The 243,793-nt window shown below is 39.5% G+C and overlaps 4 long non-coding RNA genes across 6 annotated transcripts; 2 read left to right on the top strand and 2 right to left on the bottom strand.

The window, feature by feature from the left end:
• Positions 1–1,875: 1,875 nt before the first annotated feature.
• On the bottom strand, positions 1,876–5,790 carry LOC145510403 (uncharacterized). Its single transcript, XR_014056992.1, has 2 exons — positions 5,358–5,790; positions 1,876–2,643 (listed from the first exon to the last, which is right to left on the bottom strand). It is a non-coding gene; the product is annotated as an uncharacterized LOC145510403 (long non-coding RNA).
• Positions 5,791–27,543: 21,753 nt separating this feature from the next.
• Positions 27,544–91,351, top strand: LOC145509020 (uncharacterized). 3 transcript variants are annotated; one of them, XR_014055789.1, is made up of 11 exons: positions 27,673–27,791; positions 59,693–59,848; positions 63,519–63,686; positions 64,083–64,534; positions 67,112–67,213; positions 67,975–68,175; positions 72,242–72,373; positions 77,252–77,461; positions 77,800–78,004; positions 88,213–88,339; positions 91,102–91,351. It is a non-coding gene; the product is annotated as an uncharacterized LOC145509020 (long non-coding RNA). The 3 variants fall into 3 exon arrangements; XR_014055790.1 differs by lacking the exons at positions 72,242–72,373; positions 77,252–77,461; positions 77,800–78,004; positions 88,213–88,339; positions 91,102–91,351 and adding exons at positions 28,858–28,975; positions 61,693–61,797 and having other exon boundaries at positions 27,544–27,791; positions 67,975–70,075; XR_014055788.1 differs by lacking the exons at positions 72,242–72,373; positions 77,252–77,461; positions 77,800–78,004; positions 88,213–88,339; positions 91,102–91,351 and adding an exon at positions 28,858–28,975 and having other exon boundaries at positions 27,544–27,791; positions 67,975–70,074.
• A 21,218-nt stretch (positions 91,352–112,569) lies between these two features.
• On the top strand, positions 112,570–137,708 carry LOC145509019 (uncharacterized). The gene is made up of 5 exons (XR_014055787.1): positions 112,570–112,710; positions 115,875–116,006; positions 130,818–130,866; positions 133,189–133,335; positions 137,551–137,708. It is a non-coding gene; the product is annotated as an uncharacterized LOC145509019 (long non-coding RNA).
• Positions 137,709–156,297: 18,589 nt separating this feature from the next.
• LOC145509016 (uncharacterized) lies at positions 156,298–160,022 on the bottom strand. Its single transcript, XR_014055785.1, has 2 exons — positions 159,992–160,022; positions 156,298–156,582 (listed from the first exon to the last, which is right to left on the bottom strand). It is a non-coding gene; the product is annotated as an uncharacterized LOC145509016 (long non-coding RNA).
• Positions 160,023–243,793: the final 83,771 nt, after the last annotated feature.

Here is a 243,793-nt window from a genome sequence, read left to right as displayed (position 1 = left end):
AGTGATTGTGTAGGGAACCTCACAATCAGCTGAGGCTGCTCTATCTGACCCATTGAGAGACATAAAGACAGGTTTGGAAGACTGGTGCTTCCCTACGGATCATTCTTCTCCCTGATGGTGTCTCTGAGAGAGCTCCAACAGTCATTTCTAGTCCTAGAGACAGTCACGAGACAGGTTTCTTAGATAATCCATTTCAGAACCAATCATGAGTTAGCCCTATAGTGTATGCTGCTGCTGCTGCTGCTGCTAAGTCACCTCAGTCGTGTCTGACTCTGTGCGACCCCATAGACAGCAGCCCACAGGCTCCCCCATCCCTGGGATTCTCCAGGCAAGAACACTGGAGTGGGTTGCCATTTCCTTCTCCAGTGCATGAAAGGAAAAGTGAAAGTGAAGTCGCTCAGTCGTGTCCAACTCTTTGCAACCCGTAGACTACAGCCTACCAGGCTCCTCTATCCATGGGATTTTCCAGGAGAGTACTGGAGTGGGGTGTCATTGTGTTCTCCGTCTATAGTGTATAAAGAGCTATAAATAAACCCATGCATTAATAACGCTGTTTTGTGGATATATATACAGCATATTGAAAAATGTTTCTTTGGGAAGAAGGCCATTTTATTGTCTCATCGCTAACATACCAATAATATTCTTCATCCTATATATTACTTAATGAAGATAAGTCACTGAAACAGTAGTTAAGACAGGAACTCTGTCTTTGCAGAGATAATGTCTGGAGTGATGTTTAAAAATACAATGCTCTTTCAATCCCTGCTCCTTTCTGTTCCAAGGATGTCATTATCAATACTAATATAAATTTTTCATCTCTTGAGCCATTACAATATACAGGGAATAGATTTTTCAATTTTTCAAGTTCCACTGAGTATATTAGCAAAATTATCTGTCTGTCAGCAGGTGTGCGGTGACACGGGTAGCATTGCTGATTTTGATTTTTCGAAATCTTTCTACTTTTACAGCTCTCCGGTAGAGAAAAATCCAAGGAATTATTTGAAAACTCTCATCACCCATTTCCTTTTATCACTCTCTCTAATATCTTTTATTATCTTGAATCTTTAAAAGGATAAGTACTAAAGGCAATCTAAGAGAAAGGACATGTGTATTTCATTGGTAAGATTGGCAAAATTTTAAAAAATCATGCTTTAAGGAGCTTTATTTTATTAGGTATTTTTTAATATCCTTATAAGTTAGGGCAGAGAATTTATTAAGAAGGAGGTTCCTGACCCATGTAGATTTTACTATACCTTAGAGGCAGACTCTGAGTGGAGCCAGGTTCTAACACTCAGTTTATTGACTATTCTGGGCTCAAACATGAATGATCTGTGACAGCTTGAACTTTCAACTCTTTCGTAATTTTCATGAACTACAAATGATGTGCCTTCCTTTACAATAAATTTTAGATTTCAGTGTGGGGCAATATGTAAGAAGAAGCCAGGTCATGGTAGGAGAAGCAGATTAGAATACAGCAAGCATTTTTTATTGAAAAGGTGAAGTCCTTCAGACCTAGTAAAAATATGGTGGGACTGTAGAGTAATAGATTAGGGAAGCAGCTTTAGGTTCTGCTTCTTGACTCCTCTAATATAATAATGGGAAAAAGAAGGCATTTCTCCCATGTGACAAGGGACACAGCCTGCTGTCACATGGCTAAAAAGCAGTGAGTGGCCCTCAAGTCAACATCTTCTGACTTTTTGCCAGGGACTTTTCCCAATATGTTGAACTATCTCTGAACACAAAGATAAGACTAATTTTCCATGGAATCTGTTTCCCTTAAATATACATTATTCAGAGGTACAGACTAAAGAATAGGCTTTTTGTTCATCTATTTGAAATATCTGTTTTGAGTCAGTACTTGCACAGATCAAGTTCAGCAAACAGTCCTTTATTGTTGTGTGTTATAGTTGTATGTTTTTTACATCTGTCCACTGACCTTGATCTTGCAGCAAAATGGCAACGGCACATCACCTTTGCATCGTCACTCAGACGACCTTATCAGTGGACCTGAGGTTATTAACATCTTGCTGCTGTGAATAAGTTTCCACAAAATTGGTAGCCCAAAACAAACCAACATAAGGATATTATCATAAAGTTCTGGAAGTCAGAAGGCTGAAAGTAGCTCTCACATGGCTAAAAACAAGAAAGTTGTCAGTAGGGCTGGCTCTTTCTGGAAACTCTAGTAAGAATCCATTTGTTTCTATCTCCTAGAGGCTGCCTGCATTCCTTGGTTTATGGCCTCTTCACACGAGCATCACTCTGACCTCTTCTTCGGTCCTCACATCTTCTTTGACTCTGATACTCCTGACTTTCTCTTATAAGGACTTTTGTTATTACACTGGTCCTCTGTGGATAATCCAGATAATCTTCCCATCTCAAGATCCTTAATCACATCGGCAAAATCTCTTTCGCTATTTAAGGTAACAGGTTCTGGAGAATAAACAGTGGGCATCTTTGGGGGTGTGGGGGACTTATTCTAACCAAACATCTAAAATTGATATTCAGTAAAAAAAAAAAAAAAAAAGAGTATGATGGTGAGAGCCTTGCAAAATCTGAAGATTTCAGTTTGAGACAGATTTAGAACACTCCAGCTGGGTGACCTTAGGCAGCTTATTTAACCTGACTGTGCCTTAGTTTCTGCATCTGTAAATGAATAGATAGAAATAAGAGCCAGAATGTATGATGCACTTAGTATAATGCATTCACTCATTCACAATTCTTTTAAAAATATCACTGCACACCTCCTTCATGCCAGGAAGAGTGCTGGGTGCTGAGGACATGGTGATGAGTAAACACTGACAGGGGGGTGTCTCAAGAACTCACAGTCTGGGGCACAAGATAGTTCTTCCTCACATTTATAGTCATACAAAGCCTTGTAAAACTTCAGGTAGGACAGCATGTTACTGTAGACTGACTTGTATAACGAGAGCTTATGATGAAGAATTTGATCTACAAGGGAGCTTGGGGAAGACTCTCCTAAGGAAATGATTTCTGAGTTGAGATCTGGAGAATATGCAAGAGTTAGGGAGGCAGATTGGGGAGGGAAGTGCATTGCAGGCAGGGGGACCAGCAGTGCAAAGGGACAGGCGAGGAGAGTGTATGCAGAGGACCTGAATAAGGCTATCATGATGAGGGGGGAGAGAGTAAATATATGCCATGGACTCATCCAAACTCCCACTTCTTTAGGCAAGTTGCTTCAAGCAAATCACTTTACCTTGCCAAACCTCAGTTTCCTCCTTGGTAAAAATAGAAATAACAATTGTAGCTCTTAGGGAGCGTGCAGGTTAGAAGATAGGAAAGCACACGTAACTGTGCACACAGCACTAGAATCTTAGCAGTTTTCCTAATGATTAACTGACATTAATGTTATGATATAAATATTATTAGCTCTATTTTATAAATGAAGAAATCGAGGCAGAGAACAGTAAATAACTTGTCCAGGATCACACAGCTTCTAAGTGGCAGACCAGAGATTTGAGCCAAGGTCCAGCTGCCTCACCCCAGAGGGTGACTTCAGAGATAACACAGGTGTTTTGTAAAGTAAACCTGAATCCATAAATAAAAAGCTTGTGATTATTCATATTACCTTCCTAACTATTATTTTTCCTTCTATTATTACGTTTTAACAAGGGAAATGTAAACTGGCTGAAGCTGATCCATTTTATTTCTTTTCCTAATTTATTTTCTCTCTAAATAAATCCTAGGAAAAGCTAAAGAGAAGAGGAATAAGTAGGAGACGCGAAGAACATTTGTGTCTCATTGAGCCTGTGGCCTTGTTGCTTTGGCCTGATTGCCAGAGCTCATTTCTCAGGTTATAGTTAAGAACTGCTTTTTGTCTGTAATGCTCTTGTATTCTGGAAATCAAGTGGGCAATTAAATAATCTGGTAAATTAAGATAATCAGATAAACCATTTTAGTTTACCTAATTTGAAAGACTTAGAATTCAAAAATATATTTAACAACAAAACTATATATTCAATCTTTCATTAATAATTTCAAAGATACTTCAGAACCACGCTGTTTCTCAGGATTTCTATCACCATGTCAATGATCACTGTCCTGGTAAAGCGCAGGAGTGATGGCTTAATAGTCACGTTTAGTCAGTAGAATGCAGTATAATCATCCCTTACACGGAAATTATCTTGGACTGAAATGTGAATTACATTTTTAGATTAATTCTGCAAATTTAGAATGATGTGGTGATTGTTTTGAAATAGTCTCCATTTAATTTCATCATTAATGTGAAACAATAAAAAGGATTATGTCTTAAGTGGAAAGTGCATAATCTCCAAATGCTTTCCCAACCAAAACCAGCAGATATGGAATGAAAAGAGGGAGCTTCCAGTAGTCTGGTTATGGATTATTTTGTCATTTACACAAATGTCTGATGGTGGCAGAACATAAGTGCTTGGCAATTATGATGCCAAAGTACCCAGGACTCTACCCTCTCCGGTCCCTCATGACCGCTCAGAGTGCTACATTGTGACCTCATTTGTTTTCTGCCTCAGTTTCTTCATCTATAAAATAGAGTTAATAATATTTAGATCATAACATTTAATGTAAAAGTAAAAGTTATTAGGAAAATGGCTGAAATTCTTGAGCTGTTTGCACAGTGATTATGCGTACTTTCTTATCTTCTAGCCTGCATGGTGACAGGACTACTTTCATAAACACCTGCAAGAAATGTATTTGTTTTCTTGTTGTAGCTGTTTTAAGATTGTTTGGCATTTAAGAAAAGTCCAACATTAATTGATGCTTCATAATGTCTATAATCCTAGATCTCTAACCCCTTCTACAAATTCATGGCCTGAATTCAGCTAATGAAAAGGTAGGATATGAGTTATGATGATCACATTCATTGTATTGTAAATGTATGGATTTTGAATCTCTGGTCACTGAATAGCTGAAGAAGGTGCTGACAGCTTGGAGCCCAGCTCTCAAAGCTGGAGCCAACAGCATATCTTATGCATTGACTGAAATAATGCAGTGAAATTCCTTTCTCTCTTAACAAGCTTCCTCCAGTCATGAAATTCCCTTTGCTCTGCTGCAGTGGAGAACATGTTCAGATATTGAAAAACCATAAGCCATTAGCTACTTTATCACTCATATCAAAGACACTGAAAAGATAGCACATGTACAGTTGATGGATTATTCTCATCATGAAAGTCTGATGACCCCACTTGGGTTTTCAAACAAGGCATTTAATAACCACTGCCTTGTTAAAAGGTGGAAAATGATCTGGCTGGTGGCCTGAGAGGACGAGGTTTTATTGATTTTACTGAGGCCCTTGACTTGGGAGATCACAGGCTTCTTAAGGGCAAACTTAAAAGGAAGCATTAAGATGGATGAGTAATTACCTGTGTTATGGATGTCATTCTGTAAACATCAGGATTGGGGAGCTTCTCCTTTGGGTATTAATTGATGGAGAAAGGAAAGACCATAGGCAAAGTCTCATTTCAACTACTTGTAGTCCTTTTGCACATTTATGAATTAGCTTTGTTCTGTTAGAAGTATTGAGCATAGATGATCTGAAAAAGAGATAAACCTTTGGTTTTTTCATTTACATGCTGGTTGACAAGGAGGAACAGATAGGTTGTTACAACAGAACGATCTTTCAAATGTTACTGGAAAAAAAGAGGGAAAGAACTTCATAAATGCCCTTAGCGCTCGTGGTTCTGTGACCTCCTGGGCATGAGGCTCTCTGAAGCCTGGGGCTCCCCAGGGACCAGGATGAGCTTGAGATGACACCAGAGGAGACCACTGGGGCGGTGGGCCGGGTAAGGAAGTCCTGAGTGGGTATCAGTGAAGAGATCTGCAGGCTGCAAGGGGTCGTCACAATGGAGCACTCTCAGCGGTCATGAGGGAACAGACAGGGTGCAGCCCTGGGCGCTCAGCGTCCTGTGCACTGGAGAAGGCTGCCCCAGAGACGGTGCAGCGGGGTTCCCGAGCCCTTCTCCTTTGGCTGTCATCCTCTTTCAGGTGGTGTCACCAACTATGACTGAACAAGGCCATCCCCAGGGTCAAGGGGGGAGAGGAGGGGAGGGTGGAGAGGGAGTCGAGGGGGACGGTTGTGTTCACTGGAAACTCCCGGGCTACTGAACTTGGGTGATGCCCGAAGTCCCTTTAATGTTGAAACACTGAGCTGAGCCATCTTTTTGAAGTATGGGAAAGAATAAGTTTTATCTTATCTGTTGGATATAGTAGAAAGAATGTGAATTTTTGGAGTCAAACAGATGAGGTCTGGTTTCCAATTCTGGCTTTATGTCCTGTCTGGAAGATCTTCTTAATTTCTCTAACCTCACTTTTCTCTTATTTATCATTCATTTATTTATCAAAGATCTATTGAGCAAATACTGTATGCTAAGTCCTTGAAACAGACAGAAATGATAATTTAAATGTCTTTATTGTTCTCAAAGAGATTCTACTTAAATAGGGACTGTCGCGTAAGTAAATAAATAAATGCAATATTATTCTAGATGCTGCCATATACTGGATAGATTATGTACTGGACAGAGTGAGGGCATAAAAAAGAGTGACTGAATTTTCTGAACAGGGAATGGAGCTGGAAGCAATTCAGAGAGGAAGTAGTGCTTAATTGAGTCCTAAAAGATGATTACAGGGAATGTGGTAGTAGAGGTGGGCAGATACGAAGTCCTGGAGGGGGCTGGAATCATCGAGAGGAAACTCCTCATCAGGGATGTCTCTGTGGGGAGTTAAGGGGGTGTTTATAAACATTCTAGGTGGGGGAAGTGGTCAGGAGAGCAGGTATCTGCAAAACAGATTTTCCTCGTGAGAATGATCATATGAGCTTGTTGCCGAGATTCCTTGTAAGATTCTGAATTCTATTGTGAAGAATAAAGTGTGGTCTTATTTTTGACATTTCTTTGTCCGTTTTATTGATCTTGGCACCAGATTTTTTCCTTCTTGTGTGGATCCCAATTGGATGTTGTCCTGTAGTGGTCAAATGATACCCTGGGTCTCTTCTGCTAGGAGGTCTTACTTAACTGTTAGGTTGTACATCCTCCAAAATTGCAAAGGAGAGGTGATCTTCTGCAGTCATTTCTGTTGTAGGAGGTACTGAATCCTCATTCATATAAACAGGAAGTTTGATCTGCATGCTGGTGTGATTCTGCTGGCTTTCATTCTGTGGATTAAGGAACACAGTTTTGTGTATCATATAGCAGGATAAGCCAGCCACCAAAGAGCTCACTGTGATATGTGAATTATTTGCCAAATAGCATACAGGTTTCACTTCATTTACACTAGATGAAAGCATCACCACAGCACGTGTGAGCCTTAGAAGAGGAGAGGAAATCCCTTGCTTTATTTCCTACTTGGAAATACATTTTTAAAAGGTCAGATCCAAGAGTAAAATTATGGAAGTGAGGGGCTAAAAATATATATTGATTTCATCATGAAATGAACTAATCATTTTTGTACAAAGAAAAATGGATGGAATAGCACTTAGGAAAATAGTCTGCTAAGTGTTGTAATCACTACATTGCAATTATATTTCAGTGGTATGATATTATATCTCAGAGGAGTATTTGGGAGATTGTATTTCTATGTGAGGAAGTACTCAATAACTAGAATGCATTTTTCGTTATATGGATTTTTATATATTTGTATAAATTGGCTTTATTGCAGAGAAAAAATTAATATATTCCCTATAGATTGTCAGAAGCATTCTATAGGAGTGAAGTGAAGTTGCTCAGTCGTGTTCGACTCTTTGTGACCCCATGGACTGTAGCCTACCAGTCTCCTACGTCCATGGGATTTTCCAGGCGAGAGTACTGGAGTGGGTTGCCATTTCCTTCTCCAGGGGATCTTCCCGACCCAGGGATCAAACCCTGGTCTCCTGCATCGCAGGCAGATGCTTTACCATCTGAGCCACCAGGGAAAGGAGGGTATTGTTATAAACAATGAATGGGTATGAAGGATGTTTGAACTGTTTTTCTCTTCTTCTTGGTATATGTTATCAAGTATAACACTACCACAGTATAACCTATTTTGGAATAGTAAGCTGCCAGAAATTTCTTGATGTCACAGAGAAAAGAAGAGGGATATCAAAGACCAATTTAATGTCTCTTTCTGATTTTTATTCTTCTTCTTCTCACTCTTGGGCTTAGAGCTCCAATTTCAACATACCTGTGGCCTCTTACCTAATTGTTCATATCTGTGGGGTAGGATTGACTGGAATGCCTACTCCTATGGCTGTGATTCAGCCCAGGAAATTATTTTTCTGCAGTGGGTTATTTCATGTTTTGCCAAAGTGGAAATAGTATGCACAATTGAAAGACATATCTTATATTCCAAATGTGTTCCTGAGTACTAGTCCAATTGGGAGGACAGCTTTCTAATGAAGATGTTTTGGGGAACAATTTTCATGAACAATACTTAAATTTCAGCACATGCAAGGTTTTTATTAATCAAATTATCTATATCTTTTTTTTTCCTCAAAATATATCCATGAACTGTTGGGAACTTTTGAGTAGTGAAATACAAAGCTTCCTAAGATGAGTGAGGATTATAAAATGAAAGCACTCAAATAACTTGACTGGGAACAGTGTGAGCCTTGTGAAAGGCCCAGAGACTTTGCAGTAAGTAGGCCTGAACTCAAATCTTAGCACCACCATCTGTGTGACATGTTATATAACCTTGTTAGCTCTTTCGTCTTCATCAGTGAAATGGAATTATTAATGTCTAATCAAAGGATATTTATAAAGGTCCCTACCCATTGCCAGTCACATTGTGAGTTTTAACAAACAATGGTTATTATCAATAAATGTAAATTCATGAGAAGCTTTGAAAGAGTCTCATCTCTTCCATGGAAGTGAACTGCCCAGATTATTTGTTAACAACCTAATTGTTTTGTTGGATCAGTGGTAAAGAATCCACCTGCAGTGTAAGAGACTAGAGTCGTGGGTTTGATTTCGGGGTCGGGAAGGTCTCCTGGAGAAGGAAATGGCAACCCTCTCCAGTATTCTTGCCTGGGGAATTCCACGGACTGAGGAGCCAGGCAGGCAGTTGTCCACGTGGTTGCAAAAGAGTCAGACATGACTTAGTGACTAAACAGCAGCAAAATTTATTTTCAGAATAATCTTTTTTTTTTTTTTTAATCTTTTGAACTTTTTATTTTGCATTAGGGTAGAACCAATTAACATTGTTGTGATAGATTCAGGTAAACAGTGAAGGGACTCAGCCATACATATACGTGCATCCATTCTCCCCCAGATTTCCCTCCCTTCCAGGCTGACACATAACACTGAGCAGAGTTCCATGTGCTATACAACAGGTCCTTGTTATCCATTTAAAATACAGCAGTGTGCACATGCCCATCCCAAACTCCCTAACTATCCCCCCAATCTTAACGTGAGGATTTCTACAGGCCTTATTTTCACATAACTGCTTAGATGGCTGTGGTGGTTCACCCATCAGCCCAGCAGGACAGTTTTCCACGTGGTAAGTTGACTTGAGCCATATCACATTGACCTTTAACAACTTGAGCATCAATGATTAAGATATACCAGACCAAAAGAGAGAGAAGAAAATTCGCATAAAAATTTAATAATATAAAACTCAAAAATATCATTACATGATTTTAAAGTAGCTTCTATCTTTTCTTACAATATGTGCTCACTGTGGAAAATTTTGAAAATACCAATATCAAAGTAAGAAAGGTCCCTTCTTTCTGTTACTCAGATGTACTTTACAACGATTAATATCTCTCTGCCTAGCTCTTTCTCTAAACATGCGCATTATCTTTTCCAACAAAAATGGAATCATGTTGAACATATTGAAGTTTGCTTTTTTGATTTAGTGGTTTATTATTATTATATTTTCAAGTCTTTGAAGTACTCCCGCATGTTCTTATCACTATATAACAGCCCAGCACACTTTGATCAATTTTCTATTTTGTATATTTATGTGGTCCCCAGAACTCCTCATTGTTCTTCTTCTGATAGATGAGCCCCAAACTGAGAAGTCACAGGGAACGGAAGTAGACCAACTGGACTACATCAAGACAGAAACCTGCTCAATCTTTGCATATCTAGTTCTATGAGTCCATATAGTTCCTCATTTCTAAAGCAGTCTGATTGGAGGTATGTGTACTTATGTAGGCCAGTGAGCATCAGCTATATGTTAGTCAGAATTAGGCTTACTACAAAGCTTAAAATTCTGTTTTAAAGAATATTAAAGGCATAAATCCTGACCCTCTTTCTCCCAGTCCTACGAATTCTTTCTCTACAAGCAAGGGGTGTAGCACTTGACAAATATGCTAAAGTTTATTTTTTGCTGCATGAAAATAAGCTTATCACCAAAGTATAAGGCAGTCTATGGCTCTTTTCTGTTACTGTTCTGGGAGATGCAAGTTATCTTTTTTCTAAACAAGTTCTGTTCATTGCTGTTCCTCTTCCTCTTGCCTGTCTCTATTTGCATGAAGGGATTGAGCTAAATGAACCAGAGCTGGTTACCAAGGATCCTGTATTCACATCCTCCCATCTGCCATTCATTTTCTCTGGGGTGTTATGTAATCCATTAGCTCTCTCTGACACCCACTTTCTTCCCTAGCCCTCTCTAACTTGCCGCATACTTATGTGGACAACAGGAATAAGCAGATTTAAAAGTTATCTGAAAGAAATACACAAAATTTCTATCCATTTAGGTTTCATTTTTAGCCCTCGTTTCTACAGTTCTGTTTTCTCTTTCTCTGGCTTTGCTTTAATTTAACTTTTAAAAGACTTCAGCTTCAGATTTTTAAATATCAGTTGTTCTGCCTTAGAAGATGACACTTGAGTAAAATACTGAAGGAAATGAGGGATGTCTGAGTGATAAGCTTTACAGGCAGAAGAAATAGTGAATGGAAAGGCCCTGAGTCAGCACCAGTAACTGTAAACTGTTCAGGTGGACCTCTGTTGTCTCCCACACGGCATCTACCAGTCTTTGTCTCCTCTGCTTTGGCCCATTGTAGCCATGCCTGTCATCACTGCTGATACCTAGGCCACACACCAGGGACACGGACACACACCGGAGGATAATGGAAGTGCTGTCTTCACCAGTGCCCAGGAGCTGTGGTCATGATACTCTTCCTTGGAAAGAAATTGATGTCTGATTTGAAGAATACAGGAGGTGTGACTACCACTGCCATCATATGCTGACAGCTCAGATAACACAGCACCAATTCTGCGGAGCCATCTCACATGTTTTGGCTCTAAAAATTCTTTCTGTCTCATTTTCCCCAGACCCATTTAGCCCTTTGGAATTCTTGGGTTTTCCTTAAAGTCTCAACTTAAATGCCCCTTCTTGCAATTGCAAGCCTCTGTTCTATCACTGACCTGTCATTCCTGAGATCATGTCCCATCTCTGCTGAGTCAGTTCAGTCGCTCAGTTGTGTTTGACTCTTTGCGACCCCATGGACTGCAGCATGCTAGGCCTCCCTGTCCATCGCCAGCTCCAGGAGTTTACTCAAACTCCTGTTCATTGAGTAGGTGATGCCATCCAACCATCTCATCCTCTGTTGTCCCCTTCTCCTCCCACCTTCAATGTTTCCCAGCATCAGGGTCTTTTCCAATTAGTAAGTTCTTTACATCAGGTGGCCAAAGTATTCGAGTTTCAGCTTCAACATCAGTCCTTCCAATGAATATTCAGGACTGATCTCCTTTAGGATGGACTGGTTGGATCTCCTTGCAGTCCAAGGGACTCTGAAGAGTCTTTTTGAACACCACAGTTCAAATACATCAATTCTTCCACGCTATGCTTTCTTTATAGTCCAACTCGCACATCTGTACAAGACCACTGGAAAAACCATAGCTTTGACTAGACAGACCTTGGTCAGCAGTCATGTCTCTGCTTTCTAAAATGCTGTCTAGGCTGGTCATAGCTTTTCTTCCAAGGAGCAAGCATCTTTTAATTTCATGGCTGCAGTTACCATCTGCAGTGATTTGGGAGCCCAAGAAAATAAAGTCTCTCACTGTTTCCATTGTTTCCCCATCTATTTGCCTTGAAGTGATGGGACCAGATCTCTGCTCAGACACTTCACCAGCTGCCCCTCGAGGGAAAGTGGATTTGGTCACAATGGCTGATTGGGTCCTTCTTGCCCTTCCTTTCCCTTCCCTGCCCTTAAGCCCTTTCATTATGACCTGCTTTCCACTCTGCTTCACCTACTCATCTACTACTCCCTGAAAAAACCACACGCAGTCCTCACTCAAGGCCTTTGCATTTGCTGACCCTTCTGCCTACAAAGCTTTCCCCTCACTATTCCTCATTTCTGTCAGTATTTTACTCGTTTCACCTTGGAGATGAGAGAACTGGCCAACTTATCTAAAATGTCAACCTACATCCTCAGTTTCATATTCCTTTCCTTGATCTGTTTCTTTTATAACTAAGTACCTTATAAATATGGGTTTCCCAGGTGGCACTAGTGGTAAAGAACCCACCTGCCAATGCAGGAGACATAAGAAATGCAGGTTTGATCCCTGGGTCAAGAATATCCCCTAGAGGAGGGCATGGCAGCCCACTCCAGCATTCTTGCCTAAAGAATCCCATGGCCCGAGAATCCTGGCGGGCTACTGTCCATAGGGTTGCAAAGAGTTGGACACGACTGAAGCAACTTAGCACACAGCACAGCACCTTATAAATACATGACCTATTTTATTTAGATGCATTCTCCCCTCACAACTCCCCATGCCCACCAGATAATAAAATTCAGGTGAGCAGGGCTGTCTGTGTCCTCCAGCAATGTAACTGCAGTATTCTCAGTGCCAGGAACTCAGTGAATGCTGATCGATAAAACATCGCATCTAGGTATGCATTTGTGTATGCATTTATAATCTACTTATTTGTTAATTTTACTTTGTTTTATTGCAGCTTCCCTTTCTCAGGACACACGCAGGAGCCCAAAAAGCCTGAGGCAGAAGGTAGCCTGAATTGGGGTTGTTATTGAACTCAGAATTGCTCTCTTACACTTTCCAACTCCCAATGTCATTAAAGGAAGATCTGGATTCTATCACCTTGTCTTTATACTTCTTCAGACATTTTCAAGAACATCCATAACCCAAATTCTGGGGCATAAAGCTTCTGAGGATCTTAGTGTATTAAAATCCATAGAAATGAGAAGATCCTTATGTATCGTATGAATAAACTTCTATTTCTATTGTAACAAGATGTAGACAAAGGATAGTAATTGACTCTTACATTCTCACCAAACTCATAAAAAGAGTACATATTGGGATATATGTATGAAGGGGAGAAACCTCTTTTTTTTTTTTTACCTCAAACATTAATATATTTTTGTATAGTGAAAAATCAGCACACCAGGACTTTCCTTTAAAGAAAAAAAAATTACTATACAGGAAATACATTAAAATTTATAAAAATATTTTTTAAAGGCTTGAGCCATAGACTTTTCCATGGATATGGGCAGGTTGTATCTTTCAAAGAGAATTAGTTTTTAAAATTCCTGTGATGTTAGTGGGAAATTGCTCACTACTTTGTTCCTCAAATGGCATCCTTGGCTCTTGAGAAAGATTTCTGAAAGCCTTCATTTGATTCCTGACAGCTGTGCATTCTTCCGGGCTGCCAGATGAGACTCTATCTTGTCTAAATGTAAATACCTGGTTACCTGACTCCCTGTCATGGAGGGCAGTTTATTCTTTTTGTAGGAAGCCTTGATTTTACAGAAAGAAGAGACCAAAGGCCTTCATTAGCAGGCAGCCTTCAAACTGTTTCCAGACCCTGTGTTTACTCCTATAGAGCAGACTTTGTTTTCATGCCCAATAAGTTTGAGGAAGCAGTAAAATCGGTCCGGTAAATGGGTCACTGACACGGAGTGGGAGCCCACTCTGGCCTTGCAAAGTACCAGGCTGCTGCTGTGCCCGGAATCTGGGTGGGAGCACACAGCTTTTTCTGAGGCCCAAACAATCAGGCTGCAGGGTGCCCCTCGGCAGGAGGGGGCTGGCGGGAGGAGGAGGGGCTGTGACTTCTTGTGCAATCTTAAGGTCTGGAAGGAGAGAGCCTTAGAAACGCTGCTGATAAAACACACAAGCACACGTCACACACACACACTCATAGAGCCATTACAGGCTTCTTTTCTTTTCCTCTTTCGGTGGTGGGGGGAGCCCAGAGTGAAATGGCACAGTTTATGCTGTCATTTCTGCAGCTCTTCTAGTGAAGGATCTAGGTGTTTCTTCTAATATCTCCTCTGCAACTTTCAAATCATAGTCTTCCTGTGTTAGCTGAAAGCATTAAAACCAGAAATTACCATAATAGTGCTATTTACCCCTCATTTATGGAACTATGAGTGTTATTTTTCCACTGACTTTACAGAAGGCATTTCAACCCGCAGTATTTTTGGTCTGGTTGATGAAACTCAATTGTACTTAAAAAACACAGTTGGGCGTTGTATCCGAAGACTAAGCCAGCAGGCTTGTCATTTCACAAAAGGGACTCCAGAGGTTGCGGTGCCTGTAATCGGAGAGTATTTCATCTGGTGTTTGCGGCTGTGGACTAATGCCTTATTTCACAGCTAATCATCTCCATGTGCTTATGTAATTGGACCAGTGTTTGAAAGAAGACTGCACATTTCAACAGCGCTACAAACTAGATGTAAGAAATTCTATTTCAATTCATGTAAAAACAGACCTCAAAGTGGAGGGTGAGTGAGATATAAACCCTGAAAGTGTTGCTTAGGCTGAACCAAAAGGTTGAAAGAAAAAAGTGATGTGTGTGTACATACACTCCTGAGCACATATGTGATAACCCAAGGTTGTTAGCACAGTTTTACTTCATTGATGTTTTATTCTCAGGCATAGCACTTGGAGACTCTCTGAACTCATGAACAGCCCTGATTACGGTGTTTGTGACAATGCTACAGGGTTTTTGCATTATTTATCCCAGTCTGCTTTACTCATTCAGCTTTCTGGGAATATTTCAGATGGAATCACTAATTAGCACATATGTGGGAACTTCTCAAAGCTGTTTGGCCCCTTCCTCATTACTTTTTAATTTTTTTTTTTTTTTCTATTTGCCTAATGTATGTCAAAGATGAAATTTAGAATGATGGGTTGGGGGAATTTTCAGACTGAAATGCATACATTTCATAGGGAAAACTTTGTCAAGCCAGGGCTTTTTTATATGATCCAAACAAAAAAAGCAATACAGCTTCATCCTAAAGGAGAATGGTATTGGTTTGGTCCATAAGGTGTTCTATAGAGTATTTTATTAGTTAACCTTTAGGAGAGGTTTCTAATATTGCCTCATAAGTATTTTAATAGTCCTGTAAACTATGCTTTTATTTATCAGTGCATATACAGACTCTGTTAGACTACACTGGGGCCTCCTTCGATCACCTTTCCATGCTTTGAATCCTGTACACTGTGAGCACAATATTTTCCCAGTTAGACCACAATCGGTATATGTTAGAACTAATTTTTCTCATTTTGAAACTCTAAGAGCAATTAAGGTCTCTGAATCTTTGCATCTCCTTTTCTGGGTTTCTTCCTATCATTCTATATCAAAATATAAATTAGTTCCCATATCATATAGTAAATACATAGCACAAAATATGAATTCATAGGCAATGGCATCTTTAAGATGTCAAAACAATCTGGGTGCAGTCAGAAAAAAAAACCACTAAGAGAAAGAAACTCATGTGTGCATGCTAAGTTGCTTCAGTCGTGTCTGACTCTTGCTGATTCTATGAACTGTAGCCCACCAGGCTCCTCTGTCCATGGGACTCTCCAGGCAAGAATACTGGAGTGGGTTTCCCTGTCCTCTGCCGGGGATCTTCCTGACCCAGGGATCGAACCCGAGTCTTCTGCGGCTCCTGCATTGCAAGCAGATTCTTTACCTCTGAGCCACCTGGGAAGCCCAAGAAACCCACAGAGGTTTTTAAAAATGAATGATCAAAATAAAACAGATCTCTTAACCAAAAAATCCAGACTTGGTAAAACTATATTGAATCAGGTATATGTTATTTTTTGAGTCATATAAGTATACTAAAAATATATTTTGTTAGTAAAGCAACAGTGTGTGAGTGTGAATCACTGGATTGTGTCTTTATAGGAACTTGCCATACAGCCTTTACTTTCTGAAGAACTCAGTGTAACTATGTTGAAAACCACCAGTGTTCTCTGCAGAAGTTCAAAAACAGTCTTTTAGATGGTGCTTAACTTCAGATATAAAATGTATAGTCATGCAGTCAAGTAGCCAAGTTAAAAATGTCATCTAGAGGTTCTAATAAATGATATTAATTGAAAAGTTTTTTAAAACTTACTGCCCTAACTTCTTTTGCATTATATTTCAGGTGTCCTAAAATCTACTCTTTAAAGCTTAGTTAGGAAAAGAGACAAGGTTTGCGTATCTGGGAAATGGACAGCATATGGATTCATCTTACATGCCAGTTCCAATCTTTGAGAGTGGCAGTCTGCAGACTTAGCAGGAAAGTGTGCTGGGATCTAGAAGCAGTATCTGTAATTGTTACAGTAAGGAGTTTGTGGCAGCAACAATACACATGCCAAGCATGCCATCCCTCCTCTCAAAAGTTACACTCAGTTGTGCAAGCTTGCTATTTTAACAGCTGATTTACAGATGAGAAAGCTACGTAGCATTTTGTTCCAAACTTAAGCTAATTCAAGATGCTCTAAATCTGTTCTGTCAAATATAGCAGCCATCAGCTAAGGGTGGTATCGAGCGCTTGAAAGGTGTAGCTAGTACAAGTGTAGGTATATTGAAACTATAAAAATACATATTGAGTTTCAAGGACTTAGTATGAAAAAGGTAAATATCTTACTAATATTTTTATATTGCTACATAGTGAAATGATATTTTTAATATATTGAGTTAAATTATATCATTAAAATTAATTTCATCTATTTCTTTTTACTTTTTAAAAATGTGGCTATTAGAAAACTTAAAATTACATGGGTGACTTACCTTTCTGTCTCGTGTTATATTTCTGTTGGATCATGTTGCTCTGTATTAACAAGTCTTCTCATCTTTCACTACCTCTAATGTTTAAATAGTTTCAACTTTAAAGATAGATTATGGTTTCTTTTCTATAACTGTAGAAATTCTTCATGTTTTTAAAGATATTTAACATATTTTCCATAAAGCATTACTATATGCCTTTGGACCTTTGCTCTCCCTTGTTGGGAATGTCAGTCTACCCTTGCCCAGCCACCTGGTGGCAGACCATGTATTTTTCAAGACCTGTCTCTGGTATCACTGTGATATAAAGCCTAAAATTAAAGTTCAGCATTATGAAGGGCTTTGGTGTCTGGTGAAACTGAGAAGGCCTCCAATGGTCTCCTCCAAGATGCCCTCCATATTCTGCTGCTATAGATAAACTCCCCCAGACAAATAACCTTCCTTATCAAGTGGACAATGTAGTATATGCTTAACTCTGAGTAGTGGGTTTCAATCCCTTGCCAGTCACAGAGCTACTGAAACAAGCCAATCACAGCCTCTTGTGGGAACCTGGGGCATCTCACCCTCTTGGTACTACAAAGCTTGCCTCTCACAGTCACTGGTGGTTCACTTCACTCCAGATTCCAGGCATAATGTGACCCTGCACAGCCTATGATATCCTCTTCCTCTCCCAGGATGTGAGTACTTGTGACTAATAAACTGCTGTCTGTCTCTCCTGTCTAGTGGTCAGTGTTGCGTGCTTGGCCGTCTCCTTGACCTTAGGGTGGAATCTCTCTGTCATCAACAGAGTGAATAGAAGGTGATTAAAGCAATTGTGTTTGCTCATAAGCTATACTCCTCTCTCAAGGGAGAGCTGACCATCCTCTTTCCTTCATCACACTTAGTGCATATCTTTATCTTGGTGACCAGTCCCCTCATTTGCAATAATTTACTTCTACGTCTGTGTCCTTCTATTAGAAACTAAAAGGTGATGGTAGGAACAATTTCTCAGGCTTTTATATTTCTGGTTCTGATGACAGTGCCTGGTATACTCAGTAAATGTTTGATGAATAAATGGATTTTGAAAACCATTACATAGCTTGTGCTGGTATTAGGAATTTCTTACTTTTGAGCGCAAATAACTAAAATGAAATTTTATCAGTCTAATAATTGCCTGTAGAGGGGTAGGGGAGGTATCTGCTTTAGGCTACAATTTGATGAGGAAGGGAGGGAGTCATTTGAGGTAGAGAGACAAGAACTAGTGGCTTATACCTTCTCCACTTGGAAACTCTGAGTAGTAGAAAGCAAAGAATGAAATGACCTGGGGAATCAATTCAGAGAACTAGCATGTAAATCACAATTGTTTTTTTAACCACAATCTGCTTTTCAGGGAACCATAGTTTAAATAAACAGATATTCTTTTTCAATTTAAAAACAAGGAAAATGTTCAGTGTGATTATGGATAACTCAAACTTGTTTGAAAGGAGAGGAAGTCCATATCAGTGGAGGTAGGAGACCCAGAGTAGATGAGCATTTGGGTGGGAGAACAATGAGATAAATCTAATCTCGTAGCACTGGATTGAATCCAGTGGATTTGGCAAGACAGGGCCTATAATTGAGAAAGCTCTTACAAGGCTAAGTCTTGCTCTGAAGTTCCCATGATGCTTGCACTACAGGGACATTAAGACCTGCAGAGCCACGGGTGGAAAGAATCATGCTGAATCAGTCTGCATCCTTGCCGTTGGCCTGCTCCAAGGCTGGACATCTGGTCTCCCTCTGCTCCTCCATAGACTTTACCCAGAAGACAGGAGGAGCATGCAAGGCCAAGAGCACCGCAGGGCTGCTGTGTCTCAGTTCTCTCAAATGTTCCCAGTTGATGAAAAAGTGATGGCAAATTGTCCCCTTATAACCTGATTTTCTTCCATTACTTATCGAACAAACTGGACCTCTCCAATTAACAATAAAAAGTAATTGAAACTTTAAGATAAAGTATGAAGATTTACTTAACTGCATTGGAAATTGTTATTAAGATAGCTCCTTTTTTTTTAATGTCAGCATGTACTGATTAACTCCAACTACCTTGTTAAGAAAGCTATTTCCTTTTGTTTCTTATTTTTATCTACATATATATTTTGGTGTTGAATTGTCCTACCCTCCACATAATTAATATAATAGTAGACTGCAGGTTGTTTTTAATGGCCTCACATAGCAACAATCGCTTTTATCGTCTGTCTCTAAATGGTTTCAGAATCTGGCTGGTCTATGGCCATAAGTCTGGACTCACCATTTTATAATGGAACTGATTCTATAGTCGGGAGGATGTGGCAAAATAATAAGCACACCCTAGAAGCCAGGAGGGATTTAGTAGCTGGGCTCTTCTCTGGCCAAGTTTCAGTTCCAAAACAGTCTGTTTCACTGATATTCATGGCCTTGGGCCCTATGGATCTTCAGGGTTCAGAAGACAGAATTCACGGTTTATATCTCTCAGCTTCAGTTTATATCTCAGTCTGCAGACTGTCCCAGAGAAGGCAATGGCACCCCACTCCAGTACTCTTGCCTGGAATATCCCATGGAGGGAGGAGCCTGGTGGGCTACAGTCCATGGGGTCGCTAAGAGTCGGACACGACTGAGCGACTTCACTTTCACTTTTCCCTTTCAGGCACTGGAGAAGGAAATGCCAACCCACTCCAGTGTTCTTGCCTGGAGAATCCCGAGGACGGCGGAGCCCGGTGGGCTGCCATCTATGGGGTCGCACAGAGTCGGGCACGACTGAAGCGACTTAGCAGCAGCAGCAGCAGCAGACTGTCCTCCATTTAGAATTAAATTAACTTGAGAAGAGAGTGCAAGTACCTTGTTTGAAAATCTTTCTGACTTACCTAGTGATTTAATTTTCAACCCAGATATGATTTGTCTTCCCTGTTGGATTGTGTCTGCTTTTCATTTTCTGGGTGTTGTTCACAAGCTCCTGGGACATTGCAGGGGGCTGCTAGCAGAGCAACAGCAGACCTCGGAAGGCCAGGCCCCATGCATACTTTGTAACTTCAGAGTCACAGGACTGGCCTCCTCATCTGCTGTGATTGCTCTGGCTTCAAGAAGGAAGGCATGTTTTCTGTTCTGCAAAGCATCTTGCATTATTTTTTAAACATTTTGCCTTTGATACATACCCAAGCACACACATTTCCCCCTTAATTTTTAAACCCACGTACACTTCAAGGGAAATTGAATCCATATGTTTCTGATTCATTTACACACAACTCATCAAAATGTTGTTTTAAAAGAACTAAACTCAAATCCCACAGGGGCTAAGCAGGATTCAGACTTGGCTGAAGCCTCTCCTGTCCCTGGTCATGGCTGAATGTGGGCAAACCAAACTCGAGTGAAATCAGAACCCTCACACATCCCAGAACTTGCACGAACAACACCTCTCTTTGAGGTGCAGCTGGAACATGGTGACTTCTGAGCCTGCAGTCAGCTTTCATGTGCAGAGATGCCATGGCCTGTGTTTGCTTTAGTCCAGACTGTGTGAAGAAAATGAAAAGATAAAGTCGGTCTTTACATCGTTCTGGTCAAATCGGTAAGATCCAAAATCTTCTAGGGAGACTATTTGTGTACCTTTTCTGCCCGATTGTGGACTCATAAAATCATGGAGCTGGCAGGGACCCCTGCAAGTTCATTTTTCTGCCCTCAAACAGGCCTCACAAAATTCCTAAACAAACAGCAAAGCTATTTCAATTACTACCACAAATAACGTTATATAGCAAAGGCTAGTTCTGACTTCCTTCTAGGTAATTCTGACCAAAGCTCAACAACTCTCAATGTCAATAAATTCATCAAATTTAGGTATATATATAAAACTTTTGTATACTTGCCCTCAAAGAAACTCTTGGGGTTCCACTAGTTCTTAGATAATGAACTACAAAATTATCCCACTGTCCAATTTGGTTCACAATCACCATTGAAACCAGTGAGGAGACTGGCAGGGCAGCCAGCAGTGAGAGGCTCTGACTGTGGTTAAGGACTGTTCCTTTTGCCTGAATGGATCAGGAACCTTGGTTGAAAGAGCGGTCAACATCTAGACATTTCCACCATGAAAATTTCCAAAGCAATCAGAGCATAAGAAACAGTATTTGGGGTTCCATTCTCCCATACTGGCACCACTGAAAGGTGAGCCAGGTGACAGAGATGCACAGAGGTGAGCAGAAATTACTAAGCCTCCTCTAGGGCTCAGGACTCTGAAAGCAAGCCATTTGCTGTTTGACAGAGGGGCTCCCAAACACGGTGGACTCTGACTGATATTCTAAAAGAAAGGGTGAGCTTTCCAATAGATGTTTTGATTAATGTCAATTAATGTAACTACTCTGAAATGGTGAAGCCTCATTAGTATCAAGAAGTTCTGTTAGTTGGCATCAAAATGACATCAGGCATTCAGCTAAATTCCTGCCTTCCCAGGGGCAACCAGCCTGCTCAATCTGCCTGGGGCTTTTGGCTCTACAATCTCTCCCCACATTAAACAAGTGAATTCTGGCACTCTGGTGGGTTCGCAAACCCTGACAGATGTTTCTTTACAAAAACACGCAGGCCCAACATCCCTTGAAAACCTGAAACGCATGATACTCTCTCTCTTTTTGAAATTTCTCCATATTGTTTATTTACTTATTTTTGCTAAATGCTAAAAAACTATTATGTCAAGCTTGGCCCCAAAATAACACTATGGATGTATTGCGGGACTTAAAAAATTTGTTGATTGTTTTTTAACTTTTCTCTCAGTTACTTAAGTGTTGCAACAGTTTAGTGGTCATAGACTATTCCTCTGGGTGATTCTTTTCTGGTATCCTATTATGACCTAAATTTATTATGACTGGCTGGTTAATGTAGCTGAAAATAAAAGTACAGCAGGGCAAATAAAAGTATCACAAGGGCACACTCTGTATAGGCTCTAGAAGGCAGATTTTGAAATCAGCTGAATCTCATGGCAACTGTATTAGAAATGAAACAGGTTCATTCCTGAGTATCCAGAATCTGTCAAGTAGCTATCTTTCCCACAAGATCTTAGTGTGATCAGGATATAGCGAGGCATGTAATTTGTCTCCCAGCCTTGCATCTGAAGAGTTCTACTGCTAAAACATATCAGCAATTATGACACATGGTACTCTGCTATATGCACTGCCTTATTCTTAGCATGTTATTTACATTATCTGATTAGATGAAGACAAACAGGTGAAGTGAGCATCATATCACAGCCATTATACAGATGAGGACACTGAGGCTGAGAAGAGTAGGGGCCATTTATCCAAGACCATAGGGCTAGTAACTGAAAGATTCAGATCGAAGCTCATCTGATTGAATGCCTTCAGGGAAATGAACAATAAAAATGAAATGAAAGAAAATGGCCTCAATACTATTTACTATATTTTATTTGAAAACACTGTATAAGAAAAAAGGACTTGTGCAAAGGTTGGGTATTCTGTTTTGGGTGAATATCACATGGTGAATAGCCAGGATGTAGCTCGGCAACCACTTCCTCTGTGATGTCCTCCTTGGTGTCCAGAAGTGCACACTCTTTCTCCTCTACAGAGTAATGTCTTCTTTCCTTTTACAGTATCCTTGCTGGGCTGGGGGGCTTCCCTGATGACTCAGCGGGTAAAGAATCTGCCTGCAAGGCAGGAAACTCAGAAGATGTGGGTTCAGTCCCTGGGTCAGGAAGATCCCCTGGAGAAGGAAACGGCAACCCACTCCAGTATTCTTGCCTGGATAATCCTAAGGACAGAGGAGCCTGGCAGGCTATAGTCCATGGGGTCGTAAAGGGTCAGACATGACTGAGCAACTAACACTTTCACTTTCACTGCTGGGCTGTATCTTTGCTCCTAGGTCTTTCTCCGCTGCCAGACTGTCTTGCCCTCCAGGGAAGGGACTGGGGTCCTGCAGTGTTCTCAGTGCCTGGCAGAGTGCTCAGCACAACATGGATGGCTTCCCATGGGGATACAGTGAACTACACTGGACTGAAGAGCTGATCAACAGCCCACAAAGCATCAGGGAAGCAGACAAGCAAGAACATGGTCTCAAGGTTTTTGGTGTTAAATCAGCAAAAATTGAGAGTTAATTATACTGGAGACTTTCTTGAGATGGAAACCAGTGAGAGACATTTATGACTCAGTTCAGTTCAGTTCAGTTGCTCAGTCATGTACGACTCTTTGTGACCCCATGGACTGCAGCACACCGGGCCTCCCTGTCCATCACCAACTCCCAGAGCTTACTCAAACTCATGTCCATTGAGTCAGTGATGCCATCCAACTGTCACCCTCTGTCGTCCCCTTCTCCTCCTGCCTTTGATCTTTCCTAGCATCAGGGTCTTTTCCAATGAGTCTGTTCTTCGTCGCATCAGGTGGCCAAAGTATTGGAGTTTCACCTTCAACATCAGTCCTTCCAGTGAACACCCAGTACTGATCTCCTTTAGGATGGACTGGTTGGATCTCCTTGCAGTCCAAGGGACTCTTAAGGGACTTCTCTAACACCACAGCTCAAAAAGCATCAGTTCTTCGGGGCTCAGCTTTCTTTATGACTAGTTTAACTTAATTACACTTATGACTAGTTTAGCATAATTATTTTTCCATTGAAAAAAAAAGCTTTGTAAGTGATGTGGAGGTTTACTACTGGGAAAGGGAGGAGTTAGTAAAATCAAATATTCCTGAAACTTTCATTTAAAGGAAAAAAGTTGACAAGAACCCTCATTGTTGACTTAAATTATTTTTTAATATTCTATTACATGAATACAAAAAAGTATTTGTAGTTTTGTATTTCTTATACTTAGGCTCTAATAAAGCTATAAAATCAAACTGAATTCTCAAATGAAAGATACACCAAACTTAAAAAATCTGAGCAATCTAACTTAACATTAACTTAGGTGATTGATGATATTTTGCTGAAACAAAAAGAGTGTTCATAGCAAGAATTTGGCCCTGCTGGCCACGATGTAATTCATTCTGCTGGTGATACGGGGAGCTCGGTATCCACGGTCATGGCCATGGAGGCTGTGAAATATCAAGGAAGACACAGTTGTCTCCTAACCAGGATGTGCAGACTGGACCTTGGGCGGCCAAGACATGCCAGGGTTGGAGGCCAGGCAAAGCCTTCTTGGTCCACGGGCTCCTCACGATCAGGGCCCACACAGTGGGGAGTGCTCCCTTCTAATTCCTGACCGAGAGAACACGGTCCTGGAAGTCAGTGCTCTTCAAGTGGGTGTCTGTCCCTTAGGCTCCAGCTCCCCAGGGACCCCCTCACCAGCGCCTGCCTGAGATCCCAGGCTGTCTTCTTTTACTTCCCCAGGAGAAATTCAGAAAACCCTTAGTAAGTCTTCTGGACTTTCTTCTGCAGGGGTATCTGACAGCTGGTAATTGAGAGCGGCTGAAGTGTACAGTGTTTAGGACACTGTGCGGAAGAGTATAGTGCCTGGGGCACTGGCTTTGGAGACATGCTCTCTGCATTGTGTCTCAGGGTGTATACTGGTAGCTAGAGGGCACTGGGCAAATTCCAGAAGGGCTTTGGGCCTATCTTGTCTATAAAGCACCTCTCAGAGTCATTCTGAACATTAAATGAGTAAAGTGCCTAGAATAGGGCCAGGCACTGCTCATAGATGCTCAATAAAAAGCTATGTTATTGTATTTTCATAACTTGGGGTTTCCTCTTTTCATGAAAAAAAAAAAAACAGAGATGTAAATATTCTAATTTCTACAGCTAGGGGACCCTCTGTGCTGAGATTCTACGATGCTGGCTCCTTTCTATGGGACCAGTCATGGGATGTGGCATTGAATTTGGGGTAATTTTCAGCAGCTGGCCTAGAGTGGCAGGCCAAGGGAACCCCCATGAGTAGGGATCTGTAACAGCCTCAGGGAAGCCCTGTGTAATAAGGCGGATTTTTACCACATAGGCCACCAGCCTTTGAGTCCTGTTGCACACGTTGCTGGTGGAGAGGCTTAGGACGTGGCCACATGTAGTAAACTTTAGGGAATTTTGCCATTCCAGAAGTGGGGCACAGAGAGGCATTGGAGCAACTCAGACCATTTTCTTTTCCACTCACACCAGCCAAAGGGGTGTGTGGCCAGTAGGGCTCGTGTGTTTTGCCATATCAATCATGTCTTCCCAGAGTCCTGAACACTGTGAGGATGGGTAGCTTGTGATCTTTTGTTAGACTATAAATACCCAAAGGAAATGGCAGCCCACTCCAGTACTCTTGCCTGGAAAATCCCATGGATGGAGGAGCCTGGTAGACTACAGTCCATGGGATCGCAAAGAGTTGGACATGACTGAGCAACTTCACTTTCACTTTTCACTTTCAAATACCCAAAACAAAAATTTTGCCATTTTAACCATTTTTAAATATCCAGTTCAATGGCATTATGTACATAAACAATAACATGTAACCATCACCGCTGTCTAGTTCCAGCACATCTTTTATCCTCCCACACAGAAACCCCATAACTGTTCAACAGTCACCCCCCACTTCCTCTTTCCCTTAGCCTCTGATACCCACAAATATGCTGTCTGTGCCTCCATGGATTTCCCATTTCTGGTTACTTCCTATGAATGGAATCATACAATAGGTAGTCTTCCCTCTCTACTATCCTCCCCATAGCATAATGTTTCCAAGGTTCAACCAATTCGTAGTATGTATCAATACTTCTCTCCTTTTTATGGCTGAATAATGTTCCACTGTATGGATGTACTACATTTAGTTTATCCAGTCATCATGGTTGGGTCTGTGGGAAACCAGCCAATCTTTCTCCTAAGACAAAACCAGCCCATGGTTGCCAGGTGTGCCCACTATTTCTACACCTTCCAAAGTTTTAAAAATTTCAGGAAATTTACATGTTTTGGGATATTTCCTAATACTTGAATGCTGTCTATGATTTTAAATTTTTAGGAAAGCCACAGTATGGACCATGTTGTATACCAAAAAAAGAAACTTTAGGTAAGACCTGGCTCTTGGGCAACAATTTATGAGTTCTGGTCTATCTTTTAAATAAATAGCCTCTTCTAGTGATATATTTAGTGCCATTTGTTTTTCTTTTTACTATCAGATAGAGTTTTCAATCATCTCCCCATGTAAATGACTAAATTTTTGTTCAGTTGCTAAGTCTGGTCCAATTCTTTGTGGCGCCCATGGACTGTAGCACACCAGGCTTCCTTGTCCTTAACTATCTCCCTGAGTTTGCTCAAACTCATGCCCATGGATTTAGTGATGCCATCTAACCATATCATTCTCTGTGGCCCCCTTCTCCTCCTGCCTTCAATCTTCAGAGTCTTTTCCAGTGAGCCGTTTCTTCACATCAAAGTATTGGAGTTTCAGCTTCAACATCAGTCCTTCCAATGAATATTCAGGATTGATGTCCTTTAGATTGACTGATTTTATCTCCTTGCTGTGCAAGGGGCTCTCAAGAGTCTTCTCCAGCACCAGTTTGAAAACATCAATTCTTTGGTGCTTAACCTTCTTTATGGTCCAAGTCTCACATCTGTACATAACTACTGGAAAAACCATAGCTTTGACTGTACAGAATTTTGTCAGCAAAGTGATTTCTCTGCTTTTTAATATGCTGTCTAGGTTTGGCGTAGCTTTTCTTCCAAGGAGCAAGCATCTTTTAATTTCATGACTTAATATAGTACCTGTAATATAAAGCAGATGTAATTTTTGTAGTGAAAGTTCTGGCTAACCTTTGGGTTCTGTGGACAATCACAAAAATCATCAATGCTTATTAAGAACTTATCTATTTAGACAAAAGAGATCAAAACCCTGCTCTGGTGTGCTTTGTTCAAAATAGATGCTGTTGACTAGTCCCAGCACAGTCTTTGGTACAATCCAATTGACACCCTTCTACTTTCAGAACACAGTACATGACACAGGCAGACAAGCAAACATAATTAAACACTGGCCCAGATAGAATTTTCCTTAATTAGTTGTGAGTTTCTATAATAAAAATACCTGGAGATTTATCTGACTTCAAAGTCCCATTAAAGCTGTGCTGCTTTTGTTGCTTTGAAAATTTGGGAGTTTAGGACTCCTTGCCTCATGTTTCTTAATGATGATAATTATATGATATGCTTAAAAGTGCTTTTGATCCTGGCCTCTCAAAGCACTCGAGTGAAGCATCAATTCTCTCAACCCCACTCTGAGGCAGGCCTTCCTTGTTTACAGCAATGTGTGCTGACATGGATGTCACGGCTATTGCTGCTTCAGAGAGAATCTGCCAAGAGCATCAGTGAAAATGCACAGTTATACATCTAACCTCTCCAGATTTAATATTAATCTGTGGGAATAATTGTAACACATCGCATCTTTATAGTGTTTTATATAGCCTTTCATCTCATTTAACAAAAACAAAAAATCCATAGAAGAAGCAAATGATACAGTACCCCCTGCACCTGTAGACTGGGTAATGGAATTTTATTCTTTCTTTTCCTTTTCCCTTTTCTAGTGGTTTCTCAGAAACCAGTTCACTAGCCAGGTGACAGGTGTTTTGGTTAAATCTCAGGCTAAAAGGAGCAATTCTCTACCTTTCCTACACTTCCTCAACTGTTGATGAAATAATTCAGAGGACAATGGGTTTCTTTATGTATCTGTAACCGATTTTTCTCACTTTGTATCTTGCTAGAATGTTAGCATCTAGTGTTTCTTCATCCATGGGGCAGGCTACAGATAGAAATTGTGCACACTCAGTTACTTAGCTGTGTCTGACTCTTTGTGACCCTGTGGACTGTAGCCCATGGCTACCAGGTTCTTCTGTCCATGGAATTCTCCAGGCAAGAATACTGAAGGGGGTTGCCATTTCCTAAAACAGAGAATCTTCCTGACCCAAGAATCAAACCTGTGTCTCTTGGGTCTCCTGCACTGACAGGTAGGTTCTTTACCTTTGTGCCACCTGTGAAGCCCAGATAGAAATTAAAAGTTAGGAAATTCAACCTTGGTTCTGATACAAGCGTTCCAAAGGAGTAAACACTCTCGTGAACAAGTTAAAGTGAAGTGAGAGTCTCTTCTAGATGCCACTTCAATTTATATATCTCTTTACCTAAAATGATTGAATAAATTTTAGATTTGAACAGATGGCCCACGAGTCTGATTTTGAGAGGCCTCTCGAGATGCATATAGAAGAGAACTTGATATTTCGACTTTAAGAATAAACACAAAGAATACACTCCCTGGTTGACTATTAGATCCTAGGGTATCATGCCTTCACCCTGTTACTACCTCAGAAACAGTGAGGATTAGAATTCAGTGACCACTAGTGACTATTAAAGCCACATGTAACTGTGAACTTCTAGTGTGTTTGAAGAGATATTTGATGTCATCACAGCACTTATTTTATGGACCCAGATTCATGGCGAAGCTACAGAATCAAAGAAAACAAACAGCTAAATAAGCAGAATACAATGAAACAACCAAAAATCAAGGGTGGGAGGTAGGAGAAAAGCTCGAGAGGGAGGGGCGCATGTATAAATATGCTTAATCCACACTTATGTAAGGCTGAAATCAAACCAATATTGTAAAGAAATTATTCTTCAATTAAAAAAAGATAAATTAAGGAAAAGAAAAAAATTGCTAATATTAGACTGAGTAGCAATGTGGTTGTCTTAATTACACTGAACATCCATATAAAATATACATTTTTATCTTAAAGACCCTGGTGTACTATTTTTTCCATTTGGTGAATGGGTTTATAAAGTTTAGGAGAGAGAAGAACAGCTAATATGTATTATACTGTTTCCTATGTGCCAGAATTGTTCTGAGGTCTTCAGATGCAATTTTTGCATTAGCCTTACAAATGTAGGTGTTGTTTTTCTAGTTTAGAGAGGCAGAAACTGAGATTCAGAAAGGTTAACTAACTTGCCAGAAGACAATGTTAATAAAAGAGCCAGAACTATTACTCAAAGCTTTCTGAAGTCAAAGCTCATGTTCTTATCCAGCAGATTATTCCGCCTAGAGGATGCAATTTTAAACGGAAGACAGGGGACTTGGAACCAATAATGCTAGCATGAGACAAATCCATCTCATCACCTCATATATTGCTCCTTCTGTGAAGAGGTAAACACACACACAAACAGACACACACACACAGAAAGAGAACCAGAGAAAGAGACAGGCCATAGCAGTATATTATGTAAGTCTGGGAAGGCTTTATGTTTTAGCCAAGGGTTTTAAAGATATCACAGTGGGTGTTAAATGGGTACTCAAAATATAGCCAGTAGACAAGCATTAGACATAGTAATATGCGTATAAATTTTTAAAATTGCTTGGTCATTGTGGTCTTTAAAAAAGCAAAGCCCTGTGTTAGCAAAGATTACTTAAATTTTGGAGATAAGGCATATGCAAGTCCTCACGTTGTTATACTGGAGCATTGTTTAACAGGCTTCCTTAAAGGTAAAATCTTTGTTTTACCTCCTGTCTACTGCTGGTTAGGGCCCAAACTCTGTGAAGATATGTCAACTTGGAGAGTCTCTTCAAGAGACATGTAAATGATTCTGTCCACAGGGTAGATTAACCCCAAAGGTTATTTTATTGTCCTGATGGACATTAACCAGGTTTGTCTCTTACTTAGCAAACTTACTTAAATGTGACTTACTCAAATTTGCCTCTGAACCAGCTTTACCAGCCTGCTAGTTCCCTCATTAACAAGTCAAAAGAAATTTTGATATGTGCTAACTTTTTATTTACAAATAGCAGTCAATCTTTTTCACTTGTTACAAAATTAAACTTTGACACCCGAGAAGGCTGAATAAGTGAACCGGATAAATCTGAAATAGGAATTTGTTGTTGTTGTTCAGTTGCTCAGTCATGTCCGACTCTTTGCGACTCCACAGACTGCAGCGCGCCAGGCTTCCCTGTCCTTCACCATCTCCTGGAGCTTGGTCAAACTCACGTCCATTGAGTTTCTCGTCGTCTGTTGTCCCCTTCTCCTCTTGCCTTCAATCTTTCCCAGCATCAGGGTCCTTTCTAATGAGTCCGCCCTTCATATCAGGTGGCTAAAATATTGGAGCTTCAGCTTCAGCATCAGTCTTTCCAACGAATATTCAGGGTTGATTTCCTTTCAGACTGAAATAGGAATAAGACAGATCTAACACATAAGACTCCAGATAAATAAAAGGTAGGTAATCAGGTACATTAGAAACCACTTGAACCTTATAGTTTAGACTCCAGTATGAAGCAAACTTCCATGTCTGCTTGGGCAGGAACTAGCTGGAGAAGCTGGCAGGGTCTGGTATGTCCAGTGTGTCCCAACAGAAGAGGCAGACTGAACTTCTAGTTTCCTTTCCAGGCACTCTAAAGAGGAACAAATTATACTTCTACCATCCCTTACCCACGAAAGCAGAATCGATCAGAATGAGGCTGACGTTTTGCTTGTATTCCAATGAAGAGGAAGAAAATATCGAGTTGTTTCAGGAAGTTGAAGGTCACGTTACGCCAGCAGTTATCTGCAAGGATCTAGGTGCTATGTTTTAGATAAGTGTTTCTTAACTAAGATGTGTGGCCCATGGGTGAGCAGCAATTACCCTCCTAAATGACTATAGACTGATCCAAAAATATCAGACATTTTCAGAGTGTGGATGATATGTAAATCTTTAGATTTCTCTTTTATATATGGCTAAGACTACGTGACAGAAGCCTATAGTGTTTCAATATCAAAAACAAGATTAGATTTGCCAGAGTTCACTAAGGTCTCAAAGTTGAATACGTATTGCACATGTTCAGAAATATGTAAGCTCTGTGAGAGAAAGGACTTGGTTTTCTTCCCTGTTCTGTCCCCAGCATCAAGAAAAATGCTTGATGCACCTACAAGACACTTGATTAATATCTGGTTACATACTGAAATATTCGAACAAATGGCAGCTCCTTCTTCACAGGTGCATAGGCATCAAGTCAATTTAATTTCTCACAATTTGGGGGAAGGATACAATGTTATTATTACATCAAGAGTTTGTTGTGATTTTCAATTGATGCTAATCTTGCCTTAGAATTATAAATTGCTGTTAGCTTAGCTCATCATTACTAATTTTAGTAAGATGTCGGTTGTTTGGCTAACCCTACAATATGTAGCTCTGCACATTTGCATCAACATTATTTTGGTCTATAATTTTCCAATAACTACATTTGAAGGCATGCCTGCAGTGAGTTCCAGAGGAATCGTCTATACATCTAGAGACAAAGCAGACACACGCACACATTATTTGCCCAAAGATGCTGCCTTCACTCATCATGTGCTATCTATACATTTGCTCTATTAAATAAAATGTATTATCACAATAAATGTAACAAAGGTACCAGATTATTTTTAACTTTATGTCACTGTTTTATAATATAAAACTGCATGTAAGCTTAAAAATAACTTGTGAATTTTGTTTATCATCTTTTTTTCTTGACCGCTGGGTTCCTTATTTATTTACTTATTTTTAATTTTTATTGAAGTATAGTTGATTTATAATACTCGGCTAGTTTCAGGTGTACAGTAAAGTGATTCAGTTATACATATATACATATGATGTGTATGGGGCATCCCTAGGGGCTCAGATGGTAAAGAATATGCCTGCAATGCAGGAGACCTGGGTTTGATCCCTGGGTCGAGAAGATCCCCTGGAGAAGGGAATGGCAACCCACTCCAGTATTCTTGCCTGGAGGATTCCATGGACAGAGGAGCCTGGTGGGCTACAGTCCAAGTCCGTGGAGTCGCAAAGTGTTGAACATGACTGAGCAACTAACACTTCACTTTTCTTTACAGGTTATTACAAGATATTGAATATAGTTTCCTGTGCTATACAGGTCCTTGTTGGCTATCTGTTTTATATCTAGTAATCTGTATATTTTAATCTCAGACTCCTAATTTATCCTTCAGTGTCCTCCTTACCCTTTTATATTCATAAGTTTGCTTTCTATGTTCATGAGTCTGATTCTGTTTTGTAAATAAGTTCATTTGTATCTTTAATTTTAGATTCCACATATAAGCAACATTATATGATGTTTGTCTTTCTCTGTCTGATTTACTTCACTTAGTATGATAACTTATAGGTCCATCCATGTTCTGCAAATGGCATTATTTTATTCTTTTATTCACTGAAAGTTAGGAATGGAGGGCATGAGTCTTCGTCCCACCTAAGCAATTCATGTTCACCAAAGGAGTGAGAATCCCTCTTTCACAGCCCAATGCTTATGGGTTAGTCACTTGTCACAAGCACCAGCTAAAGAGCCACCAATCTTCAGAGAACACCTCCAAGTTCACCATCCTTCTATCTAACTCAATCCCTCTTTTACTCACTTCCTAGATCTGCTTTCACAAATCACCACAAACTGGGTGGCTTAAAACATTAGAAATTTATTTTCTGACGGTCCTGGAGGCTCAGTGTCTCATCTGAAGGTCTTGAAGCCTTCTTCCTAGAGGTTTAGAGGAAGAATCTATTCCAGGTTTCTCTCCTGGTGAGGCTGATGCTAATCTTTGACTTTCCTCAACTCAGACACATCACGCCTGTCTCTACTCCTGTATCCTATGGTGTTCTCCCCTGGATGTCTGAACCCCTCCAGTACCCTCTGCCCACACATCTAATGTGGAACTATGTTGCACAGAGTAGGCCCGGAACAAATGTCTGCTGGCATGATTTAGTGTCCCCTAAAGTCTCCAAATAATATTTTTTTTATTTGAAAGAATCAATACTGCAGTATGACTGCTCCCCAAATGACTATTAATCACAAAAATGCTAAGGCTTTACACATATATATTTACATATTTCACTGAAAATAGCGATTCTAATGGCTGCTGGACAAGACAAAGCATGTGTTATTGGTCCATTAACATACTTCTGTGTCGGTTGGTGCTTCACAAGGTCCCCAAAGGCATGCATGATGGCCCAGTCACAGGACACATCCTACTGTATCTTTTTGTGTAATTGCGTTCCAGACAAATCAGGTTAAACCATATATACTGCTTCTTAAATTGTGGCTTAAGAGCATTTTTATTTCTTATGTTCACTGATACTTTGAAGGATGTCTAAGTTCATCTAAATGAATCTGTCAAGAACCCAGAGAGTGGCTACAGGGGTGAAGTTGGACCTTAGCTGATTGCCTTCCGTATGTCAATCAATGTGCACAGAGCCTAGATGCTTTTTTAATGAAAGTTACTAAGATTCTTCACCAGACACTGTAGGGAAACAGTGAGAAGTTAGCCTCAAAATGAGATATTATCAAGTGCATACCATTGTCTTCACATTTGCCCTTACTACCGGAATTGTCTGCTTATAATGGTCTATAGACTAGTTTTGAAGGTGTTTAGGAAAAGAAATCACATCTTATTCAATTTTGTATCATTAGTAGAGTCTAGTGTGTGAGTCATTTAATAAGTGATTGTTGAAGTATTATGTATAATACCTGTTCAGTTCAGTTCAGTTCAGTCGCTCAGTCGTGTCCGACTCTCTGCGACCCCATGAATTGCAGCACGCCAGGCCTCTCTGTCCATCACCAACTCCCGGAGTCTACCCAAGCCCATGTCCATCTGCATTACTCTACATGAAAGAGAGCAAGGGATCATCCAAAGAGAGAAAATAGCTTTCCATATGTTATTTTGTCTGAACAAGACAAAATCACGAATAATGATTAAAAAGGGTTGAGAGTAAAGCCATAAAAAATATATACTAGATGAAACTGAAAATGTTAGTCCCTCGTCTTGTCTGACTTTTTGCGATCCCACAGACTGTAGGCCACCAGGCTCCTCCGTCCATGGGATTCTCCAGGCAAGAATATTAGAGTGGGTTGCCATTTCCTTCTCCAGGAGATCTTCCTGACTCAGGGATCAAACCCGGGTCTTCTGCATTGCAGGCAGATTCCTTACCATCTGAGCCACCAGGGAAGCCTTATATACTAGATAAATATGAGCTAAAAGAAACTTGGGTACAATATAATATTAAACATACAGACATAGTAGTAGAACAGTATTCAGTTCACACTGAATTTTTTAAGATAGAATCTTTGAACAACACAGGTAATAAGGCTTATGTGATGAGCAGGTATGGAGCCCTCTCACTAACAAATACAGAAATTCATATCCTTGTCAAGCATATATGGAACATTTCCAAATACCTACCATAGAGTTGTCCAAAAGGCAAATTTTTAAAAATACCAAAGAATCAGAACAATTCAAACCACATTTTTTACTACGATGAAATTATATTAGGAGTTAGAAATGGGAAATAAATACAGAGCCAGAAGAATATCATACATTTGGAAACCACACTTCTAAATAATGTGTGGATTAAAGAAGGAATCATAATGAAAATTAAAAAGTATTTAGAAGGAAAACAAAAAACCTTCCAAACATCAAGACTTGTGGGATGAAGCTAGATTAGTGCTTGAAGGCTATTTTTCATTTTATATGTCTACATAAGAAAAATAGAAAATAACAAGATAAGCTTTCAAGTTAAGAAATTAGAAGAAGGGCATCACAGTCAATCCAAAAAAAATAGAAAGATGGAAATGTAAATCAGCATAAATTAGAGCAATAAACATACCTTTAAAACAATGGAAAAGACTGACAGTAGCAAAAGCTTATTTTCTTTGAAAAGACTAATAACATTAAGAAAATTCTAAAAATCAATCAAGTAAAAAGGCAAGAAAGTAGAAATAATAATGTTAGAATTTTTAAAATGGAACACATAAGAATAACTACAATAGAGATGAAAAACACAAAAGAAAACTATCCGAGATTTATGCCCATAAATTTGAAATTCATTAAATTTGTTGTTGTTCTGTCACTAAATCATGCCTGACTCTTTGTGACCCCATGGACTGCAGCATGCCAGGCTCTTCTGTACTCCACTATCTCCTGGAGGTTGCTTAAATTCAGGTCCATTGAGTCGGTGATGCTACGTAACCATCTCATCCTCTGCTGCCCTCTTCTCCTTTTGCCCTCAATCTTTCCCAGCATCAGGGAATGAGTCAGCTCTTACCATCAGGTGGCCAAAGTATTGGAGCTTCAGCTTCAGCATGAGATCTGCCAATGAATATTCAGGACTGATTTCCTTTAGGATAGACTGGTTGGATCTCCTCGCTGTCCAAGGGACTCTCAAGAGTATTCTCCAACACCACAAAATCATCAGTTCTTCAGTGCTTGGCCTTCTTTATGGATCAACTCTCATATCATTACATGACTACTGTAAAAACTATAGCTTTGACTATACAGACTTTGATTGACAAAGTGATGTCTCTATTTTTTAATATGCTGTCTAGGTTTGCCATAGCTTTCCTTCCAAGGAGCAAATGTCCTTTAATTTCATGGGTGCAGTCACCGTCCTCAATGATTTTAGAGCCCAAGAAAAGAAAATTTGCCACTGTTTCCATTTTTTCTCTATCTATTTGTCATGAAGTGATGGGATCAGTGCATAGATTTTAGTTTTTTGAATGTTGAATTTTAAGCCAACTTTTTGATTCCTTTCTCACCTTCATCAAGAGGCTTTTCAGTTCCTCTTTGCCTTCTGCCATTAGGGTGGGATCATCTGAATATCTGAGGTTGTTGGTTTTTCTCCCAGTAATCTTGATTCCAGCTTGGGATTCATCCAGCCTGGCATTTTGCATCATGTACTCTGCCTATAAATTCAATAAACAGGGTGAAAATATACAGCTTTATCATACTCCTTTCCTAATTTTGAACTAGTCCTTTGTTCCATGTCTGGTTCCAACTGTTGCTTCTTGACCTGCACTCAGGTTTCTCAGGAGACAGGTAAGGTGGTCTGGTATTCCCACCTATTCAAGAATTTCCCACAGTTTGCTGTGATCTACACAGTCAAAGGTTTTAGCATAGTCAATGAGGCAGAAAGAGATGTTTTTCTGGAACTCCCTTGCTTTCTCCTTGACTCAGTGAGTTGGCAATTTGATCTCTGGTTCCTCTGCTTCTTCAAAATCCAGATTGTGCATCTGGAAGTTCTCGGTTCACATATAGGTGAAGCCTAGCTTGAAGGATTTTGAGCATTACCTTGCTAGCATGTGAAATGAGCTCAATTGTTTGGTAGTTTGAACATCCTTTGGCATTGCCCTTCTTTGGAATTAGAATGAAGACTGACCTTTTTCTATCCTGTGGCCACTGCTGAGTTTTCCAAATTTGCTGACATACTGCATGCAGCACCTTAATAGCATCATCTTTTAGGATTTTAAATAGCTCAGTTGGAATTCAGTCACATCCACTAGCTTTATTTTTCATAATGATTCTTAAGGCCCACTTGACTTCATACTCCAGGAAATCTGGCTCTAGGTGAGTGACTACGTCATCGTGGTTATCTGGGCCATTAAGACCTTTCTTGTACAGTTTTATGCATTCTTGTCACATCTTCTTAATCTCTTCGGCTTCTCTTAGATCCTTATTGTTTCTTTCCTTTATCATGCCCATCCTTGCATGAAATGTTCGCTTGATATTTCTGATTTTCTTGAAGAGATCTGATAATTTTGTGAAAAATAATTGCCAAAGAGGACCCAAGAACTATTGAAAAATTTGAATATACTAAGGAATTTATTTCAGTAATCAAAAGTCTACCATGAAAAGTTCAGATGACTTTGCAGATGAATTTTCTTAGAAGGGATAAATAACCTGTATCTTATACAATTTTTTTTTTGTACATAATAAAAGCTGGAAACTCTTTTTGTGATGTTTATATAAGCTTGATACTATATCCAGACAATACAAGGAAGGACATTTATAAACTAACACCGTCTACAATGATGAAGGTCTTCTTGTGTGATCAGTCATGGCTGAGTCTTTGAGGCCCCATGAACTGTAGCCTGCCAGGTTCCTCTGTCCATGGAATTTTCCAGGCAAAAATACTGGAGTGAGTTGCCATTCCCTACTAATATCTACATTAAAACTGAGCATTGACTATGTTATAAGCGCTTTTTGTGCATTATCTCATTAATACTAGGGACAATCTTGTGAAGCATGTAGTAGTTATACTCTTGACTCTAATTTCCAGCTGAGAAAACTGGAACATATGTTGGTTACATAAGTCGTCCAAGATAACAGCTGGTAGGTGTCAGAACTTGAATGTAAATGCAAAATCAAGACTTCCCTGGTGTTGCTAATGGGTAAGAATCTGCCTGCCAATGCAGAGGACAAGGGTTGATCTCTGGTCTGGGGGAATTCTACATGCCATGGAGCACTAAGCTCGTATAGCACAACTACTGAGCCTGTGTGCCTAAAGCCTGTGCTCCAAAGCAAGAGAAGCCGCTGTTAGGAGAAGCCTGCACACCACAATTAAGGGCAGACTCAGCTTGCTACAGCTAGAGAAAGCCCAGGCAAAGCAACGAAACCCAGTACAGTCAAAAATAAAATAAATAATTTAAAAAATAAATGAAAAATCATATTTTAAGTGAATCACACTGAGATCTTTATGCATATGTATATAATCTACAGTATTAACTGACTAAAGATGGAGAAAGAATTATGTTCAAGTCAAAAAATAAGATATGATGCCTATTATTTTCATTATGAATCAAGAATCATACTAGAATTTTTTTCCAATATGATAAAATAAGAAAAAGCAATAAAGTGTACATAAACTTGAAGTTAAAAAATAAAAATTTGTTATTCACACAGAAAAACTAAGAGGATCTACAAACTTGGGTTGAGAGGGATGTTGGAAAAACAGTTAGGAACAGGAAAGTCCAGAAGGTACTTGCAAACCAAGTAATGATGAGGCTTGAAACCAAGCATACTGAATCAGCTTGAGGACATCCCCAGAAAAAGGAAGCAAAGCCAAAGGGCTGGGAGCCAGACAGCTTCTGGAAACAATCAGGGACCAAAGCAGGGATGGAAGCAAAGTTAGAGGTTCTAAGCGCAACTAAGGATGCTTGGCTGGCTGGTTCACTGATTGATTGATTGATTGATCACTGGCTTTGATTTTACTGTGACTCTGCCTCTTCTGAAGACTCTGAGTAGGGCAGACAATATATATTTCTAATATATCTCATGGGCTTCCCTGGTGGCTCACATGGTAAACAATCTGCCTACCATGCAGGAGACCCAGGTTTGATCCCTGGAGAAGGGAATTGCAACCCACTCCAGTAGTTTTCCCTGGAGAATTCCATGGACAGAGGAGCCTGGTGGGCTATAGTCCATGAGGGTGCAAAAAGTCAGACACAACTGAGTGACTAACACTTTCAATAGCTCTCAAATATTAAAGTTTTTGAAAGAAAAAGAAAATCAAGTCAATAGCTATCATAATCCAGAAAAGAACTGCTGTGGTCCAAATGACAATAAATATGAAATGGCTAAAAGGCAGAGTTTTATACTTCTGGTCTTTGAAGGAGAGAAGTGAAATCAGTGGAATTAGTCAGGAAGCTTTGACAGAGATTTTTGGTCCATTTCAGATTCTTTTCTCTTATAGGTTATTACAAAACACTGAATATACTTTTCTGTGGTATAAGTCCTTGTTGATTATTATATATATATACACACATATACTAGTGTGTATATGTTAATCCTAAACTCCTAATGCCATTTGTGGCAGTAGGGATGGGCCATTGATATTTTGATAGGGATTGCATTGATTATGTAGATTGCCTTCTTGGGTTGTATGCTCATTTTAACAATATTGATTCTTCCAATCTAAGAACATGGTGTATCTTTTCATCTATTTGTGTCGTCTTCAGTATCTTCCATCAGTGTCTTACAGTTTTCTGAGTACAGGTCTTTAATTTTCTAAGGTAGGCTTATTCCTGGATATTTTACTATTTTTGACGCAGTGGTAAATGGGATTGTATCCTTAATTTCTCCTTCTAATAGTTCACTACTAGTGTAGAAAAGGGCTTCCCTGGTGGCTCAGATGGTAAAGAATCTGTCTTCAATGCATGAGACCTGGGTTCGATCCCTGGGTTGGGAAGATCGCTTGGAGGAGGGCATAGCAACCCACTCCAGTATTCTTTTCTGGAGAATCCCTGGAGAAGCGCTGGTGGGCTACAGTCCATGGGGTTGCAAAGAGTTTGACACGACTGAGTGACTAATCACAGTGTATAGAAATGCAACAGATTTATTGTATTAATTTTTGTATCCTGCAACTTTACTGAATTCATTGATAAGCTCCAGTAGTTTTCTGGTGGCATCTTCATGATTTCTGATGTATAGTATCATGTCATCTGCAAAAAGTGACAGTTTTAGTTCTTCCTTTCTAATGTGGATTTCTTCCATTTCTTTTTCTTATCTGATTGCTATGGTTATGACTTCTAATACTATGTTGAATAAAAGTGGCAAGAGTGGGCATTCTTATCTTATTCCCTATTTTAGGGGATTTTTTCAGATTTTTACTACTGAGTATAATATTTGCTGTGAGTTTGTCATATATGGCATTTATTATGTTGAGGTATGTTTCCTCTATGCCCACTTTTTAGAGAATTTTTATCATAAATCAACATTAAATTTTATCCAAGACTTTTTCTATATCTATTGGTACAGTTATATGATTTTTATTCTTCAGTTTGCTAATGTGGTGTATCACATGGATTGACTTGCAGATATTAAAAAATCTAGCCCAAGCAGTTATTTGTTTCTGCTGCTACATCTCACTTTTTTGACCCTCATTTCATTAAACCCAGCAGTCTCTTCTCTACCTGGTGTTACTTGGTGACTCAGCAGCTCACTCTTGACTCTAATCTGACAGTCTTTATTATTTAAAACATATTCTTGTCTTGATCCCTGAGACATCACACTCTTCTGATTCTCCCTCATCCTCCTTCAGGGCATGAAGTGGTGGACCCCTCCAGGGCTCAAGTCACGGGTCCCATCCGCTTCTCCATCTATATTCTCTCTGTACAGAATGTGTCTCCCTGAAGGCCATGGGTTTAAACATCACACAACACTAAGGAACTACAAATTTATGTTTCCACCCAGACCTGTCCTCAGGGCACCAGACTCATGTACCTGAATGCCTACTTAATATCTTTGATTTTGTCTCCTAAGTGTCCCAAACTAAACAAGTCTATAATGAAACTTTGGAGATTTAATCTTGATTCCTCCCCAATTTTTTAAAAGGGAGTTAGTAGCACCATTATAAACCATTCTCTCAGGTCAAAAATTCAAGAGTCATTGCTACTTCCTCCTTATTTCTCACTCTCCCTGTTGCACGGGATGAGAGAGCATGTTGTTTTCCCCTTTCCTTTTCACATCATGAATCAAAGCTAACAGGTGAATGGCTAGTAGACAGAAAACTTTAAAGAAAGCACTGGTGGCTTTTTGCAAGTCATCAGGCAGGTTCAGTGTCTTTCCTTGTCCAGTAACATTCACCATTGCCTCCTTACTGTTCTCTCATCTTGATCTCCTGCCCCCCACAGTAGTTTGTTTGGAAATTGTGAGCCCACAGACCCCCATGGCCTGTGGCAATAGCGGATGAACAGCAGGTATTTTGTTCTCAGGTCAAAAATCCAAGAGTTACAGCCATTAAAAAAAATACATTTGAATCGGTTCTACTGAGATGGATGAAACTGGAGCCCATTATACAGAGTGAAGTAAGCCAGAAAGAAAAACAACAATACAGTATACTAATGCATATATATGGAATTTGAAAGATGGTAACGATAACCCTATATGCGAGACAGAATAAGAGACACAGATGCATAGAACAATTTTATGGACTCTGAGGGAGAAGGTGAGGGTGGGACGTTCTGGGAGAATAGCATTGAAACATGTATATTATCATATGTGAAACAGAACACCATTCCATGTTTGATGCATGAGACAAGGGCTCAGGGCCAGGGCAATGGGATGACCCAGAGGGATGGGATGGGGAGGGAGGTGGGTGGGGGGTCCAGGAAGGGGAACACATGTAAACCCATGGCTGATTCATGTCAATGTATGGCAAAAACTATTACAATATTGTAAAGTAAAAAAAAAAAATCCAAGAGTTACTGTTACTTCCTCTTTCTTTAATGTACCAGCAGAACTTGTCAGCTGATGAGTAGACTGGTGGATCACAAGGACTGTCTGGGTATATACTGGGAAAAGGTAGTGTCAGAATTTACCAAAGCACAAGCCAATATTCATTAAATAAATGAAACTGGGAATCCTGGTGCTTCTTTCCAGTCAAAATCCAAACAAAAGTAAACCCACAGGCTTTAACAAAACCAAATACTCATGGACCTGATTAAGATCAGGGAGCTTCCTGTCTAAATTGCTTTACATTATACAAGGGACCTAAGGAAGAAAAGCTATGAAACTTGCAGAGTCACACACCAGGCAAGACTCGCCCCACCCCCCGCCCTCTACGCCACCGTGGGTCTGATCAGGTACCAACACCGAGACACCATGGTGTCTGATGACAGGCTTCCTCCAGACAACTTTCCATGGGAATAACATGCCTCTGAAATGCTATTCCTGAATCTACCACAGCCCTCTTGTTTATTTCATGTTAACTAAATCAGATTAATTTGATTACGGATTTCATTAACATAGATTCACAAGACATGAATGAAGTTGTTTGCCCTGGTCTTCATTTCTACAGAGATATGAAAGCACCATCTTTTTCATGAGGCATCCAAAATTCTTAGTCATAGTGAGTTGGTGAGGCATTTCTTTCACACTTATAAGAAAAAGAAAAAAATAGCTGTACTGAATTAATCTTTGTAAATGATGTCAGCTATGCCTCCATTTCCATGTAACGAGCTAACAGGCAGTATGGCATGATGGCAATGTGCTCATTATTTCAACATTGTTGGGAATATCTTTGAACAATTTGGAAACTTAATCCTGTTTACTATTTTGGCAACAATTTAAAAAGTAGTAATAATGCACATGCATTGGAGAAGGAAAAGGCAACCCACCCCAGTGTTCTTGCCTGGAGAATCCCAGGGATGGGGGAGCCTGGTGGGCTGCCGTCTATGGGGTCACACAGAGTCAGACACGACTGAAGCGACTTAGCAGCAGCAGCAGCAGCAATAATGCACAATTGCCAACTCATCAGAAGATTTTAGTAGTACAGGACTGATTTGACATTTGACAAAAGTTATGCCTATGCTTACTCCAAGCAAGAGTTTAATAGAATAATAAACTACTTAAAAAACTCTTGTTAGTTTGTGAATACAAACTGCAAGGAAGTCCCATTTTACAGAAAGAATGTAAGAAGAGAAACTGAGGCACAGAAAATTCAAGAACTTTTCTGAATTCTTATCATTTAGGGAAGGAATCAGATCTGGTACTTAGAAAGCCAGGCTTGTTTCTGAAGTGTGATAAACTGGAAAAAGCATGGGCTCTGAAGCCAGAATCCCTGCCTTCAAATCCCAGTTGTATGACCTTAAACAGATTACTTAATCTCTGCAGCAATTTACAGGAAAGCCTCAATTTCCTTTCCTGTAGAGTGAAGATAATAATAATAATACCTGTATCTAGGGTTGGTATGAGGATTAATACATGCAAGTCACTTAGAACAATATTTGATAGTGAGTGTTCCATAAATCTTAGCTCTCACTAATTTATTGATTTGTATGCCATAAATTTATCTTTCAAAAGAATTAGGGTGAGAAACTACAAGATAAAGGAGGAGAAAAAGAAAAAGAAGAGGAGTGGAGGAGCAGAGGAGGGAAGCAAGCTGTCACCTGTGATTGGGCTCCCCCGCCGCAGACCCCATGCCAGTAACTTACTAAGAATGTGCTCCAGGACACACTAAAAGGAAAGGGGAGAAGCTGAACAAGGGTGTGATTCCAGGCAAAGTCCCAGTCTTGGTTTGATCTTGCAGGGGAGATAGACAGTATAAAGTATACTTCTGATTCTGTCCCAGATCAAGCAAGGGCTTTCCTCCTCTTCTGTCAGTAACTGATTGACATGCTTCAGGGATATGTTACCACTAGGCACTTTAAAAAGCCCTCTGTGTGAGCAAAGCGCTCCAGTAACCAGTAGTTCCCTAAATTCTCCAGAGTCGGAGGTGCGCAGTTTTTCTCAAAGAGAAAGCCCAGAAATATTTTAAAGGCCCTGAAGGACAAGGGTGGAACATGACAGGGCCTACTACGCAGGGTTAGCCCCAGTTCTTCCAACAAGAGGCCAGGGATGGGCTTGTAGCTTGAATGTCAGTGAAGGTCAAACACAAAGAGAGAGAGAGGGGGCCCAGCTGAAAAGGTGGGTGCCAAGCGAACTTTGCCACTTTCCTGCAGCAGAGACACCTACACCCAAGCGTGTCTCCAGATACAACCCGCAAAGAGCAATTGGAGTGATTTAAATGATTGCTGTGTTGTGTCAGAACAAAGAGAATCTTTCAGAAGGAAACCAACCTATATGTTGCTTGATTTTCAATGGGAAGTTTCAGTTCATTTCATTCTCCTATTTTTTTTAATACACTCAGTGAGGGAGTGATGCTAATTTTTGTCTTGTGAATAACATGGATAACATTTCACCAGGCGGTCTGTCACAATCCTCACGCTCTTCGTAGTAACAGACTCATGCAGACTGCATGTTTTTGTATTTAGGAAGTGGCATCTATATTTACATATTACTATATATATATAAATACATATGTGTATAGATATAAATATACATGCATCTACATACTTCGTATTTGTGCACACATACACGGATATGTGGAGAGACACATCACAGCCTAGAGTGCAATTCAAGATGAACTTTTTGGATTTAGCTTCTGGTTATCAAGCTGCTTATCAGATTACAGATACATAACGTTCTGCACTCTTAACATTCCTTCCCTAACCTAGACATTCACCAGGCAAGTTCAGGGAGAAGTTAGTATTTTCCTTTATGCCTGAGTGTTTTTGATAAACTCTAAAATGTCAAGTCATAAAATAGCTAATACAGTCCATTTTGAGTTGAAATTATCTGCCGTCACCATTAAGATGTGATTAAGTTTAACTTTACTGAAATCATGTAAAAATGCTTATGTAAGTGGTTTTATCATCAGAGAATAAATATGTTGTGAACTACCACAAACATGATTATAAGCATAATAAGTTAGTGGAAGCAGAGAACTTAGGTTGGAATCCTTGCTCTGATACCTATCATAGATGTGACTTGGGGCAAGTCCACTGATTTTTGGAGATTCTCAAAGGGACGAAAGCAATTTAGGGGAGTTATTAGAATATAATGAGATGATATGAAAAAGAACTTTGTAACTGTCAAGTGCTACATGATTGTAAAGTTCTAAGATCACAGTGGCTATGTTATAATCAAAGGTCAAAATGATAATGGAGATAAAAGTCACCCAGCTCCTGATATTAACTTGCTTCTATTCTTTAGCAGGCAGCTCTGATATTGTTAGAAACATTCATTCTATCTGAACAGAGATGGTACTGCAGATCAATAAATTCAAAATGAAAAGAAATATCCTTAAAATTTTAGGTATTTGTAGCATTTGCTAGTGTTTTATGCTGTTTATGCAGTTTATACAGTGATTCCAAAGTACTGTAATATATTTCTCGGTAATGACAGTATCTAAGTCTATTTTTTTCTTAAACACTAAAAAACATTCCAGAAGAGTTATAGTTGCAGTACTGTTTAACTAATTTATCTTGATGTACATAGATACTCTTCTATTCCATATAGCAGGAATTTTGGGTAATAGTTTCCCTTATTTTGGTGCTATAAGGGTTTTATAAGTTAACTTAAAAAACAGTTGCACAAGTTTCAAACATCAAGAATGCAAGGCCTTGTAGTATTTTTCTCAACTTCTGTAAACCGTTACCCAAATATAAGCTTTTCCTGCTGACCTTCTCAGCCTGAATCCAGTGTGGCAGAGCCGGGTGCTCAGACAGGTTAGCCTCTAAGCTTCAGTTTCCCCATCTGAAATCATGAGACAATAACTGTGCTCCTCACGAGATTAGATGCTATATATAAAAGGGCTCTCTTGGCTCTTCACACACAACAGGCATTTAATAAGTGTTCTTCTCTTTCTCCTCACTCCTGCTTCTTGTCCTTCTCCACCTCATTCTTTTCTTTTTCCCCTTTACTCTGGTTGGTCTCAGCAACCGTGGATCCTCACCTATTTTCTCATTTATTTGAAGCCAGGTATTTAAATCTGACATGTCCGAAAATCAGAAGCTCTCTAGGAGAGTGTGGCTTATACCCTAGTTGCTGTCTAGTTGGAAGGTCAAGGGTAGCTTGCACTTATTCAGAGAAGATAACAATACTGAGTGGGTCAACAGGCCTCCTTCAAAGGGCAGTTAAAGTGGTATGGCAACAAGCACTTCTCTTCATAGGCTCAGAGTCCCTGAGAAGAGTGACCATGTCAATGTCAAATTATGAGGAAACTGCCTAGCAACATCAGGGATTGTTCCGTCTGTTTATCAGATGTCAGCTGTCACAAGTCGCTGGTCAAGCGTTGGTTGCCAGGTTTAGCCCTGAAACGAATCTTACTCAGATGGAAACAACAGAAGTTACTGAGGTGAATAAATGAGGATATTTATTACAAGGTGGGAAGCAAAAGAATTTAGAAGACTGTTCACTGCTTGCTAAAATGTCAGTCAAGAAGAAATTCTTTGGTTTGTGTATGTAATGTCTTTTATAATGAGTTTTATATAATTTAGACAACTAATTCTTAGCTCCTCAGGGCAAGGAAGAAAATATATTCTTACTGTGATTCGTTCCTTGATTTTTTGTGGGTCTGCCTTGGTTTCTTTGTCTTTGGTCCTGTATTTAATACAGTGATGATATCCATAGAATCATAACATCTAAATATTGAAGGGACTTGTGAGGTTACTTAGTCCACAGCAGTTCTAGAAAATGGTCATGCAGCTTATCTATGTTTTGTAACTATATTCTCCCTGATACTGGTCCATAATTTGCATCTCATTCAAGAATGGGTCTGAATACTTGGATTTTAGAAGAGAAAAAAAAACTTCAGAGATGATGTGTATCTGCGCATTTCAATCTTTCTCCTGTCAGGTTTCTCTTCCTCTTCCTCTTCTGCCCAATTCCCCTCTTGATCATGTTAATACTTTGCTTGAGTCATATTGTGTGATTCATGTGGTGGCATCAGCCATTAACCGAGTCAGAAATTTGCCAGTCTCCTGCAAGTCTTTTTGATTGATTTTCACATCCAACCAGGGTGTGGACAAAAGTTTAGAAAATATTGACAGAAGTTTTGAAAATAAAATTTGGGGAGTTAAAGTATGAAGAGGAACCCAAAAAAGAAGAGGAAGAGAGAAAGTTTAGAGAGAAAGTAGATCGATGAAGAACAAGCCATAGACAGCAAAGACAGCAAGGGTGGTCAGTGTGAAGTGTTGCGAGTATCCATTGTTTATGAGAACTGCCTGGGATCAATCCATTGGAAATCATGAGTGATCATTACCAAAACAGTTGTTGTGGAGGAATTCAGTCAGACATCAGATCCAAGGAGCTGAAGAGTAGGGAAATAGAGATGGAAAAAGTTTGACTCTTCTTACAGAAACTTAGCTGAAAAAGAAGACAAATTAGGTGATTCTACAGGGGCTTCCCCAGTGGCTCAGTGGTAAAAGAATCTGCCTGCAACGCAGGAGCTGCAGAAAATGAGAGTTCAGTCCCTGGGTCAGGAAGATCCCCTGGAGGAGGGCATGGCCACCACTTCACTGTTCTTGCCTGGAGAATCCTATGGACAGAGGAGCCTGGCAGGAGCCTGCCACCTGGGTGGCTCACTCATCCCTAATCACTGTCTTGGCTCCTAGAGCAACCTCACCCACCAGGTAGCAGACATCAGAAGCAAGAACTAAGTTTCTGCAGCCTGCAGAAAGAAGACCACAAACACAAGAAGTTAGACAAAATGAGATAACACAGAATATGTTGCAGATGAAGGAGCAAGAAAAAAAAGTACAAGAACAAATAAATGAAGAGGAGACCGACAATCTTCCTAAAAAAGAATTCATAGCAATGATACTAAAGATGATCCAAGATCTTGAAAAAAGACTGGAGGCATAGATCTAGAAGATAAGAAATGTTTAACAAAGACCTAGAAGAAGAACTAAAGAACAAACAGAGATGAACAAAACAATAAATGAAATGAAAAAATGCACTAGAAAGAATCAATAGCAGAATAATAGCAGAAGAATGGATAAGTAAGCTAGAAGATTGAATGGTGAAAAACATTGCTGTGAAACAGAATAAAAAAAAAGTGTGAAAAGAAATGAACATCTCAGAGACCTCTGGGACAACATTAAATGCACAAACATTCCAATTATAAGGGTACCAGAAAAGAAAGGGCCTGAGAAAACATTTGAAAAGATTGTAGTCAAAAATTTTCCTAACATGGATAAGGAAATAGTCACCCAAGTCTAGGAAGTGCAGAGAGTCCCATATAGGATAAATCCAAGGAGAAACATGCCTCAAACTAACAAAAAATTAAATATAAAAAAAATAATAAGAGCAACAAATAATACATAAAGGAATGTTCATAAGGTAATCCACTGATTTTTCAGCAGAAACTCTGCAGGCCAGAAGGAAATGGGAGGATATATTTAAAGTGATGAAAGGGGAGGAAAAAAACAATTAATACAACCAAGATTACCCAGCAAGGACTTCATTCAGATTCACTGGAGAAATCAAAAGCTTTACAGACAAGGAAAATCTAAGAGAATTCAGCAACACCAAACAGGTTTACAACAAATGTTAATGGAACTTCTCTAGGAAGAAAACACAACAGAAGAGAACAAAAGAGAAAGGGAAGAAAAAAGTCCTACAAATCAACCCAAAGCAATTAAAAAAAGGCAATAGGAGCATACATATCAATAATTACCTTAATGTAGACAGATTAAATGAGACAGTTGAAGGACATAGATCTGTATACATGCTGTCAACAAGAGATCCACTTCAGACCTAGGGATATATACAGACTCAAAGATGGGGGATTGAAAAAGATAATCCATGCAAATGGAAACCAAAAAAAAGCTGGAGTAGCAATACTCAGACAAATGTACTTTAAAATAAAGACTTGTTTACAAGAGACAAGAAGGACACTACATAATGACCTAAGGGTCAATCTAAGAAGATAAAAGAATTATAAAATATATATGCACCCAAGATAGGGGCATTTCAATATATAAGGCAAATGCTAACGGCCATAAAAGGGGAATTGACAGTAGCACAATAATAGTAGGGGGCCTTAATACCCCACTGCATTAATGGACAGATCATCTAGACAGAAAATTAATAAGGAAACACAAGCCTTACTGACACATTAGACCAGATAGACTTAATTGATCTTTATAGGACATTCCATCTGAAAGCAGCAGTATACACTTTCTTCCCAAGTGCACAGGCAACATTCTTCAGGATTCATCATATCTTGGGTCACAAATCAAGCCTTGGTAAATTTAAGAAAATTGAAATCATGTCAAGCATCTTTTCTGACCACAACATTATGAGATTAGAAATCAATTACAGAAAAAATACACTGTAAAAAGCACAAACACATGGGTTAAATAATTTGCTACTAAATAACCAATGGATCACTGTAGAAAGCAAAGAGGAAATTAAAAAACACCTAGAGAAAAATGACAACAAAAAACATGGCGATCCAAAAGATCCAAAACCTGTCAATTCAGTTCAGTTGCTCAGTCGTGCCCAACTCTTTGTGACTAAAACCTATGGAAAATCAGCAAAAGCAGTTCTAAGAGGGAAGTTTAAAGTGATATAATCCTACCTCAAGGAACAAGAAAAATCTCAAATAAACAACTTCAACTTACAGCTAAAGCAACTGGAGAAAGAAGAGCAAAAAATCTTAAATTTAGTAGAAGGAAAGAAATCATAAAGATCAGAGCAGAAATAAATGAAATAAAAATGAAAAGACAATAGCAAGGGTCAGTGAAATTCAAAGCTGGTTCTTTGAGAAAATAAAAAAAGATAGATAAGATAAACGAAATGATAAATCTTTAGCCAGACTCATCAAGAAAAAAAAAGAGAAGACTCAAATCAATAAAATTAAAAATGAGCAAGAGGAAGTTAAAACGGATCCCACAGAAATACAAAGGATCGTAACAGACTACTACAAGCAACTGTACACCAATAAAACGGACAACCTCTAAGAAATGGGAAAATTCTTAGAAAGGTACAACCTTTCAAGACTGAACCAGGAAGAAATGGAAAATATGAAGAGATCAGTTACAAGTACTGAAACTGAAACTATGATATAAAACCTTCCAACAAAGAAACAAAAAATGTTCAGGATCAGATGGCTTCACAGGCGGTTTCTATCAAACATTTAGGGAAGAGGCAACACCTAACCTTCTGAAAATTCACAGAGGGAGAAACACCCTCAAGCTCACGCTGCTGCTGCTGCTAAGTCGCATCAGTCGTATCCGACTCTGTGCGACCCCATAGAGGGCAGCCCACTGGGCTCCCCCGTCCCTGGGATTCTCCAGGCAAGAACACTGGAGTGGGTTGCCATTTCCTTCTCCGATGCGTGAAAGTGAAGTCGCTCAACGCTACCGTCACTCTAATACCAAAGCCAGACAAATGCGTCACAAAAGAGAAAACTATAGCCCAGTATCACTGATGAACATAAATGCAGAAACCCTTAACAAAATTCTAGCAAACTGAATTCAACAACACATTAAAGGATCACACACCACGATCAAATGTGGTTTATCTCAGGGATGCAAAGATTTTCCAGTATCTGCAAATCAATCAGTGTGATACATCACATTAAGAAACTGAAGAAAAAAAAACTTGATCATCTCAATAGATGCAGAAAAACATTCTGACAGAATTTCATGTTCTTTTATGATAAAAACTCTCCAGAAAGTGGGCAAAGATGGAACCTACATCAACATAATAAAGGTCATATATGACACTCCCACAGAAAACATCATTCTCAATGGTGAAAAAGTTAAAAGCATTTCCTTTAAGATCAGGAACAAGACAAGCGTGTTCACTCTGGCCACAATTATTAAACATAGTTTTGGAAGTCTTACCTATGACAATCAGAGGAAAAAAGAAATAAAAGAAATCCAAACTGGAAAAGAAGTAAAACTGTTACTGTTTTCAGGTGGCATGGTACTGTACATAAAAAAACCCTAAAGATGCTACCAGAAAAGGACTAGAGCTAATCAATGAATCTGATAAAGTTTCAGGATACAACATTAATACACAGAAATCTTTTCCATTCCTATACTCTAACAATAAAATATCAGAAAAAGAAATTAACGAAACAACCCCATTTCTCATTGCAGCAAAAATAATAAAACACCTAGGAATAAACCTACCTAAAGAGATACTCTGAAAACTGTAAGACCCTGATGATGAAAAAAACAAAAAATGACATAAACCGGGAGATATACCGGATTATGGATTATCTTCTTGGATTGGAAGAGTCATTATTGTGAAAATGACTATACTACCCAAAGCAATCTACAGATTCAATACAATTCCTATCAAACTACCAATGGCACTTTTCACAGAATTAGAACAAAAATTTTACAGCTTGTATGGAAACACAGAAGACCATGAATAGCCAATGCAATCTTAAGAAAGAAAAATGGAGCTGGAAAAATCAGGCTCCCTGACTTCAGGTTAAACTACAAAGCCACAGTTACCAACACAGTATGTATGGTACTAGCATAAAATGGAAATATAGATCAACGGAACACAATAGAATAAATCTATGCACTATCTTTTGTTGCTGTTTGGTTGTTCAGTTGCTAAGTCATATTTGACTCTTTGCTACACCATGGACTGCAGTATGCCAGACTTTCTTGTCCTTCACTATTTCCCGGAGTTTGTTCAAACTCATATCCATTGAGTCAGTGATGCTATCTAACCATCTCATCTTCTACTGTTCACTTCTCCTCTTGCCTTCAATCTTTCCCAGCATCAGGGTCTTTTCCAATGAGTCAGCTCTTCATATCAAGTGGCCAAAGTATTGGAGTTTCAGCTTCAGCATCAGTCCTTCCAGTGAATATTCCGGGCTGGTTTGATCTCCTTGCATTCCAAGGGACTCTCGGAGTCTCCTCTAGCACCACAATTCTATGACTAAGTAGGCAAGAATATACAGTGGAGAAAAGATGGTCCCTTCAATGAGTGATGATGGTAAAAGACAGTTACATAAAAATGAACAAAACCAGAACATTCCCTAACACCATACATAAAAATAAACTCAAAATGGATACAAATATAAATGTAAGGCTGGATACTACAAAATTCTTAGAGGAAAATAAAGGCAGAACACTTTGACATAAATTGCAGCAAGATCTCTTTTGATCCACATCTTAGAGTAATGGAGATAAAATACAATAAATATAAAATAAAATAAAATGAAAATAAACAAATGGGACCTAATTAAACTTAAACGCTTTTGTACAGCAAAGGAAACTATAAACATGATGAAAAGATAACCTTCAGAATGGGAGAAATTGTTTGCAACTGAGAAACTGAAGAAAGATTAATCTCCAAGAACAGCTCATGAAGTTCAATGTAAAAAAAAACAAACAGCCCAGTCAAAAATGGGCAGAAGATCTAAATAGACATTTCTCTAAAGTAGACATACAGATAGACAACAAACACATCAAAAGATGCTCAACATCACTAATTAACAGAGAAATGAAAATCAAAGCTCCAGTGGTGTATCACCTGACACTGGTCAGAATGGTCATCATCAAAATATCTACAAACAGTAGATACTGGAGATGATGTGGAAGAAGGGAGTGTAAGTTGATGTAGCCACTCTACCAATTGGTTTAGCTTCCCAAGTGGTGCTAGTGGTAAAGAACCTGCCCACCAATGCAGGAGACTCAAGAGACGTGGGTCTGATCCTTGGGTCTGGAAGATCCCCGAGAGAAGGAAATGGCAACCTGGTCTAGCATTCTTGCCTGGGAAATCCCCAGGTGGGCTACAGTCTTTGAAAAGGTTGCAAAGAGTTGGACATGACTAAGCACACGCACACAGCCACTACAGAGAACAGTATGGAGCCTTCTTTTTTAAAAAATAGAGCTACCATATGATCCAGCAATCCTGCTCCTGGGCATATATCCAGAGAAAACCATGATTTGAAAAGCTATATGCATCCTAATGTTCATTGCAGTACTATTTACAGTAGTCAGAACATGGAGGCCTCCTAAATGTTCGCCAGCAGAGAAATGTATAAAGAAGATGTGATCTCTATACAATGGAATATTACCCAGCTATAAAAAAAGAACAAAATAATGCCATTTGCAGCATTATGGATTGACCTAGAGATTGTCATATTGAGTGAAGTAAGTCAGAGAAAGACAAATATCATATGATGTCCCTTATACATGGAATCTAAAAAAGGGGTACAAATGAACTTATCTACAAAACAGAAATAGAGTCATAGATAGATGGATAAAACAAACTTATGGTTTCCAGAGGGATAAATTAAGTGATTGGGACTGACATATATGTCCTACTATACTTAAAATAGGTAACTAATGAGGACCTACTGTATATTCCAAGGATGCTGCTCAATACTCTGTAGTGGTCTATATGGGAAAAGAATCCAGAAAAGAGTGGATATATGTTTATGTATAACTGATTCACTTTACTGGATACCTAAAATTACCACAACATTGTAAATCGACAATAAAAATTAAAAAAATTAGATGAACTCATATCAGTTTATAGGCTGAAGAAAGTAAGAATACATAACAAACTAAGATATTAAAAAAATGAATATTTAAGGATGATCAAATAAATAAACTAGCCAACAAAGGTCCATCTAGTCAAAGCTATGGTTTTTCCAGTGGTCATGTATGGATGTGAGAGTTGGACCATAAAGAAAGTTGAGCACCGAAGAATTGATGCTTTCAAACTGTGGTGTTGGAGAAGACTCTTGAGAATCCCTTGGACTGCAAGGAGATCCAACCAGTCCATCCTAAAGGAGATCAGTCCTGGGTGTTCATTGGAAGGACTGATGTTGAAGCTGAAACTCCAATACTTTGGCCACCTAATGCTAAGAGCTGACACTGGAAAAGACCTTGATGCTGGGAAAGATTGAGGGCAGGAGGAGAAGGGGACGACAGAGGATGAGACGGTTGGATGTCATCACCGACTCAATGGACATGAGTTTGAGTGAACTCTAGGAGTTGGTGATGGACAGGGAAGCCTGGCGTGCTGCAGTCCATGGGGCCGCAAAGAGTCGGACACAACTGAGCGATTGAACTGACTGACTGACTGATGAAAATAAATGGTATGAAATGAGACTGAGGACATTGCTATAAGAATTGACTGGAATGAGGATCCTTATTAGTGAGAGCAGAGGGAAGGAATAAAGTATATATAGGGCTATATGCCAGCAAATTTGGAAAACTCAGCAATGGTCACAGGACTGGAAAAGGTCAGTTTTCATCCCCGTTCCAAAGAGGGACAATGCCAAAGAGAGTTCAAACTACCACACAATTGCACTCATTTCACATGCAAGCAAGATGCTCAAAATCCTTCAAGCTAGGCTTCTGCAGTATGTGAACCAAGAAATTCCAGATGTACAACCTGAATTCAGGAAAGGCAGAGCAACCAGACATCAAGTTGCCTACTGGATCATAGAAAAATCAAGGGAATTCCATAAAAGCGCCTATTTCTGTTTCATTGACTATGCTAAAGCCTTTGACTGCGCGGATCACAACAAACCGTGGAAAATTCTTAAAGAGATGTGAATACCAGACCACCTGATCTGTCTCTCCTGAGAAGCCTGTATGCAGGACAAGAGGCAACATTTAGAATCGGGCATGGAACAATGGAATGGTTCAAAATTAAGAAAGGAGTACGTCAAGGCCTTATATTGTCACCCTGCTTATTTAGATTATATGCAGAGTATATCATGTGAAATGCTTGGCTGGATGACTCACAAGGTGGAATCAAGATTGCCAGGAGAAATATCAACAACCTCAGATATGCAGATGATACCACTTAAATGGCAGAAAGCGAAGAGAAACTAAAGAGCCTGTTGATGAAGGTGAAAGAAGAGAGCGAAAAAGCTGGCTTAAGACTCAACATTCAAAAAACAAAGATCATGGCATTTGGTCCCATGACTTCATGGCAAATAGATGGGGAAAAAGTGGAATCAGTGACCGATTTTCTTTTCTGGGCCCCAAATCTCCGTGGACAGTGCGGCTATGAAATTAAGAGATTCTTGCTCCTTGGAAGAAAATCTGTGACAAACCTAGACTGAGTATTAAAAAGCAGAGATGTCACTTTGCTGACAAAGGTCCGTCTGGTCAAAGCTATGGTTTTTCCAGTAGTCATGTATGGATGTGAGAGTTGGACTGTGAAGAAAGCTGAGCACCAAAGAATTGATGCTTTTGAACTGTGGTGTTGGAGAGGACTCTTGAGAGTCCCTTGGGCTGCAAGGAGATCAAACCAGTCAATCCTAAAGGAAATCAACCCTGGCTATTCATTGGAAGGACTGATACCGAAGCATACTTCGGCATGCTTGCCAAAGCAAACATCATACTTTGGCCATATGATGCAAAGAGCCAACTCATTGAAAAAGACCCTGATGCTAGGAAAGATTGAAGCAGAAGTAGAAGAGAGTCACAGAGGATGAGATGTTTGGATGGCATCATCGATTCAATGGCCATGAGTTTGAGCAAACTCTGAGAGATGGTGAAGGACAGGGAAACCTGGTATGCTGCAGTTCATGGGATGCAAAGAGTGGGACACAACTTAGTGAGTGAACAAAAACAGGGGCTATAGATTATTTGGCTTTTAGCAGAAAAAAATCATATGCTTATATTTTTAGAAATTCTGGAAACGTTTATTAATTAACATCAGAAGAATTGAGTTCAAAAAGAAATGCTTTGACTTTCAAATGGAAAATTTTCAAAAGGAAAAGGCCTCTTGGAAGTAAAAGATGGAAATCTGACAGCATGGCCTGAGTGGTTTTCAAACAGTGGTTCCCAGGACCCTTGATACTCTTGAAAAAGTATCAAAGGCCCCCAAGAGTTTCTGTTTATGTAGGTTGTAATTATAGATGTTCACCATATTAAAAATTGAGATGGAAATTTAATATAAAATTTTATTTAAAAAATATAAAAAGCCAATCTAATCCTAATGACATCTTTTAGTTAAAAATAATTATATTTTCAAAAATACAATGTAATATATAAAAAACTGTTGTTTTGCATTTTTGCAAATGTCTTTCTGGTCTCTGTTAGTACAAGAGAGCTGGACTGCCATATCTAACTCTGCATTTCATGTGTCTCAATATCTATCCCATGTCATATAGCTTCTGGAAAACTCATTATACGCTGTGGAAAAAATGAAAGTGAAAAAGGCAAATAATTTTTTAATTTATATTACAAAAATAATTTTTCCTTTGCAAACCCCTTAAAAAGATCTTCGTGACACTGCAAGTGTCTGCAGACGGCATTTTGAGAATTGGTATTTTACGGTTAGGCCAGGGTAGACTAGAATTACTCTGCACTATAGAGAAGGAGGAATTTGAAGTTTCTGGAAGCAATATTTCTTCAGAGAAGTGAGGAAAGATAAAAAAAAACGTATCAAAGATTTGTGATGGTCAGGCTTTGAGAGTATATTATGGAAAAAGACCTAAAAAAGTGGCCTCAAGCTAGGTCTTTCAGAGGCTTATGGTCAGTGTGAAATTCTAGGTTATAAGGAACGGCAAGTGAGTTTTACGACAGCAGCATCTCACCTTCAATTTGAAGAATAACCCCTCTTATTCTAGGTTCTAAATCTACCTAGTCACCCAAACCATGAGTGCATGTTTGTTATACATCAAAGAACAGCGGGCTTCAGAGTGAGAATAATGTTTCTTTGCAGTAGAAAGATGGCGTCAGTGTGGGCAGGTCCAAGGGATGCATAAGCCATCAGCACCTTGGTAAAACACTTTGGTACTCATCATAGGTGTGCAATTAGGGTTCAAATATGTTTCTTTAAACATCAAAGCAAGATGTTACCAAGGCAGTGGTCATCTGGGTATGTGGTAATCAGAAGTAAGGTGCTGGAAATTTGAGTCAGTCCAGGCTGGATTACCTAAACTTTCTGGGTGCACCAACCAAGTCCTGAAAATGAGGGAGGTGGGAATTGGGAAAAGAGTTGAGAAGAGTTACAGATATTTTTTAACAGTTGCTGAGTGAAGAATTAGTCTGTGAGCTCCAAAAACATAAAACCAACAGTGTTTTATTATAGAGAGAGACAGAGGTTTAAGGAATTGGCTCAGGCAATTGTGGGGGCTGGCAAGTCTGAAATCTGCTGGGCAAGCTGTCAGGCTGAAAATGGATGGAAGAGTTGATGTGGCATTCTTAAACCTGAAGTCCGTGGAGGAAAAATTCCTTCTTTCTTGGGAGACCTCAGTCTTTTAATATTTTCAACGGATTGGATGATGCTCACCCATATTACCGAGGGTAATCTACTTCACTCAAAGCCTACTGATTAAAGTGTTAATTACATCTAAAAAATACCTTCACAGCAACACCTAGACTGGTGCTTGAACATAGACTAAACAGGCTGACACATGAAATTAATCATTTCAAGGGGGATATGGATAGGTTGGACCAAGGACCAAGGACAAATAAAGGAATGCTGTGTAGTAACAAGGGCCAGATGAGGCTGGAGACCACCCTTTTATTGCGTTACTGCTCCACATGATTGTTGCGATTTTCTCAAACAGTGCTTGTAGTCTGGATACAGGAGTAGAGAAGGCGAATTAGGGGAATGACCCAGAGGTGGGGTTAAGATCTGACATTATATAAGGCCTGTGAGGAAAACGAGTGACTATTGACAGAATATTCATGTAATCACCATAGGTCAGGGCTAGTCAGGGAAAGAAGCCTGTATGATTGACAGACAATAAAGATCTGGAGACTTCAGGGCTCTATGGCATAAGTGCAGGGGTGGTGGGAATAGACGTATGAGAGAGGGGACAGGTTGAAAAATACGGGAAATGGTTGACAAAGAATTAAGGGCTGGAGTTTGACAGCACATGTTAGAATGATTCAAAATGATGACCAATTCAAGATGTAGAGTGGTTTTGATGGCCACTGGAGTTGTGGATGATAAGGAACTGTGAGATTTGGATATGGAGTGGGTCTTCCACATATTTACTGGAGATACCTAGGATAGTGGCTACATTTGGGCTAAAGCTGTGAGTCATATGGTAATATTTATAATTAATGAGGGACATAAGAAAGTTGGGAGAGATACTGATTAGGGGTAGTCAGTTGTATGTGACCAGATGCCGAGTATTTCAAAGATGGAGTGTGCAAAGTGTTACAATTTAGAAATAGCCAGGCAAAGTAGGAATAATGCCGGATCTCCTCATGAGGCCTGTGGGTTATGAGTGTCAGGAGAATGAGATATTTCCATCAGGGAAGGTGTAAGGAAAACAGGATAATGATTTAGGTAAAGGCCAACATAGGATAAAAGTATCTTTTAAGAATTTTGAGGATATAATTTAGTTTTCATGAAATGGGAGTTTAAGAAGATGCCCTTAACATTTGTTAGAGCAGTGGAAGTTCTAGAATTTCCACACAAGAGAGGGTTATATGTAAAAAATTGGTTGAAAGTGGGGTCTTGAAGACTTATCTGGAAGTGGTGTTTGCAGAATAAGTACCTTGCTTCCTTAGATGGCTGAATACAGAATCCTCTGTAATCCATCCCTTGGCTTCTCTGCTCATTTGAATGGAGGTAGGAGATGGGGAGGCCAGAGGAGTTTGGGATGAGGGAGAGGATGACCTCTAGGGCTAATATTTCAGCCAGTGGTGATAGAGAATCGATTGAAATGAGCTGGTACCCAGGTTTCAAGAGTCTTCCATGACTGTTCAAAGAGAATCACAGCAGATAAATTCATGCTGTGGAGGGGACACCACTGAGGTCATGATGAGGTAGAATCAGGTTTAGGGCTGGCAATTCAAAGGCATGGACAACTGGTTCATTCCTGTTTATCTTCTAAACCTCAATTCAAAAGCCAATTTATAGAAACTTATTTTCCCAACCCTCCTGCTCAGATAGGAATGGTTGTTTTCTCCTTCACCCTGAGCATGCTTTTATCAGAGCTCTTGTGGCTGTTGGTGTTCAGTCACTCAGTCGTGTCCAACTCTTTGAGACCCCATGGACTGCAGCACACCAGGCTTCCCTGTCCTTCACCATCTCCGAGAGTCTGTTCAAACTCATGTCCATTGAGTCAGTAATGCCATCCAACCATTTCATCCTCTGTCACTCCCTTCTCCTCTTGCCTTCAATCTTTCCCAGCATCAGGGTCTTTTCCAATGATTTGGCTCATCACATCATCTGGCCAAAGTACTGGAGCTTCAGCTTTAGTATCAGTCCTTCCAATGAATAGCCAGGGTTGATTTCCTTTAGGATTGACTGGTTTGTTCTCCTTGGGGTCCAAGGGACTCTCAAGAATCTTCTCCAGCACCACAGCTCAAAACCATCAATTCTTTGGTGCTTAGTCTTCTTTATGGTCCAACTCTCCCATCCATACATGACTACTGGAAAAACCATAGCTTTGACTATATGGACCTTTGTTGGCAAAATAATGTCTTTGTTTTTTAATATGCTCTATCTATTTGTCATAGCTTTTCTTCCAAGGAGCAAGTGTCTTTTAATTTCACTAAAATAATGAAATTAAAAGTGACTGATGGCTGTAGTTACCATCCACAGTGATTTTGGAGCCCAATAAAATCAAGTCTGTCACCATTTCCATTGTTTCCCCATCTATTTGCCATGATGTAATGGGACCAGATGCCATGATCTTAGTTTTTACAACACTTTTTAGTTTATATATCTATCTCCTGTCCTCAACTCTAGGTTATTTTGAAAGCAAAGGGACAATTTATGTGACGTTTTGCCTATGATGCTGAATGTCTGATATTTATTATAAGCATGAAAGTTATTGCTGGCACACAGTACCTGGCAAAGCTGAGTTAGACTCAGTAATACATTTCTTCATTTGATAAAAATGTATTGAGAACCTACTATGTGCTAGTACCTGGAGAGTTGATCACGATGAAAATTGGTTTATACCCTCATGGAGCTTACACTGAGAAAGATTCTTACTTTCTTGATCTCAGTCAAGTATGAAAACCATGAAAATATACCAATGACAACGCCATGCAGAGTTTAACTTTCATTGCAGTCACCCTAGGATCCCAAGGGCCGGAGATTTTCTGATGTCAGTTCAATAGGTCTCTTTCAAGCAGCATTATTTATTGCTTCACCTCCAACCTCAAACTGTACATCTGCCCTGATTTTGCTTTTGTTTAGCCACTAAGTTGTGTCCGAATCTTTCATGACTCCAGGGTCTGTAGCCCCCCGGGCTCCTCTGTCCATGGGATTTCCCAGGCAGGAATACTGGAGCGGGTTGCCATTTCCTTCTCCAGGGGATCTTCCTGACTTGGGGATAGAACCTGTGTCTCCTGCCCTGGCAGGTGGATTCTTTAGCACTGAGCCACAAGAGAAGCCCGTCTGCCATGACATGCTTCAGCAGAAACACGACAAGGAGCACACGGCTCGTTCTTTATCAGAACAAGGCTAATTGTCATGGACAGCAGGTTTCGCTGGGTTTGAATTGTGGTTTTAAAACTAGAAGTGGCTCTCTTGGAGAAAGAGCAGACTGAGTCAGCCAACAGGCTTCTGGTGAGTTGGTCAGAGAGAAAGGAACCGCCAGCACTCAAGATAAGTATGGGAGAAAACAACCTGGTGCACGTCAGAGGATAAGTCAACAAAGCTATTTAAACAGCACTGCTGAGGTAGTTGGTTTGGTGGAAGAAAATGAGGCTCGTGTCTCACGGGACCTGAAAGAGCAGTTATCTGCCTCGCTGCATTGACGCTTTCTCCCTCCCCACTTTCCTTTCCCTTCTCTCCTTCCACTCAACATGTGAAGGTCTTACCTATTTCTTCTCCATTTCCAGAGAGAAATACCTCTAAGTTTGACAAACTCAACCGTCTACCAGTACCAGACCAGCATAGCCTGTCCAGTTCCCTTCACCGGGCTGAAAAGGGGTACAGAGGCAAGCGTGCCTTCTCAGTCCCTTCACATACAGTTCATTCCACGAGACTCTAAAGGGGTGAGCTTTACACGCTATTGTTTGTGCCTTTCATCACTGTTCTATTGTCAACCATGTGAGCTCAGCTGGTAACTGCTCACTTAAAAAAGTGATCCCTCCCCCCGACCCTCATTTTGTCCCGTAACAGCCTGACAAAAAAATAGCACCTGCCATCGCTCACAGAGAAAAAGACAAGAAAATGGAAAACTGAAGGGGCCAAGCTTGAGAATCCCACTAATGCCCGATGACTGATCTTGTTAGCGCACATAGTGCATTCTCAGATTTTTCCAGAATCTTAGATCTCTCTGCTGAACAACCACAAATGCGCATACTTGCACACACACACACACACACAAAGGCACTTTGCAGCAGGCTGTGTAGCTGCCCCCACTCTCTGCCTGGAGCTTGATTGTCAGTTTCATACACAAACCCAGACAATGCTCTCAATAGGCGTCTTTTGGGGAGACAATTGCCAAAAGCATGATAACGGGATTTGTCACCCTGATGTAGCTGCTGTTTCAGCAAGCATTTCAATAATGAAAGAAAGTTTTACTAATTGTAAATGGGAATGAATTTCAGCTGTCTCCTCTTAAAAAAATTCTTTTGGAAGAAAGCCAATTAAGATCATCTGTCTAAGGCATCTCTTCACCCCCACTGCAACAATATGTCAGTTATAATAGACGTCTAATAAACTCAGACTTCTCAGGACAGGGTGCTGAGCATGCCAAAAGAAGGGAGCGAAAAGGTTTGGAGGGAACTGCTGAAACTTCTCTCTGTGAAAGCTTAGTCCATCGGGTGGTAGAGCTGGGGGCCATTTACAATACATCAGTGCACCAAGACAGATTGGATTTCAGAATAATGATCTGCCCTACCGGCGGCCTTGTGCACCCACTGTCCTCTATGCAGGAAACTGGAGTAGCTTATTGTCAAAATCTGTGGCCTGGCTCCTGGATGCCTGAGGTCTTACATCAGAGGGGAAGCGTTTGGAGACTTCAGGAGAATGCACAAGTGCTTTCAGAAACTGGACCACAGGCAGTCATGTCGGCAAATTCCCTTTCCTGAGAAAATCTTTATGTAAATCATATTCCCCTGCAACTGTGAGACTTTATCTCTCACTATCTCAGCTGCTGCTCTAAGTTGCTCAGCTAGCTGACGTTACTTGTTGAAAGACAAGCCGATAGCTTGGTTAGTCCACTTAGGGCACTGTTTTCTGTCCTTTGGAGTTAGAGTCAAAGGTGCTGTTCACCCTGTGGTGTCGAACCCACCATCGAGACTAAATCACTTTCATTAAAGTCCCCAGTCCTGCCATGATGCTCACATTAACCTCACCATTGCCTTTGCAGCATCAACATCACCTCCACTATCACAGCTCATATTAACAGCATGAAATTTGTTAACATTTCTGCTGTTGTCTACAGTAACATCATTGCTACTTCACTATCTTTGCCATCAGAACAGTTAACATTTCTGTAACAAGCTACATAATAGCCCCCCAGAGATACCCAGGTTCTGACCCCTGGAATCTGTAAATATTACCTTATCTGGCAAAAGGTATGTTGAAGACGTGATTACTTTAAGAATCTAGAGGTGGGGAGATTATCCTGGACTATCCAGGGCTTCCAATGTACTCCTAAGGAATACAGAGTTTATATTTCCCAAAATGGCATTTTGATACTGTTCTCTTCCAGGGAAGGAGGAAGTCAAGATGAGCAGTTTAGACATCTGTGCAGAAGTGGTAGATAGCGTCTCTTCTCTTTTAACTCCCAGATTGTTCCATGAGGAGAGTATGGGATTGATCTCAAGTTGCTCTGTAAATAGGCAAACTGAAAATAGATGATGGGCTATTCATTTTCTTACCTCAACAGTTCAAATCTCAAACAGGAGGAAAAATATCTTCTTCAATTTCCCTTGACCGAAGGTTCCAGTCAACTGTGGCACATGCAGATGATTTTGAGAACATTTAGTTGTGGGTAAGTTACAAGTAGTAACTTACGTGTAACATGTAGAAAGGAGTAGGACAGGGCTGTCCGTTCTCACTCTGTTTATTTAACCTATATGCTGAGCACATCATGAGAAATGCTGGGCTCGATGAGACAAGCTGGAATCAAGATAGATGGGAGGAACATCATCAACCTCTGATATGTGGATGGTGCCATTCTGATGGCAGAAAGCAAAGAGAAACTAAAGAGCCTCTGGATGAGGCTGAAGGAGGAGAGTGAAAAAGCAGTCTTAAAACTAAATATTAAAAAAAAACAAAACTAAGGTCATGGCATCTAGCCCCATTACTTCTTGGCAAATAGAGGGGGAAAAGGTGGAAGTAATGACAGATCTCATCTTCTTGGCTGTAAAATCACTGCGGATGGTGACTGCAGCCATGAAATCAGAAGATGTTTGCTTCTTGGCAGGAAAACTGTGACAAACCTAGATAGTGTGTTGAAAAGCAGAGACATTACTCTGGCGACAAAGGTCCATATAATCTAGGCTCTGGTCTTCCCAGTGGTCACATATGGTTGTGAGAGCTGGACTGTAAAGAAGGCAGATCTCTGAAGAATTGATGTCTTCAAACTGTGGTGCTGGAGAAGACTTCTGAAAGTCCCTTGGAGAGCAAGGAGATCAAACCAGCCAATCCTAGGGGAAATCAACCCTGAATATTCGTTGGAAGGACTGATGCTGAAGCTGAAACTCCAATATTTTGGTCATCTGATGAGAACAGCTGACTCATTGGAAAAATCCCTGATGCTGGGAAAGATTGAAGGCAGAAGGAGAAAAGGGCATCAGAGGATGAGACGGCTGGATGGCATCACTGATGCAATGGACATGAACTTGGGCAAACTTTGGGAGATGGTGAAGGACAGGGAGGCCTGGCGTGCTGCAGTCCATGGGCTCGCAGAGAGCTGGACACAACTGGACAACTGAACAATAAGTTACATGTATTAAAAATCAGTAGATATAGGAATGACTTTTTCAGTCTTTTTTTAAATTTAAATAAAGCCATTGATGAAATCATCTGACGTTTCATACTCCTACAAGTAGAAAAAGTGGTTAGAATAGGAAGGAAATTATCAATTTTGTTTTTTTACCATTGGCAGGATTTGCTAATGGTCTGTTTGCACATGGCTGGGTCCTGGGGAGGGTGTCCTTGCTTTCTTGGAGCTACAATGAGCCTGAATAATTTAGATTAGGTGGCTACACTAATTGAATTTACCACATAATTAGCTCACAGTTTTCACTTCACTTTGCCATGCAAGACTGTTTTAAAAAAGGAAAATTCATTTGAATTTAACTGTTTTCTAAATACTTCAAAGCTTGGTCAACCAATTCGTATAGTCAGAAAAAGAATATATCTCCCTTGAGTTATATTTTTGAAGATATTTTTTCCTTTACAAAAGTAATGTAATTATATTACTAACACTTTGACAAAATACACAGAAGTTTATCCCTTGGACATCACCATTTGTAGCAATTTGCCATTTTTTTATTCATTTTTTTCCTATGCCTATAACTATCACATAATTAAAACTGGAATGTGGGCACCATTTAAAATACTTTAAATAAAATATTTTAAAATGTTTGCAATATTTTTCTTTGAAAGTTATATATAATCATCATAGTATATGAAATATTTACCTAATATGTAAATTAGAAAAATCAAAATTATTATTTTAAAATGTAACAAAATTTTTTTTTTCAGATAGTATTCTGAAAATCAACCTTACAAACTTGAAGGCACACCAAACTTGACTTATTTGTCTCTTGCTGTGGTACAATAAACTTCTTTATTACCTTTAAGACATGAATAACCATCACGGATGATTATCTGTAATAGAGTCTTGTCTGGGTGACCTGGAGCCCTTGAACTGTGAGTAAATCTAATAACCTGTCAGTAGTGGTCATGTCTAGTACACATCAGTACAATCTGAGAAATATCATTCTTAAAGCTAAACTTATGAGCATTTCTACCAGCTCTTAGATGATGATTAAGTTTTATGCTACTCAAACAAACAGCAAATGAAGCTTAGACTTCTGTAAAGTGGCTTTGACACTTTGTACATTGTAGTGAATTAACATTATTAATGATGAAAATATTATTTGTGTGCACATACATGAATACTTACTCTTGTCCTCTAAGATAACTCACTTAATATAAGTGATCAAAATTATTTCCATTTCTAGGCTTGCACATACAGCTTTAACATGTCTTCAGTATAAAGCAGACACAGAATTCACTGTTTAGGTTTTCTTCTTTCTGTTTCAGTTTCGCCAACAATAACGGTAATATCTACTGCTCCTTGGAAGGAAAGTTATGACCAACCTAGACAGCATGTTAAAAAGCAGAGACATTACTTTGCGAACAAAGTCCGTCTAGTCAAAGCTATGGTTTTTCCAGTAGTCATGTATGGATGTGAGAGTTAGACTATAAAGAAAGCTGAGCACCGAAGAATTGATGCTTTTGAACTGTGGTGTTGGAGAAGACTCTTGAGAGTCCCTTGGACAGCAAAGAGATCCAACCAGCCCATCCTAAAGGAAATCAGTCCTGAATATTCATTGGAAGGACTGATGTTGAAGCTGAAGCTCCAATCCTTTGGCCAGCTGATGCGAAGAACTGACTCATTTGAAAAGACCCTGATGCTGGGAAAGATTGAAGACAGGAGGAGAAGGGGACGACTGCGGATGAGATGGTTGGATGGCATCACCGACTCAATGGATGTGAGTTTGAGTAAGCTCTGGGAGTTGGTGATGGACAGGAGGCCTGGTGTGCTGCAGTCCATGGGGTCGCAGAGAATTGGACATGATTGAGTGACAGAACTGAACTGAACTACTTACATTACATTTTTATTTGAAAAGAATTATCTACAAAGCATTTGGAACTATAAGATTTCCTTAGGAAGCAAAATAAATGGAAAAAGTAAAATTTTATGAGTGTAAATTAGCAAACATAATACAGAGATTAAAATACAAAATTTTAAAAATACAGAGGGAAGTCCCTGGTTGTCCAGTGGTTAGGGCTCTGTGCTTCCACTGCAGAGGACAGAAGGGGCATGGGTTTGATCCCTGATTGGGGAACTAAGATCCTCCCTGCTGTGCAGGAAAACAAAAAAAACAACCCCCCCCCCCCACTACCACCACCACCACCAAAAATCCATCAAATACTCATCTCTGTAGCATTTCAGAGGCAGAGCAGAACAACAAACACAAAGAAGTTTGGAATCAGTTCTTTGGGTTTGCAAGCGTGCCTTTTAAGCCACGTCGTCTTATCCGACGCTGCGACTGTATGGACCTTAGCCTGCCAGGCTCCTCTGTCCATGGGATTCTCCAGGCGAGAATACTAGAGTGGTTGCCATGCCTTCCTCCAGGGAATCTTCCCAACCCAGGGATCAAACTCTTGTCTCTTACGTCTCCTGCATTGTCACGTGGGTTCTTTACCACTAGTGCCACCTGGGAAGCCCTATTTGGATTTACCTGGATTTAAATCCTTGTTCTTTTCTCACTTTGTGTTTATTTGGAGTAAGTCACTTAACCACTTTGAACTTGATTTTCATGTAACCATGTTATTGTTATAGACAGCTTTCTCAAAAGTGTATTGTTTGCAATAGGCATTGTTCTAGAGCTGTGCTGTCCAATATGACAGATACTAGCCCTGTGACTGTTTAAATTTCTTAAAATTAAATACAATAAAAACTTCTTCTCTCAGTTGCACTGGCCACATTTCAAGGACTCACTATGTAATCAGTGGCTACCATATTGGACGATAAAGACAGAGGAAACATTTCCAACACCACAAAACATTCTATTGGAAAACACTGGTCAGAGCGTAACTATTGTGTGGGGAAACAAGCTGTGTGTTAAAAGATTTTGGAAATAGTGATTAAATAAATTAATAAATTTAATAAATTAAATAAATAAATTAAAACATATATCTATACTGGTGTAACAACCAAAATGGTGGCATTCTGATAGAAACTGATAAAAATCCTTCCCCCTCCTTTTTTTCTTGCAAATATGACCCAAGTTTTGCTATACTTTGGGATTATTTGTCTAATTTACAAATTATTTGTAATGTGATTATATTATATATTTAAGAAAAAAGATGTCTTTGAAAAAGATCCTTTGATCTCAAGGTAAGTGCAGCTCCTGATCTAAGAATTATGTGACACCCAATTCTAAAATGCTAAGAGAAATCTCGTACATTTCTGGAAAAATTTTAATTTCTGATGAAAGAGATGTGCCTGATGACAGGACTTAATCTAAACGGTAGCAATTATTTTAAATTGCTCATTAATAGTGCATAGAAAATAGTACCGAATGCCCTAGGTGTCCAATGTGATGGTTCCACCCTGGCTATCCAAAACATAAATATCTTTCATTCTTGTGGGCTAGCAGGGAATTACCCAGCTGACTCCCTGGTGGCTCAGACAGTAAAGCGTCTGCCTACAATGAGGGAGACCCAGGTTCAATCCCTGGGTTGGGAAGATCTCCTGGAGAAGGAAATGGCAACCCACTCCAGTACTCTTGCCTGGAAAATCCCATGGACGGAGGAGCCTGGTAGGCTATGGCCCACGGGGTCTCAAACAGTCGGACACGACTGAGCTACATCACTTTCACCCAGCTTACAGTTTTCCACTGGCTGCTGTTTCTCCAACAGTTGTTTACTGCCTGTGCCTGGCTTCTTGGAGTGTTATCATGTCTAGGGGGAAGGTGGATATTTAGCTAAAGATTTGAATGGAACCTTGTGCAGATCTCTGGAACTCTTTCCTTGTGAAATCCCTTCCTCTTTGTTTCTCTGTCCCCTAAGTTTTAGCTGTCTTAGCTTCCGGAGACTCAGATGTCTGAGCCCTCATCTCAATGAAACTTCTGCCCTTGGTGAGATGTTTGGGTTTCTCCTTTTTACACACAATGGCTCAGAGAGTGCCTCCTCACAGGGATGTGTGTGTGTGTGTGTGTGTGTGTGTGTGTGTGTATACACGTGCTCTGTTGTGTCCAACTCTTTGCAATCCTATGGACTGCAGCCTGCCAGGCTCCTCTGTCCATGGGATTCTCCAGGCAAGAATACTGGAGTGGGTGGCCATGCCCTCCTCCAGGGGATCTTCCCAACCCAGGGACTGAACCCACATCTCTGTGTCTCCTGCACTGGTAGGCATTTTTTTTTTTTACCATAAACCCACCTAGGAAGCCCGGGAAGCCCATAGTCTCACCTTATTTGTTTCCTTTCTTTCAGGGATTACAGTCCTGCATTGCCTGTTATCTAATGTTTCTGAAAATTGTTGTTTCATGTATTTTATTTAGTTTTCTTATTTGTGCTGAAAAAACTGGCTTGGTACTGACTGGAAGCAGAATCATCCGTTGACCTTCCCAATGTACAACATGTCAGCCAAGGGAGTGTATTCTGTGAGTTTCCCACATTCTTGGTGCTTCTAAAAAGGGTTATGTTATTGCTTATAAAGGAATTGTTTATTACCAACCATATTAATTGCTTAATAATGAAGTGATGTTTTCAGCATCTTGTGTTCTAACTCAGTAATTTGTATGTCTTTTAGGTGATTTACTATTTTTTAGTGAATATGGAAAGCTGGTTTGGGGATTTGGGCCACAGTAAAATGGACTGTAATTGTTCCTATTTAAAATAATGAGAAATAGGCTCTTTCTTATCTATATCATGGACAAGCCCTAAATTTCAGAAATTTCTGAATTACTGATATTAACTCAGAGATGACTATATAAATATAAGGCACCAGCTGTTCTAGATACACTTTGTCCTTTTCACAACTATATCCTAAGGACCTAGAATTGCTCCTGGCATATAGTGAAGGACTGTGAAATATTTGCTGATTAAATGAACTTTAGGTATTCAAGATGGAACCTGATGACAATAAGAATTATTATTATAAACATTATAATAAACTTATTATATAAGTATCTTAATCATACCTTGGATTGTTAGTTTCTGTTTTAATTAAATGATTCACATTGAACCATTCTGTGTGTTAGGCTGAATTAATTAACTTCAGGGAGCCATGCTTCTTCTCATGAGGTATTAGGTACTGAGAATTGACAATATCCAGTCAATATGCACATTTAGCAAGATTTAACAAAGTATCAGTCAAATGAGGTGGGGCTATTGATTTTGCTATATGACTAAACATTTTTAGGGTATGTCTGGACTACAGTCAACTATATCAACATCTACCTTCTCAAAGTGTGGAAGTACACTAAACTAATGCCAGTTTAGAGATAAGAACTCATTCTCTCAAAACCCATGAACTTTCGGCCCTGTCCATCCCCTCCCAACATGTGGGTAACTGGCTGAAGATAACAGTACAAATGGAGACCCACACATCATACGTCTAAATGTAAGTTCCAAATCAGTTACTTAATGTTTTAGTAAAATGTGTCTTATCCTGTAACTTTGATAAATATATTTTCACAATGCCTGGAAAACCAGGCTTGAATTAAGAATTCTTAGACTCCTCAGTGTTCACGTTTCAAAGTAATGGGTCAATTTAGTCTCATCCTACAGCCTGCCCCCAACCCTTCTTCCCCCGACCTTGGCCCTCCTGCCCTGCAAGGATGTTTGCATACATACTTGTAAACACTCAGCCTACATATCCAAGCTTTGTCCACACCCATTGTTGCCTCTTGGCCACTCTTAGTCGTAGGGGCATTTACATCGATAATGAATTCAGACTTCAGAAGCACTGACCCAAGAACAAGGCCCACCCAGGCCATGGAAGAGTGACCAAGAAGTCATTCGGGCAGGTAATTCCTTGGCAGGGGAATTCCTTGGCAGGCATGATCTGGCAGGGGTGGGAATACAGCCTCCATGAGATACCTCCCCTGGATCCAGTAAACTCCCCTCCCATGGCACTGGGGAACCAGAGCAGGTTCTTCAAATTCCTAGACCCAGAGCAGGGTCCTTCTTAACTGGACCGACCCAGTGCACTGGGATTATAAATATACAGGAATGTAAAAGTTGGGATGTTAAGCTACTCACGTCATGGATTTTGATGGCGGACACTTCTAAACTATTTAACCAATATCCACATTCTTATTCTTTCTTATGAATAGAGCCCTGATTTTATTTAGGGCAGCAGTACTTCTAGCTTAGAAGCTGTACCTCCAAGATAAACTTGCAAGCAGGGACGACCACGTAATATTGTTCTAACAATGAAACAGAGCAAAGGTTTTCTGGGGATTTCTGTGAGAGATTTTCTTTCTTAATAAAGTCTCCTCTGCTCTTCTTGGGGCTCTCTTCTTATAATCTGGAAGACATGTGTGAACTTGGAGGTGGAATGGCATCTTTATAAATATAAGATGGACTCAGAGATGAAAGTCACATGGTAAATATGACAAAGCAGAAACGTAAAAGAATGCTGGAACATTGATGATGTCAAGGAATAGCATCCCCAGCCTTCTCATGTCAAAATAGATCTCCATTTGACTAAGACATTATAGGCATGCATCCAAAAGTAATTCCTAATAAATGCCATCAGCTAATTTACATAATCATTATTCCTCAAAAAAAGTACATGTTTGTATGTTGCTTGTTAACATATACCAATAATAGAATTGATCAAATCTATGTATTAAATTTATGAATTATCTTTTTGTCTGTCCACTAAGCTCCTTGAATATAGGGACTGGATTTTATTTATCATTTTCCCTAGCTTTTTCCACATAATATGAAACATAATCACATTAATAGCATAAAGATAGAGTGTTTCCCTCTTAGCTCAGTTGATAAAGAATCTGCCTGCAATATAGGAGACCCTGGGAAGATCTGCTGGAGAAGGGATAGGCTACCCACTCCAGTATTCTTGGGCTTCTCTTGTGGCTCAGCTGGTAAAGAATCAGCCTGCAATGCAGGAGATATGGGTGTGATCCCTGGGTCGGGAAGATCCCCTGGAGAAGGGAAAGGCTACCCACTCCAGTATTTTGGCCTGGAGAAGTCCATGGACTGTATAGTCCATGGGTTTGCAGAGTCAGACACAACTGAGCGACTTTCATAGAGATGTGCTAAACATTTAGATAAAAGTTTAATTTGTATATACTGCACTCTTTCTATTTTTCCATAAACGGTTTATAATCAAGGTAGATAGTAAAGCAATAGCATCTTGAAATAAAATGTAAATGGAGGGATGCTTTTTAATTTCTGAATTGTTTGTTCATATTGGTTCTCTGATATTTTTAAAAGAGAGAAGGAAAAGACAAGAGAAAAAAAGACAGGAAAAAAAAAGACAACACAAAAAAAGAGCCCTAAGATCTATTCTGAGAAATCTGAATGGTATTGGTGGAAAAACAATGGGTGAAGGACGTCCCTGGTGGTCGAGTGGTTAGGAATCCGCCTGCCAATGCAGGTGACACGGGTTTGATCCCTGGTCTGGGAAGATTCCATATGCCGTGGGGCAGTTAAACCTGTGAGCCACAGCTACTGAGCCTGAGTTCTAGTGTCTCTGAGCTCCGACTACTGAGCCTGCGTGATGCCAATCCTGAAACCCACATGCCTAGCGCACAAGTTCTACAGCAAGAGAAGCCACGGCAATGAGAAGCTTGTGCACCATAACTAGAGGGGAGCTCCTGCTCCTCACCACACAGCAACGGAGACCCAGCACAGTCAAAATACATACAGACATAAATAAATAATAAGTAAGTATGCCTATCAGAATCAATGATATAGTTTAAAAAAGACAATGGGTGAATATTTTCCTTTCTTGATGATTCACTAACAATTTTCAAGAAAACTTTAGGTGAAATTTGTAAATATTTAAATCATTTATTCTCAGAAATGAAAAAATATTTTTAATTATGATTTTGTTCACTATCTTAGCTACTGTCTATTTGGCGATAACAGAGGCACTCAATATTTAGGACTGTGGATCTGATGCATTGGCATAAAATGAGCCTCCTGAATACAATTTTCTACAGAAAAATATATAGAACTTTAGTGAAAGATCAGCATACACAATCACAGAATTTAGAATCTGATATGTAGGAGATTTATCAAAAGATACTTTTTTTTTTTACCTAATTTATCATGTCCTTCATCTTTTGAGAAGGGAAAGGCTCTATTCTTTGATTTTGCTTCAGTGTCTTAGTATGTGTACACATGCAGAAAATAAAAAGACAGATTCATATTTTTATTTAAGGTTTCCTCTGCCTACTCTAAGATCCAAATAACTGTTTGAAAAAAATAAAGATCATTTCCCCCTAGTTTTGGAAGTAAAAATATTAGATTAGCAAAGAAAGTGGGTTTGAAGTTGGGCAGACTTAACATTTGGACTTTTTTTAAGGAAAAGTACTTGAATATGAAATCATTGGTTCTTTGTAGATAGAATTTTTCATCTTACTTTTCTTTGAATGGAGCACAATTGGTTCACTAATTTTAGTTTCTTTCTGAAATGCACTGCCATAAATTCCAACATATTCAGCATTGCACGATGAAGATGATATTTGTGTGTAATAGTGTTCTGCTTCTATTGACAACCACAAGCTTCTTCTCACCCTTTCCTTTTCCAAATTAAAGGTATAAGAAATACTGTGAATATGATTTATTACTTACTTCCTCAGAGGATCTGAACAGAAACTATTATCTCCTTCAAATCTTTTGTGCTATGACTATTGAAAATTTTCAGGGAGACCTGAACTAGTGTTCTTATTGTTGACCTCAAAGCTATGGTACCACAATTTTTGTGCTGGGAAAAAAACCAAAAACAAATAAAAGAGCTAGAAAGGCAGGATACACATTTAAAGTTCCTAAAAAAAAGCTTGCACTATGTTCTGATTGACAAGAATTCAACATATTGAATCATCTGAGGCACAGCTAGCTTAAGACATAGAATAAATGATGCAGTTTTCATATTTATCATTACATTCCATAGACATGACATTAGAATGCTTGCAAAGAAGGAAAACTAGAATAAAAATAAGCTATTTTTCTATATGCCTAAACATATTAGCACTTATAGTAAATTGTATTAAAACTAAAAATGGGTTTAATCTGGAGGTGAACATTATTGATATTCATTGGTATGCTTATGTTAATTAACTGGGCATTAATTCTGCAAACCTAAGCTAGAAAAGAGAAAACTTAGCTCTGTTTCTTCCTATCAGGAATGATGGTTATATTTATTCATTTATTTGGCTGTGTCAGGTCTTAATTGAGGTGTGTGGGCTCTAGAGCATATGGGATCAGTAGTTAGGGCATGTGGGATCTTAGTTCCCCAACCCGGGATCAAACCTATGGCCCCTGCATTAGAATGCAGATTCTTAACCACTGGACCACCAGGGAAGTCCCACTGAGAAATCATTTTTAATGCCTCTTTATGAAGTGGTTCCTACAAATGCATGCAAAACTCTGATAATGTAAAATAATATTGGCATGTGCAATGTATAATGGGGTCTCAATTCTCCCTGGGGAAGCAAGACAGCCGAGTCCTGGCTTAGGATGCTTCAGAGTTGAACTGGAGAGGGTGCCGAACCAGAGTGGAGGCAGTGAAGATAAGAGGTGTGAAGACGTCAGATGAGGAGTCAGCAACTGACTTGCTGTTACAGGTAAGGGGGAGAGAAACTCTTGACACAAGCATCCTGTTGAACAGTCTTTCTGTTTACTGAGAGGCCACTATCTGAGAGAGTAGATGAGGAGATAACTTTGAGCTTTGTTGCATTTTAATTGCCCGGGGCATGCCTGAGAGGAGATTCCACTAGCAGTTGGATCCACAGGTCTGGAGCTCTGGAGCTAGAAGTCTTCAGCGTGCGGATGCTCTCTGAAGCCTTCTAGTAGGAAAGCTCTCCTGGAGTGAGTGCATAGAGAGAGAAGACTTGAAGACCAGAAGGGCCAATGGCTTTGTTAGACTGAAGCACAGCCTGGGCAAAAGAGAGGAAGGATTGGAATCACAAGGTCTCTGAATGTCAGGCTAAAGAAATTGGATTTTATTTCCTGGATTCTGTTGAACGATAGTTCAGTGTCTTTGTTACAACTTGGTTTCAGAGAATTCATTTGGAGTAAAAAAAATAGGTGAAAGCCAGATGGCCCAATCTGAAAGCAACTGTCAGTGAAATATACCAAAGATCCATGCGGAGATGATTCATATCATAAGACTCTGGAGAAGGTGTGGGGTCAGAGACATTTCAGTGGCAGATTCTACAGAACTGGGCATCTGATAGCATTTGGGGAAAAGACTTATGTGACCAAGAAGACATTAAGCACCATTTAGAAAACAGAATGCTGAGTTTGAAAAGCAGACGGTAGGCCATATATCAAGTAAAGTTCCAAATTTAAACAGGTTGCATTGGAGGGGAGGGGGAAGATCAGCCCACAGGCCTGGACAGTGACTCCAGCTCTGACCAGAGCCAGGGAGGCTGTCAAGGATGGACATGAAAAATTGGGGGTTATCTGAAGGAAGGTGATAGCTCACTCCATGAGAATATTTCCTGTTAGAGAAATTACCGTCCACGCTGAGACCCAGGAATAATAGAAGATGCATATAAAAGAGATTCCTAGAAGCTCTTCGTGTTTCTATTGTCATTGGATACACCTGGTCTATCCACGAAGTACCAAGAGGCCAAGTAGCTTTTTTTGGATTTATTGGTAATAATGTTAAACCAAACACCAATCCTGAACTTTTGTATACTGCCCTTAGCTCTTGAGTTTGAAACAATTATTGGAAATAGTATTTTCTTTAATTTTTTAGGTTAAAAAATTGAACAGGTTTGGCAGTTCAAACAAATTTCCTGATAACACTGGCTGAGAACAGACTCACTCGAAAAGCTAGAGCAGTCTCCCAAGAAGGCCAGTAAAAGGCTACCAGTTTCCCACCATGACTTCAGAAACACAAGCACAATGTCTAATGTGTTATTAACTATTCAAAAGGTACTCTGGTTCCTGCTGTTTCACAGAACAAGTATGGCAGCTTGCATTGTTTTGCAAAACACCTTTCAAAACTGACTTCCAGTTTTGCCTTACCTGCTGACATTTAAAAATAACTGAGCTGTTTACTTTGTTTTCATTTCTTGGAGCAAACAAAAGTAAAAAAGATAGTGTTAGCATTTGGGTCCTGGAGCCACAGTCTGAGATACATTTTTTTTCCCCCTCTCTTTCCTTCTTGCTGTATTTCTTTTTTTTTTTATAATGAAAGGTTGTTATTTTTGTTGATTGGCCAATTAGATGAGCTGGTGGCTGCTACCTACTTCTAAGATTTGATTCTATTATAAAGCCTCAGTGGCTAATGCTGCTTCAGTCTTGCCCTAAAAAGACATAAAAGGATACATTTGCAGTTAAGTCTCCTGGCAGATGAAGGAGCATAAACCATTGATCACAATGCGAAATGCTGAAAACTGAAAAGGAATCCAATTTATTTTAAATAAAACTACTCTGTTCTCCAGTGACAGATTCCAGAATCAGACAACAGAAAGGAACTGACAGCAGATGTTTTAGAGCCAAGACACAGAGAGACTGAGTAATAGTATAGAAAAGAAATTGCTTTGAACTTCACCCCTGCTTTAAATACTTCAAATCAATAGGGTCACAGAGCTCTTTAATAGAGTGATGAGGTCTCGCCCTAGCAGATCTGCACAGTGACAAGTTGATGTGCGTCCTAGCATCAGGGTCATAAAAATGGCAGGCTTCTCCCTGAAAGGGGGCTTTGTGTGAGCAGGGTCCATTGGACTGACTCCCCCGTATGGCCACTCCTGAGAGCCAGGCCCTAATAGTCTCCATCTAAATGGGACTGACCTCATGAATTACCTCAGGAAACTTAATCTATAAACTGGCTTCTTCTTATGCAGACTGATGAATTCTTGTTTATTCCTAAATGGCTGTCACAAGACCTATTCATCAAACTCTTAAGGGCGGGGGGTGGAGGGGGGGAAGGAGATTTGCAGAATCCAGCCTCAAGTGCGGCGCCGTTAAAGAATCATTAGGCTTCACGGCTGGTCTTGAGACCCACTCCAAATCCACAAAGCGGGTTTCTTTTTTATTTTTTAAACTATTCATCAGAAGTGCATTGAGATGAGATTCTGACCTGATTGAAAAAAAAAACGAGTGCTTTTTGTCACTATCAGTTTCATGGCTGTGTTCTTTCTCTTTCGAGAGTTTTTTTTTTTTTTTCAACAAAAGTAAAAGAAAATAAAGGCAGATGGCCAACTCTTTTCAATATCCGTTTGCTTTATTTGAGCAGTTTAATGTAGTGAAACAGAGTGAAATGTTGCTACTTGCTAAATGGTAAACAACACCATTACCCAGAATTCTGCTGTAGATTGGTACAAAACAGGGTGCTGGTGATTAATTAAACTGTTGTTGTAATTGTAATGCATGATACATAATAGATAGTGTGCCGTGTATTTTAAAAGCAGCAAATTAGCAAATAATAACTTTCCTACATAGCACATCTCCATTGCTTGCTGCTAATGCATAAATAATCAAAAATAAAAGGCTATTATGCAACTACCTAATAAAATGAATGTTTCTGATGTTCACCAATCTGTAAACATGTGCTAGTGAAGCTACATACCATGGCTGCTATAGGTCAGGTGCCCCTGGAGGCAAGAGGAAGAAATTTCTCCCCAGTAGACTTTCCATTGTCTCCTGAGTTACAATCGTCCCTATTCTCTTAATAGTCATACATGCGGTGGTCTACTTTACATGTATTACACTTTTGTAGACTACCAGCCTAGGTTACAGAAATGGCTATGCAAATACGTTTTATAGAGGAAATATAAAATGATAAAGAGTCATTTTCTGATGCCCTGTTCATGTCTTGCCTGTTTTTTCACCGTGACAATTTAAAAAAATAGATGGAATGTAAAGGGGATCATGTAGCCTCCTCAATTCTTTTTACCTGATGGTCTCTAACATTTGATAGGCAAACAAAAAGACTCACAAGGAGGTCATGGAGGAAGAGTGCATGCTGGTCACTCATTTGGGATGACTGGGGTGAAAATGCACAGATGGAAAGAAAGGGCTCAGGTGATTTCCATGAAAAGGAGACACTTTCATCACGATATCTTTTTTCCTTTCCCTTATCTTATTTACACTGAGTAATAAACTTTGGATATTTTTACTTAAATAGCTTTATTGAGGTATAATTTACAGATTATAAGATTTATCCATTTTAACAGCACAACTCAGTGATCTTTAATAAATTTACAGAGCTGTGTAACAATCATCACAGTTCACTTTTAAAGCATTTCTATCACTTTCAAAAGATTCCTTGTCCACTGTCACACCCTAGGATTTAGGCAACCACAAATCTTTTTTATATCTTTATAGATATAAAGATTTGTCTTTTCTGGAACTTTCACATAACTTAAATCATACAATAGCCTATTTTTATGTCTGGTGTCTTTTACTTTGCACAATATTTTTGATGTTTACCCATGTTGTAGCTTATATCAGTATTTCCATACCTCTTACGGCTGTATAGTATTCCATCAGATAGATACACTGCACTATGCTTATCTGTTTCCCAACTGGTGAGCCTTGGATGTGTTCTTATTTCTCTTGGGTAGATTGCTAGAAATGGAATTGGGGAGCCATATGGTAAATTGATTCAACCTGAACTTTTAAAATGCTCTCTCTCCATTTGCAAAATGACACTGAATTCCAGGACAAGAGCAGTTAGCAATTTGTACCCGGGTGGGACTGAGAGACACTTGGTCTGCTTGCACGTCCGCTGTTTCCATCCACGTGACCCTAGGCAAAGTCATACCGCTCCCTTTCCCTGAAGGACAGCTTCCCTTCGTTGAGTTCCCAAAGACAGCAGAGCACAGTCAACCCAGACTCGGTCAGCACTGCTCTTTGGTTGACGTGAGGAGCAGCTCACAGAGACAGATAAGATTCTGGCACACTGCCATCAGCATGCAGACCAGAGGCAGCACCCTGATGCCTGGAGTTGGGGGGGTGGGGGTTGAAGTAGGAGTTGATGAGTCTCGCCTCCTTGGTTGAGTTCTGTTCCACGAGAAGAGAGTGAGTGAACCACAGGAGGACTTTGCTCCCCTTACATGTTGTTACTTGAGTGGGCTTTTCCTTTCAATCTCATAAACATACTCCAGGAGATAAGGCGTCTGGGGCTCACATATCCCACTTCGCTCAGCCATTTACTACCCGTGATGGAGAAGGTCTCTGCCTATTCTGCTGCTAGGGACTCTTAGTGAATACACGGCCACCTCGGTGTTCTCTACTACCGGCCTTTGGCTTGGAGTCCTGATAAACCACGCTCTGTCTCACTTGTCCTCTCTGAAAATAAAAACAAATGATGACTTCTCTAAGCGTAGTCTAGTAAAACTCTGATCAATGCTATAAAGCAAAATGTAGTTGATTGCTGCCTGGCACTTAAGCAATGCATTTCGACACTCACCACTCTCCTTTAACAGTCCAGGTAGCGTTTAGTCAATAAGGACTCTAAGCGTGTGTGTGTTTGTGTTTTTTGCCAGACATAAGATTCTGCCTTCTGCCCCACGGGGGGATTCAGTGGAGCGCAAAGAATTTGCCAAGTGAAACAAGGACATCCTGGGAGCCGAAATCGGTGTAAATCCCACAGCGTGAGCTGCCCAAACTTCTGTGGGATTCAGAAGTTTCATGAAGCAGAGACAACTTCCTGGTGGGAGATGAGAACATTATGTACAAATAACTGCCTGCACAGGGTGTGTGCCTCGCACAGGTTTTGCTCGTTTCTTTCTTTTCTGAGACAGCATGATTTTTTAAATTGCATAAGGGCAGGCTTCTGTTTTTACTTACCTAAGATTGTGCATGCTGGGGAGCTGGGAAGTGGCAGAGAGGGTCCTGTGGGGAACACACGCGTATAGAATGGTGCGATCTGACAAGGGCAGGGGTAGTTGAGTCACAGCGATACCAGGTTTGCAGCACATTCCTTTTAGGTGTCTTCCTACTGGAGCCTCGGCAATATAGCCAAGGACTGGAATGTACTTGGGATGAAAGTTGTGCCAAAAAGCTTAATTAGTTTTATTCTTTTGGTTGCCAGGATCTGAGACTCACATATGCTACTCTAAGTAAAAGGAGACTTATTTTAAGGATAAGTGTGATGAAGAATTAGAAGTGAAGGACCACCCAGAGCCTAGGAGAAAAAGAAATGAAAAGTGAAAGTGAAGTCACTTCAGTTGTGTCTGACTCTTTGCTACCCCATGAACTGTAGCCTGCCACGCTCCTCTGTCCATGGGATTTTCCAGGTAAGAATACTGCAGTGGGTTGCCATTTCCTTCTCCAGGGGATCTTCCCCACCCAGGGAAAATAAGGACTCCTTATTTGCAGCCAGTCTCATCAGTGTCCCTGCATGCCCCGCCCAATCTCTACCCATTGCTGATTGGCCAGTTTCTCCATTTTCTGCAGGACTGGGTAGGAAAGAGTGTATCTGATTGGCCATGTGGAAACCATCACCCCTGTGGAAGAGAGTGCTTCGCTCCAGGTTACCTTGTAGACCATTTGCCAAACTATGGCTGATGCTTGCCCCACTTTTCACGCTGTATGTTCACTGGAATTTCTGCACAAAGGCTGGACAAGCACTACCTCCTTGAGTTTGGAAATAAAGCTATTCTTTAGAGAGAGGGAAGTTAAACAGGGTGAAAAATGGATTAATCAGCTCAGTATAGAAGTTAAATAAAAGAGGAATGGATCCTGTTCTTGCATCAAACAAGTAAACAAACATTTAAACATTTCATGGCAAATAGATGGGGAAACAATGGAAACAGTGACAGACTTGATTTTCTTGTTTGTCTGAACAACTGAACTGAACTGACGTGCCATGAGGTGATGGTATCAGATGCCATGCTCTTAGTTTTTTGTATGTTGAGTTTTAAGCCAGCTTTTTCACTCTTCTCTTTCACTTTCATCAAGAGGCCTTTTAGTTCTTCACTTTCTGACATAAAGTGGTGTCATCTGCATATCTGAGGTTACTGATATTTCTCCCTGCAATCTTAATTCCAGCTTGTGAGACATCCAGCCTGGCATTTCGCATGATGTACTCTGCATGTATAAGCAGGGTGACAATATACAGACTTGATGTACGCTTTTCCCAATTTTGAACCAGTCTGTTCCATGTCCAGTTCTAACTGTTGCTTCTTGACCTGCATACAGATTTCTCAGGAGGCAGGTAAGGTGGTCTGGTATTCCCATCCCTTTAAGAATTTTCCAGTTTGCTGTGATCTACAGAGTCAAAGGTTTTAGGGTAGTCAATGAAGCAGAAGTAGATGTTCTTTTGGAATTCTCTTGCCTTTTCTATGATCCAATGGATGTTGGCAATTTGATCTCTAGTTCTGTCTTTTCTAAATCCAGCTTGTGCATCTGGAAGGTCTCAGTTCACATACTGTTGAAGCCTAGCTTGAAGGATTTGAAGCATTACCTTGCTAGCATGTGAAATGAGCTCAATTGTGCAATAGTTTGAACATTCTTTGGGCTTCCCTGATAGCTCAGTTTGTAAAGGATGTGCCTGCAATGCAGGACACCCTGGTTCGTTTCCTGGGATGGGAAGATCCCCTGGAGAAGGGAAAGGCTACCCACTCCAGTTTTCTGGCCTGGAGAATTCCATGGACTCTATAGTCCACGGGGTTGCAAAGAGTCGGACACGAGTGAGCGACTTTCACTTTGAATAGTCTTTTGCATTGCCCTTTTTTGGGATTGCAATGAAAACTGAACTTTTCCAGTCCTGTGACCACTGATGAGTTTTCTGAATTTGCTAACGTGTTGAGTGCATCACTTTAACAGCATTACTTTTTAGGATTTTTAAATAGCTCAGCTGGAATTCTTTCACCTCCACTTTTCTTGTAGTAATGCTTCCTGAGGCCCACATAACTTTACACTCCAGGATGTCTGGCTCTAGATGAGGGAGCACACCACTGTGCTTATCCTCTCTGGGTCAAGACCTTACTTGAACAGTTCTTCTGTGTCTTGTTGCCACTTCTTCTTAAAGTGCTTCTGTTAGGTCCTTACTCTTTCTGTCCTTTATTGTGCCCATTTTTGCATGAAGTGTTCCATTGGTATCTCTAATTTTCTTGAAGAGACCTCTACTCTTTCCCATTCTACTTTTTTCCTCTATTTCTTTGCATTGTTCACTTAAGAATGGTTTCTTATCTCTCCTTGCCATTCTTTGGAACTCTGCATTCAGATGGGTATATCTTTCCCTTTCTCCTTTGCCTTTTGCTTCTCTTCGTTTCTCAGCTATATGTAAGGTCTCCTCAGACAACCATTTTGCCTTGTTGCCTTTCTTTCTCTTCGGCGTGGTGTTGGTCTCCTGTACAGTGTTACGAACCTCTGTCTATAGTTCTTCAGGCACTCTGTCTATCAGATCTAATCCCTTGAATCTGTTTGTCACTTCCACTGTATAATCATAAGGGATTTGATTTAGGTCATACATGAATGGTCTAGTGGTTTTCCCTACTTTCTTCATTTTAAGCTTGAATTTTTACAATAAGGAGTTCATGATCCAAGCCACAGTCAGCTCCCAGTCTTGTTTTTGCTGACTGTATAGAGTTTCAAAGAATATAATCAATCTGATTTCAGTACTGACCATCTAGTGATGTCCATGTGTAGAGTCATCTCTTGTGTTGTTGGAAGAGGGTATTTTCTATGATCAGTGCATTCTCTTGGCAAAACTCTGTTATCCTTTACCCTGCTTCATTCTGTACTCCAAGGCCAAACCTGTCTGTTACTCCAGTATCTCTTGACTTCTTACTTTTTCATCCTAGCTCCCTATGATGAAAAGGACCTCTTTTGTTGGTGTTTCTTGTGGAAGGTCTTGTAAGTTTTCATGGAACTGTTCAACTTCAGCTGCCTTGGCATTAATGGTTGGGGCATTGACTAGGATTACTGTAATGTTGAATGCTTTAGAAGCATATGATGCCTAAATCTTTAGTATAGAATGTATAGATCATTTGTTTATACTTACTAGGTATATCTTTTATTGATGAATTCACTTTATTGGTACAACTGTAGATGGGCTAGATTGACCCAGATGTCCTCAGTTCTTGGGTGGCTTCCATCTAAGCTGCATTGCTTCTAAGTCCACAAAGCCTGGAGGACTTACATGTTTATTTGTTTGAGTCACTTCATTTAACAGTGATTGCTGAAGTTTTTCATACCATTTGAGCAAGAACAAAATTCTAATGCCATTCCTTGTTAACTTAACATGAAACAATTTCTAAATGGCAAAATAACTCACACTCCACACTAAAATGACTTTTTAGTTTTTTGTTTCATTTTAAGCTCAAAAATGAAAGCTAAATTTAATTTTTCTGAGGTAGCTCAAAGCACTGGTATTTAGATTTGGGTAACTTGTAAAAGTCCCTCGGACTGCAAGGAGATCCAATCAGTCCATCCTAAAGGAGATCAGTCCTGGGTGTTCATTGGAAGGACTGATGTTGAAGTTGAAACTCCAATACTTTGGCCACCTCATGCGAAGAGTTGACTCATTGGAAAAGACCCTAATGCTGGGAAGGATTGGGGGCAGGAGGAGAAGGGGACGACAGAGGATGAGATGGTTGGATGGCATCACCAACTCGATGGACATGGGTTTGGGTAAACTCCGGAAGTTGGTGATGGACAGGGAGGCCTGGCGTACTGCGATTCATGGGGTCGCAAAGAGTCGGACACGACTGAGTGAATGAACTGAACTGAACTTGTAAAAAATAAACCAAAATAAATCTCAATATTTAAAAAAAAATTAAGAAATTCTATAAACAATGACTATGAAGCCTCAGCAGTGTGAACAGCTTCTCTGTACCCCCTGATGAGTTTCACAACCTGAGTGCCAGAAGGAACTTCTGACTCCTCACATCTCTGAGCTCTGAAGTCTGTTTGCTCTTCGCCTCACGGCAGCAGGGCTCATCTTGGTTTTGCTCTGTTTGAGAATCCTCTGCTCATGGGAGATGTGATGACCTGGCTTTCCTCTTTACCAAGTAAATATCTCACTAAAGATTTAGAGCTGTTCTTTCCATGCTGTTGGTTGACCTGTTTTAGGGTGATCTTCTTCCACAGGGGAAAGGCGTAATCTGATCACCTTTTCTCCTCCATTTGGTGCTGATCAAGGTGCCTCTGTCTGGGAGAACGGCAGAAAGAATTCGGTGCTTTCTTCACATGTGTACATAATCAGTGGACTAATAGTTATAAATTTGCACAGCAAGAAATAAAATTTGTTTTCCTACCTAGAAGACACTGTCTTATATGTGAGGGGCATGTTTCAAACATACCTTTTGCAAAACTCTCAGCATAATAGTGTGCTTTTCTAGTTATAATCAGAGTGTGAGATTCTCCCAAATTTATGCTTAGCATCTTACTAAAAACTAGTAACCTACATGCTTTTTTAATATTTTTTTCTTGCTTAATTTTTGGAATAGGTTGATCTCAAGTCCCATTTTTTCTCCCAGAACTTTGTGCTCCAAACAGGGCTAATTATATTAATTTATCTTATAGCATTTTGTTGGGTTGATATTAATGTTTCTTTGATTTATTTTTTAAGAATTTTGACATTATGGGGTATTAAAAAAATCTGTGAAACACAGTCTATTTGAATTACTTGATCTCCAAAACTCTGAAAGGTAGAATGAAAGTCAAAATGAGCAAGGAATAAAAATAGCTCACTTTCTTTAGATACCAGATCTTTCCTCTGAACTATTAGCTGATGATAATTTCTTGCATTCATCTTGTTAATATAACATCTCCATCCCTAACAATTGCATTAATAAAAATTCTTCACTAATGAAAAATTTTATAAGCATGGTTTCTATATGTCTTTTACTGAACATTGCTATTCAATACCATCATTTTGATTTCATTTATAACAAATTTATCATTTGAAAGAATTAGGATGAAAGTTTCTAAGTTTAAATCTGTTGGAGAGTGAATGTTGAAGCTGAGATGAAAATTCAGGTCTCTCTTCTGAGTTTAAGTCTCTTCTTTAGTCAATATTATTGAAAAATAGCATAGAGGCAGGAAGTATTTTAACAGTTCCTGGCTCAATCTCAGCCAAGAGCCCAGTGTACGAGGGAAGTTATATATTCCAAATGGTCTAAGAACTTATCAAGGGAGTAACAGCCTGTGTTCTCATTTTATGTATGCACACTCATCATTTTTGGTCAAAGTTGTAATCCCAGCATGATTTCCCCTGGACACTCAGGTTCATCTCTCTTTGCTTCCAAAATGGTCAGTGTTCAAACACCAAGTGATAAGAATAAGCTAAATAGAGTTAGGAAAGATTTTCTGTGAAGAAATATAAAACCCTTGCGCCATAGAAATCCTTGTCCAAAGGTTTGGCTTATATGACAAGGTTGATCATACTTTTATTGATTTCTGCTCCCTTGGAAAAAATCTATCTCATGAGACATTGGTTTTTCCCACTTACAATAATTCAGGCAAAAGTAAAGTTTTTTTAGGAGGAAGCTGGCCCAGAGGACCATCCCCTTAAAGTTCTGCCTAGCTTTCATGATGGAGTCTACCTGGTCCCAGGGCGTACAAGAGTAGACTAACAGATCCTAGTAGGGACACACTCACCTCTTACCAACACAGCCCCATAAATCTGTTATCCCCTGTATTTGAGCAGAAATAAGATTAATCACAATGAACAAAAATAGGGGTTTCCACATGATGAATTTTGACCTGCTGTACAATGAAAAAAAATCATAGTACAGCAGGGTCATATATGTGTCATATATAAATATGTATATACATGTCTGAATCATATATAAATATGACTCATTTCTGACTCTTTGTGGCCTTATGGACTGTAGCCTGTCAGGCTCCTCTGCCCATGGAATTTTCCAGGCAAGAATACTGGGATGCAGTGCCCACATCTCTTGCATCTCCTGCATTGGTGGGAGAATTCTTTACCACTTGTGCCACCTGAGTAGCCCCATATATATATTTACATATGGCATATATATATATGTATATATGTGTGTGTATATATATATGTAAAACAGAAAATACTACAAAAAATAGAGAACTGTTGGTTTAAAATAGCTCTGGAATTTGTTAAGCTATCTGGACCAATGCTCAGTAGATTAGGATGGAAAATACAGTATTTGAAAAGAATGATAATGCCTTTAATTGTATTAGTCTGATATGACTCTCTTTTCCTTCCTGGACCAGTGATTAATTATACTACCACAGAGTAGTTACTAAACATTAGGTTTTTGGGGTTTTTTTCCTATTTATTCTTTAGGGCTTCCCTGGTGGCTCAGATGATAAAGAATCTGACTGCCATGCAGGAGACTCAGGTTTGATCCCTGGATCAGGAAGATCCCCTGGAGGAGTGAATGGTTACACACTAGAATATTCTTGCCTAGAGAATTCCATGGCCAAAGGAACCTGGCAGGCTACAGTCCATGGGGTAACCTCAAACTAACCAAAAAGTAGGAAATCCTTGTCAGTTGGAGTTTTGGTGTGTCAGCAGCAAGAAGCAGTATTTGGCTAACTTAAAAAGAAAATAAGGCTTCCCTGATAGCTCCAGTTGGTAAAGAATCTGACTGCAATGCAGGAGACTCCGGTACGATTCCTGGGTCAGGAAGATCCCCTGAAGAAGGGATAGGCTAACCACTCCAGTACTCTTGGGCTTCCCTTGTGGCTCATCTGGTAAAGAATCCGCTTGCAAGGTGGGAGACCTGGGTTCAATCCCCGGGTTGGGAAGATCCCCTGGAGAAGGGAAAGGCTACCCACTCCAATATTCTGGCCTAGAGAATTCCATGGTCTGTATAGTCCATGCGTTTGCAAAGAGTCAGACACGACTGAGCGAATTTCACTTTCACTTTAAAAAAGGAAAAAACAATTTATTGCAAGATTATGGGAAAGTTTCAGTATCAAAAAGAGGTTGAAAACCAGGTGGAGAGGGGACAGGAGCCAGGCAGCTTCAAGGGACTCAGAATCACCGCAGTGGGTATCATGACCGTCTTCTCCAGGTACTGTGATAGGAATGAATCCCACCCAAACATATTCATTCCCTGCCATGTTATATTTTAGGGAGAGAACTCTGGTCATGTGCTTGCCACTTGGATAAAAGGAGGATGGGGATTCCTTGACTGATACAGATTCTTTACCAGCTGAGCCACCAGGAAAGCCTGATAGTACCACCCAGCTATACTCAGTGATACAGAGGGAAAGCCCTCAGCAGGAAATCAGAGTCCCGAGTGCTCAAAGAAAGAGGAATTGGTTTTATAGTGCCAACTATAAACACAGGTTCCTTGCCAGTTGAATGCCATTTTGACATTTGTGAATGTCACAGCAGAGGTATCCCTAATATCTATGCAATAGTTCCACTGATTTCCTGCTGTGTTTTCTGACTTACGGTTTCCATTTGCACAAAGATGTCAGAATTGCTCTCAAGTGCCAAATGCCTTTTAGAAGAAAGAACAACTTAACAGATCCTGAGATGCTGAGACTGGGTCTGAGCCAGAGATGCTAAGTGCTGAACATTAACATTTGGCCAGTGACCATGAGGTCTACTATATGCAGTCATATATCTCTTCTTAAAAGAGAGTGTCCTTCCCAATCAACTTGAAAAACAACCCCAATGCACTCATTATTTAGTGTGCTTTTGTAAATATCTTCTCCTGAGTGAACATTTTTCTGTTGTAAAAGAAACTGCTACCTCTTCAATCATCACTGAGATCAACACTAGGAATCTAAGTATTTGGAACTTCTTAGTCCTTACAATGCATAACTAAATTAACCTTACATCTAAAGTACATGACATATTTTATTTATTAAAATAGGTGATCACCTGCATTCACAGTCAAAGAATGAGTGATGGACATTTTTTCATTGCAATCTAAAAATTTCAGTTTGTAGCATGACATTCTGACTTTAATGCTGAGCATTATACTGGACTTTCTGCATCAATATACTGGTTTTTTTCAGGTGAACTAAAGAACTGTCAACTGCTTTCTGTATAAATTCATTAATCACTCATTTATTTATACTTATTCGAAATCGACTATTATAGAATACTCAAAACTCAGAGACCAATTCATTTTAAAAATCAATTATATGGTTTGTATAATGTATCAATTAGCCTAACTGATTTTGGTCTTTTGGAAACTATTTGTAATTTACAAATATGTCACATTAAGTTAACAGAAATGATATCAATAATTCAGCAATCTGATTTTTTATACATATAATTTCTGTGATAGCACTAGATATAAATATTGAATATGGGGCTATGGAGAATGTTACAACCCATCACTTTCTACCTACCGCACTGAGAAGAATAGCTGGGTTGGGTAGCAGCACCTGCTATGGACTTATTCCTTCATGTAATTTAATCTGGAGGCAGAACATCAGAGGAATCAATTTCAGGTCCAGCTGGAACACAGGTATGACCTACAGACATACAGACACACACTCAAATCCATGTATAACATAGAGATATTCACAGACACACAGAGAACATAAAAGAGGCCAAAGGAGTCCACTCCTGACTATCTGTAAGTCTAAGTTAGTAAAATTCAGAAGCAGTTTTTGTTTGCGTTTCATCTAAGTAGTTGCTTCAACATGATATTCTTCATTGCACCTAGCCTAGTTCATTCATAGTAGTTGTTCAGTTCTGTTTTATTTTAATAAAAATGTCAATTAAAAATTCCACAGTTCAATAACATCATTTGATAGTAGTTTCTACTGTGTCTAATATTTGCACTTTAAAAGAAACAGAAAAAAATATTTTGTGTTGGTACTTTTCCCTATTCTATCCAATGGAGATATTAATGAGAAATTTATAACCTCAAAGCAGGTGCTAGAGTAGAAAAGCAAGAGCTCGAACTCGTCTACAAGCTGGGTGATGACCTGGTCATTGGAGAGTAAGTACTGATTTCTGATTTAATGCTCAAGAGTCCTGCAATGTTCTATGCTGTATTTTTTCCTCGCTCTAAAAGAAACGTGAAGTGAAATGTAAGCTACAGCCAATTTGTAGGAGAAAATAATATCAAAATTATTCAGTTTATGATAAAAAACACATATATGTAAAAACAAATTTCATGCTCAGAATCCATGGCATTCCTGGTATTGTGCTAAATTATTCTTGCGAAATTCCAGGAATGCTGAATATTTTAACTACTTTAGGTCCAAAGCTACTGTGAGACACATAGGCCCTGGCACTAATTATTTGACCTTTTTTGATTTGTCTTTAAATTTTCAGGGCTACAAAGTATTTCAAGAAAACATTTTAACAAGTTGTTGGTATTTAGAAAATCGGAATATTAACAAAGTAATCCTGGCACACTATTATTTTTCTAAAGTAAAAACTGATGGTTTCAAAATATGTCATTTCATCAACCTTATAATCTAAGCAGGAGCATAACTTCTCTTTAAAACAGTAAAATTGTGAGAGGACAAAAAAATTCTTAGAAGCAAATGTTTATAGTCACATACATGTATTTTTAGAATCATTGTCATGCATCACAAACGATTGAAATCCTTTACTGGAATTCAGTTGAGCATTATTTTTCTACTAAAGTGGGTATTTATAGTCTGAGTTTTAAGTTTTTTTTTTTCATTTTGATAGTCAGTTACTTCTTATTTTTTTTTTTCTAAAATGGATAACCAATGGAAATGATAGTGATTTAACATTTCCCTTTGATACCACAGATACGATTGAGTCATCAAATCCTGAAGAGATTTGCCTCATGTTTTAGATGTTCCTTCTAGAACCTAGTTGAAAAAGACCCTGATGCTGGGAAAGATAGAAGGCAGGAGGAGAAGGGGACGACAAAGGATGAGATGGTGGGATGGCACCGCTGACTTGATGGACATGAGTTTGAGCAAGCGCTAGGAGTTGGTGATGGAGAGGGAGGCCTAGCATGCTGCAGTCCATGGGGTTGCAAAGAGCTGGACACAACTGAGCAACTAAACTGAACTGAACTGAGAACCTAGTTTCATGAGATGAAAATTACTTCATCTTCAATGGGGTTCATTTAGAGGGATAACATATAAGGAAGTTCAGAGGACTGACATTTTGATTGGGAACATAACCTTTCAGAAGCTCTTTAGATTGACACGATGGAGAACTTAGGGATGAAATCATGCTTTTTGCAATGCTGTCCTAAGTCGCTTCGGTTGTGTCTGACTCTTTGTGACTTTGTTGACTGCAGCGCACCAGGCTCCTCTGTCCCTGGGATTCTCTAGGTAAGAATACTGGAGTGGTTTGCCACGCCCTCTAGTATCAAGTAGTACTTTCTTAATTCCTAAAGGTGGTTGGCTACCTTTAGGAATTAAGAAAGTAATTTACTCTTAAAAAAGTGAATTTACTCTTAAGAAAGTAATTTACTCTTAAACTTTAAGTAGAAAGACACTTTCTGATAATTAAGAAATATGGATTGCCTTATATCATTCTTTGTCCCTCTGAAATATTTCTATAATATGAATATTTAGACTAACCGGAATCTCTCTCTCGTTCCAGGAGGAACTTGGCACTATGACTCCCAGAGGGGGAGGTCACAATGTCATGCCCAATGTGTCAAAAGCTGAGAGAGTCGAGGAGGACTGCTGAGACTAGGAGAGAGAACAATGAGAGGGAGGAAAGGAGAGTGAGTCCAGGTTCTTGACCTGCAGGAACTGCAGCCCCTGGAAACTGTTTGTGAGGTGTATCCAAGCTCCCTAAATCCTACCAGTGTGTCTAGGTGCCTGGGTACTGACTACAATCTGCTGAGACTGTGTCGGGGACCGGATTTGTTTCCTAAGTGTCATGTTTAGAGCAAATTTGGTAAGACACAACTTGTGAAATATGATTATCTGAATTATCACAAGCAGAGTTTCAACTGAACCACAAATCTGTAGACACATCTGTCCATGACTAAGAACAGCCATTTTTGGAGGAATGGAATTTAGCATGGTGACCTCTGAAGTCCTTTTGCTGTTCAAAGGCCCTGTGGTTTTCTATCAGAGACCGGACAGATGGGACTGCTGAGAGAAAATAGATGGTCCCCAGTATCTTGAGTGGAGACATTTCACACATTGTAATGAGGGCCCAATGTTTGGTGTTTGTCCTGCAGAACCCATAAAACTGATAAAATTAGTTATGGCATGTGGAAGGGATTGAAATTCTACAAGTTCGTTTTTTTGGGTGTGTAAGGTGGAAAAAATAAAAAGGACCGAATAATATGTTTTAGTTAAATTTTTTTTTGCCTGTATTTTGAATGAATATGATTCAGACTTAAAAACACTAACTCTTTTAAGTGAAAAGAAAGTGAAAGTGAAGTCTCTCAGTCGTGTCCGACTCTGAGCGACCCCATGGACTGCAGCCTACCAGGTTCCTCCATCCATGGGATTTTCCAGGCAAGAATACTGGAGTGGGATGCCATTTCCTTCTTCAAGAGATCTTCCAGACCCAGGGTTTGGACCCGGGTCTCCAGCATTGTAGGCAGATGCTTTACCGTCTAAGCCACCAGGGCAGCTGGTCAGATTTATTTGATAGCAGTCCTGGTTTTCAAAAGAATGACAGAAATGTTCCTTTTCTTCCTCCCTTCCTGGATTATGCTTCAGATCTATACTTCCTCAGTACCTCAAAAGATGGGGGAAATGTGTACAGGCCTTAAGGTTGTCAGATTTAGCAAATAAAACCAGAGACTGTCCAGTCAAATTTGTATTTTATATTTTAAGATGATCCATGCTCTATCTGAGATATACTAAAGTCTTTTGTTGTTTACCTGAAATTCACATTTAACCCAGCGTTCTGTGTTTCGTCTGTCAACCCTGCCTGCCCTCTGCCTGTGCCCTGTTTCCATGAGTGGCTGATTTGACAGACAACATGCTCTGCTACTTATCTGCCTTGCTGAGATCTAGGGCTTTTTTCTCCAGACTTCCTCCCCCGGCCCCTGCCACCTCACCAGAGACACCATGACCTCAAGCTTCTCTCAGACATAAACCATTTTGCTACTGGTTGCAAATCATAAAGCCAAGAAAATTTAAGATTCCAGTGGCAAACACAAAACAACTTGTTGCTCTGGATATCTTGATAAAATTCTCATGGTTTAGAATTTTGGATATCAGCGAAAGAAAAAGACTGTACCAAGTCCTCCTCACTAAAGCTTGGCCACTGAAACTCATCTTGGATTTGATGCCCACTCTGTCATCTACAAGCTGTACGAGCAGAAGCAAGCTATTTGAGTCTTAGCATCCTTACTTTCAAGTTGAGGATAATGATAGATAATAACCATAGCTACCCTGGCAGGAAGATTAAATGAGATAAAACATATAAAATGCTTAGCACAGTCATAGCAACAGCTATTTCTAGTATTACTTTTATCATTACTACCTCAACAACTACTGATACTGCTTTCACTGTGGTTATGTACAAGGCATTGTGGCAGACAATATAAAGCAGTTGTTAAAGGACTTGCAGCCTGTTTTGGAATCAGCCCAACTCTTTAAGAAATAAAGAACAATACAAGCCAGCAGGTTCTCAGTGCCAAATGAAGGTTGCAGATGGATAGACTACAGGAGCTCAGGGGAGGAAGGGGCACTGACCATATCCCTGGAAGCATATGAGGATAGAATAGTTTATGTCCTATCATTTTTCCCTGGGAAGTTTCCTCTTATTGGACACCTCCAAATGCAGACAGCTGATTACTTGTTACGGCTCTACCAGCTGCCTTAGGTCTTCTCACTGTAACGAACAGAAGTGCTCTCCATAGAATCACCAGTAATTTTCTCCAGGTTAAATTCAAAGACCATTATTTCTCTCCATATTCTTCCAAAAAAAAATTTGTGACCATCTATTGATCATGCATCATTCTTAACATTCTGTTTTAAAAATATACAATATATATGTATGCACCTGCTTCACTCTCTTCTTTCTGCCCTTTGCTTTGGGTGTCAGTTCTGTGCCTTTCCTTTTTACTCTTTTCTATTATTTTTTCCTTTTTAGCTCCTTTATGCAAATGGTTACTGTTGCTCATTCTACATGAACATTTTGTCCCTTCTAAAACAATCCCTCCCAAAAAGTCACTTAACATAGTTGTTATCTTTACTCATCATAATTACGTACTATTGAAAGAGGTATATCCGGGTAATGTGACACCTTTATGAAAATGCTAGTGAGTCCGTAGACTTACACCAACAATGGATTCATAAAATGAGTCGATAAAATTAACACTGGACTCAACAGAGTAAAGCTGATCGATGTCCACTCAACTAAATTAATATTTCCAATTTAACTGAATCATTTGGCAAGTCTCCTGGGCTGACTCGTGTGGTTCTCCCCCCAGCTCAACCCCCCAAAATATTACTCTGTTGTCAGTTGAGTAAATATTGAGAAATGGTAAGCTGTATGTTTTCTTCTTTTTTACAGTGGCGCTCATGGACCTATTCCTGGCACTTCATGAAGCAAACGTGCGCCCGGGACCATAACAAGGAGAGCAGTAGCAGGAGGTGGAAGGTCAAAGGTGGGGAGAGCCAGAGAAGGAAAAGGGCAGGGAGTTTTCTAATTCATCAGTGTAAGAGTCTTGCAATAGTTTCAATATAATAAGTTTTACCGCCTTAAGGATATTATAGAAAGTAAGATGTTCAGCAAATGAAGGCAAACATCCTTCTAGAACACCAATTATGTGTCTGGTTCTTGTGGTTCAATAATAACTAAAACACCAAGTCTTCATCCGAGGTGTCACATACAGCCTGAAAGGATTTGAATGATGTTAGCCTAATAGAGAGGCCTACCTGAGCAAGGCACTTGTTGTTTTACAAAACTAACACATCGACAGAGCTGGTTGGTTTAGGTAACTCACTCTTCAGAAAATAAAAACAATTTTAAAAACCAGCATGCGAAAAATGAAGTATGTGTCTCTGCCTGGGGACTAAGAAGGACTTGGACATTAATGAACAATAAAGCAAAACCAATTATCCCTCAACTGATTACTTGTCTTTTAGCGTTGAGGGGCTACTCAAAGCCATAGTTTTGTAAGCCACCTTTCACAGTCATTTTCATATATATAGAAGAATATTCTTTTTTAATAGGAATAAAAATGTCGATAATTCAGACAAAGCTTTGTCATTTGCAGAGAATTTCTTTACATATATGATGAAGGGAACAGGATCAGCAGTTAGAGTATGTGGGTTTTGGTTCAAACTCTACCACTTTCAAGGTCATCAGTTTTCCTCTCCGTAAAAAGGGAATGCTAATACCACTCAGGATTATTAAGAGAATTCACTGAATTTGCCTGATACACTTTATCCCTTGGGGGTCTAAATTAACACCTCAATTATCCAAATTATATAAAAAACAACAGTTATTACAATAAAGTATACTGATTTGAAAGCAAAAAACAAAACAAATAAAAAGAAGTTTCTTTACATTTGTCTGCCACTCAGAAATGCCTATTGAAGTACATAAAGAATATGTACATCAATTAATTATATACATGTATGTGAGCATCTTGAACATGGCAATCAACAAATATTTGCTGACATATTTTAAATGACTCTGATGAATATCAAAATAAAAAATTTCATCAAGTAACTGAAGATTTTATGTGCAGAATGTAAAAGCAAAAGGTCCCTCTTACCATTATATCTGAATTACACACCCTTTATGATAGGGCAGATTTTGGGCTGATGCACCCCAGAACAGGCCTACCTGTTATTTAGGGCCAACATCCTTTATGATTTGCTGATGTCCATAACATAGGTGTTAAGTAATTTTAATTTCACCCTTACTTACAAAGACATTTTCAGAATTGTCACACAAAAAAAAATTGGTTGATATTCAATTCATTCTCATCATACTATATTACTAGACAAAGTGAAAGTGTTAGTTGCTTAGTCATGTCCGACTCTTTGCAACCCCATGGACTATAGCCCATTAGGCTCCTCTGTTCTTGGAATTCTCCAGGCAAGAATACTGGAGTGGGTTGCCATTCCCTTCTCCAGGGGATCTTTCTGACCCAGGGATCGAACCTAGGTCTCCTGCATTACAGGCAGATTCTTTACTGTCTGAGCCACCCGGGAAGCCCCGTATTACTAGTGTGTATTAGTCACTATTATTTGTTATTTACTTATCTTATGGGCAAGATCTGTGCAACTGTTTTCTCCCCTTTCTTAAGGAATGAGTGCATATGTACTCAGTTTCTGAGCCGTGTTTGACTCTTTGTGACCCCAAGGGCTGCAGCCCCCAGGCTCCAGTGTTCATGGATTTTTACAGACAAGAATACTGGAGTGGGTTGCTATTTCCTACTCTGGGGATCTTCCAGATCGAGGGATTGAACCCACATCTCCTGAACTGGCAGATGAATTCTTTACCACTGAGGCACCTGGGAAGCCCTTCTTAAGGAATACACACCATAAATTGCACAGAACATCTGTAGCAGTGATAAATTTTCCCTTCTACGAAACTTTTTGTATTGCATAGTTCTTGTTAGCTACACCTTACAATGCTAAACATTTAGATGAAAACCTTGACAGATATTAAATTAAAAATTATTCAGATGTTTGGAAGTATGTTTTACAGTTACTTTATTGGTATTTGTCTTTGTTATGTCTTTTGGGAATTTCTTGGATAAGAAATGAATTATTTTCCAACCTACATACAAATATGTGGTGTGTTGACTGGCTGCTGCTGCTGCTGCTGCTAAGTTGCTTCAGTCGTGTCCGACTCTGTGCGACCCCATAGATGGCAGCCCACCAGGCTCCGCCGTCCCCAGGATTCTCCAGGCAAGAATACTGGAGTGGGTTGCCATTTCCTTCTCCAGGTTGACTGGTTAGCAAACGTTCAAATGGATAGTTGTTCATATTGATGACTGGAAATCACCAGAAGGATCACTATTATTGATTTTTCTTTTGCCTCAGGCTCTAGTATGGCTCAGCACAGCACTGTTCCTGATTCTGTGTCATCTACAATTTTGATATTTTGTCCATCATGGATTTTTTTTGTATTTATTTTGATTGTGTGGTATTGATGGAGGAACAGACAATAGATCAATGGACCAGAATTAAGAACCCATAAACAGATAAATTAAATATGCTTAATTGGTTTTTGACAAGGGTGCAATAGAATTCAAGGGAGAAAATGTTGCCTTTTCTATACATAGTGCTAGACGATTAAACATCATAAGCAAAAAAACGAACCTCGACCTAAATTTTACTTCTCATGCGACAAAACAACTCAAAATGGAATTAAATATAAATTTAATTTATATCTTTGTCTGAGGCTAGACAAAGTGTTCTTAAACTTGACACTAAAAGGACAATTTAAAACTGAAAATTATCAATAAATTGGAATTAATCCATTCATCAGAATGTATAACTGTTACTCTTTCAAGACCCTGTGAGGAGGATAAAGAAGACATGCTACACAATTCAGCTGGGGTGGAGGTAGCGGGGGTAGAATATTTGCAAAACACATATCCAACACAGGGCAAGCTTCTAGAATATATAAAGAGCTCTCAAATCAACAGTAAAAAAAAAAATCCTATTAGGAGATGGACAAAACTCATGAAGAAAAGTTTTTCTGAAGAGGATATTCAGATAGCAAGTAAGCAATGAAAAGATGATAAAATTGTTGGAGTTTAGAGAATGCAAATTAAAACCACTTCACCTGTCAGAATGGCTAAAATGAAAAATAGTGACAAAGACTAATGCTAGGAGAAAGGGAGAAAATGGATCACTCATACATTGCTAATGGGATGCAAAATGGTACAGCCATTCTGGAAAACAGTTTGTTATTAGTGGTTTCTTAGAGACCTAACCATGCAACCACCGTATGACCCAGACGTTGCACCCTTGCCCATTTGCCCCTTAAAAGAAAACCTGTGTTCACACAAAAATCTATACATGATGTTTCATAGGTGCTTCATTGGTTTCCAAAGCAGAAACAAGCCAGAGGCCCCTCAAGTGAGTGAATGCCGAAACAACTGTAGTCACCCACACCATGGCGTATTACTTAGCAATAAAAAGGAACAAGCTGTCAATGCATGCAACAACCTGGATGGTCTCTGAAGAATTTCAGTGAGAAGAAAATCCCCAAAAGTCATATACTGTTTGACTCTGTTGATCCAACATTCTCTAAATGACAAAATTATGAAATTGGAGAAGACATTAGCAATTGCTTAGGACTAAAGGGTGACAGGCATGGGAGAAAAGTGGACACTAATATAAAAGGGCCACATGAGACCCTTGTCATGATGGAAATGCTCTATAATTTGACTGTACTGGTGTCAATATCCTGGTTGCGATATATACTATAGTTTTGCAGGATGTTACCGTTGGGGGGAACTGAGTAAAGGGAAGCTGTAGGGAAATTTCTTTATATTTTTTCTTACAGCTGCTTATGAAACTGTATCTCAAAATTTTAAGAAAAGTTTAATTAGAAACATGCTTGAAAATAATATTGTCCTGAAACATTATTTATGTAGGTTGCTGAGTTTTTTGGTGTTCCCTTAACTCTTCTACCTGCGAAGAGTGACTTTCTCACCTCACTGTAATCTCAGTTATAGAAGTCAGATTAAATGAGGAAGAAACCGGAATAAATGGGAATAGAAAGGAATAGTCAGAAGTTCCTACGGAGCGCTCCACTTGCTTCCAATGATCGAAGACTAAGATATTGGGGAAATAGACGAGAAAGATAGACTGGAAACCACAAAAACTCCGGGAAAAGTTTAGAGACAGAGCTCCTGAACAGATTTTTCCTTGCATTACTTGGAGGCAAGCACAAAGAGAGGGATATTATGTAAATACAGATATTTAGAGGAATAAAACAAAACAAGGTTTTTGTTGCTGCTGTTCACTGCCTCCCTCCTGCTGTGAATCTTGCCAGAAGGAATCTTAGAATGCTAATGTCTCAGTATTTGACACAGCGAGTGATAATTGCACAGTGGCCAATTGATTTCTGACTCACCCTTTGCAGATCAGCCCTGCAACTTGGCATTCATTCCAAGCCTCTAGGAGTTGAGCACAGCAACGACAGAGCCCACCTTCACCGTCGGATAATAAAGTTTAGTCATGCAGCTTAAAATAAAATAAGCAAGAAGCAGATGGCAAAAGGACAGAATGTAGTATATTTAATCTGCCCATGTTTGCAAGGAAGCAATTGTCTTCTTAGCTACAGAAAAATCAAGCAGGACAAACAATAAGGCTTCTCTTTCCTAGACACCTATGACAACTGTTTACATAGGTGATCTGGAGTTTGGGGGTAATTTGCCCCTCAGCTTGCTGAATTTTTCTTGGAACCAGAAACTGAGTCTGTCCCCTTCTCCCTGCAGGCAGTCAGTGCAGGGGGAGGTTTAGCAGAGCTTGCTCAGTAAGCAATGTTGATCAAAATGAGAATACCCAAATGAAACCAACATTGGATTAAGTGACCCTCTCGTGGTCTGGGGTGCTCATCTATAATAACAGAGCTGTCAGACCAAATGGGCAAGTGCTACATGGTTCAGTATAAACTGTTAGGCAGTCACCACTATGAAATGCCAAGTGGTGAGGATGTATCATGGAGATTTTATTCCAGTCTGGCTTGTTTAGAATCCCTGCAATGCTGGAGAAAGGCGATGGGAAAAAAATGATTCCACTCTTCTTAGAGGGCACTCTGACACAGAAATCTGGAAGGCTGACTTGAGCGCTTTGCTTGGAGTTTATTCTTGTTCCAGTTCAAATGATGCCTGAGTGTATTTAATAATGTGTCGATTAAGGCCCATAGCTGACTGCCAGAGTGGAAGCATCCAATAGAAATCTACGTGCAAGAAGAAGGGAGGATAAACAGCAAAATCTTACTGTATGGCACAGAGAATATTCAGTATCCTATGATAAAGCATAATGGAAAATAATATTAAAGAATGTATATATGTATATGTGTGTGTGTGTGTGTGTAGCTGGATTAATTCACACAACATTGTATTATAAATCAACTATACTTCAATTTAAAAAAAGAATGAGGTGGAGCTGGGCAGCTGGAAAAGAAGAGATTGTGAGGAAATGGGAAGAAAGGTTAAAAAACAAATGAAAATGAGATTCAGGCTAGTTATTTTTTTCCACTGTGTTTAATCATATAACAGAAAAAACATTCATAAAATCTGCATGCTTTTAAAAACAAGCCATTGAGACAGAAGGAACTTGGGGTTGATCAAGAAGAGAACTGTCAGTAGCTCTAACAGCTGATCTTGCTCTGTATCTATATTCTTGCAGAGTATAAGTAATTTTCAAAGAGGGGGAAATGCTGTGTGACTTGCCAATATGTGAAAGTCATTCCCCTGATCCATAGAATCTGGGCTGCGAGCTTAGTTTTCTTGTGGTACATGAACTATGCTTGTTGTTTACTACTGTGAGTCAGGAACCAAATGAGGAAGTCAATAAAGAAATTGGCTTCCCCATCTCATTGCAAATCTATTTTCATCCATTCCAAATCTTTTCCAAGACCAATACACTTCGTTGCCTCCTTTGCTTCTCTGAGTTTCTATCCTATAGACCATGTAACATACATCTCAACCCTTAACTTTCAGGTTTTCATTTTAATTTACCTCGAATGTTCATCCTCTTGGCCAACTGCACTAACATCAATATGGCAAGCATAATAGCCAGGTTGCTGTTTTCATAGAACTTGCCATCAGGAGGGGGTGCAGATTTTAATGAAAGCTCCTTAAAAACAGGGACACTTCCTACGTTCCACGATTTCTCAAAGTGGGTGTCTAAACAGTTTCATCTGAAAGTATATAATCTCAGGAGTGCACTGAACTCATCCAGTATAGTACCTCCTTAAGCAGGTTTTTCCTTATAAAAATAGAGATGTTGGGTATATCGTTTTGATTACTATCTGAGGGAAAAATATGAGACTTTTAAAAATGGAGTAAACTATAGTACATCATGGGCAATAAGAAATGAAATTGCCCATGCTATAACAAAAGCAGGGATTGAATGGAGAGAGTAGCGTGGAAGCATATACACTACCACATGTAAAATCGGTAGCCAATGGGAATTTGCTGTATGACTCAGGGAACTCAAACCGGGGCTCTGTAACAACTAGAGGGCTGGGAGGTGGGAGGGAGGTTCAAGAGGGAGGGGACCTATGTATACCTGTGGCTAATTCATGTTGATGTATGGCAGAAATCAATCCCATATTGTAAAGCAATCATCTTTCAATTAAAAATAAACAAACTGTCTATAAAAGAGTAGAGATTGGAAGCTGCTTCTAACTATAGTTCTAACCATGTGGCCAGAGAAATGGAGGAAGCTGGTCCACAGTGGGAGAAAATGGAGCAGACACTCAAAGGGACACAGCCATGAGGGATGGGAACAGCCTGCACTCAGCAGTTTCCCAGGTCAGTGGACTTTCAGTGCTAAACTCAAGAAAGTGCCAGGCAAACTGGGACGAGTTGGCCACCTTATGAAGAATTCCTGGAGCCCAGCTTTGTTTTTGTACTTAATTCTAGGGGAGAGGCTTCTCTTGATTTACATTTTGCTGATTAGGGTTTCTGAGCCACAGTCTGCTCCTGGTCTTGTTTTTGCTGACTGTATAGAGCTTTTCCATCTTTGGCTGCAAAGAATATAATCAATCTGATTTCGGTGTTGACCATCTGGTGATGTCCACGTGTAGAGTCTTCTCTTGTGTTTTTGGAATAGAGTGTTTGCTATTACCAGTGTGTTCTCATGGCAAAACTCTATTAGCCTTTGCCCTGCCTCATTCTGTACTCCAAGGCCAAACTTGCCTGTTACGCCAGGTGTTTCTTGACTTCCTACTTTTGCATTCCAGTCCCCTATAATGAAAAGGACATCTTTTTTGGATGTTAGTTCTAGAAGGTCTACGTGAACCATGAACTTCCAGATGTTCAAGCTGGTTTTAGAAAAGGCAGAGGAACCAGAGATCAAATTGCCAATATCCGCTGGATCATCGAAAAAGCAAGAGAGTTCCAGAAAAACATCGATTTCTGCTTTATTGACTATGCCAAAACCTTTGACTGTGTGGATCACAATAAACTGTGGAAAATTCTGAAAGAGATGGGAATACCAGACCATCTGACCTGTCTCTTGAGAAACCTGTATGCAGGTCAGGAAGCAACAGTTAGAACTGGACATGGAACAACAGACTGGTTCCAAATAGGAAAAGGAGTACGTCGAGGCTGTATATTGTCACCCTGCTTATTTAACTTCTATGCAGAATACATCATGAGAAACGCTGGGCTGGAAGAAACACAAGCTGGAATCAAGATTGCCGGGAGAAATATCAATAACCTCAGATATGTGGATGACACCACCCTTATGTCAGAGAGTGAAGAAGAACTAAAGAGCCTCTTGATGAAGGTGAATGAGGAGAGCGAAAAAGTTGGCTTAAAGCTCAACGTTCAGAAAACTAAGATCATGGCATCTGGTCCCATCACTTCATGGGAAATAGATGGGGAAACAGTGGAAACAGTGTCAGACTTTATTTTTTAGGGCTCCAGAATCACTGCTGTTGGTGACTTGCAGCCATGAAATTAAAAGACGCTTACTCCTTGGAAGGAAGGTTATGGCCAACCTAGATAGCATATTTAAAAGCAGAGACATTACTTTGCCAACAAAAGTCTGTCTAGTCAAGGCTATGGTTTTTCCAGTGGTCATGTATGGATGTGAGAGTTGGACGGTGAAGAAAGCTGAGCGCCACAAAATTGATGCTTTTGAACTGTGGTGTTGGAGAAGACTCTTGAGAGTCCCTTGGACTGCAAGGAGATCCAGTCAGTCCATCCTAAAAGAGATCAATCCTGAGTGTTCATTGGAAGGTCTGATGTAGAAGCTGAAACTCCAATACTTTGGCCACCTCATGCTAAGGGTGACTCATTGGAAAAGACCCTAATGCTGGGTAGGATTGGGGGCGGGAAGAGAAGGGGACGACAGAGGATGAGATGGTTGGATGGCATCACTGACTCAATGAACATGGGTTTGGGTAGACTCTGGGAGTTGGTGATGGACAGAGAGGCCTGGCGTGTTGCAGTTCATGGGGTCGCAAAGAGTCGGACACGACTGAGTGACTGAACTGAACTATTAGGGTTTCTGCGGTGCTAAAGTCGCTTCACGTGTGTCCTACTCTTTGCAACCCTATGGACTGTAGCCTGCCAGGATCTTCTGTCCATGGGATTCTTTAGGCAAGAATACTGGAGTGGGCTGCCGTGCCCTCTTCCATGGTTCTTCCTGACTCAGAGATTGAACCTGTCTCCTGCAGCTCCTGCATTGGCAGGCGATTCTTCACCAGTACATCACTGGAAAAAAATAGGTTGCATTTTTGACCTTACAAAGAGTTTTTGAGTCCCACAACAACTCTGAAACAAAGTAGACGGCATCCTCATTTTAGAGAAGAGAGAGTGGACTTGGAATCTCAGAGACATGTTTCAAGATCATATAGCTAAGGGTTCAGGAGTTTTGTGCTTCTGGGTAGGCACCTTCTCAGTGTGTAGGGGTTTAAGCATCTTGCAGAATTGGATCCACAATTCCTGGGCAATCTACCAGTTACAACATGCACATTTAGAGACTCCTACCACACCTCCACTTTGCTAAGTCTGGGGGTTGCCTACACTTTCTAAACCCTGAGTTAGACTCCACCATTGTGGCCCATTTTCCTATCCATAGTCTTTATTTTGACATCACTGCATGACAAATGATTAAGTTCAAAACTCTGAGATTAACTCCCTTTGGGGCTTTACATACATTAACTAATTTAATCCTGAAGGTTATTGTGTGAGGTAGATTTTACCATTTCATTTTACAGATAAACGGTCTGAAACTCAGAGATTTTAAGTGGCTTGTTCAAAGTCATGTAGCTATTATCCAGTGGAACCATGGTTCAGATCAAGAGCTTCTGACCCAAACTTCTGAGTATAAAGATTGCACTATTTTGCACTAAAAATATACACTCTTTTTTTGTTGTTGTTCACTTTGGGAGAACAAAGGGGAGTCTGTGCAAACTTTGAGGTTGTAGAAAGGCCAGGGAGAATGTCAGGTGACTCTGGATGTCCAGTCTTAAGGCAGTCCTATGCAATACAATTCTAGAGCTGATAGAACAGGAGGAGCCCCATGATATATGGTATTTTCTATTCACAATTCATTTATACTCACTTTGGAATTTTCTCCTTCATGTAGTTGAAAGGCTCCTTGTTTCAAAAAGGAGAGAAAAACATGATCTTTTGTTTAACGTCTATTATTTTTTTATGTCATAAATCATAGGTGTTTATTACAAAATCATAATAATTGAAGTACAAAATTATTGAAAATACAGTTGAATAAAACAAATTATAAAGAGATATCCTTTATATGTCCCCTCCACCAAATTACACTTGTAAAAATTTTGTCATTTAAAAAAAGTTTTTCCCGGTTAAAATCACATATAACCCTACACAGACATGCGCGCGTGTGCACACACACACACACACACACTTTTAAACAAAAATAAAATCAGATAAAAATGGTTTTCTAACCAGTTTATTTCCCCCTTAAAAATAAATTGTGACTATCTGTACATGTCAATGAATAATAATTCTTATTGTTTTTTTCTAATATCATAGAGCATTAATCTCTACTCAGATAAATGCCAGTGTTTATGCTTTTTAATTGTTGTTTCCTCTCCCCCCCCCATCACCGAAATTCAGGCCCATCCATGAGTAATGCAGTGTCTGATGAGCTGAAGTATTTAGTAAGCTAATGTTCGCTGTCCACAGCAGGAGGCCCGCACGGCTTGGCTGATGAGAAATGAACGGCCTGAAGCCATGTTTTAATGGCAACTAATTTCCCATATTTGATTCTCAGCTTAGCCAACTAATATCTAGTTCAAGCGTGACAAAGCATTCACAGTTCCTTTTGAAAGTTCTCTATCTGAGAGGCCAAACAGTGTGTTTGGGGCCATCGTGACCTTCTGAGATCTTGTCCTGGCTTTTCCAGACCAAACTTTGATCAGTCGGGGTCAGTGATCTTACAAAAAAAGTTTGAGGGTGAGTGTCTTCACATTGAAAGTTCTCTTTTTAATTCTACTTTTAAGTCCATGATGAAAATTACTGGACAACAAAGTTTGAGAATGTCCACTAAGACTTTTCAGAGCAACCATACATCTAACCTTTAAGAATATTTTCATTTTTCTCTGTTTCTTCCAAGTGATTTTGCATCAGTCGGTCTTTTTTTACTCTTAATGCATTCGAGATATCTAATGTGTGTTAAGCTGCTCTATCCTTGTCTTAAACAAATCCTATTACTCTGTGAGTCTATCCCATTACACAGTGATTACTGAATAGAGCTCAACTTAATTGGATATGATCATGTCCCGGTATATAGAACTATCATCCAGGAAGTTAGTGTTTTTAGTTGTCACCAATATCCTTATTTCTGCTATATTTTACATTTAAATTTTTTTCCAAATCTATGGAAGGTTTCATTAACATTAAAAAAAATAGTTCTAAACATTTTTAATAACTACAGTATGATTAGGTTCCAGGAAGAATATATGCAAGGATCACTTGCTACAAGTTTAATAGGCAGAGTGGGAGGTACAGGGTAGCACAGTGAACATTGATGGGCTTGAAATGTGGTGCATACATGTATGTGCATTGCACACACGCACACACACAGTGCCGTATGTGCACATGCACACATGTACACATACGCAATGCCATATGTGCACTGCACACGTGTACACACACAATGCCGTATGTGCATGTACACACATGCACACACACGATGCCGTATGTGCACTGCACACACGTACACACACAATGCCGTATGCGCATGTACACACACACACAATGCTAAAGTTGTTTGCAACATCAAAGGAAGATGCCATCTCCTGCTCCCCCACCTCTCACCCATGACCTCTATTTCACATACCTGTTCTGGAAACCAGAGTCATGAATATTTTCACTTCGGATCAGATTACCATTTTTCAGTTCTAAGTCAACCTCACCCGTTTATGTGAGTGAGTAAGTAAGAATGGCAATCTTTCTTTGGGAAGAATGGCAATCTCAACTGGTACTATAAATCATTCACAAAAGCCCAGGCTGACACAGGCAGCACAGCGAGACTCATAGAAGGAAGAGAGGCAGGAGGCTGTCAGGGAATGTGATAGGCTGTGGGTCCTCAGCCTACAGTGACCACAGCAAAAACGTGCTCCCATCAGTCCGGACTATATTCATTCTGGGAAATTAGCCTTTCCAATAACCTAGACTCATGTGGCTTATTCCATTCCAGCCCTTTAAGAAGAAGTGAGATCATTGTTTGACTGTTTGCCTTGGAGAAAGGTTGGTCCAGACATTCCTTTATCCCAGTATTCCCTTAAATTGCCCAGGAAGCAGTTTTCCAAGTTGCAGACTCACTGATATTAATCCATTGGTGGAAGGGTTGTCTAGCATGGAAACTTCTGTTCTCCTATGAAGTCCAAGAAATTCTATCATCTTTCTAGAACATTCTTACCTTGAAGTGGTACAAAACCACATCACACAGTGGTTAGGGCATTTGGCCCTGGAGTCTGGCCCATCTGGTTTGAACCTCAGCTCTGCCACATGTTCTTGCTATAACCTTGGACAAGTTATGCAGACTTTCTAAGTGTCAATTCTTCAATAAGTCAGATGAGGAAAATAATAACAACCATGGCATAAGGTTTCACAAGGAATAAATTACACAAAGCATACAAAATTCTTAGATTAGTGCCTAAGGCAATAAATGATTAACTGTTGCTGTTACTATATTATTATTAGTTGTTATTTTGTCTATGTTTTCAAAGCCCAGTCAATTTAGGAACAATTTGTTAAGGACTTTAGGTACTTGGTTAGGGCACAGACTCTGATTCCTTAATGTGTGCTCAGATGCACTGGACTCTTTGCAACCCTGTGGACTGTAGCCCACCAAGCTCCTCTGTCCATGGGATTCTCCAGGCAAGAATACTGAAGTAAGTTGCCATTCCCTTTTCCAGAGGAATCTTCCTGATCCAGGGATGGAATCCAGATCTCCTGCATTGCAGGCAGCTTCTTTACCATCTGAGCCACCAAGGATGCCCAATTCCTTAATAGTTCATGTCAATTAGATGAGCAAACAACTATACTTCAAGTTACATGTAGTTAGTGACTACCATATTGGACAGTGAAGACTATAGGACATTTCTATCAGCACAGAAAGTTCTCCTGGAATGCTTGACTTTCTAGGGTGCAGGGAAGAAAAGGTCAGCTTCACGATGCTTGAGACTAATGTGCAGATCCTTCCCACTGTCCTGTGGGAATCATACTTCCTAGGCTTGAGTACCCTAAAAACATACTCACTCTTCAATTATAGACTGCTAATCTGGTTTTGACCCAACTGTTGGACCTTGGATTAGCTTGAGGGACTTTAATAGATCTGGAGAAAGTCAACACTAACAGATGAAAAATCCCGCTAGGGTTCACCTTGACCTGCAACGGTCTTTAACATAATGTACTTAATGCCAGCACTAGTAATACAAGATGCAATAAATTATCAGATTCAGTTTACACATGAACAAAACTGTTATCTCAATTTTGATTCTGTGTCTGTAAGTGATCTGTCTAAATCTGGGTATCTGGAATTGACATAGCTACAATTCCAATCCAGATTTTCTGATTACAAATCCTAGACTTTCCTCCTTGAACTAGGATATGTTTTAGCTTTAATAATAAATATAGAATAACTAGTATCTTTGCCAGTGTGGTCAGAAAGTTTATTTTCTTCTTGGGTTAATGACTTATCTTTCACTAGCGTGAATGTCCCCTTCACATGTGATTCCAGTAAGAATGTCACAAAATATGATTATAATTATTATTTTACTTTTATAGACTAAGGTGCCATGGGTGCCAAGCAAAAGTGCATTTGCCCTATTATTTCTCAAAAGCTCACCTGGCATATGCCAATCAGGTAATTGCTTGTGCAAATGCATCATTAGGTGCACAATTACCTCATTTGAAACACAAATTCAGGGCTGAGTGGAAGCAACCCCTGCATGTGCAGTCTCCTGAGTGTGCTCATCATTATACCCAATATGGAAAAATTAGCCCTTCAATCCTTTTCCCACCACCCATGGTTTTCTGTTTCCTTCACTGATGTTATCCATTAAAATCAAACAAACATGATGTGTTTCCTGGACATAAACAATTAGTCACTTTCCACCTACGTTTTTTTGAGTAAACACGTACATAAAACCGAGTTGAGTATGCAAACTTCACCCCATTCTATCCAGGCAGGATCATTCTCCCTTTACCCCAGGCTCTGGATGACATTCTATTTCATAACTGTTTGCATGGAAATGATGAAGGCTTTATTTTATTTTATTTTTTTCTTTCCAAATACATTTGGCAAAATCTTCCAAGCTGTCTCTTTATGGCAGAATATTGTCCCTGGCCCATTTATATGCTAATTGCTGAAGTGTTACCTTTTACTGACAAGTATTTACATGTTAATTAACTTTGGGAGGAGGGTTAGAAATACTAGTTTGCCCTGTTTAAAGTGATAAAGGGGATGCTCTTTCCTTTCAAGAAGAGAACAAAGACAGTATCATAAAAGGAAATTATTTAATTACCTCCTCCTAAGAATGAGAAATATGTTTTCCAGCCTCTCTCTCTGTAGAGGAATTCTCCAGATTGTGACCTGAGGCACAAAAGGGGCAGGGAGTGAACACTCTTCTCTTGAATCTGAGATCCAGGTGAACACACCTGGTGTGGGGAATCTAGGTCAGCGACCCTGAAGGAGGAAGAAACAGAAAAAGGAAGGAAGTTTGGAAATAGTCTCTTTTTAACTGAGTATACCCGAGAATAAATGGATTCCATGAAAAACCCCTACAAGCGAATTACAAACAATCTGTTGACCTCTTACTTTCTTATGCTGGTATGTGCCCTGTCCATCACTGAAGGAGGAATAAAAGGAGGGTTGTGATTGAAAGATGATGCGACAGTGAAAATTCTGGGAACAAGCTAGGAGTCAATAATATTGTAAGAACCAAATGAAAAACACTTCGAATTAAATGAACAGAAGAAATCTTTACTGCAAAGTGTGGCAGATCAAATGGGAGTGTGCAGTTGAGGCATGTTAACAATTTTAAGAGTATATTTGAACAAAAACCAATTCAAGTCATGTAGCACCAACTGGAATTGTTTAGGGGGGTGCCACCCCTGGAGCTAGGTGCCAACTACAAATTGGCACTTGCCATCTATCTCTATAAGGATTAAGTCATGAGCTGCTGCAGCTGCCGAACTGCTACACCGGAACAGGTATTCAGGGTGAGATCAGGATAAGGCACTCCGTGTTCTGGGAAAAACGGAAACTGTTAGGTTGTGCTTTGGTGGGCTCTGAAGACCTCTGGCCTTTTATGTCTCAGTGTAGAGAAGAATTCGGTGAGAGCAAAGTGATAAGAAGTGATTTATTAGGATAGGATTCATGAGGCTTACAAGTGGGCAGGCTAGAGGATGCTGTACCCTGAGAACTTACTAGGCTATAATTTTATAATCAAAGGAAAAGTGGGGAGGGGGAAAGAACTTCTTCGTCTTTCTTGAGTAGATGTCATGCTTCCATCATCAGCTCCTCCTCCACGTTGGTCATGGGAGTTTTATTGTCCTTACATGGTCAAGACAGGTCCACAAATTAATGCTTTTTAAGTGTGCAGAGAGTACATCCCATCTTACTGAGTTCTCTGGGCAGGATATGGGGCTCATGCCACCACTGTCTTATTACTTGGGGACATACCTTGAGCTTTTGTTGCATGGCTTTGTTGGTAAGCAAGCTTGCTTGGTTTTGTGGTTAAGCAAACTTGCTTTCTTCAGTAATCGTTAACTTACAGGAGTCTCCCATATTTTTTCTACTCACAATCTCCTAGTGGAATTAACTATTTAATCACCTACTTTGTCCCTTGACTCAGTTCAGTTCAGTTCTGTCACTCAGTCGTGTCTGACTCTTTGCGACCCTATGGACTGCTGTACGCCAGGCCTCCCTGTCCATCACCGACTCCAACTCTGTCCACATCCAGCCAGCAGAACAGGACTTCAGATAGTTGTTTTCAGGAGATTTTATGAGCTCAATTCTTGCATCTCCTCACACATAGAAAAGCACTAAAATCATTAGTGATGACATCTGGGAAACTGATTATGACCCCGTAGGACTCCTGAGTATGGAAGCCTTTCTGTGTCCCCATTTTCTGTTTGTAGGGAACAGGCTTCAGCCCCCATGATCTTCCTGAGTCCCCCAGGGGCAGGTTCAACAGTCGCTAATCAGGGAAAGGCGGGAATGCAGAGACAAGAGAGGAGAAGTCAAGGAAAAATAGTGCAACCTTAGGACAGGATCCCAGTTCCACCTCAAGGGATATACATAACAATATCTTTGAGTTCTTCTGCATAACTAAATCCTTCAACAAATGGAAGATGTAAACTATTTGATGAAGTATTCTTCATTTTGGAGAGAAGGTCACAGTTTAATAACAAGAATGGCAGAAGTTCATCAGGAGATCACCTGAGGCCAGATTAAAGGAATGCAGGCCCTGTATACACTCTGATCCTTATCAACAACCTTGCCCTTGAACCACTGTTATAAAACTCTTCATCAAATACTCCCAGAAAGGAATGCGTAGTTTTGGGGGGCATGAGCTCGATGTCCCCCCTTGCCTGGCAAAGCAATAAAGCTGTTCTTTTCTATTTCATCCAAAATTCTGTCTTCAAGATTCAGTTCAATATCAGTGCACAGAGGCTGAGTTTTTGGCATCATCTGCTCCTCGTGGCTATCAGCCAGTCTCTGCAAACATGTGTGCTTGACTGCACATACCCCCCTTCACTAAAGTCATATACAGCACTGACCTTCCCCCTCTTCCGCTTTGGGACAGTTTTTCAGAGCTCTCTGAAATGCTGCCTCCTGGGCTATAGTCCTCTTTTGCCCCAAATAAAACTTAACTCATGAGTCTCAAGTTGTGCATTTTTTTTTCCCTACTGACATAACAGAAAGACTTACAGAGAAGAGGAGACAGAAAAGCAAGAAAATCATTTGACTTATGATAGCTGAAGTGGATACTTTCTTTGGGTAAGTCTAGTTGGCTGCTTGTGATCGGGTTTCATTTCTTAACCTTGAGGCATTTCAGGCTCAGGTATTGGTTTGCTTACACCAAGGGTTTCCAGGTGGCTCAGTGGTAAAGAATATGCCTGCCAATGTAGGAGACACGGGTCCAAGCCCCAGGTCAAGAAGATCCCCTGGAGAGGGAAATGGCAACCCACTCCCATATTCTTGCCTGGGAAATCCCATGGGCAGATGATCCTGGCAGACTATGGGGTCACAAGAGTCAAACACAACTTAGCGACTAGACAACAACAGCAAAGGCCTACTTGTTTAATTAATTTAACACGATCAAGAAGTAGAAGTACACAAGTTTATACCTGTCACCGCGTGAGGGACACTTCAGGGGTGGGAGATAGTTTAGTAATGGTCGGTACTTGTCTCTCTAGGTCTTGTAAACTCATAAATGTCCATGCGTGCCCTGAACTATTCATGAACTTTATTGAAATGTTCAGTTTTAGGTAAATACCAGCTGGTACCCAAGATTGCTTGTCTTTGTCATTCTCTCAGGCAACAAATCCTAGAGATTTTGCTTCCTCTTTATCTTTAAAATATATCTGGCTGCTATTCTCCATTTCTGCTACCTCATCACTTACACACTTGGCATCACTAAAAATCTCCTACCTAATCACACTACTTCCAACATGACCAGTCTCTAATTCATCCGCTACACTTCAGCCAGAATGATACACTGCATCCTCACTTCACTGACTCATCTATTTGCCGAACATTTATTGGGAATTCTCTGTGTCATAAGTTCAATGCTAGGTGTGTAAGTTTTACTTGAGTTCTTACTCTAAGATATTGGAATGGACTTGCTACTCAAGCTACGTACCTCTCCACCTACTAATTGGTAATCACGTTCATAAAATATAGTAAATATGAAAACTATGCTGTTAGCTATGAAGCCTGTATTTCAGATATTTTATGTATTGAGTTCAATAGAGATGAGGGAAATTTTGTAATTTTCTAGAAACTTAAATATGTAAAATTTACATTAATCTTCTTTGCCAGCATAGATCTGTTCTACTGATAGAAGTGTCTTTAGTGAAGCTGTTGCTCGGGGAAATGGAAAACTAGAAATTTCATACTATCCTCCGTAACTTCTCTATTTTTTCAAAAGGGAAGTGGTGAATGGTATAAGATGGTGAGGTCTGTTTGGGAAGGGAGGTGGAAACTTGTGAACATTGATGAAGAGCAGGAGAAAAATATGTGAAGAGAAGACAAAAAAAGGTCAAGGAATTGTATGTGTGTTGGGGGGATGACTGAGATAGTGGAGGAAATAACAAGGCAGGCTAGAAAGAGGGAACAGACAAAAAATTCTCATTTCAAAGGAGAAAAGTGCCCCTGATAGGAACATGATATCAAGTAGGGTAAATGCTTTATATCTATTTAAATACATTGAAAATTAAACTCTAGCAATAGAAATCATTTTGCATCTGCATATAATATGTTCCCTTCAACAGACTTTTTGCTGTAATAAAGAAACATAATATGCCTATAGGGTTTTCTTTGTAAACCTAAGCTTTATATGAAATCTCAAACTTCTAATCGAATGGAAGAGAGTATATATCAGTATTTGTTAGAAAAGGAAGCAATTTTCTGATTGTGTTCTGCACAGAAGAGCATTATTGCCCTGTTGATTTTTTTTTTTTTCACTTTCACATTTTGTTTGGTCTTAAGCCAAAAGAGGAAATAGAGTCTGAGCACCAGAACTTGGGAGGATAATTAGGGCCTTTCCTCCAACTGGCTGACTGTAAGCAGGCGAGGAGAGTGCTTTCTCTAGGAAATAGCCATCTGTAAGAAGCAAAAGACCAAACGCTCTTTGCTTTTCTGTTTCTGTGCCAGTGTAGCACCAGTTCTAGCAGTATTTATGCCTCAGAGGGGCTCTTGTCTAGACACAGATATTCATGGTGAGATGACATAACCATCCTACCCAAGCCTGGTTGAGAGTCATGGGTACATAGCGATTAAATGATAATTAGTCCTAGTGGAAGTTTGGTGAATGATACGTTGGAAAAATGTATTTATACATTATCAGCAGATGCTTGATGATGGGCTGCTTTAATAATGTATGCTGGCATCTGTCCTTATTGCTGGAAATACATCAATAAACCAAATCATCTGTCCTCATGGAGATGACAGTCTGGTGGAACTATACCTACTTGCTTTTTAAAATCTTGCTTTATTAAATAGAAAGCTTATTTTTAAATAGAGAAATTGCTAGTTGCTGGTTATATAGGGAAGGCAGACAGTAATTTTTCCTTTTTAATAAGGGGTGGAAACCCCAAAACCTAATTAAACCGCACTTCTTACTATGCGTTTGGTGGGACGATATTCTTATTACAGACAAAATATCAAGGGGAAAATTAAATTCACTTATGTTCTATTTAGACACCCTAATCTAAAAGATAAGAACATCATAGGAACAGACTCCTGGGAAAAGTATCATATTATAAAAGGAAAAAAAAAACATCTATACTATGTGATATTTTGTTAAAGTTCTTTCATGATCCACATACACATAAGTAGCACATTAGAGTCTTCTCATTACTGGCTATTTCACTTGATAAATTAAATATAAAAAGGAAAAAATTGTTAATTTTTCCTGAGACTTCATAGGTTTTTGAACACAAAGGGGTAAAAACAGCTCACTGTATGTCCAGTCAATAACTATGGTTATTCTTTAGTATAATGAAGATGCTGTATGGTGCGAAATTAATAAACAAGTGTCCTAAATTTTGATAAATAATATTATTTCTATTTGTTTCTCTGTTTCTTAAGTCTTCTATTGTTTAAAATTTTACCTTCCTTTCCTTTTGAATACTCGAGTTAATGACTCAAGTGTTCATGTCAGAATTTTCTCCTTTTATGTAGCCCTCTCAAACCCTACTGTTCACATCCATTTGAAACACACATAATTATAAAAGATGAGAGCCCAATTATTATCTTCTCTCCACCCCATATCCTCACAGGTGCCTGGCTACTTCAGAAGTGTGAGCTAATCACAGGCAAGATTCATCCTCTCTCAGTTGGCTCATACTTCAGAATGAGTCCGGAGAAACTGGTCTACTTAATGAAACTGATTTTCATTTTTCTGTATTAGTTTATCTAGGACTGAGACTGTGAAAGGACAGAAGAACAAGGTGAAGAATGATAATTAAAAAAAACATTTTTCTGACCCTTTATTTAATTTTGACTCTCTCTTTAAAAGTATCAAAAATAAAAATTTAGCTATTTGTGTATATTTTTCTTTCTCATATTCTGCTGCTTATCTTCCCCTGCTTTTCTGCTTTATGAGGAGAAAATGACAAAATCCATGGCCAAATGCTGAAATTATCCAATAGACCTCCAATTTTCAGGTCTACTGTGGATAAGAACTATATACAGCTGACCCTCAAACAAAGCAGGGGTTAGGGGCACTGACCTTCCACCCCACTGAAAGTCTGAATATAATTTATAGACAGCCCTCTCTTTATACATTTCTGCATCTGAGGATTCAACCAACCAAGGATCAGGATTTAACCAACTGGTGATGTATAGTACTATAGTATTTACTTTTGAAAAAAATATGCATGTAAGTGGACCCATGTAGTCCAAACTTGTATTGTTTAACAGTCAAAGGTACTCTATCAAGGAGCCTGGCATTGGTTCTATCATCCCAGAAATCCAGAAGAGCCTTCTCACAAGGAAAAAGGAATGGTAGCAAAGTCAGAAAATTCTGAGCATGTGTATAAAATGGTGTAATTGTGTATTTTTGCTTATATATAATAAGTGTACTTTTTGGCGAATTTTTCCTCTTAAACACTATTATTATGTTATTCAAAATTCATTACTTAGTAAAGCTGCAATTTACCTTTTCTAATTCATTTTTGTTCTTCATAACACAGAAGAAAAGAAATTGAGTAAGCTTTCTATTCTCTTTTTAGTGCCAGGATCAAAATAAAGTGATTTTGGAGAGAAAACAAAAACCTTGTGTCAGAAATCTTATAATTGCAAGTAACGACAACTGGAGTCAAATGACTTTTAAAAGCACTGGTGGGAGGGGGTGGAGGTGGGGGGGTGAGAAAGTGTCTTACGCAACTAAAAAGTCCTGATTTTGAAACTTGATTAAAATGAATTTTATGTATGTAAGGTGAACTTTGGCATAAGGTGAGTTTTACATGTGCATGGTGACTACATTGTATATGTTTTTTTAAATTTTCTGTATATTATGATTTTTTTTCAACCTCTTAAACTTATCCAATCAGGGAGAGACTGCCCCTCACTGGGCTAGCCAATTCTTAGAAACAGTCTGTGATGGGCTCACCATTCTACAGCCGCAACTCAGCTATTGCCCCATATACTCCAGGAGGCAAGAGTCCTCTGCTTTAATCATCCCAGGTAACCAGGTAACCAGTAAGGACTACACCTCATAGCTTAGAGTTCATGGAAATTATCCAAGCCAGACCATCTAAACCTGTGTCCATCCTGTCTGACCTTTCCTGAAGAAACCCCAACCAAGACTCCAGCCTCAGCTGCCCCCTGTTTCTGGCACTTCCCCTGTAACCCTGTGTGGCCTTTAGTGACCCTGTCTAAGACTGTGAGTACAATCAACTGTTTCCCTAAGACTTCTGTGGCAAATCCTGACTATTACACAGGAGAACACAGAAAGTGAACTAGTAGGCGGGTTGTTTTATCTCAGAGAACAGACTTTCAGGCACAGGAATTGTGTGAAGGTGACGCTGCAGGGAGTTATCCACAAGTTATGTAATAATGGTCAGTCATGACACGTACCCTAATGAAGACTAGTCTGTGGTTTGACATGCCCAGGAAGAACTGAGAGGGCAACAGGCTTGCAAGGACCTGGTACACAATTCTCAGCTCCAGAGATCTCCAAAGGTCTCCTAATGTGGTCCTATGATGGCGCTGCCTCCAGCACAATAGAGGGTCCACAATAGAGGTGTGCATTTTAAAGAAAGTTCTAGACATTGGGCAAGTCCAAAACCTTTTACTTAAACAATGATTTTCTCAATGTAGTGTGTAGAATGTGTGACTCTTACTCTACCCACCTGAAAATTAAGAACCATCACATTCTTCTATTTTCTTTAAAATAAACTAAATCTAATTAACTTCTCTGGTGAGGACAGAAAATTTAATCTTAGATGTTAGTAAGATTTTTCCATCTCATTTTCTGTCTCCTCCCTCTCCTGACCTTCTTCCCACCTTTACTTCTGCCTTCTTTCTGTAAGCCCTTCAAGTTTTTCGCTCTTTAAGAATTCATACCCCAGTAAATTTTTATTATACTTTGAAACAAAGACCGTCAGTGCTGTAAGGTAAAGTTAGGATCTGACAACTTCTTTCAAGAGGAAGGGGAAAAATGCAATAAGAATAAGTACAAATTAATGTTAAAACCATTATATTGTCACGTTACCATGACATGTATTCTACAAATCGTTAATATCAAGTTTTCTATATTATACTGCTTCTCCCCTCAAAAAAACACCTGGAGCAGATTGCCAAGGGAAAGTGTGTAAAATCTTTCCCTGGAGATCTTAATGATAAGCCTGAGAATCTCCTAACCTAGAGGTCTAAGAATGTCTTACAGTTCTTCGAATTCTTCGGCTTCTGTCGGCTCTTGACCTTTCTGTATGTCTGCCAACCTCTGCAACAACTGCTTCCTCTCTTCCTCTCCACTCTTTACTTATTCATTCTAATCATCTCAAATCAGAAGTTACCCTTCCCTATCCAAATGATGCTTTTCCTTTGGCATACATAGAGTTTGTAGATGTAATTTGTGTCCCATTAATTAGTTAACGTCTAACCTCCTTGCCAGAGAATAAGACTAATGTGGCCAATGACCATGTTCAATCTCCAAATTCCAGCACAGTGCCTACTATATAATGTGTCCCATATGTGTTTATCAAATAATTGAATGTACTTTCATTTCATTTTCATTTCGCTTGGTAGATAGAAAATGTCTTAGAAATAAAAGAGAAAAATTTGCTTGGAGAGCCTAGCGCCATGCCATACTTATTATTTTATTCTTACAGCAACCTGAAATGATAGATGGCATTATCTCCATTTTGGCAGATGAAAAAAATGGAACCTTCAGAGATTAAGTCACTTAAGATTACAGTCAGTGAAAGTGAAACTGAAAGTGAAAGTTACTCAGTCGTGTCTGACTCTTTGCGACTCCATGGACTATAAGATTATAGTCAGTAGATACCAAGCATATCTGGATCAACTGTCGTGCATTTTTCCATGATCCCATTGTTAAAGTGCTTTGTCTCTTTCAACAATAGCCTCTGGAACAATGAAAGTGGGGAATGCAAAATATATTTCTCCCTTAGGAGGAATAGACAAAAGGGATCATGCGGAGGAGAAAAAATAAGGGAAAAGACATTTGAAAAGTGAAAAGTGAAAGTGTTAGTCTCACAGTCGTGTCTGACTCTTTGGGACCCCATGGACTGTAGCCCACCAGGCTTCTCTGTCCATGGGATTCTCTAGGTGAGAATACTGGAGTGGGTTGCCATTCCCTTCTCCAGAGGATCTTCCTGACCCAGGGATCGAACCGGGGTCTCCTGCATTAAACTAGCTCTAAAAGTCTGAAAAGAGGTGTCGCTTTTTCTGTATTTACCCTCTGCCTTCATCCTTGATAGGGAGCCAGCACTGAATCTAGATCTTGACAGAGGACAAACTCATATGTAGCAGGAAGTTCACTGTTCTCTGATGACGGGTGAGCTTATTTCTGCCAAGTCGAAGGAACCATCACTATGCTGATGTTCAATCAGAGATTTCCTTTTATTCCATGAAAGTGATTTTACTGAGATGGCTTTTTTCCAAGTGTGAATGTGGAAAGTCGAGGACTGAACGAGGTTCACGGCCATCGCTGGGCCATGAGGGGCATTTCCACCACGCATGGAAATCAGCACCTGCTGTTCCCAGCAGTGTGATTCTGGTGGAGTGTGCAAAGTTCTCTCTGCTTTACGTCTGCTCCAGCTTTTCAAGCAAATGAAAGGATCATTTTTAGCGGGTGCCCTTGTCAGCTGTTTCTCTGAGAATAGGGCCTTTGATAACATTCAGAAAAAAAGTAATTGTGCCCCCGCCCCTGCTTCATTTACATAACTGAGATTGATGAGTCGGGAAGGAAAGTGTTTACAGAGCAGGAAGATAGGAATTTCGGGATTAAGTAGGAAGCAAACTGAAATGAGCTGTCTGGGGTAATTATGAAACACATACTTCATATGTTTTCATTAGATATTGCTATTATACTACATAAGGCAAAGGAGTTTGATTAAACTACAGTTCAGTATATAAATGCATGCATAAATTAGAGGGGAAATAGTTACTTCATTATATTTCAAGAATTCTTCAGGGACATTCAATAAGTAGAAATTTAGTTATTAGGTATACTGCGTTAGAATAAAACCATGGTCACACGAGGAGAGTGAAGTCATCAAGCAGATAGCAAGTGAGCCTTCTAAACATGACCAATAAAACTCAATGATTTTGGCCTGAAAAAAGGAAAAAGCCAAAGTGGCAATACGTGCAAAATGTAAGAAACCATAACAACTTCATAGCTATTATTGTTATCTACTGGAAAATAATATCCTTAAAATAATCTTTATGTAAATAATATGAAATCATCTGCTATTGTGATATTTGTAAGTTTTTTAAGTGCCCAAGACAAAATGAATGGTTTTTCATTGTGTCTGTACATCTCTGAGAAAGCCCTCAGTTATTACAAATATTTGTTTACACCAAACCTCAATACAAGAAAACAGGAAAAATCCCAGCCACTCTAGTTGAAGTATTGTTTCATTTATGTAGAGGTCCCTAACTGTTCTCCCACAATCCCTGAGTCCCTGTTATTCCTTAGGGAGACAATAATGCGTTTCACCTTCCCTGGTTAGTTCTTTATCCATGAACCATCCACATTTGATCCTTTGGAGGCTCTGCCTGAGTCTTATTTTAGAGTGAGATTAAAGGAAAATAGGTTTCCTTTAGTCCCAGCCGTAAGCGTTCTCTCTCCTCCTCAAACACTTATTGCTACTTTTCTTAGTCAGGCACTGTATCAAACTGAACTGATTTATTATATTCACTCAACAAATATTCTTTCCACAGATATTTGCCTACTAAGTGAAAGACAGAATGTTTTACTTTCCGAGGGCTGCTGTGACGAATTACCACAAGCTGAAAACAAATGTGTGGTCTCACAGTTCGGGAGCCAGAAGTCCAAAATCGAGGTGTTGGCAGGTTGGTTCCTTCTGGAAACCATGAGGGAAGAACAGTCTCATCCCCTCTCCCAGCTTCTTGTGGCCGCTGGCAATCCTTGGCACTCACTGGCTTGTCGACACATGGCTCCGATCTCCGCACCTGTCTTCCCAATGCTTCCTTCTGTTTGCCTTCTTTTTAGTGCTGGACACACTCTCACTGGGTTTAGGGCCTACCCTAGTCCACTATGATTTAATCTCTTGAACCTTATCTTTATTGTACCTGCAAAGGCCCTTATTCTAAATGAAGTCCCATTCTAAGGTGGCCATCAATTTGGGGGAAGCATTATTAAATCCACAGCACAGATTAAATTAGATTTGGCTTAATACATTTTCAGAGCTTTAGATCACAATTCTGGGCCTGCTCAATGTCCCAGAGATGTCTAGTGTGTTAGGTACGTGTGAGCAAAGTCCCAACTGAAGCTCATTACCAGAGCTTTGGCCAAATCCAGTGATCTCATAGGGTGACTCTGAGCAATGGCTTTAAACTACAGATAGGAGAATTCTAGGTTTTGCAAGAGGTATCCAGGGATTGTGGGAGAACAGTTAGGGAACCTCTACATAAATGAAACAATACTTCAGCTAGAGTGGCTGGGATTTTTCCTGTTTTCTTGTACTGAGTTTTGGTGTAAAGATTTGTAAAAGAAAATCCACTGCACAAATGATTGAAAATCAGTGACCAAAAGTTCCATTGCTGCAAACTCATATTTTCGAATAAGAAAGCATGTTACAGTTTTCAGAACTTGGCACAAAATTAACTTCATCACCTTTCAAGGACCTGAAGGAATGACTCACAGAGTTGGTGAGTTTTGAGGGGTGTCTGTAGGGAAGGTTGAGGCGCTGAGGTGCTACTTCACTTGGCGACGTTTTTTCATCAAGGTTTTGAAACCAGCAGCTTGCAAAAGGACTGGAGCTATGGGTCATCATTGTATTCTGAGAATAGAGCAAAGCATTTTATAAAAGGGTCCTCCTTGAATGCTAAGGGGGTGAATGTTACCAGTTTAGAGTCAGGCACATGAACTGTCTCATATCGGCAAATGCCTAGTACACATGAATACTATTGGGCTGTGATGTGTGGACACAGATCAAGGTTCCGTGGTGATTATTCAGGGAGTTGGGAAAGCTACTTTAACTCCCATTCAGGCTTCTCAGCTCAGCTCTTCAGCAACCCAAAGCAGTGAGACTGTTGGGGAGTTACAGAGGCTTTCTGGACTCTCACATCTGTTTATGAATAACCCCAAACTCTAAGCTAAGCAAATCTATTTAACTCACTGTAATTATAAATATGAGCTTTTATTATTCAAATGACTTCTTCATATGCCAGGAAAACCACCTTGCAAAGCTTATTAAGAACCACAGAATAGAAATCTTTGTTCTCAGAAATGACAGATGTCTTAAAGCAAAACAAAGCAAAATAATAATGTAATACCCAATCTCCCCCAAATGGCAGCTTTTTATACTAGATGAAGAATAGATATCTGACCTCCAAACCAGTGAGATGTTGGGAATGGAAAAAAAAACAAATGGCTGCTTTCTGCGTCATCTTGATTAATAAGCGTCTACTCCAGTTGGTTTGGGAGGCTTGCACTCACTGGGAAGTATCTCCCGTGAGATCATGTGGAGTCTACTCTGAGGAACCCTCTCCTTACCCCTCCACCTCCCACACCACCATCACCACCAAATAAAGAGCCATTCTAAATTCTTCGTTGTCGTATATTATGTTGATCTTAAGGGCGTTCTTAGTCATGCTGGATTGTCATTCTGTAGTTTCTAGTTAGTTTCATTGCCTGAATTTAAATGTATTTCTTTGGAGATGGGACTAGAAAAGGGGGTGATGTGTACGCCTCCAAAAAGGTGCCTCATTTCAGCATGAGTTTAACCAGGGGCACAGGTGGCTTGGTCAGGCAGTTGCGGTGTCTGATGACAAGAGAGGTGAGCTTAGTTCAAAAGGTGATGTGGTGGATCACATATTCCTTTTAAGCGATAGTCCAGGTAAGCAGTGAAAAGCACAGGCCCTGGGTGAAATTCTGCTGTCATTTACTCACTGGCATCATCCGGCACGGTCCTAGGCTCTTGGCCACAAAAATTACATAGATCAACACGTATAAAGTGTTTGGACCTCTACCCGGCACTTTGTAAACGTTAACTAGTAGACAAAGCAGAAAAGGGCTCCTTCATCATCTTCATGATCAATCAACCAATCCATCGGTTAATTTCAGATACTGGTATGAAATAAACAAGAAATAAGAAAGGGACCAAGGCTCAGTTGGAGAAAAAGCTTGATGTGAGAGATCTTAGAAAGGAAAGAGGATAGACTGGGTACAAGCCGGGGGAGGCTGGTAGGAGATTAGGTGAGGGAGGTGGGTAGGGGCCAGATCACGAGAGGCCTCTTGGATTGTGGTAAGGAAACTGGATTTTACCCAAATGTGGTGAGAATCCACTAGAAATTGCATTATGAGATTTATGCCTTAAAAAAGGTCCTTTGTTGTCTGGACTATGAGTTGTAGAAGGCAGAAGCAGAATTAGGAAGGCGGGTCAGGGGGTCCGCATCATGAAAGAGCACAGGGTCTGGAAGTGGAAAATCTGTGGTTTACAGCAGTGTGGCCATAGGTAGGCTTCCTGAGGTCTGCTTTTCTTATTCAGAAACATGAGAAACAGTAGCTCTTACTTTGCAGGGTTGTTATTAGGATGAACTGAAATCATGTGTATGGAAACTTTCGCTGAACCGCAATGATAAACATCAGTTCTTAAGAATATTTCTATGACTGCGTGCGTGGTACTGGGTCACTGCAGTCGTGTTTGACACTGCGACCCTGTGGACCATAGCCTGCCGGGCTCCTCTGATCATGGGATTCTCCAGGCAAAAATGCTGGAGTGAGTTGCCATGCCCTCCTCCAGGCGATCTTTCCAAACCAGGGATTGAATTCGCATCTCTTGTGTTTCCTGCACTGGCAGACGAGTTCATCACCACTGGCGCCACCTGGGTGCTGCGTTGTGCTTAGATGCTCAGTCGTGTCCAACACCTTGCAACCCCGTGGACTGCAAGGCTCCTCTGTCCATGGTGTTCTTCAGGCAAGAATACTAGAGTGGATTGCCATGACCGTCTCCAGGGGATCTTCCCAAGCCAAGGATGGAACCCAGGTCTCCTGAATTGCCGGCGGATTCTTTATCATCTGAGCCACCAGGGAAGCATGACCTGGGAAGCCCTTTCTATGACAACTACCTAGAATTATGTTGTTAGGTTCTCACACTATGTACACAGAATCACCTGAGGCACTTATCAGAAGTGCAGAGGTTTTACTTCAGACTTATTTCCACCCACATTCTCTAGTCACCCATACTGCTCTGACAGCAGCAGTGTGCTGGCTGCTGTAGTTGTAAGCAGTGTGCTGGCTGCTGTAGTTGTAAGCAGTGTGCTGGCTGCGCTAAGAGAGCCTGTTGGCAAATTCTGGTTTTGCTTTGACAATTCTCTTTACTTCTCTGTGGCTTAGTTGCCTCATCTGTAAAATGGGAATTATAAAGCACTTCTTTTATCAGATTTTTGAAAGGTTAGTGATTTAGTACATAAATAGAAGAGGATGAGCCACTAAATGAATGTTAACCATTATCACTTTCCAGGAAATGTATGGTGCGGCACAGATGTTGGTGTTGAATAAAATCATTCAAGACTGATCCCTTGATATGCAAATACATAGTCCCTGTTTGTAAGGTGCTCACAGAGGTGACCGACAAATAAACAGATCAATATTTGCAATGTCATAATTGGCACAATAAACATTAAAGAAAAGAACTCTAGTTAATAGAACATTTGTGCTGATTCTTGACTTTTGGTTTTAATTTGAATTCCTTGCTGATCTCTCTGTTTTTTGGGTTTTTTTTTTTAAACTTAGGTCTGGTTTAGTATTCTTCTATCTTTAGATTTGTTAAACCTGGCTAACTTCAACGATAGTTAAAACACCATTTAAAGATTTGGTTCTGAGAAATGAGCCTGGGAGAAGGAAAAGGATTGCAAAAGCTCTACTCCCTTTATTTTTCTCATCGGCTTCCTCCTACTTTGTGTTCCAGTAAACATTTATATTTATAGCTGACTGAATAAGCTTGCTTCAGCTTTAAAGAATTCGATGCAGTCTGGCTTTCGATATGGAAACATTAGCAAAGCTGAGAATATGACTATCAAGCTGAGTGTAAACTGGAGTTGGAGAAAGAATCTTTAAGTTTTGCTTTGAGTGTGGACTGTAAAATTTTCTGTTGATTTGTAACTTCAGCAGTGGATCTTGAATATTCCGTGAAATAATTTATTAGGTACCCTTTGTCATAGAGGGCATGTCAATTTTGTTATGGGCTTCTCTTGCGGCTGTGGGAGACCTGGGTTCGATCCCTGGGTTGGGAAGATCCCCTGGAGAAGGGAAAGGCTACCCACTCCAGGTTTCTGGCCTAAAGAATTCTATGTATAGTCCAAGGGGTTGCAAAGAGTTGGACACAACTGAGTGACTTTCACTTTCAAATTTTGTTATTATTTACTATTGATTTACAATTTTGTGTCAATTACTGCCATACAGCAAAGTGATTCAGTTATACATATATACATTCATTTTTAATATTATTTTCCATTATGGTTTATCATAGGACACTGAATATTGTTCTTGGTATTATACAGCAGAACCTTGGTGTTTATTCTGCATGTAAAAGTTTACATCTGCCAACCCCAACCTACCTCTCCATACTTCCCCCAGCCTCCTCTCTTTTGCAACCACTAGTCTATTCTCTGGAGGACATGAAAATTTTGCATGTTTCCCAGGGACATAGCATATACAAAAAGTAATATATATCTGTCTATCAAGTGGGCAGTGGTAGGGCAAAGATTCTGAATGCTGCAGGAATTTAGAGAAGGAAAATGGTCAGGAGAAGCTTCATGAAGGATGTGATTCTTGAGCTGTGCCTAGGAGGGAGATAAGAAAAAAAAATGTATATTTTGAAAAAAAGATATTCTAGTACTTGATAAGTATAGGGTATCTAACCAAAAATAAATCACTTTTCTTTGTAAAACCCATCATGTATTGAGAGAATATTTTTGAAGTTATAATCCATGCCTATATTTCTGGAACTTATTCCTTCATCTTGGACAAACCATATTATGTACTATCCTACTTTCTTAAGTTTTGGCTTCAGAACACATTGGCATCAGAATAAGCCTCCCTAATCCTCATTTTCTGATTTTCACGTTGAGAGGAATGAGTGGCATATTTAGACAAAGAACTGGATGGAAAATGTGGTCGGATTAATCCAAATGGTGTATATATTTGAGAGCTCTAACCAGGACCCCTTGATGGATCACAGCTTTGTTGTGGTGAAGGGGCTTGTGTAACTCAGTGAAGCTATGAGCCATGCTGTGCAGGGCCACCCAAGATGGAGAAGCCATAGTGAAGAGTTCTGACAAAATGTGGTCCGCTGGAGGAGGGAATGGAAACCACTCCGGTATACTTGCTGTGAGAATGCCATGAGCAGTATGAAAAGGCAAAAAGATATGACACTGGAAGATGAGCTCCCCAGGTCAGAAGGTGTCCAATATGCTACTGGGGAAGAGTCGAGAGCAATTAAAATAGATCCAGAAAGAATGGAGCAGCTGGGCCACCCAGCTGTGGATGTGTCTGGTGGTAAAATAAAGTCTGATGCTGTGAAGAACAATATTGCATAGGAATTTGGAATGTTAGGTCCCTGAGTCAAGGTAAATTGGATGTGGTCAAGCAGGAGAGGGCAAGAGCGAGCATCAACACCTTAAAAATCAGTGAACTAAAATGGTCAGGAATGGGTGAATTTAACTCAGATGACCATTATATTTACTACTGTGGGCAAGAATCCCTTAGAAGAAATGGAGTAGCCATCATAGTCAACAAAAGAGTCTCAGATGCACTGCTACTGCTAAGTCGCTTCAGTCGTGTCTGACTCTGTGCGACCCCATAGACGGCAGCCCACCAGGCTCCGCCGTCCCTGGGATTCTCCAGGCAAGAATACTGGAGTGGGTTGCCATTTCCTTCTCCAGTGCATGAAAGGGAAAAGTGAAAGTGAAGTCACTCAGTCGTGTCCGACTCTTAGCGACCCCATGGACTGTAGCCTACCAGGCTTCTCCATCCATGGGATTTTCCAGGCAAGAGTACTGGAGTGGAGTGCCATTGCCTTCTCCGTCAGATGCACTACTTGGGTGCAATCTCAAAAAAGACAGAATGATCTCATTTCACTTTCAAGGCAAATGATTCAACATCACAGTAATCCAAGTCTATGTCCCAACCACTAATGCTGAAGAAGCTGAAGTTGACGGCTTCTGTGAAGATCTGCAAAACCTTCTAAAACTAACACCAAAAAAAAAAAAATGTGATGTTCACCATAGGGGACTGAAATGCAAAAGAAGGAAGTCAGACTTGGAGCTGACTGTGGCTTAGATCATGAGCTCCTTATTGCAAACTTCAAGCTTAAATTGAAGAAAGTAGGGAAAACCACTAGGCCATTCAGATATGACCTAAATCAAATTCCTTATGATTATACAGTGGAAGTGACAAATAGATTCAAGGGATTAGATCTGGTAGACAGAGTGCCTGAAGAACTCTGTACGGAGGCTCATAACATTGTACAGCAGACAGTGACCAAAACCATCCCAAAGAAAAAGAAATGCAAGAAGGCAAAGTGGTTGTCTGAGGAGATTTTACAAATAGCTGAGAAAAAAAGAGAAAAGAAAGGCAGGGGAGAAAGGGAAATATATACCCCCAAAATGCAGAGTTCCAGAGAGTATCAGGGAGAGATAAGAAGACCTTTTAAAATGAACAATGCCAAGAAACAGAGGAAAACAATAGAATGGGAAAACTAGAGATCTCGTCAGGAAAATTAGAGATATCAAAGGAAAATTTCTTGCAAGGATGGTCATGATAAAGAACAGAAACTGTAGGGACCTAACAGAAGCAGAAAAGATTAAGAAGAGGTGGCAAGAATACACAGAAGAACTATACAAAAGAGGCCCAATGACTGGGATAAGCATCATGGTGTGGTTATGTATTTAGAGTCAAGCAAACAAACCATCCAATATGGAATGTGAAGTCAAGTGAGCCTTAGGAAGCATTACTATGAACAAAGTTAGTGGAGGTGACTGAATTCCAGCTGAATTATTTAAAATCCTAAAAGATAATGCTGTTAAAGTGCTGCACTCAATATGTCAGCATATTTTGGAAAACTCACCAGTGGCCATAGGACTTGAAAAGTTTAGTTTTCATTCCAATCCCAAAGAAGGGCAATGTCAAAGAATGTTCAAGGTACTATACAATTGTGCTCATTTCACATGCTTGCAAAGTAATGTTTCAAATCCTTCAAACTAGACTTCAATAGCATGTGAACTGAGAACTTCCAGATGTTCAAGCTGGATTTAGAAAAGGCAGAGGAACCAGAGATCAAATTGCCAGCATCCGTTGGATCATAGAGAAAACAAGGAAATTCCAGAAAAACATCTACTTCTGCTTCATTGACTATGCTAAAGCCTTTGTGTGAATCACAACAAACTGTGGAAAATTCTTAAAGAGATGAGAATACCAGACCACCTTACCTGTCTCCTGAGAAACCTGTATGTAGTTCAAGAAGCAACAGCTAGAACTGGACATGAAACAGCTGACTGGTTCCAAATTGGAAAGGAATACGTCAAAGTTGTATATTGTCACCCTGCTTATTTAACTTCTGTGCAGAGTATATCATGTGAAATGCCAGGCTGGATGAATCACAAGCTGGAATCAAGATTGCCGGCAGAAATATCAACAACCTCAGATATGCAGATGATATCACTCTAAAGGCAGAAATTGAGGAGGAACTGAAGAGCCTCTTGATGAGGGTAAAGAGGCGAGTGAAAAAGCTGGCTTAAAACTCAGCATTTAGAAAACTAAGATCATGGCATTCGATCCCATCACTTCATGGCAAGTGCTGCTGCTAAGTCGCTTCAGTTGTATCCTACTCTGTGTGACCCCATAGACAGCAGCCCACCAGGCTCTGCCGTCCCTGGGATTCTCCAGGCAAGAACACTGGAGTGGGTTGCCATTTCCTTCTCCAATTCATGGCAAATAAATGGGGAAAAAGTGGAAACAGTGACAGATTTTTTTTTCCTTGTGCTCCAAAATCACTGTAGATGGTGACTGCAGCCATGAATTGAGAAGCCACTTTCTCCTTGGAAGGAAAGCTATGACCAACCTAGACAGTGTATTAAAACACAGAGACATCACTTTGCCAACAAAGGTCTGTATAGTCAAAGCTATGGTTTTTCTAGTAGTCATATATGGATGTGAGAGTTGGACCGTAATGAACGCTAAGTGCCAAAGAATTGATGCTTTTGAGCTGTGGTGCTGGAGAAGACTCTTGAGAGTCCCTTGGACTGCAGGGTGATCAAACTAGTCAGTTCAACAGGGAATCAATCCTGATTATTCATTGGAAGGACTGATACGAGAGCTGAAGCTCCAATACTTTGGCAGAGGATAAGTTGGTTAGATAGCATCACTGACTCAATGGACATGAATTTGAGCAAATTCCAGGAGATAGTGAAGGACAAGCAAGCCTGGCATGTTGCAGTCCATGGGGTTTCAGAGTTGAACATGACTTAGTGACTGAACAAGAACAAACCCACTAGTAGTGGATGATGGTTACCCTTTAAAAAAATTCCACTGAGATAAAACTGAGTCTCTGAGAAGCAAATGTCGTCCCAGATTTACATATTGAGTATTTAGCCAAGCCAGAAACATAATACATAATATTTCCCATTCCATAGCACCACATTTTCCTTCCAAATGTGATCCATGGCTATCTAGCTCATGTCCATCTTCTCAGTACCAACTTTATCCTTGTTCATTCTGAGATCCACACAAATTGACTGCAGAAGTCTCTCAGAAGGGCCCTTGGAATAACCAAATCCTCTTTGACTCTGTATTTCCTTCCTAACTGGGCTTTCTTGGGGTGGCACAGTTGGACTAAAGTCTTTTTCTTTGTAAGGTTTGGCTGTTCACATACCACTTTTTTTTTTTCCATTTTTGTATTCTATCTCTACTATGATTTAATCAAAAATTTTATTTATGTTCTCACTTTAAAAAAAGTCCCACCAGGGACTTCCCTGGTGGCTCAGACGGTAAAGCGTCTGTCTACAATGAGGGAGACCCAGGCTCTATCCCTGGGTCGGGAAGATCCCCTGGAGATGGAAATGGCAGCCCACTCCAGTACTATTGCCTGGAAAATCCCATGGACGGAGGAGCCTGGTAGGCTACAGTCCATGGGGTCGCAAAGAGTTGGACACGACTGAGCAACTCCATTTTCTTTCTTTTAAAAAAAAAAATCTAGATCTATCGAACAAAAAGAACCAATGCTAATACTATAACAGAAAAGCCAGTATGAACTGTCATAATCAGAAGATAAATATTATATAAATAATATTTGAATAAAACAAATTCTTAAATTCTCGACAATTTTTTGCTGAAGACTTCAATCCTGAAATCCTCACTCTTTTTCTTACAGAGTGGGTTAACATTTTTGAAAGAAGTGTTTCAACCCTTAGTGCCTTTTGGAAACTTTCTCCTTAATATTATTCCAAGAATGGGAATAGTGTTCTCTCCATATGATTAAATGTTACACAACATCAAATTCCTATACTCTTCTCCTTAAAATAATATTTTTAACCACTGGTTATCTTGGCCTCACACTTCAGGAAATACAAGCATATAGAATAAAACATAAATTTCTCAGCCTGGCAAAGAGGCCAAAAATATATCTCAATTTATTTTTTCTAGCATTGCTATTATCTGTCTACATACACCCTATTCTGCAGTACGATTCAAACTTTCTCCCTTCCCAAACGAATCTGGAATTTCCATGCCTTGCTCATACTTTTTCTCTACCTAGAATGTCACCTCAAAAGCTCTATTCTCTACCTATTCTCAAATGCTGCTTGGAGGCTTTCGTGACTTCCTAACAAAGTAACTGCCTGTTTTAAAGTTTCTAGAACGTACAGTTCCCTTGGGCCATCTCTTAATCAAACTCATCACCCAGTATTACAATAATTATCAGCATTTCTCCTTGGTATGAGAGGCAGCAATCCTTGAGGACTTAATTTGGATGAGCAGATAGATCAGTAGATATTAGGCACTTAGGAAATGTCCATAGACTTGCATAGTTGGGTTGGGCTGGGGTGAACCTGGCTTACAGTATTTAGCTGTATGCCATCTGATAGAAAGGAAACTTATCTGGGAATCAGGCTATTTAAATTTTCACTTGGTCAGATTGTCTCTGGGCAATCAACTATCTTCTCTGATCATCTGTGATCATGTCAGATCTGTCCCTGTTTACATGGAGTGGGAGAAGTCTGGGAACTGGTGAGAACTGTGCTGAGGGAAGAAGGGGGACTGGATGGAGCGTCAAAGGAAAATCATGCCTAAGGTGGCCACTGGTCATCATTTTCCCTGAGTACCCAGGCTCTTGGTGGCCAATAGCTTCTTTATAAGAATGAAGGTACTACATTGTCTCCTGGACTCAGTCTTCTTTAATGTTTCATCTTGAAACTTCTTGTTCCTCATCTATAATAGGGAGATAATAGTGGTGTCTACCTCCTAGGGTTCATGTGATGATTAAATGAGATAATGTGTGGAATATTTAATTAACACTAAGGATATAGTAAGTGCTCAATAACATATTAGCTTATTATTCTTGCATATTAAACTGCATCTAAAAATATATAAATATTTCAGATCAAGCATAAAACATATAATGCAAATTTTATGTACAATTTTTATAAATAGTGAAATAAAATTTGCTTGCTAAAATTTGCATTTGCCCCTGTTTGTGTCATTGTATGCCTTCCTCTCTCCTCTGGCCTCTCTTTCCATGGCTTCTGATATCACTGAACCAGTGAGCTGCAAGCACTTAACCACAACATTGCTTTTCTTCATAGAATCCCATGGAAACAAAAGCCCTAGGGGAAGCCCGGAAGGGCCTGGAAGAGGCAGCCGGGAGCAGGGGAGAGGGATGGTGGGTCAGCACCGGCGGGCAGAGATCCTTCCTCCAGATTTTTCTCACCTTGTTCTGCTGCTGCTGCTAAGTTGCTTCAGTCGTGTCCGACTCTTAACGACCCCATGGACTGCAGCCCACCAGGCTCCGCCATCCTTGGGATTCTCCAGGCAAGAACACTGGAGTGGGTTGCCATTCCCTTCTCCAACGCAGGAAAGTGAAAAGTGAAAGTGAAGTCGCTCAGTTGTGTCCGACTCTTAGCGACCCCATGGACTGCAGCCCACCAGGCTCCACCGTCCCTGGGATTCTCCAGGCAAGAACACTGGAGTGGGGTGCCATTGCCTTCTCCGTCATCTTGTCCAGACATGGTTATTTTACTTTCTGGATAATTTTAATCTCACCCATGACTATGTTGGGCTTCCCTGGTGGCTCAGATGGTAAAGAATCTGCCTGCAGTGCAGGAGACCTGGGTTCGATCCCTGGGTTGGGAAGATTCCCTGGAGAAGGAAATGGCAACCCACTCCAGTATTCTTGCCTGGAGAATCCCATGGACAGAGGAGCCTGGTGGGCTACAGTCCATGGGGTCCCAAAGAGTCGGACACAACTGAGCGACTAACACTCTATATTTGTGCTCTGTTCTAAGTCAACAGTTAAGTATTCAAGATTTCGTTGGCCACTGAGCCCCATTTCCTTATTGACGGAATGAAAAGACATAAGACTCTTTAAAATCTGTATTTGATTAACCACTATTCCTCCTCCTCCCTCATTTTATTTTTGCTTCTGCCTTTTGGCCTCTTTTTTTTCTCTCCCTTCCTCCTCCACCCGCCTCCACACTTTGCCCATAACCATTCAGATTTATTATTGGTTCCTTGGCTGTTTGTTCGATTTGACCTTCTGTTCATGGTCTATGATGAAATTTGACTCATGGATCTTCTTTCTTAATCCTCTCTGATTTCACTCCATAATAACTCTGCCCCACGTGTTATTTCTCCAGTATCTCCTGTCTCACGTCCATCAACAGCTTCAATAAAATGGATAGCTACTGCGTCCAATCCCTCTCATCACTTTTAGGCAGTCATTATGCTTAAATATTTAGCCTCTATTGATTTCCACTTGCAAATAACAGTTTAGTTAAGACCGTGATGTCAAATATCCTTTATAACTTTTTTTTTTCCCTGTTTTCCCCTTGTCATGCTTCTTTTGCTCCTGCATAGAATTTCCTCAGAAATTCTTAGGCTTAGGGAGGTTAGGTAACTTCCCAAGGGTATTCAGGGAGGCAGGGGCAGACACGAGCTACAATAAACCCTAGAAGTATAAGCTATAGAGCAAGCTCTATTTAAAAGTTAGCAGCTATGATCATGGCAGAGGGCAGAACCCAGAACTAGATGGCTTTGTTGGAAACTTCCCTGACCCTGGGGTTCCCTGTTTTACATCTTTTCCTGAGAAATGAATTCCTGTCACTGTGGACTGTTTCTCTTGTACGGATGCTTCCCTGCTGGAACTGCGATGAAGCAGTCACCTGCAGAATATTGAGACTCACTCTCCTTCCCTCCCCAGAAGAAAAAAACAATTTCTGTGGTTAAATTTCATGTGCCTTTTAACTTTCCAACAGTCATTTGATCTCTGCTATTTCTATTCTGTGGATGAATTTATTTTATGGTTATTTCCCTTTTAAATTTTAAAGACACGTATCTTCCTGAAAAGAACAAAGGAAGAAAAACAACTTGTAAATTATCACAAGAAAAACCCCTGCTAAAAGCAATAAGTTTGCTGACAGATGGCAGAATCAGTTGAAAAGCGAGTACCATATTTACTGAGTCTAACCCATTTAGGAAGCCAAAAAAGTGTTATCTAATTCTATCCCCTGTGTATGTGTATGTTTTGGAATAAACAGATGCCTAATGAGAAATGTGTCTAGTATAGTTTTGGAAGAACCTGGATAAACCCAGGTTCTGGTTCAGGGTTTGATTTTGTGCAAATTTGAGTCCATCATACTAAATTGTCAGAGTAAAAATAGCATGAAGATGTTGCCAAAGAAACATTATAAAAAAAAAAAACACACCTCAGAATTATTTTACCATATAAATTTGCTTTTAAAAATCCCTCTATCATGTAGTTTTATATCAACTACAAATTACTAAAAAAGGACACATGCCATGTCATCATTAGGAAACCTGGATAGATGCCCAGCCAGTATAACAGATTTGGATATTATCAAACTTTTTAAAAAACGTTCAAAAATAAAATGGAAATAACTTTTCAAAACATACATGTGTTATATTGTACAGGATGTAGCTGAGATGTGGCCTTCCATTCTCATATCCTTCCTCCACGACCTAAAAGAAAGAAAAGCTAATCCTATGACTGTCTCATTTTGGATACTGAATTTTGAGATTGTGTATCCAGATGAAGATATATCAGGACCAAGCCTAAGCTACAAGGGATAAATGAAGTCAAGGATACTGTATATATAAAAAGAACTAAGAATAGACTCAAATTCTCAGTGAGCACATGAATCATGGTTTCTGGAAAGTGGACTTATTGGTTATTGTTCAATCCCTCTGAGAGTTTCCACAAGTAAAACATTGAGAGCAATGAATTGCGAAGGGTCAGTAGGAGAGCAGACAGTCCTCCCTAGGAAACCTGATCGTCGCTGTTGCTCAGTCACGGAGAAAGGCCAAGGGATTGCTCTTCCTGTTGGACTTTCTTTCTCTCCTTCCTCCCTCCCTCCCTCCCTCCTTCTCTTCCTCTCTTTCTTTCATTCTTTCTTTCCTTCCTTGTCTTTTAATAGAGAAGGTGGAAACAAATAATCAACTAATATAACCAAGTAAACTTCAAAATAAGGAATATTGCTAGAGAGATGAAGAAAAACATAGCATAATAATAAATGATTATGATAAATGGTTCAACTTACTAAGAACCCATTACATTTCTAAATGTGTATGCACCTCATAACAGAACGTCAAAGTCCACGAAGGCAAAGTGACAGAAATAAAAAGCCAGATAGAAAAAGTACTCCATCATAATTGGAGATATTAACAATCCTTCCTCAGTAATTGATAGAACAAGTAGACAGCAAAGCAGAAAAGATAGACATGAATGACTACCAACTGGACCTAATTGACTTTTATAGAAGCCCATACCTAACAGCTTCAGATGTTGAAGCTGAAACTCCAATACTTTGGCCACCTCATGCGAAGGGTTGACTCATTGGAAAAGACCCTAATGCTGGGTAGGATTGGGGGCGGGAGGAGAAGGGGATGACAGAGGATGAGATGGTTGGATGGCATCACCGACTCGATGGACATGGGTTTGGGTAAACTCTGGGAGTTGGTGATGGACAGAGAGGCCTGGCGTGCTGCAATTCACGGGGTCGCAAAGAGTCGGACACGACTGAGTGACTGAACTGAACTGATACCTAACAGCTGCAGAACATATATTCTTCTCAAACACATATGGAACATGTGGTATTTCATTGGGCTTTAATTTTCATTTATTGTAATTCATGAGCATGTGAAAGTGAAGTGAAGTCGCTCAGTCATGTCCAACTCTTTGTGACCCCATGGACTGTAGCCTACCAGGCTCCTCCATCCATGGGATTTTCCAGGCAAGAGTACTGGAGTTGGTTGCCATTTCCTTCTCCAGAATTCATAGTATCTATGCTGATTTTTGGCTATTTGGCTATTGGCATAGATACTATTGGGGCCCTGACCAGATCTGCTTCACTAGCATAGCACTTTTGTGATTCAGTTGCTGCTAACAGCGTACTCCTGTCTTTTCTTAGAGGCTGGCCATTAGCTGATGGGAACCACCTCATTTCACATGCTACAAAGGTAATCCTAAAGGAAATCAGTCCTGAATATTCATTGGAAGGACTGATGCTGAAGCTGAAACTCCAATACTTTGGCCACCTGATGTGAAGAACCGACTCATTGGAAAAGACCCTGATACTGGGAAAGATTGAAGGTGGGAGAAGGAGATGACAGAGGATGAGGTGGTTGGATGGCATCACCGACGTGATGGACATGAGTTTGAGTAGGCTCTGAGAGTTGGTGATGGACAGGGAAGCCAGGCATGCTGCAGTCCATGGCGTTGACTGAGCGATCGAACTGCACTGAACTGAAGCAAGGTAATGCTCAAAATCCTTCAAGCAAGGCTTCAACAGTATGTGAATCGAAAACTTCCAGATGTTCAAATTGGATTTGGAAAAGGAAGAAGAACCAGAGATCAAACTGCCAACATCCACTGGATCATAGAAAAAGCAAGCAAATTCCAGAAAAACATCTACCACTGTTTCATTGACTATGCTAATGACTCTGACTGTGTGGATTGTAACAAACTCTGGAAAACTCTTTAAAGAAATGGGAATACCAGACCACCTTTCCTGCTTCCTGAGGAACCTGTATGCAGGTCAAGAAGCTGCAGTTAGAACTGAACATGGAACAAAAAACTGGTTCAATATTGGGAAAGGAGTACATCAAGGTTGTATATTGTCACCCTGCTTATTTAACTTAAGCAGAGTACATCATGAGAAATGCTGGGCTGGATGAAGCTCAAGCTGGAATCAAGATTGCTGGGAGAAAAATCAATAACCTCAGATATGCAGATGACACCACACTAATGGCAGAAAGAGAAGAGGAACTAAAGAGCCTCTTGATAAAAGTGAAAGAGGAGAGTGAAAAAGCTGGTTTAAAACTCAACATTCAAGAAACTAAGATCATGGCACCCAGTCCCATCACTTAATGGCAAATAGATGGGGAAACAATGGAAACAGTGACAGACGTTATCATCTTGTGCTCCAAAATCACTGCAGATGGTGACCACAGCCATGAAATTAAAAGACAGTTGCTCCTTGGACAATAAGCGATGACAAAAAACAACATAAAAAACAGAGACATATCTTTGCTGACAAAGGCCTGTATAGTCAAAGTTATGGTTTTTCCAGTAGTCATGTATGGGTGTGAGAGTTGGACCATAAAGAAGGCTGAGCCCTGAAGAACTGATGCTTTTGAACTGTGGTATTGGAGAAGACTCTTGAGAGTCCCTTGGACAGCAAGGAGATCAAACCAGTCAATCCTAAAGGAAATCGACCTGACTATTCATTGGAAGGACTGATGCTAAAGCTGAAGGTCAATACTTTGGCCACCTGAAATGAAGAGCTGACTCACTGGAAAAGACCCTGTTGCTGGGCAAGATTGAAGGCAAGAGGAGAAGGGGATGACAGAGGATGAGATGTTGGAGGGCATCATCGATTCAATGGACAAGAGTTTGAGCAAACTCCAGGAGATAGTGAAGGACAAGGAAGACTGGTGTGCTGCAGTCCATGGGGTCACAAAGAGTCGTACATGACTGAGCAACTGAACAACAACAACAAAACCTCACTCTGTAAAAGGCATCCTGCTTAGAACTCCTGGAAGATCACAGCATCTTACCAGAGGCAGCCCACAGCTAGACAGACTGACAGAAGTGTACAACAGGCCAGTCACCTTGGGTCTGGGTGGGACAAAATGTGGGTGGGGTCCAGTTCATGCTGCAGATCTTCCTATAAGATCAGATGAGGCCAGATTTAAACAAACAAACAAACAAACAAACAAAGTGCTTAGCTTTTCCTCTTTCTCATGCCTGCCGGGGACGGGAAACGTGTGTAGAGGAAGGCAGTGAAGCAGTGGACACTGCCAATGCTTCCGTTTCAGTAACACAAGAGAAGGGGATAGACTCAAGTCTACTCACTTTGTCTTTGAGGTCTTTGTTTCTTTAAGGCATAAATGGCTAATAGTGACAGGAGAGAATCTGTAGGCTGCCTCTTCTCAAAAAAAAAAAAAAAATATATATATATATATATATATACATGGCATTATAAGAACAGAAAAGCTTTGATTTTTTTCTTTTTCTTTTTTTGATTTGAGTCCTACAACCTTTTTAAACCCAAGGTTACTAGCCAGTTTGCGTTACCCGCTTAAAATAAATAGATCTAATTCTGCAAATCCAGTTAGTAACAGAGTTTTCAAGTGGTAGCCAGTATTCTTCCCTTTCCTTTTAAAGTAGAAAATGTTCTAGTTTATATAAAAGTCTCAGAGAAGATTCTTGACTTTCTTCTAAGTTCAATCAAGATCCAAGTACAGAGATTCTTTTTCCTTCTTTTTTTTCCTTTCCAGTAATTTGCTGTGCTGTGCTGCTTGGCAAGCTACTTAACCTTTCTGAACCCGAATTTAGAAAACTTCAAAATACTTGACACATTTCTCTGGAGGCGCCAGTGGAATTAGCAAATGAGTCAGCAAATGGGTTTCATGATTCCTGGAAAAGTAAGCTCATATTTTTTATAAGCACGGGCTAGCGAAAATAAGTCTTTTTAAACACTTTGCTTGTCTATCCTAATGTGCTATTTTAAACGAATATGCCAATTTTTGTGTCTTTATGTGTTCATTTTATCTATGCCCTTTCTCTGTCTAGAAAACCAACCTATATAGCCTTCACTTGATGAAATAAGGTTTGAAAAAGCTAAACTTTGAGTAGTTTAATCCTTTCTATTTTTTATTTTTCTGACTGAAACACTAAAATATATTTGATTTTTTAAAACTTCAAATATATATTTCACTTAGATCAGGAGTCAGATTTGATTAAAGGGATGTAATTGGCCAAGCTGTGATTTAGCTGGTGGAAGAAACCCATATTTTCCCCGACTCCATACACAGAATCTCTCTTTACCGTTCGCTATTTATTTGTGCTTTGTTTTATGTGCTTCAGGAAGTTTTTGCCCCTATATTTGTAATGTACCATATTAATTTCAGAGAAATGAGCTGTATATAAGATTCAACTCTAAAGTGAAAGTCACTCAGTCGCGTCTGACTCTTTGTGACCCCCATGGACTATACAGTCCATGGAATTCTCCAGGTCAGAATACTGGAGTGGGTAGCCTTTCCCTTCTCCAGTGGATCTTCCCGACCCAGGAATCAAACTGGGGTCTTCTGCATTGCAGGTGGATTCTTTATCAACTGTGCTTTCAGGGAAGCCCTAGGGTAATTAGTACGAGAAGTACTTGTCTCCATCTGACCCATCTTTGCCACTGCCCCCAAAACAACTGATTCTTCCTATCTTTCATTTTCAAAATTTGAATTTTATCCTTGATTGTTTTAATCTTACTTTTACCTTCTCTTTAAAATTATTTTTTCAAACATTTTATTTTCAAAAATTTCAAGCCTACAGAAAAGTATAATTAATATTCATATAACATGCATTTGAAATCATTAATTATTAACATTTTCCCACATTTACATTCTTTCTCTTACATTTATTTTACCAAAATGTTTGAAAGCTGTAGGCATGCAGACATCATGACCTTTGACCTTTTATACTTCAACACATTCACCCTTGGTCCTTTCCAGGTGGCACAATGGTCAAGAATCTGCCTGCCAGTGCAGGAGATGCAGAAGACATGGATTCAATTCCTGGGTCGGGAAGATCCCCTGGAGAAGGAAATAGCAACCCACTCCAGTATTCTAGTCTGGAAAATCCCACGGCCAGAGGAGCCTGGTGGGCTGCAGTCCATAGGGTCACAAAGAGTCAGACGAGACTGAGCCACTGAGCTTGAATCAACAACACACACCCTTAGAACAAGAACAGTCCCTGCCACTCCACCCGCCTTGAAGTAGAATCCAGTTAAGTTCACGCTTGGTATTTATTTGTCAACATTTTTTACGACTATAAGTTACTTGGTATGTAGCTTCAAAGCTGCATTAGTCCAGAAATTTCCTCATTACTGTATTCAAGTTAAACATTTTGGCAGGAGTGTTACCTGGGTGCTGTCTTGGACTTTTTATTGCATCCCGCCAGGAAGTTTGTGTGTTTGTCTCATTTTTTGGTGATGTTAAGTTGGAATATTTGGTAAAGGCCTTCCTCCCAGCTCTCTTTGAAAACAAGAAGTCCTCTGTGGTATAATATTTTGAAATTAAGTGAATAAACTGTCCTTCAATAATGTCCCAACTTGGTATTTGAGTAAAAGGATGGTATTTTCTAATTTTTTCATTTCTTTCACATGTATTAGTTGTTATTGTTATTTAAACGGAAGCTTTACCTTCCGTATCTCCACTTTTTGTGGAATATTATTATGGTCTCCTGGATTTTTCTAATTCAATATGTTATACCCTATCATATCTTTACTCTTTCTGATGCTCAAATTGTAAGTGGTTTGACCAGTGGGGGGCTTCCTTTGTGGCTCAGCTGGTAAAGAATCCACCTGCAATGTGGGAGACCTGGGTTCGATCCCTGGTTTGGGAAGATCTGCTGGAGAAGGGAAAGGCTACCCACTCCAGCATGCTGGCCTGGAGAATTGTATGGACTGTATAGTCCATGGGGTCGCAAAGAGTCAGACACGACTGAGCGACCTTTCACTTTCACTTTGACCAGTGGGAGCCCATCAAGCTGGCTGTTGCATCTTTGGACAGGTCTCCATCATCTTTTGAGCACTTCAATGCACGATTTTCCAGACTTTGTATATTCCCTGACTGTACTTGGAGTCAACAACCTCTCCAAGGAGCTTTGTTTTCCTTTAGAGAAAGATAGTATTTTGAAATCAAATCCTTTCACTAGTTCTGCTCATTGCTATTGGGTTGTCATTTCATCTAGCTTATTTCAATGGACAGTTTGGAATGTAGATCATTAAAAACATGGTGAGTACATAGGGATTCTTTCCATTTACATTCATCGCTGGAATTCTTTATCTTCTCCTCTTTCCATATTTATATCACTTTTCCCCCATAGTGAGAACCCTGATTCCAAATATATCATTCTACTTATGTATGGGTTCTTCTGTAATATGAAACATTTAGATTATGGTCTAATTAGTAGCAAACCCACTACGTAAAGTTTACAATTTCTTTGCAATTCTTTCTTTGTACTATCTCACCAAGAATATGCAGTAAAGGTGCTGTGTTACAAGTAACTTAATTTAATGTTTCCTATGTGTTTATGATATCAATTTGATTAAAAATTAGGTTTTTTTTTTTCTGCTTGTATTTAACTTTAGGTTTAGCTTTGTACATCCTTTTCGATTTAATTATTTTAATTAAAAATATTTTATAGCTCAAATGTTAAAGCTATATATATTAAAATATAATCAGAGATATCTCATCCCTATTTCTAGCTCTTCTACTACTTTCTTTACTCCTGTATGTAGTAATTACTATTGTATAGTTTAGATTATCTAGTTTTAGGTTTTTCGTGAAAGTTAGTATTAATAGTATCCATCTACTTACCATATATATTCTTATTTCTTTCTTCTTTCTATGTGTACTCATAAACATCTTTCTTTTGTCACTTAATAGTACATCCTTGTAATCACTTCTTATCACTTCATAGAGATTATCTCATTCTTTTGCATTGCTGTATTATTCCATGTATAGAGTTTTACACAGTTCAATTAGCCTTCCTTTAGATGTTTAGGCTATTTCCAATATTTTGTTGTTATGCATATTTCTTCAGTGAATAATCTTGTGCATGTCTGTCTGTGTTGCCTTTGTTTAAAGAGAATTAATTCTTATCTTGAGTAGGTAGTTTTAATTGTCTCCTCAGAGATAATAAAGCTGTGTTATAGGGTTGGAAGGAGAGGAAGGGTTCTGTGGAATTGAACATGAAGTAAACAGTAGGGCCCTGAAGAGAACTGCTGGATTCCATGAAGCTGAAGAAAAGAAAAGGTGATAGATCAGTAGTCAGCAGAGTCCTGTCCCTAGTTCCGCACAGCGCCTTCCAAGATGGCAGAAACCATGGTGGAGAGATTCAGGGAGGGAATGGAAAGGGGCTGTGAGGACTCTGTTCTTGGAAGTCTAACAGCTTCCCTGATGACTGAGTAGACTTGGAAGGAGTGGATTCTTTGAGCAACAACCCCACCCTACTCTCCGAATACTACCCGGGCTTGGGAAAGTCTCATCGCATCGGTGGCCATGATAGGTGCAAGCACAGAGTTTGTTCCCCAAATTTTATGATTTTTAAGCTCTCAGAACTCTTGTATAAACTTAGGAAAGAGGGAGGATGCTGTAAATATTACTGAGATTGAATTTTCTGCCACCCTGGAGGGACAGGAAAATAAAGACGCAGGATGTTTCTTTGTCCCACTGCTGTGAAGTAAACTCGTTTCTATTGCTAAAATGATTTATAGTTTTCATGTGTATATGTGTGTGTTTACTGAAATAGTATAGAGTCCTAAATATTTACTTAATGGCATAACATTTCTTTTATGACTCATTTTTCTCGCTTTATAAAATATTTTGAACATCCTGCATTTTTTTTGAACACCCGCATAGTATTTTACTATGTGGATATACGCCTTTTTTTTCTTGATAAGCTGCTATTAGGATAAATAAGTGTTAAGATAGCAATGGAGTGTTACATAGATTTTTTAGAAGCAGATTTTGCAGCTGATTGTGCTGCTCTAAGGAAGTTTTAGTTCTAAGAAACCTTGCATTCATGTTTTTCATAAGGAAAATAATTATACAGTGTTCTTTGTATTTTTACAACATTGACAGATGGTGAGTGAACAGCCTGGGAGGAGGAGAAGTGACCCAACTAGCTTCTGCAGTGTTCGAAAAGATATCAAAGCAAGAGGCAGACACTCCCAGGGCCAAAGACTATGTTTTCTTTTTCACTCATCTCATTCAAATTGATCACAAATTGCTTTATTACATTCTACTGTGTCAAAGTAATTCCTATTTACCTTCATATTGAAGAAATGTCTTAGCCTATGATAAAATAATTTCCTCAGTTCATCTGAGGTTGAAAGGAATTGGTAATAAAAATTGTTCAGGAATCTGTCATAGTCATGATAACAATATATGGAAATACAGAATATTTACTATTCAATATGAAAAGGCAAAAGTAAACATTCCAATGAGCATTGTCTTGTGGGCTGCAGAAAACACATGAGCAAGAAGTTAGGGAAAATTTTTATGTGATTCCTCACCACCCCCTGAATGTACACTGGAACTCCATTGCTTTGCACAATGCCAGATTTAAGTTGTCGTTAATTAAACACCAATATAAAAAACATCCTGTATTGCTAGTGGGAATTATTTTGTCCATTTTTCCTTTTTGTTTAGCATATCTGTATAACCAGCTAACCTCTAAAGTAGAAACTTTGACACCTAATTTGCATATATTCTTGAAAGAAAAGGGTTTTCTAAAGCATAGAAAGTAACTTATACCTCATGGAGTTGGAGGGTAGAGAAATTCTTTTTCAAATATCTCAGATCCTAAAGAGAAGGTAAACATGGATAACAGCAACAATTCAAAAGTGTTAGAAAGAGCACAAAAATTAAAATCAGAACATTTGAGCTGTGGTTCTATATTTTTCATTAGCAATGTGACTGTAGGCAAGTCACTTTCATTATCATTATTTGATAAAAAGTGTGTATAGGAGAAGTATTGGACTAGGTGATTGTAAAGGTCTTAGTGATTATTTTGCTTCTCCTGGAAACAAGCTTTGCATAAAAGTAACATGTGTTTAAAATAAAGTAATGTGATTTAGCAGTCCAAAAGCTTCTCTAGTATTATGTAGCTGTGTTTTCACTTATTGATAACATAATTCTAAAAAAATAGACTGTATTTATTTCATTAAGTAGGTGACAAAGCTAGCAATATTCATAAACATTAATACAAAAGATTGTAAATTATAAATATATAACTACAAATCAGGCTCTGAATATACATTTCTTTTATTCACAAATACTTAGTTCATATATATTAGGAAAAGACTTCCCACACAGCTCAGTGGTAAAGAACCCATCTGCCAATGCAGGAGATGCAGCTTCCATCTCTGAGTTGGGAAGATCCCCTGGAGAAGGAAATGGCAACCCACTCCAGTACTCTTGCCTGGGAAATCCCATGGACACAGGAGACTGGCAGGCTATAGTCCATGCAGTTGCAAAAGAGTCATACATGACTTAGTGACTAAACAATAACCGCAATAATACTAAAAAGGAACTAACATATATTGAGTACTTACTATGCTAGGAATTTGGAAAGCAAGTACTCTGGAGTCAAACTGATTTAATTTTATTCCTGATGTTGCTATTTTTAAGCTGTGACCTTGGACAATGTCCAAGTGGCTACTCACTCCAGTATTCTTCCTGGAGAATCCCATGGACAGAGGAGCCTGGCGGGCTACAGTCCATGGGGTGGCGAAGAGTTGGACATGACTGAGAGACTAACATTTTAACACTTTAAACAATGTACATGACCTTTGGGTATCAGAGAGAAGTTTATGGGGAAAGCCTCAATTCCTTGAAGGTGAAATATATCTATTTAAACACATTTCATTGTTTCCATTTCTGGTGCAAGTTGCTATATAATATTACTTATGACCCTGGATTGTAGTAAAAGTTATCGATTAAAATTGTGTTTATAATAAACAGACTACGTATTAAGCTTACCTTTATAATTTGTCTAAATTGATGACAGAAAAAGTCATGGATGGTGCTTGTAAGGGAAAGATATGTGAAATGAGAATCAATTCTAAAGGTAGAAAATCTCTTTGGGGCCCTGAAAATAGTTGCTGGACAGATAGGCCATTTAACCCAGAATCCCCCTGGAAAAAGAGCCCAGGATCACATTCCAGAAACCTGGAGCAGCCACCTAAAAAGACAGTAGCTTGGACGATCTCTGCTCCTGAGAACGCAGTGGGAAGAATTCTGAAGCCCAACAGACTATTTAATCTTACATTTGAAATGTAAAATGGGAAAAATAATAGAATCGGCTTTTGAATGAATTAAATGAAATAATATATGAGCAACTGAAATATAACTTAGTTACCTTGAGACTAGTCTTCGCTTTGTCAAACATTCTAAAGGACAATGAATATGAGTTCATACAAAAATCTCTGAAAAATCGTAAATACGTTCTCTGAAAATCTCTTGGGAGCACTAGGGAAAAGGTTAGACAGTGCATTACACACACATGCAAAAATCATCTTAATCCATCTTTCCTCCCAAAACTGAATCCCACAGGGCAGCTGCCCCCAAATTTCCTGATTCTCTGTACACACTTTTCTTAAAAGTACTTTTTCCTTCCTTCACCTTGGAACTTCTTTCTGTCTTCCCCTCACCTACTCCGGTCCATTCATTACGTAAGGCCTTCTGGTCTTAGTTCCTTCCAATTGAACTTCAAATGAATACTTTTATTCCTAATGATCGCCTCTGCACCCATGACCTTGTGGAACATTATATAACATCTGTATGCTAATGACCACCAAATGACCGTACTTGCCGAGTATCCACAGCATCTGACAGTCACTGTGCTGGGCTGTGCTTAGTCGCTTGGTTGTGTTCGGCTCTTTGTGACCCCATGGACTGTAGCCCGCCAGGCTCCTCTATCCATAGGGATTCTCCAGGCAAGAATACTGGAGTGGGTTGCTGCGCCCTCCTCCAGGGGATCTTCCCAACCCGGGGATTGAACTCAGGTCTCTTGCAGTGCAGGCGGATTCTTTACCGCCTGTGCCACCAGGGAAGCCCAAGAATATTGGAGTGGGTAGCCGATCCCTTCTCCAGGGGATCTCTCCAACCCAGGAATTGAACCGGGGTCTCCTGCATTGCAGGCAGATTCTTTATCAGCTGAGCTACCGGGGAAGTCCTTGAGACTCACTACACACTCTTAAACCCACTACAAACTTAGATGTTATCTCCTATTGACAGGCCAAAAACATCACTCTTGATTCCCAACATCCAAATTATTTATTCTCCCATTGTTCCCTGTATCAACAATGCGCAATCATTTGTCTACCTTCTTAAGGGGAAGAGTTGATTCATCCTTTCCCTTAAACCTTTCACTGAGTCTATCATCAAAGCCTTCCATTTCTAACTCAAAACGTGTGGCAAATCTACCCACTTCTATCACCCTAGATCCAAATATAATCCCTGCTCAAATGGTCTCCCATAACAAACCACAAACTGGACTCACAATTACTAACAGTTGACAGTGAACTTTTAAAACAGAAGCCAGAAGTTTTTTTCTTTTTTAAAAAAAAACATTTACATCATGAATTTCTTCTCTCTGAAAGTCTCCAATGACATCCATTGTATTTGGGGCAAGCCCCAAATTTCTGTAACTCATAAAGCCTTATTACTCGGTTTCTGCTTTCTAACCCTCCAACTTCATTGCAGAACACTTCCCACCTCTCACTTCATCTCAAATATCTTAGCTCTTACCTTTGTCTCATGTTTCTAGACTCTTCCTCCTAGTTTCAAATAACATTTTTGATTCAGGCTTTAACTCAATCATCACTCTGGTAAGAAGCTTTCCCTTATCACATTATTGAAACCTCTTCAAGTTAGGTCAATTTTGTTTTATTAATATCAGTCATAACCCTGAGTAATAATTTGGTAAATATTTATATATATTACATAGTGTAATACATGTTGTTGTTCAGTGGCTCAGTCATGTCCAACTCTTTGCAACCCCATGAACTGCAGCACGCCAGGCTTCCCTGTCCTTGAGCAGTCTCTTGGAGTTTGCTCAAACTCACGTCCATTGAGTCAATATATAGTATATATTTTTATATACACACATTATTTCACATACTTGTTCATTTTCTGTCTTCTATCAGTTTTTCATATGTCTCATTTGAGGGTAACTGCCAGGAAGATAGGGACCATGTTTTCCGTATCTATGGCTCTAATTTCGTAGCCTAGTATACTGCATGAACTAAAGCACTTAATAGCTGAGTGATTGACTGGATGAAGAACTTTTATTTATTTATTTGATCACTGTCACTCTTTTCCCTTGCAGATTGCTGTAGAGGACACCCAAACTTTCCTCTAGGAACTCCAGCTTCCTTATCTCCTGCTAGATTTGGGGAGATGATTCAGAAGCCTTTAGGTGTAGCATTGCTTCTTTTAGCTACATTGTGTTTATCAGAGTTTCTTCTTAAAGCCAAGGAGTTAGAAATGTTACTGGGGACAAGTCCAACAGTTTCAGAGTTAGTATCTCTGGCAGTCGCCACAATTTGTGTCTAAAATGGCAGAAGAGAAATGGGTGTCCACTGGGTTCTTTCCCTTATGTGAGCAACTTTTGCCACAAGTGAAATAATCACTGTGGGCATCACTGATCCCAAGTACTGCATTTGCCAGTGAATTACATATGCATCTTGAGGTCTCTAAGGCACCAAGAGATTAATGCCCAGATTTGCACACGAATTCCACTGGGGACCAAATCTGACACAAAAAAACAAAAAAAGACATCCCAGTCTAGTCTAAAACCACATTGTGAACTGCCCCTTAGAGGGTTCCCTGAGGAGGCTTCAACTTTATGAGATGGTGACCATTCCCTTCTCAGTAACCAAGGCTCCCTTGCCTCCTCCACTTAAGAACCCTTCTTTGGTCTTGATCCCAGAGGACGGCCGTGTTGTTGCCATTCTTTCTCTTCTCAAATGAGATTCAGGAATCACGTGTATTTCAACGACTAGAAGTATGTTTAGCCACAGTTTGCTGTGAATTGTTCATAATCTGACTTGAGGAGTTTCTAATTTTTAAAGCTGTACTCTGCTACACCTTGCCAGAGGACAGATTGAAGAAACTGCTCCAATACACATGTGAAACAACTGTCCCCTTTATGGTGATGTACGGTTAAGAGCTCCACACGTGAATTCATTGCAATACTAAAAACTGGTTTTTATACCAGTATCTAGCAATTCTCTATAAAGACCAATCTCTTTCTGGCCAGAATAAATTTTTTTTTTTTGACAGAACATGGTAACCCTCACGTAGCTTCCATCAATCCCCAAGTGGTGACATCAATCATCCTGTCAGAATTTCAATTGTTTGATCCAGCTACAATTCTGCACTCTCTTCTCTCATTCTTAGCATGGGTTTCTCACCAGTTTCTCTTGTTTTGAGTAGCAAGTGGTCTCAGTATATTCCCAAAGCCTGGTTAATTTCTTGTGCAGGCAGAGGTAGATATGATTAGTGAAGTACACACCCACTGCCTCAGATTCATTTATTCCATCTCTTCAAGTATCAGCTTGTTCATATGACTGCAATCCCTTCCTCCATTCTTGCATCAGCCTCTTATCTGGTCTCTTTGCATCCATCATTGTCCTTATCAACCTCTTGTACACCTTATACTCTGATATCTTCAAGACTTTACAGTGATCATGTCTCTTACTTGCTTAAAGATTTTATTTATATTTTTATTGGAGTAGAGTTGCTTTACACTGCTGTGTCAGTTTCTGTTGTGCAGCAAAGTGAATGAGCCATATGTATACATAGGTTGTTGTTTAGTTGCTGAATCATGTTCAACTCTTGGGAGCCAATGGACTATAGCCCGCCAGGGTACTCTGTCCATGGAATTCCCTAGGCAAGAATACCTGAGTGGATTGCCATTTCCTTCTCTAGGGGATCTTCCCTATCCAGGGCTGGAACCTGAGCCTCCGGCATTGGTAGGGTTATTCCTTACCACCCAGCCACCTGGGAAGCTCATGTATATTTATATATAGTATAGTTCCCTGTGCTACACAGTAGACTCTCACCGGTTATCATTTCTATACCTAGTAGTGTATACACGTAATCCCAGTCTCCCAGTTCATCCACTTCCCGGTCCTTTCCTACTTGGTATCCATGCACTTATTCTCTATGTCTGTTTCTCTATTTCTGTTTTGCAAATAAGATCATCTCTGCCATTTTCCTAGCTTCCACATATATGCATTCATATGCAATATGTGCTTTTCTCTATATGACTTACTTCACACTGTATGACAGTCTCTAGGTCCCTGCACATCTCTGAAAATCACAGTTTCATTCCTTTTTATGGGTGAATAACATTCCATTGGATCTATGTGCCACATCTTTACCCATTCCTCTGTTGATTGAGTTTAGATTGTTTCCACGTCCTGGCTACTGTAAATAGTTCTGCAATTAACACCGGGGTGGATGCGTCTTTTTGAATTATGGTTTTCTCTGGGTTTGTGCCCAGTAGTGGGTTTGTTGGGTCTTAAGATAATTCTATGTTTAGTTGTTTAAGGAACCTCCGCACTATTCTCCTTAGCGGTCATATCAATTTCCATGCCCACCAACAGTGTAAGAGAGTTCCCTTTTCTGCACACCTTCTCCAGATTTGTTGTTTGTTGACTTTTGAACGATGGCCATTCTGACCAGTGCGAGGTGTTACCTCGTTGCAGTTTTGATTTTCATTTCTCTAATAATTAGTGATATTTGTCAGCTTCTTCATTTGCAAATATTTCCTCTCAGTTCTGAGTGTTGTCTTTTCATCTTGTTTATGGTTTCCCTTGCTGTGCAAAAGCTTTTAAATTTAATTAGGTCCCACTTGTTCATTTTTGTTTTTATTTTTATTACTCTAGGAGGTCAGTCAAAAAGGATCTTGCTGAGATTTATATCAAAGAGTGTTCTGCCTAGGTTTTCCTCTGAGATTTTTTTAGTGTCTGGATTAACATTTAGGTCTTTAACCTATTCTGAGTTTATTTGTGTGTATGGTGTTTGAGAGTATTTAATTTCATTCTTTTACATGTAGCTGTCTGATTTTCCCAGTACCACTTATTGAAGACTGTCTTTCCTCCATTGTATGTTTTTGCCTTCTTTGCCATAGTTTAGGTGACCATAGGTGCAAGATTTTATCTCTGGACTTTTTATCCTGTTCCATCGATCTGTATCTCTGTTTTTATACCAGTATCATGCTATGTTGATGACTGTAGCTTTGTAGTATAATTTGAAGTCAGGGAAGCTGATTCTTCAAGCTCCGTTTTTCTTTCTTGAGATTTCTTTGGCTATTTGGGTTTTTTTTATGTGTTTCCATACAAATTATAAACATTTTTGTTCTAGTTCTGTGAAAAATACCATTGGTAATTTGATAGGGATTATGTTGAATCTGTAAACTGGCTTGGGTAGTATAATCATTTTCATGATATTGATTCTTCTAGTCCAAGAACATAGTATATCTCTCCATCTGTTTGTGTCATCTTTGATTTCTTTCATCAAAATCTTATCATTTTCTGAGTATAAGTGTTTTCCCTCCTTAAGTAGGTGTATTCCTTGGTATTTTCTTGTTGTTGTTGCAGTGGTAAATGGGGCTGTTTCCTTAATTTCTCTTTCTGATTTTTCATTGTTAGTGTTTAGAAATGCAACAGATTTCCGTGCATTATTTTTGTATCCTACAACTTTACTGAATTCACTGATTAGCCCTAGTAGTTTTCTGGTGACATCTTTGGGATTTTCTATGTGTAGTATCATGTCATCTGCAAACAGTAACAGTTTTACTTCTTTTCCAACTTGGATTCATTTTACTTCTTTTTCTTCTCTGATTGTCATGGCTTGGATGTCCAAAACTATGTTTTATAATAGCGCCAAGAGTGGACATCCTCGTCTTGTTCTCAGTCTTAGAGGAAATGCTTTCAGGTTTTCACCATTGAGAATGATGTTTGCTGTGGGTTTATCATATATGGCCTTTAATATGTTGACGTAGGTTCCCTCTATACCTACTTTATGGAGAGTTTTATCATAAATGGGTGTTGAATTTGTCAAAAGCTTTTTCTGCATCTATTGAGATTATAATATGGATTTGATCTTTTAATTTGGTAATATGGTGTATCACATTGATTGCATATATTGAAGAATCCCTGCATCTCTGGGATAAATTCCACTTGATCATGGTGTATGATGTTTTTAATGTGTTGTTGGATTTGGTTTGCTAGTATTTCGTTGAGGATTTTTGCATCTATATTCATCAGTGATATTGGCCTGTAATTTTCTTTTTTGTGATTTCTTTGCCTGGTTTTGGTATCACACTGGTGGTGGCCTGGTAGAATGGGCTTGGGAATATTCTTTCCCCTGCAATTTTTTTAAAGAGTTTAAGGATAATTGCTAGCTCTTCTCTAAACATTTGAGAGAATTTGCCTGGGAAGCCATCTATCCCTGGAATTTTGTTTGATAGAAGGCTTTTAATCACAGTGCCTGCTCTTTGGTGGGTGGAGTCTTTTTCTTCTGATGGGCAAAGCTGCATGAAGTGGTGTGCTTTGGTGTATCAGTGAGCTTAGTGTGTCTTTAGGCAGCCTGTCTACTCTTGGGTGGGGCTGTGTTCCTGTCTTGCTGGCTGTTTGGCATGACATGTCTAGCACTGGAGCCTGTAGCCAGTTGAGTAGAGCCAAATCTTGGCGTGGAGATGGAGGCCTCCATGCCAGTTCTCATGGATTAATGTTACCTGGGGTTTGGGATTCTCTGGCAGCTCAGTGTCCTAGAATTGGTCCTTCCATTCTGCAGGCCCAGGCCCGAACCCTGGTTGGGGAACCTAGAACCCACAAGATGCAAAATGCTGCCAGGGAAGAAAAAAGAAAAGAAAAGAAAAAAAACCCAGACAAACAGCACCCAAGACAAGTAGCAAAAACAAGACAAAAACCAGCAACAACACATGTACACACACAAACAAGAAGAAAACAGACAAGTCAAGTTCAAGACAAATGATAAAAACAAAACCAAAGAAACAGAAACAAAAAGTTAGGCAGAAAAAAAGAACTAGAACAGGAAAAAAATGCAAAACAATAATAAGGCAAAAATAGAAACATTTAAAAGATATTAAAAAAATTTTAAATTAAATTAATAAAAAAACACCAACAATTGAACAAAAGGAAACAAAAAAAAATGATAGTAATAAGAATATTTTCCTAGGGTCTCCTCTGTCAGTGTTCTTGCTCCCACAGTGAGCCATAGCCAACCCACTGAACATTTTAATTATTTCCCATTGTTAGAAGTTAGGATAAAGACCAAAATCTTTAACACGACCTTTAACTCGGATAATTATATAATTTCCTCAGCAGGCTGGAGTGCATTTAAGAATGAAAGGGTATGTTATTTTTAAATTAGACAGCAGGCATAAACTGAGACTGTCTCAGGTGTTCTGAGGCATGAGACATGCTACTCTGAACCTCTCCATTTGCTTATCACTCCCTATTTTTCCAGCCTCCTGTTTCAGCTTACTTGCTCTTGCATTTTACCCTCAGCCACACTAGGCTTCCCTCAGAGTCTTTAATGTGCTGCACCATTTTAGCTGCAGAAGCACTCTCCTTTCTGTCGGGGCTACGCTTCATCCACCCGAGTTCCACCCTTCTCTTAACATAGTTCATTACTCTCCTTAAGCAAAATTCATTTCTGATATGGCATCAGCCTACGATCATTTCCTCAGAAAGCTTCATCCCTCCTACATCCTTTAGCTACTTCCCTCATTCTGCACTCACCAGATACCTCACTGACAATGCAGCCTCACTGTGATGATTTCCTCATGGTTTGTCTCCCCCATGCAACAAAAGACATGACATTATTTCATCTCTGCATTTAGAAAGGTGCCCAAATCTATGTATGTAGAAAGTACCTGATAGAATGCCCCCTTCATCAATAACTGTTGATTAAATTAATTAACACTGCCCTTAATACTTACAGAGTTTGCACTGGAGACCTAAGGCATTTATACAGAGTGTATAAGAATGATCACCATATATAGATGACTTTTTGGAGCATATTTTAATTTTTTAATGTTGAATTCAAGAAATCTTAGGCTCTTACCTACATCTTTTCTGTAGCCATTTAAAATTCTCCTTCTTTTAGAAAAAAAGTTTTTAGTTTTCCTAAGATGAGGTAACCATCATGGAAATTAAAGACTTATGGTTCAATGACTATATTCTACATTCATAAAATGAATAGTCCATAAAATATCCAATATTTTAATTTCATAAACATTCACAATCAATACTGATTATCAAACTGTATTCAATTGTTCAGTGATCCATGTCAATCATGATGACAGCTGAAATTCATTGATTGGGTATGTCCTACACAGGCAGTTTCCATTGGGAAAAGCATTTTGAAAGGAAGAAAGACCAAGCATAGACCAGTTTGTGAAATAAATGTCAATTGTCGCACACGCCCCTGGTGGCCTTGTACCCTCAGACAATTCTTCCAATTCAAGTGCCAAGTTCTCTAGATATGCCACATCCTTACTAAAACCTATTTTCAGAAAATGATCAGTTATATATATATTGCAGGGAGAATGCTAACTTTAGTTATAGAAAATTCAGAATTTTAAGCATCATCTCTTAATACGCTGAAGGAATATTAGAGGATTTGACATGGGGCTTATGGGCCATCCTAAGCACCTTCAAAATAAAACCTATTGAGCACTGTGATAAAGCATTAGTCTCACTCTCCAGGAAAGGTTACTCTACATTAGTAATTTCACACTCATATTTAGAATGTTTCATCCATTACTTCTTAAGATTTCAGGAATCTCTTAGTTTTAAAAATCTTTTTTTATTCCTGAAGAAGAATGGATAAGTTCAATATGCAATTTAGTATCAAATAGTGGTTAACCAATATTGTTTCTAGAGCAAGATCTTGCAAAATTAAACTTTAAGAAAATCTTCAGCTGACACAGAATCTGCTTTTAATAGTTTAGTGATTACCATCCCTGAATTATTCTTTCTTGGGGTTGATTACCCTCAAAGCACATGAAGTCAATCTTAGTATAGACCATTTGATGTGAGAGACAGGTGTGGAGGGAATCCAGATGATCTTTCAATCATTCTCTCTCTCTGCCTTATAAGGCACGTGTGTGTGTGTGCACGTGCGCGCACACACACACACACACACCCCTCCCACAAACACCCAGACAGGCATACACATTGCCATCTCTTGTGTATCAGGCATGGGCCTAGTCTTTAGCTCATAACTCAGTGGAAAAGATAATTAGCTAGGTAGAGATTGAAAGGAAAGAAATCATGCTGATTCTGTCACACTCTGTCATAGGAAATAGAGGCTGTCAAAATGCCTGGAAATAAGGAAAATGTTATTGAGAAAATATAATTTGTATTTCCTAGACTTTTAAGATCCCTATGGGCTTCCAAGCTGGCTCAATGGTAAAGAATCTGCCCACAGTGCAGGAGACCCAGGTTCCATCCCTGTGTCAGGAAGATCCCCTAGAGAAGGGAATGACAACCGCTCCAGGATTCTTGCCTGATTTGATCTCTGGGCTGGGAATAGCCTCTAGGGAAGGAAATGGTAATCTCCTCCAGTATCTTGCCTGGGAAATCCCACAGACAGAAGAGCCTGGTGTGCTACAGTCCATGGGGTTGCAAAGAGCTGGACACAACGGTGACTAAATAGCAGTATCAGCGGCAGAAGCAGCAGCACAGAAGTCCTTCAGAGCCGTTTGCTTTTATAGTCAATATGCTTTCTCAAATTAAGCATGAAAAGACTGTAATAAATGACATGAGAACGGTGCATTATTAGAATATTGGTTATAAAGGAAAGTCAAAAGAATGTAATATGTTTCATCCTAGAAGTACAGTGAGAATTCAAACACAAAATGAGTAAAATAATAGAATGAGATGAGATGGACATTGAAGAGTCAAAACAAATTGAGAATCAATATTCAAACCTAAGGAAACAAGCAAAACACAGACAGGGAGAGAGAGAGGGGGAGGGACGGAGGGAGGGAGAGAGGGAGGGCGAGAAGATGTTACAGAAAAACTTGAACAAATGTTTTGGCCAACCCAGGAGAAGGTCCGAGTAACTCTCTCCACTTCTAGTTCTTTATTTTCTTCACCTGTGGCTTAAAGACTTATGAATAAAAATTCTGTTGAAATTCTCCTTTGCCGAAAATTATTTTAATAGTTGGTAATTTTCATATCCATGCTGTTTATCATATTTATATAGAGTTCATTCTGTTGTAATTCTTATTTCCATTTCCTTTTTGTTGCTGTAACAACATAAAATCATTTTCTTCAATCCTTAAGTATAAAAAAGCACGTACTACTCATCTATACATTTTAAAGAAAAATAAAACCAATATCCAGGTGCTGATCAAATTAGTTTATGAAATAGAATGTTCCTAGTGATTTTGAAGCCCACTTTCCACCCCCAATATTTTTTTTTCTGTCTTTCTTACCTCATTGTTCATAGCTTTGCTCTTTGTTTCCCTTATAAGAGAGCATTTTTATAAGTATCTTCTTGCTTTGCTTTATGAAATTTCCATTTGTATATGTGTGTATCCAAAACAATATACTATTTAATTTAACGTATTTTTGACTTTATATAAATTGAATTATTATACACATATATTCATCCATCTATAATGCTATATTTTTGATAAGCATTCATGTTGTACATTTGTTCATAGTTCATATTTTCACCACTGTATTCTATTTGTGCTCGAGTTCTCCAGAGAAACAGAAATGATACACTTGTTGGTGCTGTTCAGTCACCCAGTCATGTCTGACTTTCTGAGACCCCATGGACTGCAGCACACCAGGCCTCCCTGTCCCTCACCATGTCCTGGAGTTTGCCCAAGTTCAAGTCCATTGCATCGGGAATGCCATCCAGCCATCTCATCCTCTGACACTCTCTTCTCCTTTTGCCCTCGGTCTTTCCCAGCATCAGGGTCTTTTCCAACGAGTCAGCTGTTCATATCAGGTGGCCAAAATATTGGAGCTTCAGATTCAGGATCAGTCCTTCCAATGAGTATTCAGGGTTGATTTCCTTTAAGAATGAAAGTTTTGATCTCCTTGTTGTCCAAGGTACTCTCAAAAATCTTCTCTAGCACCACAGTTCGAAGGCATCGATTCTTCAGCACTCTGCCTCCTTTATAGTCCAGCTCTCACAGTCATATATGACTCTGGAAATTCCATAGTTTTGACTATGTGGAATTTTGTTGGAAAAGCAAGTTCTTTGCTTTTCAACACACTGTCTATGTTTGTCATAGCTTTCCTGCCAAGAAGCAATCGTTTTCTAATTTCATGGCTACAATTATCATCCATGCAGTGACTTTAGAGCCCAAGAAGGGGAAATCTGTCACTACTTCCACCTTTTCCCCTTCTATTTGCCATGAAGTGATGGGGCCGTATGCAGTGATTTTAGTTTTTTAATGTTTAGTTTTAAGCCGGCTTTTTCACTCTCTTCCTCCACCCTCATCAAGAGGTTCTTTAGTTTCTCTTATCTTTCTGCCATTAGAGTTGTATCATCTGCATATCTGAGGCTGTTGCTGTTTCTCCCACAGATCTTAATTCCAGCTTGTAACTCATCCAGCCTGGCATTTCTCATGACATGCATGGCATATAAGTTAAATAAACAGGTTGACAACCAACAGCCTTGTCATACTCCTTTCTCAATCCTGAACCAGTTGTTCCATACAGGGTTCTAACTGTTGCTCAGGAAACAGGTAAGATGGTCTAGTATACCCATCTCTTTAAGAGTTTTCCACAGTTTGTTCTGATCCACATGGTTAAAGGCGTTAGCGTAGTCGATGAAACATAGATGTTTTTTTCTGGAATTCCCTTACTTTCTCTGTGATTCAGTGAATATTGGCAATTTGATTTCTGGTTCCCTTGACTTTTCTAAACCCAGCTTGGATGTCTGGAAGCTCTTGGTTCACATAATGCTGAAGCCTAGCATGCAGGATTTTGAGCATAATCTTACTAGCATGGCGGACGAGTGCAATTGTCCAGTGGTTTGAACATTCTTTGGGCTTCCCTGTGTAAAGAATCTGCCTGCAATGTGGGAGACCTGGGTTTGATCCCTGGGTTGGGAAGATCCTCTGGAGAAAGGAAAGGCTACCCACTCCAGTATTCTGGCCAGGAGAATTCCTTGGACTATATAGTCCTGGGGTCACAAAGAGTCGTACACGACTGAGCAACTTTCACTTCACCTCACTTCACTTGAACATTCTTTAGTACTGCCATTCTTGTGATATGATAGACTATGTATAGATAAAATAAAAAGATTTATTTTGAGACATCGACTCACATGATTTTAGAGGCTGAGACATCCCATGATTTGCTGTCTGTAAGGAGAGCCAGTGGTGTAGCTTCAGTCCAAATCCAAAGGCCTAGGAACCAGAGGAGCCATTGATGTAAGTCCCAACCGGAGTCCAAATGTCCAAGAACCAGGGTGTGTGTGTGTGTGTGTGTGTGTGTGTGTGTGTGTGCACGCGCGCGCACTCAACCGCTCAGTCATGTCTGACTCTTTGTGACCCCGTGAACTGTAGCCCTCCAATCTCCTCTGTCCATGGAATTTTCCAGGCAGGAATACTAGTCAGGTTTCCATTTCCTACTCCAGGGGATCTTCCCCAGCCAGGGATCAAAGCCTCCTCTCTTGAGTCTCCTGCATTGGCACCTGGATTCTTTACTACTGAGCCACCTGGGAAGCTCAAGATCCAGGGACAAAGGTGTAAATCCCTTTCTGAGTTCAAAGCAATATCCCCAGACAGGAGATGCATGCCCTGCCTCAAGCAGAGGGCAAAATTCACCCTTCCTCTGCCTTTTTGTTCTCTTCAGGCCTTTGGCAGATTGGGTGATGCCCACCTGTACTGGTATTCCTGGAACATCAATAGATATGTTAGAACTTCTTTTGTCTTTGTATCTCTCAATCTCTATTTTATATTCTCCATCTTCTTGTTTTGCTACATTAAATCTATCTAATTTGTTGAGTTAAATATTGTTACAAATTATTTCTTTACCTCTGCCCAGGCTTCTTTTAAACATACTCATTGAATTTTAGATTTCTGCTTTTAAGTTTAATTTACAGAATTTTCCATTTATATCTTGCAAATCTAAATGTTTTTGAAAAACATGATTGTTATGCGCTTCTGTGTGTGACCTCTATTTCCCATTTTTAAATACTAATAGCAGAAAAGAGTTTTAGATGTCTGCAGATGATCCCTTCTACGACTTCATTCTCTTGAGCGTTTTTATCTTTCTGGACTACCAGATCATATTTCTTAGAATTTTATCTGTGGGCATACTTTGATTTTGGATTGAGGTAAACGAAGTGAATTTATTTACTTATCTATTTGGGGATTTATAGCTTATATTTAAAAGGCCTGGCATTCTAGGAAGCTAATTGTACAGATAATGCAAATTTAAATCATTAAAATACATAGAAACCAACTTGTGTTTGCAGACTGTCAAGGACTATATATATTTTTTTTCTATCATTTAGTGCCAAGGTCTAGATATGAAAGATTTCTGCTGCTTCTTCTGTGAAATTATTTTATTTTTAATTCATTCTTCTACTGAGGGTAGAACTGTTTAGGATTCTTGCTTTGTTTCCTATCACACTGTCCTTGGACTGCTGTAAGACTTTTCTGCAGTCACCACAGACACTGTAAACAATGCAAACAGTCATCAGCTGTATACTGGATAAATCAACGATAGCATATTTATGCAGTGGGTCCTATGCATCAGTAGAATAAATAAACTATTGCCAGTTGCTCTCATATGAACAGATCTCCCAAATGAAACATTTTTAAAAAAGAAGCCAGTCACGAAAATATACATATAGTATGCAGTTCCATTTTTATGGACAAAACTAATCTTTAGTTGCAGAGTCAGATGATCACCCTCTAAGGGAGTTAGTAACTGGAGAGAGAGGGGTAGAGGTGGCAAAATTTGTTTCTTAGTTACAAAGGCTGTGCACATTACATGGGTGAGGTCACATAGGTGTGTGCTTACTTTGTGAAAATTCGTGGAACTGAACACCTGTGATTTGTTTACTTTTTGTATGTATATTATTGTTCAGGCTGATCCTGAGTGCTGGCTCCCCACATCGCGTCATGCCGCTTGCATTAGGAGCACTGCTGCTGCTGCTGCTAAGTCGCTTCAGTCGTGTCCGACTCTGTGAGATCCCATAGACAGCAGCCCACCAGGCTCTGCCGTCCCTGGGATTCTCCAGGCAAGAATACTGGAGCACAGGTTCATGCATTAGGAGCACAGGTTCATGCATTAGGAGCACAGGTTCATGCATTAGGAGCACAGGTTCATGCATTAGGAGCACAGGTCCATTATGTTCTTGCACATTCTCTTTCTTTTTATTTTCCTCCTTTTGTTTCCTGACACATGATGATTAAGGATGACTAGAGTCAGACATCCTGAGTTAGAATCCAGATGTCACTACCTACTAACTAGTTTGAGTTAGAGCTAACCTTCAACCTTCAGCGTTCTCATTGGCAACTTGAGGAAAATAATAGCTCCTAAATGAAAGGGTTATCATGAGGACTTAATTAGGTAATGTGCATAAAGCTCTTAAGACTGCACTTGGAACACTGCAAGCTCTGACAAAGATTAGATGTGATTATTATTATTATTAACCTCCACTTTCCTTGATTTCATGTTACATTCTCGTCCTCCCTAGTCTACTTAGATTGCAGCATCATCTATTTAGATTCTCCTCTATCCACTTTCCTTGTTCTCACCCTCTTTTCCACCATGCTACAGTCCAAAGTACATGGTGGCAGAGTGCCCAGATACTTTTATGATCTCCAAGAGTGCTCTCAAAAGCTATCACGCAGAATTGAAAAGAGGCGATCACTTGATCCAAAGTGAGAGAGAAAAGCTTGTGTTCTCACATATTAGAAATCAAGTCTTAAAACCCCAACAGTACCTAGCAGAGGATTCTATATTTCAGCCTGGTGTTTAATAGATGTTTTTGACAAGGTTGGTGAGAAGAGCTCATCCACTTCACATGCAGGACTAGGATAACATATCCTTACAAATAACCTCCCACAAAGGTGGCTCTGATATTTGTGAAGGTATTCGTCTTACCATCACCTATATATTTTAATCTTTAGTCTTCAGTTTGTCTACTTCCTTTAGTTATGGAACTTCATGACTAAATAGCTGGAGATTTCTTTGTGGTGGAGGTGTTTATTTAAAAGTTGCTTTCTCCTTGTAACACACAATATGTCGAGTCATTTACATAGAATCTCATCTATAAATGGATATACTCATACATTAGTAATTCATTATAAAGATATAAAAAAATAAAAAGTTTATGTAAGGTCCCTGACACAAAGTGAGTGTGCAAAGAATGGCGGATTCTAGGTCAGATTAGAGTGTTGACCTGGAGGTACAGAAAAGAAGGAACACTGAATTTTCTTCTTCATTTCTCAGAATCCTATCTCCTTTCCCTTTCAGAGGCAGAGAATGGTCTCAGCTCGAGATGGAAGAGGGCTGAGGTGGTTTTTTGCCATCCTGTGAACTGCATGAGCAGCCCCACCCAGGATACCGTTTCCAAGTCACTCACTGTCGGTGTTCAAGACTATCCTGGTGACACTTCCGTAGGGGGGTTACAGGTTGGGTTACAGGTTGCTGCTGTGGTGCGTGCAGAGCATATTGGATAAATGTCTTCAGGAAAGGGAAAGGCATTAGTCTCTTAGAGATCAATAGGATAATAAATTGTGTTTTGTTTCTCTACCTCGATGTAATGTTTACTTTTTATATAAACAGCAGCTTGCTTCCTTGCTGCCTCTGGTTTTCAAAGCTTATAGGGTCTTGAAACACAGTTACTCTCTCCTGGTCAGCAAATCCCAAATTTTTCTGATAGACAAGTGGTCACACAATTGGGGAGAAAAAAGGATTAAAGCAATTAAAAGCAAAGGCAGGTGGTTTAGATGGCAAGTGTGGAGAGGAACTTTGATAATCGACAGCACCCGTCAAGTAGCCCGTGAACCCCAAACAGAACCAAACTTCCAGGGAGACACATCCTCTCCTATGTATCAAAAACATACTCTTAGCTTCCCCTCCCATGTCCTGAGGCCTCTGTGATGTTCTTTTGGAGGAATTTCCCCTTTATCGCATTGTCAATAGTGTGTGAAATGACAGACTTCTGACTATCCAGTACCTAAGAGTGAATACACCTAATAAATATTCTTTTGAAGTAAAACTTATTTACAGTATTATATTAGTTTCAGTTGTACAGCACAGTAATCAGTATTTTTTACAGATTATATTCCATTAAAGTATTAAGGCTTCCCTGATAGCTCAGTTGGTAAAGAGTCCACCTGCAATGCGGGAGACCCAGGTTCAATCCCTGGGTTGGTAAGATCCCCTGGAGAAGGGAAAGGCTACCCACTCCAGTATTCTGGCCTGGAGAATTCCATGGACTGTGTAGTCCGTGGGGTCACAAAAAGTCGGACACGACTGAATGACTTTCACTTTCACTCTCAAAGTATTACAAGACAATGGCTGTATTTTCCTGTCCTATATAATATATCCTTGTTGCTTATCTGTTTTTACACATGGTAGTTTGTATTTCTTAAGCTTATACCCTTATCTTGCTCTTCCCCACTGGTAACCACTAATTTGTTTTCTGTAAGTGAGTCTGTTTCTGTTCTCCAAATAGGTTCATTAGTATCATATTTGTGATTCCACATATAAGTGATATTATATGGTAATTTTCTTTCTCTTTCTGACTTACTTCACTTAGCATAAAATTCTCTAGGTCCAGCCATGTTGCTGCAAATGGCAGAATTTTATTATTCCTTATGGATGAGTAATATTCCATTATATGTGTATGTCTTCTTTATCCATTCAGATCGTGTTTTAAATTAGCAGCAACTTAAATTATTTCCATTCCATTCTGCTTTCTTCAATTCAAATATGATCAATACTTAAGATTCTGCAAAAGCTAGTGTGGAGATACTTTTCATTAGCAAGGAGATTCATTTGTTAGTGTCATTTCTTATCCTCTGTCTTCTTTCATCAGAGTTGCTCCGATTAAGGCAAACACGTTTCTAACATCCTGAAAAATCATGATTCAGCCAATTAGAATGGAAATAGAGAGAATGAAAAGAGGTCTTCATAGTTTCTTTCCTTAATTTTCTTCCCAAATGACTCACTCTGAATGAAAAGTAATTTATGACATTCCTTATCCCAATTCGATAGGGATAGCTGGCAGACAGGGAGGAGTTTATACCCTTTCCCTGTATTATCCCAACTCAATAACATCTGTCCACTTTGGCTGTATACACAGCTAGTTAGTGACAGACTCTTTGTGATCAAATTAAAAACCCAAGTGTAGCTAGAGTCCTCCTGGACTAGTACATATCATTTGTTCTTGTTCAGTCACTAAGTCAAGTCTGCATCTTTGCAAACCCCATGAACTCGAACACCGTGTTATCCTGTCCTCAACTCTCCCCCAGAGTTCGCTCAAATTCATGTGCATTGAATGGGTGATGCTATCTAACCATCTCATCCTCTGCTGCCCCTTTCTCCTTTTGACTTTAATCTTTCCCAGCATCAGGGTCTTTCCCAATGAATCAGCTCTTCGCATAAGGTGGTCTAAGTATGGAGATATAGCATCAGCAACAGTATTTCCAGCGAATATTCAGGGTTGGTTTCCTTTAGGATTGACTGGTTTGATCTCCTTGCAGTCCAAGGGACTCTCAAGGGTCTTCTCTAGCACCATATTTTGAAAGCGTCAATTCTTCGGCGCTCACCCTTCTTCATGGTCCAACTCCCACAACTGTACATGACTACTGGAAAAAATCAGAGTTTTGATTAGATGGACCTTAGTTGCAAAATGATGTCCTTGCTTTTTAACACACTGTCGAGTTTTGTCACATCTTTCCTTCCAAGGAGTAAGCATCTTTAATTTCATGGTTGCAGTCACTATCTGCAGGGATTCTAAATCAAACCCCTTATTTATACAGTGATAAATAGATTCAAGGGATTAGTTCTGGTAGACAGAGTACCTGAAGAACTGAGGACAGAGGTTCATAACATTGTATAGGAGGCAATGATCAAAACCATTCCAAAAAAAGAAATGCAAGAAGGCAAACAGGTTGTCTGAGGAGGTGTTACAAACAGTTGAAGAAAGAAGAGAAGTGAAAGGCAGGGAGAAAAGGAAAGATATACTCAACTGAATGCAGAGTTCCAGAGAATAGCCCAGAGATATAAGAAAGTCTTCTTAAATGAAAAATGCAAAGAAATAGGGCAAAACAATAGAATGGGAAAGACTAGAAAGCTCTTCAAGAAAATTGGAGACATCAAGGAAACATTTCATGAAAGGATGGGCAATAAAGGACAGAAATGGTAAGGACTTAACAGAAGCAGAAGAGTTTAAGAAGAGGTGGCAAGAATACACAGAAGAACTATACAAAAAGCATTTAATGACACTAACAGCCACGAGACTGTGGTCACTCACCTAGTGCCAGACATCCTGGAATGTGAAGTCAAGTGGGCCATAGGAAGCATTATTATGAACAAAGTTAGAGGAGATGATGTAATTCCAGTTGAGCTATATAAAATCCTTAAAGATGATGCTGTGAAAGTGTTGCACTCAGTATGCCAGCCAGTTAGAAAACTCAGCAGTGGCCACAGCACTGGAAAAGGTCAGTTTTCATTCCAATCTCAAAGAAGGGCAGTGCCAAAGAATGTTCAAACTAGCAGATAATTGCACTCATTTCCTACGCTAGCAAGGTTATGCTCCGAATCCTTCAAAGGTACACTTCAACAGTATGTGAACTGAGAACTTCTAAATGTACAAGCTGGGTTTTGAAGAGACAGAGGAACCAGAGATCCAACTGCCAACATTCACTGGATCGTGGAGAAAGCAAGGAAGTTCTAGAAAAACGTCTGTATCTGCTTCATTGACTAAGCTAAAGCCTTTGACTATATAGATCACAACAAATTATGGAAAATTCTTAGAGACAGGAATACCAGACCACTCCCACCTGTCTCCTAATGGTTCAAAATTGGGAAAAGAGTATGACAAGGCTGTATATCTTCACTCTGCTTATTTAACTTATATGCAGAGTACATCATGAGAAAAGCCAGGCTGGATAAATCCCGAGCTGGAATCAAGATTGCCAGGAGAAATATCGACAACCTCAGATATGCAGATGCTATCACTCTGATGGCAGGAATGAAAGAGGAACTAAAGATCTCTTGATGAGGGTGAAAGAGGAGAATGAAAAAGCGGGCTTAAAAGTCAACATTCAAAAAACTAAGGTCATGGAATCTGGCCCCATCACTTCATGGCACATAGAAGGGGGAAAAGTGGAAGCAGTGCCAGATTTTCCTTCCTTGGTGTCCAAAATCACTGCAGATGGTGACTGCAGCAATGAAATTAAAAGTGCTTGCTCCTTGGAAGAAAAGCTATGACAAAACTAAATTGCATATTAAAAAACAGAGACATCATTTTGCTGACAAAGGTCTGTATAGTCAAAGCTATGGTTTTTCTAGTAGTCATGTATGGATGTGAGAGTTGGACCATGAAGAAGGCTGAGCACCTAAGAACTGATGCTTTTGAACTGTGGTGCTAGAGAAGACTCTTGAGAATCCCTTGGGCTGCAAGAAGATCAAACAAATCAATCCTGAAGGAAGTCAACCCTGAATATTCTTTGAAAGGACTGTTGCTGATACTGAAGCTCCAATATTTTAGGCTACTTGATGTAAAGAGCCAATTCACTGGAAAAGACCTTGATGCTGGGAAAGATTGAAGGTAAAAAGAGAAGTAAGTGGCAGAGGATGAGATGGTTAGATAGCATCACTGACTCAAAGGACATGAATTTGAGCAAAATCCAGGAGACAGTGAAGGACAGGGGAGCCTGGTGTGCTGCAGTCCATGGGGTCATAAAGAGTCAGTCGTAACCTAGTGACTGAACAATGACAATAACAGTACCTGAGTGGCTTAGTGGTTTTCCCTACTTTCTTTGATTTAAGCCTGAATTTTGCAGTAAGGAGCTCATGATCTGAGCCACAGGCAGCTCCTAGTTTTGTTTTTGCTGACTGTACAGAACTTCTTCATCTTTGGCTGTGAAGAACTTAACCTCATTTTGTTATTGATCACCTGTGATGTCCATGTGTACAGCCGTCTCTTGGGTTGTTGGAAAAGAGTGTTTGTTATGATCAGTGTGTTCTCTTGACAAAACTCTGTTAGCCTTTGCCATGCTTCATTTTGTACTCCAAGGCCAAGTGAAGTGAAGTCAAAGTCACTCAGTCATGTCCGACTCTTTGCGACCCCATGGACTGTAGCCTGCCAGGTTCCTCTGTTCATGGAATTCTCCCGGTCAGACGCCTGGAGTGGGTAGCCTATCCCTTCTCCAGTGGATCTTCCCAACCCAGGAATTGAACCAAGGTCTCCTGCATTGCAGGTGGATTCTTTACCAGCTGAGCTACCAGGGAAGCCCCTCCAAAGCAAAACTTGCCTATTATTTCAAGCATCTCTTGACCTCCTACTTTTGCATTCCAATCCACTATGATGAAAAGAACATCTTGTTTTGGTGTTAGTTCTAGAAGGTGTCATAGGCCTTCATAGAAACACTAAACTTCAGCTTCTTTGGCATGAGTGATTGGGGTGTAGAGTTAGGTTTACTGTGATATTCAATGGTTTGCCTTGGAAATAACTGAGATCATTCTGTCATTTTTAAGATTGCACCCAAGTACTGCATTTTGGACTCTTTTGTATATATCATATGGGTGAAGGAATGATTAACAAATATTTACACCTACTATGTGCTGGGAACTCTGCTAACCTCTTGAATCAAAATGTGACTATTGAGAAAGAATGAACATTTGAAACCAGTGAGGAAACTTGATCGTAGAATGGCTTTATTTTTCTCCCCAATGCTATATAGAATATGTAAAGTAACCACCCATACTCTTGAGTGTGTTGATGCATGAGTGCAAATAAAATGTGCAGGGCTTGCACTGGGTAGCAGTTATATGCCGTTTTTATTTCTACACAAACAGGCCCAGCCCAGCTTTTGTTAATTGCTATTTAGAGTGATGATGATTAAAGTAAATACAGGAGTACAAATAGGAATGCTTTAAAATAATGGTGTAGTCATTATTAATTCATTTTATATTTATTGTGGTATTAATTCTAATGAAGCTTCTTGATATTAATGTGGATGTTATAAGTACTCAGATTGAATTTTTCACTGTGAGTCAGTGTTAATTAAGAGAATGGTTATCATTACCTGTGTAATGGGCTTAGAAGGGATATTATTTGGGTGTTTATAGAAATCAATAGTAATGCTTTAGTAGTAAGAGCTGTTTTTATTCTTTCATGTTGATTATGGGTGTTGCCTGATTAATGCATGCTTATTGAACAATAATATAATTAAGCAGATCCCAAGTTCATGACCCTAAGTTCCTGTGAGGTCTTCCTCCTTTGCCAAAGAAAGAGTCTATCATATTAAAGTTGCCCTGAAATGGAATAAACTTGTTTTTCTAACTCTTTAAAACTGTGAGCCCACGTGTGGTTTATACGGATCATACTCAATTAGTCAGATTATTAGAATAATCTGTACAATTTTCTGAAAGTAGTTAAATGTGGTGATGTAAAAGGGATGGAACACTATAAATTATTATTTTCTCATATCTGACGTTGGTAGAATATATTATAGTCCTCAAAGACCTTTCACAACCGTAGCCCTATTCCAATTATTTGCATTAGCAGTATTATTTTTAATAAGAAGCTATATGTATAGTTAAGAAAATAATCTAACAGAACAAGGATAATCTTGCTTCTGGGGTTGAATCCTAGCTCCATGGCTTACTAACCATATGCTCTTCTAAGATTTAGTGTCATCATTTATAAAAGAGGGATAACAAATGAATCTACCTCCTAGCTTTATGAACCACCTCACTCACTAATTGCCACGGCTTAAGTTTCCAATTGGCATTAACTTCTGGAATCTGACATGACGGACAGTTTGGCAGGGGACTGAAGGAGGCTGGTGTGGGCCATGGACCCATCTGTAGTGAAAGAAGAGGTGTTTAGGTAGCATTTTTGTTGGTAGTGGAAGGGGCCGTGATGAAAGAGACATAGGAGGGAGGAGAGTACAAAGACAGGAGATGCAGCTGGCTGCTAAAACAGCTCAGAGGAGGCCAGCAGGGCAGTGAGGACCAGCTGCGGGAGGGCAGACTGCTCTTGGATTGAGACCCGCAGGAAGAAGGCGCACCACTGACTCAGGGGAAGGTGACATAAAGCTGGTGCACCACCAAGCTTGACCCCACGATCTCCACATTGTGAGGAGGAAACGGAAACAAGCCAAACTTTCCAAAGTGCGCGCCACACTCAGAAACGTACTGCCAAAAGTGGGGATGGCTTTTATCAAATCTTTTGCATCTGAATTCACTGACAATTTGATTTCTTTCATGAATTAACATGAACTATGAGGAGCAAAAAATAATAATTTCAGTTGTATGTCTCAAATTTTGTTTTGCCTTAATAGGATTAAGATAGGTGTCAAAATGTTTAGCATATATAATTTGAAAGATTTGTTGAGAATTAAAAACTCTATCAGTCATATCTATGTAGACTACATATATGCATAAAAGAAATACTGTTGTAAAATATTGGAGATTAGTTTTTACTAAAAGTTATATGTGCATACTAAGTTGTTTCAGTCGTGTCCAACTCTTTGTGACCATATGGACTGTAGCTCACCAGGTCCTCTGTCCATGGGATTCTCCAGGCAAAAATACTGGAGTGGTTTGCCATACCCTCCTTCAGGGGATCTTCCTGACCCAGGAATTGAATCCGTATCTCTTGTGTCTCTTGCAATGGCAGGTGGGTTTTTTACCTCCAGCACCACCTGGGAAGCCCCTAAAAGTAATATAGCTTTTTGTCATATTCGGGTTTTAAAAGTAGAAACATATATATACATATACATATATATGTGTGTGTATATATATTCATGGGGTCGCAGAGAGTCGGACACGACTGAGTGACTGAACTGAACTGAAATATATATATATAATTCCTTTGTACTAAAAAGAGAAACATATATATACGTATATATATATGTGTGTGTATATATATTCATGGGGTCGCAGAGAGTCGGACACGACTGAGCGACTGAACTGAACTGAAATATATATATATAGTTCCTTTGTACTAAAAAGCAAAACACATATTTTGGTAATTATTTAATAGCACATCAAACACACAATCTCATTAGTCATAATACAATTGCTTCAGTATTAAAACATATATTAAAAATTTGCCATACTTTGAAAAATTATCCTTAATGCATAAAGTGCATTACAGTGCAAAAATTAACCTTAATGCATTAAATCTCAATGCATGTATTAAATAGCTACTCTGTTAATTTATGTTCTGAATAATTTTAATACATAGTGGCTTATGGCATAATTTGAATCATGGTATAATTCAGATGCTCAATATTTAAGCATAAAGAATCAAAAGAAAAAGTGAAAAATTTCAAATGGAGTGAAAATATAAATTAGGCCATCATCAGTAACAACACAGTACTTAATGTGTGACTGGAAAACTGGGCACTCCCCAGATCTGTGAAAACTTAGCTTATATTATTTAAATACTGGTAAAGATGAGCATGATATTCTGCTGAATTTAATCTCTCTCTTCCTCTCTCTCTCTCCCCTTCTCTCACCCCAACCTGTATTACTATCATCTGTCCTTAGGAAAAATAATCCAATGGGAAAAAGTCTTTAGGTTCTTTCTTACACACACACACACACACAGACTGCCCCTTTCTCTCAATGTAGTTGATATTGAAGTCTTTTTTTTTTTAGTAGAGAATGTAATATTTGAAATTCATCTAATACATAAAATAAAGTCAGGACTAGGATGCTTATTTCTTAAATAAAATCAGTGTTTTAAACATAGATACATTATATGTTATGCATGTATGTAATATATGGTGGTGCTAGTGGTAAAGGATCTGGCTGCTAATGTAGCAGACATAAGAGATATGGGTTCTATCCCTGGGTCAGGAAGATCCCCTGGAGGAGGAAATGACAACCCACTCCAATATTCTCGCCGGGAGAATCCTATGGACAGAGGAGCCTGGTGGCCTACAGTCCATGGGGTGGCAAATAGTGGGACACAGCTGAGCCTCTGCGCACACACAGCACGCTGTATGTAAAGGTCTGCTCATCTGAGTGAGGGGCGAATAGTGGGAGATCAAATTAAAGGGGAAGGGAAAAGAGGAAAGAGGAGAAATACAGAAAGTGCATTGAGAGAGAGAGTCAGCGGTAAGAAATGATGTGTGCATACAGGAAAGAAGGACGGGAAACGAGATAGAGAGAGTGGGTCAGTAAATGACAAGGGGCAGAAGGAGGGTAATTCACAGAGGGGATTCAGGAATTACAAGCTTGTTTTAGAGTTTTGTCATAAGAATTAGATATGTGATCTAATCTGTACAGTTTTCCAACCATTTCTTGGAATAGTACAAGAAGTTATAGCATTCCAGGTCACACACCCCTGCTGAACTCATTTTACAGATGGAGAACGCATGATATATGATGACGTTTTCTGACTAGTACATGTTCCAGCGATGTTTAAGTACATTTCAGGTATTTGCAGCTTATAAAATCATTTTCCCATGACAAAGGGAGAAAGAAAAGTTGGAGGAAAAAATCCCAAGTCTCTTTTCTATTATTAAAAACAATAGCAGCGGCATCTCCACCTAACTTCTGGTGAGACTAAGCTCCTACAGTGATTCTGTTCTCACTTCATAACCTGAATTGTTAAAATCTCTTTTAAACTGTCAGGAAACCCATGCTACATTTTTCTTTTGATCCTAACATCTCTCTTTAGAGGCGAAACGTGGAAAGAGAGAACCTAAATGTCCATGTAATAAAAATAGCTACGGCTGTTTAAAAATAATTGCTTTCCGGGGATATCTGATTCAGTTATTATCTGCATTAAGTTTTGGATCAGATATTTGCTTTTTGGATATAGCGAATATTTGATATTTAAGAAGCATGGATATTGCTATTGATAAGCAAAATGAGGTCTGGTAGGATTATGTCTGGGAACAGGCCCTGACTGTAGCCGTGGGAACTGCTTGAGCCACTCTGCACAGCAATGACCACAGTGTCAGGTGACATTCCTGTTATTTTGTCTACTCATCTTCAATGTCGAATGATGTAGAGCCAATATCAAAAATATTAATCACTAAATTAATTAAAAATTAGCAATGAATCTCTGTGTCACTGAATTTCCAGATCACTGAGTTTCTAAGTGAAATCTATCATAATAATACTTTGAATAATGTTTGTTCTGAAGGTCCTTGGTTCTGTTTTTCTTTTTTCTACCTCTTCTGTTTCATTTTTCTTTCCTTCCTTTCATATACAAAACCCCTTTCCTTCATGCTTGCGATTTATTATGTTATTTAGGGCAAACTAATAACGGACTCAGACTTTTTGAGTCTTTGTTTTGTGAAATAGATATAATGATTCACCCTAAATTTTTGGGTGACTGCTGAGTGAGTCCTTTCAGTGTATCCTTTTGGTCAGTGCTCAACATATGGTTAGTATTGATACTCAGGGTTAATGTGCCTCTTTAGTTTGCTTTATAATGTTATAAACCAAAAAGAGACCACAGGCTATCACTGCCTTTTCCCCTCTGTGAGGATGAAGAGAGTACAGTTTCCTTCACTAACCAGGTAGAACAGATATGTACAACAATATGGAACTGCATGAAGAGATTTACAAGTTGTTCCCACATTGCTCCTCATGCAAATCTGACATTTGGATCCTGCATCTCCAGCTTCATTTAACCATGGCTACCTACCCGGAGCCCTTCTATTATTGTCAAATGGCACCACTCTGAATTGACAAAACACGGCGTAGACATTTGGTGTTTGATGCCCTCTCTTTTAAAAAAAAAAAAAATTATTTATTTTTAAATTGAAGGATAATAGCTTTATAGAGTTTTGTTGTTTTCTGTCAAACCTCAACGTGAACCAGCCTCCCTTTTGAACATATATCCCCTCCCTTTTGAACCTCCTTCCCATCTCCCTCCCCACCCCACCACTCTAGGTTGACGCCCTCTGTTAAGCAGTTCCCTTGGGTTTAGAAGACTTTACACCATCTACTTTCTGTTAAGTTCTTTCTGTTTTAAATGGACTCACGTGCATGGAATCCTTCAGGAAGAAATGGCAGTTGCTGTGACTTGCAGAAATTTTATAGAATCTGTTGTTGAAAATTTTTTTGCACAATAACTTGATAACTGCAAGTGCTAAAAGATAAACTAAAGGTACACTGAATTTTTCAAGAGTTTATTTGAACAAAGATGGATTCAAACTGGGCAGTGCCAAAACACAGTGCTCAACAGCACTCTTGCCACAGACGCTAAGAGAAAGAAAGGGTTTTATAGAGCAGCCCACGAAGCCAACAAAGTCGGGACATCATTTGATAGGCTGTCACTTAAGCAGTTGTCTAATCTGGAAAGCTTAGGTGGCAATTTGTGATTGGCTGTTTCTTATTTAGGGTTGGTTTTCTTTCTTTCTTTCTTTCTTTTAATATGAGTGCTTTTATAGGAGTTGACTCTGAATTGAGTTTTGGTTTGCACAGTTAGGTTGCCAAGAAATTAGAGCTACCTCAATCTAATGGCCTCCTTGTTTATTTACTTTAATTTAACATATTAATTTGTTTTATAAGTTATCCTTTCTTTCTCTCTTCTTGTCAGATAAGTAGCAAACTGGAGGCAGGGTGCCATGCACAATGCAGGTCAATCAATTTATCCATAGGCTGAATCTATTGGCCATTTACAAATTCTTTTAATATGGGAAAATGGGGACAGAATTTTAGGGTAAGAGGGGGATCCAAGGGCTAAATCCACCTTCACTGTTGAACCCAATGATTAACTTTCCTCCTACCAACCCATCAACCCAGGCCAGGTAGAAGTCCTGCCTGCATTGTGCCAGTCCAGAAGCAAGCTTTTCTCCAACAACCACCACATACAGCTGGTCACAAAGAGCTGATTAATTCTCTAGTATATCTTGTGCCATCAGCCAGGATAAAAAAGTATCAGTCCCTGTAAAGAGTCTCCTTCAGCTCTCAATTTAAAAATTCATGATGGCACAATTAAGATAAAACCTCATAACACTAGAAACTGAAGTCAGCGATTTATGGGAGTCTGAGAGGAATTTTCTTTAATTATAGAATTCATTAGTTCCTCGTTTACTTTTTTAAAAGCTAGTTTGAGCTGATTTGCTGAACATAATCAGCGTCCGATAGACATTTTTACCCTCTGAAATAAAGTTGTGTAGTTGAACAGGTATTATGAGAGGAAGGGCTTCTCCTCACCACTTGACTTTGTCTTGGGGACACGGATGTATTTAAATTACAAAGACTGCCCTTGCTCAGAGGTGTTTGAATATGGCCAGATTTGGTACTTCTTTTTCTACTACCATCCAAAGATCACAGCCATCAATAGAAACTACCCTGAAGGTACTGAAGGCAGAGACAGACAAAAAGGCGGGGGATAATGAAGCCTGGACACTGGTTTTTGCTGTTCTGCGAGTGTTGCTCCCTTTGGAAGAGGTGATCTTCCAAACATACGGACTTGGTTATTTGTAGCACAGTGTTTGCTTTTGCTTGGCTAGAACCTGTATCTTTCTTCAGTAACAATTTTTCTTCTTTCTCCTAGGACAGCTCTCTCTCCCTCTCGGTCAGTCCTTGCTTCAGGTAGAAGAGAACAGGGCTCAGACCTGGCCACACGACGTTCGCTTTTTCTGGTCTCAGCAATTCACTTGGGGAAGGGCACAGGACTTACTCCTGAGACGTATGTTGGAATCACTGGCAGTGAGAAGCCTTCTCTTGTTCAGGTAGCAGACATGGTAGAAGGTGAATATGGAGCTGTTTTTGATCTTTCTGAGAATTCTGGAATCTTCTGGAAAAATGAAGCCAACACAGAAGATAACAGACTCAGATGATAGACGAATTACCTGGACCCAACTCTGCTTGACTTCCCTGGTGGCTCAGACAGTAAAGCATCTGCCTACAATGCAGGAGGACCCAGGTTCAATCCCTGGGTCGGGAAGATCCTCTGGAGAAGGAAATGGCAACCCCCTCCAGTACTCTTGCCTGGAGAATTCCATGCACAGAGGAGCATGGTAGGCTACAGTCCATGGGGTCGCAAAGGGTAGGACATGACTGAGCGACTTCACTCACTCACTCACTCGACCCTGCTTGAACCTTGGCCTGGCTTAGATTTCTCAATTCCTTGAGTCAATCAGTGACTTGTATTTAAACCTGTTTGCTGAATCTGCTCACAGGCAAAATGCTGCTGATTGACATATCACTTGTCTCAGCTCAGCTTAAGCATTACTTACTCAAGTAAGCTTTCTGTGATAAAACCACTGCCTCTTTCCTCTGCCTTCTCTCTGACTCAGTCAGGTTCCTTTGCTACATGCTGTCATGAGATGGTATTCATTCTTTTTATCTCAGTGTGGGATTTTACATTCATGTCTTATTGGATTAGCATGAGTTATTGGATTAATACAAGTTTTCTCTCTAATAATGATAATGATGTTAATGGTGATATATATATTGAGATCTAACCATGTGCCAGGCATTGCTGTAATTGTACTAAACATGCCTTCTTTATGGTCCAACTCTCACGTCCTCTTTCACCCTCATCAAGAGGCTCTTTAGTTCCTCTTCACTTTCTGACGTTAGAGTGGTGTCATCAGCATATCTGAGGTTGTTGATATTTCTCCTGGCTATCTTGATTCCAGGAACTGTTTGTGCTTCATACAGCCAGCATTTTGCATGATGTACTCTGCATATAAGTTAAATAAGCAGGCTGACAATATACAGCCTTGATGTACTCCTTTCCCAATTTGGAACCAGTCATTGTTCCATGACCACTTCTAATTTGCTTCTTGACCCACAAACAGGATTCTAGGGAGACAGGTAAAGTGGTCTGGTATTCCCATGTCTTTAAGAATTTTCCAGTTTGTCGTGATCCACAGACTCAAAGACTTTAGCATAGTCAATGACATAGAAGTAGATGTTTTTCTGAAATTCTCTTGCTTTCTCTATGATTCAGCAGATGTTGGCAATTTGATCTCTGGTTACTATACCTCTTTGGTTCCTCAGGTGCTTCAAAACCCAGCTTGTATATCTGGAAATTCTCAGTTCATGTACTGATGAAGCCTAGCTTGAAGGATTTGGAGTATAACCTTGTTAGCATGTGAAATGAGTATGATATTTTGTATGGTATTTTCAACAGTCTTTGGCATTGTCCTTTTTGGGGATTAGAATGAAGACGGACCTTTTCCATTCCTGTGGTCACTGGTGAGTTTTCCAAATTTGTTGACGTATTGAGTGCAACACTTTAATAGCATCATCTTTTAGGATTTTAAAAAGCTCAGCTGGGATTCCATCACCTCCCCTAGCTTTGTTCATAGTAATGCTTTCTAAGGCCCACTTGACTTCACACTCCAGGTGTCTGGTTCTAGGTGAGTGACTACACCATCATGGATATCTGGGACATTAAGACCTTTTTATATAGTTCTGTGTATTCTTGCCACCTCTTCTTAATCTCTTCTGCTTCTGTTAAGTCCTTACTATTTCTTTGTGTCCTTATTGTGCCTATCTTTCCATGAAATATTCTCTTGATATCTTCAATTTTCTTGAAGAATTCTCTACTCTTTCCCATTCTACTGTTTTCCTCTATTTCTTTGCACTGTTCATTTAAGAAGGCCTTCTTATCTCTCCCAGCTATTCTCTGGAATTCTGCATTCAGTTGGGTATATCTTCCCTCTTCTCCCTTGCCTCTCACTTCCCCTCTTTCCTCAGCTATTTGTAAAGCCTCCTCAGACAACCTCTTTGCCTTCTTGCATTTCTTTGTCTTTGGAATGGTTTTGGTCACTACCTCCTGTACGTGTTATGAACCTCTGTCCATAGTTCTTCAGGCACTCTATCGGATCTAATGTCTCGAATCTCTTTATCACTTCCACTGTATAATCATAAAGGGTTTGATTTAGGTTATACCTGAATGGCCTATTCGTTTTCCCTACTTTCTTCAATTTAAGCCTGAATTTTGCACTAAGGAGCTCATGATTTGAGCCACAGTCAGCTTCAGGTTTTATTTTTACTGACTCTATAGAACTTCTTCATCTTTGGCTGCAAAGAATGCAATCAGTCTGATTTCGGTATTGACCATCTGGTGACGTCCTTGTATACAATTGTCTCTTGGGTTGTCAGAAAAAGTTGTTTCCTATGACAAGTATGTTGTCTTGACAAAACTCTGTTACCATTTGTCTTGCCAGAGCCTGCTGCAATTATTCAAACTAGTCTACCCTAGGCCTGTTCACCCGCCTTCACACACTCCTTCCTGTGGAAACCACAACAAAGGCCCTGCTAACATTTTCCCTTTGTTCCCTCTGCCCTTGATCAACCCTGGTGCTTCCCCAAGTGGCCGCTTTGTGTAGCTTGTCACACGTCATGTTTCTAGGGATCTGTGCATATAATAAACTTCTTTCTTCATAGCAATCATTTCTGTGTCTTTCTTAGCATACCTGGTTAAAACAAATCCTGGATATCTTTTAAACCCACTAGGACCTAATCATTGCGTAATTTCCTGATGTGAGTGATACACTCTCTGGCTAGCTGTGGCAATGCTCTATTTCTCAACCTCTCCCTGCTGTTATCGGCTAATCTCTATTGGCCTCCCTTTTGGTCAGGGTGTGATCATGGCGTGAGACAACGTGACAAACACACTCCACCAAGGCATCTAGCACAGGGCAGGATTCTCCCAATTCAGCCCCTGCTTTCACATGTAGCTTAGGGCAATCTCAGGCCCTATGAACTTAACCAGGTGGAACGCAAGCTCCAGGGACACGGGTCACTTCCTTGCTCATGGAGGCAACTATAAGGTCCAACCAGGCATGCAGTTTCCCATCTGGCCTTTCATAGACCTTCATAAGGCAGTTCACTTAACCCTTTCTTCTTTGGGTGGAATAAAGGAGAAATGTCACAGCTGCTGCTGCTGCTGCTGCTAAGTCGCTTCAGTTGTGTCTGACTCTGTGTGACCCCATAGATGGCAGCCCACCAGGCTTCTCTGTCCCTGCGATTCTCCAGGCAAGAATACTGGAGTGGGTTGCCATTTCCTTCTCCAATGCATGCATGCTAAGTCACTTCAGTTGTGTCCAACTCTGTGCGACCCCATGGACAGCACCCCACCAGGCCCTTCTGTCCACGAGACTCCCCAGGCAAGAATACTGGAGTGAGTTGCCATTTTCTTCTCCCGAATGTCACAGCTATTGGGTCCATAATACTCAAACTTGAGGCATCTTCATTCCCCTTCTGAATGGAAGCGAGTAATAGGAATGAGAGATACTGATTATTTAATGAGTTCTGATAACTTTTTAGTGAGTATAAGATAGAGCTGCCCGCTACTTCTATTTAGAATGTGAAAGTACTTTTGCCTAATTTCTTTAGCTTTAGGCACCTAAACTTCAATTCATCTCATCAAGTACCCTGCATTCAAGCACCGTAAGTAGCACCTCCATTGGAGAGATTTAATGTAGTGAGCCTTTGAGCTACTGCGTCTTAAGCAAATAGTTTCTGCTTTTATCAGTTTCCTAGTAGCAGTGCAATTTTGAGGAATTTTCATTTAAAAGTCCCAGGGCATTTTATTCTAAAGTGAGAGAATATGGCAGTACTAAATAATCTACTTCTCTATGATCACATTAAAATGCATAGCACAATTCGTTAATTACCATCTCAATCTAATTCTCTAAGAAGTTTGCCCTAATTGCATTGTTGATATGCACAGATGCAAATAGGATGTTGGTTGTTTCCCTTGTAGCAAACCACTGTTTCTAGTAAGTACCAATCTATTCTCTTGTTAGGAAGGCTGGTATGGTTCCATTGAACCACTAAACGTTGCCTCTCTATCACAAATGATAATAGCTAAACCCAGAAACCAAAGAGCACATTGCTTCCCATCAACCCCACCCCCATATAGACACCCCCAAATAGCAAAGACATGTCCACAAATCAGGCAACACATAGCAGAAAATTCCCTGTAGATTGGCAAGAGGGAAGTGCAAATTGGGCATTTGTGGAGCAGCACTTGCCAGAAGGGATGTGAAACAAACAGCTCCCGGCTGCTATGCTTTGCTTTTGTAAAAAGATCTTAAGGTTGTTTCACAAACACAGGTGTGAGAAGGCGGAAAGAAAAAGAGGAGGAGAGGGAGAGGATGATACCTGGAAAACTGGCAACCACAGATGGGGATGGAAACGAGATGTGTTGACATGACGTGAGGCATCTGCCTCAGTCCTCTTAGCTGTCCTGTTGATTCCTGAGAGGCACTGAGCTTGGAAAGGTGTAGGAAGACGCTGGAGGAAGGTCCAGAGCGGCAGAGAGAGGGGTCTGAAGCCTCTTTAAAATATTTTTTTAATCAGCTAAATGGAAGATTTGTAACTTGTACAATCACTTGTCCTTAAAATCATACTTACATCCCTATAGGAATTAAAAAAGAATAAGTATTTCTCTATGTGAATTTTTTTGTATGCACACATATCGCATTTATTTATCTTTTAGCTTATTTCCTTGGAATATTTTGTCCCTCTGCAAAATGTTTTTGTTATGGAACACTTTATGCAAGTATGTTATAGTTACAAAACTCATAAATCTTGATTTTTCCAATCATGCTGTTGATCTGGGATTTAATTATATAAATGGCCAAAGTAAAATATTATGTTTTGTAGATCAGGGTTCAGATTTGGATTCAAGAGATCATGATGGTCAAATTCTCCTCTAGCTTCTGCCTGAATGAGCTTTGAGTGGTGACACTTATGCGTACTTGTGATTCTTTGTACTTCCGTGAATTATTTCTTTCGTTAAATGGGCATTTGGGGATTAATACACTTAGTTTCATTGAAACCTCGAGGAACCTTCGGGTTTATGGGAAAAAACCCTTTATTTTAACATTTAGGAGAAAAGAAAGTGACTCTATAAATCATTTTGACAAATTTTGGAATAATTTATACTTTCTCCAAGTGCTTTAAATAATAGGACTGCAAATTTGGCATGCTGTCAGCATGATCTTTGTTTATCCCTTGGCTATACTGAAGAGATTTTTCCAATACCCTGGATGGTAGAGCTTCAGAAGGATAAAAAGAGATGCTGGTTGTTTACTGGCTTCTTCTTTAGCTTACTCTTCACAGATATTTGCATTTTTGCCTGCTGAGCACCTATTTCCCCTTCTATAGTGGCATTCCAATTTTTCCTTTATCGAAGCATCCTCTTTGAGATTGTCAGATAAATACAAAACTCCTGGTTAAATCTGAATTTCAGAGAAACAGTGAATAATATGTTAATGTAAATATGTCTCCAACAGTGTGTGTTGCGCTTAGTTGCTCAGTCATATCCAACTCTTTGTGACCCCATGGACTGTAGCCAGCCAGTGTCTCCCCCATGGGGATTCTCCAGGCAAAAATACTGGAGTGGGTTGCCATGCCCTCTGCCAGGGGATCTTCCCAACCCAGGGACCGAACCCTGGTCTCCCACATTGCAGATGGATTTCTCCATCAGGGAAGCCCCTGTCCCCAACATTGTATAAGACATACTTATACTGACACAATATTCATTATTTATCTGAAATGCAAACTTAACTGGGCATCTTGAATTTTTATTTGCTAAATCTAGCAACTCTCTTTCTCTCTGCCTGCAGTTCATGTGTGATTGACTCTACCACTGAGCTTTAGGAGCAGGCACGCAACCCAGATCTGCCAATCAGAACATGGTCTTAGTGATTGATTCAAGGATTAGTTTAAGATCATCTCAGGCCAATGAAAGTGTTTCTTGGCCCTTTTACTAGGAACTTTTGGGAGAGAAAGCCTTCTTTTATAGAGAAGTGAGTTTTCAGAGGCCCTTAGTTTGCCATTCTTATTGATGTCCTTCTAATGTCCCCAGATACTGACAGGGCCTCTTTTTCTCCTACTCCCATTCCTGACAACTTTCCACTTAAAGACACTCTCTTCAAAGTCTGATACAAGTTCTTCCAGGGTTTCTCCAAATAGCCAGCAGCCACTCTGTCGGCACCACTCACTTCTTTGGAGATGATCATAGCTCTTGCCCATATTTTTCCTGTGTCCTTGCTCATATTCTCTTTCTTTGACTCAAACTCCAAATGTTCAGCCTTTTCTGGTGAGGTTGCATTCCTCAGTCACTCTCATTTGGCCTATTTTATTTACCTTCCTATTTAGGCAACTTCAGGGCTCCTAACCGTTTCATTACTGAATATCTAATGTGAATATCTGTATGCCCCTTGGCCCAAGTCTTGGTATAGATAACTGATTTCCTGAGGCTATGGCCTCTGTGCTTTTCACTGTTACACTACAGTCCTCAAAGTGATCTTTTCTTTTCCTGGTGTCAGCTGCCACAACCAAACAAATGATACATAAATCTCACCAAGCCATCTCTGATCTAAACTTAAGCCATGTGACTCTCATCGCCTATAAGACGTTTCCACTTTGCTATATCTCTATTAACCCTAACGCGGCAACCTAATTGGAATGCCTATGAAACTGGAGCATATACTATCACATTCAAGGAAAAAATAATAATTTAGACATCTAAAAGGATTTAATAGCAGTCACTGCAAAAAACCAAAGGATAGTTTTCTATTAAGGAGAGAAAAATTAATCATCAATCTATCTTCTGAGAGATTAAATATATCTATTGGATAGATTAGATATAATCTTTTGAAATTATATCATGGCAGCTAATCAAATAACGCTCCCTTTCATTCTGGGAACTCCTTCTAACCCTCTGTCAAACAGTGTGTTCTAAATATTGCTTGTCTTGTTACTACCCTCTCAAAAAACAAAAGATAATAGTCGTATATTAATGTTATTTTTCTACCATATCATGATATTTCAAACTAAATAAGCCTTCCTATTTCCTTCCTCAAATAACACACAGACACTGGTCTCCTTGGTGATTATCATGACATAATCTTCAGATTTTAAATGGTTCCTAAACACTTCATGTATGAACTTAGAAGCAACTTTGGAGAGAAAGTATCATATGAGTTGTATTGATGCTTTAAGAAAAAAAAAAAACAGCTAATAATATTATTATAATGAGAGCACATCCAAAATAACCAGTTATAGAGGAAAGTGTTTTCATCACTGTTGACAAGACCAAGGCAAGAAGATGCTCACTTGTATTTGATAAATTACTGAAATATTTTCTATGCATCTAATATTTGCATAGATGATTCTTTAAATTGGCAGTAAAACAAGACTCAGCAAAGACTTCTGAAAAAAAAAGAAAAAAAGGCCTTTGAGACAGTTTTTGAGGTCACGGAAAGCTACAAGAGTAACATCAACATATGTCCGGGAACAGGCACATGCACTGAACACAGTGAGTACTCAGTTTACCGCAGGCTTGGGCATGGGGTGAGGTGGACCAGGTATGACACATGGTGGGTCATTGGGAAGCATTTCAAAGAATTAATGGACTGGCAAGTTAAGGTCGTCCCGTTGACCACTTTCAGAAACTTGAACCTTTTTGGTAGATGATGGATAATAAATATTTCTTTGGAGAAAATATGTCTTGTTTACCTTATGTCAATATTTTCATCAAATGAAGGAATTTGAAGGGAGGTAGGATACAGTGAGGACAAGAGTGCTTATCTGTGTATAGGTTTTATGATCATTTATAAATGCTTCTTTTTAGGTGAAATATTAATCACACTGAAACAGATTTGCCAGCAACAAATAAATGAGGGAAAGTGCCCATTTATCATTCCAATGCAAATTGAAAATGAATTAGTTAATAAAATGTGAACAAAATAATTACTGTCCTTAGTTAACACGGGCTCAGATGGTGAAGAATATGCCTGCAATGAAGGAGACCTGGATTCAATCCCTGGGTCAGGAAGATCCCCTGAAAAAGGGAATGGCTACCCATTCTAGTATTCTTGCCAGGAGAATTGCATGGACAGAAGAGCATGGCGGGCTACAGTCCACGGGGTTGCAAAGAGCCACACACAACTGAGCGATGAACGCTTTCACTTAGCTAACCCTAACATGGCTCCTTCTTTGCTTATCTTATGTTTCTTTCTCCCCTTTCATTCTCAAGTCCTGAACATTTCTCTTTGACTAGTTTTTGAAGAGTTTCTAGTATGTGCATGGCTACAAAATTTAGTATCTTCTTCCTTAAACATCCAGAAATCATGCAGAAATAATAACTGGAATTTAACAAAAAAAATTCAAAGGAACTCATTTCAATGAATCTAGAAGTAGATCTAATCCTCAGGCGTCCACATGCTTACGAGGGCTTCCAAAACCAGCAAGGATGGCGCAGAAGCCGTGTGAGTGCAGGCGGCACTGAAGAGACGAAACGTGGAAGGTGGAGATGAGACACGGTACATGACCTCATAACACATCCTCATAAACATAGTCCAGAAGAGTGAGGGCCCTGATGCTCCAAAATGAAATATCATACTTTTATTGCAGGAATAAGTCCAAAAGTAAGGTGAGCAAGGCCTTTTCAGATTTGATGAGTTCTAAATCAGATGCTTCCAGCCATGCCGAGAAAGGCCAAAGCTCCAAACCTCCTAGCTTATGACCTTAACTGAAGCATTTCTCATTCACTTGGACCCATAGTTTATTTGCCCAATAAAATAAGGTGGCATTTGTGATTGCAATTTTTTGGTTTCTAGAACACCTGGTGAAATAAGCAGAAGAAAAAAAGATTTGAACTTAATCCCTGTGGGTATTTAGCTGCAAGGTAGCTAAGAAGACGGCATGATGTGATCTTGGAATCACAAAGATCTGGATTAGATGGGTCAGGGCTCTTGCAGTTATTCTTGAACTGGTCCACTTGACCTGCCTTTGCTCTCTGGCTCCTGCCTCTTGATTTATCTGGCATCTGTTCTGGTTAGATCCATTTCGGCATCTAGCTCTGGTGCCTGCTCTGAACAGCCAACTGAGACCCTCAGGCTCTAGACTTTTGATCCACTTCAAAGCACTGGCTTTTCTAACTACAAACTCTTCTTTCCATATCTAAACCTAGAAGGAGAAAAACTCCTTATGAAATAGGATTGTGGAAACTCCAAAGAGTTCAGTCTTTTTCACTTGGCTTTATGAGACAGACAGCCTTTACTATGTGCCATACGGTGTGATGTGTTCAGGTTTAGGTCTAGCAAACCCCCACTTCCAAAAAAAATACCACAAATTCATACAATAAGTGCCTTAAATTGCATGAGCCATCTTCCTAAGATTCAAATTTTACAGAAGGTTTTTCACTAGAAGTTATTTGTTTCATTTTAAGAGGGAAAGAAAAGATCCCAAAAAAGTTAAATTTAGGGAAATGTAAAATATAAAGGTATTAAATTGCAGGAAGGCATCACACACACACACAAACCCCCAAACAACAGAACAAACCTTGAACCACATTCTGATCTTCACTGAAGAATTAAGAAATTCTAGAAGCTCATAGTGAGATTTCAAACTGAGGATAGTGAAAGTAGGCAAAGATTATTTATTGGATGGTTAGCTGGAGTGGGACTATGTCCCAAATACATATCTAGCATCAAAAACCTGAAAGTCCAAGCTAGAGAGTGAGAGGGTGCCTAGGTCTAGGGAAGTCTGTTCTTTATTCCCAGAGGGATTCTGGCTCATTTCAGTGTTTGAGCCAAAAGCCTCTTCTTGCCCCTTTCCACATTTATCACACTGGTTTTAGAACATCACAGAATCCTCTTTTGTCAGCAGCTCTGGGAGCTACAATCTACAAGGGATTGAGCTTGGGTAGATGGAGGAAATGTACCTACTTAGCAGCAAATGAGAGAAACAGCCAGCCTGCTTTTCTGCAGCTCTTTTGGGTTCTAGCCTCAGGTTTTCCATGATGTTTCACCACCCTTCCCGACAATGGGGCATAGACTACATTTGACGGCATTTGTCACTAGCTGCAATGTGTGAAACAAATCTTTCAGTTTCATTACCTTTTATTTTAAAAAATAAGAATGGAATTTACTTAAGATAGAAAATCCTCATAGCAACGTGAGTGTAGAAAAACAAGCAGGTGTTAATAAATTTCCAAGAAACATTAATCAGTTTCTACAAATACATCCTGCTGTTCATTTAAATGGAATGATACTCTATAAATTTACCACTTCTTCACTCTTTGAGCTATCAAAATGTAATATATAACACCTTCGATGATCAAAGTGAAAGTAAGTTTAGAAATCCAATTTGTTTTTTAACCATTTAAGCGCTTTATTTAACTTTTGCATTTCAGCTCTCATTTGAATCAAGCTTTAATCTTACTGACACACATCACAGGTACACTTCAAAAGCTGTCATGGAATCTGGCAACTGCCAAAAACAAAGTCCTATACTAAACCAACTGTATCTATAAAAGAAAAATACTATATTCTGTCACACTTGAAGACTTGAGATAATTTATCATTGCACTATTCAAAAGTGATAGTCATCGATCGAACTGGAGACAACCGTTGGGGGAACTGTGAATGGGATTCTATCTGTCTTGGGAAAAAATGAGAAAGGAGGATCCAAGCGGCATAAGTGGCCAATATATAAATTCTGAGGTTGACAATAAAGGAGCTGTAGATGGATTCATCATTTAAAGGGATTGGCAGAAACATTGATGGAACTAAAATCTAAGAAGAATTTTAAGTGATTGTGTCTGGGAAGATGGATGAAGGGGTTGGGTCTAGACAAAGTGAAGAGGTAGTAATAGAGTAACTCTTGCTTTTGATCCCGAGTCATCCCGCCATGCTTCATTTTTCCTTCTGTGCCTATATTACTTAAGTAAATAGAATAAGCAATAATAAAATAATTCATAACTTTAAACTACTTGATGTCCGCTTACTTGTTAAATCATTTTAACTCTAATTTTAGAGATCAGCAGATTATGAATTTGAACTTTCATAGTCATTATTACCATCTGTGGTTTTTGCCCCCTGGCTGCAACCCATATAAATACATTGTATTCTTTAAAAAGTCCTGGGAACCTCTTTTAACACCCAAGTCAGCCTATTTAAGCAGAAATACATAGAGTGAATCTGATTTTAACAGGAAGGTTTTTTTTTCTGGGGTAAAACTTAGGTAACCAAGATAAAACTGACCATACATTGTGAGGATGCAGAACTTTTCAATTTACTTCCCTTGGACTACAATAGCCAGCCAGAAGGCACTCTCTCCCTTCCTTTCCTCATTACTCTTACAAACATGCCTTCTGCTAACACTGGACTCTTGTCTCTTACTTTGCTCTTGAGAACATAACTATTTGAGATACAATATTTAGTACCTTAGACGAGAGAAAATGCTGCATTTTTTTTTCCTGAATGAAGCTTTACAATCCATGCTGTAAGCCTTGAATTTTCTAATTAATCTTTTCTGGAGCATAGTTACTTTACAATGTTGTGTTAGTTTCTAGTGTACAACAAAATGATCAGTGATACATACGAATATATTCCTTTCCATTTGGGCTGCCTTCCTAAAAGTGGGATCATTCCATTTAAATGAACAGCAGGATGTATTTGCAGAAACAGATTAATGTTTCTCGGAAATTTGTTAACACCTGCGTGATTTCCTACACTCATGCTGCTGTGTGGATTGTCTATCTATCACGTGTAAGCTCCACAGTGCATTAAGTAGAGTTCCCTGTGCTATACAGTTTTCTATTACAAGGTATCAAAAGTGTGTATGTGTCGGTCCTAACGCCCCAATTCCTCCCACCGTTCCCTTCCCCTTTGGTATCCATACATTTGTTCTCTACCCAAAGTGTGTCATATAGAGGGAAGTAAGTCAGAAAGAGAAAAACAAATATTGTTTATTAATGCATATATGAGGAATCTAGAAAAATGGTATAGATGATCCTATTTGCAAAGCAGAAACAGAGACAAAGATGTAGAGAACAAATTTAAGTCTTAGATTTAATTTTATTGTTGTTGTTGTTGTTGTTTAGTTTAAGTTCTGCACTGTGCTGTGCTTAGTCACTAGTCGTGTCTGACTCTTTGCGAGCTCACGGACTTAGCCCACCAGGCTCCTCTGTCCATGGGGTTTCCCAGACAAGAATACTGCAGGGGGTTGCCATTTTTCTACAAAGGATCGTCCCAATCCAGGGACTGAACCTACGTCTCTTGCCTTGGCAAGCAGACGCTTTACCACTGAGTCACCAGAGAAGCTCCAAATTTAATTTTGCCTTCTAAGATTAAGGGATTTCTTAAAACTTAAGGGAATCAGTTTATATTTAGGTCCTTAGAAGGTAAAATAATACTGAAAGTAAATGAAGACCTAAAAGGCGGGGATGGAACCTGTGGCAATTCAAGACAAGTTCACTGTAATTTGGAATCTGAGTGTGTGTGTGTGTGTGCGCATGCACGTGTGTACGGGCACGTGCATGCACTTTGAGGTGGGCATGGTGGTACTTTGAGAGAAGAATTGGAGCTTCAACCAGGCCATAAAGATAAGTAGAATTTAGATGGAGTCAAAGGAAAAAATGGAGTTGGAAAGAAGAAACAAATGTTTGCAAATTAGTAGAGTACCGAGATACACGGAAGCTTTAATTTATTTATTAAATCATTCATTTATTCACTAAAAATTCAGAGCACTAGTAGCAGCTAGGCATTGGGGTAAGTGCTGGAGAACAAAAATACATAAGAGCTGTCCATGAACTTGGGGATATTACAGTCTGTAGGGGTAGTTACGTGTGGATACAAATAATTTCAATACAGTGGGATACATCCTGCTGGATAATGCAAATGGAGCAAAGGGTGGCAGGCACTGGAGAGAGTAAGGTACACGGAAATGTTTGGGTCAAACTTCACAGAAGAGGTGCCTTAGATGTTGATGTCTGAAGGCTGAGTGGGATATCTCAGGTGGATAAAGAAAAGATAGCATCCCAGGAAACAAGGAAGCAACAGGTGCAGCTGTGTGGAGACCTGCAGTGCCCAGACTTGGGAATGGGGAAGGTTCCCTGTAGCTGAGGTACAGGGCAGGTGCTGAAACAGCATGAGAACAGAAGGGGTACCGTGCATTGGGTTGTAAAGGGCATGTGTGACGTGTGTAACTTGGACCTTATTTTCATCTGTTAGAAACCACTGAAAGTATTAAAGCACAAAAAATGATGCTATCAGATTTATGTCTCAGAAAGATCTAAAATTATTTTCAGTCTTTTTTTGTATTCCCTTTTATTCCCAGCTAAAGTTTCCTCTACTTTAAAAAATGAAAACAAACCCAGGCAAGCAAAGCCCCACCCTTCCTCAGCATTAGTTAGCTGTCTCTCTCCTCCCTTTTAGATTCACTGTCTCCAGTCGCACACATGTCACTGCTGGTTTTCCAATCCTCAACTCAATGCTATCCAGCTTGTAGGTCCATTTAACTCCTTAAAGTGCTTGACCACCAGTGACGTCCTGAGCACCAAGGATAGTCTCACTGTATGTGGTTCTCAGAGGCACTTGATTCTGAGATGACTGTCCTCTTGAAACTTTCCCAACATCTTAAAGATCTCTGCTTGCTGGTTCTCCTCAAGACCGCTGACCAGGTCTGCCAAGGCTCTGTGCTGTCTTTCCCTCTCCACGCAAACTGTTCCCTCTCCACTGTTTCCCTGCATTCTTTTCTCTCTTCCCTTTCCTCACACTTGCTGGAGGATCCCCTCTACTCCCGTGGCTTTGCTCACTCTTTATGGGCTGAACCGCATACCCAACAAAAATTTATAACTTGAAGTTCCAACCCTCAGCATCATGGAATTTGATCATTTTTGGAGATAAGATCTTTCCCGAAGTAATTAAATTAAAATGAATTCATTACGGTGGACCTTAGTCCAATATGACTGACTGGTGCTATCTCAAGAAGAGGAAATTTAGACACACACACACACACACACACACACACACACGAGGTTTGGGTGCAGAGGCATGGCCAACATGAATCACAAGGAGAAGAGAACCACCTGCAAGCCAAAGGGAGAGGCCTGGAGTGTATCCTTCTCTCATGGCCTTCAGAAGGAATCAATCCTGCTTGACTGCAGACTTCTAGCCTCCAGAACTGTGAGAAAATAAATTTTGATGTGGAAACCACCCAGTCTGTGATATCTTGCTACCACAGCTGTAACAATTACAGGTAGGCTGATGACTGCCAAATCTGTAGCTCTCTCCTGAGACACAGATGCACACGGCCAACTGCTAACCACGTATCTCCACCTGCCTGCAGACACCCCCCTATTCTATTTTTCTGCAAATGTGCTCCCCTCCAAGTTTTCTTTATCTTGATGAATGATGGCCTTACTGAACGAATCGTCCCAGGTCAGAAATCTTAGCACAGATATCTCCCCTTTTCTTTATTCACATTCCTTTAACCCAATTAGTCCTATCATTTTTCTTCTCATATAACCCCAAATTTCATTTTCCCCACCCCCTGTTTTAGCCCAAATCATATCTCTTGACTGCTACTGTAATGGATTTCTAATGGGTCTTCCCATTGACATCTTGGGCTTCCCTGGTGGCTCAGATGCTAAAGTCTCAGCCACAATGCAGGAGACGCAGGTTCAATCCCTGGGTTGGGAAGATCCCCTGGAGAAGGGAATGGCAACCCACTCCAGTTTTCTTGCCTAGAGAACTCCATGGACAGAGGAGCCTGGCAAGCTACAGTCCATGGGGCTGCAAAGAGTAGGACAAGATTGAGTGACTTTAATTTTCACTTTATTGCCATCTTACCCTCTCAAGTTCAGACAGAGTAAAATTCCTACAAAATGAAAATGAAATCACATTAATCTACTGTTTAAAAAATTATCAAGAGTTCCCCTTTGCCTGTGGGATAAAGTCCAGATCTGTCCCCTGGGCATATAAGGCCCTTCATGATTTGATTCTTCTTATGTCTAACTTCATCTCTGGCCACTCCTCTCCTTATACTCTGTCATTCAGAACTGCTGGCATCATAGAGCTTAATGGCCATAAAACAGGGTTGTATTGCTAAGGTCAAGTCAGGGGGAAGAAACACTGGAGCAAGGGCATGTGTCATGACCAACATCTGATATGAGACGCAGCCCTATAAACATCTTAGAGATCCATGCATTTGTTTTCCCAGCTCTTAGATTAGAAATTGTGTGTGTAGAGGTCATGAGTATTTTGTTTTCTAGTTAAAGAGAAAGTCCTTCAGAAATAGGGGTCTGTAGTCCAAAATTATCTGGTTTTGAGATTTCAACATATCTGAAAATGTCTATAAAATGTTTTTGTTTGTGTTGCATTTTATGAGAAGGCATGAACCAAGATAGCCATGGCCCTGTGATAGTGGCAAACTGTGATAAAATTAATTCACACTTTCTTCTAGGGCCAACTTTGGGATTAAATAAAACAGTAAGTAGATTTGGGCTTTTTATAGGGATTCTGATTTCTCACAAAGGCATTAAAATAATCTCTCTGTTATCTTGGGGGAGGATTTAGGCTTTCCCAGTCTTGGTTAGCCTGATTGGTGTTTGAATGCTGTCATTGTCCTCTTTAATAACAGAAGTATCTGTACACCCAGAACATAACAACAGAAAATATAAACAGAAGTGCCTTTCCAGACAGATGTTAACAAAGGGCCTCTTTTTTACCCGTAGCTCCACTTTGGTGGGATGGTCAATGGATAAGCAATGGGCAAATGAGGGTTTCATGTGGCCAGAACTTAGTCCATGAAATGCTTTGAAAATACGAGAGTATGAATATCCCTTCAAGGGAGCTGCAATCTCCATCACTGATGTTGAGAACCAGTTGCAAGGACAGACTAGGTGAGAAGGCCAGTGACTTCTTACTTTGAATTAACAAATGCCTACGGTAATGCTCTTCCTCAAAATTCAAATTCACCCAAAAGTTGACCCTACCTGCAAGGACTATCCAACCTTTCGCTAATCTTATCATATGACTGGCTGTGAGTAGGACTGCTGTATATGATAGTTTCAGTTACGAGCTGCGTGACTATCATGGACACCAGTCACACTGTAGCACATGTGCGTGGTACCCCTTGGGGTTAAATGCTAAACAGCCTGCAGGGCTATGCATAGGAGCCTGATAAACGTTCTTTGGTTCTTGTTGGAGGATTTTGGAACTCTTTGGGCCTTCGTGAAGGTCACTCGCAGAAAATGGAAGCAAAGGGATTTTCATCAGACTCCTTCAGGTACTCACAGGGATCAGAATTATATTCTCCCTAATAGACACTGCTCCTTTCTCTAGAAGGAGAAGCTCTTTGTTTATGAGAAGGAGATAAATAAGAGGAATAAATGGTTTATATGGTGATAGAAATGCCAAGTCTGTTTAAAGTGTTCTGGAAAGAAAAACTGAAATTAGAGTCATGCTAAATCAGAAATGAGAATTTAAAAAAGCAAGTAATTAGCTCAACCAAGTGGTGTATCAAGGAACCCTGAGTGAGCATAAGCTCCAAGAGATAATAAGCAAATAGCGAGGGTTAACTAGAAAGCAACAGAAGCTCTTATCTCAGAAGGCTGAGATCAGGAAACAAGTATTAGGCGAAGTTTCAGGAGAATGGCGCCTTTGATGGGTCAAAGAGTCACTCAGGTAAATCATTTCTTAGGATTTTTTTTTTTATTATTGTGTTATATTTCAAAAGCATTTTCATTTATCTGGTATTCCCCGGTTTTCTGCCTTTTCTTCCTCATTCTGGTGATGCCTCCTGATTCCCTTACCCCATGACTGTCCATTCTGCTTTGTGTGTGAGGACCTGGCACCCGGGCATCTGTGCATTCCTGTCCCCAGGCGTTTTCATTTTCACGACTCTATTTGCAAATGGAGCCATTGTTCACAAGGGACAGAAGAGAATGGCAATCTTGGGATGTTCAAAGGTCTCAGTGACTCCTAATCCAGCTCTAAGGCTTGGTGTTTGATGCAGTTTCCAAGGAGAGCTGTGACACAGGGGCATTAATCTACCTCATGACAGCATGGGGTTTTAATGCATTTTCTGTATCTGAAGAAAGAGCCTCCTATGGAGGTGGTGAAAGGAGTTATGGCGAAATCAATATCTTCATTTCGCTGGGGCACTGGCAATTTGTAGCAATGATACGTGAGATCACTGCACAGGGAGAGCTTGTTGGACAAAATCTAATGTGCAGTACATATACTTCTGAAAACGGGCACAAAGACTAGCTTCATGAGTTATAAAAAAAAAGGTGAGTGGGTTACAGGGAACTAGTATCTTTCTAGAAATCTGTAGATAACCTGTGGTATCATCCAGGACATGATTTTGGAGCAGTAAAGATTACATTTCTGCTGTACAGAAGTGATGTTATCTATAAATAAAGGTAAATTTCATAAAGTACATTCAGGAATCAGTGGAAAATATCCTGGCTATTCACTGAAATATTCAAACCAAAATTGTGATGTCTGATAATCTACTAAAGGTACAGACTAACCAAGAAAACCATACAATAAGATGCCAAGAATAAGGGCATTCAGCCTTGTCAGTGACACTGACCAAGGAGGAAAGTAAGGGCCACTTTTGAAGGTATTATGGGATGGGGGATGAGTCAGAGTACTGAGTGGACCAGACTCTTCAGTTCTTCCTCAATGACAGATATTGGGTTTGATATTAATATCAGTGTCACTTGAAAATAAAATTTAATAGCCAGCCACTGATGTATTTTTTCCTGGGTACTATTGTTCAACTTACTATGATTTCTGTGATATTACAATATGATTTGTTTACTTTTCCAACTAACAATGTTACTTAGACATGTATTTCTAAATCTACCTGATTTCTTTCAAACAAATAGTTGAGGATGGATGCATACTTCTAAAGATTATTATTCTTGCTTTGGTATCTTCACATTATCCACAAGGTTTAAATACATATATGGAAAATCTTCTTTATGCCTTATATTAATAATGTCTTGTTATGGTAGGAATCATTTAATTTATTCTATCTGCACATAAAGATAGTATGGAAATGGTTAATATTTCTGTACTGTCTATGAGTTTTTCTTCCTTTCTATTATTTTCTGACAAGGTCAAGGAATATAAAAGTTCTTATATTCAGATGATTTTAACATTTTCTTTTCCTGAGTCATGAAAAATTATTTTTACTATGTTTTTCAGATATGGTGGCTATTTCTAAAGTAGGGTAAAGATAGCATACATACAAGATGCAGATATTCAAGAAAATATAGTCTGTTGCAAAATTTCCCAGACTTGTGTTCTGTGAAAAACTAGTCTCAAAAGAGTTCCTTCATCGAGGAAGTTTGGAAGCTGCTGCATCTGATCTCCCTTCTTGGAGATTTACAGCACACTTGAGAATATTAAAACAGTGGTAAATTCTGCAGAAAAGAAATTGGTTTAACAAAGCCCAGCATTTCTTAAACTTACTTGACAACAAAACTTGGATTTAAAAATTCATGAAACACTCATTAACACCCTGCTTAATTATCCCTTACTCATGGACAGGACAGTCTGCACATGACTCTTGAACTTTCATGGTTGTGGCCAATACTGTGCAATGTCCTTGGCAGACCAGAGTAGAAGCAAAAATATGAATCCCTCTATTCCCCACCTTAATGACTTCATCTCTTTTCATTACCTTCTCCATTATTTCATAAAACTGCTGTGAAAAATAACCAGCTAAATGGTCATTTGGCTTGTCAAATTAAGTGCTATATGAATGTTATAATAATAGCGACTATTAATGGAGCACCCACTCCTTGTCAGGCAATGAAGCACTAAGTCAGACACTTAATATAAACTTTCCTTATTCTACACAACTAGCAGAGACACATTGCATCTTCACATAAAATGTAAGGAAACTATCTGGGAGAGGTCATACATCTCGCCCAAATTGACTTGCTACTATGGAAATTATCCAGAATTGCATAACCATCTCTCTTTTGTCTCCCAAGTCCCGCACTTTCCACTATATCATACTGTCTCTCTAAATAACATGAATTCAGCCAGTCTCAATGAGATAATAAAATATGAAGTGATAAGAATAATGATGCCAATAATGGTAATTAATAACAACCAGAAAGGTATTAAAACTCTACATGTTGTCATTGTGAAAAATTTATGGCAGTGTGATGTTTTAATGGTATCGAGCCTACTCTCCTTTCTCCCAGCCCCACATCCAATTAATCATTAACTCTGGTTGATTCTTTTCTTTAATATCTCCATTGCCACTAACTGTTATACAAGTCACCATCTTATCTGCTCTGAATTTTTACTGCAAACAACATCTGATCTGACCTGTATCATTGCTTTTCTCCAATCCATTTTGTGCCCTGAAATCACATCGGTCTGTTAATGCACAGATCTGACGACCTATTATTCACTCTTCAATTAAAAATCCTCTAAGACTCTCCAGTGACACTAGTTTAAAGGCTGAACTTAGAGGTCTCTAGGATCTCCCATCTTCTGGCCCCTGTTACCTTTCCACTTTCAAACTCCACACTCGCTGACCTGATTTGATGGATTTGTTCGGTTGTTTGCTTTCCTTTCCCTTCCCTCAATCAGAAGTGAGCCCAGAGGGGCAAGACCTAGACTCCCATGACCACTGTGTCTCCCAACACCCAGCACACCCTCTTACATATAATAGGAATGAAATAAATATCCACTGAATGAAGGGCTAGCTGAAAGGGTGGACGGATGAAAAAGAAGTAGTGAATGGTGTAAGGGATGTCCTGAACGTGTCCCCTGTCTCTGCGTCCCCTTTCACTTTACTGGAACTGCTTGGGAGAGAGGTCAGGGTAAGAAAAGGAAACTTGCTTTCAGTGAATTTTGTGGGACGTGCCTCCAGCAGAGCTGCTTTGTGGCCTGGGTGAGGCAGTGTGATGAGACAGGAGGGCCATTATCTCATCCGCAGGGATCTCAGCATGGCTCTCCAGCTTCAAGGAGGGGCAGCTTTGAAAACATCAGCTAGAATGCCTTTGGAAAACCATCAGCCTCCCCAGGAAGTGTCCTACCAAGAGAGGCAACGGTGAGAGTCTTCAGGCCCTTCAAGGACAGTAGAAATTGATGGGGGAGAAACAGCAGGGAAAGTTGAATAAAGCAGACACTTCATGCTGAGTCTGTTTGGTAAACTGCTTTGTGAGCACGTGGGGGACCCGAGGTATTCAGTAGGGAGTGGGGAGGGGGATCTGCTCAGGGAAGAGACTAGAATCCTGCTTTAAGAAAATCTCTTTAACAAGTGGTGCTGGGAAAACTGGTCAACCACTTGTAAAAGAATGAAACTAGAACACTTTCTAACACCATACACAAAAATAAACTCAAAATGGATTAGAGATCTAAACGTAAGACCAGAAACTATAAAACTCCTAGAGGAAAACATTGGCAAAACACTCTCCAACATAAATCACAGCAGGATCCTCCATGACCCATCTCCCAGAATATTGGAAATAAAAGCAAAAATAAACAAATGGGACCTAATTAAAATTAAAAGCTTTTGCACAACAAAGGAAACTATAAGCAAGGTAAAAAGACAGCCTTCAGAATGGGAGAAAATAGTAGCAAACGAAGCAACAGACAAACAATTAATCTCAAAAATATACAAGCAACTCCTGCAGCTGAATTCCAGAAAAATAAACGACCCAATCAAAAAATGGGCCAAAGAACTAAACAGACATTTCTCCAAAGAAGACATACAGATGGCTAACAAACACATGAAAAGATGCTCAACATCACTCATTATTAGAGAAATGCAAATCAAAACCACAATGAGGTACCATTTCACACCAGTCAGAATGGCTGCTATCCAAAAGTCTACAAGCAATAAATGCTGGAGAGGGTGTGGAGAAAAGGGAACCCTCTTGGTGGGTTGCAACCCTGTTGGTGGGAATGCAAACTAGTACAGCCACTATGGAGAACAGTGTGGAGATTCCTTAAAAAACTGGGAATAGAACTGCCATATGACTCAGCAATCCCACTGCTGGGCATACACACCGAGGAAACCAGAATTGAAAGAGATGCGTGTACCCCAATGTTCATCGCAGCACTGTTTACAATAGCCAGGACATGGAAGCAACCTAGATGTCCATCAGCAGGCGAATGGATAAGGAAGCTGTGGTACATATACACAATGGAATATTACTCAGCCATTAAAAAAAATACATTTGAATCGGTTCTATTGAGATGGATGAAACTGGAGCCCATTATACAGAGTGAAGTAAGCCAGAAAGAAAAACACAAATACAGTATACTAATGCATATATATGGAATTTGAAAGATGGTAACAATAACCCTCTATGCGAGACAGAATAAGAGACACAGATGCATAGAACAGTCTTATGGACTCTGAGGGAGAAGGTGAAGGTGGGACGTTCCGGGACAATAGCATTGAAACGTATATTATCATATGGGAAACGAAACACCATTCCAGGTTCGATGCATGAGACAAATGCTCAGGGCTGGGGCAATGGGATGACCCAGAGGGATGGGATGAGGAGGGAGGTGGGAGGGGGGTTCAGGATGGGGAACACATGTAAACCCATGGCTGATTCATGTCAATGTATGGCAAAAACTACTACAATATTGTAAAGTAATTAGCCCCCAACTAAAATAAATAAATTTATTTAAAAAAAAAAGAAAGAAAAATAATAACCAGAAACATGTTTCTTCCAGTTTATCCACAGGTTTACAAATCAGAAACTGCTGTTCTAGAGCACTAAATTTGGAGTCAGAAAATCAGAGTCTTAGTTCTTGCTCTTGGACATTCTAGCTCTGAGCCTTGGGGCAAGCTACAGGGTCTTTCAAACTCCTATTTCTTTATCCAAATATAGGAATAAGAATAAATACTGAAGGGCATTGTGAAGAGCAAATGCGGTAAAATTCGAAAATATATATGAAAATACTTTTGTAAAATAAAAATGCTAAAATTGCTTGTTATTTGTCATAGGCACATGTAAGATGGTCTGCATATCTTATATTGATGCTTAAAAGCTTCTTTCGTTTACATAACTGGCTGCCTCAGGATTCATATTTGTTCTTCTGGATTGTACTCCTTTGGTCAGAGTTTATTGGACTAGAAGAAGACATCAGACCAAAGCTGACCCAGTCTGACTTTTCTTCCAGGGATGTTGAATTGGAACCAAAAGTCTCTATTTCAACCTAAGTTAAGTCTTTTGACTAGCAAAGTCCTAAACTCAGGAGCTACAGGGTGCCATCATAAATCCACACACTACGGCAGAGTAAAGAACAATCAGAAAGAAATGATGAGGCAAATTTCTGGAGAAGATGCCTGGATTCAGGATGGATTTTCAGTCCCTGGATCTGGTTTCCTTGAATATTGCTGTGTCTTAACTATAAATTCTGAGCCTTAATTATAAATATTATTTTCTCTCTTTAGTTAAATAAGGTTGGCTCCTGTTCTGTTACAGCGAAAGAATCCTAATACTAAATAGATCAATATATAGCTGGAAATGCCTATTATACATTTGCAACTCTAATTATGGACACATTTGCTGGCTCCGAGTCTGACAATGGGAAAGAATATACAGATTGAAGGATCTGAGCCCTATGGTAACATAGCACATAAAAATATTAAGCTTTATCATTTGTAGGATCAGTGTGAATACACACATATATTATACATATGTGTTTATAAATACAGATAAACCTTTTGTAAGAGCCAAACAAAATCTATAATTCAGTTATTCCCAAGTTATTTCACAGTGATACAATTACCTTCAAAAGCCTATTTTTAGGACTTCTTTGATCAAAAATGTTTGCATACCTGAGTAGGCTGATCCCTACTCACGGATGCCTGAATTAAGAAATCAAGTCTGTATTACAACTTCACTAATTTGTAGGAAAATGTGTTTGAATTAATGAAAGAGTATGAGTTATATAAATTTATGTAATAAATTACCGTACTTTATTAAATTAGCATTCTTTACAAGCTTGCTTCAATGAATTATAAATTTAACTATTAATAAGCCACATTCATTGCCAACATGAATATGCTAAGGGTCTTTAAAATATTTTGTCTATGAAGTAGGTGTTTTACAGAAATGGCTTATTTTTTTAAAAAAATGATACCTTTGGTTATATGGTGTAAAGGCAAGTAGCTCAGTTCCCCCCACCCCACCATCAAAAAAAAAAAAAATTACAGAAAATATCTGTTCTGATGTTCCCCATAATAGCCTGGGTCCATATCCATCATTTTATGTAACATATTTTTTTAATCAGCTTGTGAATCTTTTTCTCCCTAGAAGACTTCAGTCTTCCTGAGGTTAAGGATGGGTCTTGTTCTTTTAGTCACCAGTGTATCACACAGTGCCTCACATATAATGTTGGCAACAATAATCACTGTTGAATGAATCGGTGTGTTGGCTTCACTAGCAATTTTCTTGGATTTTCTCAGTGTGACAAAGAATTATTACCACACATTGAGGCATCAGAGGGTTAAGATTCTGCTGCATAATGCCAATAAGGGATCACCGGAAATGATTTTCAATACGGATTCTTTAAAATGTGTCCTCAAACAACCGGTGCCCTATCAGTTCCTGTTTATCAGTTTAGAAAACAGAAGTTCAGTTCCAAGAAGAAATCTAGAGAAACAGAAGTCAGGAAGAAAAAGAAATTTTGGAAGATGGAGCAAGACGCCCGACTCATTCTGTGCTCTCGTAATTTCCACTTCCAAGAGCCCGTCCAGATTTCTCCAGTTTTCTGGCTGAGTTTTAACAGCTTAATGTTTTGTTGCACAAAACATTGCAAAGGATGATTCTTCAGTGAGTCAACCCAAGAAGCCTATGGTTCCCATCTTTGTTCTGGGATGGGAACACTTTAAAAACTTTGTTTTCAGTCATTGTCAGTTTTGTAGGAATGGACTCATTTTCCCTATGAGAACACCTACATGCATTACTGTCTTTAAGGGCAACCATTTGTGGTTTCCTACAACGACTTTGTATGACCACTTTTTCCAAGCTTTTGGTGGTGCTCTAAGTATCTGGAATTAGAAAAGATTGGTTCAATGTGAAGGAACAGCCAATGTGCAGCATTTATTTGATTCCCACACACCTGTATCCATCCCAAGTTGAGTCTGTGCAATGCTAACTTCCCATCAGATTTGGTGACATTGTTTCACCATCAGCACAGCGAGATAAGCTGGAGCAAATGTCAGCATCTGGGGTGGTCCTGTCCATGTGCTGTCTGTCCCCTGCAGTCTCCCTTTCAGCGTGCAGCATCCATTTGTTTGTAGACCTGATAACATCCCAAATGACTGCATTGCTGTCAATCTCTCTTCCTTCAAGGAAGAGATAGAAAGTTCCAGAGCTTTACCCTGAGACTCCAGGTCTTTGTTTGGCATTTGGAAAAAGTGACTTGTGTGTCCCGGGTCAAGCCTGATTTTCTAGATGACTATGTGTTCACAAAAACAGCTTCTGAGTTTCAACCTGAATCTCTCCACGAGATGACCCAAGTTTCTTTATTGTAAGTTCCTTGGGGATTTTGCCTTTGTGGCTCTTTGAGAGCACTTATCTGCTGGCAGTGAGTGAAATAGCGAATCTCCTCAGTTCCTCTCTGCCCTTCTAAAGCAGCTAATGCAATCAGAGCTGTTCTGGTGTTGTATCTACTGTTCAAATGTATCACAGGAGATAGGATATCGGGGTTTCCCCCAAAACAAACCAAAAGGGAGCACAAAGAGGTGCTGAAGGATGAGAAGACAGCTTGGGACTGGATAACTGGTGCCTATAGCCTACCTGTTAATTAACCAGAGCCCCGATCCAATCATACGTCATGAACAAGAGCAGGAAGCAGATAAATTGTAGTCACTTCAAATTAGCTCACTCAACAGGCCAGGAGCAAGTTAATTCTTAAACATTTAATTCAGTCAATTGGCACTTAAATGAGGAGAGGCAGAAACAAATAGTGTAGTCTTTGTAAGATTTTTCACGTGACTCAAGCTTATAAGAGTAAATTATAATTTTTAGCCTTTCTCCAATTTTTCAGTGTTGTATAAACACACATTGAAAAAAATAAGTTTAATGTCTTATTCTCTGGGTTAATCTCAGGTCTACCACCTCAGATATGATTTAATCATTTACTCAAACTTTCTGGATCATGATTGTCTTATCTATAAAATGGGGATAATGATAGCAGCAATATTTACAAGAATTAAGAGAAATAATACATGTAGAGCCCTTATTAAGTACCGAATTGATATTAACTATCATTAGTATTTCGGTATATTCACATTCAAGACACTGAAAGATAGGAACTACTAAAATGTCTACATCATTCTTTTCAAAGGCTCTCTTCAATTAGGGATAGGTACTCTCCTGACCACTGCTTACACGGCAATAACCATTCACAGGTAAATATCAGCCTCTAACTATATGGTATTTATTTTCTCTATTACATTAAAATTAAATGTTGGTTATACTTCCTCCTCCTTTTGTAGTATATAACTAATACTGGCATTTTACCCTCTTGGTAAGGAAAAAAAAAAGATAATCCTCCTATTTCTGCCCTGCGGTAATTCCTTGGAGACCCATGGCCTTGATTCCTCTTCTGCCAAGTGCAGGGGATCTTTCCTTGGCTCCTTCTGTGATTCTCTGAGACTCTCGATTACTGCAACCGGAGGGCCTTTCTCTCTCTCTCTCTTTCCTAATAAGGAACAGAACTAAAGCAACTGGGATCACTTTGAACACAGGCATTTTTTTCTGAATAGAGTTCTAACTAAATTTGTATTTTTATGCTGTGGGTGGAAATGCCAGATAAGAGGAAACAGATGAACAGGGATGAAAGGGTGAGATGGAAGGAGGAGTCGGTTCTTTGGATTTCCTTAGGTGGGACATTTGTTGAAGAAATGGCAACCAGCTCTTTAAAAAACACACTCTGGAGTTCAGTACCATTAACAATAGATAAAGCAAGGAGGCAAGGCGCTGCACCGCGTTAATCTCGCCCCTCACAAATAATGGCACCGGTGACATTTGACCATGTGACAGATGAGTGAGTGGAGAGCTCTGGGACTGCGATAGTGACAGTTTTCTTTTTCTACCCTTGTAAATTATTCAGCATCGCCACAGCACTGGGAAAACAGGAACCTGCGAAAGGGGAAGGGAGAAAAGGAATTCTATTGCAAATGAGAATGGCTGCTGACAAGTCCATTAAAAAACAACAGCCCGACATTCAAGCTGCGTCCGCTGCCTTCCAAACGTCCTTCAAAGGTGCGGTTCACTAACCTCTTTCAGACAGGCGAGAAGGTGGCAGAGAAGAGAGGAGAGCCCCTGTTAAAATCATCCTAGACTGGTCTCTCTTTCTGGGTGTGACTGCGTCATTATCAAAGATGGGAGGCAAGGGCCTCTGAGATCACGTGGGTTGTAAAGGCACACCGTCCTAGCCACACATCTCCGTCCCAGTAATTACATCCTGCTGACTGCACTCACTGCTTCCCCGTTGCTTTTGGTTAGACGTGATCGCCTTCCATCCTTTTCCTTCTACTGTGTTAAAGCTGCCATCCCAGTGGAGACTGTTTTTTTGAATGTGGTTATAAAATTTCACAGACAAGTTGTAAAAATGCCATGCGGGGCGGGGGTGGAAATACCACCGTGCATTTAAAAAAATGGGAATATATTATTGTTTATCAACGAGCTTAATTGTTTCTCTTCACTTGGAGGAAGGCAGGGCTGTCTTCCTGCCTAAGTATCCACAGCAGAAATGGGGGCCCGGTGAGGTCTCTGGAAATAAGACTGCGAGCCCGACCAATTGCTCTGCCCCAAATTTTCTCCCACTAACATCTGCTGTGCAGCTGGAAGGTGAAGGAATTGATGTTTTTACATTGCTTGTCCAGCAAGGGGGGCTAGAAACTACAATTCCATTCCTATTGGAGACTATTCCCCCCCTCTAATATATCTTTGCCAGAGAAAGAATCACTAGTAACATCCTGTGTTTCTATAATAGATTTTATGTGACGTTTTCAAAATATTTTACATTAATGTATGAAGCTTCCCTTGGTAAGGTATAATAAGTGAGCACTTTATCTCCATTTTCTGGAAGGGTAAAATGATACAACAGCAGGCTCAGTGAGGAATAAATCTACCGCGGTGTCACGTATGGCCCCCAGATGTTTCCCCTCTGCCCCCTCCTCCTCGCAGCTCTAACATTTCTTGTCCATGGTATTCTCTCTACAACAACGGCATGATTTTCAAAGCTTGTCCTTTATCAGCCCTTTTGCGGTAGGAAATAACACTAGACGGTGGTAGGCGCATCACAGAGGGTGCACGGGTTTCGTTTCGGCAATTGTGGTGATTCACTGGGAGTCCTTCCACCTTTCCTGAGTGGCACACGCATCACCAGTCTGGCGCAGATGTGTCTGAGACGGACAACTCCTGAGGTTTCCGTCCTTTAAGGTTCATTTTGTACCACCTGCCTCCCGCTCCCTCCGCGGGCACCCACTCATGCCCACCTCTCCTACTTTGCCTCTAAACAGACTAAAGAGCTTCCAGTTAGATCTAAGTCAAAACCTTACTACTATTATTTCTTTAATACTGAAACAGGTTAAACAGAGGGATGTAAAAGGCTTTTTCTGACAAGCTAGGTCTAGCCAAAAGCAGGCCACTGGACAAATCATCCAAAAATAGAAAGTGTTGCAACCTAGAATCTTAATCTATGTGTCTGGGACCACAGTTTGAGTCCTCTAAGTGAGGCATTTTCTCCAGGTTTGTATGGGAAAATGTTTCTGCCTTAGATTATGTCCAATAAGTCTGATGCTGTGATTCCTCTCTTCTTACTCTCCCATTCTTTCTTCCTCTATAGTTTCCTAGATGACTTTCATTTGCTGAGCCTCACCCCTTAGTGAGCTTGAAAGACTATGGTTTCAGGAGAACTGTATCTGCTTTTTGTAACATGTCAAATAGGACTTAGGAATATCAGTATCTGATGTGCCTCTACTCACTTGATCATTAGAAATCAAAAGCTTTGCTCATTAAGGACTTATGGTAGGGGTCTGCTAGTAAGTTGCAGAGAAGGCGCTGGCAACCCACTCCAGTACTCTTGCCTGGAAAATTCCATGGACGGAGGAGCCTGGTAGGCTGCGGTCCATGGGGTCGCACAGAGTCGGACACGACTGAAGCGACTTAGCAGCAGCAGCAGCAAGTTGAAAATTAAATGCTCAAAATGGTTAACAAATAGTTAAGTGCATTTTTTTGTGAAATTTTAAATGCATAGAAGGTCTCACAGGGCAGGCTTTGAATTAGACACATTTTCATAACAGACCTGGCCTTTACTTTTTGGTGGGTATAGGTAAGAATATAAATGGAAGATTGTTAAATGGAAAACACCATTATGGTATTTCATAAGCCCAAACAGCCCTCATCCCAGTCTTTGCTACCTGGGTAGGGTTGGGAGGGCACTGACTATTCCAGTGTTTCAGGGGAAGAGGCAGACACATATCTACCTTGTTTTTTTTCACACAACAGAAAGTATCTTTGACGGCTTCCCAGGTGGCGCTAGTGGTAAAAATCCCTCTGCCAATGCAGGAGATGTAAGAGACACAGGTTCGATCCCTGGGTTGGGAAGATCCCCTGGAGGAGGGCATGGTAAGAACACTTCAGTATTCTTGTTTGGAGAATCCCATGGACAGAGAAGCCTGGCTGGTTACAGACTATAGGGTTGCAAAGAGTCAGTCATGACTGAAGAAACATAGCGCACGCGCATCTTTGACAACCTCCGTGTTGGTCGGGAGGAAGAAAGGTCCATTCTATCTTTTTTCTTTTGCAGCCCATGACTTCTAAAGTCACACCAGTCTGGGGTGAAATTAGAGACACTTTACAGTAATAAATGGCTGCCATTATGGGGCTTGATGCTCTGATTTTCCCCAGATGATTCCTAAGCTTCCTCTGCAAATAGTTTCCATCAAGCACCCTCTGGAGCGCCTTGTTGAGAAGACTGTACTCTTAGCAGTCCCTCCATGGCTCACTAGACACTGAGAATGCTGCTGATCAATTCAACTACTCAGCAGATATTTGCCAAATACCTACTCAGTGTCAGAAACTATATTAAATCTGGGAACTCTCTCAGTGACTATGATAGAAGCTTAATCTGAATATCTTATTACACTTTGGAAACCTACTTATTTAATTTGGAGGTGTCTACTGTTTAAGAAAATGACAGATTTTATTTTAATGCATTGGCTACAAGTGCTAAAGTATAGTAGTGATTGAGGGTAGATAAGATAGAAATAATTAGGCCACAATGGCAAGTTACTTGTTCATTCTATCCCACCAAACCATCCTAGGCTGGATGATGGTTTAGTTCACTGAGGGCAAAATAATACTCTTATTTTTCAATCAAAGTGAGAAAAGAGAGATTTAGAGAATATCAACCGTGTGACTTCTTTATAAAGAAAAAGGAAGAAATGTGTGATCGCATTTGATAGATTACATAATTACTCTGGCATTTATCTTTTTAAATTAGTGAACCACATTTGAATTGTTGTTACCTAGAAGTTGTTGAACAAATCAAAATTTTAAAAATAAAAACTTTCTCCAACTCTGCCAACATGTGGCACTCATGGTAAAGAACCCACCTGCCAATGTAGGAGACATAAGAGACTCGGGTTCGATCCCTGGGTTGGGAAGATCCCCTGGAGAAGGGCATGACCACCCACCCCAGTACCCTTGCCTGGAGAAACCCCATGGATGAAGGAGCCTGGCGGACTATTGTCCAGAGGGTTGCAAAGAGTCAGACATGACTGAAGTGACTTAACACTTAGCAGAAGTTGCTGAACAAATCAAAATTTTTAAAAAACTTTCTCCACTCTGCCAACATAGTTGACTATTTCCCGAGCTGGATAACAAAACTCTCAGTGGCTGTTAGTCCTGGCACTGCTGAGAGCCCTCATCTTCTTCTTCCTCCAGTGACTACATAAATCAGAAAGGAACTTGGTCCTGGGGAGAGTTTCACAGGCAACTCACTAACAAAAATATTTCTTGAACTAACTTCAGAGAATACTCTTTACTGAATTATAAATGAAATAAAAAACAGTTTTATAGGCACACGCATCCAAAATGCACTTTATTTTTTGTTTTAGATTTTATCTATGTGAGGGAAAACCATTCTTCAAGGTGATTCACAGCTGGACCTTAAAGAGGAACTGAGACTAGTGGGCGAGTCAAAGCTCCAGAAACTAACTATAGGAAGAGCTCCCTGTCTGATCTGCTTTAGCAGGTTTAAATTTGCTACCAGCTTTATGTTTTTATAAGGTTGGAGAATTAGAATAAGTTTCCTGGGTTGAATTGGTAGCATCTCGCCTCAGAGGTTATATCCAAGAGGTGACAGTCAAAATGGCGTTGGAGCAGTGGCTCTGCTCCCTGATGTCGTATAGGTTGTTTTGGTGGAAATGAGGAAATAATATTTGTGTGGGAAGGGAGGGAGTTAGGGAGACTAAAAAAGAGAAAAAGAGAAAAATCCTGTGAAAATTATATTATCAGTAATTTCGCCATTATTTTTTTCTTTATTGAGAATTCATTTTCCAAATGACTTTATAGTGCCATATACTACCAAAATTATCTCAAAGATACTCTTTAATAAGTTAGCTTAAAGATATGCCTTAGATGGTCTGGAGTACCCAAGATTAGTGGAACAACCTGATTTGACTTGATGCTGGTGTTACATGGAACTGGGGACTTAACCATGTCCTCTGGCTGCCGCAACTCTAAGGGAAATGGACTCAGTTTTTCTCAGAGGTAGCTTAGAGCCTGAGAGGAGAATGGGCAGTTGAGGGCTGGATGCTATTCTTAGTTTTCTGAGATATGAAAGAGCCAGGAACAATGCAAAGGCTGCTAACAGAAGAAATCTGTGGTTGCTGAAGATTCTGGGACAGATGGCTGCCTCCACTGCCAGTAGGACATGTCTGTGAATTATTGTCAGATCGAGCGCCAACTGCCCTCAAGAGCAACATTCCTGAGATCGCATGGGAAGTTTCTTCTTACTGAAGCTTATATACTGCTTGCCTGGAACCATGTCTCTGCACTTCTTTGACTTGCTGATAGGTCATCCCTCACTTCAGATACAGAAAATTGATCCCACCCAATCGTATCTCACTGAGAAGAAAGAGTAGGATTCTCCTACTGGAAGGATTTCATAGATTTGGACTCAGACTTATGAGTCTATGTCTCATCAATTGCAAAGACCCAGACATCTGATTCCCCACTGGAACTGTAAGAAAAACTGAATTCAGAGTTATATAATAAATATGTATATATGTTTACATTGTCTCCTTTTTAAATTTATTTTAATTGGAGGCAATTAGTTTATAATATTGTGGTGGTTTTTGCCGTACATCGACATGAATCAGCCACGGGTGCACATGTGTCCCCGCCCCCTCCATCCTGAAGCCCCCTCCCACCTCCCTTCCCACCCCATCCCTCTGGGTTGTCGCTATTCCAGTAGATGTGCATCAAATTAAACTGTGAAATGCAACTGTCAGCTATAAGTTATTTGAACCCCTCTGATGTTTCCAGAAGTGACCTTGACCTTTACCCTTTGATTCTCAGCCCCTCATCACACTTATGTCAGTGACAGAGCAATGATCTAATTTTGACATTTAGGCTGAGTCTCAGAGATAGCCTCGCTGGCAATCCAGTTCTGTTTACTAGGCCCCAGCTTTGAGCCTGCCTTAGCAACCTCCCTCAGTGACGTGTCTCAGGTCTTCCTAAGACTGAGGGCTTCTGCCTTCAATGTACAACTTCTTTTTTGTCCTTAGGTTTCATGTTTCTGAAAGTCTATTATGAATTTTGAAATGTCAACTCTTCCTAGCTTCTCTGTTGATGGGATTTTTCAATTTACACAAATATCCCATGTATTTTCCTGCTTTTAGGAAATAAAATAAGGGCAGAAAATCCACTTTGGCATTTATCTGATCAAAGTTCTTAGGGTTGACATTTGTAGGTATTTTTTTGTTTTGTTTTGTTTCCTCCCCCCAAATATTTATCCTTCTTTCTTCTGAAAATGGTACCTTTACTTTCCTCTGGGAGACTATTCTACATGCCTTTGGATGATGCTGAGAACAACTCTTCCTTCATATTGGTCATGTGACCCAGGAAATGAATATAGTCAATTTCCTAGACAAAATGATTGACTCAGGTTTAGGAGTGTGATCAAATTTAAGCCAATAAGAGAAGAGTCAAAACTTTTGTTCGAAGTACTGCTGAGGATGATTTGGGGGGAACTTTTTTCTATCTGACTTGGCACTTGAAGGATATAAGGTGGGAGCTGTTAGCAGCCATCTTATCTCAAGTGGTTTAGGGATCTTGCTCAAAAATGGAGCAAATATGGAGGACTACAGGACAAAGGGATATAGACATTCTGAAGACTGCTAACATCATTTGAGTTCCTATATCCATCCCAACAATGACTGGACCACACCAACTCAGTTCTTTTCAGCTCATTAACTACTTTTGCCCTTGTCAATTTGAGTTGAGTTTCCAGACCTCTGAAGACCATTGACCATTGCAGGTCTATTTTCCTCATGCCTGGTGATACGGGGATAGTCTCTTCTTGCAGTTGTTACACCGTGCTCGGACTTACTATACAGTTACATCAAAGCTAGAGACATGGGGTGGAAAAGCAAGCCACAGCCTGGCCACTATGGTTGCAAGATGATTTATCCCAGAGCTGAACGCTCCAGACAGTCTGCTAGAGTAAAACGAAGCAGAGAATGTTTTTTCCTTTGTGTGTTGAGAAACCAGAGCCACTTCTTATCCTACTTCCATTTCCCGTAAATGGCATGTCTGGAATAATGGAGAGGGGATGGCAGAGAACATAAGACACGGGCCTGCTTTCCCCATTAGACCATAAAATCTCCTTCAGGAAAAGTGCTCTTTCTAGTTTACTATTTTATCTGTAGAAACTAGAGTAGTGCCTGGCACAGGGTATGTATTCCATAAATGCTGGCTGATGGAATAAGCAGAAAATGTGTAAAATAGTGTTGCTCGTAGACATCCATTGCTCTATTGCTCTATTTTTTTTTTTCTCCCTCTGTCATCTTGCTACCATCAGAGTTACCCCAGGATCTGTGTGGCATTTGTTTCATATGCTTATCAGTCACACTCACAACCACATGCAAGTCCAGAGGAGCCAGGTAGAAAGATCCAACAAAGACCAGAATTCACAGAAGTGAACTCTCTAAGCCACCCCTATTCACAGGATCCTGGGGTACTGTTGATCTGGGAGGCAACGTCTCTTACTGTGTCAGACACTAATGTCATGAACAAATCTCAGAGGCATGGCCTGAAGCTAAATGATATTTAACTTTCTGTTGTCTATCTGGCAATGGGAACTGGGGGTGGGGAGGGGGGTGGAATCTTGAAATACCAATGTGATGCTTGTTCCAAATTTAGCTAGCTGTAGGCCATAGGAACTTAGCACAATGGAGAAAAATGAGGATTGCTTATATTTTGTGGAGCATAGAAGCTCAAGGCTCCTGCAAGACAGATTACTGCACAAGCATAAGAACTGTGAGATGATGTGTGGAAAGGCTGAAGCCCCGTTCAGCCTCCAGCTGGAACCGCGGCTGGCTCCTTGGTGGTCAAGCTTTCATGGCAGATCATCCATTAACTTTGTCAAACCCGTCATGATGCTCTCCGGGTTATCCACGCTGAGAGTGGGGCAGAGCTAATTAGGCAAACACAGTTTCCAGGTATCCTGAGACCCACTAACTCCAACAGGCCCATTAGTTTCCTTTCATTCCAGCCTCTGTCTCCAGTTTGGGTGGTTATATTTATATAAAAGAGAACAGAATTCAAGACACGTGCAGCTGAGAGGTGTGCCGGGGCTGGGACTGGGCCCAGAAAAACTGCTGGGGCCAGGTCCAGGTGTTCAACCAGAAATCTTTCTTGCTGGGAGGTCAGGTGGAATGAGAAGCCAGTTTAAGTCATTCAGGAAGACTTGCTGGGCCTTTTGTAATTAGAGGTCAAGTTAAATGAAAGCAAAGTCTTCACCCTTTGTTCTCTCTCTTCCTCTTGTGTCCTGGCAGCAAGAATCAAACAAGAGAGAATTTCAGATTACTAGTAACAACCTAAGGAATGGCATCTCTCTAAATCATGATGAAACCCTAGGGGATCTTTGAAATGTGTATCTTTTCTGGGGCTTAGGTAGTTCCTAGGGCTGGAAACACTGTGCAAACTCTATCAGTTCAGTTCAGTCACTCAGTCGTGTCCGACTCTTTGCAACTCCATGGACTGCAACATGCCAGGCTTCCCTGTCCATCACCAACTCCCAGAGCTTGCTCAAACTCATGCCTATCGAGTCAGTGATGCCATCCAACCATCTCATCCTTTGTCATCCCCTTCTCCCCCTGCCTTTACTCTTTCCCATCATCAGGGTCTTTTCCAATGAATCAGTTCTTTGCATCAGATGGCCAAAGTATTGGAGCTTCAGCTTCAGCATCAGTCCTTCCAATGAATAATCAGGATTGATTTCCTTTAGGATTGACTGGTTTGATCTCCTTGTTGTCCAAGGGACTCTCAAGAGTCTTCTCCAACACCCCAGTTCAAAAGCATCGATTCTTCAGTGCTCAGCTTTCTTTCTGGTCCAGCTCTCACATCCATACATGACTATTGGAAAAACCATAGCTTTGAATAGATGGACCTTTGTTGCCAAAGTAACATCTCTGCTTTTTAATATGTTGTCTATGTTTGTCATAGCTTTTCTTCCAAGGAGCAAGCATCTTCTAATTTCATGGCTGCAGTCACCATCTGCAGAGATTTTGGAGCCCAAGAAAATAAAATCTGTCACTGTTTCCATTGTTTCCCCATCTGTTTGCCATGAAGTGGTGGGACCAGATGCCATAGCCCTGTTCTAAATTACAGAAAACATTCCTTGAAAGTGAGGGCTATCATGATCACAGAAGTTCTGCTGAGACCTAGCTATGCAGATACACAGATGATGAAAGGGTCAGGATGTCCCAGAGGCTGCAGTGGCTCTGCCCAGCATACAGCTGAGTCTCCAAGCCAACCATGCCATGTGAAGGGTGGGGCAGGAAGGGCCTACAATCACCTCCTCTTGGCACCTCAGTTTGCTACCATGTTACTTACCAGAGGGTTAGAAATACTTACAAGAAAAAGTATAGCGTTTAATGTCCAGAAAGAATGCAAAATTAAAGAAAGAGAGAGAAATTGAGAGAGAAAGAGAGAATACATTTACTTTAAGAATGATTCTAGAAACCCCCAATGCCAGCTGAAACAGGTTAGTTGTACTATTATCCTCACGTGAACAAATAGAAAAATGATAACTAATCATGAAGGCAAGAAGGTCAGACAGAGTCAATTGGGAAATAATTGACCATGAACTGCATTATTCAACATACTTGGATTCTCTGGAGATATTATGTATTATCAGCTTTGGATTCAACAGTCACCATGATATGGTCTTTTCCTGATTCCTTGAATCCTCTTTCTTAAGCTCATTCTCTGAATTCCACTTCTAACCCATTGTGTTTTAGTCCATGGATTCTGTTTTTCTCTCAGATTCTTTTCCTTGGTGAAAATATATGAGTATACTCATATTTAACTATTGGCATCTAGCTTTACTTCTGACTCTTCTCTTGTTTTCAAATTATTATCTTTTCTTAGTTTTTCTACTATTTCTATTAACTTATTAAACTTATTTTATTTTTTACTCTTTGTTATTATTTGGCTCCCTCTTAGTTTTAATTTTCCATATATATATATATACATAAAATGAATATATACATAAATTAATACACAGAAATTCCTGGCATTCCTATACACTAACAATAAAAAATCAGAAAGCAAAATTGGGGAAAAATACCATTCACCACTGCAACAAAAAGAATAAAATACCCAGGAATAAACCTAGCTAAGGAGACAAAAGCCTCTATGCAGAAAAATATAAGATACTGCTGAAAGAAATTAAAGATGGCACAAACAGGGAGAGATATACCATGTTCTTGAACTGGAGGAATCAATATTGTGAAAATGACTATACCACCCAAAGCAATCTACAGATTCAGTGCAATCTCTATCAAATTACTTATGGTATTTTTAACAGAACTATAAAAGAAAAATCTCACAATTTGTATGGAAACACAAAATACCCCAAATAGTCAAAGTAATCTTGAGAAAGAAAAATGGAGCTAGAAGAATCAACCTTCCTGACTGCAGACTATACTATAAAGCTACAGTAACTGAGACAGTATGGTACTGGCACAAAAACAGAAATATAGATCAATGGAGAAGGATAGAAAGCTCAGAGATAGACCCATGCACCTATGGACACCTTGTCATTGACAAAGGGGGCAAGTTATACAATGGAGAAAAGAGAGCCTCTTCAATAGGTGGTGCTGGGAAAATTGACAGCTAAATGTAAAGAATGAAATTAGAACACTTCCTAACACCACACACAAAAATAAACTCAAAAGGGATTAAAAGCCTGAATGTATGGCCAGAAACTATAAAACTCTTAGAGGAAAACATAGGCAAAACACCTTTTGACATGATTCACAGGACTATCCTCTTTGACACACCTCCTAGAGTAAAGGAAATAAAAATAAACATAAACAAATGGGACTTCATTAAACTTAAAAGCTTTTTCACAGCAAAGGAAACTATAAACAAGATGAAAAGACAACCCTCAGAATGGGAGAAAATAACTGCAAATGAAACAACTGACAAATAATCTATCTCCAAAATATACAAGCAGCTGATGCAACTCAATATCAGAAAAACAAACAACCCAATTAAAAAATGGGAGGAAGATCTAAACAGATATTTTTCCAAAGAAAACATACAGATGGCCAATAAACACATGAAAAGATGCTCAATATCACTCATTATCAGAGAAATGTAAATCAAAACTACAATGTTATATCACATCACACTGATCAGAATAGCCATCACCAAAAAATCTACAAACAATAAATGCTGGAGAGAGTATAGAAAAAGGGAATCCTGTTCTGTTGTTGGTGGGAGTGGAAACGGATACAGCCGCTATGGAGAATAGTGTGAAGATTATTTTAAAAACCAGGAATAAAACCACCATATGACCAAGCAGTCTCACTGCAAGGCATATACTCTGATAAAAACATAACTGAAAAATACACGTGTACCCCAATGTTCGTTGCAGCCCTATACAATAGCGAGAACATGGAAGCAACCTAGTTGTCCATCTGCAGATGAATGGATAAAGAGGTTGTGGTACATATACACAATGAAATATTAGTCAGCCATAGAAAGGAAAACATTGAGGTGGGTGAACTAGAGCCTGTTATACAGAGTGAAGTAAGTCAGAAAGAGAAAATCAAATTTCGTATATTAGCACATATATATAGAATCTATCAAAATGGTAGTGATGAACCTATATGCAGACATAGAGAAGAGATTTGGACACAGCAGGGGAAGGAGAGGGTGGGGCAAATTGAGAGAGTAACACTGAAACATTTACATTACCATATGTAAAACAGATAACTAATGGGAAGTTGCTGTATGACACAGGGAGTTCAACCTGGTGCTCTGTGACAACCTGGAGGGGTGTGATGGGGTGGGGGTGTGGAGTGGAGGTTCAAGAAGGAGGGGACATATGTATACTGGCTCACAGTGTTGTATGGCAGAAACCAAAACAATATCGTAAAGCAACTATCCTCTAAAAATGAAATAAATAGGTATTACCTTTTATCTCTCCAAATATGTAGGTAGAAATGTTTCTACCTACATATTTTGCTATCATCTCAAATTCAACGTATCTTTAATCAATTTATTATCCCATTCATCTTGGTCCTGGCTTCTTCTCTGATCTCTGTTAATGATTTAATCATAGTCCCAAGGACCCAACCTCAAAACAAAGAAAGACAGTCCTCTTTCTCTCTTACTGTCAGTCAGTATTTCCTATTAGTTCTTCTTTGTGTCTTTTCTTGTCTTTATTTCTTCTAACAATCATACCACAGTTTGTCTGACAATTATATTCTTAAGTGGAGCCCCGTGAAATTGTCATTCTTTGGTAACCTGGTCAAATAGTGGAATTTCAAATGGTTTATTCTAAAACAGTAGCTGCTCAGAGCTGTCTTCTTCAATTTCTGGGAAACTAATAAAGTCTAGATTCTGGACCTTTAAGAAACAGCTCAACCTTGTCTCGACTCTCAATATTTGAAGCATTTTCCGGTGCTTTGGAGCGAGAGAAAGATCTTGGCTTTCGGGTTGTGCCTACACAGCTCAGGCATTCCTGCGGTCATGCAGCTCACTCTCCCTACTCTCCCCCCCACCCCCACCCCCAGATTTGGGGCAGGAGGCCTAGAGAATATATTTCCATGACACTACTTCAAATCCTCTTTGGAAGTAGCAATGAAATAAATTTTTAATCAGCCAACCAGGGCTTTAATGCCGGTACTTCACTGATGTGCTTCTGCCAGGATGAAAAGATCTTGCAGGGAAAGCATATGACTTGGTTTGTTTTACCCTCTGCTCTGACACAGTCGGCTGGCCTTCAGGGCACAGCTTAAGGCCCATCTGTTCAATCAAGCTTTTGCCTGATTGACATGGGAAAATCATCCAGGTGAGGGGGTCCCTTAGATTATTATCTTCTCTTTGTACTTGCAACCAGAGACCCCTGGTGCTGCAACCTCCTCTAAGTGACCTAAATGAATGAATGCATAAACAATGTTTTCTGCAGCAATTATATCCATTCCAAAAACTTTCCTTCTCAAATCCTTTGTGGAACAAGTCAGCATATAAATGTATAACATAAATAATAAATTTAAAATATTCTGAATGGTAGCTTTAAAAAAATTCTCTCTGTTTTGAGAGCGAGACCTTTTACATTTAAAACAAGCATTTCTAGTCTCATTCCATTTGAAAGGGTGAGTATGAGGTATGTTTCTGCCCTAATATTTTTAAGCTTTTTGTCATTTAAACATATACAACAGTAGAGAGACTAGAATAATGAACCCTCATGTACCCATCATCAGGCTTCTACAGCTATAGACACTATGTCAATCACGTTTCACCTGTCCCCCCACGTTTTCCCCTGGAATATTTTAAAGTACACTAGTCCATTTAACCTGTAAATATTTTAGCATGCATATCTAACTGATAAAAGCATATAAAAATAGAGCCACCGTGCCATTTTCACACCTAAAAGTTTAATAGCAATTATTTATTTCATTGAAATGCTCAGTCCACATTCCAACTTCCTTCATTATCTTAAAAGTTCAGCATACTGCACGTAGGGTGTCTCTGTAAAGTCCCTTTTATTTGTTAACAGTTCCTCCCCAAACTTTTTTCTGTGTCATTGACTTATCATTTGTCACAGCATCTCCAGTTCTCTGAATTTGATTGATAACTTTGTATGGTGGAGTTCACCTTATTATTCCATCCTTCATATTTCCTGTAAACTGGTAACTCTAGAGATCTTTTCAGACTCATGTTCAAATTTTCAAGCAAGGATGTTTTGTAGGTGATGCTGTAGATTCCCTATGTCCTTCTACCAGGAGACATGCTACCTGGTCGCCCTACTTATTGTTGTTAAGATTAATCAGAGGAAACATCAAGTCTTCCATTTCTCACACTTTGCAAAGAACACCTGAAGTGTCTACATGTTGATCCGCACCTCCCCGTTCAACAGATATTTCCAGAAAATGAACTTCAGAGCCCTATGCTCTGTCCTCAAGGACAACTGGGAAGTCTAACACAGGGCATTTGCCTTTAACAGATTTATATCCTCACGAGAGAGGGAGAGAGACAAAGATATGCAGAAAGCGTGCACGAGTAACAATGTCAGCTTTAGAAAACAGTACAAACGGGAGCACGTGGTTAATAGCCAGAAGACTTTTACAGATGCTATTTGGTGTAGGAATACAAAAATGGAAGAAAGGAATGCAGTCAGGCCATTTTCCCTGAAGAAATGGCTCTGAGCTAGATGTGAAGGGTTTGCAAGATTCCCTGGCAGAGAGAAGGAAAGAGAGGTGGGTACAGAAAATGACCTAGCTACAGAAGGCAGCAAGAGAAAGGTACAGGAGGTTCTGGGCACAGCACTTTAGTAGAGTTTGTTCCATTAACATCACTTTCTCATTAAGTCCGTACCTAAATAAGTACTCGTGTAAAAAGGGACCCAGCAGGGGTCCGTAATGACTAGCTGTCTGAGTCAGTGTGCTTGGTGTCAGGCTCATAAGCTTTGGAGAACAGGCTGAGAGGTGACCTCATTTAGGACAGCGGTTTTCAAACTTAGCAAGGTTGTTAAAAGTGAAGCGTCCCAACCTAACACCCAGAGAATCTGGGGTCTGGAGCAGAGGCCAGAAATTTGCACTGTTGACAAGCTCTCTAAGAGAGTCTGATGAAGACAGTCCTAGAAGTACATTTTGAGAAACGCTAGTTAAGGGGATAAATGCCTGGGGTAATAGCAGACAGCTGTTTCAGGGCATGATGAGAATTTTCTGAGCCCACTTTAGTAATGATGATGATATTGAACAGTATATGCCAGCAGCCATGCCAAGATGCTCAGGTGCCTTTCCATGTTGAGTTCCCACAATACCATCCAAAGAGGCAGGCACTGCTCATATCCCCATTTCAGAAATGAGGAAACTAAGGCCTCCAGGAGCTAAGATCACATAACAACATTTAAATTTAGGTGCATTTGATTTCAGAAGGTGAGCTTTTACAATCATTCTAGTTTGACCTTGAAGCTTACAATTAGTGACACTGTTTCTTCCCTCCAATAGCTGTAGATAGTCCCTGCCATCATTTGAAGGGCATGTACCAACTCTCCTGGCGTCACAGGCAATGCTGCCTCTGGCAAAGGGTCATGTTTTAGCTTACTTGTTGCATATTAAAAAATAAGAAGACTCCATTCTCCATGGTGTGACAGATATGTAAATTCTCCAGTGAAAGGTGTGAAACGAGACAGTCAGAGCCCAGCCCGCTGTGCGTGCACCGGCAGGGAGCTTGCCTTACTTTGTTCCGCTTCTGGCTCTTCTAGCAGATGCGCATGTCTGGGCTCCACTCTACCTGCAACAGGAGAAAGGCCGTGATTTCTGTAGGGGCTCAGTCAATAGCCCAAACTGAATGTTTCCGCAGATTAAACTTGCTTTCCTCACACATGGCTTTAGTTAAAGAGATGGAGCTGGGGTTGAAAACTATTTCAGGAAATGAAATGCAATTTTATATTTTCATGGTGTCTGTAAAATACTTATAGCATCCTAATGTTTATATACATATGCATATGTATATATATTTTAGCTTCCTGTGAAATTTGTTCTATACTTTTGTTGGATCGAAGCTGTAAAGAGGAGAGGGAATCCTGCACCTTTGCAAACCTCTCGGTTCTGAATAAATGTTCAATAAGACTCTGTGTAATGTCAAAATCTGGGAAGTTGAGGGGAGAGGCATTGGATCACTCATGATAACATCTGCCCATAATTGGTTTTAAAAAGTACCTCCTATACAGATGTTTTTGGTGAAAAAAGCTATATAGACTTGCTGGATTGCTTGTCTTAAATGAAATGCCATCTGATTTACTTAAAGCAAGGCATTGCTTTATATACTTACTACTTATTCATTGTAGCTAGTGGAATGAATAGGTGTTTGGGGAAAGTCATTGATTTCACAAGATGGATTGAATTTGTTCTTTATATAAAACAGGAAGATGCCATTGAACTGCCAGATTCTGGCATCCCATGCAGAGAAATACACTTTAACTACAAAACAGCATGTTCTGAGTCTGTGTTTTCTCTGGATAGTAGTAGCAGGAACACAGTGTTCATTTAAATTAAGCCAGTTCCTTGGATAATAACAAAGTAATTAAAGAAACCACCAAGGAAAAAGAGCCAATTTATTTGAATCCTGTTCATAAAAACTACATCAGGAGCCCGAAGGTACAAAATAATGTGGATAAGATGGCAGATTGATGATTTTTTAAAAATTCTGCGTGGGATGCATCTTGATATTAATTCAAATCAGTATCCCTCATCTGAAAATAATACAAGATGCAAAATTTTTCATCCTTCTTAGGAGAAATGAAATTCTATTAAAATATCAGATAAGAAGTTGCCACATAGCTTGAAGTCCACTTGACCTCTAGTAATGCCTTAACATCACAGTGTAATGATTTATTCATATTTTCTTCATTCCCGTTGGAATAGAGGGGCCTTTGTCTTTAATGCTTTCAAGAGTTTGAAATTCATACTGAAAAACTTATCCTAGACGATATTGCCTGAACCACAGGGAGATATTTTAGGGCATCAATGAGTTTCCTATTTTTGTCAGTAACAAAAATCTAAATGGAGTTGAAAATGTGTATCATGTTTTTACATTAGCATTAGACCCTGAAATTTACTTTAAAGGAAAAGCACATCAGTAAAATACCTCTTATCTTTATATTCCGTCAGGGTAGCGGTGAGAATTCGAGGTCCCCAAACACAAATTCACAATTGCTCTTTGTGCATCTTAGCTTAAGGACGGCTTCTTTTTGAAAAGCAGTTTTCTCTCTCTGCCACGTTCGGCTTCTCCCTCTGAAATACTGGGTCACTTGGGCCGCGTCTCTGCAGGTGGCGGAGCTGAAGAACACTTGCACACTGGGCTGTTTGTCAAGCGCAGGATGGAAACCCAGTCTTTGAAGAACAATATGCAGAAAATGATCAGTGTTGAAGAACTTAAAATGAAATAATTTTTTTAGAGAGGAAAAATATACATAGAATGTCCAACGTGCCCATTGACAGGATGAAAAGCAAAGCATTTAAACCTGTATTTCATGAATATCATGTCATAAAAATATACATCAACATCTGGTCTGCCACTGCTGCTGCTAAGTTGCTTCAGTCGTGTCCGACTCTGTGCGACCCCATAGACGGCAGCCCACCAGGCTCCGCTGTCCCTGGGATTCTCCAGGCAAGAACACTGGAGTGGGTTGCCATTTCCTTCTCCAATGCATGAAAGGGAAAAGTGAAAGTGAAGTCGCTCAGTCGTGTCCGACTCTTAGTGACCCCATGGGCTGTAGACTACCAGGCTCCTCCATCCATGGGATTTTCCAGGCAAGAGTACTGGAGTGGGGTGCCATTCCCTTCTCCGAACATCTAGTCAAGTCCAGTTAAATACAAAGAGAAAAGCAGACAGAAAAAAAAATACATGTGAAAACAAAGGAGGGTAAGAAAAGTGATGAAAAGAAGGAGAGTGGATTAGAGATTAGGACTCGAACTGAGAGAGAAACTCTAGGAGGAAGAGCAGAGTGTCACCGCAGAAAGACTTCAATGGGCCTTCACCACTCTCTGTAGCCCCACTGTTGAATCTGGTTTATCATTCCTCTGAGCAACTGACGGATCCTATGTGAGACATTATACTCTTCATCTTTAGAATTTCTCAAGCCTGCTGGCTTGCTCAGTCGTAACCTGTGTCAAGCCACTTGGGAGGGACTCTTTCAAGTAGTGTGGACAAGAAGACACATCAGAAACTTGACCTAAATTCTATGTCTTACTTACGGAAGTCTCTTGTTTCCAGCTGATCACACACTTTGTTTTTGTTGATATTAAATCCGGGATAGTTGATAGATATTTACTTTTAGAAAACGTGCCCCAGTTGACATAAAATTCAGCCAAGAGCAGGATCTAGTATGGTTGCCTGATAATTCTTTAATACCTTTTGTACACTTGAGGGTTTAAATGTTATGGCTATTATACCTAAAAGAAGTTTTATGTTGGAGAGCTCTAATAATTTTCTGTGAGTTTTGTCGATTTATAAATGCTTGTAAGAAAGAGCTTATATTTTAGAAGGCCATTCTTCTTGTCAATTCTGGTTCAGTATTCTGGATCGTGGGAGAGTTGCTATATTTATCATGGATATTTTTTCCTAATTTATTTATTGTTCTATTAAAACCAAGTTGAACAATTTGCTATATCCTACAGGATTCTGATGAAAACACATTAACTCATGCAGACATGCTAATATTATCTTGTAAGAGAGAAAATTGCAGAAGTCAGTTTACTGGCCTTGAAAATGTCGTTTGAGAGAGTCATAGAGTTATATTTTCAAGACTAATGGGAAAAATCCCAGAAACTACAAAAGAGACTGCTGAGCAATGAAACAATGTCCATAAGAGATATATTTTTGATGGGCTGAACCATCAATGAACAGTCTACGATGAACATGTAACTTAACTTCTTCTAAGTTCAGTAAACTGCACTAGATTCTGAGAATTGTGAACTTAAACATAATCCTTACAATGAAGGATCTCATAATTAAGTGAAGAATTAATTGAAAGCTCATTTTAATGTTTCTAACCCTTTGTTTTTTTGTTTGTTCTTTAATGTTTGTTACATTTAAATTCAGATTTGTATCTGCAACCTAATTTTGTCCACAATAACTTTTGCTTCAGTAACTAGGCTCCCAGCACTCTAACTCAGCCTGAATTAGGACTTCACAAAGTCATTCTTGGTGTGACAGCTTGCAGCAAATTTTCTGTCCTTTAGAGACAAGGTGAAAGCCTGACTCTTCCCCCTGTTTTTCTGCATGGCTGTAGATGTACCATCTCCGGCATAAAGATTAGGATGTGAGTTATTGTTATCAGTGAGAAGGTTTCAGAGGGACAATTGTGACGGAATGGAGGGAACCTTAATATGAACAAGCAACCCACACGTCACGCAAATAAGTTGTGGCTGATTAACTGAAAGCAGTTCCGCTGCTCCCTTCTTGTTTGCCCATTTCTACTTCTCTCTAACCTTGAAAGAACTTCATTATGAGGAATGAGATTACTAGGCAATTTAAACTAACTCCTCACTAATATTCTCCTGAATGCACTCCATGCCTTGCCTAACCTGTTGGTTCTTTTCCTAAATAAAAAGAAGCAACAATGAAGAAAGAAGTAGTTAAAGAATGATTAGCTTTCTAACCCCCAGCAGCGCCCCCCCCCCCCGTAAGCAATCCTGCAGTCAGATCACGTGGGGAAGATAACATCTGAAGAGTTAGCCAGTCTGCACACAGTAGACAACAATGCAGAAGCCAACCCCCTGCCTGGATGATTTGCTGAGATTCTCTTCCCCCACCTTCCCTTTAACAACTGTAATAACTGAACAGAATCTGCGGAGATGATCTCCAGACATAAGTCCACCTTCTCCCCAGACTGCTGGCCTTTCTGACTAAAACATCTTTCCTTTCTACTGACACTTGCCTCTTGATTATTGGCTTTTGAGCAGCGATCAGCTGAACCTGAGTTCAGTAATATAACAACCCCTGATAAAGAATGTTAGCACAATGGGTCATGCATCCATCATACATTAGAGACTAATATATGACAGGTTAAGAATGTTGGTTCTGTCCTTGAGGCTGCCTGCGTTCCATGACTTGTGGTCCCTTCCTCTATCTTCAAAAACACCAGTGTAGCATCTTCAAGTTCCAGTCTGACTCTGGCTCTCTTGCCTCCCTCTTGCACTTTTAAGGACCCTTGTGATTAATTTGGTAGATCCAGATTATCTGGGATAATCAGGGATAATCTCATCTAAAAATCCTTAACTTAATCACATTTGCAAAATCTCTATTACCATGTAAAGTTCACAGGTTCCAGAGATTAGGACATGAATATTTTTGAGAGGGGTTTCCCTGGGGGCTCAGTGGTAAAGCATCTGTCTGTGATATAGGAGTTGCAGGAGTTGCTGGCTCAATCTCTGGGTCTGGAAGATCCCCTGGAGGAGGACATGGCAACCCACTCTGGTAATGTTGCTTGGAGAATCCCATGGACAGAGAAGCCTGGCAGACTACAGTCCACAGGGTCGCAAAGAGTCACACATGACTGAATAACATCATGCATGTCTTTGAGAGACCATTATTTTGCCTACTATATATGTTAGAAAATATATAGAGAGGAATGCTCATGCTATCAAGAACTATCAGTTATCAAGAGTGATAATGGTTACAATTATTACTTCCATAAAATATAAAAGGAAGAGTACTCATTTGAATTTGTATTGTTTTAACATTTATTTTATGCCTTACTGTAATTCATTCATTTACTCAGTAAGCATTTTTGTAGCAACTAGACCTCTTGAACTAAACATATTAGCTTTCTTGTCAATTATGCTACAGAATCAATAAAGTACAAATCAATGTGACAGGAGGGAATGGAACTGGATGACAGCTGTTGAAGATAGTACAGAAATACTGGTTAGAACCTCCTAGGCCCAAGATGGTGGAAGATTCAATTTTTAGTAGACCTGGAGCCCATTAGACACTCACTGTCATAGCGTAGCACATGCTAAATGACACACCTATGCGTGCTATGACAGTTCCAAGGCCAACCTTAAAAGGCCAACAAGTGGGCAGTGACCCAATTCCTGGAAACTCTCACCCCTGCTCCAAAATAGTCAGAATATTCACCCCACTCATTACCCTATAAACTTACCCATAAAAATTAACCACCCTATATTTCAGGACCACTCTAACCTTCTGAGACAAACCACACTCTATGGAATGTGTATCTCTCTAAACAAACTTGCTTTTGCTTTTCTATGGCTTGCTCTCAATTTTTTTTCTGTGTAAAGTCAAGGACTCTCACTTGGCAACCTCTCCCAAGAACTGGCCAGAGACGTGGGACATGATCATCCTCTTGCACCCCGTTTTCCTGCATCAGCATCAGATTATTATAAAGACTCAAATATTTAGCTCCTTGTCAGAACACTTCAAGGACTGGAGTATGGTCCTCCTATGTTGTGCATCTCTGTTGCTAGTAAATGTACTTGAGCTAAAAACAGTCTGAACCAATCAGCATGCTCTCTGATTAAAAAAAATTTTTTTTTTTCAGTTTTCTTGAGATGTGAAAGAAGAAATTCAGTCTTTTTGTTTAATGGATTAGAAGGTCTTTACTTTGGTATTTCCAAATCAAGCAAGTATTATCACCTCTAGGGAGAAACAGCAGGGTTAATTTACCTACTTGGATCTGAATACTAGAGTGGAAATTAGGGTGGTATTTGCCAGGCTTAAAGAATGAGACTGGAAAAGCGCTATTGGTGCAAAGCCTCAGGAGGCCTGTGGGTTGGGTGTGGTTTGTATCATGTTAATCTCTGTTTCAGTACCAGCTAAGTACTTTCTGTTTCAAAGAAAAGGCAGTGGTTTCTCTACCAAGATAACACCTCAGGTTGCATGGTGCTTTAAGAATTCAGATGCTCTACAATATGATCTCAATATCTGAATTCATTTGAATAGGAAGAACGGTTAAATATGGACTCTTCACAGATTACTTCAAAAGGCAAAGCCTTATTATTGCTAGCCCACATGTCACTAGCTGCTGAATGACACCATGCATCACATTTCCTGGAAATAAAAGGAGAGCTCCTTTGTTGTAAACTCATGCATACGCTCTTGGGAAATTAGGACACACAGCGGATGTAAATCAGCTTTTAATCCAAGTCCCAGTGTGGACAGTGAGGAAGACAGAAGTGGTGGGAGTCAGGAGAAAAGAGAATCATAACTCGTGCCAAAGAAGAGAAGAGAATATCCTGTTTGTTTTGTTTTTTTTAAATCAGGTTGGATCACTTATATGTACTCTCAGACACTAGTTTATCTCTACACTGTTGCATGCTCTCTTTCTTTCTTAATTACTGGAGCTGAAGTGAAGTTTGACCCCAGTTAGAGAAATCTCGGCAGGACCTTCCTGGTCTAAAACACTAGGACCTCATCTCACAGAGGAGCCTACAATAGGCACGGGATTCCTGCAGGGCAAGACACTTGGCAGGCTGTGGGAGAACTACTCTTAGATTTTCCTAGAAGCCCCTCAGGGTCTAGTGCATCCAGAGGCACCCAATTCCCAGCAGGCTAGGGACTCTCTGGGGCTGGGTGGTGAAGCTTGCACCCTCTTCCTGTGCACCTCATGTGCGCGCTCAGTCGTGTCCAACTCTTTGCGACCCCATGGACTGTAGCCCACCAGGCTCCTCTGTTCATGGAATGTTCCTGGCAAGAATACTGGAGTGGCTTCCCGTTTCCTCCTCCAGGGGATCTTCTAGACTCAGGGATCGAACCCATGTCTCCTGCGTCTCCTACATTGGCAGGTGGATTCTTTACCACTGTGCCACCTGGGAAGCCCTCCTGTGTACCTTGGGGATCCTCTATTCCCCTTCTCAAGCCTCCTCTGCACAAGTTTGTTTCCACGTGAGCCGCTCATGGGCCAGGTAAGGTGGAGATAGTGATGCTTTACTGCTTCTGTTCAGCTGCTTGCTAGATAGTGGGTCTCCCATGCAGTGCTGATGGATTTTCAATGCCATTCTATTAGCCTGATCACAGTATAATTCTACTTGGATGCAAAATTAGCAGCAGAATCATATTTTACCTCTAGCTTCTAATTGGCAAGAGTCACATGCTTGTATTAAACTATTCCAATCAAGGCTTCTCAGCATCATACATTTTGCTTATCACTGGGCCCACCTGCAGCCAGCTCTCCTGCTCACCTCTTATCAGCAAAGCCAATTACTTTCTCCTGTGCTTGCTTTGTGGTTTTGCTTATAGACTCCCCCACACCTCCACGACTAAGCCTCTGGGGTATTAGGTAAATGCTATTCCTGATGATCCTCCCTCCCCACCCTTCGCTAGACCACCTTGAGGTGGTCTGTGAGTTCTGGTCTGTCTCCTTTTCTGCAGCCAAGTGTTCGCAGCATTCCTTGTATTTCAATGTTTTCTTGCTTTGCAGGGTCTGTCTGTTGTTTCCCCTTCTCCTTCATTGCTGCTTCCTCTTTTTCCTTTGTCAAGTTTCCAAAGACTTTTCTAACCCTCAATTAAGAATGATGTTTTAAAATGAAATAATTCCTTACAAACTCCCGCTCCCAGCAACTCCACTTCTTCATTAGTTGATGAGTTTCTATGGAGATAGTAAGTGCTGAGAAAAGGCAAGCACTTTGGCATCAAATGGAGTTGGATCCCTCACTTATTAGGTGGATACATTTTGAACTCTCCTTGGTCAGCCATGGTATCAGTTTCTTCATCTCTTAAATGGGACAATTTGCCTCCTTGAGAATGTGTGAACATTGCTTGAGTTATGAAGTGGAACCACTAGGACCTGTGAGCATTTACTGTGTTAGCTTTCTTCTCTTTCAAGGTTTAGCAAGTATTTTTTTAAGCAGTCAAGTAGACTTGCACTAAGAAGCTTTGGAGGAATGCAGTGTGACTTGGAGGAGTTTATAATTCAGCAAATAAGATCAGAAGAAGCAAAGTCAAAACCAGATCTAAGTAACAACAGAAACTTATGAACCAGGCACTTAACTGACAAACCTCAAATATACTGCAAAAGAAAAGAGTAACTCCTTCCGTAATAAAATCTTACAATTAATTTATTCACCCCAGTTTCCCTCTCTTCTTTACCTGGGATATACCCCTCCAGAAACCATACAATTAACAGCAATAACACCAACAGTAACATAATTAATATCAGTGAAGCACTCTGAGGCAATAAAGTGGCATAGAAAATCAAAATGGAATCTATGTAATATTCATATTAAATTTAATAACTATTTAAATATTTATAAATTATCTAGCATTTTATATTTGCAAAATGCTTCACAACCACTTTTTATTAATTATTAGACACCACTTATCCCTTGGCACTCAAGTCTCCAGCGTAGCAGTGCTGATTTTTTATTATTAATCTTAAAGAAACATTCAGCTGTATCAAGTATTTTTCTAAATCCTTACATCTAAAGTATTGGGTCATATGGAAAGATACATCAGAACAGAAATAGTCGTCTTTGCAGCACCTAATTCCGTTGTTTTAGAACTCAGAAAAGAGAATGATTCCTGCAAGATCACAGAGCTAGTCCTGTTAATGGATGGGTGTGTAGGAGTCCTAGAATAGCCTAGCCTTTGGGGTTTGTTACTGAATATAGAGAGAAAACTGGTGCTGTGCTAATTGGATTAACTAGAACTGTAATCTGGGGGAAAAAATTTGAGCATCGTGCTTGCATTTTCCCAGGGTCTGTATAAACCACCGTGTGAGGAGAACAGAGCCTAGAACTGCTGAAGTCCAGGTTCACCTAAAGCCATGGATGCGTTTGTATTACACACACTTCCCAACAAAGGTCACAATGAAGTCCAGGTTCACCTAAAGTCATGGATGCTTTTGTATTAACACGCACTTCCCGACAAGGGTCATGATGTCTTGAAACCTGTCTTATTCATGATTTTTTCCATCTAAAGCCTGTGTCCTCAAATGCCTTCGCTCCCGCTCTGGTAGAATATGTGTTAAATCCTCTCTCCACATTCGACTCTGAACTCACAAAAAGACATGGACTGTGTCTTCCTACATTTTGTTTCCTTCCACCTGGGCAGTGCCTGGCATATTGAAGGCTCTCAAATATTTTCTCACTACTCTAATGTTAGATGGCAAATCTCAGGAGGGCAGGGGTCTTGTTGACTCATCTTTCCCTTTACAACAATCTCTAGTACAGTGTCTCATTTATAGTAAATCTCAATGAATACTTGTTTTATGAATAAAAATAATTTTAATGTATAAAAATTCAGTTATTTGTCATGATACATGTAAGTACCAATTTTATAATGTCATTGGATAAAAATAAAAAAAAACTAATAGTAAATAACTAGGTAACCATTCCAGCATGCAGAGGTCAAGCTGGAAGCTATCAGACACCATCGGAAGCAGGTTCCATTTGCTCTTCCATGCCTGAATGTAACACAGTGTTTTCTTTCTTTTTTTTTTAATCAATTGTTTTTTTACTATGGTAAAATATCCATAACATAAAATCCACCAATTTAATCATTTTAAAGTATATAATTCAGTGGCATTAAGCATATTCACAGTGCTCCATATATATCACCATCCAGTTCCAGAACGGCACAATGTTTTTGCGATGTCTAACACAACTGTTTTCTTACATTCTGGGGTGGGAAATCAAATGTAGCACAAGCACAATCCAGGGTTTAAGAACTACATGGGAATGAATCTAGTCACAAAATTTTTCATTCAATTAGAAAAAGCTACTTCTTTCACTTTGTCCTCGAATTAAATTGTAGTCTTTTGAGATCTGTTGGTAAAAGAGAGGATAATATGTGTTAGGACTTGATCTCTCTGGATGCTGGTGACTTACTCTGCCTCCTTGACCCTCAGGGCCTAGAGGCAGCTGTGGGAACTAACTGGCCCAGTTATCTTCACCAGGATCCCTTGAAGGGATCTCCAACTCTAGACTGTAGGATGGTGACAAAAAAAAAATGACTGGATTTCCCATGACCCACATTAGAATAACAGCTCTGTACAAATTAGTAAATGTTGAGCTTCAGCATAATTAATAATGCACAGCAAATACAAACACTAGAGTATGGCTCTGAAAGTAACTGCTGAGCTTCACCATTAGGAACAGGCGGAAGTTTTACCCAGGTGTATTCCAAGGAACTAGCTGAACACTGTAACTGGCTATGATCAGTACTACCTGGGGAAAGACTAAGAGCAACCAGTGTTTGATCACAGACTCTACTTCAACGGACAATATCTCCATTTACTGCCCCTAAGTTGTATATCAGTTGTTTTTGTTGTTTAGTTGCTAAGTTGCATATTTCAATACACTGCAAAAATCAAGCTCCACTCTCTTTTTGAACGACGAGTTAGCTCTGTCTCTATACTTCTTTCATTTTATTCCTGAACACTGCAGCAGTGGGAATCAGCTTTGGACTGGAAGAATCTTTTAGACTGAATCTGATATCAAAAACAACAACCCTCTTCCATTGCTTCTTTCAGTGAAAGAAGTTGCAATGCCTTCTGTGAAGCGGTATGAAACTTCCCTTCTTTAAAGGCAGCTGCTCAGCATTTGACTGTTTAACCATTTCACTGCCCCTTTTGTGCAGACAACTAGTTCTCAGATTTCAGCTTGCATATGAGTCACCTAGGAAACTGGATAAAAATGAAGATTCTTAGCTGATACCCCAGAACTTCTGCTTTAGTAAGTCTGTGAAAGAAACATAGAATCTGCATGCCTCTAGTTTCCCCAGATAATTCTAACGCAATTGGTCCAAGGACCACAGTTTGAGAAACAACATATTGGGTTTATTGCCAAGAGTACCAACTCTTTCAAAGCCACCTATGCCAGCTATGCCACCTTGTCTTGCTGATCCTGCTCAGAGCGCCAATTGTGTCTCTGTTTCTCACTGTGCGCACTCTTTGTTGAACCCAGGGTAAGCAAGGAGTGAGCTAAAAGGCTGGAAGAAGATGCAAGGAGCGGTAGGAACTGCAGACACATTTATTCTCTCCTGTCTGGTGCAGCAGCTGTAGCAGCGGCCATGACATCACATAATGTAGCCCCCAGGGCTCTCCAGGTGGAGCTGATATAACAAAAGTAGCCCATGGCCAAGCGAGTACCTCGTGAGGGGCATGCCCGGTGCCATATCTCAGCTGTTATATAATCATTATTTGCAAAATGTGGGGCAAGAGGGAGAGGCTGTGGGGCAAGAGAGCCTGACCATGCCATGTTGGCTAATTTGCTCTTTCCCTACCGACCTCAACCTTAAAAACAATTACATAAACTATTGCATGTTTGTATCTTTATTCCCAACGTCTTAGAACTTTTTCATGTTAATGGCCCAGGTTAGATAGAACAATTTTTCTTATAAAATGGGGATATAAAACCCCTTCATTGGGTTTTTGTAAGGATGATTGGATAGTTCAAGCAAAGTTCAATAAAGTACCTAATATTCTGTAAGCACTCAAATAATTTTAAAATATTTTCCATTAAAATATCTTACCAGGAATGTCATTAGCAGCAACAACAAGCACATCGGCATGGACTCACCAAAGTGTGTTTAGGGAACTGATTGTTCAGATTTTCCATTCCCTTTACCCCCATGAGGAGTTAAAGTTATCTGAGCTCAAATCAATCCTGGCTGCCACCCTATAAATGACATGGCATTTGACTCTGAAAATCACTTCAGTTCAGTTCAGTTCAGTCGCTCACTCGTGTCCAACTCTGTGGCCCCATGAATCACAGCACGCCAGGCCTCCCTGTCCATCACCAACTCTCGGAGTCTACCCAAACCCATGTCCATCGAGTCGGTGATGCCATCCAGCCATCTCATCCTCTGTCGTCCCCTTCTCCTCCTGCCCCCAATCCTTCCCAGCATTAGGGTCTTTTCTAATGAGTCAGCTCTTCACATCAGGTGGCTAAAGTATTGGAGTTTCAGCTTCAACATCAGTCCTTCCAATGAACACCCAGGATGGATCTCCTTTAGGATGGACTGGTTGGATCTTCTTGCAGTCCAAGGGACTCTCAAGAGTCTTCTCCAACACCACAGTTCAAAAGCATCAATTCTTTGGCACTCAGCTTTCTTCACCGTCCAACTCTCACATCCATACATGACCACTGGAAAAACCATAGCCTTGACTAGACCGACCTTTGTTGGCAAAGTAATGTCTCTGCTTTTAAATATGCTATCTAGGTTGGTCATAACCTTCCTTCCAAGGAGTAAGCGTCTTTTAATTTCATGGCTGCAATCACCATCAGCAGTGATTTTGGAGCCCCCAAAAATAAAGTCTGACACTGTTTGCACTGTTTCCCCATCTATTTCCCATGAAGTGATGGGACCAGATGCCATGATCTTAGTTTTCTGTATGTTGAGCTTTAAGCCAACTTTTTCACTCTCCTCTTTCACTTTCATCAAGAGGCTCTTTAGTTCTTCTTCACTTTCTGTCATAAGGGTGGTGTCATCTGCATATCTGAGGTTAGAAAATCATTTAAGGGCCTCTGATTTCTTACATCCGAGATGGAAAGCAGACATGGTTTAAATCTTTATAAAGGATGAATTAAGAAATGTGATTTCAGTTGTAGGAGTCTAGTGAAATTGTTGGGGGTAGCCTCTGGAGCAGTGAAGAAATGTTTGTAGATGTTGCTGCATCAACAAACCCTGAAATCTTATTATGGTCTTGTCTTTTAATTTTTATTATTTTATTCAGTTACTGATGACTTCCTCTTTATTGCAATTTGTGATAGAGTAGCCAAATGCAAAGGCAGATGTGAACCTTCCACAATTGTGACCATACTTCATTTGGAGTGGCTTTGGAAACCATGCTGACAACTTGATGTCCTTTTTGTAGAGGTTGCTTGTTATCAGTGCTTGGAAGGTAGTAACTGTTGAGACAAAAGAGATGTTGATGGAGAACCACCATTTCTATTTGTTTAATTTGCAGTTCCCTAGTGTCACTACGTATATTAATCTTTTGTGAAGGCAATGAAATTGAACAGTCTGACTTTGTGAGGATACTTTGTTTCCTTCTTGCTCCCATAGCATGATCATACTCAGAGATAACACAGATTATCCAAAACTGGCTTGGAAAAAAAGTAATTTGTTTGGACCTAAGTTTTGAACCCTCTGACCTCGAAACGACACAATTTGCTCTTTTCTTTTCACTTAGAAAAAAATACAAAACACAAAAGTCCAGCACTAATACGTATCAATGCAAACACCCAGTAGTTATGATCCAGGAAAAGAAAAAACATCTCCAGCACCCCAGATTCCTTCCCCCAGCATCTAACGGGGCTCTTCCCAGTAGCCATCCCTTCTGTTCCTCCCTACTGTGTGCATGCGTGCATGCTAAGTCACTTCAGTCGTGTCCGACTCCATGTGACCTCATGGACTGTAGCCCTCTAGGCTCCTCTGTCCATGGGATTCTCCAGGCAAGAATACTGGCATAGGTTGTCATTATCTCCTCCAGAGGATCTCCCTGACCCAGGGATTGAACCTGCATCTCATGTTACCTGCATTGGCAGAGGGGTTCTTTACCAGTAGTGCCACCTGGGAAGCCCCCTCCCTACTACAGCTGACCAAAATTCTGCTTGTCATGGTAACTGTTTTTGTCTTTTGCTTTTATTTATGATTTTAACACCTAAGCAAGCTCCCTCTTCCAGAAAAAGGGTTAGTTTTCCTGATTTTTGGATATTTGTATAAATGAGATCATAAATATATATTTGTATTATGTATTAAGTTTTTGAGATTTTATTTGAAGTGTTTTATAAGTTTGTGATTTGTTTTTATTACTTTATAGTATTTTGTTATTTGAACATGTCACAGGTTTTTGGGTTTTATTTTTTTTTCTCAATTCTACTATTGATAGGCATTTCCTTTCTGAATTTTTTCATATGTTGATTTGCTGTTTGAACATATTCTTCTGTGAAATGCCTGTACTAAAATTGAAAGAAAAAAAAAAAACCTCAATTTTTTTCACACATTCTTGTCAATAAGTTACTGTGATCTGTGTTTAGGGTTTGCTTCTGTTCCTATTAATCAGGCACACTGCTCTGCTCTAGTTACCAAGCTCTGGTTACCTAAGACGTCACTTAAAACATTTTCTGAACCTAATGGGTTTCTCAAAAAATCTAACCCTTTAAAATGTTCAATTAAAAAAATTTCCATAACCAATATCCTCGTGTGTGTGCATGCGTCCTGCTAAGCTGTTTCAGTTGTGCTGGACTCTTTGAGACCTTATGGATCGTAGCCTACTAGCTCCTCTGTCTGTGGGGTTTTCCAGGCAAGAATACTGGAGTGGGTTGCCATGCCCTCCTCCAGGGGATTTTCCCGACCCAGGGATCGAACCCAGATCTCTTACTTCTCCTGTGTTGGCAGGCGGGTTCTTTACCACTAGCACCACCTGAGAAGCTCCCAATATCCCTGGCAGGTGTCATCTAAAGTCCTTACTTCCTGGATATTCATAAGAAGCGTTCATTAGAATAAAAGTTCTAAAGAACAACAGAATAAAGAAACTTAGTCAATATTATTTAATCTGACTTTTCTGCTTCATATTGAAATTCAGAATATCTAATACCATCTTGTGGAACAAATGTTCTGTGAAGCACATTTTGGGAAAACCTGATTTAGAAGAGTCCCCTCTTGTTGGATTTTAACATTACAGGTCAGCAGGTGAAGAACTATGGAGAAAAGGTTCAAAGAAGATACAGTTATCTCAGAAATAAACTTTCAAAGAACTGAAAATGGAAAAACGGTTCATTTAGATTGGCTTTCTGTAGTTTTTTAAAAAAAATTTAAGTGATTAAAAAGCTAATAACTAAACTAAAGGATTAGGTATAGAAATGATTATAAAGGTCAGATTCACACATCAAATGCAATTATATTTCCAAAATCTATTAATGGCTCAATTAGTTCATGGATCAGATAATTAGGTGTTGTTCATTTTCGGTAACTTGTGTGTGTGTGTGCGTGTGTGTTGTGTGAATTTGATGGAAAAATCACAACTTTAATGTTTAAAGGCAATTTCTTAGGATGAAATAGAATTGAGTGTACCTTTTGTTTTTGCATTTTTGTGTGGATTTTTTAGTTTGAATATATACAGTTTTTTGCTTTTCTAAATTTCTCCCTTGCAAATAACAATGTTTCCTAAAGTGTAAAATTTAACACTGAACTCAGAAATCCTCAGCTTCTTTTCTACTCTTAAAAAAAAAGTTTAGAAAAATTAGCTGCCTAGAAATATTCTTATTAAAGCTGTCAATAAAATAGAGGTAGACCTTTTCTTCATAATCACTAATTTGCTCTTACTATGGAGAAATTTGCCACTGTATTAATAAATTATTTATGACTGTTAAATTATTTGTTGCTGTTTTGATATAATAGCAAAACAAATGGGGTCATCAAGTGCAAATGATGACCTTATTTGCATCATCTTGCCTTGTAGCTATGTCCCTATGATGTATTCACTATGTCCCAATAATGCATCTGTGCAAGTTATACACACCAATTGGCCCCTGATACAGAAGACATGAGAACAAGTCTAGGAGGAACCCTCTTTGACTGTGTTACTGGAGATCACATTCACTTATCTCTTTTAGCCTCAAGGCTCTTGGCTTTCTTTGCCAGTCACTCAGGGTAATGGTTAGTTACTGTCAGAATGCAGCTATAATTGGGAAAGGCACTCCCTGAACACAGAAGTTTGAGGGAGGTGAGAATTCATATCCAGCCTAGTGAGTCTGGGAAGCTTTCCAATCCTCCAATGCTGTACTAAAGCACAAAAGCAAATTGAATTTTATTACTTAGGTGACATCAAACCATATTTAAACACAGAGGCTCCTTGACAACATCCTTCTTAAGAAACTCATTGGACTAAAACTTTTCTTTTTCCTCCAAGCTGGTCTTAACGTTTATATTCATTTCGAAATTTTTTCCATTTAAATTCTTTACTTTTTCACAGAGAATTATAATAAAAACAATAAGCTCATATTATTATTAGGAGGAAAACTTTTGTGATATAAATATTCTACAACCATCTGGAAAAATAAATGCAAAATTAGAAAGTGTAACTAAACTGAATATTGCTAATGAAGTTAGCTACTAAAATTGATGTGCCTGTGCTCTCAGATTTGAAAACCTAAGTGTTTTTCTTTCTAAAATGGGGGATATGCTGAACTTTTGAGTTTAGAATTTATGATTAAAAGTTAATCACAAACTGTTATCATCAGTACTTTCCAATCTATTGTCATACTTAATTTATGCAAGATAGTTTAAGGCATTTTTTTTTTCTAGCTTCACAGAATTAAACTGGGGGTTCCTTTACTTCATTTATCAAGGATACTTACCTTTTCTAGAAAAAAATATTTGTAAAAATTATTTTATACCCAGTGATTTTTCTCTACCAAATATTTTGCATTAGGACTAGCTGCATTTTGGGAGTATAAATCGTGTGTTCCTCTACCTTGTTCCTCAAGCAATTTGGCTCCCTCTCCTTTTTTCTGTAGTGCATTTTCATAAGATTATTTCCTGTAATCCCCTTCAGATAATTGATGGGAATCTCTCGATGAGCCTGGAAGTGGATCACTTCCTCCTCAAGGCCTGAAATGATTACAGCTTGGACTGATGTCTGGACCATTCCCTGTGAGAGAACCTGAGCCTCAGGGGCCCAGTGAGGTCAGGCCCTGACTCGTGACTCACAGACACTAAGAAAAGGAGTGGTCGTTGTTTGCAGTCATTGGGCCTTAGGGGTGATGCTTACACGGTGATAGACCCAACATGGAGTAAATCATCTTTGGTAGAAAGTCCTTCCTTCTCTTCCATCTCTCTGTCATGCCAGCAAAGATTCACACCCCTTATTTATGGAATCGGCGGTGTCTCCACAGAGAAAACCCACCTACCTAAACTGTGATTTGAGTGGCAAGGAATAGGAGAGGTGGGGGAGGCGGAAGCTGAGTATAGACCTGCAACCTGGAGGAGGAAGTGAAGCCATTTTCCTTTTCAAGGAATTCAGTTCCACGTGCGCTAACTCCAATCATCCATCTTCTCTGCCCTCCTCAGATTTGCTTAATACTTATACCTTCTTGTGTATAGTGGACACTTTGTTTCTCTTCTTGTTCTATTTGATTGCTTTTTTATTTTTGACTGCCAAGCTTTTCCTTTTTGGGGTCACCCTCCGTTGTTTAGACAAGCTCATCTGTTCTGTCCAAGAGGTATTTCCCTGAAGTGATTAAGTTTCTATATTATCAGCACAACCTAAGGTTTTTGAACAATAATAATAAATGTTGCTTTAAATGATATAGAAACCAACAAAAACACCCCAAACCCTCAGAATAAGCAATGTAAAGTTTATACTAACTTTTAACATCCACACACATACATATTTGTTGTGTATAATACAGTAAGCAGTCTAAAGATATGGTGAAAGTAAAGTATCAATAATAATGGAAAATATTAAACAAAGGACTAATAAAGTGTGAACTAAACTCCTCTCTCTAGAAATAAATTGCCTTTGGAAACTGTTTTCTCTAAATGTCAGTGTCATCAAGGCCTGAAGGGATTTCATTCATCAAGGAAAGATCAATTGATTTGATGGAAAAAAAACATGTTATGTGCTAAAAAATGACATTGTGGATTTTTTGTTTGTTTGTTTATTAAACAAAACCCCTTTGGTTTTTAAGGACAAAGCATTTACTACTGTGGAAAATTACCCTTTAGAATGAATAAAGCAAATACATCCAAATATTGAATTACTTCTCTGCGTGTAAAATCATATTAAAAATAAATACTGGCAACACAGTGTTCTAAGTACCTCAGCGTCTTCCCCAATGGCATTAGTATCACTTGTCTGATCCTTTCTGACAAAGAACGCTCCACCCTTAATCCCACAAACCACATCTGTAAAGTCATACACATGTTTACATGATTTAAAAATCACTGTGTTTAGAACATTATTTTTGAAACCACATTGAGATGTGAAGTCTGTATATGAATGGCCTACAGCTGAAGGCCTTTTAGATGACACCTTCTGCTCTCTCCTTGGCTCCGATCTAGAGCTGAGTGTATCATTTATTAGACAGGATACAATGGAATTTCTGTCATCTTTCTCTCCCCCCTCTCTCTTTTCCTCTTTCTTTCTGCCGTCCTTCCTCCCCTTCTCTCTCTCCTCCTCCTTCTCTGCCTTCCTTTTCTCTTTTAATCTTTCTTTCACAAATAAAGTTGACTCTTCCTACATTTAGTAAACCAAAAGCCAGAGTCTACACTAGGAGTCGAGCCCATTCATCAATTATGACAACCTGAGTATCTCTGATTTCTTATTCAGAGCCATCATTATATTAATATCCAAATATATTAATAATAAAAGTAATTTAATCTACCGTCTTATTTCATATAAAAATTAAACCTTTTCCTTCATAGTCTGAACATCCTCAGAGAATGAACATAGTTCACTGATATCGCTTTTTAATTTCACTTCTTATGGACTTCCTTGGTGGCTCAGATGGTAAAGATGCAATGCAGGGGACTCAAGTTCGATCCCTGGGTCAGGAAGATCCCCTGGAGAAGGAAATGGCAATCCACTGCAGTATTCTTTCCTAGAGAATTCCATGGACAGAGGAGCCTCTCGGACTGCAGTTCTTGGGGTTGCGAAGAGTCAGACACAACTGAGTGAGTAACACTTTCACTTTGTGTTGCTCCTTTGGCTGCTTCTGGGATTTTCATGAAAAGTCGCTACCACTATCAGAAAGTCTCCAGCGAAGATACAGGCAGGTAGCCCTGCCCTCACTATCCCATCCCATCTCATGATTATCCACAGCGAAACCTGAAAAAAAAAAAAAAAGTCTTTTTATTTTGAAACAGTTTTTAATTAATTTACAGAAGAGTTGCACAGATAACTGGAGAAGGAAATGGCAACCCGGCAACCCACTCCAGTATTCTTGCCTGGGAAATCCCAAGTACGGAGGAGCCTGGCGAGTCCAAGGTCGCAAAGAGTAGGACAAGACTGAACACATGCATACACACTGTGCACAGGTAATACAAGGAGCTCTTATATATCCTTCACCCAACTTCCCCTAATTTCACATCTTACATAACTATAGTACAACTCCAAAACTTAAACAGGAAAGGTTACCTAAATTTGGTGTGAATATATTCATATATTAATTAAACAGTTATTAAGCACCTCTCAAATAGGTTCTGGGGACGTAGTGATTTTCAAAATAGAATTTCTGCTTGTGGAGTTTACATTTTCACCTCTTACGCCTTCCTATTTCTATAGGAAAGAATCTATAGAATCTTCCATCTATAGGAAGTCAAAGTCATTGCCAAACTGTTGAGCCATCAATCACAGCCAATCTTCCTGAAAATGTCATAGTTTTAATTTTACTAACACCGTTACTAAGTTATGTATGCTGCTTTGCAGTGCATACCTTATTTCCACAATTCCTGTGTTGTTTTTTCACACTGTTTTCCTTTTGTTTGAGTGACTACAATACATTAAGCTGAATCCAGATTGTGGAGTTTAGAGTGACGTCTGTTCCCCTATTCATGCAACATTATTCATCTACTTCATCCAAATCGAACTTTATCCTGAATGACGCAGCAAAGTCAGATTGCTAAAGTCAGGTTTAGAAATTTGTGTATTGTGACTGTTTATCTTTTTTGGTTAAATATTTGTGCTTGTCTGGTACAAATATGGTTGATAGAACTACTTTGACATATCAGTGGCTGTTGGAGCTCATTCTATAAATTATTTCTTTCAGTTTTTTGTTGTTATTTAAGTTTCAAATATCTATGACTGCGTGTCAGTTATTTAGACAACCTCATTATGTCAATATTAAAATGGGAAGCATTGAGGAAACAACTCTTTTCTGTGTCTCGGGAAACACATGTAGTTAAGTGAGGCTTAAAAATGAAACTTTCAGTTTTCTGAAGCAGGTAATAATTATAACCTTCCACCTCCAGAGTTACTTAAATGATTTATCTTTGTTAGCATAAAACTTGACTAAAATGTGTTTATTTGCATATATATATATATATATAAGACACTCAAATCTCTTGGTAATAGCTTTTAAAAAAATTTCTTGAATTATATATATATATGTAGAATGTATTATATATATATGTAAAACCATCACTAATTTATATCATAAACCATGAATAATAATTATGAACATGATTTCTTTGAATGGTTTCTGGCAAGAAATCAGATACATTTAGGAAAAACCTTAAATGTGTCCACTAAATTACCCCAACAGACGAGAGATCTAGTACTTTAAGGGTGGTTATTACTCCTTGGGGAGAAGGCAATGGCACCCCACTCCAGTACTCTTGCCTGGAAAATCCCATGGACGGAGGAGCCTGGTGGGCTGCCGTCTATGGGGTCGCACAGAGTCGGACACGACTGAAACGACTTAGCAGCAGCAGTAGCAGTAATTACTCCTTGGAAGGCAGAGTTGGTCTAAGTTGACAACATTACTTAAGTTAGAATATGTGTCATCATTGTTATGGATGAGGAGCCATCCTTCCAAGCAGTGGAAATCCCAGAAACCTTGGCAGGAGCTTTTCCTCTCTTTTTAACAGTTTCCTGCAGCCTTGCCTCAGTTCCTTGTGAACTGAAGGATAATTGCTATCTTTTGATCAGTATTCTTTCCATCTATACATGAAAGTCATACAGAGAAACCCAGTGAGGAAGGGTACAGCCACATGAAAAATAAGGTAGAAGAAGTTCAGGCTTCACATGAGCTCAGAAAACAAATGTTGAAGGGTATAAAAATAAAACCATGGCATGCAGTCATGATGATGCTGCATATGGCCCATCATGGGAGATGTCTTGTGTTCTTTGGTCAAGCCTCTGTATTCAGTTCTTGCAAACATTCAAGAAGACAAAACTATGGTAGAAAATTGGGGTGAACAGGGACTTGGCTCATCAGATTGCAGTCTTCAATCTCTGTGATAGCATTTCCAGTATCTGTGCTTCTCTGAATGCATAATTCATTTGTGTAAATACTCAATAACTTGCTAGTAGAGACTGAAGTTTCCTAAGTTACTGAAGTTCTTTTCTTGGCTTATTAGAAACACTTTGTTCTTTTCACAAGAATTTCTTTACACAGAAAATTTTCTTTGTGTTACTGTGTGTCCCATTGTGCTGCGACTTTCAAGTTGTAAATTGGTTCGGTGGTACCAGAATTTAACTGCAGGCTTGCATGGCATCATTAACAGGGTACATGGCGTTTGGAGGCAAAGTGTGTTTTCTTTTCTCCATAGCAATAATGGAAATGAACTTACTGTCTTGGGTGTATATTTAACAAAAGTGGGGTGGGGTGGAATGGGGTTAGGGATGGATATGGGGGTAGGTGGGGGTTTGAGGATGGATGTGAAAGAGTGAGAGAGAGTGATATAAAATGGATATAAAATTCAATATTGATAACTGGAATTATCTGTCTTTAAAGTGTATCAGAAAAAACCAATGTAACCATTTTATGGGAAATCTTAAATTTGAATCAGTCTGATGTCTACTTTTTGCTGATCTCTTTTGGCCTGCAAATTTCTTAAACTTATAAATATCTTTAAAAAATATTAGTTTTCAAATATAGCCGATGAAGGGCTTCCCAGGTGGCACTAGTGGTAAAAAAAAAAAAACAAAAAACTGCCCGCCAATGCCAATGCAGGAGACATAAGAGATGTGGGTTCGATCCCTGGATCAGGAAGATCCCCTGGAGGAAGGCAAGGCTACCACTCTAGTATTCTTGCCTGGAGAATCCGCTGGACAGAGGAGCCTGGCAGCCTGCCATCCACAGGGTTGAATAGAGTCATACACAATTGAAGTGACTTAGAACAAACACACTGACAGCCAATGAAATGACCTCTAAGTTTTCAAGAAAATCTCATTCTCCGGTAGAGAGTTTAACCCAGAATCTGGTTCCCAAGTCTGTGCAAAAGACACTGTGTCCCTCAGCCTACAGCACCGGGAACCACCCAGACCAGCACTCCTGCGTGTCCCACACAGCCCATTCTCTTTACTCCCAGGCTCACACATTTAGCTGGAACTTCCGAGCTCATGCAAATATCATTATCTCCATTCCTACAGATTTTATAAGCATGAATTTTTATTACAATTTCTTTGTTTTCTGAAAAAAAAATAAAACTAGTCAGGATAGTAAGCGAAGTAGGATGTTAATTAGAGAGATAAAATGAAATTCTTTAATTCTTATTGCTAAATCACATGCCCAAACAGCAGGGAACATATAGACTGAAGCTTAAAGACTAAAGAGAAAGAAGACGTAAGTGTCAGGTAGGGTTCCCAGCTGACTGTAACATTTTACAGTGGTGCCAGCACTTTTGAACCAACAATTATTTGGAAAGAATGGAAATTATTACAAGAAAGGAATCAACCCTCTTAGGTCTTCCAGGATGGACATAATAATAAAAAAAAATAATTATTTGGTATCTGAAACGTCTTTCCTCCATGAATCTCAGAGTATTTTATCCAATATTATTCAATTAAAATTCACACCACTTCTATATTTGAAGGAGAGAATTGCTACATTTTATAGGTGAAAAATTGCTTTTCTGAAAGATTGAACATCTTGACCACACAAGTTTTTACCACTGTAAAATGAAATAGACACCATTGCCTTCTTTCTATTGCTAAATAAGGTTTATCAAGCTAGGAAATTAAAATAAATGAAATAAGCAGTTTTTTGAGTCTGCTGCTGCTGCTACTGCTGCTGCTGCTAAGTTGCTTCAGTCGTGTCCGACTCTGTGCGACCCCATAGACGGCAGCCCACCAGGCTCCGCTGTCCCTGGGATTCTCCAGGCAAGAATACTGGAGTGGGTTGCCATTTCCTGACACAAAATTACTCATGTCAAATTTGGGGAAGGTATTATTCTTCATTCTTCCTTGAACTGATTGGATACTTTGGTGATATTTTTATGTAGCATGAAAGTTTGGCTATTCTGAAAGCTGGAAAACATCAGCAAGCTCATATATCTCAGTTTGTTCTTTATGTATATAATTTTTGCTATGTCTTGACCACTTCACAATTCAATCCTTGCTTGTTTCAAGCTCTCTTTAAATTTGTTTTTTCCTGTAAAAGTGCTATTAAAGTAAAAATGCCTCCAAACAGAAGGATGCAGTAGGGTTAAAGGAAAATAGAATTTCTAAAAAGAAATCAACTTTTGAAACATTAGTTGTTACTAATTGCTAGAAATTAATGTCACTCTAATTAATAAGAAAATTCATTGTGTGTACTCAGTGAAGTCAATTGTATTATTGATATGTAACATATCATAATTTTCTGCTATATTCAAGCTATTTGGAGCAATACTGAAAGCAATCATGGCAGCATCAGTAACCCCAACAACAGTAATAATATTGGCACAAACAAGTCAAGTTTAGTATTTACTCTGTGCGGAGCTCTGTGCTAAGCACTTAAGCACTTGAGTTCTTACCTTCTTTTATCCTCACCTAAGGGGCAAATATGAAGTAAACTGTTTTTGTTCAAATATTAATTAAATCACTTACTAACTCTCCTACCTGGAATGAGTTATTTAAAGTTTAGAGAGTTCCTCATCCACAAAATCAGGGTGCTGAAAAGGTCATTGTGAGGTTTAAATGATTCAGTTAAGTTCAGTTCAGTCTGACTCTTTGCGACCCCATGAATCGCAGCACGCCAGGCCTCTCTGTCCATCACCAACTCCCAGAGTCTACCCAAACCCATGTCCATTGAGTCAGTGATGGCATCCAACCATCTCATCCTCTGTTGTCCCCTTCTCCTCCTGCCCCCAATCCTACCCAGCCTTAGGGTCTTTTCCAATGAGTCAACTCTTTGCATGAGGTGGCCAAAGTATTGGAGTTTCAGCTTCAACATCAGTCCTTCCAATGAACACCCAGGATTGATCTCCTTTAGCTGATTAGCACACAGGAGATTCCTAGAAGAGTACCAGGTACATGGAAAAGGTCTCCATACATAACAGTGGTGCAAATGAGGGCACTGGGCTTCACGGGTGTGAAGTCACTTGCCCGTGGCCATTGGTGTAATGAACAGAAGAGTCATCCCTTTCCAACTTCAAATTCTCGGCTTCTAATATCACATTTAATACCACTAGTTGTTGGCAACCTCCTTATAAATTACAACAACTAGAATTAAGCTTCTTAAGAACAAGGAATGTAGCCAAAGTATTTAAAATTCTTTTCCAGTTTTATTGAGGAGTAATTAACATGCATCACTGTATAATTTTAAGGCATATAGCATCATGGTTTGATTTACATACATTGTGATATAATTACCACAATAGGTTCAGCTGTAACTTATATAACTTTATGTTCTCAGTTCTCAGCACCGTGCACAGCTCCTACATTGTACTATTTAATTTGATTTAAAATAAAAAATAATTCTCTGTTTACTGTTTCATACTTTTTACTGAAAGAGCATAGATTGAGTTTGTTGGCTATTCTTCCCATTTTCTGTTGCTTTGTCTGTTAAAGGCATAGCTGTTTACCTAGTGATTACTACATCAAATACAAGGAGAGAGCTGCAAAGAGTGATTTCACTTCCCTGCCTTTAGTTGTCCACCACCTATCTTATTTCAGTGCAGGAATCATTACACTGATAATTATTAGTTAATTCTTCCACATAGAGATACCCAATGTTATTTTTATATGATACTGAAATCCTTTATCTTTTGCATGGGTTATTTGAAAATAGAATAGCACTTGCATTCTTGATAGCAATCTCAATATTCTTTTTTCATCTAAAATATCTTTTAATAGTCGTCAAAGAAAATGAAGGAGGTAGAAGTTCATGACAGTGTTGAAACATCTGTTATTCTAATGCTATTCTGAGGGGCACCTCAAGAGATCAAGTTCTTATATTCCATCAGACAAGACTGCATATAAATCATCCTGGAAAGATGAGTATGTAATTGGTCAAATTTCCACAAAATCCCTCAGATATTTGGTTTATCTCCAACTTTCAGAAAGTTATTATTTAGATTTAACCTGTAATTTCCATCTTCATGTCCCACTGAAGGCAAACAAATGTTGTATTAACTATTTTTTGGCTTTGAACATCCATTAAAAACAGATCACTAACAACTATTCAATATTTCTATCTATGTGCATCAAATGTATTTTTTGAAGCTAATTTTTTTGTGAAATGTCTATTTTTTTCCCGGTTTATGAAAGAGTCTGGCAAAAACAACAATAGCAACAACAAATAGCAGTAGGTAAACTGAGAAAGGCTTCTCAGGTGGCTCAGTGGAAAAGAATCCACCTGCCAAGCAAGAGACTCAAGTTCGATCCCTGGGTCAGGAAGATCCCCTTGAGACGGAAATGGCAACCTACTCCAGTATTCTTGCCTGGGAAATTGCAAGGACACAGGAGCCTGGTGGGCTGCAGTCCAAGGGTCACAAAGAGTCAGACACGACTTGTGACTAAAGAACAGAAAATTGAGAAGAAAAGAAGCATAACTGGCATATATACATGTATATACGTATATATATTCTTTTGAGTATGATAATAATCCTTTAGTATATTTCAAATGAGCAAATTATTGTGACTGTAGAAGAATATAAGCTAAGAATAATGGAAGTAGCTGCATTCCTCAGAGAGAGATCAGTAATACTACATAAGAGAATTGCTTCCAAAATGAAGGGTAATTATTGACCTGAAATCATTTATCTGATTCATGGGAGTTGAGTTGCCCTTGCCATCTTGTTATTGCTAGAAATTAAGATTTTGTGATATTTTCCAATTATAATACTTATTTTAAATGACTGTTTCAAAATAGTTTTTAAGCATGCTTCTTTACCTTGACATAGAAATATATTTAATAGCCAACCTTGGTTTTTTGAGATTAAATATTACAAAAAAAACAAAACATATAAACACAGGACTCAGATGTTTTGCCTTTGGTTTTTGTCATCAACTAGCATTCTCAATACGTATTTCATTTATTATTATTTTTGGCATTATTTTTATTCACAAAAACATGGTGTCAAACTAGGTTACCTCTTCAGTCCTTTCTAAAGATATTATAGTATGTACAGAGAGTAATTCACACTTGCTCAGCAACATCCAACAAGGTAAAACAAAGCTCTTTTCTGAAGCTTCCGGTTTGTTAAATTAACTATGTTAAACCATAGCCCCACAAATGAATGTTTTCTCATTTCTTAAATTTGTCCTCTACTCTAAAGTATCTTTGCTTATCCCATGCCCTGAAATGTAAAGAAACATTTCTGCATGTTACTCTGGAATTCATATTTATTCTTCAAGATTCAGGTCAAATGCGTTCTTTTTTAAACTTGAATGTCTGGGTTTTTTTTTTCCGTCAAAAAACATTGAATAACCCATCTCAAAGAGAGTTTTGAGATGTGACCTAGTATTCCCAGAAAAAATCCACAATACTCTAGGACATAGAGACTTAAGCAAGATAGGAAGTTGAAACACAACCAGAGCCTTTCAAACCCTCACTAAGTGAAAGTCAGATAATTTGGGTTCCCAACAATTGATTTTTGTTTGTTTGTTTGTTTTTTCAGTAGCTCCCAGAAGTCTGGCCATAGCCATAGAAAATGATCCACAAACACTCAATGGATGCCTCAACTGGCCCTTTTTCTCCTTTACAAGAAATAATGCCATTTGTGAGTAATTCAGTCTTCTCCAATCTTTACCATTCTATTGTTTTCCTCTATTGTTTTGCATTGTTCACTGAGAAGGCTTTCTTATCTCTCCTTACTATTCTCTGGAACTGTGCATTCAGTTGGGTATATCTTTTCCTTTCTCCCTTATGTAATTTATATGCAGAGTACATCATGCAAAATGCCAGGCTGGATGAATCACAATAGCAACAGTCTCAGATATGCAGATGATACCATTCTAATGGCAGAAAGTGAAGAGGAACTAAAGAGCCTCTTGATGAGGGTGAAAGAGCAGAATAAAAAAAGCTGGCTTAAAACTCAACATTCAAAAAACTAAGGTCATGGCATCCGGTCCCACACTTCACAGCAAATAGAAGGGAAAAAGTGAAAACAGTGACAGATTTTCTTTTCTTGGGATCCCAATCACTGAGGACGGTGACACAGAGATGAAGTTAAAAGACACTTGTTCCTTAGAAGAAAAGATATGACAAACCCAGACAGTGTATTAAAAAGCAGAGACACCACTTTGCTGACAAAGGTCCATGTAGTTGAAGCTATGGTTTTTCCAATAGTCACATACAGATGGGAGAGTTGGACTATAAACAAGGCTGAGTGCTGAAGAATTGATGCTTTTGAATTCTGGTGCTGGAGAAGAGAGTTGAAAGTCCCTTGGACTGCAAAGAGATCAAACCAGTCAATCCTAAAGGAAATCAACCCTGAGTATTCATTGGAAGGAGTGTTGTTAAAGCTGAAGCTCCAATACTTTGGCCACCTGATGCAAAGAGCCAACTCATTGGAAAAGTCTCTGATGTTGGGAAAGATTGAGGGCAGGAGAAGAAGGGGGTGACAGAGGATGAGATAGTTGGATAGCATTACCGACTCAGTGGACATGAGTTTGAGCAGGCTCCAGGAGATAGTGAAGGACAGGGAAGCCTGGTGTGCTACAGTCCTAGGGGTTGCAAATAGTTGGACATGATTTAGTGACTGAACAACAACAGTCTTCTCACCCTTATTGCAGCTCATTTCCTACCCTTAAACACTGCTCTGGCCATGATGCTTTATACAGAAATCTCCTTCATTAAAATAACAATCATTTTATGGGAGAGAGATTTTAATGGAGATTCAGAAGCATAGCTGCAGTAGAGAGTTGTTCTGGGGTTTTAGGTAAAAAGGAAGCTTGCAAAAAGACTCTATAGTCTTGCCAAAGCTTAATCCATCACTGTGATTATTGTCTTGACATCATGAAAAGATGAGTGAGCAGAGTTGTATGAAGCCATGTAGGGATCAAGGAAGGCAGTTAGCTGGTTTTCACTTATTTTACTTATTTGAAATTGTACATCTCACTAACTTCAGTTCATGTAATCATTTTTCAGGCTGAAATGTACTAGGTGCCATTGTGCTAAAGGTATATATGTCCAGGGTGCCAAAATGTTTGGGGACCACTTCTATAAATTATTGGTGGGCAAAACCCTGTGGAGAACACACAGATTAGTAAATCCCCAAGAAATTTATGATTGGAGATATGCATTGGTTTTTTTCACCTTAATTATCAGTGCAAAGAATGGATTAAGTATCTATTATTACAGTTTTAGGTCTTGAATTAAAGATATACAAAGACCTCTTCATTTTGCAGTCTTTTAGTGACTATTTTAAGCCATTGGTTTTTCTTCACAATACTGTAAAATATACAAAGTTTCTTCAAAGAAATAGGGGTAGAATAAACCAAAGTGTTCACTGAAACCAAAGTATTCCCCCACCAGCAAATTTATGTAAAAAGAGTCAGCCAGCCACCTCTCAGACCTGAAATGTCAAACTTGTAAAAATAGTATTCTTGGGAGTTATATTTGATCATTTGTTAAATATGGGGATATAAAATGTAGAAATCCATGTGTAATGCTTCAAATCCCTAATCTGGTTTAAAAGGTCAGCTGAAGCCTAAAAGGACTTGACATTTTACCTTTTAAAGTCTGACTTTTAGTCTTAAGACTTAACAACATTTCAGCCTGAATGACCTGAAGGATAAATACAAAGCTGGTTTCAATTGAACTATTTAGAAAGCAGGGGATCTTCTAATTTGTAAGACAGCATTCAGAGAGCTTTTTCCATTAAGAACTCAATCGACTGAAAAATGATTTCCTGGATATTCCACAATCTTTCAATGCTTGTGTAAATTTTACACAGGAGGTGGGCGGTGTGTGAGGCTCAAGATATAAAACCCCATGGTACAAAGAAAGAAAAACCACCTTATGAGCTATAGAAAACTGATGATCACCTATAAGCAATGTGTATTGCCTTTGTTTACCAGTTTCTCCCTCAGGTGAAACGCAATTTACATACCAATCATTTACTATAGTTTCATTCCTTGAAGCAATTTCAATGGCTTTTTCAAGTGATCATTATTATTAATTAATGTTTATTGATCACCACTGGGTACATATGATAGAAGGATTGGTAGAGTATTATACAGCAAATGTCTTACTATAAACTATATTTTGTATACTTTTATTATATTTTCATAAGACCAATGACTGTCCCTTACTCTTGTATGATTTGTGCTAAAATGCCACTCATGTGAAGCAACTGAGGATTGGAAATGGAATTCTAGAAGTACATTTCTGTGTCACTTGCTTGTGAGCATGGGGGGGGGTGGGCAGGAGACAGTGTCAAGCATAAAACATAAAACAGGTCAAGATTTATTTGGACAATGTCAGTTGGGTTATATAATTTAAAAATGAGCTCTATTTTTTTAGCTCACTGATAAGGACAGCAGGTATTTAAAAAAATAAAAATATAGGAAGAATGAACCAAATATCATGATGAACTCTCTGATGTGTTCAGAAAATTGCCTTTTATAACATAAAAGATGAAGTTCTGTAGAGTTGAAATTTCCCTTATCTACAAGGGCCATTTAAATTGAGACTCCCATGAGAGTCTTTGCAAAAATTATCCAAGTACAGACCAACCCCTCTATAGAAAATAGACATATTTCTATCTTACCCAGAGATTTTCCTAGGCTAGATTCCCAAACTGAAGAAACATTTTCAGGTTCATGGGAGGAAAATGTGAAGTGATCAAAGCCCCAGGCAGCTTGCTCAGATACCATACAAAATAATAGAATTTTCATTTATTTGTGAACATGATTCTTTTAGCAATTCATTGAAGGGTTATTTATTGAAAACATACTGTATGCAAATCCTGATGTCTGTGTGAAACTGCCAACTATTTTTAGAAAAGACAAATTATGGAGGCTTCAGCTGGCCAACGCGAAGCGGCCCTCAATTTTTATGTTTAAACGTTACGTATGCTACATTTTCAGCTGTACACTAAATAGGGGTGAGAGTGAAGCTGAAGAGTATTGCCCTTTATGCAGACTCCAGTGAGGCAACAGTGAAAGGCAGTGTGGAACTCTTGACCCTTTCCAAATACTCATCTATGGGAGATTGATGGATGAGACACAGGACAGTACCAGACAAGCCTTAAGTTATTACTTAGCATGTATCTGAAAGCTGTTAAAATCAACTAAATGACTGAGAACTTTGACAACTGTTTTGATCTAAACATCTAAAAGGGAAGGAAATGCTCAGGCTGGTGTCCGATATGAAAACCATCACTGACCGAGGCCTCCTCGGTGTAACTCAGTGAATGTGAATAAAGGGAGATGAAAGGTCAGAGCTGGGATGAGGGAAAGAGTGAGGATTGCATAGGGCTGCTGTATTCTTATTGCACTCAAGGCTTTGAAGATGCATGTCGGTCCTAAACAGAAGTGCAGGTGAGCAAATAAATCCCTAAGAAACGAATTGAGCTATAGCCCATCAAATTTTATTTTAAAAAGATAATTATGTTAGAATCAGTCAATTGGTGTAACAGAAATAAAGTTATTTTCATAGAACATTATCACAGGATCAATGTCTCTCATTTTGAAAAAAATAACCATTTCCCCTCCACTTCGACACTCATTTTTGATAAATGCTCCAGCTTCACCTCAGTATTAATTTTTCAGCCAGGTACTATTATACTGTGACAACCTTTTATTCCATTGTCATTGTGTCAGGTTATTGAAAAGGATAATGGGTAGATATATTTGCCTTTAGAATGTTAAGAAATAAATGGCATTCTTAATCCCTATTTATCTACAGTACTTCTTAATTTCAGAGAATGATTCTGGTGATAATTACTAGATTTTTACATTGGCAGAAAACTGAAGCTTATGTTAATAATAGTACAGTTTGATATTTATGAGTTGTTTTCTATTGCAAATATAAAATGTAGTAATCATCATTAAGATAACTTTATTTATTAAAATCTGAAAAAACCTATTATTGCTTTGAATAATCTGGCCCATTATCTCTTAATCAAGTAATAAAAAGAGATGTTAGGAGCTTGTCTTACAAATCATACAGAAAATAATCAATTTGTTATCTGTGGTCTACACTTTTCATATAAAAAAGTGTTCCCATTCTGTTTCTAACAGCTTCAACAAAGAACAAGACAGTATAAAACAACCCTCATGTTATTATTTATTGTGTATCTGAAAGTTGTGAAACTAAATAATTGAGAGCTCTGACAGGTGATTTGACCCATAAATAATTTGGGGGCTCTTTTGCTTTTATGGAGTTGAGAAAAATGAGCAAGAATAGGATTGAGTTATGCTGTAAAACTCTATCCACCTTTGGAAACAATACATATAAAAATTCATAATAATTAGATTTGCAAAAATTTTAAATTTCAATAATAATAAATAGTGATAACACATGGGGAAACATAAAATCAGATGTACTATTATTTGAAATTTAAATTTTGAAACATTTGGAAGAGTAATTTGGCAATGTGTAATATAACTAAAGATATGCACACTACCAAATATTCTGTACAAGTTAAAATAAGTTAACTAGATTTATACATTTCAACATTAATAGATTTTAAAATGATATCTAAAGAACACATTGCAGAAGAATAACTACAGTAGCAATACTCTTTAGTTAACTTTGTGTGTGTGTATACATGTTCAATCACTCAGTCATGGCCGACTCTTTGCAGTCCTGTGGACTGTAGCCTGCCAGGTTCCTTTATCCATGGCATTTCCAGACAGGAATACTAGAATGGGTTGCCATTTCCTTTTCCAGGGGATCTTCCCCACCCAGGGATCAAACCTGGGTCTCCTGCATTGCAGGAGGATTGTTTCTCAACTGAACCACCGGGAAGCCCTATTCTTACTTCTGAAAGAAAACCAGTTCTCAAGGAAATAAGACAGAATATTAATATTCATAGTTCTTTGTTTTAAATAGATGGATATTTGTTAAATTGCTGTCTGCTGTTTCCTTTATGTATGTTTTAAATATTTTTGATAGTAAAAGTACCTTATTAATGAAATCCACAGGTTATATCTTTTCCATACTTTCACCACCAGTACGTTCTCTAGGTTAACTATTTTCATTTGTTCATTCTTTCAATAAATAGATATTTACTGAACAACTGTACTTCTCTGAGCATTGGGCTACACCCTAAATAATCAAAGAAGATGCCTTCAATAGGCTTCCAGTTCAGCTAATGAACGATACAAAAACTTTTTACTATTCTTTAGAATTTTCCTATGCCCCAAATTTATGGCTTCACTTAGGAAAGACACTATCTATCTACCAAAAATAGCTCCCTTATTTTTGTATGTCTCTGCTAATGTGATTTGTTGAACCAGAGTTTTGCCAATGACTAGAAGTTATACTCATAAAGTTAAGTTCCTTTGTGTCTATAGGGAGCATTTAGGGTGTTGCAGCCTTGGAGCCCTTAATTGGTAATTCCTAGGCTTCTTTCTGGGGTTCATACATCAGAAAAAGCTTCAAAGAATGTGCACTACTTAAAAGAGGGTGATTAACATATATTTTGTTCTAATAATATTACTATCTACTGATATTGTCATTCACAGAAGAAATAATATTTTAATATAAAATCTATATATATCTGGTTCTTTATAGTGAATGCACTTAGCTTTTGGATACATTTCCTACACTGTCCTATATTTTTTACATTTTACTGTGAGCCAGTAAAAATTTTATTATGGACTAGTCTTTGAAAACTGCTGCCCTAAATGACCCCTCTGCTTCTGACTTTGTTTAACCAGCCTGAACGTGTGAAGTATTGGGAAATAGGTACATTTTCATGAAACTTCTCGCCAGTTTGAAAGGGACTTAATGCTCTTAGCCACTGATAAAACTGCTGTAATGCTTGCATATATGTTTATCAGTGAAGGAAGTGAATTTAACGCGAGTAATTACTTCAAAAGAATATATGTTTCACTCAAAAGTTAGCATTGATGCTGACAATAAACTTTGAATTTGTACCAGGCTTTCATTGTTTCTAAGACACCTATACATTATCTCTCTCTAGTGCACAACACTGATAACAAAGCCAAAGAGGAAAAAAGAACAAATGAAATCCTCATTAGATGTGGGATTCCATGTGCCTTAGTATTGGCACTGAGTTGTATTCAGAGGAATTTCAGAGGAAATTTTCCTAAAAACGTTTCCAATTTTTACTTACATCTGCTTAAAATTGTTATATATAACACACTGCAAAATCATAGCAGCATTTATCATAACTACCTCCTTCTCTCCCCAATTCTCTTACTTTTCACTAGCTGCTCCTTGTCAATTTTTCTGGAGCACCTTGCCATGGTTCAGGCTTTCCTGATATCTCAGTTGGTAAAGAATCCGCCTGCAATGCAGGAGACCCTGGTTTGATTCCTGGGCCAGGAAGATCCACTGGAGTAGGGATAGGCTACCCACTCCAATATTCTTGGGCTTCCCTGGTGGCTCAGCTGGTAAAGAATCTGCCTGCAATGTGGGAGACCTGGGTTTGATCCCTGGGTTGGGAAGATCCCCTGGAGAAGGGAAAGGCTACCCACTCTAGTGTTCTGGCCTGGAGAATTACATGGACTGTATAGTCCATGGGGTCACGAAGAGTCGGACTGAGTTACTTAAACTTTCACTTTTGCCATGGTTCTATCTTTCCCCATTCCTATTCTTTCATTATGTAAGGCATCTTAGCCTCCAGGATCTCTTCAAACTTTCTTTTCCACATTCCAATAATCCAGTTTATTTTCCTTAGAACAAAGTCTGGACAAAACTCAGCATCCAGAATTCTTATCCATTTTTTCTTTCCTCTGTTTCTGTACTTCTTTTCCGATTCTTGTGATTCAGCATTACAAACTCAGAATCAGCCCAAGAAATTCAAAACTCAACTAAGAGAAAAAGGAGCATGGGGGTACTGAGTAGCAGGAGACACAATTCTCTATAGCTAGGGTTGGGAGGGCGGAAACTGGGAAAGGCTAGGGGCATGTTATTGAAAGTTTCCCAGATCGTAATAAAGATGAGAAGATAAGATCAAACAAAATGAAAAAGCACTGGTAGTTTAGGGCATAAGATTATCAAGACAGAACATCATCCCGCCCAATCAACCTGGATGGAACACTCTGACACATACTTAGGTAAAGACTCAGTGGATAAACTCGTTCCCAGAAGAAAGATTGTGTTTAAACAATGGAAATCCCCCCCTACTTTCCCAATTAAACTAAATCTTCAGCTAGAAAAAATATAGTGTGCCCTTTGACATGAACCTATTTATTTCCTATTCTATAGGTGATGAGAGCATTCTTGGAAAGCTAAAGCAAAGATGCATGTAGTTGTTATTTTTCAGTTCCTCTTCACTTCCTATCATTAAAGTAGTATCACCTGCCTACCTGAGGTTGTTGATATTTTATGGGGCAATCTTGATTCCCAGCTTGTGATTCATCCAGCCTGGCATTTCACATGATGTACTCTGTATTTAAGTTAAAAAATCAGGCTGACAATGCATAGCCTTGTCATACTCCTTTCCCAATTTTGATCTAGTCAGTTGTTCCATAACTGGTTCTAACTGTTGTTCTTGACCATATACAGATTTCTCAGGAGACAGATAAGGTGGTCTGTTACTCTCATCTCTTTAAGAACTGTCCACAGTTTGTTGTGATCCACATAGTTAAAAGCTTTCACATAGTCAAAGAAACAGAAGTAGCTGTTTTTCTGGTACTCCCTTGCTTTCTCCAAGCAGGCTTTTGTTTATTCTCAAGCTTATTAGAGTCAGGGGTCCATTTAAAATCCTGATGAAAACCTGTGGAGCTTCAGGGCCATACGAGACTACAGGTAAAGGAAAAGATTGCTTTCTGTCTCTTTTACTTTCCAATCTGCCATAAATGGCACATACTGTCAGACTTTTATCCCTCCTAGGCTTCTGTAGACTACACTTGTAATAGGTATCTCCCTATTTGTAAGGCCTCCTCAGACAACCATTTTGCCTTTTTGCATTTCTTTTTCTTGGGGATGGTTTTGATCACCATCTCCTATACAATGTTACAAAACTTTGTCCATAGTTCGTCAGGCATTCTGTCTATCAGGTCTAATCCCTTGAATCATTTTGTCACTTCCACTGTATAATAGTAAGGGATTTGATTTAG

Source organism: Giraffa tippelskirchi, chromosome 6 (assembly GCF_054371585.1).
Source record: "Giraffa tippelskirchi isolate mGirTip1 chromosome 6, T2T-mGirTip1v1.2.pri, whole genome shotgun sequence".
Taxonomy (NCBI): Eukaryota; Metazoa; Chordata; class Mammalia; order Artiodactyla; family Giraffidae; genus Giraffa; species Giraffa tippelskirchi.
This window is presented reverse-complemented; position numbering and strand designations above follow the sequence as displayed.